The 288358-nt window shown below is 39.7% G+C and overlaps 3 protein-coding genes across 14 annotated transcripts; 2 read left to right on the forward strand and 1 right to left on the reverse strand.

Moving 5' to 3' along the window:
* The first annotated feature begins 5941 nt into the window (after positions 1 to 5941).
* On the forward strand, positions 5942 to 27630 carry E2F6 (E2F transcription factor 6). Of its 6 annotated transcripts, none has more exons than XM_041420477.1 (7): positions 5942 to 6174; positions 10145 to 10193; positions 11692 to 11908; positions 12212 to 12370; positions 13366 to 13480; positions 14751 to 14902; positions 17381 to 19110. In XM_041420477.1, exons 1-6 carry the CDS (start codon positions 6118 to 6120, stop codon positions 14868 to 14870), a joined length of 717 nt encoding a protein of 238 aa, XP_041276411.1. In that variant the 5' UTR covers positions 5942 to 6117; the 3' UTR covers positions 14871 to 14902; positions 17381 to 19110. The 6 variants fall into 6 exon arrangements, with proteins under 6 accessions (XP_041276411.1, XP_041276402.1, XP_041276384.1 ...); XM_041420468.1 differs by having other exon boundaries at positions 5943 to 6183; XM_041420450.1 differs by lacking the exons at positions 5942 to 6174; positions 17381 to 19110 and adding exons at positions 6985 to 7054; positions 26508 to 27630.
* Positions 27631 to 31604: 3974 nt separating this feature from the next.
* Positions 31605 to 135151, forward strand: ROCK2 (Rho associated coiled-coil containing protein kinase 2). 4 transcript variants are annotated; one of them, XM_041420628.1, is made up of 35 exons: positions 31605 to 32243; positions 72114 to 72195; positions 82182 to 82282; positions 88455 to 88592; positions 91216 to 91476; positions 96284 to 96428; positions 98778 to 98916; positions 100564 to 100655; positions 101405 to 101564; positions 102155 to 102218; positions 102376 to 102387; positions 103605 to 103670; positions 103972 to 104051; positions 104450 to 104498; positions 105234 to 105369; positions 105498 to 105589; positions 105831 to 106077; positions 106397 to 106503; positions 107274 to 107433; positions 108105 to 108265; positions 108662 to 108846; positions 110009 to 110078; positions 111402 to 111505; positions 111621 to 111807; positions 112144 to 112237; positions 112353 to 112447; positions 113093 to 113272; positions 113491 to 113659; positions 116629 to 116699; positions 117679 to 117767; positions 118501 to 118579; positions 118782 to 119043; positions 119663 to 119876; positions 123512 to 123621; positions 124844 to 135151. In XM_041420628.1, exons 1-34 carry the CDS (start codon positions 32094 to 32096, stop codon positions 123606 to 123608), a joined length of 4338 nt encoding a protein of 1445 aa, XP_041276562.1. In that variant the 5' UTR covers positions 31605 to 32093; the 3' UTR covers positions 123609 to 123621; positions 124844 to 135151. The 4 variants fall into 4 exon arrangements, with proteins under 4 accessions (XP_041276562.1, XP_041276538.1, XP_041276545.1 ...); XM_041420604.1 differs by lacking the exons at positions 102376 to 102387; positions 103605 to 103670 and adding an exon at positions 114042 to 114218; XM_041420611.1 differs by lacking the exons at positions 102376 to 102387; positions 103605 to 103670; positions 123512 to 123621 and adding an exon at positions 114042 to 114218.
* On the reverse strand, positions 133821 to 144255 carry SLC66A3 (solute carrier family 66 member 3). 4 transcript variants are annotated; one of them, XM_041420656.1, is made up of 7 exons: positions 143103 to 144255; positions 140943 to 141025; positions 140427 to 140532; positions 139733 to 139790; positions 138438 to 138558; positions 137283 to 137324; positions 133821 to 135446 (listed from the first exon to the last, which is right to left on the reverse strand). In XM_041420656.1, the coding sequence occupies exons 1-7, from the start codon at positions 143603 to 143605 to the stop codon at positions 135358 to 135360; spliced, it is 1002 nt and encodes a 333-aa protein (XP_041276590.1). In that variant the 5' UTR covers positions 143606 to 144255; the 3' UTR covers positions 133821 to 135357. The 4 variants fall into 4 exon arrangements, with proteins under 4 accessions (XP_041276590.1, XP_041276573.1, XP_041276599.1 ...); XM_041420639.1 differs by having other exon boundaries at positions 133821 to 134135; positions 143103 to 144254; XM_041420665.1 differs by having other exon boundaries at positions 140427 to 140496; positions 143103 to 144251.
* Positions 144256 to 288358: the final 144103 nt, after the last annotated feature.

Raw genomic sequence — 288358 nt, forward strand, 5'->3', positions numbered from 1 at the left:
GACTAGAGATTTGAAATAACTTCCACACAAAACAGATTCCATAGGTTAAGAATCTTCAAATTGGAAAACTGGTAACTGAGCTGATAAATTTCTACAGAGATATTTAGTTGAGAATAATATGGAAAAAGCACACTGAAAAGAAATTATTTCAGTTTCCCATAACACAGGTATTGCAGAGTACCAGATTACATGATTAGGGAACACATTTGAAACAGAATTACTTCACTTTTTCTAACAAGTTAAAATTATAGAACTCACTGCTGTAAAAACTGATCATTTTTGCTTTCCTGTAATTAGATGAATTGTCATTTACAATTAATTTCTTATTATTTATTAGTTTGCCTTCTAACCAACTCAAGGTAAAGAAAAGGAGGCTCAAGGAGACCTTATCACTCTCTACAACCACCTGTAAGGAGGTTGTAATGAGGAGAGTGTTGGTCTCTTTTTCCAAGTAATAAGAGGTAGGATGAGAGGAAACAGCCTCAAGCAGCACCAGAGAAGGTTTAGATTGGATATTAGGGGAAACTTCTTCACCAAAAGGGTTGTCAAGCTTTGGAACAGGCTGCTCAGGGAAGTGGTTAAGTCACAATTCCTGGAGGTATTTAGAAGATGTGCCAACATGGCACACAGGGACATGGTTTAGTGGACTTGACAGTGCTGAGTTAATGGTTGGACTTGATGATGTCAGAGGTCTTTTCCAACCTGAATGAATCTCTAAGGTTCCTCAGTATTGCAAAACTGCATTTTGCCACTTCTCAATGGTAAAACAGTAAGTAATGGTAAAACAATGGTATTACCATTCAGTGGTAATAGCTACCTTCCATTTTGCTTGAAGTGGAAATGTGAAAGGAAGGGAAGAATGAGAAGAGAGGCAGAAGAGTAAAGGCTTAGCTTTAATCCTCTGGGGCTGGAGGTGACCTCACCTTGTTGGAGGCCTGGGGCTGTTCACAAGGGGTGTTACTCCCTGATGGTAATTCATGGAAGTACTGGGGCTGAACTAGCAGAGCATGGAGGAATGCAGATACCTCGAAAATGGAAACAAGTACCTGAGTTTTTCCAGTGGTTTCTGTTTTACCAACAGCAGTCTACAACTTGCCTCCCAGTGGTAGGTAACCCACTTTCCCAGAATCTCTTTCTCCTACACCTTCCCTCAGCACAAACAGGTGCCCCAGCATTTCTCATCCATATCAGGTTCTCACTGCTTTTAGAGTGAGAAGGTGGAGGAAAGGATGGATGTGGCCAATGTGTTAGGCTTGAATTACTTTTATGCATCCTGACAATCCCACCATCAGTGAATGTGCTAAATCTTAAATCTCACTGCACACATAACAGCAAGTAACTCGAGTTTTATGTAGGTACTGTATAACACTTCTTCACATTATAAGGTAAAATTAAATAATAAAATAAAATTTTAAAATCCCACCAAAAAAAAAAAAAAAAAACCAAAACCCAAACCAAACCAAAACCAACCAACCAACCAAACAAAAAACCACAAAAAACCCCAAACAAAAAGCCAAAATTAAAACAAAAGCCCAAACAAAACAAAACAAACCGACACAAAAAACCCCAAAACAACAACAACAAAAAACCTAACTTCAAAAATACTTTTAAACTCATTATATAAAGACAAGCACTTTGAGGACATACTTCAACTTTTCCATTTAAAGTTGACAAAATTAAATATATCAGAGAATTTTGCACCTCCTGTGCCACAGAAAAGGTACAAACAAAAAATATAATAATGACCTTTTGCAACTTCTTCAGAAGGAATCTTCTTCTGTTGATAAATTCCTTAGCATGGATGAAAACATCCAGCAGGCTCTGTAAAGACCTTTGCCTAAAAACCCCCAGGCTCTATCAGACAATAGCAGATGGCTTACTGCCAAATTTCCAAACCTTCCTAAGGACACAATATCCACTGAACTTTTTCAGTAAGACACCAGTGTTCATATACAGCAAGTACTTGCTATTTACACAACCCTAATGTCACCTTAAGGGTCCTTCTTCCATCTATATAATTTCTTTTCTGAATTACAGGTAGAAGAAGCAGGAGCTTCAGTTTATATCATGAACTAAACCCTATGCCTCCAATGTGATACCACATGAGTCCATGACTTTTAAGTGTCATTCAGGACATAACAAAAATGAATGCAGTTTAGCTCTGTGCTGCCCTGATCTGATTAACTGACTCAAACTTCCTCATACTCAAGTGAAGAAATAGATCTGCCTTCTTAGACTAAAGGATGCCTATTTGCCACGTGTACAGGAAGAATTCTTTTCAGGCAGATTAAGCTAAGCACATGAAGAAAAATTCTACTATTGCCAGAAACAGATTTAAGTCATTACATTTTAGAGTATAAAGATGTATACCTTTTTGCCTAATGGTTATGCAGTGGTGAGGACCCTAGGGAGGCCTGGAAGCTTCTACAGACTGACATACTAATATAAAAATATTGATAACTCTATAGCCCCATGTAGTTCAAACAGGTATTTACAGGAATTGCTGTCTTTCATGAATTTTTACTTTTGCACTTTTGCAGAAATATATTTCCTCTGGCTCATCTTTTCAGCAACACATGTGCACCTAATGTAAGATCCACTTACAAGATTATTGTCTTGAAAGGAAAGATTGCATTTGATACAGAGCTCTGGAGTTTTACAGAAGGCAGCCTTGGCTTTACTTGCAGAATGCTGTAACTACTATGTACATAAAGAAAGAAAGAAAAAAAACATATAAGGATATAAGGTACTTTTTATTGGATGTTTTTCCAATTTCAGGATCACATATATAGGCTAATAAATATTAATAGTACATTAGTGCAGCAAAAAGTTAAAGAATGGGAAAATAATATGAGTAAAACAAATTTTGAATATTACAATGGCAATATAAAAACCACCAAAAAAATCCCATACCGCATGAAATACAAACCATCCATTATTTTAGTGCTGAATGAAAAGTAAAAACTTTTACAAAACAGTAAAATTTCAGCTGCTCAAAATAAAACCTACATGGCTAAGTAGCGCATGGTAAAATATTACATGACATGAGTAACTAAAGAAGCATTTTTAAGAAACTTATGTTTTGCCTTTCACATACAGTCATTTAAAAATATTAGTGAATCCACTATTCTGGCAGGTTTTAATGGGAAAAGATCAGATTTAGGAAAGGAATTATTGCCCCCTGGTGGCACATTAAGAATCAATGTAATGAAAAAGAAACAGATTACAGATAAATAATCAAATATTTTATTTTAAGAATAATGTTTTGTACAATTAATGTCTGGAGGTGTTAAATGAATACACAGTAATTTTACTATGCATTAAGATAACGGTAAATGGGTTATAGTTTACATTTTCATCTACAAGATGATTCTAATAAACAATGTGTGATTAATTATCAGCTTTGTAAAATGTAAATAATAACATACTAGAATAAACTCTTTATCAGCAGAACACCACAGCAAAAATTCCTGATAGTCAAGCGAATTACTTCAACATCTAATTTTCAGTTAAAAGAATAGTCAGTCTTTTTAATTTTCATATAAATAAAGAAAACACTTCCTGAATCTGAATCCCTGTGGGGCTCTTCTTCAGTCCATGAGATAATGTCAGCAGGCAAGGACAGAGAAGCACAGGAACAACAGGATTTGATCTTATGACTGGCTAGAACAACAGCATAGCTAAATGTTGATGCAATGTTTTCCACATGGGTTAATACAGGAATTCACGTATCCTAATCCTCAAATTATGAGTTGTTAACAGCCTCCTAATATCTGACCAGCCAACAGCCACCAATTCCTATTCAATGACTTTAATACTGCTTGGCACATTCCTCACATCACCTCAAACTAACATGGCCCTAAACATCTACTCCAAACCATTCTGCTGTTCCAGGTGGAAAAAACCTGCTTTATCACAGTGGCTTTATACAATCTGTAACTGCAATGCTAAAATACATCTTCCAGAATACAAAAAGGAGTGAGAAATATTCATTCCTCGTGAAACTACGCTCATCACCACAGAGAAGTTAGCAATTAGGTTATGTTGCACAAACAAAAATGAGCATTTTTACATTTTGATGTAATCATGTGTCCCTTCCATGACAGGAAAACCTGCACCTGCAACAGTCTAACCTTGCCTTACAATACTGCAACTAGCATTTGCATGATGTCACTAAATACACAACTCCAAATCTCCTGAAACACAGACATTTTGCCTTTGAGGAGCTGTAATATATTTTCCCCTCTTTTATTCTGGTTGAGTCATTAGAGCACAAGAACAACTCACCTTAGTTCTGAACTTCTCTACAGGGTAAATTATTACCATCCAGGTACTTGACTGAAAATTGGTTGCTATGAAGAAAACTCCATCCTCTATCGAGGCATCTGATACATCATTGGTGATACCATCCGCTACTCTAAAGAAATGTCTAACTGGAAGGGCTATGAAACACATAGTAAATGAAATTAATACAGTGTTTATTCAAGATAATAGAGTGTTAGTTGACTTGTTTGGTCTGACATATTAGAATATGAATCTTCACGGCTTTGAATTCCCCATACCATACTAGCAGTTTTACATGAAATCAAGACTAGAAATTTAACCTGAAGTGTGGGTGGGAGAAGCAAAATAGTTCATAATTCTTAAAGCAAAAGAACTCCATGACAGACTTACTTTCTGTAGAAGAGTTAATTGCCATAAAGAGCAATCAAACAACAAATGCTACCTAACAAGGAGCTGTGTTTTAAAGAAATGTTTTTGTCTGACAAACAGAAGTTATGTAAGTAATTGGAAATTATGAGACTACTGCTGAGGTTGGCACATGTCAAGGCGTCAGTGCTTGTAAAACGTTATCAGAAGTATGGAGGAAACGGCAGGAGCAATGGAACTGGGACTTGGGAAAGGATGTTGCTGCAAGGTAAATGTACAGGATTATTCTGGACATGCCACATTTGATGGCTCTTGTCTGGTTCTAGAGGAATATACCTGGCCCTTCACTCACAAACCTTTGTAATTAACTTACACCTGACATGGGCATTCTATCCACGCCTCCCCTGTGAGCAACACACACAGCTTTGGCTGCCTCGTACTAGCAAGTACTGACAAAAACAGGTCATTTGGCAGGGAGTCAACACTAATCACTCTCACACATACTTGCAAGGCAATGCTCAGCCAGAATGCTCTCTCCTAGCTCATGCTGTTACCTGGAGGAAAGAGAAATCTCCCTCCTCGCAGTAACCAGTGAGGACTCTGTCCTTGAGGGAAGTCACACGAGGGGTCACCGGGCTGATTCACCTGGAGGAGACTGACGGGAGGCCTCACTGCAGTTACAACTTCTTGTGAGGGGAACAGGAGGGGCCGACACTTCCCTTCAGTGACCAGGGACAGGGCCTGAGGGAATGGCCTGAAGCTGTGTCAGGGGAGGTTTAGGTTGGATGTGAGAATATGGTTCTTCACCCAGACAAGCAGTATTTGGGCACTGGAACAGGCTCCTCAGGGAGTGGTCAGAGCACCAGCCTGCCCGAGCCCAAAAAACACTTGGACAACATTCTGAGGCACATGGCGTGACTCTTGAGGTGTTCCTGTGCAGAGCCAGGAGCTGGACTCGACGATCCATGCGGGTCCCTTCGAACTCAGCATTTTCTGTGACTCCTCCCTTAACCCACGCCAGCCGCTGCAGCGCTCAGTGCGCTCCCGCTGGCGCAAAGGCGAGGACGGGGGCGATGGGACCGTTTCCCCCGCCGGTCCGACAGGCTGACGGGAGGGAAGGAAAGGAGCTGATTCGGCGCATTCCTGCGGGCGGTGGGAGAGGCGGGGGCCGTCCCGCGGGGCGGGAGAAGCCGGGAGAAGCCGGGCAGGGCGGGAAGGCGCCGCGGGGGCCGATGGGTAACAGAGGGAGAAGGCGGTGGCGCTGCGCGTGCCCCGGCGGCAGAGGGGAGGGCGCGTGCGCGGCTCCCGCCCGTTCCCGCCCCAGCGGCCGCCTCCGCCATGACGGGCAGCGATGAGGGCGGGAGCGGCCCCGCGGCGCCCCGCGCCCGGCCGCGGCTCGGAGCCTCGGCGTGAGGGCGTCTGTGCGCGCTCCCTCCTCTCGGCGCCTCGCCGCGGGGCCGGGCGGACATGGCCAGCCCCGACAAGCGGGAGCGCCTGGAGCCGCTGGAGTCGGACACGCCGCGTGTGAGTGAGGTACATGGCGGGAGGCGCTGCCTGTGGATGGGGAGAGGGCGGGACGGCGCCGCAGCTGCCGCGGGAGCTTGTGAGGAGGCGGCCGAAAGCCCGTCCTACATCTCTGGGCGGGAAAGATGCGGCGGGCCAGGCAGCGTGGTACCCGAAGGGAGCCTTGGGGTGCATCCCTCCCTCGTGGCGTTGGGGCGGGCTTCCCGGGAAAGGTGCTAGAATGCAGAAGGATGGTTTTTCTTGCCTGTGTTACGTATAGCCTCTTAATCTAGCTAAATGTGGTGTAACTAAGTATGAGAAAAGGGGACTACAATGTGTTTTCTCCTCTTAAATTCTGTGATTATCTTACCTGCAGCTGCCACCATTACCTTTAGCAGTGCTATGAAATAGTTGGCAAAAAAGTCTATTTTGTAAAACTTAAAAAAAAAAATACAGGTTTTTAGTTAATCCTGATGTTGCATGGTTTTAATTTTAATATAAAAATAATTTTAATATAAAATATTTAATATTTAAATATATTACCTTTTTTTCTTAAATTAATCTTGTCAGTTGGGCTAAAGGTTACTTGGTAGTACTTTCTTAAAACCAAGAAAGAGTTCATGTAAGTTTTTCGGTGGGTAATTGAAGTGATGATTGTAGATACATGAGTTTACAATGGGTGATACTTTCCTGAATCAGCTCCTTATAAACAGGGAGGTCAAATATAAGGTAATTATTAACAGCCTTGCCTGCGATGGCCATGGAATGGTGGGTGTGAATTACTTCTTGTGCAGGTAGCTCGGTTTGCAGGCAGCAGATGGGTGGGATCCCTAGACAAGAGGCCATGAGCTGCCCAAACCCTTGGGATAACAAAGGGCAGGAAGAAGGTGGCACTGACCAGGTGAGTGGAAACTGAGGGACTCAACAGAAGCCGTGAACTGCCAACCCTGCCAACAAAACGGCACAGAGATGGTGGCACTGCCAAGGTGGATGAAGAGAGACACATGGGGAGACACAGCAGGAGCAGAGGACTCAGGGTGAAGAGCAAGATTTACCTGAGTAGACTATGAGGATATAAAAACTCAGAGGTTTCTTCATTTTGCATCCCTCTTTGGAGGTACCAGCTTGGGCTGTTTCTCTGTTGCTGCACCATGAATAAATTGCTTTATGGAGAGATGTCTGGGACTCTGCAGTGGGAAACCTGGGGTTGAGCCAGTGAGGAAACATGGCCTGGCTGCGTCAGTGTGGTGTGTAGGGAGTCCAGTGGGCCTCCCAATAGCTCACTGAGGCAGTCCACCATGAAGGGGCTGCAGTCCCAGCAGTGGTAGTATGAGACTTATGTGGAATCTCATGAATGGTCAGACTGGGAAGTTTTCTTAACAGTGGGATATTCAAGACCCTGAGCCTACCAATAAGGAAGGTTAGTAGTAAAGTGCAGAACCTGGATTCCAGCTTACTCAGTCTTCAAGATTCCAGCTTATTCTGCCAAGGTTGAGATTTTTGGGAAGGCAGCTTTGGAAGTGGAGGAGCTGAAGAGATTGAGATCCGTAAGGAGAAACACGTTTCATCATGACACTCATGGCAAAAAGAACAGGACAGACTTCCATAAGAACAAGGATAAAAAGTGCCTGGACATGCAGATATGATGATTGGAAGGCCAAGTTGTAGTGTTGAAACAAGCAAGGAATGTTAAAGGTCACAATATTGAAGAAATTTCCCTGTCTGACCACTGAAGAGCCACTCGTGTCAGTCACTCTCGCACCACCTGAGCTGGGACCGAGTCCCCTTTGAGCTGCACCCCCACACTCACACAGACAAGGTGCCCTCACCAGATTGACCCTAGGTTTCCCACAGCAGAGTCTCAGACATTTGGATCCTTAAAATAACTTAATCTTGGTACAACAGCTGGAACGGGGACCCCAAACAAAGGAAACCTTGGGCTTGTATACCCTGTATTGGGTTTTTGTGGTCAGGTTTTGATAGCAGGTGGGAGGCTGCAGTGAGAAGCTTCTGTGAGAAGCTGCCAGAAGTTTCCCCCATGTCCCGCAGAGCTAATGCCAGGCAGCTCCAGGAGGGATCTGTCACTGGCCAAGGCAGAGTTCATCAGCGGTAGTAGTAGTGCCTCTGATAACATATTTAAGAAGGGGGAAAAAAGTTTCTATACAGTTGTAATTACAGCCAGAGGAGAGGGAAGTGAGAATATGTGAGAGGAACAACTCTGCAGACACCAAGGTGAGTGGAGAAGCAGGAGGAGGAGATGCTCTGGGTGTCAGAGCAGAGACTCCCTGCAGCCTGTGCTGCAGCCCATGAAGACCATAGGGATGCAGAGATCCACCTGCAGCCCATGGAGGAGAGCCAGGCTGGAGCAGGTGGATGCCTGAAAGAAGGCAGTGAACTTGTGGGAAGCCCATGCTGGAGCAGGTTCCTAGCAGGGACTGTGGAGCCCATGCTGGAGCAGGCTTTCTGGTAGAACTTGTGACCCTTGACCCATGCTGGAGCAGGCTGTGCCTGAAGGGCTGCACCCTGAGGAAAAGTGATGGACGTTGAAGCAGTTGGTGAACTGTTGCTGTGGGATGGACTCATACTGGAGAAGTTCTTGGGGTGCTTTGTTCTGTGGGAGGGAACTCCACACTGAAGTAGAGGAAGGACTCCACCCTGAGCAGCTGCAGGAGCAACATGTGATGGACTGACAACATAACCCCCATTCCTGTCTCCCTGCGCTGCTGGTGTGGAGGAGGTAGAGCTTGGGGAGGGGTGGGGAGAAGATGTTTTCTTAAGATTTGTTTTATTTCTCATTATTCTGCTCTGATTTTGTTGGTAATAAATTTAATTAATATTCCCAAGTTGAGTCTCTTTTACCCATGATGGTATTCGGGAAGTGATCTCTTCTGGTCCTTAGCTCAACTCATGAACTTCTTGTTACATCTCTTCCCTGACCACTTGTGGAGAGGAGTGATAGAGCAGCTTTGGTGGGTGCCTGGCAGGTCTGTTCTGTTGTTAGGTGGAGGATGTGAGGTTTATGGGCTGGAGGAAGGGGTCATCTAACACCTCATAAACCCAGGAAGATGAAAATAAAGTGTTAAAGCCTTGCCTTTACTCTGCAGTGGTACAGACTGGGGACCACCCTGTTGAGGTCCTCATGGACAATGGGCTAAATGTGCACCTGCCTTGTGTCCTGACATTGGGGTGTATGAGGCTGTCTTAGCAGGAGAACAGTAAATTGAGGGAAATGGTTCTTTTTCTATACTTGGCATATGTTAGATTGCCCTTGGAATACTGTTCCTGTTTTAGGCCCACTAGTACTGGAAGGCTGTTAATAAACTCCTGAGAGAACTTGTTAAGCCACAGCAACTCTTCAGTAAAATCATAGCATATCCTGAGTTGGAAAGGATCCATAAGGATCATCAAGTCCAACTCCTGTGCCAGCAGAGGACAATTCCAAGAGTCACACCATGTTCCTGGGAGCATTGTCCAAGAGCTTCTTGAACTCTGGCAGGCTTGGTGCTGTGACTGCTTCCTTGGGGAGCCTGTTCCAGTACCCAACCACCCTTTAAGTGAATAACCATTTTCCTAATATCTAACCCAAACTTCCCCTGACAAGTTTCATTCCATACTTGGAAGCAAGTTAAGAACTTCAAAAAGTTACCAGATATTTCACAGTTGTACTTGATGGGCAGCTGAAAGGAAATGGCCATGAATTGAAAGAGAAGAAGCAAGAGAGGTTTTAGCTTGCCTGAGCATCAGCAAGTTCAGTGGTGTTTACTATTTTTTAAAACAGTGAGTTGTACTGAGATTAAGGGCTGAAAGTTCTAGCAGGAATTAAAGAGCATGTATTCCTTTTATCTAGTGACACTTCATAGTAATAGCTGTTGAATTGTCAGAGCTGTGATGGCTGTCACATCTAAAGTAGATTTGAGGATTTCTTCTGAAGAAGTTCCCCCTGTAGATAGCATTTTATGACAGTTGTTTTTTTCCCTTTTTATTTCCTCAGGCACCAGTGATCGACCTGAATGTGCACAAGGACACACAGCTTGTGAAAAGTAAGTTGCTCTGTGTCATGCATGAAAATCTTGCAGTATGTCATGCCTTTTTATAATGTGAATACAATGCTGTAGACAAATGAAAAATTGTATTTAATATCAGCAGGGCAGGAAAAATGCTGAACACTGACTGAAATAACAGATGAGAAGCAATACATTCTTTATAATTATTTCTCTCCAGATGTATTGCAAGTGTACCTTCCCATTGCTATACAGAAAAGAATGCACAGGAAAAGTGAGTTAGAGTAAACTGGAACAACATACTGGCAAATGTTGCGTTTCAACTGCTGTTAATAAATGTGGAAATAAGCTTGAGTGAACTTCTGGGTGTTGGGAATTTTTTTTTTTTTGTCATTTCTTTTCTCACCAGCTGAATTGTTTCACACCTTTCACAGTAGCAGTCCAAAACTGAGTTGTTAAACTTGTCACTTCATATTCAGGAGTGCACAAACTTGCAGCCATGGAATGGGTGTGATACATTATGAGTAAAGGTGGTATCTTATTCATCTTGGGAAAAATACTGATGGTTGAAGCAAAAGTGTTGTCTAGGGTACTTTGTTTACACACTTACCTTTTCTTGAAGCATTAGACTGGAATATTGCTGGGGACAGGTTGATCAGATGAAATACCTGGTTTGCTTTAGAGGAGAAAAGACAAGTAACAGATGAATTTGACAATCTTTTATTGGCTGCCATCAAATGAGTGTGTGCATACCATGACATTTTGACTCAGAAGTAGGTGCTTTTTTGTGCTTTTTGCATACATAAATAACAATCTCAAGTTATTCATCAGGGATTTCTGCTGTTTCTGCAAATATGGTGGTAATGAATACACATAGCACGGGGATCTCTTAAACCAGGGTGTCAGGGTAGCTGTAGATCTTTGTGGTATTAGTAAATCAAACAATGGAATGACTAGTTCTTTTGTCCTGAGACCAGATAGTGCAAACAGTTTGTCTGCATACTAAATTCTTCAGTTCCAGAGCAGATTGGTCCTGTCCAGGCTGAAACAGACCTGAAGCCAAGCCGGCTTGTGAACCATGCCTAATGCTTATGTGCAAGGTCTGCTGGTTAAACTGGATCAAAAAGATGTGAAAAAATACTCTAATAGTGTCAATGTGCAGCAGAGATAGAGCTGTGTTTCTAGCAGTATCTCAGCACTGTCTATAGTGAACCAAAGGTTTCATTGGTATTTGGTCAGTGATCTGATCCCATGTCCTGTAGAGCATACAGTTACTCAGTTATTAATATCCATACTAGCCATGTGGAGTCATGAATGTTGAAAGCACAAAAATGTATGCTTGCTATTTAGATAAAACCATTGCAACCAAATGAAGGTATGTGTAGTTAATAGGCTTTATATGATGACGTTGCAATGTAAGCATTAAAAACTGCAGTGCTTCCAGACTTCTACTTTCATTGGTTCTTCATCACTATCACTTTTTTTACTTCATGCTTATGTAGTAGCTTACCCTAAATATTCTACCAAAACTTTACAGAAACTGTGGACATCAAAAGGCCTCGATTTGATGCATCCTTGGTGCTTTTGACACGAAAATTTATGGCTCTTCTCAGAAAAGCTCCAGACGGTGTCCTTGATTTAAATGAAGTAGCAACAACACTTGGAGTACGGAAACGAAGAGTGTATGACATCACCAATGTGTTGGATGGCATTGACTTGATTCAGAAAAGATCTAAGAATCATATCCAGTGGATGTGAGTTGGCTTTGAAGCTTCTAGTTTCTGAAAGAGTAAATCCCAAAGTGCTGAGTAATGTTTATAACTTTGAGAGTATCCTTAAGCATATTAAGTTACTTCTCATAGATAATATTTTAAGTTCTGTATCCTTCCTTATGCTATGTGAATCACCTAATATGTTAACAAGTATCAACATGGAAGCATATTTCAGCAGAATAAAGGATGCCAGACTTTCTTATTGTTTGCTGTTAGTATACTTGATGTTTAATAAGCAGGCTTTTATTTATACAAACATGCTAGACGGTTTTCATATTCTTCTAGAGGTAACAGTCTTGACCAACTTCTTGGAAAAGCACCAGCGCAGCAGAACCTTAAAGATGAACTTTCTGACTTATCAGCCATGGAAGAAGCTCTGGATGAATTAATCAAGAATTGTGCTCATCAGATATTTGAACTAACAGATGACAAAGAAAATGCAAAATATCCTTTCAACTCTTGCATTACTTTAACACATGGTTTTGGTTGCACATGCGTATCTAGTAAGAAGTGTATGCTGATACCACAGGTGTGCAGTACTGCTTGATAGTAAGTTTTATAATAGCAGATTTTTTGATTATTTTGTATTTGAGAATATTAGTCATGTGCCTTGCTTTGCAGTATCATGGACAGTCTAGCCTGTCCTCAGAGGAGTGCTGCTTGTGTGACCTTTCCACTGCAGAAGAAGTAAGTAGGGCTATAGTCTTAGTACCCTGACCATCACCCTGTTCTCTCCATTTGAGTTGTCTCAGGGGCAGGTTTTGACCTACCAGTGAGCTCAAGATGCTTAGTGATATGACAAAGAGGACTCAGAATGGAGTCCCAGTGGCCTGTCGCCAAGGAGATATAATGGTATGTTGGTTATGTCCTAATAGTCTTCTCTCTTGAAAGAGATTCCCTTGCAGTTCTGACTTTCAGATGGGTTTTGACAATAGAAAAGAGATTCATTTTAATGTATGGCATAAAGATTGAATTTTGGCTTTGGGTTACAATAACATATTATTTAGCTCCCTTGTTTGGCAAGATGTTAAGGTGTGTGCACAAATGAAATGTGCTCATATTCTTTACATCTTACTGGTTAAGAAAATAGTTTTACAGTGTCTCAGGAGATTATTTACATGCTTTTAGAAGACAGAGTGTAATTCCTGAAAAATGGCATTCCTTCTGCTTTGTAGACTTACGACAATATCTGTGGAGACTGTTCGGGTTTTTTTTATAATTCTGAATATATTTTTAAAAGCTTTTTTTCCTTCCTGGAAATACAGAAAAGTATTTTTCTACCATTAGCTGATACTTCATTTTACAAAGCTAATATTAACCTCTGCTGAATTGTTGATCAATTTTCTGAAGTTGGTATTCTACCTCAGCATATCTTGACATCACACTCTTGCTTCTGCCCATTAGCAAATTACTTTACATAATCCTTGACCAATGTATACACTAGCTTATGTGACATACCAAGATATCCGAAGCATTCAGGCATTTCAGGAACAGATTGTGATTGCAATCAAAGCTCCAGAGGAAACAAAATTGGAAATACCAGTTCCTAAAGATGTAAGTTTTATACATTTCTCCTAAAGGAACAAAAGTTTTTAGATCTGATTTTTTGCAGCAGCAGTCAGTAATTGACTTCCAGTTTCTCTGTCGTGCAGATAGTGGTAGTTAAATGTTCTTGTGTTCCACTGAACAGTGCTGCAGGGATAATAGTCATAGAAGCTTACTTGCTGTATTTTTCTTTTTGCCTAAATTACTAAGCCATAAATGTATCTGAGCTTTAGTTACCTGGTTTTGTTAGAGAGAATGGAAAAGCTGTAATAAAGTATGCAATGTACAGTATGGTTGGAAAAACAAAACCTTTTGTCCCTTGGTAGATCATATCTAGAAGGATTTTTCATGGAGTGTGCCCTGTCCTCACCCCACGGTGCAATACACAGGCTCCATTCTTGTCTGACAGAGGAGCCAGACCTTTGCCCCCTGCACCCAGCAGTGCTGCTACTGCATAGTGGGGCCTGTGTACTGGGAACCCACTGTTGGCAGTGCTCTGAGAGGGCAAATCCTGGAAGACAGCCTAAGATAGCAAACAGAAGTTTAATTCCATTTTCTTTTTTGCATGAGCATTTTTGATAATCTTCCCAGGTGCATAGTCAGTGAAGTTGCCTTGTTGTGGGGATATCTTAGGAAAAGGAAATGAATCAGTAGAACCAAAAGAGTTGGATCCTCTACATAGATCTCCAGTAGTTTCCCTGGTCAAAGGAGCTGTCTCTTATCCAGTGGAGATGAAAAAGATACAACTCCAGACACCTCCTGAAGCAATAAAAAGGCAGAATTTAAAAAGTTGTACATTAGAACTGAATATTTTCTCCATTGTGCATTGATTTATTTGCTCTGTGTCATGCAGCGTGATGTCTGTGGAAGGAAAGCAGTAGAAGTGATAAGGATTAGTTGCTTTACTATTTTGTTAAAGCTATGTGTCCAGTTTGTTGTCTGCTTCATGGCACTGTTTTGTCAAGTTTTTAAATTTTGTTACTATTCCTAAACATATAAGTAAGTCTTGGTCGTATATCTGAAGGTCAATAGAAAGACTAAACAAATACTTAAACGCACGTTCATCAAAAACGAAAGCTTGTTAGCTTAATTCTCCATAATAGTTGTCCTACAAATGTATGTAATAGTCATAATTTATGTGGAAGCAATAACACAATTTTAAATAGTTACATCATTTCTGTATTTGTTCTTAATCTATTGTCTTTAAAATACATGCAAAAATAGATAAAGAATGTATAAGATTTATTCTTTGAATTATGCACAAGTTGCTGTTTTATAGGATCACATAGAAGTACATGTGAAGAGCACAAAAGGACCTATTGATGTGTATCTGTGTGAGGTGGAAAAAGAGAATCCGGGTGCTAAAACTTGTGAAGATATGGATACTGTCCATAGCTAGGGAAACTGAGACATCGTTTTATCCTGATGAAGGTAACAGCCTCCTTTTACATTTTTATCCACGTGTTTGGTTTTTTTTGTTGTTTGTTTTTTAAGATTAACATATCATTCTGATAAAGTTGTAAGCTGTACTGTTGAACAAGTGTAATTTTTGGAGCATAGATTGCGGGCCAAGATGTGTGGGAGTATAGGAAACGCCTGGAACAGAAGTCTGTGCTGTTGTGTTACCTCACAGCAACAGGAGGTCAGAGAGTCAGGCACGTGCACACAGAGCAAGGCACTCTTGTTCCCTGGCCTTTTCCTTCCTTTGCTCTTTGCTGGTTTCCTGTCGGAGCTGCGCTCCAAGGATGGAGCTCTCAGCTCCGCCTGTCAGCTCTCAGCTGCTGCACTACAGAGTCCTGCTCAGCTCAGATTGTTGCCATGAGAGTTGTGATGCTGTTTTAAACAAGACTATGCTACTGCTCATTCCTGCTCTAAGGGAGGGCAGACAGAAGAGGGGACGTAGTATTTTAATCTTCTAAAACAAGACTGGATGGAATAGAGATTCCAAAGAACCCTAGTGCTGCAGGATGTTGCGACTTAAAAATAAATGTGGTAGGAGTTGCAGTAGCTCAGAACACAAAGAAAGAAATTATCTTTAGAAGTGCTGCTTTATAGGTGAAGGGAAGAGTTGGCTTTTTCATCCCAGGCATTTTTTGAATTCATTTCACTTGTGGAATAACTCAAAATTGGATTTTCTACAATGAGAGTAATCATATTCCTTTTTTACTTTCCTTTTAAAGTGAGATCTCCGATGGAAGAAAAAAAACCATCTGAGATGCCAGATTAATTACAGCACAAAAAATCTAATATAGAATGTATTTATCTGTGTTAATAGGGCTTTTCCAAACTGCTTGGATCTGCAGACTTTGTAACCTGAAATGTTCCAAAGTGTTCTAAATAACCACCGGTGGATTGTTGAGTGCTTTCACAGGATTGCTTATCTTCCCAAGTCAAAAGAGAACAGTTTCTGGAGTTTGGAGCTTTGTTTTCTTAATTGCATATGACCTACAGAGCTTTGGGAAAACAATTTTTTACCTTACAATTTTAATTGACAGAAAACATAGGTAATCAATTACGTCCAAAAATTAAGGTCGGAGAACACTTTCTGGAACGGTCCACAATCTGTGTGAGAATGTATAAAATGCAAAAATGCACTTTTCAGTTCTGAGGCAGCACTACTAAGCAGGATTGTCAAATACAAATGTAACAAGGAATTCCTGGTGTATTGGAAGCCTTTGCTGTAAAGAACAAGATGTAAATATCCTGAGAGTTACGCCTTACACTGTGTAGGCACTCGTTGCATCCAGCTCTGCATGAACTATGGTATCAACACTGAAGTGAAATAATTGGGCTTTGTGTAAATACTTGTATCATTTCTAGGTAGTTACTGATGTACATTTATTGAGATAGTTTGCATTTCTGCCTCTGTACAGCAAAGAAATAAAATAAGCTTACAAAAATATTAAATAGTCTAATGAAACATGTTGGGTTGCCTTTGCTGCAATTCACTGAGTAACTACAAACATTTAAAATATGTGAAAATTTAAAATTTGTTTTACATGGTGCTGTTAGATAACACTTAGATCTGGATCTTGTGATGCCACAGTACTGTAGCAATTTTCAGAAGAATGATCGATAACTACTTAATTGGTCCCTTCCAGTTTCTGGAGTTTACATACAGCAGAGCCTTAGCCAAGTATCGTGATGTCTTTGTGGCTCCGCTTGCAAAAATATGTAAAATACTTTAGGACTCTCTGTATTATCCATCTTTCGTATCCATAAAACAAAGCTGTTGAATTTGTGTACTGGATTTTCTGAGAGAGTGAACTTCCACTGCACAAATGCTGTGCATGGGCTCACTTCATCCCAGTATGGTTTCTCTAGGGGTGAGGTGGGTTGGTCAGTTTGGTTTTAGATGGGAAATCCTTGGATCATGCAGTATTGACAACTAAACATCTACTCACAAGTGAGCACATCAAAGCTTATTAACCCCTGCATGTTCTAGTCAGCAACTCTACAGCTATTTCAGACAGGTGTGGTGAAATGAAATACCCTATGTTCTACAATAAAAATAAGGTGGCACAGGTGACACTGAGCATAAATATACCTAAATACAGATTGAGAGTTAATTCAGTTTTCCACAAGGTTCCCTAATTCTGCAAAATGCATAGTATGATACTGTGCAAATTAGGGAAAAAACACCAAGTGCAAGCCTGTGTCAGAAAGTAATCTTGAATCTTTATGTATGTCCTATCAACTTCTGGCTCCAGAATACAGGACTTCAGTACACGATACTATTTTTCTGTCTATGAATTTCAAACTACAGGCTGAGCTGTAGTAATAATAAATAAAAGTAAAGTGACAGCACAGTTAATACATAGAACATGGAAGAAATGAGGAAGGTGCTCCTCCAGTGAAGCTGGGAGTGAGAATTAAAACTAAGAAAGCTTTTTTTTTTTTTTTCCACAGGAAAATTGTCCTTTTCCTTCAGTGACTGGTTTCTATTCAGATGGCAAACTCTATTTGAGGTTTTACATCACTCTTCTGTTTTGGTGGGTGGGGAGGTCTGGGCTGAGAAGAAGCATTGATTCCCCCCTACACTTGGTCAACAACTCAGGACAATGTTTGCCATAAAACGTGTAAAGAATTCCAACACTAACAACTAATTCTGAATGCTGTATGTTGGGGTGGGTTTTTGTTACACAATCACAAAATCCTAGAATGGTTAGGGTTGGAAGGGACCTTGAAGGTCACATAATTCCAACACCCCTGCTTTGGGCACAGACAGCTTCCCCTACATCACAGAATTCTTTAAGTTGGAAAGACCTCCAAGACCATCAACTCCAACCTTAGACCAAACACCACAATGTCAAGTAGTCCGTAGCACTGAGTGTCACATCCGTCATTCCTTGAACTCCGCCAGGGATTGTGACTCCACCACCTCCCTGGTCAGGCTGTTCCACTGCTTCACAGCTCTTTCAGTGAAGAAATTCTTCCTGACATCCAACCTGAATCTCCCTGATGCAGCTTGAGGCCATTTCTTCTCATCCTGGTTGCTCAAAGCCCCATCCAACCTGGCCTTGAACACTTCCAGAGATGATAAGGCATCCACAGCTTCTCTTGACAACCTGTTCCAGTGCCTCTCCATCCGCATAATAAAGAATTTCTTCCTAATATTTAATCTAAACCGACCCTCTAACTCTTATCTATAGAGTAAGGAAGTATGTTTTTACAGAATAACCATCTTAAAAATGTTAAGGAAGTGTGTCTTCAACAGCATAACAATCTATTTACATGAAACATTAGGATTTTTCCTTTTGAACAAATCTCTAGTGATTGTTTTTCCTCAGTCATTTGTACAGGTTTTCTAGCAGTATAATTAATGGTTTTAGCCACACAACTGTCACAGTGAAATGGAAGAAGCTGTAATATGACAATTATACTGTTACTCTTTTATTAAATACATCAGTTGTTTTAATAGTGCACCTTAAGTGGAACAAATGGACTTTTGAAGATTAAACCACTGCTTTTGCTACTTGGTTATGTGCAGTATTACCCATTGGTGGTGCTGGAAAACAATGTACTGTATAAGCTCAGTGCACTAACTAGCTGAAAAGATGCAACTTGGACTTGAAAAATTTCTGAATGATGCTGAATTTACACACAAGTTACAAGCTCACTTGTAAATGTGACAGGACCTTACTCTGAATTTGTATAGTAATGCCTGGGTTTTTTTCTGAGAGATTATTATTTTTGCTGAGCCTGTATCTGTCCATCTTCAGTACATTTTTATGTGTAAGAAGCGCTCTTGGCTATTTGAGGACTCTAATAAATTAAAAATTTCAAGTACTCTTTCTGCCTTCCCTTTAATAAGAATGGCTAAGCGTCTAAATGCATCAATCAGCAGTAGTGACAGCCAGGACCCATAATTACTGAATTCCTGGTTTTGCTGATTCTTACTGGAAAAAGCACTGCAGATTGCCAGTTCAGCCCTTACTTGGTGTGGGAAGTCACTTGTCAGAGTTTTCTGATGTGAACTATAGTTTTAAATAATGAGATTTTTAAAGAAGAGAGATTTCTTCAAATTATTGTCTGTTGGAAAGCATTTGAAAGTCAGTAATTTCCTTCATTTTGAATAATCTTGGTGGATGTGAAGAGTCTCATTTATAAGCATAATTAAACACTGATGTCAAAAGTCACTTCAGCTTGTCCTTGTCAGTGGTGAGGTTCACCTGCTGGCCAGGCCATGAGCTGCTCCCAGCAGGCTGGGGCTGGCTGCAAGCTCTGAACCCTTGTGTTTCATGATCCTGGCATGGGTTGGCCCCGGCACCCTGTGGGACCTCAGTAACTGCTGAAGGGTTTATCAGGAACATGAATCTGCTATTTTTGGTTCCACTTCTGATCTGCCTGGAGTAACTTGTGGGAAGTGCATTGAGGCTAAAATATAAACTACACTTGGTTGTGTAGGTTATATAAATCTAGACAAAACTTATCACTGTTTGTAGATGTTTACTGAGGGACTTGGATACTTGTTTGTCGAAAAGCATGATCTGCGTTTCCAAGGAAATTTAATGATGTTTGCAGAGAAAGGGCAGCCTGGTTCTGTCCATGTGTTTCCCTGGTTCCTTCCTTCCCTGCCACCCCTGCAGGCAGACCGTGGGTGATCTGAGGGCTTGGAGCTGCGCTCTCCAGACACCCACCATGTGGAGGTGGGCTGATGGGAGCTCCTCACCATGTGATCCGTGAATGAGGTGGTGTTTCCAGTTGACTCTAGACTAAGGGATGGGGTTATAGAAGACAATGCTAGAAGCTGTAACAGCAAATTTAAAGATCCAAGCTCAGCACATCGTAACTCTTTTATTGATTTCTCTTAGGCCACTCTGGGGGTGCATTCCCCCCACCTCAGCCACACTGTGATCTCAGAAATGCTCATTAGGCCCCAGCCTTGACAAACAGCAGCTGGTTGAGCTTCTCTTGATCTTACCAGAAACACTTCTCCCAGGAACTTCTGCTGTCTAACTTCTGCTGTTTTAATGAACAGCCTTGGAAACTTATTTTAGCTGCCTGAACAACAACTTAAGTGCAATAAAATTTTTGTTATCAAATGTTCGAAGAAAGTTACTGACCTGAATTGTGGTAAGGATGGAAAATTACTGTGACTAAAGCCAACTCTTGTGACCCTATAAACACCAGCCTAATGAGAGCCTTGGAGCTCTCCTGGACCACAGTGCACTGTGGCCAATACCAGACACTGTGCTGCTAGCTGGGCATTCAAGGATCGAATCAAGCTTCCCAGAACTTAGTTGTGATGTTTTCACAGTCCCTAAAACATCTACAAAAACAGGACAATATCCACACAGTGCCTCCATCCTATACACTAAAGCAGCTTGCACAGAATTTAGTCAAGAGCGAGAACTGTGATACACTTGATAATGCTGCTCCCCACAGATCGTCAAAGAACCTTTTCACCAAGAAACGTTCAGTTGCCAGTGACACTTGGCGTAAGAAACAATTTCTCACGAAAATAATCTCCCTGGTTTTAGAAACAACTTCAACCTTAACTGCCCAGCAATGTGTGCGACGTTGTCTTCAGGCTGACAAGAAGCTATTGGAGGTGATTTTTGTATTCAGCTGAAGAAAACAAGCACATTTGAAATTATGTAATATTATCCTATCCTGGGAGAATATTAATGAGGGAAATATACAGATAGAGGGTTTATTCTTCCTGTGATTAGAGGTTAAAATAAAGCAAAATAAAAGCAAAATACTGTGAATACATTAGCATTGCCTTTCTTTTGAGATAAAAAAGACTTAATTGCAGATTTATCTTAAAGAACTGTATAAAGGGATAGAAACAAATGTTGGTCTTTCAAATTGCCAAAATTGACACATTGACTGTCAGTCTCCGTGCAGAGATTAATAGTTTTGACTCAAAAAACATTGACAATCCTCATCCACTGAGCAGCAGAAGAGGCAAATGTGGATTAATGTGTATTTATTGATTAATTATGTGTTTCTCCTGATCTGAAATACATGGAGAAAGTATAAACTGCTTGAAGAGAAGGGATTGGAAGGTTGTCCAGATATTGTTGTCAGTATTCTACTATGTATGTGTCTCTGAGGATCAGTTGCCTGGAAATGAAAACAAGACAACAGCAATCGTTTACATAGATGTCGCCTAAAAACTTCTCAGGCATTTATGCTCTCTCTGCTGACTTTATGCCAATTGTCCATCTCTTAAATTGACACATGGAGCTATTTCTGGGCGGTAAGGAGGGAAGTCTGCAAAGCAGGGTTTATAATTTGGAGGGAAAATTATAGAGCTAAAGGGAAAAAAAATCTCCCTAATGCAGAGGGGAGACTTTTAGTTTTAGGAGATCTCCCTAATGCAACTTAAAAAGTTTTTTACCACCTTTGAAATCAAAACCTGGTCAGGATGGTGGTGTGTGTTCAGTCAATTGCTTCCAATCAGTTTAACAAAATCGAGGTGCAACTAGAAATACTCATTCAGCCATGGCTTTATTCACAGCAAATGATGGCTTTGAAATGGGCCCGAGTTCAGCTCTAAGTATAATTTACTTAATTGTTGCACTATGATATTTTTGTATAGGTAATTCTTATTTAAAATAATGGATTCACAATGGTAATATGGTAGTACAGGTGAACTACTGAGATACAGAACTACCATTATCAGAAGGATGAGATTTGTATTTTCTGTTTCCATGCAGAGAAAATCTCAGTGTGGGCTGTCCTTTAAGGACAGTTTTACGTACGTATAAACCCATATCTCCTTTCAACACCACATCCTGCTGCTGTCAGGCAGCTTGCTGCCTCTGGAACAAATCATTCCTCTGTGCCCATTTTCAAAAAGAGGGGACTGTCTTGATCTCCTTTACAAACTGATCAGTTCTGCTCTGCAGTGACTCCTCAGAGTGTGCCAGCTTCCCTGGGACCGTCCATAGGATGTTTGTCCAGCACCAGCAAGGGCAATCCCCAGACTTGCTGTGCTCCATGAAGGAGCCACAGTGAGTGCCCTGGGACAGCATCCTTTCCGAAGGCAGTACTGGAGGCCTCTTCACTATCTTTAAAGATGCTATCCCAGGGCTCTCATTTCTTGTGCATGTCCTTTAACATGCATGTCCTTTAACAAATTAAAAAGCAAAATAAATTCAATGTTCCAAACACATAAACAAAATTAGCATCTTATTGACAATTTCATTTGAGAAGCCGAAGTGCATAGATGTACAAATAAGTGTTCCTTATGTTTATTTTACATATACTTCAGGGGTTTTTTGGGGATTTTTTTCCCCTTTGGTATTCTATCAGTCTTGTATTAAAGAGACAAGATTTAATTAATCTTCAAGAATAACTTGCCTTTTTTTTTTTTCAATGATGACAAAGTTTTTCCTCACTCTGGGTTAAATAAACTGACATTTAAAAAAACTTAGAGACAGGATTACACTTTTCTCATACATCTAATTTTCCCAGTACTTCTAATTTTTACAGTGGTCAGTGAAATGGGTTCAGCCTTCAAGTATCAAGGCTTGTGTGAAACAAACACTCAAAACACCCTGAACTGGTGCAGAGTTTGCAGGGAAACTTTGGTGAAATGGAAAAAGGGAGACATTTTCTGCCAGTTCCCCAGCCCCGCAGAGGATCCAGCTGCACAGAGGAGCACATCTGCCCCTGCTGAGCCCGGGGATGCCAGAGCTGCTCCCGGCGTCCCGGACGCTGCGGGGCCACTAGAGGGATGTCTACAACCATCCTTCCACGGCTGCTGAAGCAAACCACCACTTCACGTTCCTGACCGGCTGCAAATCGCACACGGCTACCAACAGCCCTTAGAAATGCTGCAACAGATGCATCAGAGTATTTGGACACTGGCAGTTGGAATGATGAGATACAATGCTTGGACTGCTACAAGGTCCAAGAGAGCAGATCAGAAATCACAGAGTCATGGAGTCACAGAATGGTTTAGGTTACAAAGGACCTTGATGACAATCTAATTTCAACCCCTCTAGATCTGGTTGAATACTTTTAACACTATTAAAAGCTACATCTAGTTATATCCTTTTATTTGATTTGTTTCCAATATTTTAGCTTGTATCTAGTGGAATGGCATAATCCATTTAAACTATCAACAAGTTAGCACGAGGCTCACTGCAAAAAGTGTTTTATTTTTCTGTTAGTTTAAATTAGTTGACTAGAAAAGCATGAAAATGTAATAGAGAAGAGTTCCCTCTCCTACAGTGATAAACTGTTGGAACTGATAGGATGAAAGGGGCTGCAAAAAAAGGAAAATATGAGTAAACTGAAGAAATAAGTATTAGTTGTAAGTACTATAAAACAGCTTGTGCACTCCAGAACAGTGTAAAGAGCCCCAGTTTACTGCCCTGGCTGGGTTGATGGGTCAAACTGTTACATTTAATTACATATACTAATATAAAAAAAAAGTTTCAATTTATGTGGAAAAGAAGCATCATGGATTTTAGAAGAGGCAATAGTTAGAGTTGGGTAATTTATTTATTTATTTTAATAGTTAATTCCCTGGAAAATCTGGTTCAGTCATGTCTAAACTATTTGCTTCAAATTTGCTGAATAGTTTTGGCTGGAAAAAAAACAAAGGAGGGGATAAATTGTGTTGGAGGAAAGTCCCCAGTTACCCAACAGCTCAGTGATCAGAGCATTTACTTAGGTAGCAGAGACCCCTTAACAGAGGCTCCGTTGAGGTGGACTACGCTCAGTCTTTCCTGTGACCACTTTGATTTTGTCCCAGTTGTGAGGGATGGGGACACACCTTCCAAAGGAGCAGGCTGGTTCCCAGAGTAGGAAGCTGTGATTCTCATGCTCCCCCTCACTGACCCAACAAACTTGGTGCCTTTGTGCAGGTCAACAGCTTCATTGTGAGGAAGAATTTCCCCTTTGTCCTGCTTCATGGATACCAAGTCCTTGGACAGCTTTCTAAGAAGTAGAATTCTGCTACAAGTTCCCTCGGACAAAAGCAGAATTTCCTCTTCATAAGTATATCTATGCTATGACATTCTTTCAAGCATCCAAAACAAATATTCTACATCGGATTAAGACATAACATTTAATGGTTCACACAAATAAATAACCTTCAGGTTATTTTATTTCAGCAAAGAAAAGCAGCCAGTTATGTCCACACTGTGCTGATTTTTATGACATTCACTGCAGTTCCTGAACAAAAATGCAACTTCCACCAAGTCTTTAACTGATCATGAAACAGTGATAACCTTTATCCAGACTACCCTATGCTTCTTACAAACCCTTATGTCTGCAGCCACATAAGAACTGAAAATGACATTGAGAGCTCCTGATTCCAGTCCCTTAGGTGCCAGACACCATATCGTATGGCCCTTTCAAAGTGCACTGATACACTGCAGGTAGGTGTTTTCTGGCTGCCTTTACTTGGAGGAAGGTTGTACTAACCCCACATTGTGAATAGCTAGAAACAGTCTTATTTCCCATCTGCACTTATTTGTGGCCAGTTTACTCACATATGCTCTTCTGCCAGCATTGTTCTGTAATGTACAGCTCTTAAACTCCTTGGTTGCTGTCTTTGGTGTATCTTTAGACACCACCATATTCCCATTCACTTCTCTGCTGGATCTAGAAAACTGAATTATTCAAGCTACCTCACATAAAACAGGCTGCTTTGTTCCCTCATCTCTGCCAAATTCCCATTTTCAGTTCCTCTTCTCCAATCAGAGGAATGGAGCTATTTCTGTCCCAGTGTTCTCACTGGATCTTGCCCTACCTATCTCACTTGAGTATCTTTGTTAAATTTTACAATACCATTTATACTTAATTCCACATTTTCATTAGCTAATGTAAGCCTGAAGTAATTCTCCTCAGCTATTTCCAAGTGGTAAATTCCCACATTGCATCAGAATTTCTTACTAGTCCCCAAGGGCACTCCCTCTATAGACTGTACTCTTTAATAATGTCCTGTTTCTATCATTCCCATCATTGAGCTGATCCAGATCTTCTGAGCAATATCCCAATCTTCAACTCTCTACTGATGTTGTCTGATGCAAACAGCATCAGCAGCATAGTCCTAGATTTCATGCTGGTAAACAAAAAGGTTCCAATTTCAAAAAGTCAAACGAGGGACCAGGACTGGTCCTTGTAGTTCCTACCAATCCAAATCTTTTTTTTTAGTTTGGGAATAGTATATATCCTTCAGAATGTTTTATTCTCCTATAAAAATTGTACATGAAAACGTCTCCTAATAATTCCCACTAACTTAAGCTTTACCACATCAAAATCTTCCAAGTTTTCTTCCAATTTGGTTGCAATTACCTCCTGTAATACCTTAATTTTTCTTATCCATAAACATGGAAAATTAAAGTAGTACAAGATATGGGTTTTTTATCCATGTGTAGTGTTTAATTTTAATATTGTACCCCATCACCAAAGACTGGGGCAAAACTGAGATCATCTCTATGTCAGCCTCTTCACACAGTAATCCCATTTATTATTTGACAGCCAAGTCTAGAAGTAACAGTAGTTAAACATACTGTCCATGTTGGACAAAAGGACAGATAGAAAAGTCATATTTTTTCCAAGAAGTAACCTTCCTTCCTTCCTTCCTTCCTTCCTTCCTTCCTTCCTTCCTTCCTTCCTTCCTTCCTTCCTTCCTTCCCTCTGATGCTGTTTATATACAAAGTGATGTCATTTCTCAAAGATGGTAAACCCTTATCTGCAAAGCTGTGTTTTCACTTGTGCACTCACAACTGTTCTTCCTCGTATCTAACAGCCCCTGCAAGTTCCCTGAGAGCAGGCACAGCAGCTGTAGTTGTTTACGCCCCTGGTATCAGCCGGACTGGCTTGGATTCCCCACGATTAACAGTAGCTAAGTCTTGATGAAAAGCAGATCACAGGAATGACAGTGCTAATGCAGAGACACATAATGTGGGTATTCAGAGACGCACACAGAACCTCTACACTAAACATCTTTTTTTAGCTTGCTCTATCCAAGTCATCTTCTACTGGCATTTCCCCCTAATTGCAGGGAGCATTCAGTGCCTAGGGTTTTACTGGCATTTTCCAAGCCAGTTCCTGCATACTTATGGCAAACGGCCAGATCAAAAGAAGGATTGATTAGGTGCCTCCAGTGGTTCTTACACCAAAATCCAAGATGACAGTTCAAAAACTACTCAATAGCTGTATAACTGTGAAGGTCACTAAGTTTGCCACCTACTTCTCTGCCTCCATCCTGCTGAGTATTCTCATTGAAAGGCTACAAAGCCTTTTCTTCCTGGCATCCCATTTCTTATTAATGCAATTTTCTGCAAAACCACACACCAGCCTGCAAGACAGAGTCTAGGAACTTTATTTGGAGGTGTACTGTGCAACATGAATTTTCACAGGATGGTCAAAGGACAATGCGTACGTGGGTTCTTCTAAAGAATTCTGGATCAGATCAGGATGAACATGCTGGTTCAGATTATGTCTCATCTAGGAAAACATGGGACTTTGGCCACATTTCTCATAATTCCCATTCAGTATCTAATGTTTAAATGTTTGATCTTAAATACAAAATAAACTATCAGAAATGCTTTTGTTCTTACAGGTATATGTTCACTGGAAGAGATTGTTACAGGAATACAAATGACAGGTTTGAAACAATCTCTAGTCCCCTTGTCAAATTAAAAAGAGGCAGAGACAGCTTTGAGAAGCTCTGGCCAGGACTTCCAAACGAACAGCAGCATTGTACTCCTGCATATTTCCAATATTTCAAGCTTTACGATGTGTCACGTAAAGGAAGTGCTGGAGATTATGCTCACAGCAGAAAGAAGAGTGGCAGGAACTGTCCCCTGCTCCAAGGTACTGTGAGGTATAAACAGACTACTGACAGCATAACAGCAAGGATTTCATAAATCACAGCAGTCTCAAGCTGCTGTGATTTACACCTATGGGCCACAGAGCCCTAAGCTTCACCTAAATGCACAAAGCAGCAAAGGAAAACTCGAGGTCACTTTGTCCTTACTCTCCAAGCTACACTTACTGCAAGTTTCCTCCTGAGACTTAAAGCAGAGAATCTGGCACATCACCATCACGTAAGCATTTCAATTAACCTAGATTCACAGCTTCACGTCTGTCTTCCCAATGCATCCAAGAAACAATGAAACTACCTTATTAACAAAAGCAATGTTATTTAGCTGGAGAGAATTATGTAAGCAATTAAGAGCCAGGCAGAGACCAAGTCCTGCGTTATCAGACACACCCAGGCATTACACAGCCACTTTTGATTCACACCTCTTTTCTTGATTCTCTGGTATTTGTGCTTAAGATACTGACTTTAACACAACAACAGACAGTGCCAACTAATAATTCTGTATTTATCAGCTATATATACTGTTTGAAAAAATGGGAAGCAGCTACCTGGCACACCTTCAGAGACAAAGGTACATACATGCTTTTCCAAGCAGAACAGTAGATATAGGCCTTTACCTACAAAGCTTACCAGATGAAGACATTTTCTTTAGCATTTGCTTCATTACTTTGGTTTGCATTTAATTATACAGATGGCTGAGTGGTTTTGTAATTTTATAGCTGGCCTGTGCTAGTAATTGATGTGGTAGTGGCAGTCTTATGAGGCTGGTTTGGAAATGCATGGGGTTTGAAAAGCTGCTTGCATTTAAAGCCTCTCGTTACAATGCAAGAGATGAATTAAATGAAAGAATGGTAAACAATGTTGGGGTTTTTTTTTCTGTGGACTTTACATAATTGTACTATTTGTCCCAAGACAACACTGGAATCAGTATATCAACGATGAAGATTGTGGCTGACTTTGCAAGTCCTTCAAAAACATAACTCCCATATATACAAGTTGTGTACCTGTCTTCCTGTCTGTTTTCATTAACCTAAAATGAAGAAGTTTATTTTTAATCCAGAAAAAACAATTTATTAACCCTTAGGCTGACTGAACACTAGCATGTGAGAACGGAAAATTCAAACAAACAAACAAAACTCACAATAAGCTTATATTCCTTTTCACCCCTTGTTTGTATTTATGAATATAAAAGTAAAGAAACCCCTGTACTAATGACATAAATCTACATTATTTTCTGGCAGAAGAATGATGATCTTTAGCTATGCCTACCGAAGTCTCAAGACCTCATTATTTAAAAAATGATTTGTCCTATTTCCATCACAACAACACTGATCCACGTCAGCAGCATCCTGAGCGAGTGACGATAGTTATGCACCTTTGCCTGTAGCAGTCTGACATGGTTTACTTTTGGCAGCTTTCAAAGACTGCATTTACTTGGACGACTGACAGGTGTTTTGTCCTTGCTCTGTTGTCACAATTTGTTTCTCATTTGGGATAGAGTTGATTCATGTCACTGGATAGAGACAGTCCATGATATCTCTGGCAACTCACTTAGCTCTTCTATCTGTTCTCCCATATGCAAAACACAAAGATGGACTAGATCCACGAGATGCTAAACCTAAAATTTAGAGAACTTAGCTATTAGGAGAATCAACTCCCCTGTTGGTAGTGCTCTTATGTTCTTCAAATGTTTTCTGAGGGAGCCTGAAAAGAGGATTTGCAAAAGCCTTACTTAGCCAGCAGCAAGTGCAAAAAGCACAGTCCTTTCTCTTAAAACAGGTGCACACATGGGTAGTTTGTCTCCTTTTGCCTCTTTTGCAATAGTAGTGAAAGCATGCCTGAGGTCCAAAGCCAAATCCCTCTTCTCCCTGAATGGACTTGGGGACTATGGAAGACACTAAAGGAACAACCTGAAGCTGATGGCTTTTAACCAATAAGCCCCACATACCAACTTCTTATAAATCTGTACCTATAAATGTAGCCAGTTATGAAAATGGTCAACAGTGAATTCCCTACTGCCTTGGGACACCTAAAACATATTTGTACTGTAGATATCTAAAGAGTTCAGCAGCATTTCAGGGAGCAGACAGAGAGATGAAGGATCCAGCTGTGGAGTCCCAGGCTTAAAGCTACAGCAGACACACTGGAAGGCTTGGACTTTGCCTTACAAAACACACTAAATAGCATTTGACAATTCACTGCATGGAACTTCAAAACTAGCATACACAGAGTGAGTAGGAAGAGTTCTTCCTTAGATGGTCATTGTAGGAATAGGTGATAACCTGAGAGATTTACACCACTGAAGGCAGAAAAGGTAGAACTGTAAAAAGACCACAGAAGGTGGTGTTATTTTTCCTCTAGGGCATGTTAAAACAGTGTTTTTTGCAAACACTGAGAGAAGGAGCTGACTTTCTGAGTACTATTTTTGTTACTTAGTCATTTATAACCAGCAATAAATCTTCTGCTGATGATTTTGTTGAGGATTTGTGTTGTACAAAGGAATTCAGCTGACTACCGTTGTCAATGTGTCCCTGTAACAAAGCAAAACTTGTTTAGCTAGTGAACAGATATGTCCTGAAGGGTGGAAGAATAGATCTATTGGGCAAGAATTTCAAGAAGGTACTATTTCTACACACTTGCTTTTGAAGTCACAATCACACTTTTTTTCCTATGTAAAAAGGGTTGTTATGCTTATTTAAGATTTTATTTGTTACCTTTGTTTAGATAGGACCCTGAACAATGCCATTAAATCACATAAGCTAAAGATCAGTTTTTACAAAGCTTATAGATAAGAAAAACTGAAGAAAAAAGAAGCACCTTGCCAAGAGGAAACTAAGAGCTTAGATCATCAGATCACCTGGTGCCCAACTCTGAGTTCATTGAAATCACCCCCAAAATTGTTGTTCACAGTAACAGAACTTAGCACAAGCTCCTTATTGATCACTAGAGACACACTCATTATGTTTGGTCTGTTGTCCAATCCTATTTTAAATCCTTTTAAAAAGCCAAAACATTTTTGTTGTGCCACTTATAAAAATTATCCAATGAATAGGCTGTAAGTGAAGAAATCATGTTTATTTTAGGTAATTTGGAGTTTTGAACTGCTGTTTTGCAAGGCTGTGTAACTTCATGATCCAGTTAGTACCCACATATAATCCTAGTAGCAACCCAACTCATTCTCACACTTCTTTTATATCCTAGCAAAGTAAACTGTTCAAGGAGACTGTGATTTTTTTTGGTGGTGCTGCAGTTAAGCAGATCCTAATCTGGTTTGAAGATGAAGTAGTCCTAAGATATAAATAACCAGCACCTCTCCCAAACAGATTTCACCATTTCCTTCAGAAAATTCACAAACTCAATGTGGTTCACTGTAAAGCGAGAGTGATAACGCCCATATTGACTTTTCAAAATGTTCTTGTGTGTGCGTGTTTCTGTGAGGCTTGAGGATTTTGACTCAGTGGACTGTAAAAGCAGAATACAGTTATAGAGTTTGGGTGGATATTCAGAGCAGACCTTCCCTCAAGCTGGGAGTTGTTTAGCACCAGGGCTCTGACTCAGAATATCACTGAGTGTGATCTCGCTCAAAGCCATTCAAGTGACTCACATATTTACTTCTCTGACGCTCTCTCCTCTTCCTTTAAAGTTAAAATATTGAGCCACTTTTCTGACATCAGCTCACTGCCAGCCAGCTATCAGCTGAAAGTCAACACAGTAAAATGTTAACCTTTCCTCCCTGAGGTCCCTCCACCTTAGTGAATGACACTTCCACAGTCTCTGTTGTTCTGCCCTAGAACATCTGCCCAGCAGCCACATCTCAGGGCTGCTGAAACCACAGTTTGTCCACAACCTCACATGCCATTCCATGGAGCATCCCTACCATCCAATTCCCTACGTCCATCCCTGAGGCCACAGCTCAGGCATCAGTGACACCCTCCCTGCTGTAGCCTCTCTTGCCTGGGTCTGATAAACAGCATCCTGTCCTCTCAAAGTGCCCACCAAGCATGGCAAGGTGGCTGTACCCATCTCCAGCACAGTGTGGAGGTTCATCTTCCTCGGGGGGCATGAGGGTGGCCTGCACCTTCCCCAGCATAGCTCCTCTCTGCCTAGTTCTTCATCGTCTCTCTCATACATGTAGGATATACACACATGAGAGGGATGGAGTACCTCTCCTATGAGAGAATTTGGACTGTTCAGCCTGGAAAAGAGAAGGCTTTGGGGTGACCTTATTGTGGCCTTTCAACATCTGAAGAGAATTTATAGAAAAGACAGGGCAAGACTGTTGACAAGACCACGTAACAACAAAAAAAGGGGGAATGGTTTCAATTCAAGGAGTGTAGGCTTAGATTAGGTATGGGGGAAAATTCCCATGAGGGTGGTGAGGCACTGGAATACATTCCCCAGGGAAATTGTAGATGCACCATCCCTGATGTGGTAGGGCCAGGCTGGACGGAGCCCTGAGCAACCAGGCCGAGTGAAAGGCGCCACTGCCCATGGCAGGGGGCTTGGAATTCGACAATATATTTAAGGGCCTTTCCAACCAAAACCATTCCACGAATCTCTGATTCATGCCGTGAGCACTGGTGCTCTATCGGAAACACTGCTCTCCCACCTTCTCAAATATTTTTCGCTGTGTGCTTGACGCCATGCGGGCAGGCTGAGGTCTCATGCGCCAGAACGCACACAGCCGTCTCTGAGCGGCTGCCTTGCCCAGGCCCGGCACGGCCCCGCCGAGCCCACGGCTGCAGCCGGCTGCCGAGCGAGCGCCGAACAATGCGCCGCTCGTAGCGAGGCCTTGTGGGTAGGGGAGGCGGCCTGCGCGGGCCGGGGAGCGGGAGGCCGGGCCGGGCCGGGCCGGGGGTGGGCGGAACGCGGAGAGCGGTGAGGGAAAGGCGAGGCCGGCAGGGATCGGGGCTCCCGCCCCAGCAACCGGCGAGCGCTGCAGAGGGAGCCGCACTCTGAGCCCGACACCGCGGCAGCCGCTCCCCCTTCGCTCCCCGCCTCCCCCCGCCCTCGGAGCGATGTCCCGGCGGATCGGGCAGTGAGGCGGCGGCCGCCAAGGGACGCCCTGAGCGGGGAGAGGCGGGGGCACGGCGGGAAGCGCTCCGTCCCTCCCTTCCAGCTCTCTCCCCTCCCTCTCCCCGCGCCCGGGCGGAGCAGCGGCCGTTTTCCCTCGCCCTTCATGCCCGGGCGGCGGCCACCGGCGGCGCTGCCCTCCGCTCCCGCCTCGCCGCCCCCGCCCTTCCCGGGCTCGCCGCCGCGCTAGGCCCGCCGGGCGGCCCCGCGCAGTGCCCTCCGCGGGCCCGGCACTAGGCGGGCCGGAGGATGAGCCAGCAGCCGGCGGGGAAGATGTCGGCGGCTCCCCTGGCGGCCGAGGCGCTGGAGCCGGCGGCGGGGATGCTCGAGGGCCGCCAGAGGAAGCTGGAGTCCATGATCCGCGACCCGCGCTCCCCGGTCAACGTGGAGAGCCTGCTGGTGAGGGGCGGCCGCGCCTGGGGGGAGCGCTCGGCGGGGGAACAAAGGGAGCGCTGCCCTCGCTTCAGGCGGGCGGGAGGGAACGGGAAGGAAGGAAAGGGCTCCCGCGTCCTGAAAGTGCTTTCCTGGGGGAGGACGAGGGATCGTCTCCACGCCCCCGGCCGGGCCACCGGCAGCGGGGAGGTGGCGGGAGCGGCCCTCGCCCCCAGCACTGTTGAGCGAGGGGACGGGCACGGCGCTGTGAGAGGAAAGCGAGCGCTCCCCAATTAGCTACATCTTATTTGGGGGAAAGCGAGAAATGTCCCTGACGAGATCTGATCCAGGGAGAGGAAAGCGCCTTGTTTTCCCTCCCAGCATCGTTCACGCCGTTCGCTTTCGCGCCTGGGAATCACAGCGTGTCCGTCCCCAAAGTACCTGCCTTTGTGTGCGCTGCCGGGCACCCATCGCTCACCCCCTGTGAAACGGCCCCTGGTGAAGCTGAGGTTGCTGTGTGATGTGGAAATAATTCAGGAAAGGGGGACACGCCTAAGGGAGAAATGTAAATGGGGGCTCCACTGACCCTTTACGTTTATTTTTCATTGGGGCAAATTGGTTAGTCTGTGTCCTGTTTCAAATAGCATTTTTCCCTGTGAGTGTATGAAATACAATTTACTTTAGTGAGAAATCTGTGCCCTTGTGAAGAAGTGTGAAAGGGGTTAGATTTTCTCATTTAACCATCTGAACTCTAGAAAGGCAGCCAACAGATTATTATCATTATTGTTATCACTGTTGTTATCATTATTATCATTATTAGTATTTTAACTGAACTTTAGGGTCTTCAAATCTTATATTTCCAGTCTGCCCCAAGATTTCTAATGTGTCCCAGTTATGAGGAGCAGAAAAAGGGGGAATAAATCCCAGTCCTTCCAACAGTTGCTCAAGGCACTTACACTGTGGTTTTTTTTGTGCTTTCAAATGACTCAGTTCTGTTTGGCCAAAAATACAGGAACTGACTGAACAGAATGTATGCCTGTGCTGTGTGGAGAATATAGGAATTTCCTATAACATCTGAAAAATGTTCTTCCCGAGGCTGTGGTGCTGTGTTACTCTTCTCATACATGTTCAGAGGCATAATGACAGCCATAGTCAATGGAGGGGGGTGGGAGACATACATATCTGACTGGATTCAGATAAGTTTTTGCCTAGGCCAAAGCAGAGAGAGCTGCCTCTGGGCTTCACTCCCAACATTTTCACTTTGGTATTTTGCTTGGAAAACTTTGACCTGTGGCCAAAAAAGAGCAGTTAAAAATAGTACAGTCATTCTGAAAAATGCATCAGGTTAATACTTAACCCCAGTAGACTTTTTCACACTCTGCTTTTATACTTTTATATGCATGATTCTTTTATTCTCTCACCTCCCATGCCTTGAACATAGATTGAATACACTAAAATATGTTTCTGAAGAGAAATCTTAGCTAAAAAATTGAGACTGGGCTGCTTAGAACTCGAATTTTTTTTGTTTATATGCTAGCAGTGTAGCCTGCTTCATGTAATACATTGAGAAAACAAACCATGGGAGAATGTTAGCTGGATTGTAAATGCTTTTTTTTTACAGTAAAGGTCATCACTGTTCTCTACACCCTGTCAGTAAGTATTATTTAAAAAACTAGCAGCAAGTGAAATATAATGCTAATCAATCAAATTTCCTAGCTTGTGCAGTCTACATATCTGTGTATGAAATAATAGACTATTCATTATTCTTATGTAGGAAATTTGGAACAAATTTCCTGTAAAATCACTTTCTTTTGGTCTCTGGTATTGTTGCTTTATGCAATTTGACATTAATTTTGCATTGGTGTGCTGCTAAATAGTCTTAATATGAAAGCATATTCATATTGAAAAATATTCTTGTTTACTAAACAGCTGCCTTGCAGTGTAAATTATCAAAAGTGGAAATGTGTTTTCAGTTAAAAGTAGAAATACGGCAACATGAACTGAGAGTCAGGGAAAGCATCTTAAAAAGACTAGCTGGAATGCCACTATTCCATCCTCCAAAAATAACATAACCAAAACTAAAAATGTGGAATGGAATTCAAAATGGAATTCATTTCCTTACAGTGTAAAAAGTCATAAACAGCTGCTATTCTGTATTTTGTGTTCATGCTTTATTTTTGGGAAGCCGTAAAAAGCAAAAAAGTAGCTGTTGATCTATAACACATGGTGTAAATTTGAAAGATGTGAGAAGCTGAGGTAATAAGCTGTCTTTCTCTAGATAGCAATTCCACTGTCATCAAGAGATGTTTTATTCAGTGGCTCTAAATGAAGAGACTTTCTTGGCGTACCTTCCAGACCACAGGATGGCTGACCACATCCATCTGTTTCTTCAGCAGGAGAATCTATGAAGCCAAATACATTGATTGATTATGTTCCTCCCATCCCCCTTTAGGGCTCAAGAGAGACTGTTAGATATTCTAATGGGATTTTTGCTATCTTGTGTGCCTTAACAGTTATTAATGCCTGTGTTGAGTGTAATTATTTGCGTTTGATTAGAGCATGTCTTCAAAAAAGACCTATGCATTCTCAATTCATAGGCATTATGAGATGCAGAACTCTGCATTTAGTTTGTTCTCACAGGCAGTTATGAAGGCAAAATAAAATGTCCCAGGAAACAACCAACCAACCAAAATGTGTGGCATGGTTATTACCACCTTTTTTCTGCTAAATAAAAAAAAAAAAACCAAAAAAAAAAACATGGAGGACTTTCTTCTCATTAGCATAGATGAGATGCATAGCCAGCACTTGGTGGGTTCTTCTGGCTTTGGTCTGATAAAGAGATGGAAAGAGGAATGCTAGAACTGTGTACTTGGTGCCATGATAGGTGTCAGCAAAGACATCCACAAAGGGAAGTGGTTGTTGCAGCCTCATTGAGGCGTTGGCTGAGTGCTCATTCTCTCATTGTGTCTTGTTGAAAGCTTCTTGTTAGGTTGCCTGTGCTAAGATAAATAATTTTGATATTGTCGCAGCTTTCTATGGTACAGTCTTACTCTTTTTGGGCATGTAACAGTGGTTATGAAAACCTGTTTTCTGTATTGCATTTAGATCATGCAGATTACTTGGTAAAGCTACCATATTTTTATTACTTGTTTTTCTGCCATTTGTGTCACCCACTAATTTAATGAAGTGACATTTTTATGTGTACTACATGTACACATGGATGATAGCACTTAATGGCATTTGACCTTGGCTGATCCATAAGAAACCCTTCTATAAATACATTCCTACCGAATAGTTCTGAGTTGACAGCTAAATTTAAGGAGAGCTTAACAGTGCTCAAATACATTTGAGCATTTATGATTTTGCATATAAGCTCTATCTACTCAGTATGAACTGAGTTATTTTTGATAGTATTTTGTACACATTATCTGGGGGTGCGTTGGCAAGTGTTATCTTCTCTAGAACAAGAGCAGATAGGTCACTGTAGGCTGTGTAAAACTAATCCAGACCTCCGCTTCCTTGCCATGTGTAATTGTATCACTTCAGCACATGCTGAACTCAACTTTTGAGTGTGGTGGTGATGAACAGCTCTGGTAAATCTTACCATGCTCTTTCTGCAGTGCTTTGCCTGGGCTGGAGCTGCTGGAGTGCAGTTGTCCAGAGAAAGGCGCTGGTGTTTGCCCTTGGACTCACTCATTCAGTACAAGCCTCAGGATTTTAGTGTTAAGCTTGAAGTTTGGCATTACACTGGAGGTGTAAAATGATGAGTATATTCTTGGTGCTCTGCTATGGTTGTGTCAGCTTTTGAAAGAAGGAGCTCTTAGAACTGTTAATTAGTGCAGCAGTGAAATTGTGAGCACAGTGCTGGGCTGTGCTGGAATGCAGGCATGGTGGACTGAGAAATGAGCGATGATTACCAGGAGAGTGCTCAAGTGTCTCAGAATGCACATGCCTTAGAACCCAAACCCACAAACCAAAACGGAACTAATTTGCCATTTATTTCGTTTTTAAATAAAGCTGACACGTAAACTGTGTATTTACACTAGTTTGAACGTGAATATATGTTCATCTACATGGATCGCTGCCATCAAGACCCTGCAATTTTAGTCTTAATGAAAAGTGGATTGGAGATACAGCTGTGACTCCCATTCTTTCAATAGGTGCATCTGTCCATAAAGATCTCATCAACTGAGTAGATGCCAACCTTGCGCCAAGTGTTAATTGAGCAGATCACTAGGCTGAGCTCTGTTAATTCAGGGTCTCCAGGTCACCATGGCTGATACAAAGTATTCTTCTGCAGGATTTTAGCTTTGGGAACTTTCTGAGTATTTCATAATTAATATGAAAGTTGTTTCACTTTCCTGAATTTATTGCCACACAATTTTGAATCAGCAAGAACAATCTGTTGTGTTAATTTGAGCCAGTAAGTACAGGGGAGAGATGCAAATGTAGCAGTTAGCAGGATCTGGTCTAAAATTCATTGCCCGCTAAGTAATGTGAAGGCCAGATGATTCTCTGTTCTTGAAGAAATAACCTTTTCTTGTTTGTTATATTTCCTGTGCTGTTATTTCTCTCTTAGTTTCTAACTTTTTCTATAAATGTTCTATTTTTGATCTGTAATTTTAGAACATCTACTGCAGAGTTAAAAATTATGGTCCTTAAGGAAACTGAATTGTCTTTTGTTCATTGTTCCCCTCTGATGGATTTATATATAGCAGTATAGTTAGGTGGAAAAAGATAGTTCTACTTTTCTGACAGCTTTATGTGTTTTTATATTCTGACTTATTCTACATTAGGATTAAAGTGTTTCACTTCTGGTTTGAGAAAGCCAAAAGAACATTTTGCTGAGCTTCAGGTCTTTTTACTGCCACACAAGATGCATGCAGATTTTGTGTGTGTGTGTGTTCACAATAGACATGTTCGCTCCCAGTATTTAATCTCTGTTGATCAGATTGCAGAGTGTGTCATTAGTATCCTTTAATTGTTCAGTCTTTGTACCAACTTAAGACAAACATAAATACACCTACACTATCAAATTAGCAGAGTTTTCTTCTGCTTTATATGTGCAGGAATAAAAATTCAGGAACTCTTCACTTTTCCAAATATTAGTAGTCTCAGTTTCAGTTGAAATGCGTGCAAATGCTCATTAGAATCTAGTTTTTAAATTACATTTTCAGTTCTAACTAATGGCAGAGCAGTGCCATTACTAGTCTTTTGTCTAGTAATGCAATCCATAACAAAAGCTGTCTAATTTAAAACGAAAGGAAAGTGCTACCTCAGTAGCCAGTCTCCACAGCAATCAGTTGATGATTTCTTGCCAGTGTTTGATCTACAAAATATGAGTGGAATTATATCAGTGTCACAGAGGAGCTGTCTTTGGATTTTAAATATGAAAGTGATTAAAATTGGGTAGTAGAGTTTTACATAATGAAAAATACAAAAAAAAATTAACCCTGTGTATTTTTATAACCCATAAGAATGGGGGGGTTTTGGGGGGAAGAATGCTATATTGCGTCCAAGGTTTCTTCTAAACTGTTACACTGTAGAGCAGTGAATGTATCTGGTAACAAATTTATTTAAAATACATTTTTTTCTTGGTACATCCCATTGGTTAAGAACAAGAATACAGTGTTTATATTGGCAGACCTGGCTAGTAATAAACTAATTTTAATGAGCTGCTCGCAGTGTAAACACAAGGTTGAATGCAGCGCTCAGTTGCCCAGCCGTGCCTACCGTGCGTGGGGCTCCTGCAGCAGTGCAGCGTCCGAGGAGCCGCGCGTTGCCCAGAGCGCCTGTGCCCGGCCACACGCAGCTGCCTGAGCACGGCTGAGGCACCACCCGCGCCCTTCATTGGCGACATTGTGGTCATTACCTGCTAACAGAGCTTTAACACTGTGTGCTGAAATCGGTGATTGGGCCCCTAATGTTCCGATGGGTTGGAATATTTGGAACATTGTGATTTTGTGAATTCACTATGGCGGATAGTCTCAGTCTGTAACAGGTGCTTTATGTGGTATGGACTTAGCTTTTTCTCTGTGTTTGTCTGCTACTGTTCCAGCTATTGAGAGAGGGGCCCTTTTTTGTCTGTGAAGTATCATGCACTTGTTGGATAGACACAGATTTCTTCATTGTCATGTGAAACGTGCCTCCTGTTCAGTCTCTGCTTCATTTATTGTAGGGTGCAGAAGGTGATAGCCATGAGAAGAAAAACAGTCTGGGTGTGACATACAGTGGGGTTTTGATTATGCTTGTCTTCCATTAATTTTATTTCATGTAGAATGACTTACCTAAGTCAAATCTTTTGCAAAAAATAACCAAACACATGCTTTGTGTTTTGTGTGCCCAGATGGAGACTAATGAATATGATGTTAGTTTTCAGCATTGTTACTTTAATTCCACAGTCATTTCATCATTCATTTTTTTTTTAGGATAGTGTTGTTCAGATGGTACAGAGAATAAAAAATGGTGTGCAGGACGGTCTGAATCCTAATCTACTGCTGTCACTTTATGGTTTCAGACAAATCTTCTTCATTTCCAGCTATATGAAATGGAGATGATGAAGCTTTATTTTTAAGATGTACTGGAAAATAATTTAATATTTAGAATAGACTTATGTGATTAAACAAGATGATCACAAGTAAGCTATGCCCAAGTGTTTAATTCCAAACCTTGAGGATTCAGGTAATCAAGTAATTGCTCTGTTGCCTTTTGACTGTTCTAAATCATAGGTACTGATTTTATTAGTCTGTATTTAAAGTACAGAATTACAGGATCCTACATAAAGCAAGATAAAGTTTGGGTGACTCATCCAAACACAAGAATTTTCTTGTACTTTTCTTCAGGAGGAAATGAAGAGGAGGTCACATACAGGCATGAAAGTAGGCTTTAACAACTGTGAAAGAAGAAAAGTTAAACTTTAGCAAATACTCTTTTTTTTTTAATCTCAAAATACATAATATTGACTGTTACTGTCACCAAATAAATAAATAACTAGAAGAAAAAATGCCTGAGTTCCACACTTTCTTCCAAATGCTATTTAAAGTTTAACTAAAGTCTTGATTACTATTTAAAGGCTGTAATGCATCATTGTTCTTTGTCCATGTCACTGCTGTTACAGGTAGCTGTCCAAAGTCTATAGCTTAATTGTTGATTAAATATCAAACATAGTTCTGTCAACAGCATAGATTTACCCTGGTATGGAATATATAAAGAGAAGGATCTTCAGGTTCTTTGAGAATTCCTTTTTATTGAATGAGCTCTGAACTTGGAAATCTGCTAGTGTTTGTTGCTACTGTACAATTGATAAATTCGCAGTACTGTTTATGTGCATACTTCCAAAGAGATTATGCTCTAGAAACAGTAATAGCCCAGGTTTTGGTTTAGGCATATACAAACGTTTGGCTTGCCTATGGTATAAAAATGTTCTATTTCTTACAGAAAATAGTCTTAAACTGGTTTTCCTTGTGGTTTCTGAAACTATTTGTTCTAGTCTCTGTTTAGTGCTGATTATTTTAAGTACAAGATTAGGGAGACAAGCCTTGTCATTTGTTGCATGTTTAGTATGTAGATTTTTATTTGCAAATGACTTTTAGCACCATCTGCTATATAGGGAAGGTTGTATTATGATAGGCTTCTACAATGTGCGACTAAAGTCATTGGAAACAAGCTGCAGTAAACAGACAAAAGATCTTACGAGGTAACTTAATGTTGGTTGCACCCTTTCTTACACAGTTTTATAACTGTGCTTGACTTCTGAATTATGGAGTTTTTTTGTGGGATTTTAAACTTGTGATAAAATAACCATGAAGTCTCTCAGTTTAGGAATAGAATTATTCCTTCAAATAGTTTAGGAAAATGGAGAAGAGCAGGGAATAATACCATGTCGGAAGCTGTTGGTTTAGTGAGTGAGTAATGAAAATCTTGCCAGTGCCAGGGGTATGCACGCATGCATGATCTGTTTCCTTTAGGGAACATCTCGGGACCTCCTCCTCCAACAGTAAAAGTTAGTCCACGTAGGCATTAAGCTGTAGTTTTTATTTATTGGCCTGTTCAATTTAATGACCTCTTTAGGGTGTATAAACCTGGATTATAAAATACCTCCTCCCCCCTTTTATTTTATGTTCTTTTATATGAAAAGTGACTGAGAACAACTGCTTGAATTACTCATCTGGCAAGGAGGTACTGACAGTTTATTATTGTATTGCAGCTGCTGCTATTAATGTAAACATTATTCTGTGTTAATTTTTCTTCTCTGTGAGTACAAAATAATAATTCTGTTAAACTTAAAACTTGCATCCATGCTGGTATTACAAGCACCTGAACTATAGCTCTAATAAGGAAAGCTGAAAATAGCTGCACTAAAAAAAAATCCTATTACTAAATTGTTAAGTTTTATAAAGCTGTTTTTTTAATTGCTTTCAAATTAATTTTTTAGTATTAGTTTAATTATATGTGCTTATTTTTTATTGTATTTTAAGTTTTTCTCCTTATTCCCCTCTTGTCATCTTCCCAGAACTGAAGGATTTGTCTTGACTCTGCACATGTGGCATTATTGACAGTGAGGGTGGGCAGCAGCAGAGCTCTGTTGTCAGAATTCTGCTGGTTAAACCTGACTGTAACAGCAAACGAGGCAGCCTGAACATTGTTTTGTATGCACGTCGTGTTCTTTGTCAGAAATATTTTAAGCTTGTATTAAAAGATAAATACTAAATACACTAATGTAAGCTACATCTCCTGAAAAAAATATTATGTTGGCAATTCCTTTTAATCATAGGTATCTAGCTAGTTCTCTGGTTTAGAAATGATTTCTGCTCCGATAATGAAGAAAATCTCTAAATGTGGACACTGTGATGAAGAATAGTTTATAAGCCTGAAACAGTAGCACCATGAGGTGTGAATCATTTCATCTATTTTAATGGTTGGCTGCCTCTGAAGAAAGGCAATTTAAGTGTCAAAATAAACTATTTCAGTGCTCTCATTTTTTTTAGAAGGAATACCAGTATTTGATCCCACATGTGCCTTCCAGTGTTTCTCAAGTGCCAGAAGTCCCAAATGTTCCCTCTCTACCTGTGAAAACATCTTTGGCAAATTTTGACAGGTATAAAGTGGAAAATCTGACTTCAAAAATTTTGTAAGATATGAAGTTCTTCCTTATTTAAAAAGCTCCTGGCTTTATTTTATATGTCTCTGCTGCAGGACTTCATTGAATCAGAAAATCAGAGACAGCACTGAGCCCAGCTTACATTTTCTACATAGAATGCACTGTTCTGCTTATGCCATATTGCTGAAATAATGTTTGCTATAGGTTGGGTAAAAGTACATATGGTGATATGGTACTTGTGTTTTGAAATCACACTGTCAAATTTATGAGGGAAGATGTGCAGTATGTCTTACAGACAGATGGGAATTAATGAGATTGCCATATACTTGTGATACAAATTCTTTTTTATTAAGTCAAAACCAAGTGAACGTGCACTGAAGTTATTTCTATTTATCAGTGTTTTACCTCAAATGGATGCCGAATGTCACAGGGGAGAGGAATGGCTGTTTTGACTTTTTGGAGTATGCAGGAAGCATGACTGAAAAAAAGTCTTAGACACATTTTATTCCAAGGTAGAACTTTTTAATTGTATTTTGATTTCAAGCTTATTTTCTAGATTTATCAGAAGAGGCTGCCATGTAATTGGACTCCTATCTTGGCACACGGGAATTGTTCTTGGGTTTATACACAGACTAAATTTCTGAATTGTGGAATTTGTTTTGGTTTTACTGCCATCATGCCTTGATTTTTTTTTCTTGTGTGAACTCTTAGCACTGTTGGGTCAGTTGTCCTCTAAAATGGAAGTGGGGGGCAAACAAATGTGCTTGAAGCTGTAACATCATAGGGTCACTGATGCTGAAAGCACATATGAATTGTGAGAGATGGTAAGTTTGTATCTATAACAGTAGCTCACACTGTGTCAGGGTTCTCCCCTGTAGCTGGTGTGGTATTGCCCTGCCCCTGGTGGGAAGTTCCTGGCCCAAGGTTGTCCAGAAGCATCGCTGTGGTTACAGTGAGGGGACTGGAGGCCTCACACAGAGGTTGAGGTGCTGCTGTTGTTTCACAAAAGGATTCACCAGAATACCCTTTTAACTCAGAATATTCTGTATATCCTTCTATTAATCTGTGATTTAAGTCAAAAGCAGCAGAATGATCAGCAATTTAGGCTTAAAATGAACCTTGCTAGTTCTCAGAGTGAATGATAGTTTCCAAGGCCACATCTGTAGTAGCAAGTGAAACAAGAGCAGCACCAATTATCTCATGTTATTCCTGAGTTATTTCTGAAAATGCTGGTCTTTGAGTAAGTGAACATATTCAATAATCAATTTTTTTTTATATGTCTGAACTCCCTTTGATGAGGTGTATGTAGCTAGTCATATGCACATTTTCCATGTAGGGTAATAAGAAATGACAAGAAATTCAAATAATTTATGGACCCAATTATGTCTAGAATGGCCTGAAACACCAGAGTCATGCTCTTACCTACTCAATGTACAGTGAAGCTGTTAAACTGTTTTTTGTTGATAGAAGGACTTTGTATCCCCAGATTTAAATTCTGCTTTAGTAGAGAATTAGTAGTGATCTCTGCTTGCTGTTGAGTAGTGCCAACAGCCCAAATACTGTTGTGGCTCTCCTGTTTCTGGTTAGGTCAAGGTTGTGTGCTCTCCCCCTGTGTATATTCATATAGGATGTGTGCAGAAATACTCTTACAAGAGACCTATGTAAATTTATTTTCTTCTCCACGATCTTTAGCCAAGTGCATACACTTCTTCTGACCTTAATGGTCTTTATGCATGAATTTTTTCTTCAAATGTAAAAATTGTGATTCCTTGAGAAAGAAGCTGATGCAGATGGCTCTTGTGGGGATTAACCTGCTCAGATCTTAGACAGATATTTTTCTGACTTTCCATGTAAGAATCACTTGTTGCCAAAGCTAAAGGAGAATTTAGGAAACATCGAGTTATTGCCTGTGGGAAAACTGTTTTCCACTTATAAAACCATGAGGAATTTGAAATCTACTTTCTGTTGTGCTTTGCTTTCCCAAGTAATCCAGGATATTCACTTAGCCCTGAATTTCTTGCCATATTTTTATTTAACAGTTGTGGGGTTTTTTAATTCTTTATATTCCAAAGATGTATTTCCTTAAAAAAAGGAAAGTAATTATGGTGGAATAAGCACAAACTAAATAAACTGAAAATTATTATTCTGTTTTAAAATTTCTTTTTGCTACCGTAATCTCAGCTGATATTTTTAATATCAGTTTGTAAACAAATTCTGATAGAGTTTTAATTTAACTGAAATTATGAAATGAAATTAAAGTCTCAATGAAAGCAGTCCTGTGTATCTTCTGACAAGGTGAAAAGGCAGGATTTCATTGCCTGCATGTATGAAGATAACACCACTACCTTGCAGAGCTATTATAATTGGAAAGAATATTTTATATCTGGTTCAAGTTTTACAGTGTCCAGGAGCCTTTGCTTTACCTTGAAAATGCTGTGAAATTGTCCTACCATTCTGAAGATACAAGGTACTTCATTGTCAGATTGAGACCAAAGTTCCTGAGGATGTGGGTTCCTTTGTCAAGATCTCTGTCAGCCATAGACAAAGATGTTAGAATGTCTGTGGGGGATGAGGGAAGCCGAAAACTGCTGTAGGATGCTGTCTCTGTTTCTGAATTACTTCTAGAAGCAGAAAGAGACGAGATTTTGCAGACACAAACTTAGTAAATAGGGGAGTACCATGCTTGGGTCAGATAACTGTGGTCTGTAATGTGGATGTAAATGCAGCAGTAATTAAAACAAGCTTAAATATTTTCAGTTAGTCTGCAATGCTCTGAAGGAAGATACAACAGCGGGGGTGGCCATTTTATATTGGAAAAAGTGGGCACAGAGAGGACATATGTGTTCTCAGATACATGTGCAATAATTATTATTAATGGCAGCAACTTAACTTTTCTGCATTAGGACTAGCACATTTAGAAGAGGAACACACATGGTGTATTCTTCTGGTGGTCTTGATAACTGGAATAAGGTTTTCTGGGTTATTCTTTAGTCTAGATTTCGATTTTTTAAAATTTATATTTTTGTATTTGTTTAAGTGCTTCCATCATTAAGGGTAGTACCAATCAAATTTTCATGTATTTAACAAGAATACATCTGTTTTGGAAGAATTTGTAAATGAACCAAAAGATTGTACAATGTTAGATGAAGATACCAAGCAGCTTTTAAAATAAGAACAAGAAATCTGAAGAACAGAGAAGTTTTTCAGTATGAGAAACTAAGCCTCCGTGATCTCAGAAACTTTTTAATTCCTGTCTTTCTTCTTCAGTAGTTATATGAATCCGTTAAAAAACAAATGGCTGACACAAATAGTTTCCCTGTCACTTAAAGCAGTAGCTCCACCTCCTTCCCTAAGGCACCACCTTGGTGGTGGCACAATATTTGTGCTGGTGTGTTGTGAATTACTTTGAGTACCTAACCTGGATTAAAACTAGCCTGAATCATTTTCTCAGCTAATCCTGGCAGATTTGCAGAATGATCACCAACCATATTAAGTTTAACGAGGACAAATGCTGGATTCTGTATCTGGATGGGGCAACCCCAGTTGTTTGCATAGACTGGGGAATGAGAGCCTGGAGAGCAGTGCCATGGAAAGGGATTTGGGGTCCTGGTCAGCAGAAAGTTGGACACGAGGCAGCAGTGCCCTGGCAGCCAGGAGGGCCAACCCTGTCCTGGGGGCATCAGGGACAGCGTGGCCAGCCGGGCAAGGGAGGGGATTGAGAGGATTGTCCCGCTCTGCTTTGCACTGGGACAGCCTCACCTCCAGTGCTGCGGGCAGTTTTGGGTGCCAAAATGTAAGAAGGACATGAAACTATTGCAGAGTGTCCAAAGGAGGGCAACAAAGATGATGAAGGGCCCTGAGGGGAAGCCGTGTGAGGGGTGACTGAGGTCATTTGGTCTATTTAGCGTGGAGAGCAGGAGGCTGAGGGCAGACCTCACTGCAGTGACAACTTCCTTGTGAGGGGAAGAGGAAGGACAGACACTGATCTTTTCACTCTTAAGGCCAGTGAAAGGACTTGAGGAAACAGCATGAAGCTGTCAGGGAAGGTTTAGGTTGGATATCAGGAAGAAGTTTTTCTTCCAGAGGGTGGCTGGGCTCCCCAGGAAGGTGGTCACAGCACTGGCCTGACAGAGCTCAAGAAGCATTTGAGCAATTGTTTCAGGCACATGGTGGGTTTCTTGGGGCATCCTGTTCAGGGCCTGAAGTTGGACTCAATGATCCTTTTGGGTCCCTTACAACTCAACATATTCTAGAGCCTGTGAACTTTCACAATAACCAAACAACCCACAAACCTGAACCTTTCCAAAGCAAACTACAAAATCCACAGCATATCTCCTTTCTCCAAAGAGATGGGTTCCAAGTGAATGGTGTGTTTATTGATTAAAATATGCAGCCTACTTTTTTCTGATTGCAGGCCATCATCTGCATGTCCTATCACAGTGTTAGTAATGAAACTTTGAGGAGAGCGTGGATCCAAGAAAAAACATTTGTGCTCTGCTCTGCAAATACTGTAGCTTCTTTCAGATTACAGAGACCACTTCAGCTAGAATATGCTAATATAAACTTAGGAAAAAAGAGAATGAGAATAAAAGAATGAAATAAATTCTGCTATCACATTCAGGGGTAATATCACACTGTCTTTCTAGTCTGTGTACAGAGAAAATTGTAGAAACTGGAAAGGGTTTCTTTTCCAAAAAAAAAAAAAAAATTAAAAAGTCAGTTCCCATTAGTACTTGCCTGTGTTTGAATTTAGGTAATTTAAACAGATTTTTTGTGCTTTAGTTTATTGGTTTAATCTGTTCTTTTAGGAAAAAGCAGGAATCTGTGAGTAAACATGCTTGTTTTAAAGATAAATACTGGCTCATATTTTCTTCTGGAAATAGTGGAATCCATCAACATAAGAAATGCCAAATGACTAATTTCAGTTGTTAGCTGCCAGTGATTAGCTGAAAGTTGTTCTTGGTGCCCTGTTATTATTGCTCCATCTCCAGTATGTAGGTTCTGTTAGACAGGCACAAAGCAGACTGATACCACTGCAGCCTGCTTTGACACCTGACTGAATTTAATTACATCAATACTAATTTGACCTTACACTTACGCAGTTTTCTTACATCAGGGCAACATCAACTACATCAGTAGTGTTAGCATTGAAACAAGGGTGCTTAAAGAGCAAAGGTTTTACTTCTAGGTTTTTGATGGAGAGGTAGATATATTTATAATAGACAAAACTGTTCTGAAGGTTCCAAAGAAAATAAATGTTTAATTTTACGGTTGGTAAAAGAAAGAAGTCTTTTTAATGATGGGTGCCATTTACAAATTAAGGAAATAGCTGATTATTGATGTATCATTTTCAGTACTGATTACAAAATTCTTTCAGAATTACAGAACAGTTTGACTTGAAAGGGACTTTTAAAATCATGTAGTTCCAACCCCCATGCCATGGACAGGGACATTGTTCACTAAACCAGATTGATAAAAGCCCCATCCAAACTGACCTGGGACTTTTCCAGAGTCAGGGCATCCACAACCTCTCTGGACAACCAGTGTCTCAACATCCTCACTGTAAAGATTTTCTCCTTATGTCCGTTATAAATCTACCATCTTTGAATTTAAAAAGATTACCCCTTGTCACCTGTCATTGCAGGTGCTGCTAAAAGGTCTCTTAACTTTCCAGTTAGCACCCTTTAAATATTAATAGGTCGAAGTAAGCTCTCCCCGAAGCCTCTTCTCCAGGCTGAACAAAACCGAGTCTCTCAGTCTTTTCTCATGGGAGAAGTGCTCCAGCCCTCTGTGCATCTTGGTGCCCTTCCTGTGGACTCTCCAACAGGTCTGTGTCCTTCTTGTGCAGGGACCCCAGAGCTGGATGCAGCACTGCAGGTGGGGTCTCACCAGGGCAGAACAGAGGGGCAGAATCCCCTCCCTCACCTGCTGCCCACAATGTTTGGATGCAGTCCAGGACACGTTTGACTTTCTGAGCTGCAATGGCACATGGCTGGGTCATATCCAGCCTCTCATCCACCAGCACCCCAAAGTTTTTCTGTGCTCAATCCCTTCATTCCCCAGCCTGTCTGGATTGCCCAAGCATATGTCCTTGACTTGGCATTTGGCCTTGTTGAACTTCATAAGGTTCACATGAAGAAGCAGGCAATCGTTAACTGCAGTAACTGGAATTGGTATTCTTGATTTTTTGCCTGAAAATGTTAGAAAAATATGTCAAGTACAATTTATGGAGAGAATAGCCACTTGTGGTGTCACCGTAGTTAGTTTTACATTCAGTTTGTTTCTGATTTGTAGCCTGATACTAAGCAATTCAGAGCTCTGTTTTGGTAACAGAATGAGGAACCATGGCAGGATGAATTTCTGTAGATACTGGATCTCCTGGTCAGATAAGCTAAAGGCAGTTTTCTTTCAGAGAAGTTGGGGTCCCAGGGAATAGTTGCTTTCATACAATTTCCTTTTTTTTTGACAACGCTAATGTCAAGATCTTTAGTGTTTGACAACACTAAAGATCAAATACAGCTAATCAAAAATCTGTATTGTTATACTTGTTCAGATGTTGTCAAAACATGAATATATCATCCCTTCACAAAAAAAAAAAAAAAAAAGATAAAAATTTCTCTGTCATAGTGGGAAGGTTCTTTGGCTGTTTGAATTCTTTCCCCCTAGGTAAACAGAATAGATAGTCAGACATGGATTTTTAAAATTAATACTTAACAAATCATGAAAGTGAAGTGGATCCTAGAGATACAGATTCCTGGAAGTCTTTTGAAAGACACTTTGGGGCAGGGGGAGTGTTTTTCAGAAATATTATTAGAGTGCAGTTTTGCAAGCCCTTACATGCGTGTTTAACTTAAAACATTTTAGTAAATGCAATTACGTAGGTAGGACTACTTCTAGGCCAGAATTAGGCATAAGGTTGTTTCAGTCCACAGGGCTGTGGATTGGGTGGTTGTTGCCAGGACTGTGTAATTTTTCCTTGTCGTCTCTTTGATATGCAAGATACTTGTTGTACCCACTTCATTCTAATCTCTCTTCTCATCTTAGAGCAACATGGAGCCATTTCAGTTGAGGCTAACAGATGAAGTCTATTTCCTAATAAAAATATGCTTTGTTTAAGTGGATTCCTGACATCTAAGAGCTAATGTTTGAATGTGTGTTCTGTTAACATGTAGTTCTGTGAGCTTAGTCATTACTGCTTTGAAGCCAGAGAGTTTACTGTATGTGAAATTTAGTCACGCATTCAGTAATATATTCAACTCATTTCCGTGGAATTTTGCCCCTTCTTTCTCAGGTATTTCATTGTGTTTTTGGAGTGAGTTTTGTATGCTTTATGGAGGGATAATTGGAGGAAGAGGAAAGGGCAGATGTCCTGGCTCCAGTGATGATTTTATGTTATTTTTTTCAGACTCCAGATGGTTTTTTTTTCTGTTACTAGAATATCCAGGTGAAACTTGCAGCATAACTGGAATATTTGCAACTGTGCCACTGTGATGAAAATCACAGAAATAAAATTACTGGTTAATTTTTTTCCATGATGCTGTCAGCTTTTCTTTGCGATCATTGGTCAGAGTCTGCAATGTTTCTTGTTGTGTGTGTGTATACATTTATATATATATATATGTGTGTGTGTGTGTGTGTCTGTAGTAGGGAGACTGTTTTTTTACTGAAGTGAGTTTTGGCCAGGGATTTGTTTCATGTGCCTTACTTGAGTAGTTACATAAATATGTTACTCTTCATTTCTGCTATGGTTATCTAAGTGTTTATTTTCTGAGTTTTCAACCTTTTTGGCAAACATGAATATGTAATGCTGGAAATAATAGTAAGTATTTTTCAATATTTTTAGTGAGGAAATATATATACTACCTGTCTTTTCTTTCCCCTGAGTGTTTCAGTAAGTTCATTCAGGTGATACTGGTTGACAGATGTTTTCTCATGTTTATCTCATTTTGCCAAGTGTTTAGTGACATTTAGTTTGCTTTTATACACACTTTGCTCATTTTGGTACAAAATGAACTACCTTTACTAGGCTAGTCTTTGAAAAGCAGTTTCAACCTAAACTGTCAAAAAAAACCAGCTATCAACTTTTTCTCCCCTTTTTCTCCAAAGGAACACAGGTCATCTTAAAAAGAATAAATATATGTCAAAATTTTGGGATAAATTGTAGTATGTCCTAAGCATTAATTTTGTACGTGATTGTGGTAACTGCTAACCTCTTTACTGTTTGTAGGAGAAACTTTCTGCAACAGACTTCAAATGTTCTTGAAAGAACATACTTCAGTGTCATGAAATGCATTTTAAAAATGAGTTTGACATAAGTGAAGAAAAGTGCAGTCTGTCTCAGAGCTGGGGCACCGGCTGCCCCCAGAGCTGCAAGCTCTCTTTGTGTTTGGAGTTTGGGGAATTACATTCACTTTGCCCTGTGTTGTTATGCTGACTTCCTCAGCTGTGATATTTGGAGACAAAACCCTGCAGGAAAAATGTAGCAGCTGACTAGGAAAGAGGCAGCTTGTGCTGGAAAAGATGGTGAGCTTTTCTGTGGTCCTTTATTCATTCTGTGGAATTCCATTGTCTAATTTTGGACCAGTCTCTCGAAATCTTAGGCTTCCAAATAGAGATGATAAAACTCATCTCTATTTTGCAAATCTTCTTTGCTCAAGAGGAATGTATTATATACCACCATCTTCAGGTGAGAGATTTCACTGGTGTAGTGACACTGTAAGGGCTGGTTGATGAACACTGTGTTCCTCAGGGAATGCTGAGATCGATTTGCAGAGTCTAAATCTACTACGGGAGCCAAAGGCAAAAACTTTGAGACAGCTGGTCTGGCTCTGGAGTAGCACTGCAGTGTTTGGTACAGCAGGCCTAGGCTCCAGAAATCTTCATGTCCATAAAATTGTATGGCAGAACTCCAGCAAGATTTAAGATAAGCTGAATAAGTAAGGCTTATCTGCAGTATGGGATAGGAAGTTGAGGAGGAAAAACGTTCAGATTTTTGCAGGGTGGGTTTTTTTTTAAGGTTAGGGAGGAAAGAGATTTTCAAGTTGACAGTGCGGATACATGAAACTCAAGATAAACATTCTTTCAAACTACTTGATATAAATCCAAACAACACTTTTATGAGCAAGGTCATGACCATTGTCTTAAATAGAATGAAAAAGGAAAATTACATGAAGAGGTGATGTTACTGTTTCTCTGTAGAGGATAATAGTTTACAATTAATCTTTTCCCAAAATATGTCCATACTAATATAGCTCTGTGTGTTTACAGCTGAAGGGGACCCTTGTGCAATATGTCAATATGATTTTCTTAAAAATTATCTTCCACTTTTTCACTCTTTCTAAATTTATGGATCTATTTCCTAAGCAGAAGAAGGTACTATTTGCATGTGTGACGAGTTTTTTATATAGTTTTATAAATATTCACTGTTTTAACATTTTTACTTTCTTTTTATGTTTGGCAGGAAGTGAAAAATGAACTTACTGGATTACTCTAAAATATGTAGGGAGTGTTTTGTTCTGGAGAGGTCTGTCTGTCCATTTGGATGTGAACCATAACTTAGTGAAGCAAAACATTTTTTGTGGATAAACTAATTGCTATTGATAGTATGCTTAGTATATTTTTCTTACAGAATTATGGAAGTATTTTCTATTCTGATTAGACTGATTAGTATGCCAAGAAATAGTCAGTTCTAAAGATATACAGCTTATTTTTAAGTGAAGTTGTATTGGTAAAATAAAAGAAAGAAGTTCTTTACAGCTTTTTGTTGTTTTGTTACTGCTTTTCGTCCTGTCTCTGTGTTTCAGGTTTGAATGAAATGACATTTTCTCAGGAGTAATTCCCCATGCATGGGACTGATCTGCCTTGGTTGCTATATTCTTTCTGCTGCCTTTTCACTGATTATTTTGCTTCTTTGACCCTCAGTGAGCAGGTTGAAGGGGATAAATGGCTAAAAATGAAAACAGCAGAAGACCTGTCCAGTTTAGCTCCCTAAACTGGCTTGCTCAGGGTGAGAAAGACATAACTGCTGAGGCAAAGGAGGGGTGGGGATTTTTGTTTAGGGGATAAGGAGACTGGTTTAGACTGTCCTGGAACTTCATCCTCAGACCTTGGATAGATCACTTCTGTATGCAAACATATGCTGCTTGACTGGTTACTCTGCAGCTCTGAAAATTACTGTGGGTTGCTGTAATTTATTTACTCATTGTTAGGTGCCTGCAACACACAGCTTTGGAAGCAAATGTTAGTGTTAATCTGCTTCCGAAGTTTGTTTTGGGAAGAGTTGGGTGGAGTAAGTTCTTGAGACATCCATCCTGACTGCTGTGGATATCACCAATAGCACAGGCTCAAGCTTCCCATTTCTCTGTGGTTTTTGTTCAAATGCTTCTCAATTGGGTCAACAACGTAATGGCTGTCTTTTGCAGTCTGGGGCAAATGAAAAGAAACAAGTTTCAAAAGGTTATTTCACACTTGTCCTTGATACAGCATGTATATTTGAATGCCATATGTTAGTAATTTTTTAATATTAAAATTTTAAGTATTGGTCACTTAATGAAAAGTATGAGCTGTTCAGTATTTCCATCTCAAAACCCCTCCCATAGAGCTATTTTTGAGCCCTTTTCTTCAGTGAATTGAAATAGAGCAATTACCAACATGTTTTACAGTTTTAGCATTTCAACACTTGTTATTTGTGGAAGTCCTTCAGGCTTTGTGAGCAAATGTAGGAAAAGATGTAGCAAATAACTACTTCATCATGTATTCCAAGGGTCATTCACTACAACTAGGCTTTTTCTCATTTTACCTTTAAGACAATCCTGTTTAAATGATTTTAATTGACTCTGATATGTTTCGGCATGAGTTTCTGACTTATTATCTTTATTTTTTTTCAAAGTGTCATTTTAAAATACCATTCTGTATAGTTAGTGTTTGCAATACCTGTGAAATTTTGTTTTGTGTAAGCCAGATATTTTGAGATGTTGAGACGTGGAGGTAGGTGATGTAGGAGGCATAGAGTGCACAGAGTATATTTATAAATCTAGTAGGTGCATTATTGTTAATGTCATGGAAGGAATACATTAATGCTCTCATTTACATAACGTTTTTAATGAGGGGCTTAATTGTCTGAAAGTTGTTATCTGGTTAAATAAATGAAATGACATCACAGAGCTAAAACGAAAAGATTGGACAGATTTCTGTGTTAAGCTATAAACTGCATTCCAAGAAATTACATAAAATAAATACAGTGAATGTAAAGCTCCAACTTCACACGGCCACCCAGGCGCTCTGTTGATGAAACCCCGCAGTTTATGCAGCGGTGTGTGCCTTCTTAGGAGATGGTGCCAGGCTAGATCCTCTTCTGCTCCCCTGTGAAGTTTTTGAAGTCCTGTTAAATAATATTTCTATCAAACATTTGATAATTTACTGACAGCATTTTTCAGTTGCCTTGGCTACTTCTGCCAAATTCCACTATGCAGTCATCCTCACTAAAAACTCTTTGCAGCATATGGAAGTGAAATGTTTATAACAGTTACAACTGAAATTGTGCAGTAAATGTAATACTTCACAGAAAATGCTGAGATAGGATCATTTCATTCAACAGATATGCTGAACTTTATTCTAAATGGTTATAGATAGTAGTTACTTGGAATTTTTATGCTTTTGTGAAGTTGGTGGAGTGCAGTTGTTTAGCTGTGAAGTAGAACTGGAGTATTGTTTTTTGCCTTTGAGTAGACTGAAAACAAACAAACTTTCAGAGAGCAGTGTAAAGAAGGCACTAAGGTCAGAGAAAAACTCCTGGTGTCCTCCCAAGGCTTGTAGGTGCATCTAGAGGAAAAATGAACAGCTGAACTGTTGTAGTCTAAAGAGGATTCTGAAAAATATTATTTAAAGCTTTGCTGGAAAAAGTCCATAATATTGAAAAGTTTGTGCTGTTTTCAATCTGAAGGTTTGGAAAGATTTTTTTACTGTGTCATCTGATGAGAAGAACAGCAAGCATTGTTGCAGATCTCTTCACATGTAATGAAGAAAAATATATTAATTGAATGAAAAATGGCATGGCAAACTGGCCTGTGTAGATAAGATGAGTTTAAACAGCTGCAAATGTGCTGGCTGAGTAAGACATTGCAACTGTGAAGAAGAGCTACAACTGTGGTCAAACATCTCATATTGAGAGCAGTTAATGACAAATCATAAAAATTATGCAAGATCTGTTTTGATAAAATGAAATTTTGTCTGGGAATCCAGCTAATAAGGAGCTATAGCAAGGAAAGAAACCCAAAGAAGAAAAGATCAGGAGATAAGAGGAACACAGGTGCATGGCTTTGTTAGAAATCTACTTCTGACATTGTACTGCTAGCTCAGCTAAAGCACCACTTTTTAAAAAGCCTTAAAATTAAAATGAGACAGTTCTGCTGACTTCAGTAGAAACAAAATTGCTCTTGACTGAAGTGACGTATTGCAGCACAAAGAAGTAAGAAGCATTTAGCTTTCCTCCTTATTTCTGTCATAAAGCATTGGTGCAGCTTGGTTTGCAAGTAGAAGTTGTGAAAGCACTTACCTCATTTTCCTGCCTGCTGTACAGAATGGTTTACCTCTGCATTTACAAGGACAGTACTTCATGTTCCTCTGAGCTGCCCAAAAAATCCCAGCATAAATTTCCATTGATCTTGGGTCTTCTGTCATGCTTTAAAGTGTGCATTCTGTCCATTTCTGTCCAGGAAAGGACCCAGATCTTTTAGTGAAACACGACATGTCAGCAGGAAGGTTGTACAGCTGGAAGGCAGCTGTGTCATAGGGCTTTTGGAGGGGTTGGTGAAAGTCTCTGAATGTGTCCTCCTTTCTGACTTGGTGAGAAAATTTAAAAGGAGAGAGTTGGTTTACTAAGATTATGACTGGTTGGAAGAACATGCATAACTGCAGTGTGCCATAGTTATGCTGTCAGTCAGAAAGTGAGTTTCCATAGAGCATCATGATTACTTTGTCACAGCTACACTGAGTGTTGCTTTAGTGTTTTCTATTGGCAAAGTATGGTATCTCACTTGGAGTTTGAAGTTTGACATATGCATTGTTTGAATAAATTGCAAGTCTTAATGTTGTTAAAAATTCATGCTTTTCACAGAAGCATTCACATGGTAGCTCATGCAGATGGTTCTGTGTTATGTACCACCTTAAATTTGAGGCTGGCAGGAAATTAAATAACTTCCCATTTAATCATGTACTTACTAGAGGATAGTATTTGAGCAGCTGTTCCTAGGAGTGGGCAGGTGCACTATTCTGCTTTCGTTCTGCTACTTCCTGTGGTGAGAGGAAGATTTTTAAAATGAAGTAAAGTATGATGATGGCTTCTTAAACATTTCAGAGGATGAAAATGTCATACTGTAAACTTTACACATACAATCTTAATTGAGGTAACTGAGGGGGTTGAAATCATTATATAGCAAAGCATGGTTGCAATTTATATGTGGCTTCAGAACTTCGAAGACTTTTGGAAATACCAGCTCAGAATTATTTCTACATACTTACTAGATGTTTTCCTAGCACTTTTTTCAAATGCACAAAATCTAAAATTGTGCTAGTAAGAGGTTTCATATTTAAAATATTTCTGCTTGACAAAGGGAGTGAGTTAATATTTTCCTCAGCATTCTTGTTAATTGAATATCACAACTGTAAATGTAAAATTGATCTGCAAAACAGTACATCCTAGCAAATAACTCTGAATTCTGGTAAACTACATTTTGGTAGAGAAGGGTAATGTTTGTACAGTTAGAATGGAATTCCATGTCCGAGATAAGGATAAGGCTGTTGCTCTGAGGGCAGCATTGGCTTTTGTATGGAGCTGAAGAATAGTCTCCTGGTTTTGAAAATTTCTGTGGTGATGTCTTGGGGATGTGGGGTTTTTATTCCCCTTCATAATTTTGAGGCAAGGAGAAGTTGCCATGATGTAGCAGGGAAGAGCCAGCAAATACTCTTGGGGAAGCAGCTCTGAAGGCTTCTTGGCATAGGGAGGGAATTCTGGTTCTTACTCCTGAGTGTGTAAAGGGATGTAAAGTCCCTGCTCCCAACCATAGCTGTAAGTGTGGAGGACAGGACCAGAGTGGCTGTGTCCTGCCCTGGCCACCATTGCTGCTCTGCTCTCAGCAATGCACCCTGGGCTGCGGGGCACAGGGTGACTAGCAAAGGGATGGCAAAGGCAACATTTTTTATTAAACTGATCCTATTTCCCAAGGAAGCATGCTAGTTGCTTGGCTGAGTGTTATGTTTGCAGAATGGATGAGATATGAGCTGTGACATTGGTATAGAGTGAAAATTCATAAGCAGGAGGAGGAAGGAATTGCATCACTAATCTGGTGTCATGGTGCACCAGAAGTCTCCGCCTAGAAGTGTCTGCGTTTCAAGTTGCAATGGGACGTGCAAGTAACAGTTGTTGAGATCATCCACCTTTTGCTTTGCAGTACAGGATTATGGTTGAGCTGGACTCTGGGCATGGTCTTCACTGCTGGTATTGCTCAGAAACAGCCATAGCCATAAAATACAGCTCTATAGTCTGTGTGAGGCTCAGCCACTGCTTTGGGTATCTGCCCAGGGAAGACTTCATTGGCTTGTTATAGAATATCTTTCTCTGGGAATTCAGGGCATTTGTGATTTTGAAATCAGGGCTGTCCTCTTGGCAGAAGACTGTACTCTTAGAGTTGACTTTTTTTTTCTTTCACCTGTACCCTACTCAGCCTGTGCTGTCTGCCTGAAAGGCTTCCCATTTGTCTGTGCTGTCACATCGGAGGTGCTGGCATCCCCTACTCTTGCTTTGTAAGCCTACTGGCTTGCTTTTCATAGAATCATTAAGGCTGGAAAAGACCCTTAAGATCATCAAGTCCAACCAGTAACCTAACATTAAAAAACAATAAACTTCCATTTTCAGATTATTTCCCCCCACATTATTCACATGGATGAAATATGGGGAATTCTGGAAACAAATTACAAATCATTAATCATATTCTGTGTTGATGTACATATACTGGTGAATGACCTGAAAATCATCTATTTTGCTGGCTCAACAAACAACTTCAAGGCACATGGTTCTTTCACTTGTTGATACTGGGAAGAACTCAGATAAGAGGTTGTGAAATCTGATTCAATTTATGATGCTTTGTGGACTTTTTTTTCACATATGCATGTAGGAGCACCTGCAAAAAAAGAACCAGCATAGTCCTTTTACTAAAGAAATTTTTGTACAAAGATTGTAAAAGTCTAGAACTAGTTCCAGAATTTTGACACTAGTTCTAGAATTCTAGCACTAGTTTTAGTAGTATTTTAGAATTTTATAGGAAAGTTAATTTTTGAAATAAATGGCTTCAGTTTCTCCAACATTATCAATCAATGGTGTAGCTAATTAAATTTCCATTTAATTAATTTGATTTTTTAAAAAATAATTTAATACCTAATTTGCCATGTATTTTAATAGTAATGGGAATTAAAGTCAGTGCAGAAACATTGGTTTATAATTGGAATTAAGCCATTCAGACTGAAAAAGCCATAATTTTAACTGCTCCTTTCTTCCTTTTGCCCAAGTCTAAGTGATAATATTCAGAACTCCTTTCAAAATGTGTTTGGAATGATCTTTGGCATTTCCCTCTGTAATCCTTTTCTATAGTTTCATCTTCTTAACTATTGACCACCTTTCTTGTCTGCATAATGTCTGCTAAAACTCTGATCTGTTTTTTCTGGTCATTTTAATACTAACTTTAATACTAACTTGGATTTTCAGTATTATGATTTACTGTAGAAACATGTTTGTGGATTTTCATTCTTCCAAATCCTTTGTGTAAGCAAATGTGAGCTTGTTTTTATGCCAAACTTTCATCACTATTTGATGATTAATAATAGGTCTTAAATATCTTCTAATTCAATGACTGCAGTATTTCTTAGCCTAACACTTCTTTGCCTATCTTTTGTAGAAGAAGTTTTATGTTGCTGCTATTAGGCAAATACAATCATATGTACTTTTCAAACAGGTTTCCATGACAGGTTTGTTTTTCAGATGTATTGAAGTGGGATCAAAGAGAATAGTAGGGATGTAGCTGCACGGTAATGAATTTTCACAAATAGTTGTTGTTGTGGTAACTGTAATTCAGTGTTTCTGAAAAGTACATGTAAACATGGGTGATTTGAGCACATAATGAAGTTAGATATATGCTTTCGAAGAACTGAAATTATATTTTCAGATCAATGAGTCAGCATAAAGATTACTGCTTCTAGGAGTTCTATTTCGGTATGTAACTAAAGTATTTCCACTGAGAGTGATGGCATTCTGAGTGAAGAGATGGGTTAAATTTAGAATTGCATACTGTGTAGTGTAGGGTGATAGCAAAATTTAGAAATAAGTATTACAAGATAAGCTGCATGGTGGGTCATTGCACCTCTAAGTGATGAAAATTAAAATGGGATCTTCTTACCTTTCACCTGTGTACCTCCATCTTCTTGGTTTGTGTACAGGAAGTTAGGAACCAGGAACTCTCTTGAAGAGTAAAAGTGCATATCAACTTCAAAATGTGGTGGGTTTGGATGAGATATTTTTCTTGAGAGCTCAGAGACTTGTATGTCCATCTGAAAATCACATTACTCATGGATAAAAGGACAAGTGTGCATATGTAGAGCAAAATCTTTGATTTTACTTCATCCATAATGAACAGAAGAGTGAGTTTGCAATAGCTCAGGAATAACATCTTTACTGTGAAATAAAGTATATTTGCTCTAATTTCAGAATTTTGCTATAATGCTTCTCTTAGTAGTGATAAATCTTTTTTTGAATTGGATTTGAAAATAATAATTTTGTAGGTTGGTGAAACTGTGCAAATAACACTAAATTCAAAATTCAGATACTGAGAATTGAGATGTCTGAGAAAAAAAGACACTAGAGTTCTCTTAAAGATAAATCTTATATTTAAAGTAGGGATATAATTTAAAAAAATTTTCACTCTTAGCAGTAAGAGTCTAAGGAACTTCATGACGATTTTAAGTCTCTTCTAAAAGGACTACAGTTTCCTTTGCCAGTTTGTGTGATTCCTTTTCACAAATGCAAACAAAAAGATCTTGTATACATAGGCACACGGAATTGTTTGATTTGCACCTACAGCTGGAACATTGGGAAGAGGAATGTTCTGGGAACTCGTTATGCAAATTCCAGACCAAGTGTCCCACTTTATTTCAGAGTTACCATCTAGAGTATTACCAAAACAAATGGCCTTTTTTAACTAGAATGAGGTTTAACCAGCTGTAAAATTGATAATCAGTCATGGTATTTCAGAAACTGCAGTGTGAGTGGTTTTCGCATTGTCTGTGCAGTAGTGGAAGTCCAGTTCCTAGAACATTGAATGTACCTGTAAGTAGTTTTTAAGCTACCCAAGAGAAATTTTAAACTGAATTCTGTTGATTTTGTTTTCACTGAGCAAGAGGTGAACTTGCGTCCAAGAAAGAGTGCACAAAGTATTGCACAGCCACCCATTCCATGCTGGATTATCATGTTGAAAGGGAAGTGAGATAAGGTTGGGCATTTGACCTTTGTTCTATTTTATCCTCTAAGTTTTGATTTTTTTTTTCCTTCTAATATGTCTGTATGTGTATGCAGTTGTACTGCCACTCCCAAGATGTAAAAGTCAGCTTAAAATAGATGCAGTATGACTTTGAAACATTACTAAATGGTTAATAGTCTTTTTGTTGTATATTTCAAAGATGAGAAAAATTGTTTTATTGCACAGGGCCGATACTAAGTCCTCTCAAATGTCTTCTGCCAGCTCATAGCCTGCTTTGTAGCAGTAGCCCTTGATTTGGCTGTTGCCGGAGCTGGCATGTCAATCCAGCTTTCTCACATTTCACAGAATTATTTAGATTGGAAAAGACGTCCGAGATCGTCAGAGTCCAACCTTTGACCAAGCCCCACCTCATCAACAAATTATTCCTCCAGCCCCAAATTTCAAGGCTTCTCTTGCAGGCTGGGAGGATGACAGGCAAGATACAATGTACTGCTAGTTTCAGAATGGTTTATCTTAGTCTCTGTTGTTGAAGCTCTTCTGTTTTTCCATGTATACTTCTGAGTTTGGCATGATGTTCTCTTTTGTCAGAGCACGTAATATGTAGGCTGAAAGAAACTTGTCTTGCTTCCATGTAATTATTTGTGGGGATTAAAGCAGTTTGTGTGAGCATGAAAAGACAGTTTCGATCACTAGATTCAGTTAGGAGTTTTTCTAGCCTAGCAGTGCTGTTCCCAGCAGTAGTCAGTAGCTCAGAAGTGCCTGGGACAGTGTGCAGAAGAAGGACTCTGCCTGTTCAATTCCACTCTCCTAGCTTGGGGAGACCGGGCAACTCAGGGAATCTCCAAGGTGGATGTGGCTGTGTTCTGTCTCACAGCCCTTGCCAGCTTTATCTCCCTTGAATCAAATAGCCTTCAGCCCAATGTAGACTCCTTGGCAGCAGAAACATTCTGTGGCAGTAAGTTCTATGATGTGAATAAACCCTTCCCTTCTGTTTTAAGTGTCTTGCATGCTGGCTTCATTTGCCTTCAATCTTCCTGTTAATGGGGATCCAGCTAGCCAGGAAGTCTGAGTCACCACATACGTAGGAGACCAGGTTCCAGCTGAATGCCTGTGATACTGTCTGATGTTGTCTCTGCTTATTTCAATTTGTGCTTATCCATCAGGCGTCTCTTATCTTAGATTTGACTGCAATACAAAACAAAACAGTCATGATCTTCCACAGACAGGCCCCGGTCCATGATCGATGACACTGTGATAATACAATTCACAATGAAATATTGTTTCACAAAATATCCTGTCAGCTCTTCTAACAGCAATGTCTAGCCAAATAATTTGTGGTATTTCTGGAGATGCACATGGCACCCCATCAGTAATTGAGCTCTGGTTGAAGTTATTTCCAGAATTGAATACAAATACCCATCATAGGATAATTTAGGATGCAAGGGACCTGTGGAGGTCTTCTGGCCCAAATTGCTGATGTACTCATTATCAGCTTCAATTAAACGATTAAAAATTTTGCTTGGAAAATATCTAAACATGGAGATGCCATATCCTCTCTGGGCAACCTGTTCCAGCATTTGACAGTGATGAAGAAAATGTTTCTATATAGCCAATTTCGGTTTCCATATGGCAACCTGTGTCTGTTGCCTCCTGTCATACTCCTCTGCCACAGGACCCACTGCTGCACCGTGACCAGGTTTTTGTTCACCAGGACCCTTGGATCCTTTTCCTCAAAACTACTGTCTAGTCAGCAAGTGCCAGCCTCTCCTGGTGTGTGGTGGTATTCCATCCCACACATGGGAGTCTGTGTGTGTCACTGAACTGCAGTGCTGAACTGAACTGCTCCTCTCAGCCCATTTTTCCCAGCCTTTCTGGGTCCCTCTGAATAGCAACTTTGTCCTCCAGTGTATCAGCCACTGCCCCAGTTGTGTTATCCATCAGGTTGCTGAAGGTACACTGTGTCCTAGGTTTTGGGTCATTAGTAAAAACAAACAGTGTTGGTCCCAGTATCACTCCCATTATTAGTCCCTGGGGAAAGCCAGTGGTCACCAGGTGCCAAGTTGGACTTGGTTCTGCTGATCACAGTGATACTTTGAGCCGGATGGTCCAGCCAGGTTTCCACCCAACTGATTGTTTGTGTACCCAAGTGGCCCATACAATTCCTGCAGGAATCTGTGTTGAATACCTTGCTGAAGTCTAGATAAACAAAATAAACAACACTGCTCATACTTTCGGCACTGAAAAAGTCATCTCCTTAGAGAAGACAAGTTGATTATGTACAATTTACTTCTAATCAATTTATTCAGTTATCTTATTCTGCATTTAAATTATAATGGTGTCCAGGGGCTTGGACTTAATTGGAATTTTGGCCTGTTTTTCTGCAGGTCCTCCTTGTGGAACATGGGCAGAAAACTTGTTCTTTTCCACTTAACAGGAGACTCCCCCAGTTGTTGTGACCTCTGGGAGGTAGAGAGCGGCCTGGTAATGGTCATGACTGACTCCTTCACGCCCCTCAGAAGGATCCCATGAGGATGCCTGAGGTGGAGCTCTGTATGTCCCAGGGAGCAACAGCAAAAAAGGCATGAAGTGCCCATCTTCTGTACCCAGGTCTCCTCCTTTACCAAGACAGCGTGCCCCCATTTACTTTCTTTAGTTGCTGATTTTTTCATAGAAGCTTTTGTTCTTGTCTTTCATACCCTTTACCCAAGACCTGAGCCTGTGTGTGAGTGTGCATGTATGTGTGTATATTCTGGTTTTCTAGGGACAGACTTACTAAATGCTTTTCAGTTTAAGAGAAACAGGTTTAATCACAGTCGTTCTGTGTCATGCTCCAAGTCATGCTCTTTTATGCATGGCACAGGATTTTTTACACTATCCAAAGTGAGATAATGTATTTATTTTATTATGGTCATACATGACATTTGAATATCTCACAGACACTGATGTTTTTCCTGACTGAAGCAAAACTGAGGTGCTGTATAAAAGCACAAGTGTTTATTGCTTGTATTTGTCTCTTCAAGCTGCAATAGTTTGGAATTTTTTCTTGGGTGTCTTAGTATTATGTAATGTTTATTTTTAAACACAGTTCCTTCTGATATAACTTGCAATTAGCATTAAAAGCTTCTGCAAACTGATTCATGAGGCAGAGGATATAACAACACCCACTGAGTGGAATTTATGGCTAGATAAACAGATCAGAAATCAAGAGCTGTTATTTTCCCGAGTTTGTGATCAACTGTGATAGAAATTTTAAATTTTGTAATGAATTCACATGCTAGCAGCTTCTACAACAAGGTTCTGCAGTTGCCTTGATGTCTTTAAACTTTACACTAACTAGATTTTAGTGACTAAAGAAATAAAAGTTCTTCCATGACTGAATTAATTTCTTGTTAAAGTAGTTGAAAAAATCCTTCAGAAGAAATCTTTTGCTCTCTTCTGTGGTCCTTTGCATCACCTCCTCTTCAGTGAAAGAAGCCCAAAGATCTTGATAAAGGCTACCCACAGCTTTGGGGAGCAGTTGTTTGCAATGTGAAGGTATTAACTAATCTTGTGGGAGAAATAGCTAATTGATATAGATTTGTGCAGAGGACCAACTTCTTGCTCAGAAACTTGGAAATGACTAGTTACAGCAGCAGATTGCAATAGGCATTCATTTCACCAGGCTTACTGAAGTAGTCTTGCAAACTGCAGATAGCAAGTTCCTGTCAACACTTCTTTTCTACTGCTTTGCTTCATACTTTTTTTACAGTAAAGAAATTCCTTATTCAAGGACTGTCTTTATCTTTACAAGAACAGAAGTTCTTGGACTCACTGATACAAAAACTGATTTTAATGTTTCTAATCTGCCATATGCTCAGGTTAAAAGTAATTGTAGCATCATGGAATAACTCAGTTTTGAAGATGTCCAGAGGTCATCTAGGTTCAACCCCTGCTCAAAGTGGCTGCTTAATGTCTGTCCTGAGTGTGCATCCAGTCTCTTTTATACAGGACAGCCAGTTATGTGGCATGACAGGGTTTGTTTTTCTCCATGTTTTGGGGGGGAGTTTTCAAACACTTAGTTGGGCTTGTCAAGAGGGACAAACTCTGTTATAGTCCTAGAGGCTCAGGCTATTGACCTCTTAAATATTTTTTTTTTTGTTATTGAAGTTGATGAGAAAACTTCAGGTTTTGATAATACCTCATCATCATGGATTTTACAAATGATGGAACTATTGCTTTAGTCAGTCCCTAGAAGAATGTATAGAGTTCCATCAGAAAACATCCAGAAAAATTCCTGTTCTACTTTAAAATCTAGAATGTTCCATTAGAAGTCCTGACACAGGAATTGGAATTGAAGTGTTATTTATGTTTTTTTTATATATTTAAACATTTTAAATATTTATGTATTTTAACATATTGCATGTAGGTTTTTCCATACTGCATCCAAATTCTGTACTCCAGAGTTAGATGTGATTTTGATTACCTCAGTTTTATTCATCACTTTAACTGGAAATCTGGGCTCATGGAAATATGGTGGAGTACAGCACTTACATTTCAAGAAATATGTGGTGCAGCTGATAAGAATGACATCAAATTTGAAGTTAGGCAGGAGGTAACATGATGGGCAGGCCATTATTTATTTGTTTAGAAGTGTTTTAAAGAGTGATTTTAAACAGTTGCTGGTATTTTTAGTACAGGGAAATTTTATAATAATTTGTTCTGAATCAGTGACTACAAAAAAAACCCAAGTCCTTTTATAACATCTAATTAATCATGCTTATAACTTCTAATTAATCATGCTTTTAAGGGAGGAGAGCACCAGGCTTTTTCTTTATTTTTTTTTTCAAACCATGTTGTTTGCAGCTCCAGTTACTGTAATAGAAGTAGTTACAATTTTTGTTGTTTACCCTAATAAGTATCCTTTTTATTGAGTAGATTGTGTACTTGCATCTTATTTATCCATGACTGCTAAACAGATTAGTAAAAATAGATTATATGATAGAACCATCAGCATTACATGAAGGAATATATAGGAAATTCATTTATCTGAAAACAAGTTCACAGTGGAATTGAAGGGTGAATGATTCTGCTGGTATAACATGCAATGGATAGTTGCTCACAGTAGCTTCACAGACTGAACTGTCTGAGGTTACAAAAAGATAAATAGAATAATTTTCATTACGGACAAGTGGGATTCTTAGTTAATATGGAACAAGGATGACCTTGTGATCAAGACATGATTTTAAGAATAGGCTGTGTATCTGTCTCCATCCTCAAGCACAGATGAGCCTCCTGACCTTTTATCTGTGTTCCTGATGTTACCTCTTAGTCCAACAGCTGTAGCCTTTGGAAGCCCTTTGTGAGAAAAGACGAATGAATAAAAGGCTGTGTGTTGCATTTGGATTTTGAAACAGTAGGTAATTCCATTTTTTCAGATGTCAGAGAAACAATTCCGGGCATAGGTTTATTTTTTGTGCATTTGTAGATAGTATTTTTGCAGTGTAGCTAGTACTTGTACTGTTTTGCTAGATTGCTTGGGCAAACTCCGTCAAGAGCTGGTGCATGAATGACTGCAGGAAAGTGACAGTCAAAATTACCAACCTGCTCTTGCTCTCTTGTTAAGGAGCAAAGATTGCTAATATAGGACTTGGAGATTTCCAATGAATAGGAAATTATCTCTGATGTCATTTTAATAGGTTTGTTGTTCTGGGCTTTGGTGCACATTAATATTTTGAAAGCAGTGTGAATTCTAAAATCAAAAGTAGCTAAAGAACCTGGAAATATACAGTGACTTCAGATGAAAGCAGGTTATGCTGAACTACTGAATTTTCCATGGCTACAGTGATAATCAGCAACACATGCAAGACCAGTTTTATTTTATTAAAGCTTAAAGAGAAAACAGCAACCACCAGTTTGGAGGAAAAAATGTGCATTTTTGTAATGGTTAAGTTTTTGGGGTTTTTAAAGTTGGGTTTTTAAAGTGAATAATGTTAATCTTCAGAGCTTCTGCTTTCCTCCTGCTTTCAGTCCTTTTTCTTTGGTTTGATTTGGTTGATTTACTGCTTATGTGTGTTTCTTACAGTAATTTGTGAAGAGATTTTAGGTAGGCTTGGAAGGAATTTTAGAGATCACTACTAAAGGTTCCACAGCTGGACCTACTGTAATAGGTATTTCTCTAGCTTGTGAATCTCTTGTGTAGGTGATTTCTCAACTCCCTTGAGGAGCTGCATTATGTCAGTTTATCACTACTGCTATTTAGAACTTTTTTCCCTAATCTGTGACCTCACCTTTGTGCCTAAATTAGCTAATTTTTTATGCTGTTTTGGGGAATGTGAGGAATCGTCTATCATCAGCATCGCTCATAACAGCTTTTTATGTTCTGAGAGAACTTGTCTCCTTAGGCAAACATTTTTAAAGACTAAAGTCTCTGGTCCTGGCAGCCTATTTTAGCACAAATTGCTTATCATTTTCCTGCTCTTGTTAACTTCCCTTCAGTTCTTTTCCAGCTTGTCTTTTGCACTCCTCTGAATAGGGATTCACAGAACTGGACACAGTATTGTGGCTTAGGCTGTACCAATAGCAGCAAATTATTTCTGATCTTTATTTACAAAAGAATCTTAGTTCTCCATGAGGTCTTATCCTGTTTATGCATCTTAGACTGGTCTTCTAGTCTGCTATAACTCCATGTCATTTTCCATTATCTTCCTGCTTGGTCATTATTTCAATTTTTATATTCTGTGCATTTAACTGCATTCAAAAGCATATGTTAGTGGAGATTCCCCCCCACCCCCTCTTTCTGTACTTTAAGTTGCATCTGACTGTATTTTTTTTTCAGGGTTTTTTTTTTCCTTCTTTTTGAGGTAATTTCAAATGCAGTAAAAAGCCTGTGCTTAAAACTCCAAGCTTGGTATAATTTGCTGAATTTATTATTTTATTTTTAGTTCTTAATAGATCTGTTTCTAATTTTATTGCTTTATTGTGGCAATGAAAATATTCTGTAGAACTGAAACAGGAAAAACCCAAGGGAATTTCTTTTTGACACACTTTTCCAAGTCCTGATGATTACCAAACTCCTAATAATTATCTTTTGGACCTTTTCTCCATGATTTCCTATGCCATATTTTTTTTACTTTCCCAGAGTTAATGTTGTTGCATTTTTTTCCTGTGTTAAGATGATTTGCATTATTGATTACTCCCTATAATCTGCCAGAAATCTTTTATATGGCACTGTTTTATCTTTGAGAAGAAGACAAAATACCTTAAACCCTGGATCTCACATGTTAGTCTTCTGGGTGTTTAGAAGATGATGAATGTCTTGTTCCAAGTAGCTTGGAAAACCTATACCTTGTAATGGGAGTGCTTTGATTTAATTTACCCTTTTCAGTCCTGCTGACCTCTCCTGTTCTCCTGAGTTTTCAATGTAAATTTATTGGGACAGTCTCATTAAATACTGTGAATGAATTTCAGTGTATCTTGTCCTCAGCACATTTCTTCATGTATATAATTATTTTCTTTAGGATTTGTTTTCATTCTTATCCCAGAAAGCATGGAAAACTTAAATCTTCTGTGCAGTCATTGTTTTTTGTAACACTTAATGGATTTTTTTTTTATCATTCTTAATATAAAGTATCTTCCATTGTTTTCTCTTGTAAACTACAACTGATCACACCCTTTTGCCTTCATGATCATTATTGACATGCTTTTACTGTTCCATAGTGGTGTTCTTTACCATCTGTCTTGTTGCATCTTGAACAATTTTGACTATACTTTTGTAAGTATTTAGAAGGAAGCTGGTTTTGAGCTGTTATCATCCTATTGTTATCATTACACTTTCACACTGTGCCTTTCAAATAGCAGGAGAAAATGTATAAAACTCTTAAAATATGTGCATAAGATGCAGCACATCAGAGGATGTGTCTTGAGGAGTATTGGTTGTATGATGAACAAAAATTTGCCTGTATTCACTAGTAGACAACATTAAAACCATTTCAGTATTTGTTTACCTTCATGTACAGAAATCAGATTGTAAGTAAAGCCTGTTGTTAAGTATTTACATACTCGTTTGTGGACAGTAGCTGCTTTTAGGTTTCTAAACTGTACATACTGAATGCTGTTAAAAAAATCTGTTAATTAATGTAAAACTGTTAAAGAACTAGAATAGCAAGACCTCCCAGCAGTAAATGTCAGCTGCATTATCATGGCCCAGATTATTCCTTCACATACTGATTACTAACACTTAAATAAGAGAAAAGTGAATTGCAACATATCCTAGAGATCACTGAGCAGGGAAAAGGTTGTATTTGCCTTGCATATGACCTTTCGGTTGTTTTTCCTATTGTAGGCTGTTACTGAGCAGTTCACCTTGCATCCAAATGTAGCTTCTGTGTTATGGAAAGAAGTAATTGCTCAGGAAAGACCAGAATTATTTAAGGGTCCCATTGGCATATGGAAGAACATAGTGGAGGTTTAGTCCTGGGAAGAGTCATTAGATGCTTACTTTCTGTGTTCGTAGGTTTGGGTAGTTCTGCCTTTAAAAGAATTTAGGCCCAGTTAGAAGAATGCAATGTGATGTTACAAGACTTTTCTATTCTTACTTTTTGCTGCAGCATATTTTATTAAATTTTATTTGGTGATTTGGAAAAGGAAAGGAATATTTAAAACTTTTAATAAATAATGGTAGAATGAATTTCTGTAGGATCTCATGGGTGTAGGTTGGATGGGAACCTTGAAAGATCATCTATTCCAGCTCCTTGTCTGTAGGCAGGGACATCTTTCACTAGGCTTTTTATATTTTCCAGTTATCGCAGGATTATTAATTATTTTCTGAAGTAACTGATGCCTTTTCTGTTCAGTCATGCACTGTTTGGCCTTGTGTTTTATTTTTTTCACATCATGAAAGTGAGGAATAAAACAAAATAGCCAAAGCTGATTTTGACAGCCAGGGGAGTTTACATGCACATCTCAATGTTAGACAGGTTCAGACAGTTACTTTAACATCAGAAACTCTTACCAGCACGGAATGGTTTCATTTGCTGAAGGCTTCTGTGGGGTTGCCTGGATTGAGAAGCTACTAGTATTTTTCCCTATCACTTACCCTTCTGTCAGAGAAGAACAGAAACATTTAGTTCATGTATTTCATGAACTTTTCTTGCCTGTTTTTTTCTTGCTTCATTCAGGTCGGTAGAGAGTGCAAACTGCTTGCTGGGGAAGCCAAGCTCCCTGTTGTCCACAGAGGGTGACTGCTGTCAGAGTGGCCAAGAACTCTGTTCCTTATGTAGTAGTAGGAGGGTGCTGCAAAATTTATCAAGTTTGGTCTTTTCTCTTGGAAAACATTTCAGCATGTTTGCCATCAGCAAAAGGCTTTTGATGGGGCAGATCTATCTTTGCCAGTGATGCATTTGCTTGGAAGCTGCTATTTTTGGCCTGTTAGTTCAGTCTTTTGTAATAGCAGAAAGCGGAAGTGAGCAGTGAAATCCCTTTAATAGCATATTTCCTGGTTGAAGTGACTTATCTGTGAGGCCTAGACAGAGGAGACGTCATTTCCTGGATTACTTCTCTTCAGAAACTGTCTGTTTTACTGCATAATCTTTTGACCCAGCTTAGTTGTAGTGAATTTTTCTGTTAAGTGATATAAACTAGGTTTTTCAATGAAAATGTAAAGCTTTAAAGAAAACTTTTGACAAAATGCTAGTGTGCAAGACAAGTTTTTCATAAATTACAAGTTGATATGAACGTGAAATGTCTACATTAAAATTTTGTTTAAAAGCTTAAAATCTTGTCTTTGAAAGAGTATGATAATAAGATTTGTTCACAGGGCTAAAAAAAATATGACACTCTTTTTCTTGTGATGATTATACTTATCACCTCTTTTTGACACTAGCTGTATCTGGCTGTGTTCTAGAGTTAGGACACTTCCAAAGAGCTAAAATAGTCATGCTGTTCTCAAATTTCCTTTCATTCATAACTACTTGTGAAAATTCTTACATGGAGTCCATGAAAAAGAGGCAAAAAGAGCTAATTAAAAATTAGCTGCAAATATGATTCTCAGTTTGTGTAGCCTACAAAAAAGCCATGGAATCGGAATGACGTGTGGAGAAAAAAATGACATCTGAAATTATAACATAGAGTTCAGCTTAAATTGGAATATGTATGATTGGTTTGGGCCTTGTAATCCAACTTCACTAAAATTTTTTTGGGTGATAGCTATTCTTCCCCCTGATGTTTTGCATGAAATAGAAGTCAAGCACATATATAAACCCATATATATGGGTTTCTTGGTCAACCACTAAAATATCTTCACATGAAAAGCATTAAGACATCAGGTGACTTCACCTCTCTTACCCTCCAATATAAGAAGAACAAAAATATGCCTTCCTTATTTTTGTTAGCCCAGACTGCTTTTACATATCCAGTAAAGTGTCTACCCAGTTGTTTGTGATCATGAGAGTATTTTTTCAGTAGCAGTGAAAGAATAATGTTGGAGTTTGGTGTAGACTGCCATCTAGTTGGAATTGATACTTCATTAAGCTAAGTGAAATTCTAAAAGGTGGCCCAGCTGTTCCTGTCAGGGCATTCAGCTTGGTCCTTGTCTACATGTTGCAGGTGAGGATCCATATTTCTGCAGACACACTGTGCTGCAGAATGAGATACCCTTTTTTGAAGGTGGTGTTTGCCAAATCAAGAGTAGTATGGATTCTCTTATGCTATTTTGCAGGAAGTCATTTCAAATTAGTACTTTCTGTTGGATTTGTCCAGATTATTGGGCATTAACTGTGCATTTCACGTAGTGAGTAATACATAAGTATATAAAAACTTTGTTACTTTGGTTTGGTTTTATTGTATCTTCTGTGAAAGTGTCATACAAATTAGAAATAAGTCTTCTGTCCCTTTGAAAGATGAGTATGATGTCCTGGTGCATCACTCCTTTCTCCTTAATTTGTCTTGCAGGAGCTGTTATGGTCAAGGCTGAAATAACTCCTATATTTACTGTTATTAAAGCAACTACTGTGCCTTCTTGACTGACTTGCTGTTTGCTTATTTACACTGTCTTATACTTCTTTCTGGTAGGAAGTTCTGAAACTTGATGTGTAAAACCGTTATAGCAGTTAAGGTTACATGGAGTCAAGAGTAAAATTCCGCCTTTTTTCTGTGCAGCAGTGGAAATACCATAGGTGCTACAGAATGTTTGAGATTGGCAAGGGCCTCTTGATATTGTCTAGTCCAACACCCTGCTCACTGCAGGGACTACCACAGTAGGTTGTCCAGGACCATGCCATGTCAGATTTTGAATGTCTCCACTGGTGGAGACTTCCACAGCCTCTGTGGGCAATTTGTTCCAGTACTTGACCACTCTCAGAAGGAAAAAAGTGTGGTGTTCAAATAGAGTTTTGTATGTTTTACCTTATGTCCATTGTCTCTTGTCCTGTCAATGAGCAGTGCCTTTTCTTCTGTCCTTCCCATCAGCTGCTTGCAGACACTGATGAGCTCCCCTGACCTCAGTCTTCTCAGGTTGCAGTCACAGCTCTTTGAGCCTTCCCTCTTTGGGGAAATGTGTTAGTGCCTTAATCTTACTGGCCCTTTGCTGGACTTACTTCAGTAGATCCCTACCTTTGATGGTTTGGGAGACCAGGAGTGAACACTGCACTCCAGATGGGACCTCATCAGTGCAGAGTAGAAAGGAACCTATTGTTCACCAGGATCCTCTAGTGCTTCTTTGCAAAGCTGCTCTCCTGCTTGTCAGGCCATAGCCTATACCTGGTACCTGGGGTTTTTCTTCTCCAGCAGCAGGACTTGGCTTTTCCCCTTACTGACCTTTGTGAAAACCTTCTCTGTCCAAGAGAAGTGCCAGTGCAGGGGTGCACTGCTGGTGACCAGCTCTGACTCGACTTTGTGCCTCTGATCAGTCTTCTGGGCCCAGTCTTTCAACCAGCTTTTAATCATTTGTCTAACCCATACTCCATCAATGTGTCTGTGACACTTTCCAAGACACTTTCATTCGTCAGGAGGCAAAAATAAATTAATAAAATCCCTTCATTTTGGAAATTGTCTTAACCATTAATGTGTTTTGTGATGTAAACTGATATTGCCATGGATGAGGTGGTCTTATTTTTGTATGAGCTTATTTAGGACAAAGTGGCATTCAAAATGTATTTAATAACCTTAGGCATTGCCTTTGAATCTTTCCAGATATGTTATTAAGATGAATATTGTAATAATTTTAGTAATATTTGCAGTAAACCTTCCCAGATATATTAATAAAAATATAAAATCAGCAGGTTGTATAGCCTCAGTTATGAAGAAGTCCAAAAAGCTGTCTAGTTCTGTTGGCTGCCTATTAATAAACATGATGCGGTCTCTGATTTAAATCTCTGTGATGCCCTGTCAAGGCTCAAAAACCTGAAAAAGCAGTCTCAGGATTTTGTTCTTAGGGCAATGAGTAAAGCTGCCAGTTCTGGCTGAACACTGGAGCTGCTGACAATGAATGGTGTATACTCCTCTTAGTATCCGCAACTAATTTTTAGTTTTATTTGTCCCTGTGTAACTGGAGAGGTCTCTGTGTTTGAAGAGTAATTTTCTCAAGTTTTTCCAGGTTGCAGAAAGATGGAATTGAGTAAAGTCTTGTAACAGGCATTTAAAATACTATTTTTAGTTTAGCTTTGGTGATCTCATCCCTTGCCATTTTAGAAGTCTCAATTGTTTTCTGCTGAGGCATTGATAATGGGTAGCAGAACGGCATGTAGAGTTCTGGCTCATCTTCTGTTGAGTCACTTAGAAAAGGTATTTTAGTGTTGTGAGCCTGAATTACATGGTGAATTGTCTTCTTAGGTTTAGGCCATGTCTTGCTTCCAAGAAAAATGTGTGGTTGGTTTTTGAATGTCCAGAATGAGAATGTAGAGAGACTTTGATGAAAGCAATAATATGGATATACAAACATAAAGTCTTTGCAGGAAAAGTGTAACAGAAGTAAGAAAAATGGATTGTCTGAACTCAGTATCTTAAATCAGTGTTTAATGAGTAAGATTACTTACTGATTAAGATTAAAACTACTACTCCAGTTTAAGTCCCAGTGCCACTAATCAGTGGTAATATAGCTGTACTGTTTATAGAACTTGGAGCCAGTCAGTGTGTGTTGGCTCCTCTGCTGGTTTATAAACATACTTGAGAGCTTGTTTGATTTGCCTACTAGGAATGTAATGCGTGCTTGAATAATGTATAATCAGTCTCAGTGCAGTAATTTTAAGTAAGTTGTTAATTAGATTTTAGAATTCAATTAACTTGGTTTTATTTTTTTTTCAGGATGGCTTGAATTCTTTGGTCCTTGATCTGGATTATCCAGCGCTGAGGAAGAACAAGAACATTGATAATTTTTTAAATAGATGTAAGTTGCAAGTGACTCTTAAACAATGACATTGTTGTGATCTCAATCATGAGAAGTGGAGTGGTCAGAAATGCATTACTCATGGTTATTCTACTGACTTTTATAAATCTGAGCTTCAGAAGGTTTTGGAGGACCATTTATTACACAGAGAAATTTCATTAAGGGAGTTGTTATATTGTGAAAATATGTTGGAAAATACCAGATTTTTATTTTCCTAAATAACATAAAATGGAAAACCCTTTTATGTTATTTTCTTATCTTACGTATGTGTAGCTACATAACTTGCTACGTATATCCTAGTTATTATTCTTCAGGAATTCATTACACTGAATGTCAGCATTGTTTGTATAGTCATATTTAATCTAACAGAGAAGCCCTCTGTGGGTTTTTAAAACTAAATTGTTGTACCATAAAATCTGTGTGTTCATTTTTGAACCTTTGCATAAGTGTTTGTGATTCTCCCCAAATTAATTGTAGACAGGATCTTGGAGTTTATTAAGCATATGATTCTACATCAGAATATCTGTATTTTGTGGGTTTTGAAGTGTTTTCTATTATTGTATATAAGCAGAACATTTTTTTCTTGTAAAAATAGCAGATTATTCTGTAATTTGCAGTGAGTAAGCCTTCTTGGAATAACTATGCTTTGTAATGAGTTTATTTTGAGATATATATATTTTTTTAAAAATACCTTTTCTATTGCATATGTTGGGGTTAGGTTTCTGCAGATGCAGTCTTATTAGCAATTCCTTTTAAATTCTTTACTGCTAAGAAGTGTGTGTGTCTGCTCTGTGTTGCCCTGGGACTCCTTGGAATATCCACTCACAGTCCTCACTTGAATAAGTGGCAGGTGAAGTAATTTGTGTTCTTTTTTTGGAATTCAGTGCTTCTCCATCAGGTTTAGCAGAGCCCCGTAGATGGACATACAACTTTTACAGTTGCCAGTAAAGTGTCATTTGGAGAAATCACTTAAAATACAGTAAATAAGAAGGAGCAGATTAGGACATAGAGGCATACCTTAGGATTATTTTCAGTTTGAGTTCAAAGGAATTCAAGCAGATAATTGTGAAAGAAAGGGTCTGTAACAGCATTTTAAGTACCTTTGTTATTTGCAACTGAGCATTGTATGTGTAAAGTGAGGGGAAACCCCTATGAAAATGACATAAATAACATTTATCAGCAAATTCTATAAGCTGGTCATATTTGCTTTTACATTACCATTTTTGCAGTAGAACAAAATTAGAAGCCTTTCTCTGATCAGAAGACCAGTGTCTTTTGACTATTAGAAATAGTAACTGTGGGAAAACAGTTTAGCCTCAGGAACAGGTTGGGGTTTTGGTAGTTATTTGATTGGTTTTTGTTTGTTTGTTTGTTTGTTTTCTGCAGCCCCTGAACATTCTGGCTGTCTGTCTCCCTTTCTTTGAAGGCTGTTGCTCCTTCTCTTCCTCTAGGTTCTCTGTCATTGTTGTAGTAAATATTTTTAAGTATTTTATGTGATGTGAGGGCTACCAGCAATGTCAAACATGAAAATACATTTTTGTTCACAATTTTGTTACTGCCTTTTTATTGTTAAATCAGCTGACAGTATACTGTTGAAATAGCCAGGTACTAGTTAAAAGAATTTTGAGATGTGTTACAAAAAAATTCACAGTAGCTAATAGTGAGTTTTTAAGGGTGCACTTCATCCTTACCTGTTGAACTCTAAAATAGCATGCAACACCTGACTATTTTGGTCAACATATCGTGTGACAGTGCATCTTTCTTAAGAATCACGCATGTAACTTCTCTCCTGTTTCTGTACTGACTGGGAGAGAATAAAAATAGTGCTGCATATCTTCTGAGATTTACACTTAGGGAAAAAATAAATTGTGAAATGAGAATTTTGTAAACATTTGAGGCTGATAATATTTTGATATTGCAAAAGAAAGAATCAATCCTGCCGTAGTGATTAATTTCAAAGTCTTTTCCGACACAGGTGGTTGTACGCTTTGTTATATACCACACAGGGGAACTGAGCAGAGTTAATGCAGAGAGTCAGGTTTCATTTTTTCTTTTTATTAAAACTAGTCAGGCAAAATAAAAGCAAAGACCAGTTTCTGATTTTCATTTCACTTCACTGATACTTGTGCTAGCACAAAATGAGCCACTCAGATACATGAAAAAACAGGACAACAAATGGGTTCTTATTGACATCGCCATTTTATGCAGTTTAAAATTGCTAAACCCATAGCTCAGGCCTTCTTGGAAACTGTTCTGAGGGTAGTAAGTATCACTGGAAAGAGTGTGGCACGTGCTTGCTGAAGTCTTTTGCCACCTAGGGCTTGGAAGAAAAGTTGGGAACTGTATTGAGAATTTATGGAACTGTAAGTTGTTGCCTTCTTAGGGTAAGGAACAGTGAGTTCTTGTCTCTTGTGATTTTTCTCAGCATCTGAAGAACTGCCACAAATGCCTAGCTGAGAACTGCTGTCAAAAGGTTCTGACAAACTCTGTGAGCACTCTGTGCCCGGGGCCTGGAGCCTGCATCCCTCCCCAAGGCTTCCTGAGGCCAGCACGGAGAGGTGGCAGGGCCTCCTGGGAGTTACACTGTGCTGCACAGTGAGGCAGCTAAGGCAGAGTCACTGTGATTCTTCTCATCCACATTACACAATTCTGCAGAAATTGTGGCAAACACTAAATAATCATCGCACTTTCAGTCAGTTTAATCACTTAGTTCTTCCACAATAACACTTTGAGAGATGAATTTTCTTTTCCCCACCACAATCCCAGGGGTTTGCATACACCCTGCTTCCAACCTACATCAAGTTATTACTATTCAGGTTAATGTTTTATTATTATTATTTTTTTTTAATTTAAAAGTGAAATATCTAGCTCTGCAGCTGAGACATTAATTTATGTTCTGCTCTATTCCTTATTGCAAGCTGAAACTCAAATGTTTCAACTATTTCACAAAGGCAGTTTATTAATTGTCCATACCATAGGAGTTAGGTGTATTCTGTTTCTGTGACCACTTTGCTGAAGCAACCTCTTCACTTCTTTAATATGAAAGAAACTCTTTAATTGCCTGCTTTGCCTTACTATTCTGATTTCTTACCACTTTCTTTAAGGTACTGAACCAAAGTGTAGCCTGTGTTTGTTATAAGAGGCACATCAAATATATGACATAATACAACCATTCGTTTTCAGTCTTTTTGTTCCTTTTCTGTTGCTTTAATCAGCTGTTTGGGTTCTGATTTAAATGCTCTGTTTTTTAGCATATTCATGGAACAGAAAAGTGTAATGCAATATTTAATTCCCAAAACAATGAGAGGAATCTCATTGCTCCTCTGAGAGCAAAAACTAATTTGCTTATTTTAGAAAAGGAAGCTGAGTTTTTCAGCATGGGATTGGTATAACAAATCTTTCTTGGTCTTTTCCTCTTCTGTCATCCAGGCAAAGACAATAGGTTGAGTAAATTCTTCCAAGTCAATTTTTGCTGCTGTCTAAGATTTGCCAAGTGTTAAATCATGTCTTAGTGGTTTGTGCCTTTTTTGGTGGTCTCCCATTCAGATGCAACTTAGTCTGAAATAGTTAAATAACAGGTTTGAGCAATAGTTGGAAACATTTTAATCATTTATCATCTTATCATCATGAATAGAAGGGCAAGGAAAAATGGATTTTGAGCAAGTCCAAATAGCAGCATAGAGAGGGGTACCATCAACAGGCCTTGTACAACCCAGAAGTCTTGACTCCCTAAATGGATTGGTGATTTTCTATGCATTATTAAGCATCACTCAACAGTTGGAAACTTGTGTTGTTAAAATGATTTGCTGATGTTATGTAGGTTGGCAGACTTGCAGAGTGTAGTAACAGTGGATGTATTTACAGTAGAAGGGACTTCTAGTAGAGATGTGACACCTGTGCACCAGTTTTTCTAGACTCCCTGAATAAATTCCCTGGAAAGTTCCTTTGGCCATTTTCCTCTCCAAGAAGACACTGCTTACTTGGAAGATTAATTTATGGCAAAATCAACAGTTCTGGTTCCTTCCCTTGCATTTTGTTATGTCATTTGAAGTTGCTGAATCCTGCCCAGCCTTGTGGTTACTGACAGGAACTGCTGTTACCCGGTGTGGTGTGAGTGCCTCCCAGGGCTGCAGCTCTGTGTGCTCTGGGCTTCCTGTCAGCAGCACTCATGAAATGTCAGATGCCATTTGCTGTCTTGGAAATTTAGTGCACTGTAGAACTTCCACTGAGTTAAGGAGCTAATTGCTCCTCTGGTTTTCTCTTGGCTTCTCTAAGGCAGCTCCCTGCCAGGTCTTCACAGTCGCCTTAGCAGGCTGGGCTCCAGTTCTGTTCTTAATGATATTGTTCTGGTAGGAGTAGGGATGGGAGAGGTATCAAATAACCAACTTTCCCAAGCAGAGCATGGAAGCCACAGTGTGTAAGACAGAATGTCTTACATGTATAAACAAGTTATATGTCAGTGTCATTAACCACATTCCCTTTTGGGTACTTGGTAGATACAAAGGAATTCAGCCCTGATGTATTGTAATGTATTTTCATTACATTAGGGATGTGTTCTCTGTAAGCCAGAGAGGGCTGCTGCTTTCTGTTTCCCTGTGTTCTGCTCTTTTCCATCTATGCAAGAGAACATAGTTCTTATGTTCCCCTTTTCTTTCTCTGAGCGAGGAAGCATTACCCTTTCTGGAGCTGTGCCTTCTTGTTCCTGATTCTGCAAGGCCTCCAGCACCTTCTTCTTCTTCTTCTTTTTCTTCTTCTTCACACACCTTTGACGAGACACTATGGATGCACCCCTCATTACTTCAGTCTTTCTGTTGTGCTTTCTGTTTGGTTTTGTTCAGCTGTGATATTGCAGCACTTCCTGGCTGTACTTCAGTTTAACTTCTGGATGGACTTCTGCCTAGGGCGGCAACTTTTGCCTTAACATACTTCAAAGCAGCACTCATTGACTGACTGTGTCTGATCTGTGGGGTAAAATTGTACTCCCTTGAAATTTTATTCATCATATGTACACTTCCCAGAACTGCTTGATATGCATTTTTTTTTTTTTTGAGAAAATAACCTGCATATGAACTTTTTTTTACCTTAAAAGGCAGAAAAGTTTGGGGTTTTCCTTCCTCTCCATCCCTCTTTACTGTCCTAGACAGGTATTTTTTCAATTTTCACAAATGTTTGCAACCTTCAGCCGCATTCTTGCTGCCAGCTGTCAGTGACTGATCCAAACACTCTGCCCTTTCAGAAAGTGAAACTTAATTTGTTTAAAAGTTATAGTGCCATTTTCAAATAGTAAATCAAAAGTTGTCTTTAAAGACTCTTTGTATCTAACATTCCTGGTCCTTCCTGTGTTAACTGAGTCATAGGTGATGGTATTCTCATGTTTTAGGACTTTTACTTAAATGTCACAATATTTCTATAAGATTCCATTGCATCCTGGGGCTGGGGTGTCCATCTAATGTCTTCCTTTAACATAACATTTTCCTTCTGCTGGGCTTTGTGCTGTTGCAAATTCATGAGACATGCAAACAGATACCAAAACTTTCAAACTCATCTGTGTGAAATCTGAAAGTTCAGACCACTATAAGAAGGCTGCTGTTGGAAAGGTCTCCTGCACCCTGACTTAGATCACATTATGTGATATGTGAACTAAATCTTATGATCCAGTATGTTGCAATTATGATGTGGCTTCAGGGTTAATCAAAGCTTGTCTTTTTGCACCCCAGTTTTTTTCATTCCATGCATTGATTATCTGTTCCATATCCATAAGATTTTATGCCAAAATAGACAACCCATCTGTGTTACAGATACCTTCACAACATTTGCATCCCTATGTGATACTATTATTAACTGAGATTATTAAATTTTAAAGGAGTGGTAACCTCACTACTCTCTAAAGAGGGGAAAAGTGGAGAAGGGAGGTGCTGAGCTCTGCTTCTGGGGATGCAGTGACAGGACATATGGGAATGGTCCAAAGCTGCACCAGGGGAGGTTCAGACAAGACATCATGGAACATTTCTTTTCTTTGAGGGTGGTCAGACACTGGAGCAGGCTTCCTTGAGAGACAATCCATGTCCCAAGTTTGTCAGTGTTTAAGAGGCATTGAACAACTTTTAACTGTTGGTCAATCCTGAAATGGTCAGTGGTGGTCGCTGTGGGTCTCTTTGAACTGAAAGGGCTATAATTTATTCTATTCTATTCTATTCTAAGCAAGTAGGATTTTCCATCTCAGCATTTCACAGGGATGATAAAACTAGGTTGTTTTGATGGTTGTTTCATATATTTTTGGGTTTTTCATTGCTTGTTTCCTTTATTTAATGCTTGAAGAGTTTCACTGGAGATGTAGGAACTTTGTTTATGGTTTCTACCTTATACAGAAGTATTCCTGTGAGTTTCTTCTCAGATATTGAGCTGCATAAAACTGCACACTGCTTTTTCATGTGTTTAGATCCCTGCTCATTTCACATATTTGAAAACATTGAAACATGTCAGAAACATTTCAAATAAATTCATGTCATTCCTGTGTCTAATGAGATGTAACATTATAGTCAAACATGTAACTGCACATTCTCTGTCACTTTCAGTCTGCTGATACTCTCTCTCTACTGCTGCTTCCTGTGAATTTGTATTTATCTTCCTTGTCTAGTGCCAGGGCTTGTGATCTGGAGTTCCAAACACAGCATTCCCTTTGCAATCTGCACAATTAATTAAGACTATTAACAAAAATAATATACTTGGTGTGGGTGAAGCACTGTTGCTTTCCTGTGCTCTTGGTCTAGGCTTTCATTATTCTGTATGGAAAAAACATTCTCTCAACTCCTCTTTCTGTTGGCATACTGGATTACTTTGGTCTTATAAGTACACTGAATGTAGCAGATTTGTTTACTTTTGGAGATTTTAATTGCCTCTGTCCTTACAACTTTACTAGCAGATCATTCCCTCATTGTAACATTAATCTCTCCCCTTCCATGTCACATCCAGTCTTTTCCTCAGAAGAAACTTCCAGTTGTGTTTTTGTGTTCCACAGGTTAGGAAGGATCTCTGGAGGTCAGCTGGTCCAACTCTCTGCTCAAAGTCAAGCCACTTTTGATGTTATATCGGATCGTTTAGGTTCTTGTGCAGCTGAATTTTGAGAATTTCCAAAGATGGAGTTTTTTAGCTCCACTTGACAGTCTGCACCTTTCCTCCATTCTTACTATTCTTTTCCTACAAAATAGGATTTCTGGTATTTCGTCGTGTCTGGTGACTCTTGTCCTTTCACTTTGTACCCCTTAGAAATAAAACCTCATTTCAGCTTCTGTTGAGACCAACCATTTATCCATCCCTAACCTGAGCAATTCCAGTTCTCTCAGCTTCTCTTGAGCATCATGTGAGCATCTTGGTGGTCTTCCATGAAGCTAGGGAATATTTAGTATTTTTTGTGCACTGAGGACCCCAAAGTTAGTCATAATATTCCAAATATGGTTTCACAAATGGCAGATCAGGGAGGAAATCTATATCACTCAATCTACTGGCTGTGCATTTACCAGCATGTACTCACACAGTCACTGCAAAAGCTGGCTCCTCATTCCCCTCTGCTTGGCTTGTTGTCCACCAGGGCTATCAGGTCCTCTTTCTCATGGTGCCTTCTAGCTGGTGAATGCATCCTATTCCATTGTGTGGTGCTGTTCAATCCCAGCTGCAGGACTCTGCACTTGCTGTTGTTGAACTGTGAGCTTCCTGTCAACTCATTACTCATCCTGTCTGGGTCACTCATAGAAGCCACCTTGTCCTCCAGTGTGTCAGCTTTGAACTTAAAACCACTGGCTGGGACTGCAGCAACTTGTCCACTCGCCTGCTAATTCCTCTGTGCAGTCCATGTCAGCATGTTTCACTATAAAGATACTTTCACATGTTGTGTTGGAGTCTCTTATATCCCTTCATAATCCTGGCTAGTTTCAGTTCCAGCTGAGCTTGGTTTTCCCAATCCCATCTTTTCTGGTTTGGGAGGTTCCTGCTGGGTAACCCAACTCAGCTTTCATGTTCCTTTTACCTTTACCTTTACCTTTTGTGGTGAGTTGAGGCAGAGGTTGCCCATTTAGGCAACTGGCTCCTGCCATTCCTGCTCAATTTCTAACTGGAACAGCTTGATAGCTAACTGGAACAGACTGTTCTTGTGCTTTGAACATATCTTTGAAGATCAGCCCACTCCTCTGCCCTTCACAGCAGCTTTTCACAGGATCCTGCCAGTGAGTTTTCCGAACCAGCCATAGTCTGTTCTCCTGAAGTCCAAGGTCTGCTATTTTCCATCTTCAGATCTGTTCGAGTCTTAAATTTCATCATCTTACAGTTGCTTCTGCCAAGTCTGCCACAGACTGTCTTCCTGAGCCAGTTCATTCTTGTTTTTGAGTCATAAATCAGGAGTGCCTCCTTGTCCACTTCTGTTGCACTCCTACTCAGACATAAGGGTCCCTGCTACTGAAATCCCTGTGTTGTGTTGTACGACACACACAGATAGTGATATGATCCATAACTGAAAAACAAGTATCACTTCTTATGCCTAAATCTTGTACTTTAACATCTTTTGATTTCAGAGGACTCTATGCAGACGGAGAGTTCGTTCTGGTGTGAGTTAGGTGGTTGTTTTGAGGGTTGTTAGGACTCAGTAAAATGCCTTACTGGCTTATTGCTTGTTTGGAAGAAAAGAAGTGTTCCTGATGGTCAGGCAGGATTGCTTGTGACCTGCCAAGTTGCTCTTCATGCATATGTAGGAATGGTTAAGCTATTTACTAGATGTTCTTATCATTAACTCCTTTAGACCATGTCATCTTTAATGTCATACTGCATTAACTGTATTTCTCATCCTTTTCTCCCCTGTATTCAGATCTGAGATCCTCCTTAATGCCTTTCTAGGGATAAAATTCCATAGTATTTGACCCTTAACAGGGATCTTGCAGTATAAACCTCTACCCCTCTCTGAATATAAGCATCCAGAGCTTTTCATACAATGTCATGCTTTTCCCTGGTAGAGTTCTTGCTCCAGCCACCTGTTTGCTTTGTTTTGTTCTTCCTTTAAGTGTGTGTAGGACCTTGTCATGCCTCAGATTACCTCCAGTATTATGGATTCCATTCACTGATTCAATTATCTTTTGTCCTCATAATAAGAATAGATTTTAAAAAATGCGTTTAGCTGGGAATGCATTCATAGCATGCTTCATTTACAAGAATAAAGATTCTCTAGGACCTTGTGTGTTTTTAGAACTTGTCAGAGATCAGAATTTCACTGTTTTCCCTTTTACAGATTCTTGCACCTGCTGATAAGACACGTACTGATAGGCAGTGCTTTTCTGCAGAATGCTAAACAGAGCATTGTAGACATCATTTTAAGAAGTGTAAAACTACACATGCAGTGAACACCAAAAAAGTAGTGTGAGATGGCCAGCAGTTCCATACACATATGTAAACTTGAATCAGTGTTTCGTATGGAATGGGTGGGTGAGTGGATGTGCCAGATCTTTGTGTGATCTGCAGTTGTCCATGAAGGTTACCATGGCACATTTCTTGCCATGTGAGTGCTGTTGAACCCTCCAGGTGTGCAGGAGCAGGTTGCACCTGCAGTGCTTTTTGCATACCACATACTCCACCTTGGCATTATCAGTGGAGTGTCAGTGGATCCTGGGAGTGCAGCAGGTAGCAAGAAATGACTGAAAATTCCAGATAGGCATCTCTGGCTCTCTTCCAGAATCTTCCCATAAGCTTGTGAATGATTATTAGAGGTGTGAAATGAGAGTCAGCAAAATATGAAAGATATTTCATTTGTTAAAGCTAAAGGTAGACAGCTAAAAGTTTCCAAAGAATAATGAAAGGGGATATTAATAGTGACTACAGATTTCAAGAATTACCAAGAAGGCTCTAAACATTTGAATAAAAATAGCTTATTTTTACTGTAAATGAATAGCTAAAATTGTATTCTGTTAATGCATGCATTATCGCAACTTCTGTTTGATTTGTTTTAGATGAGAAGATTGTGGAAAAAATCCGAGCTTTACAAATGAAAGCTGAAGACTATGATGTTGTTAAGGTGATTGGAAGAGGGGCTTTTGGAGAAGTGCAGCTGGTAAGAATGTAATGATTTAATGTTTAGACAGATTAACAGCTTTAGCCAAAACCTTCCTCAATCTTCATGTTTTATATTTAAAAATTCTTCTTGAAAAGAACAAGTGTAATTTTCATTGTATTGAGATTGTTTCTGTGCATAGTAAACAGTAAATCTGAGTTTAAAATATGATGGATAGGAAGGGAAGAACTCAGGAATGTTTTCTATCCTTTGATCAAAACCAAAAAGGCAGCTCATGGGAATTCTAAATCTTTTTGGCCACAAGTATCACTGTATAATAATATATGAAACCTTCTACAAAAGAGCAGGTGAACACCGCGACGAAAGATTTTTGTTTTGTTCTTGTAATTGTGATGCTTGCAATGTATTTTAAGCGACATGACTCACAGGATTTTTAAAAGATTCCTTCCATAACATTGTCCACTTGACATTGTATGCAATATAATATCTAAAGTATGAATGAGATTACTTTTAAAATTTCTATTGCAGAGAAATTCTGTTATAAAAAAAGATAATCACACTACAAAAAGTAACTTGATGTATCACATGTAATCTTTTAATTTAATTTTGATTTTTCCAGGACTTCCAAGTCCTACTGTCTGATAAGTGGCACAAAAATGTGAACCTATGTATGAGATGGATTGATATGTCAGTTTTGAAATATGTATTGGATGTAAGTGCCAGGTAGAATCTAGAATGCAAACATTAGGGACAAGTTATCATGAGCTAACAGATAACTGTGCACCAGCTGATCCATGGTATTTTCTGGGTGAGTATTTTTAGAGGAAGAGAGGTATGAAGCAACTCACTGGAAAGGGGAGCAACTGCAATTGAAGCTTGTTATCTTGTTACCACAAGGTAACAAAAATTACTCTTTTGGTTGTACTTGTTGACCTGGAGCTGGCATTTTACTGCTCTGTGGTAATTTTGCATAGGAAGCTGGGAAAATCATATTGTCTTGTAATGTATAACCATTTTGGAAAATGCAAAGATGTGTTGGAGTTTTGTTGAGGAATATGGTAAGATCTAAGCTGTGAAGGGCTTATAGGAGACACAGCGTATAATGGCAATAAATTTATGATCCATTTATAAAATTCTTTGTATTTTCCATACTAAAGTTGTTGAAATTTGTTGGAACTTGAAAAAAAAAAACCCTCTGACTAACAATTTACATGACTCTTGGATAATTTGCAAATTTAGATGTGATTAGTACGGCAGATAGCAACATCTAATCAGCAATTTAATTTTTTCATTTTTATTCATCTATGTCATTTTTTAAGACAACTTCATCCAAGTCTAGTAGCACAAGAATGTAGCACTCTCTTATCTTTCTTTCTGTAAGGGTCATTTACACTTTGTTTTTGTCCAGAAGAGTGAATGAAATATGGAATGGAGTATTTCCAAAAATCCTCATTCTCTAGCATGGCTTTAAAGAATTATTATGTATATTTGTATCCTTGCATGATTTTATATCTTTATAGGCAAGAAATTAAGAACAAAAACAAAACCTGCAGCAGAACCTTACTTTTTTGTGAAGGAGCTGCTGCAGGGTGTTTGTAAGAAAGCAGTCTAGTCCATGTCTTTTCAGTGACAGTCACATCAAATGGTTTATTTTAAAGTCTTTTATTAGACATCTGTGTCTTTACATTAGTCCATATGGAGCAGTGAATAGAGTTGCTCCTTATGCACTGACATGTGAAGTCAGTGAAAAATCAAGTGGTAAGGAGTGTTCGTTGTCCATTTGTTGAGGGGGTAGGAGATGAAAAAGAGCAAGTCCCAATAACAAAAATCATGTGCCATTTTTAGATGTCACACTCATATTTCCTGGAAGCATCCAAGAGAAGTATATTTTTGATGTGCTTCAAAAATGAAAATTAATTGTTTTCATATGTGTATTTCTTAAAAACAGAAGGGTTTTTCTAAATTATTTTTAATTTCTTTTTAACAATTAATTTCAAATAGAAGGTCTTGATTTGTCCTGGAAACTCTTTTTCTTAATTCACTATGTCATACACAATTTAAATTTTTAAGAAGAGATAATTTTTTGTAGTGTACATACTGCAGTTGGGCACTTTGAGGGATCTGAAGACATACTTTATTTTTCATTTGCTCGACCATTAAATGTAATGACAAAATGCCTAGTACAATGGTGGGGTTTGGGTTGTGTTGTTGTCATGGGGGTTTTTAAAAAACCTTTAATAAGCCCTTCAAAAAAAGCAAGAATCCTTGGTATTGGAACAAAACTTCTGAGTGTTCATATAGAGCTCTTCTGTACTTCATGTCAATTTAAAAGAACACTTTTTCTGGAGAGTAAAAATACAAGTAGAAATCACAATGTTATGCAGTCTTACAGCTGAAAAGCAGTGGGCTAATAAATACAACTGCAGATCTGAACTAATATTAGCTGCTGATGTGGACATACATACCTCAGTTTTTTGCCTCACAAGGTATGGTACAAGTTTAAACTATTGAGCTAAGCTCTGTCTATTTCTACTCCATTCAAAATGTTGACACCACTGTTGCAGATAATGGATTTGCAGTAATGAAAATATTTTACAACGCTTTCTGTGATCAAAATAGAAATTTGCTTCAGTAGGGATTAAATACAGAAAGAACCATAAATAAAACATGATTGAATGCATGAGTTAAATTAATGAATGTTGTGTTATCAGTATGTGTTATTGTGCACAGGAATCGTAGCACAAATATTTATTATATGTTTCTAATGATTATATTAGTAAGCTCATTTTTTGGCTTGCAATGCTTGCAGCTTAAGATAGTTAGCTATGACCTCTTTCATGTAATTTTATTTTCCATAAGTTTTCCGCTCTAGTATAATATTTTCTTGCTGAAGAACTGAAGTGAAGCAATCAGCTTTCCAGATTCTGTCAAGAAAGTGAAATACATTCTCTTTTGTTGTGTCTTACAGCTAGATTTTTTTAAAAAGGCTTGATTTTTCCTCTTCCTCTCCCCTCCAAAAAATTTTGAAAATAGTCCAATAAAGAGAGATCAGATGACTCTGGTCTGAGCATCTGACTGTGGTGGAGAAACAATTTCCTTACAAATCCAGAAGTATTAAACTCTACACTTGTGCTCTGGTCTTGGTTTTGCTGGGTCTGTACTGACGGGGAAAACTGAGAAAATGATTGCCAGATGACTTCTTCTCTTACGCAGTGCCGTAAATAAAAGTGACTGGTGTCTAGGGCAGACAGAAAAATTGAATTATGGTACTTAACATGTTACTTCTGGTTTATGCAGAAACAGTTATTTATGAAAGCACATTCTGAGTTCCTCTTGTTTGTTTTCACTTGTGGAAAATCATCTTGATTTGAAATTGAAACTTATCCTTAGTTCCTTCTCCCAGGTCTAACCGTGAAGGACTGTAATGCTGCAGTGACACAGCAGACTGACCTGCTCATGCACTGGAAGAGAAAACTAAAGCAAAGTTAACACTTCCCTGTGTTTGGGTGCTACAGAATGGTCTGAGTGACAGTCTTTACTGTCTGATTTCTCAGAGTTGCAAAGCACTGGTTGTCATAGTTGTGTAAACAGATGCTGGTTTATTTTTCTTCATTAAGTGCTTTGATTATTAGGTTTAATTCCCCATCCACTGCAGATGTACAGTTCTGTAGTAAAGCAGATAAAGCAGTCATGTTTTATTACCTGAAAATTTGTCAGGACATAAAATTTGATACCCTATCTGTAGTAATTTCTTACAGCTTTATTAGTTATTTTAGGATACCTGTAATTACTTCAAGCCTTAGAGTTCATTTCAAAACTCCACTCTAGGATCGTAATTTTTTTCAAAATCATAAAAGAGACAGTATCATTACAATAATATGTACTAAATCGGATAACTTCAAATCAATGTGTTATTTTCTTTGCCTACAGATTGTCTTCCCATGTGAATGCTGGGGAAATTATGGAGGCATTTTGTTTATTGAAAGTATTAGATTGTTGAAGCAGAGTAGAGTGAAATTCTTTTTTCTTAATGCATTTTCATGAGTTAAACAAGGCCATGTTACTCAGTGCTAATGGCATGAAGGGATTTTCCTACCTATTTTGAGAGTTACTCTGGTGAGCTGCAGTTTAAATTTGGCAGTTCATTTTAACAGTTGGAAGAAATTGAAACATCATGACAGTTTAATACATGAATAATCTGCTGTATGAGCTAATATCTGTATGTACAAATATAGCTCTGAATAAAGAGCAGAGTGACTAGCAGCTCAAAAGGCTGTCTCCAGGGGCCATGGTGCTGATAGGAGGAGGAATGTCAGCGGTAGGTCTGCTCACCTGCAAGGAGTGCCAAGATATATTGAGTCTCTGACTGTGCCAATATACTTATTATTGCTTTGTTTTTGTACAGAGAAAGAACCCGTCTTGAAATTTTCTCAAGAAATCATTTAGCCAATAACCTGTTGGCCCTATTTAGACAGGTGTACAGACTGATTTTGAGCCCCCCCCCCACCCCTCTTTACTTTGTTTCTACTGTATATGAGCTTCCTTCAAGCTGTGATGACTTTCAAGAATTTTTTTCCTCAAGGCATGGGACACAGTTGTTTTTCTAAATGCAGGCAGCTATTCCAACTGCACCTAGGCAAGTGTACACACTGACTTCAGGAATTGTAAACTACTAAATACATTGCAGAGCTTCCATGTGAAATTTCACAGAATATGCATCTTCAATTGAACAATATCTTTTTGAGGTTTCTGGTCTTTGTGTTTCTTCTGGTTTTGGGCAGGATTACAAAAGCTCTACTTAGGGGAGTATAGTTTGTGGTGTACCACCAAGTCTTTGTAAATTTTCCCATGTGGGATTAGTAAGTAGGAAGAAGATAGATTTCAAAATCCTGTTTTAGGACACCTTCACTAGCTGACTAATTAATGCCCTAAAATATACTTACAGAGTTGTTAATCCACATGGATACCATGTTTCTGTTCTGGTGTTAGGTTGGAGGTTTTTTTATCTAATTGTAGAGAAGGTTGTTTGTTACTGTTTAGCTATGCAAGATACTAATAATAAATAAAACCTTTGCACCTATATCTTGAAGGCAGAAAGCCCCAATTTCAGGAGCAGCAACTCCTTAAATAATCCTCTTTCTGTTCATGTTCTTGCTTTTTCCAAGATTACCCCTACACCTCATGCTTCTTCGGTTCCTTCAGCAGTATTAAATTTTGCAGCTCCTCAGGAGAAGGAGACTGATGCTGCCAGATCTGTAGACCAAACAGGTGCCCCTCTGAAGCTTTCTCTGCAGGTGTCATGGACCTGCATCTACAGCTGTTCAGAAAAGCCTATTAAACGTTCTTTCATGTAACATAATTAAACTCAGATATTGTGCAAAACTAAGAAGTCAGGAGATCTGCTTTATTTACTAGATGTGAGAGGTTTTAAATGCACCAGAAAATCATAACTTCAGTTTCTGGTGCATTTCCCAATTTTCATGAATTGATTTCAAAAAGTAGTCCTGAATTTTTTATTTTAACAGGAAAAAAATAGGCAGAAACTTAAGGTCCTGATGACTCAAACTTCTTACAGCTGAATACTTCTCGCCTTGATTTCTTTAAGAAACACTCAAGAATGTTAAAAACCTGTTACTTTAATAGTTTTTCATAAAATATCACATCACATGATTAATTAGCTGAGTAATGACTGCAATGAGCAATTTAAGGATTTGGTTTCATGTCTGAATTCAGATGAAGTTTTCAAAAATATTTTCATATTTTGTAATAAAAGCTTTAATTCCAGTTTTCCAACAGGATTTATTGTATTAATTTTGCACCATTTAAAGTTAATTTAAAAACTGCTTAGGAAAATAAATAGGAGCAATCATGTTTTGGTGTAAAATAAAAATTGGCAGAGATTGAAGCAGACTGCTTGCCCAGTTTCTAACATGGATGAATTCAATGTCAAGACAGTGTTCAGAATAAGAAAATAAAAGCAGAGTTAGACTTTATTTCCTGCTGTGGTGGGGTTTTTTGAGCAGCTGTTAAACTTTTCTTTTGAGGTTTGGAATTTCTCAAATCCTTCCTGTGTAAAAAATTGGGTGTATGAAGACCTGGAGGCATCACATCCCAGAAAGCAGTTTGCACATAGCAGAAACATGCTATGCTGGTACTCAGATTTTAACAAGACATTTTAAAAAGGTTTATTCTCCTCTTTCTCAACCAACAGGTTCGCCATAAAATGACACAGAAGGTTTATGCAATGAAGCTCCTTAGTAAATTTGAAATGATCAAGAGATCAGATTCAGCCTTTTTCTGGGAAGAGCGAGATATCATGGCCTTTGCCAACAGCCCGTGGGTGGTTCAGGTAAGGAAGATAAAAGTAAAATAATGGCAACAATAGCAGTAGTAATGATGCTGAGGCCATAAATACTTCCCAGTCCTGAGCTGGTTTTAAATTTACATTGAAACTCAAATCAAGGTTTAGGTTCAGATTTTTACTTTTAAAAAATATATTTTTACAGCAATTTCACTAAGTTTTGTATGCTTGGCTGTGTTAAAAAGTAGATTAATTTGCATTTTAGTTACTACAAATTAATCATAAAACAGAATTAAATAGATTATTGAAATGCCTGCATAATTATTTGGAAAAATAAGGAAGTTATCTTTCCATCGGTAAAAAATTCTGTATAGGAATGTAGAAACAAATGTGATGATGATGTAGAAACAAATGACCTCATGATACAGTCAATTGATCACAGGCAATTGATATTAAGAGTGCTTTAAATAGCCACTGTCTTTTCAGCTGCAGTTTGATATATGGATGAGTGTGCAGTCCTGGTCTCCTGCAAGGACAGGGGCTGTAGCAGTGGTTTCCTTGAAACCATCTTCTCACAGTGGTCAGTTCTGAACTCACATCAGCACTCGGCATGTCCAGTAACAGAGAGCTGACTTCTTCCCCTGGTCTTGGACGCTGTCACTTGCAGCTGCCTGGTGACATGTGTCATCAAGATGCTGTAATGTGAATTATGCCTTCGGGAACAATCAGTACTGATTATTGCCATTTGTTGTAACTGGTAAATTGCGCCAGTTAACAAAAGGAGTAGTGAAAATGTGTGCTTGGAGAAATTGTTAGTCCTTATAATTAATTTAAATGTTCTCATATATATTTCTATGCTTCTTTATATTTGATAAGACTGACTTGAAGCTTTCCATATCTTTTTCATAACACTTTACCTCTGGTGTACAAATATGTTTTGCTCATTGAGCACATTTTGTGCTCTTGCCTATATTCAACAGAAATACTTAAACAAATAGATGATTTTTTTACTTAGTTCTTTGTTCTAGTAATTGTCAGGAACTATTTTTCACATGCAGTTGAAAGTAACGAGAAATGCATGGCATCGATTTTCAAAGGAAAGAGTCACAAGCAGGATATAAATGTGTGTCTGCATTTGTAAATAGCAAGTGAACTAAAGTGTAGTTGCAATTGTGCCTTCTATGATTGTGTATTAGTGTGATATATTTAGGTGATGTGGTCCAGTGGGGTAGACATTGAGCTGGTTTGAAGAAAATATAGGTCCTGTTCTGATCTAGAAACTGGGACAGATCACGCTGGTTCTCTCTGTTTAGTTTTTAATTTGAAAAAGAAATGAAACAAGAGCCCTAGATAATTTTAAATTTTTTTTATTAAATCCCTTGAGAGCAATAACTAAAGTGCTGTATAAAGACATAGTGCTGTTATTTATTTTTATATTACTATCTCTACATGTGATAAAATAGAGATTATTTTGAATCTTCATTTGGATTTTAATGGCCCAATCAATTATTGTACTATATATTGGAAACATTATCCATTTGTGCAAGCAAATACAGTGCAGCATATATGTATTAAAATATTTATTTCTAATCTAGGTCTTCTGTCACTACTTATGCTAGTAATTTTGATCTGAAAGTCAAATCTCCATAACATACCTGCCTTTCATGGTTCCTCATCCTCCAGTTTCCCTGATTCTGACTTCATCCTTTCCATGTATCCTGTTTTTTAATTGCCTTTTAATTTTTTGTGTAATTTAAAGATATGAATGATTTTAGTTTTTAAGGTAATTTCCCTGAGAAATAAGGTGAGACTTTCAGAGACTTTTTCACAGTCACTGAACATTTGATAGTAATGCTTTTTGCTGGACTGGGCTATTTTCAGGCCTGGTGATAACCAAGTGGAATCTCTAAAACTTCAGCACTCTGGGTCTGAAATACATTTTAAAGAGACTGAATTTACTTTCACTATCATGCTAGTAGGAAACATACTATCATGCTACTTTTACTATCATGCTAGTAGGAAACATACTGACTGCCACTTATACCAGACTAGCATTTTATTGTTAAGGACCGTTTCTTTGTATTGTGTTAGTTTTCTTCAGGAACATTTTGTTTTTATTTCTTATTTCAATATGTGTTGACAAAATCAGCAGTGACTTTGCAAACATGTACAGAGATAAGGAATTTGTAATATAGAAAATTTGGAAACAGTCTAAGATGCTGCTCACTGTTGATCTATTTTCAAATCAGAACAGGATGCTCCCTGTTGCAGATTTGTTACTTTGCATTTTGACTCAGTGACACTTCTTAATGCCAGGAAACATGGAGATAGATGGATAGATGGATGGATGGATGGATGGATGGATAGATAGATAGATAGATAGATAGATAGATAGATAGATAGATAGACAGATAGATGCCTATAGTATTAAAATAATCAGGAAATACTTTTATACTGTCTTAAAAATTATAATGAGGGGTTTCTGAAGTTCAGTAAATTTCAAGGTACTCTCATAGTTAATAGAAAAATGTATATTTTATGCATATTAAAAGTAATCTTGAAAAAGTATTCTCAGGTTCAATGAAACTTCAAGATAAAGGGCTTTATTCCTTTCCCTAGCTGTCTGAAAAATAATTGCATTTTTTTCCTTTCCTTTTTTTTAATGTTGCAGCTATTTTGTGCCTTTCAAGATGACAAATATTTGTACATGGTAATGGAATATATGCCAGGCGGAGATCTTGTAAACCTTATGAGCAATTACGATGTGCCTGAGAAATGGGCCAAGTTCTACACAGCTGAAGTGGTTCTTGCTCTTGATGCAATTCACTCCATGGGCTTGATACACAGAGATGTGAAGCCTGACAATATGCTTTTAGATAAGTATGGGCATCTGAAGCTGGCAGATTTTGGCACTTGCATGAAAATGGATGAAGTAAGTATGCAACTGAATAATTTACCGTCTATTAAACTGTAATTCTATCTTACATCTATATCTAAGGTTATTTTCTTATGAAGTATAACACCCAAAGGAATATTCATATAATGAACTACTTGATTAGAAAGCTGATTCTTGTTTCCTATTTTAAATATAAGAGTACTTTAAATAGTATAACCTTTTCTGTTATAAACTGTTCCCTCACATGGAAGAAGGATGTAAACTTACTCTTTGCTATTTTTGGAAGCATGTGCCTTTATGAATTTCTAAGGTACAATTTTTTTACCAAATGTTTGAAAAGCTCGCAAGATAACTCTTAGTTTCAACATTAATAATCTTGGAGCAGTTCATAAGATGACATTTTTTTGTAAATGAAATTATTTTATAGGCAAGATACATTCTGTGTGTGTTTTTCCTTCATCTAATTGTTCTCATAGCATCCTCTAGTGGTCATTCAAATGAGGTCACAGTACGGCAGCAGTGGTATGTGATATATTGATTAAAATCTGTTAGTTATTTGTCAGGATGCCAAGATATCAATTAAAATTATTTAATTGTCCAGATTTAGCCATGTATAGCCAAATACAGTTTTCTAATGAGTTTGTATAAGAATATTTTTAACAGGATACTTTATATTATTAAAAAAAAACCTTGAAAATGACCTTTTGTAGTTTACACTCTTAGAATCTTGCCTGACAGACAGTGTTGTGCTGTAATTTACAGAATATACTCTTCCTATGAAAAACTAACTATTCTTCTTTTGAAAAACTGTAAGATTTTAACATATACAAAAAGCTGTATATGAATGTGTGCTATGATTTACCTGGTCTTTGAAAGTTTTCTGTAGTAGTGTTGGCAAGGGTGATCCTTTTAAGCTTACTTGCTTTTATGTTTTGGGTTTTTTTCTGTATTGTTTAGGCAGTGCTTGATATCATTTCTGCGATCTACTTAATTTGCATTTGCATCATTAAGTTAATGTCTCTTCAGTAGTATCCAGAAGTACTGTGTCTGTTCTGGGTGGGTTTTTTTCATGTGACAATATATTAATTTCATCATTGTCCAACTGCAGCTGTTTATTGAAGTTCAGTCTCTTCAGTTTTGTTGATGTTGTATTTGTTAGTCTAAAGGCAGAGACAATATGTACCTCCATTTTGTTAATTTACTTTCATGTATTTTAGAGGACAGCATTTACTTAATTAAAAAAATCAAAAGTAGTACTTGGTCTCTTAATTGTAATTAGATTGTCTTAAAAGAATCTGTTGTTTGTTGGAAGCGACAACAAAAAAGCATCAAAAAGCTCACAATATAAATCTACCAAAAAACGGCGATCCTCTGTGGTATTTTAGGGGCCTCAGAAATGGTGGACCTATACCTTTTATGATGGTATTGTAAATGTGACAAATGCATCCGTGTTTCTCATAAAGTTACAGTGAGCTCCACTTTAGACCAGGCATCATCAATGGACCAGTGATCTCCTAGAGAAGTTAACTTTTTAAAGGATTCAATTTTAAGTTCCTTGTGTTTCTCACAGTCAGTGGAATGGCAAAAATTTTTTGTACAGGAAGCTTTAGAAGTTTGAGAAGCTTTCTACAGGAAGCTTTTAGAAGTTGAGAGGTTCTGGATTGTCTCCAAATCTCATGCTACTTCTTACAAAACATGAACACATCCCAGCTGTGTAAATATAATATTGATGTTGGCAGACTGATTTGTAAAAAAATATATGCTTACCCAATACTTATTTATTTTTTGGATTTGGATCTCTTTTAGCAGTAGTGAGCATTAGCATCTTCCTTATGCTGTTGAAAACCCAGAAAAATTTTGCTGCCATTTGTTGAGGGATTTTTCTGACCTTTGCTGTGGAATTGTGTTCAGTGTTTGCTTAAGTCAGCCAGGCCAGAACAGACACTTGCAGCAGAATTTCTCCTTATCATTTTGTAAAGAGTTGCTAAGTGTTTAGGTGATCTTTCCCAGCATAAAAGGAACTGTTCTGGTTTTGTAACTCATTTGTGATAATTGGGGGTTGGTAGCATTGTTTTTCATTGTTTGTCTAGGTTTTTTAAAATTAGTTGTCTAATTTAAAATCTGCATCAAAGTGAGTATTTCTGTTGTTGAATAAAGAATGGCATTAGACTCAAACATTGAGTAGGATTTGTGGTTCCCGTTTTTGGTATTTAGGTATATTAGGTGGACCAGGGCAGGGTTCACCAGTCTGTCTAATCCTCAGGTGTTGTGTAAGAGCTGAAACGGCAGCTGGCTTTGGTTGGTATCGCAGGGCCAGGAGCTCCCAGTGTTGCCATGCTCAGCACTCTCCTGTGCTCCTGAGCTTTCAGCAGAGCACCGATTCAGAGAGTATCTGTTGAAAAAGATGTGACCAAAAGAAGGGATGTTTGCCACTTGGGATTATTGCCTCAGCCCAGGCAGTTTAGCTGAACGAAGCAGCGTTTTCCTCTTTTTGGAGCTCAGCTTCTTTCTCACTGAAGCTTGTCCAGTGAAAAGGACTCTGCTGGATCCTTCCTGCCTCGGTGCATTGTCTGCTCTTAACACCTGATGTGTGCGGTCCTTGTGTTTCCACACAAACACCCTTCCCATCTTGTTTACTGGAAGGAACTCCCTGAGGGAGTGAAAGCCTGATTGTCAGCCTTGGTTCAAGACAGCAAGTCCTTCAGGTTTGATGGAGATCCTCCTGAAGATGAAACCTGAATTGCTTTGTCTTCAGCAATAAAATAATGTGGAATGATGCTGGGAAGCATGACAGCCTCACCTCCAAGTTGTCAGGATCTGCAAGAGCATTGCTGTGTCTCCTGGACAGCCTGTTTTTTAAGATTGTGCACTGCACTGTACATCTCTCACGTATCTGCAGGAGATGAGTTCCAAGGTCCACCATGATCTTTTGAGGTGATGAGAAAAGTTTCAGGTAAAACACTGGCCTGAGACTCCTGACAGGAAGCTTTGCATGACAACTGTTACAGTAAGAATGCTCCTCAGGCAGAGAGGCTGTGCTTGAAACACAGGAGTAACACATTGCCCAGAGAAAACAGCGCCATTTAAGTCTCTTCAGAATGAAGGGACTGCCAAAGTGCCCTGTACTGGACAGAGAGCATGTCCCTGTTTACTCAACTTTGATGCCAGAGACCACAGGCTGACTGTGGTATTAAAGGTATCCAGTACTTAAAAATACATACAGAACAACACCAAAAGTTCTTTGAAAGAACTGTGTAAATGAGCAGAACAGAAATCTGGGAATTTCATAATCAGGTGATAATGGGCCAACCTCCTGAAGGACTTGGTAGAATCCCCATTTTGTAATGCAGTCCCACAGGGTGTTAGATAATCTTTTATCAGCTCCTTTTCCTTTGACTGGTTGAGTTAGATGATCTTTCAGGCCCCTTCCAAGCCAGGCTGTTCTGTGATCTGTAAATGTATTTCTAGGTTAGTTCCTGAGACAGAAGGTAGAGAGTTTTATGGGGAATAAATAGAAGCAGCTTCATGTGCTTCAGAGAGTAATGGCCCATTGAGCCTGGTGTTAACATGCAAAGGCTTCTCTTACTGTAGAAGTATTTCTTTGTTCTACTGTTCAATTCTTCGGCCTGCTCTTCGTCTCTTCATTCTGGAACTGAGAATTTAAAATTCCTTTAGGTTTCAGTTTTAGCATGGAGTCATAGAAGATAGGCACTTGCCAGGAGGACATTTGAAGTATTCCATAGGTCTTTACAGTATGCAGTCATCCCTTTAGTTTTTGCCTGCTGGTTCATGACTTTCTGGATTCTGTTTTAGTACAGAAATAAACGCTTCTCACAGTTCATATTGTATATGAGAAAGAATTTGTCATGTGGTGTCTAAATTTTGTGTATCAGTACAATTCCAAAATCAAATGGTTCTCTTATTTTATTTAACTATGTATTTTGAACTCAGTCGTTGCTACTAGTATTTTGTATTAATATTCAAAATTAATATATATTGCCATTCATGCTGATGGCAAAAGGCACAAAAAAAGCTTTGTAAAATGGTTTAGATAAAACTTTGGATTAGGAAACATAATAAAAGAAGAGTGTATTTTTGGTACTTCTCTAACTTCATCCAGGATTTCATTTCATTCATCCATCTGGTCTCAGGAGAGAATTCAGTGAATTTCATTAAAGGAAACAAGACTTATAACTCTGAATCAGAATGATGGCAGAGCTGATTGATGCTTCTGCATCACTCATTCCCTACATTTTTAGTTTCTCAGTGTGAAGCAGAGTATGAGGAATCATTTCATTGATACAATTGTGGTAATATGTTGATAAAAAAAATAAAGCTTTGCTATTCTTTAAAAATAGCTTCTCCTTTTATTCTTCTTTCTATATATAAACATAAGCAAAGCGTGTATAAAAAATTACCTATAATTTGATTTATAGGCTGAATTAGACAAAATTGTTATGTATCTGCTTTGTAGGCCTAGAATTCATAACTTGTCAAAATTATTCTAAAATATGTCCCTGAATTCAATGAGGAAAGGAGCAGTCTGGTACGCTGTTTACCTTCATATTAAAACCAATGGTAAAAATAATAAAATTGCTGAATTTTGAGAAGATGAAGTCAAGAAAAATACTATGGAGTAGGCAGGGGTAAGGACATTACCAAGAAATGTCATTTCAATACACATTGCTTCTTGAATTATAATTAGTCTTTAAAACACACTCCTGAAACCAAGTATTTTCGGCTATATTTTTGATGGTTTTCTGTCTTACTAACAGAGGAATTGGTTAGAGAAGTGCTCAGAAGGCCCTTGAGCTGAGCCTTTTGTGTTGTTGCTGTTGCCCAGACAGGAATGGTGCGCTGCGACACAGCTGTGGGGACTCCCGACTACATCTCGCCAGAAGTCCTGAAATCGCAGGGGGGCGATGGCTATTACGGACGGGAATGTGACTGGTGGTCTGTAGGGGTTTTCCTTTTTGAGATGTTAGTTGGTAAGTAATGATTTCTTCCGCTAATGAGATATCATTGAGTCTTCGCTGTGCCTTTAGCTGCACTTTGCTGCATGGAGGCTGCTCGTACCTCTCTGACAGCTTCTGACTTGCTGTGGCTCGCTGCTGTTCTCTTTGCTCTCTGTCACTCTGGTGGTGTGACAGCTGTTTGCGTGCTTGCTCAGTGATTAGTTCCCTGACTTGGTTCAGCTTAAAACTAATTCTTAGAATAGTTTTAACTGGGGTCAGCTACCTCACCACATTTGTGCCACCTCAGGCAGGATTGAGTTTACAGGGACACAGGAGAAGAGAGGAATGGCGAGGGCAGGCCTGCTCTTTTCTTTTGTCCTTTACCACAGCACATCAGTGTCTTCTGTTAGGTCAAAGTGTGGAAGTATGGCTCGATTCTTTCTTTTGTGCTTGAGTCAGGATTTTCTAGTAAAATTCACTGGACTGCTATGGCAACAAACATAGAATATAATCTATTAAGGACATGAGTCATCTGCATCTTAAAATATAGTGAGGATCAGTATGATAGTCTGGTAGCAAAATACTGATTATGGAAGGATGTAATTGACCGTACAATTTTAAAAATCAGCATTTTCTGGGAATATTGCAGATTTGATGTTTCTGGTATGCTGAGACAGGAAATACACTTAAACATATGATGCTGTTACTATTTCCAACTCGTTCAGAATTACAGCATTTTGACTTTAAGAATGTGTGGTTTAATAGTCTCTCATGAACAATTTTAGCAGTAAATAAAATTATTCTGTTCTTGAAATATTGGGCATAGCTGTCCAGAATGTTTTCTCAGCATTTCAGAGCCTCTCTTTTTGTCCTCCCTGTATCTAGGAGGAAAATATTACTTCATTTCTCCATATCCCACATATTGGTAGAAAGTATCTGTTTTTATCTGTACTTAGTATCAGATTCGGGCTATGGTCTTCTAAAACTTTGCACTTCAAAGAAACCACAGAAACAGTTTTCTTATTCTGGTTTTGATAAAGCTGCAGAACTAATGAAAATGGTAATTTTATTATGAAAATGAAAATTTTATTGTGTGCTTAACTAAACCGTAAAATGTTGGTCACAGGATGAATCCTAACTTTAGTTCAGTGTCTTAAGATAGTTTTGAGGTGTGGCCAAAATCAAAGCTGTTTCCAAGACAGAAGAGGAAGGTTGGGAAAGAGGGAGGCAGCAGCAAATATCAGTGATTCCCAGCTGCAATGCTCTGGCATGGCAACCTAATAAATTTACTAAAAGTCTAGAAGTTAAATTCAAGCTGGTGTGTACTACTTTCTTAGTTTTCTATAAAATGACAGAAAGAGACAAAAGTTGGGATTGTTCTTTCAAAAGCAGAATGGTTGTTGTCCATTGGTTTGTTTACATTTTTTCATGTTTGTGGCTTTGGAGGTGCTCAGTTCCTAGCTGAAGGCTGCGGCCTGCGATGCCGGGTGATTCCTGCCTGCACGCAGCACACCAGAACCCAGGAGAGAGCCCAGCTCACGTTCACTTTGTTCACCTTCTCTATTAAACCTGTGGATTAGCTGGGAGAAAGGATTCCTGTGAAAGTTGCAGCTTCTTGATTACAGACTCAAACCATTTGTATGTTAACAATGTTGCCAGTTAATTTGATTGTCAGTTGCCTCTATCACAGCCTATTCTTTTCACTTGCCCCAGTTTTACCTTTCTTAAGTCTAGTTCCTTTGCAAATATCTTTAACTACAGCCTAGGCTGGAAACCTCGGGGTAAGAAAAGTCAATTATTTTAAAAGCCACCTTCCGTGTTAATATGAGCACTCAAGCTGATGTAATTTGTCAGTCAACAAGATTTATTAATATGGGTTTAACAGTGTGGTAACACACTGGGAAGGCTCCTACTTAGAGCTGACATGCCTTAGGGAGGATAGACCTGTGGGCCTCTGAAATGATCTTCAGAGAGCTTTGGTGGATTCCTTCCAAAAAATGTGCATGAGCAAGTCTTTAATGAGTTTTGGTCCATTTTACCCTTGGAATGTTTAAAGATTGATTCATATGGGTGTCGGCCATTGTGTAAATTAGAAAATATATTGAGAGCTTTAAGGCAGAACAAAAGATGTAATTCACCAGGCAAAATTTTGGTAGTGATAGACCGGATGGAAAATTGTGTAGTTTGTAACACAGACATTTTAGGGAAGGAATATTTTTAGTAGTATGCATTATTTGTACAATGTATGTCCAAATTTTTTCTTAATAAAAGACTCTTCTAGGTAAACTGCTTGTAGACTTTTCATTATCTCTTCTGTCTTGCTTGACTCACATAACTTAAACATGATGTAAAATCACAGCCAATTCACTATTTTATTTTCAGGCGATACTCCTTTTTATGCAGACTCGCTAGTAGGAACATACAGTAAAATTATGGATCATAAGAACTCATTGCATTTCCCTGATGATGTGGAAATCTCTAAGCATGCAAAGAACCTTATCTGTGCCTTTTTAACTGATAGGTAAGTGTACATACTGTTCTGGCACTGTTTTTTATTTTGGATGGTACATTGTAAAAATTAATTCCTTCTCCTACTTCTCCTGATCTCTGTTCAAATCTCTTCTGCCAAACCTCCTGTTCTCTAGTTTTTCTTTTGAGGTGTTTTTTCCAGGTATTGTATTTTATTTCTATGAGCAGTTCTGACAGCTCTTGTTAACAACACAGTTTGTGCTGGACAAATCCTTCCAATTGCACTAACAAACTTGTAAGGCTGAAAGTAATTCGTAACTCCAAGGCAAGGACAAAATTGTTTTGCTCAATGTCTGTGTGGGTGTGACTTAAAAAAAGTGGAAGGAAATACTTTTCTGAAAGTAAGCATGTATTTACTGAATTTTTTTTTCATTTGCTTTGTTGCATTAATTGGTAAATATAGCTAACAAACCCGCAAGGTTGTTGTTTTGGCTACCAAAAAATATCCTAGAAGTTTCCCTTGATGGAACTAAGCCACTTACTGAAATTAAGCTGTGTAAGCTTGTTCTTGACCTAAACACTTACATTTTGCTTACTTTCAGAAAGCAGAGATAATCTTCAATTTTACTGATTTAAAAGAACAACAGTGTAGGTCCACAGTTAGCTCTGGATCGATGATGCCTTCTTGTGCTTTCCTGTGATCACCTGAACTTGGCTGGAGCAGGGCATCCAGCTGCCATAGAAGGAGGAATTAGGAAAACAAAGTGCCTTATAATGGGTTTTGCATTCAAAGAGAGATTGTTTGCTCTACTGAGCAAGCCTGCGGTTGGTCAGGAAGGATGTGCTTTATTTAACAGCATTTTTCACCCGTAGTAGCTGAAGGGTAGAGAGAAAATATGATTAGAATTTAATAGTGTAAATGTAGTAAGGTGGACTTCTACTACGTGTGTCCCTCTTCCTGTTTATGTTTAACACAGGGCTCGAGCAATTTATTTGAAACAGATGCTGCGTGATCACTGCTGAAGCACTTAAAGAGGGACTAAACATTGACCCTGATTTATGGCTTCTTTTCCATGCATTGTTTTTATGTCCTGTGCTTGTACGTAGTTTCAAGACAGACTCCTCTGTTCAAACTAAAAGTTTCTTGTTGCATTTAAGATTTACTTCGTGGCAAATATCAGCAAGAGACGTGTCAGGGTTAGTTGTGGGGCAGAGGATGGAATTCTTAGAATATTTATTTTAGCCCAGCTTTGAATAACTGTTCTGTGCAGCAAGTCAGACCTTCCTGCACTTGCGTCTTACGGTCTGTCATGTGGTTTGGCAGACACGAAAGTTCTGCAGTTTTATTTCCCCCAAGGGTGTTGAGTTTTTGTTTGTGTTTTTAGTTTTTTCTTAGTTTTTGCCTCAGTGCTCACTTTCTTGCTTTACTCCCCACGTGGCAGACTCCAGATTCTGGACATTTTAGCAGTCACAGGCAGAGTGCATGCTAAGAATCAGTAAATTTTATATAAGAAACTACAGATTAGTGGTTGGTGTTTTTTCAGTTTTGTTTCTGTTTGATCATTAGTGTGGTTAACATAGACAATCTGTACTGAAAGTTTCATTGCTGCTTATGGACAAGTCAGAATTTTAAAAAAATTTAAAAAAAAACCAAAACAAAAGCAGCTATTTTTGTGACTCTGGATTAATTGTTGTTTAGGGATGTGCGACTTGGGAGAAATGGGGTTGAAGAAATAAAGCACCACCCTTTCTTCAGAAGTGATCAGTGGAACTGGGACAACATTCGAGAGAGTAAGTAAATCAGGTTAAAATTCTGTTTTATTCAGCATTTATAATAGTAGAAATGAAAAAAACTTCTGGTTGTATAAACAGTAATTTCTGACTATCAAGAATCTTGCTCAAACACTCATTTTTATCACTTGTATTATAAAATCTTAGATGAGGGAGGGTTAATAAATATGCATTTTTCCTACTGGGATTACCTCACCTTTATCGTGTTTTTGATGTAGAAGTTTCAATTTTAAACAATGGAATTGAAGGGTTCAAAATTTTAACTAAAAGGAATGCATGTTAGGTTCTGTTTCTCTGGTTTTTTTTGTTCTTTTGAGATTTTTTTTTGGTTTTCTTTCATTTTTCTTTTAATCTTCTGGTAGTTAAGACAGTAGTTTGACAGTGGTCCTGTGAGTTTTACTGTATGTTTTCTCATGTAAGGTATTGAGAACATGATCACTTTAGGTAAAAAAGCAAAGTATGTCAGTTCTTATAAGCTTGTCATAACTTCTAAAGTTATATATTTACTAAGAAGTTTAAAAATTATTATTGTAGTTGAAATTATATTCTCAAATGTGATTACCTGAGCAAATATGTCTTGCAATACTAGATGGTCTGTGCATTAGGCAATGAATACAAAAATAGATTGCTCTAGAAAAAGTTGTTTAAGGACAACATACAAGACAGTCTTTTAACACTAGAGAGATACCTGTATATAGCAAGTGACTGAGTCTTGGAGTGAAATGCATCTTTTTTCCCCCTTTTTATAGCTGCTGCTCCTGTTGTTCCTGAGCTTAGCAGTGATATAGATAGCAGTAATTTTGATGACATTGAGGACGACAAGGGAGACGTGGAGACCTTTCCGATCCCCAAAGCCTTCGTGGGAAACCAGCTGCCTTTCATAGGATTTACCTATTATAGAGACAATTTGTATGTGATACATTAATATGCATTTTTAAAAACATACCTGCACATTTTTTTCTTATATTCTTTCTTTTTTCACTCTAAATACATAATTTCTTCCTTGCATTATATTAATTTATGTCCAGTTGTGAAGATACAAAATGCAAAGTTTGAGTAAAATAATTTGTCACTCTTTCAATTATTTCAATAACTCTGATTAAACAGTGTATTTTTATATGCACAAAATTATACAATCTCTTAAAAAATCAGTTCAGGTTAAAATTCTGATAGATTTGTAATTTTTTTTTCTAAAATTGCTTTTTATTAGTTATTTTAGAAGAAAGCTTACACAGCATAATAACTTTCTAGAATTCATCTTGAATAATCAAGAAATAATTGTATGAATTAAAAAATTCAAGCTGCTGTAGTTTTGGAAACATTCTGTTAAGGAACAATTCAAATCAGAAAGATGCACTAACACCAAAATGAAACGAGCTTCATTCTGAGAGCAGCATGGGACAAATTGAGATTTGAGAGAATAGATTAAAATGGCAAGGTTGCCAGAGTTGTTGAAAACTTGAGTAAGAGCTGGAGGGATTTGTTTTTGTTTTTGACAGGTTGCTAAGTGACTCCTCTCAGTCTTGCAGAGAAAATGAATCTGTGCAATCTAGTAAAAATGAGGTTAGTGCCTTTTTTCCTTAGTATTAATGGGATGATTAACTAATTTTATTAAGTTTGTTAAGAAAAGACAAAGTCTAAAATAAGTGTTGAAATAGTTTTGTGGAGAGCTCTTTGTCTTTTAATGATCCTCAATAAAAATGATATTTTCTGTTTACAGGACTGTAAAGACGTAAGTATAGTATCTGAATTATGAAAGGAATAAAAAAATCCTTCATAATTTTATGTGAATGTGAAGTAACTTTAATATTTATTCACCAAATTGTTAGCAGTAAACCAGTTGTATTTTGAAGCAGTTGTAATCAAGTGTTAAGGTACAGTAGTATAAAGAGAAATTAATACAGATTTTTCTCGAATTCTTTTTGCATCCAGAATTTGTTTGGAAAGCCAATGTGTGAGGCTCTGTTTCCTACAGACAGCATTACTCTTGTGAAGGTCCCACACTTGCATTAATGATTCATGACTGATTTATTCAGAGTTTGAAAAAGTAAATTGTCACCTGCAGGGATAAAGGAATGTTTAAATCATACTCCAGTTGGAGCATATGGAGCTTGTTTATCCAGCTTGTGAAGATTGACAAATGAATTTAAATTTGCATGACAGGAAAAGCAATGGTATTTTCATATACTTACTTATGTTACTAAAATATTTGTATTTTTCAAATATAGATAGTATGTTGTTAACATTTCTTAAAACTTATCATTCCTTTTCAAAGTTTAAAAAATACATAAAGGAAATGCATTATGTATTGACCAGATAAATTTAAATGCACAACATTATTAGACTCCACTTCCTTCCTGTCATTGATGAAGAGATGAATAGTTTTAGACTTCACCTTTTAAATAGAAATGGTACTGCTGTTTAAAATACATATGGTCGCCTTCATGATGTTTGCTTTATGTTGTGTTAGTAAATGCAGATGGTAAAATTTTGCATTTCACTTCTGACAACTTATTTTATTTGTATTTTCTCAAGCAACAAATCTCCAGTTTTGATGTCCTTGTCAATGTTCCTGTTGTGGAAATCTGCTAATTGTAACAGTTATGAAGTGTTTTGGAAAACCACATTTTTATATTTCATGTTTGGGGGGTAGAGGAGGAGGAGGAAGGGAGGAAAATAAATGCGTTTGAAAGCCTGAAGTCATGAGATTAATCCAAAATTTATTATTTATAATTTATTTCATTAATATTTGCATACTGGACTCACAATTATTTCTTTAAAATATTTCAGTAAGCAAACCAAATCATATCCAAAGTGTTCATTAGCTTCCAAGATGTGAGACTAAGAAATTCTTCTTTATGTGAGGTCATTCAACATGTTTAGCCATATTATCTAATATTGTCCAATTTGGTCATGTACACCCCTTTTTTATTTTTTCATTTCATTTAGAAAATGCTATCCAAAAACATCTGCTCCAGTGGAAAGTCTCTGGCTACAGAGCACAACAAAGGGCCGGTAACAATGTTTTTTGCCCATATAAATTTAATGACTCACAATCTGTGGCACTTAATTCTGTGATGGTTCAATTCAATTCAGTATGCAGCAAATTTTGTTGCTATAAATCCATATATTTAAAATTATCACAATTAATACCTTGTAAAGATGTAACCTTCTAGTAATGGTTTTAAAATAATATACTGGAAAATTGAATTAATTTTCCTCGCTTTCCCTTATTTTTTATTTAATTGAATTGCATTTGTTTTCTGTGAAAGTATATTTTTATATGTGGGCTATGCTTTTTTGACATTTTACACAGTTTCAGAAAAAACTAAGCAAGCTAGAAGAACAGCTCAGTAATGAATTACAAGCCAAAGATGAACTAGAACAGAAGTACAGGTGAGAATGTTTCAACATGTTTGGTATGTTTATAAAGATGTTTCATTAGACCTTTTGTTTTTGAATGCTTAAAAGCATTTTAATCCACTTTGGGGATTCCCAGCTCTGCTAGCAGACCTTGCTGTAAGTTGCTGGCTTAATTCTTACTACTCCTGTGAGTACTGGGGTGGTTTTCTGGGGGTTTGTTGAGGTTTTTTTTTGCTTTAACTCCCTATAAGAATCTCACTGTTTAGTGATTTCACCAGTCCTTTGAGGTTTCATGTTTTTGCTTAAAATAGGATATCTTGCATAAAAATAATGAGACAAAAGCACCTTACATAAAAATAGTGTAACACATCCAAACATTCTAATTTCTGTTTTATCAGCAGGGTTTAAAATTATTTTTCAAATTTGTTCAGGTCTACAAGTGTTCGTTTAGAGAAGATAGCAAAAGAGCTCGATGAAGAGGTAAGGCCATAGATTTCTTACTGGAATTAGAACTTTAACATTTGTGCGTAGATTTTCCCCTTCAATAACAGCAAATTGCTTTTGAGTAGCTGTATATTTTATAGCAAATAACTCCAGTTGTTTTTTTGGTGTTCACAAGCATGAAATTGTTGTCACTGCTAAAATACTTTTATTATGATTTCTGTACTGTAACTGCTCATTTCTTTCTAGAACTGGATTTTTACCATATTTTTAAGTTGACAGACAGCATGATACAAGTATCCCAAACATATTTTAAAAACTGAAGGTGTGAGAGTAGTGTTTCCAGAGAAGGAAGACCATGCTTTGGATTGCTTGGTGTTAGTAAAAGGACCCTATTTCTTGCCCAGCTTTGCACCTTACTGCTTCTGCAAATTTGGATGTGGCTGTGTACAACTTAATGTATGGCTCATGCAGGTGCATGTCAAGACCTTACCTTTACATGTATGTTTCTCTGCTTCCAGAGTGACTGCTTAGGCAGGTCTACCAGGTTTGTCAAATCCAGATGATCAAACAGTATTTAAATTGCAAAGCTCCTGGCCATAGACATCCTGGGCTGGATTTGACCACGTGCTCTGATACGTAGTATTTGCAGCAGGCAGATGGACTGGCTTCCTCCATTACAGACTAAACTGAGTGCAAGAGTTGTGTTTCTATCGTAAAAGAATACCACTCCTGTGTGTGTAATTAGTGGTGTATTTTTTTAAATATATCCAGATAACTTCAAGGAAGAATGTAGAGTCTGCAGTCAGGCAGTTAGAGAGAGAGAAAGCTCTTCTTCAGCATAAGAATACAGAATACCAGAGGAAAGCAGAACATGAAGCAGATAAGAAACGCAATTTGGAAAATGAGGGTATGTTGAACCATGCTTGAAGGTTTCATTTTGATGTGGGTTTTTAATACTTAAAATAAATTAATTATAGTTCCAATTCAAGTGTTTTCTTGACAGTGATTAACAATGTTGAATTGTTTTTATTGCAGTTAACAGTTTGAAAGACCAACTCGAAGATTTAAAAAAGAGGAATCAGAACTCTCAAATATCAAATGAAAAAATTAATCAACTACAAAGACAGGTATGTCAGCTTTATATACATAGGTATATTTTAAAATAATCATTGCTTGAAGTACAGATTTTGGTAACAGTGGAGGAATTTGAAATGTGCAGTTGGGTTCTTTCTTGTTAGGTTTTGGTGTTCAAAAGTAATCTTAAAATATAGTCCTTACTTCTTTAATCCATAAAACGTAGTATTATGTAGTAGAAATAGTGGGATTTATATTTTAATTGTTTCTGAATTATGTTTTTATCAATCTTAGTTGGATGAAGCCAATTCTTTGCTGCGGTCAGAGTCTGATACTGCAGCCAGGTTAAGGAAGAACCAGACAGAAAGCACAAAGCAAATCCAGCAGCTGGAAATTAATAATAGAGAATTACAAGATAAGAACTGCCTGCTAGAGAATGCAAAACTCAAACTGGAGAAGGAGTATCTCAATCTTCAGTCAGCTCTAGAATCAGAAAGGAGAGATCGAAGTCATGGATCAGAGATTATCAGCGATTTACAAGGTATTTCTGCAAATCTTCTGAAGTTAAGATTACTTCTTGTTTCTGGTGTGGGTGGTGTTATTTGAATTTCAGACTGTGACTAGGTAAGAGTGCTGTTTTATAAAACATTACATAATTGTGAATAGCATTTAAGAAAAAATGTGTGGTGATACCTATAAAACATTATTGGAAACTTTTAGAATCACCCCAAAAGGAGACATTCTTAATAGTCAGAATTAGAAGTTGTTATATTTTTAAAAATGTTATCTCTGAATAGATAAAATACAGTCTTGTTTTCACACACTGACCGCAGCCTCATTAATATTTTGGTAATTTTAAGGTCGAATATCTAGCCTTGAAGAAGAAGTGAAAAATGGGAAGAGTGCATTAGCCAAACTGGAAATGGAGAAAAGACAATTGCAAGAAAAGCTCACAGATTTAGAAAAGGTAACAACACTGCTAAATGAACATTATTGGTGTTAAATTCTTACAGAATTTTTGAATTTGTACTTTTATTATTTGAGACATTGCAACTAAACCTATGCAAAAATATAAGCCTTGTTTTGTTGGTGGGTTTTTTTGGGGGTTTTTTGGGGTGTTTTTTTTTGTTTTTTGGGTTTTTTTTTTTTTTTTTTTGGGGGGGTTTTTTGGTGTGTGGGTTTTTTTTTGTTTTGTTTTTGGTTTTTTTTGTTTTGTTTTTTTCTTTTCCAATTTGAGAAGTGGAGGAAAAAAGACATCATACAATCATGATGCATTTTACTGCTGAAGTACTTAAGTACTTAATTATGTACTCGGGTGTGTACCTTAATGTACAGTAGCTAAATTTCATTTAATATGTGGAGTTTTTTTAAACTCTCATTATTGCAAAAAAGAAAAGAACCTCAGCCAATAGGATTTTTTAACAAATCTTTTACTGAAATAAAAGGCTTGAAAAATGTCTTAATAAACTTAATCTTTGAGCTGCTCTTACTACAGAATCTTGGTTGTTAAGGCAGTAATTCTGTAATTGTTTGCAACTGGGGATGTCATTGTCCATTTTTAGAGCACTTTGGCATTCACAAAAAAAAACATTTATGGAAATGAGTTCTCAGTTCCTTAGCATGAGCTCTCTCTTCTATCCAAGCATCCTTCCAAGCAGCATGTTACTGTTGTTCAAAACTCTGCCACTAACCTGGTGTATTTAATGTTTTATTTCAATGTTATTTTTTCTTTAACAGGAAAAGAGCAACATGGAAATAGATATGACATATAAATTTAAAGTTATGCAGCAGAACCTTGAACAAGAAGAAGCTGAACATAAAGCCACAAAAGCACGATTAGCAGACAAAAATAAGATCTATGAGTCTATAGAGGAAGCAAAATCTGAAGCCATGAAAGGTGTGTATTTGATGTCACAGTTGGACTTAGGTGTGAATTGTACAAAGTAGATAATAAAATCTCTCATTGTGCATATTCTGGTGCATCTCATGACACCTGAAACATCTTGAAGGCAGGGATAATTGCCAAAAAATCCAGAAGATAGCTCTTACTTTTGAATTAAATGGCTTATGTTTATTGCAGCTAATTTAAAAACTTCCTACAAATCCTGTCCTTCCAATTGCAGAGCATTCACAAAAAATTTGAGCATGCAGATCTTCAAAAGAAGCAAGAATGATTCAGTAATAATGGCTGAGTCACTTGGCATATCAGGTTCCCAAACAGCTTCAGCTCTTTGATTATATACTGTTGTAGTCAGAGCACAGTAGATTTAAATGTTTTATTTTTAAAATTCCACCCGTTTTGTTTGTCTCAGAGGTGTTGCAGATAAACTGGAAGTTATCTAGAAGCTCAAAAGTAGGAAATAGCTTGTCAGAAATGCTTGAAAAAGCATCCTCTGGGTGTGTATCTGCTGTGAAAATTTTAATTAATCACTTCTAAGTAGTCTTTCTCTTCAGCTTTAAAAGGAAAAACATGGCTTATTGTTAGTACAGGGTGGATATCCTCTTCCCTTTGGCTTCCAAAATCTGCTGTTTACACTTCACTGATGTCTTACATTTTTTACTTCACAGAAATGGAAAAGAAACTTTTGGAAGAGAGAGCTTTAAAGCAGAAAGTAGAGAATCGGCTGTTGGAAGCTGAGAAGCAGCGCTCCATGTTGGACTGTGATCTCAAACAGTCGCAGCAGAAAATAAATGAGCTCCTTCGGCAAAAGGATATTCTGAGTGAAGATGTAAGGAGCACTGACAGAAGGAGTCTGGAGTCAAACCTTGTTTTCAATGCCTTAGTATTTTTTCTGTTATAGCTGGATTTAGGAATATTTGTGAATGAAACTGGCAAGGAAGTTTTCCTTCTCTGTCCTTGAAACTTTAAAAAGTCTACTTTGTGGAATGTGGTGACATTTTCTGATATATTTCAGTATTATTTATGTTAAAAGGTTTGTCCTCTATAGTGGTAAATGTTGTGAGATTGACATGGAAAAACTAGGTAATTTAATGTGTGCTAATGCCTTTTTTCAGGAAGCAGCTTTGATTTTCCAACAGATGTAAAGGAAGTCAATTAGAGACTGTTTAAATGTTGTATTCCTGTATAGATCTGTAAAATTCACAGGTTTCTGTTTCTTTTTCAGGTAAAAAACTTGACATTAAAAATAGAGCAAGAAACACAAAAGCGCTGTCTCACTCAAAATGACCTCAAGATGCAAACACAGCAGGTCAACACCTTGAGAATGTCGGAGAAGCAGCTAAAACAGGAGAACAACCACCTTCAGGAAATCAAATTAAGTCTGGAAAAACAAAACAATGAACTCCGCAAGTATGCAAGTTGCTCTATATGTTTTAGTCATGGTATTGATTTAAAATAGTTTTGGAACAAAAGCTGGGAGCAAAATTAATTTTAAAAAATTGCTGCAAAGAATATGGTATTCTACAGTGCAAAACTTAATTGTTCTTTAAAATAATTTACAGTGACTTTAAATGTGACTTGCTTAGTGATTCAGCAATGTATAGGTTTGTATTAAAAGATGTTAGTTATCCTGAAAATCTTAGAAAACACAGCCTAAATACGAGTCTGAAAACTTCAGAGAAACACTTATTTAACTGAAGGTCTAGGTACTTTTTTTTAATTATGTAGGACTTCAGTGGAGAGGAAAGTTATTGGAATTATTAGTCTAGGAGAGGTTATCAGAGTTGGAAATGAATACTGCTGCAGAGCTACAAAGCATAACCATTGGAAATATCTAGTACTACAGATCTTTAAGCACATCTGTTGGACCTTCAGATAGGAGTGTCAGTAGTTCTTCAAGGTCTTACAAGTAGTATTTGCACCTGATAGGAAGTGAGGAAGGAAACAATTTTTTTCACAAAGAACTTTCTTGTGAATGAAAAGACCAGATTACCACATGTATCAGATAAATCTCAATCCTAGCTCCTTTATGACTTTGGATGTTTTGTCTCCCTGTGCTTTGCCTTTCTGTCAGCAAGATGCAGTTAGTCATGTAGAAGGTGGCCATAATGTGGAACAAAGGCAGAAGTCTTTTCTGCTACATTTCTGTTGTTATGGAACTGACTGTTTGTTAAATAACAGATGAATTCAAGAAAATACGCGTGTCAAGGAATACCAACATTCACAGACTGCTCTAGTAAACAAGAGACCCAAAACAACCAGTCAGATCAGTGACATTTTACATGGAAATAAGATTGTGTTGGTGGCTGTTTACTTTATCAGTGTCTCTTACCAGTTAAACTTTGTGACACTGTTATAGTTAGTGACTTAGCAGTATTAAACTGACTTGTTACTAGTGCAGTATTCTTAGCTGTACAAGAAGAGAGCTGGCACCCAGAGGAAGCTTCAGGTTTAATAGCTGATGATATTTAGGTCAAAAAATTGCTGGAGATCTCAAGAGTGTGAATGCTGTCTTTTCTGTTTACTGCTTTGGAATATCTTCATATCTCTAAAGTATGTTCTTCCTTTCTAGGGAACGTCAAGATGCAGATGGACAAATGAAAGAGCTTCAAGACCAGCTTGAAGCTGAGCAGTATTTCTCAGTATGTTTTATGCTGCTTTATTTTATATTAATCTGTTTACTGAGTATGTTAGCTTTTCTTCTTCCCCCACAGCCATCAGACATTTCACATGTCTAACCCAAAGCTACTTGTTTTTCTTGTGCCTGTCTCTGGTGTTGTGTGCTGCCTTGATCTTGATCACTGAGCAGCACAAAAGAGCTCATGTTGAGAAATGTCTGAGCTTTGTAGGGGAGTTCAGAGGGAGGAGTTAAGCAGCTCATTTTTCCACAGTGTGAATAATCTCATGCATGTTTCAAGCCTTTTCCATGCTGTATGATAGAGAAGAGTTGTATTCTCACGTGATGTGACAATACATATGCATCTCCAGCTCAGAAGGAAATTTTGCATTATGACCAAACGTGGTAGTGATCTGTTGGGAGTTTTTCGTTTATTGTGGCAAGGTGCACCAGAATAAATAGGTGACATACTTAAAAATCATCATCACTGGCATGTGGAGGTCAATTTTTATTAACTGTGCACAGCCAGTCACACTGCATGAGATGCCAAAAGGCTTGTTTCAATATTAACGGAAAATTAAGATTTCCTAGTGGATTTAGGTCAGTGAAGAGAAGGCTTACCTAAAGGTTTATAGATGAAAATGTTACACACATTAAAGGAAAGAAAGGGAGAATTGAGGTCAGTTGACTGCTGTAGATGGGCCAGAGAGACAATCTGTCTTGAAATCCCTGCAGTAAGTACACTTAAAGTCATCTGTCACTTGACCTGTAGTCAGTCATTTGAATGGACAGAGCAATATCATGTTTCTTTCATTTTCTTCAGGATTCTAAATTTATATTGATTCCATGAAATTTTGAATTTCAAATTATTTTCTAATTGGTTTTTCCCTTATTCCTGTATTTCTTTTTGTTCTTCAACTGTCATATTGGTTTTATGGATTTGTATAATTATAATCTAAACTCCACATGCCTAATTACATGAGACAAAGATTTAAAATAGTAGAAAAAAAAAATTATTTTCTCTGCTTCTGATACTTCTGATTTTGTACAAAATAGTGATTTTCACATTTAGAGTATCTTTAGCAGTATATATACATACAAAGAAAATGTAAATCATACATCTACCCATTCACAAATACACAAATTAAAAAAGGAAAAACAACAAAGTAAAATAACCAAAGCACATTTGTGAATGATGATGACATTTAGATAAGTTTCAAGAAGGCATTGCACAATTATATTCTAATTAGTGTGATTAAGGAACTGCATACTATGTCAACTTGTATAATTTTGTGGACCTTCAAAAGTATAGAAATCACATAATTTTCTTTCCAATTTTAAATTCTAGACTCTCTATAAGACACAAGTTCGAGAACTTAAAGAAGAATGTGAGGAAAAGACCAAAATTTGTAAAGAAATGCAGCAAAAGATACAAGAGTTACAGGATGAGAGGTAGGTTTTGCTAGTTGGACTACTAATACATAAAGATCAGGATGGCTTTTTGTTGTTTTCTTTCCTCCCTAACCTACCCATTTTAAAGTTAAAAGTATATATCAATAATTTGCAGAGATTCCTTGGCTGCTCAGCTAGAGATTACTTTGACAAAAGCAGATTCGGAACAACTTGCCCGTTCCATTGCTGAAGAACAGTACTCTGATTTGGAAAAAGAGAAGATTATGAAAGAGCTGGAGATTAAAGAGATGATGGCAAGGCATAAACAGGAACTTACTGAGAAAGATGCCACCATAGCCTCAGTGAGTTACATGATCTGTAATTTTGGTAGAGGTTGTACATGAGCTTTATTTGCAGTCTGAGTTATCCACTGCTCTTTAGCAGATTTAGAGATATTCAAGTATACCTAATGTTTTAAAACTATTTATTTCTTATGATTGAAATTCAAGAATCTCTTACTGTGTTTTTTCCATGCATTTCTCTGACCATTCTTTCTTCTGTGCCCCTACCCCTCTTTCAGCAAGTCCTCTCATCCTTATCCTGGTCTCACTCTGCAGCATTTCCTTATGTCTTGTGATGCTGCTTTGTTTGCCAAATGAGTTTTGTTACATGGTCACATGTCCTTTTTTTTTTTTTAGTTGGAGGAAGCAAATAGGACACTAACTAGTGATGTGGCCAACCTTGCTAATGAGAAAGAAGAACTAAACAATAAACTGAAGGAAGCACAAGAACGTACGTAATCTCAGAACCAAATGTGATTTAAATTGAAACTAGGTTTGTTCTTTAATAACACTATATGCATTTGTCATGAGTTTTCATAGATTTTCTTTTAATTACCTTGCTACAGAAATTACAAAGCTAAAAGAAGAAGAAGCAAATGTAGGAAATATTAAAGCACAATTTGAGAAACAGTTGTTGAATGAAAGAACATTAAAAACCCAGGTAAGCAAATACATTCAAATGCATGTAGACACAGTGTTTGAATCAAATAATTTTTAATAGAATACTTTCCATTATAAACTATTGATATATAGCAGTATTGCTTTATTTGTTTTTGCTCCAAAAGAAAATATATTGGGTTTTTTTTCCTTGTTCTAAGTAGACTTTCAGTGTAGTGAAACTGGATCCTTATGATTTATAATAATCCAGATGTATTCCATCAGCAAAAGCCTTCATTTCCATCAAATGATTTGACATGTTACTGGTTTCAGTCTTGATTAACATACCTCTACAAGTTCCATAAAGACGTACATTTCTGATTTTAATCTAGATTGTTTTTTAGAACAAGTGGCATTTTAATACAAAGACATATTTTGGGTCTGTCTAGTGAAAATGGAAGGGATTATTTAAATGAATGAATGTACTCACACAGCTAATGCTTGCTTCAAGTAAAAATGACATAATTACCTTCTTTTATATTTTGTGTAATACACTGAATTAAAACAAGCTTGTAGTACTGGATTGCAGAGGTCTTAGTTTATAGTTAGAAGTGCCTGGTTATAGACAGAGAGAAGACTTTATTTCTTCATAACATAACTCCATGTATTTATTAGTGTGGTTTCTGTCACTTTTCTTTCCCATGGGAAGGCTGTGAATAAATTGGCTGAAATCATGAATCGGAAGGGTCCAGTCAAACGTGGAGCTGACACTGATGTACGGCGGAAAGAAAAGGAAAATAGGAAGCTGCATATGGAACTGAAGTCTGAACGAGAAAAGTTAACCCAGATGATGATCAAATATCAGAAGGAAATAAATGAAATGCAGGCAGTAAGATCCTTTTGTAAATATAAACATTGCAGTATTTTCTGTAAAATCTTACTGTTGATACAGACTTTTAGGTAGCATATCCAGTCTCTATTTCTGAATTTCCCCAACTAGAAGAAATACACAGAATGTATATTGAGATTGGCTAAAAATTCTGCATCATTTTCTCTTGAGTAACCAAATATTGTGATAATAGGGAATCTTGCAATTTATCCCTGCAGCAAATAGCAGAAGAGAGTCAGATACGGATTGAACTGCAGATGACTCTGGACAGCAAAGACAGTGACATTGAACAGCTTCGTTCCCAGCTGCAGTCACTGCACATTGGGCTGGACAACAGTAGCATAGGCAGTGGACCTGGAGAGGCTGAGGCGGATGATGGATTCCCTGGTATGTTAATTTTATTAATAATTCTGCATTAACCGGGTTTATACCATTGATTTCCATAGAAACTGGAATATTAAATTGATGCCCTGATGATTCTGTGATTCTCATCTTCATCTGTTTCTACCATCTTACCTATCCTTTGATAGTGATCACTTGCTCACCTGCTAACTAAATCTGTCTGTTGTAATACTTCACCTTACATTCATTTATAGATTTTTTTTTTTAATTCTGTTATGGTCCATTAGAACTAAATATTTCTTTCACTTTATTTTGGTGGTTATTTTGTAATTACTGTGTGTATGTGATAAAATGTAAAACTAATACTCTCTTAGAGATTCTATTTTGACTTCTTTTCTACTTTTCCTCCTTTATGCTTTATGTTTAGTCCATATCACTCAGTCCCACACTATGGAATCCATGTCCTTTACCTATCAGCACTCTTCTACCTCTGTCAGTATTGCCACTAAGCCTTCCAGTTCTCGCATGCTTCTTGATTCCGATTCTGACTCAGAGGAAGAGCCTTTGTCTTGTTCCCACAGCCCTACAGAAGTTGATAGCACAGGTGACATCCCTGAGAACCATTTGGTTTTGTTCTTGTGTTGTTTTCTCTGTTTCAGAACTAACACTATTAATACATAATGAAAGAGACATAAACCAAATCTGGCAGATAACACACTGCAGCAGCAGTAAACATTGCTATCAAAGACATGAAAAAGTTTGCATGAACAAATAACTGGCCTGTTTTCTCTAAATGTTTGCAAATGCTTGATGACAGTTATAAACCTACCATTTTTATTGAGGCATTGAATAAATGAGCCTTGTGGCTTGTTTTCAACATAGCCTCTACACAGTGTCTGCAGCTCTCTGTATGACCTTAAGGTACTGGACACCAAAAAGTAAAATCTTTGTGTTTAAGTGAAGCGTGGAAATATCTAACTTCTCACATCTTAACATATATTATTTTCTTGTTGAAATTAATTTTCCTGAGTATTACATTGTTTTGCCTTAAAAGTATATTATGAATGATACGGCCCTGTTTTATTAATTCTATATTCATTTTATATGACTACGCATACACCCTTTTAACAAAGCTTCTGTTTGGTGTTAATGTTAGAGGTGGGTTTTTTATGGCATTCAAATTTCTCTGTTTCACATGAGGTTCCTTTAAAGTGTGAATACCTTTCCACTGAAGATAGAACCTCTTTTGGCGTTTTTGACATTACTTCATCAAACTAAAGAATAATGCATTTCCTCTATTTTCCTCATTCTCTGGTTTTTGCTTTGAAGCTTCTAATGAAAGAAAACCTACAAACATACGCATTTTTTCCTTGTTAGCTGCTGTTGTGGTATGTGCATGGATTTGCTTTGTTCTAAAGTAAAAATCATAGCTAAGATGGGATTTTTTGCTGACATAATTACAAAATATTTGAGGTAGGATAGTGTCTTCTGTTGTTTCTCCCCTCCTAGTGTTTATAAGCATGTATTTTGAGAAGTTTGGAATATTCTGCCCTTTTTTTGATCTTTTAGTATTGAATGGTCACAAGAAGTGAAAAAGTATAATGAGAAGCTCTCTATTTTGTCTAATTTAATCTGTATTACAGGTTACAGAGAAAAATAGGAAAATCATATTTTAGGAAATAGGGGAAACATGCATTTTTTTTTGCTCTACTTGTGCTTCCTGGATATGGGGTAGACTATTTTTTTTGCATGAACCTTATGCTTGCTACACTTTCTGTCAGGTACAGTTGAAAGGAAGAATATAAGGTGGCAGGTATGAGGCAAAACAAATGTTACAGAACTGTTTCATGTACTTCATATGTGTATTAAAAGAGGTCACCAACAGCATTGGTTGTGGGGCAGTAAACATTGAAGACAGTGTGTATCTGTGTATCTTGCTTTAAGTTTCCTTAACACAAAAAGAATTCTATTAATATCTAGTCATTATTTGTTACACTGTGTTAAACATGGGCAGGAACCTGCAAATGCCCTCTGATGAGAAGAAAAATAGTTTTTGTAATTTTGGAGTGTGTTTCTGCTTGTGGTTTTGTCTTTGTTAATGCTTAACTCTTCCCTATTTTTGACTTGGAGGTTCCTCAGCAGTAGTAGAGGTTATCTGCTAGGGTAGGAAAATCATTAGAAAAATATTATTGCAATTAAGTAGTTCCCTTAATAAAACATAGCGGGAAGAAACACTTGCACAGCTACAAAAATAGGGTGGAAGGGTATGTGATCCTGTGTATTACCAAGCACTGGGAAAGCGTGATCCTGTTGAGCTTTTGGTGACTACTGAAATGTGTGTGTCAAACAACAGCTGAGCTCTCAATACTCTTGATAAATCAAATCTGACAAATGTGGCAGTGTAATATAAAATACTGCAAGTGTGTGAAAGGGCAGTTGAATTCAGGCAAGGCCTAAAGGTTAGCCAAAAATTACTTATTTTGGATTAGAAAACCTAGGAGGCACAGGCAGAATTAGAGAAAAGAAAAATTTACAGACCAAAAAGTATGAATTAGAATGCTAAACTGACATTTTCCCTAGCATATAGGGTATATAGGTTATTTGTGGTGGTAATTTGCCTTTTTTTTTGGTCTTGGATTGGACGTTGTGTGGTCTGTATTAATATCTTTAGGTGCTGTTGTAAAAGGTAACTGTCAATAGTCATAAGGCTTTTAAGACATGAAAAAATTACTAAAGGGAATGTGTGTGCTATAATTGCAAGTTTGTTCTTTCCCTTCCTCCTACTACTTCTTTGTGATTGCATTGCTGGCTATTGGCTGTATTCAGGGGTACATTATTTAATGTATTCCTGAACATTTACCATGGTAAACTTTGCAAGATCCCATACTGTTAAATAGTTCATCTTCTCATGTTTGCTCTCTTGCTTTATTATTGATGGTCAATAACTTTTAAAATGCATGGTAGTCTCAAAAAAAATTTTTTATCTGTTCTTTAAATACATATATCTTTTTCAGAATCAAGATTGGAAGGCTGGCTATCAATGCCTGTTAGAAATAACACAAAAAAATTTGGATGGGTTAAAAAGGTAAGAAAACCAGATTTATGATTTTGTTTCATGTGTAGATTCAACTTTGAATTTACTATAGGCTTTCAACACTTCAGTTTTTCTTTTATATATGTTCTCTTATTACTTAAATGTATAAAATATGTTAACTGGTATAGCTACACCTGAAAGGAGCAGCTTAAGACAATTGCAATATTTTAAGACACTTCTTTGTGTAGCCAGAGGTGAGAACAGTCATTCATGATCTTCAAATGTTTGTACATGCCATAAGCATTCCCAGCAGTATTAACAGCTGGAAATTAGGCAGAGTCTGGAAACAGGTGCTCTTGACAATTTCTTTATTTAGTAGATAAGACTAAAACCTACTGCTCCTGCCTTGTGCAGCCTTCATTTGTTTACTGCTTCTCAGTAACCTCTTTGATGAGTCTTTGTCAAAAATGTAACATAAACAATTTTCATACAAATTTCCTTACTGCTGCCATACAGTTAATTCTAGGCAAAATTCTGGAAGTAGGACATCTTTTAGGTAATTAGCTTTTTAGTGAACATTGCTAGCTATTCTGGTAAGTATAATAGTGATCTTTTAAAATATGATCCCTATTAGCTGCACACATGAAGAGCATGACAGTTACTCTCTCTACCAGTAGTTACTCTCTCTACCAGTCCAAGTAAAAATTAAATCAATGAAATAGGAAAAGCTTACATTCTACTCTCTTCCTGACTTTGATTTTTGTTTCTTCATAGATATTTAAATATGTTTAAAAATGAGTTAATCTGATAATATAACTTGAGTTATCAGGTAATCAGAATTTTGTTTATTATGCAATGAATTCCTTGGCATGGACTTAGTGTACAGTACTACCATTGTCCACTTAGGTACCATTTAATCATACTGTACAAAAATACTGCTACAACACATGTGATAGATAATTGCTGTGACATATTTGACATCTGTGATGAGCTGAATTAAAACATGTTTTAACCTTTTGTCTCCTAACAGTATGTAATTGTAAGCAGCAAGAAGATCCTGTTCTATGACAGTGAACAAGATAAAGAACAATCTAATCCCCATATGGTATTGGATATAGAGTAAGTATTGCCATGTGTGGTTCCTTCTTCTGATTTATAGGTGAACTCTGTTGGAAAGATCTGTGACCAAAGGGCCTTTTGAGGTCTAGTCAGGGACCACAGCATCACATGGGACGTAACTTTTTAAATCTGAACTGTAGAGCTGGACTCACTGTGGTGCAGAGTGGGGTTTGCTGTAGGCACTGGTGCAGGAGGAGCAGTGTGGTGCTCAGACTGATCCAGAGAGCTGGACTGAGCCCTGGTGTAACTGAAATGCCCCCACTAGCTCAGCTAGACTTTCCTCACACACACTTGGGAGCAAAATGTAATGAAAACTGTAGCACAGAGGATATAATTTTCATGGTTCATATATTTTCTCTTACAACGTGGCCTTACAGGTGGGTTATATAGTTAATTTATTTTCTTAATAAATGCAGAATGTGGCTATTCAGAGCATGGGGAGAGAATTATATTAGAAAGGTGCCAGCGGCCATTAAAATCACATGATGATGGTTTCTCAGTGCTTCCACAAATATAGCTGGATGCTTGTGACTTCTTTTTATTTAGGGCTTTTGGGAGTTCATGTGCAGGGTTGAAAGACAGGGCTTTACCAAGTGATTAGAAATCTGTACAAATTTGACAAATATTCAATGGTTCTAAGGCTTAATGTGATCTGTTGTATCCTAACTTAATCTGTCACATTTTTCATTGTGGTAACATTAATTTTTGTCCTTATTGAAACAATTTCCTATAGCAAACTCTTCCATGTCCGACCAGTCACTCAGACTGATGTGTACAGAGCAGATTCCAAGGAAATTCCTAGGATATTCCAGGTATTCATTAATATATTAATGTTTCTAGTGTAACAGACATGGCATTTTAGACATTATCAGAAATATTGTCTAATGAAATATTTACTAAAAAAATCTTTGAAAAATCGTTCTTAATGTACTTCTTCAATCTTTGTATTTAGATAATGGCTCTGAATTTGTTTTGCTAACTAGGAGTATTGAGATTATTTTGTTTTCATTCTAGATCCTATATGCTAATGAAGGAGAGAGCAAAAAGGAACAGGAATTTCCTGTGGAGCCCATGGGAGAGAAGTCAAATTACATTTGTCACAAAGGACATGAGTTTATACCTACTCTTTACCACTTCCCAACCAATTGTGAAGCTTGCATGAAGCCCCTGTGGCACATGTTTAAACCTCCTCCTGCTCTGGAATGTCGCCGCTGCCATATCAAATGTCACAAAGATCACATGGATAAAAAGGAAGAGATTATAGCGCCTTGCAAAGGTAAATAGCAAATATTTGAATTTGCAGACACTGCTGGAGTCACAAGGCATTCTAATAGATCAGAGGATTCTAGTAATGGTCTACCACCAACTGAACATAAAGGTTGGTGTGTGTTTTGTTAGTACGTGGGCCCCTTTCCGAGGGTGTCTCCCTGAGGGTCATTCCGCTTTGAGTTCGTGGCACGTGGCTGTGGTGTGCAGTTACCTGTTGTGTTGTCATCCTTGTGCAGCAGAGTGTGGTGCTTGTAAGGTGCTCACACTGCGTGTTGTGCTCCGCTGTGGGAAACAACAGCGCTATGGAAGGGGTTACATTTGGTGAAGGTTGCTCCTTGTGACTCAACATTATATAATTTCCTAGTCTCAGTCACACCTCTTTGTGTTACCCGTGTTTTCTTCCACTTGAATGTGTATCTTCCACAGTACTAAGTTGTTACTTCAAAATATAAGGAGGAGGCCATGTCAGCAGCCATGAAATCTACTGGTTCATTTTACTTTTGACCTCTCTGCTGAATTCTCTGCTTCAAGTATGAGAGTATGCTAATCTGACAGCTAATTTTTGATGTGGGGCCATGTTTAGAATAATAACAATATTCATTTTTATTTTTAAAATCTTATTACAGTATACTATGATATTTCTACGGCTAAGAATCTACTACTGTTAGCTAATTCTACGGAAGAACAGCAAAAATGGGTGAGCCGACTGGTGAAAAAAATACCCAAGAAGCCTCCAGCACCAGACCCCTTTGCTCGATCTTCTCCCAGAACTTCCATGAAGGTACAGCCAAACCAGTCCATCAGACGACCAAGTCGACAGCTTCCTCCAAACAAACCAAGGTGACAACAAGAGCTGCTATTTAATTTATTGCTCTAAATGTTTTACTAGAATTGGTTTCAGTTCGTTATTCTCGGTAGAAGGGCTCATGCTAATGTCCCATGATTCCTAAAAGAATAATCTTATCAGATTCTTCTGATTGGGTAAAAATTTTCCATACAAAAATCATTAGTTTACTGCTGGATCAATTCTCAGGAGCAGAATCTGATGTGCTCTGCTGTGGAAGTTGATAGCATTCTGCAGGTAGCATTTATATGATTGCGAAGGGCAGTTTCTGGTTTTTTTCCAGTTTGCTTTTTTCATCACTTGTAGTACTAGCTTATATTTGTTCTGTCATGTCCCAGTGCAGGCAGCCTGTGAAAGGGCTGGTCTCATTTACTTTGTTCTTTGCAGTATTCCAGTTTAGCAAAGGCTTAACATTTTTCCCCAGAGAGGTAATTGGGCAATGCCTAGACTGGTCTGCTCTCCTTTTTTCTGTGAGCAGGCTGGCACCAGCATCTCAGGTGGCTGGGTGAGACCTGGGCTGGGTGAGTGGCCAGTTACAATAGAGAATGCAGGGAAGCACACTCTTGCTGTGATGCTTCTATTACCACAAAACATCCTTATGCTATGAAGCATAAGGATCTTAAACAGATACTGGTATTTTAATGGGTGGAAGTGCATAGTGGAAGGACTTAGAGTAATTTAATTTCACTTCCCTTCCAAGCTTCATACAGTCTAATTTTTGGTGATTTAATTTACATATTTTAAAGAGAATCAGACCTCATAATTGGATTTTAAAGTAATAGATTTATTAGAATCATGAAGGAAAAAGCTTTTAAATCACTTTTTAGGGACCAATTATTGAAGAGCTTCTTTGTGCAAAAATAATCAAAATATCAGTGATAGGACTGAAAGCATGAATCAGGAAAACACTCATGACAATTTGAGGGGCAAGTAGATCACTTCTGCATACTCTTTACAGTCTAAGTTAGTGGTGTTACTCTGTTTCTTGCTGTTAACATATAAAGGTATATGATAAATTCTGATTTTTTTTCAATAGCTACTATTATGTGTTCTGCAAATAATAATTTTCCTTCCATTACTCTTTTTTTCACTCTTGAACTTTTGTACAAAATGCTTTTTATAGTACAGTATTTTATAGCACATTCAATACTGGTGGGAAAAGGAGGAGGATGAGTATATTTGTGTGTAAAGCATGTAATTCTTCAGTTTAAGTTTCCAAGTTAGCCTCACAAATGTACCTAACAGATGAAAAGTGTAGTTCTGTGAGATCATGTCACCTATTACCAGAATAATGCAGGTCTGTCAAAACAGTGGAAATTAGTATGGATCTTCTGATTTTTTTTCAATAGCTACTATGTGTTCTGCAAATAATAATTTTCCTTCCATTACTCTTTTTTTCACTCTTGAACTTTTGTACAAAATGCTTTTTATAGTACAGTATTTTATAGCACATTCAATACTGGTGGGAAAAGGAGGAGGATGAGTATATTTGTGTGTAAAGCATGTAATTCTTCAGTTTAAGTTTCCAAGTTAGCCTCACAAATGTACCTAACAGATGAAAAGTGTAGTTCTGTGAGATCATGTCACCTATTACCAGAATAATGCAGGTCTGTCAAAACAGTGGAAATTAGTATGGATTTAAACACCTTTAATTAGAAACCACATACTCATAAATAACTGTAATTGCTATGGCAAATTTATATCTCAGTGTTGCTTCTATGAGGTGTTTGTGCAAGGGCTTACCATATGAAATAATTAATTTTCCTTTATGAACTTTATGAATAATGAAGATGCAGTTGCCAGTTCAATCTAGGGACTGAGCAGTGGGCTTTGGCAGCCAGGTAGGCTCTGAGGCTGCACCAAGAGGAACACAGCTGGATGGCTGAGGGGAGAGATTATACCCCTCTGTTCACTCCATAGTCTGCAGCACAACACTGCCTCCACCTCTGAGCCCCCAAATTCCAGCCAGACATCAACACACTGGGGAAGGACCAAGCAGAGGCCACCAGGATGGTCAGAGCAGATGCCTGAGGGAGCTGGGCTTGTTCAGCCTGGAGGATGGATATGTCCAGGGGTCCCATAGCAGCCTGCTCCTGGGGAGGTTATCCAGGAGACAGAGCCAGGCTCGGCAGCGCTGCATGGTGAGAAACAAGGGGCTCCCCTGAATCAGGAGACACTCCAGCTGGATAGAAGGAAAAGCCAATGCAGAGAGGGAGGCCAATGAGGCTGGACAGGCTCCCCCCCGGAGGTTCTCAACACCTGACAGGACAAGGCCTTGAGCATCCTGGGCTGGCTTTGTATCTGACCCTGCTTTGAGCAGGAGGTTGGGCTAGAAACCTCCTGAGGTCCCTTCCAAGCTGCCTGGTCCTAAAAATGCTGTCCTTGATAGGAATTTTACACAATGATGGTTTCTTCAAGGTTTTCATGGCTGTTTTTCTTTGTGAGGATTTAGGAAAGGGCAAACCAGTTTTTCATACAGACCATATAATTTCTGCTTAGCCATTTGGTTGGCTCAATGGCCAAATGGATCATTCCAAATTGAAAAAAAGCCCAACTTTAATGTATTTTAATTCCTAATAAATTGTTTAAGTGTAATAGGCATAGTTCATGTAACAAATGAATATTGAGCCTTTTCAGGGCTGTATCACATTTAAAGGTTGAAATAGTTTAAAACCTGAAAATCCAAATTCCCCTGAAACCCACTTTGTTTAAAACATGTGATTAACTTTATTAAACAATGTAACGTGTTTATATTGATGTTCTCTTAGGATAAGGTTTCCATGCCTGCATCCTATGCTTGACATACAACCCTACCTAAGATCCTTCCAGCTCACTGGAGAGATGACTAGGCTGTGTTTCATTTGATGTAGCTATAGCAGTTGAAAAGTTAGTACTTAAGATATTAGAACAGAAAGAGATGAGTGCTTCTAGACAATGATTCACCCCATCCCAAAATAAATGCCTCAGATAAGTAAAATGACTCATTTGCTGACAGGGTTTGCCTTGCTTGCCTTCTTTGTTCTGTAGTGACCATACAAGGAGCACAGACAGGGAGGCCTAGACAACAAGTTGATATATCCTCTTTTTTGGCATTGCTTAACTTTAAATAATGAGGTACAAAATAGCTTCATAGTGTAATCACCCTGTATTTGGGATACAGTAAAATCCTGCTATATTCGTTTGTACGTTCAGATGAAGTGCTATCTTATTCAATGTTCTTTTCAGCACTCAGAATCACTTGATTTTATTGTTAGGTTTGCATTATTGTCTGGAAGGGGATGGCAGGAGAGCATAAAACCACCTTAGTCAGCAAAAACAGCAACAAAACAGAAAGCAGATAATTTTATAAAAGGTACATGTTGGTCTTTCCTACTGAAATTCTAGGGGAAAAAATAAATATGGTAAGAGTTCTATATTGAATGGAATTATTTTTGAGATGAATTTGCAATGAATGCAATATTGTTAACTTACATGAACACTAACTGAATCTTCATACTCATGATAGGCAAAGGAACAAACCCACCTACCTCAAACAGTCTTTCAGTTAAAAAGGTTTAGTGATAGCAAAAGGAATTCTCAAGTCTTTTATAGAAGTGTGACACTCATTAAACATCAAACCCTCCTGTTGCAGATTACTTGATCTGGCATTTAAGGACTGGGATTGGTCCTTTGATGATGTTGATGATATTGATGGTGATGATGATGATGACGATGTTTTTGATTTCTGAAGAAGTATAAGGGGTAAATCTAAATAGAGAGGAATGGATTTGTTTGCCTTTGAATACAGCATGCTATGTTGGATTTTGTTTCTCAAAGCAGAGAAAATACAAGATCTCATTTTAAAATTTTAAATAGAAAAATGAGATTCTGTTCATCGTATTGAACTTTTAGAGGAGTCATTTTCATTAAAACAAAGTTGTTGCCTTTACCAGTGTTTTTATTTTTCTAATTTTAGATTTTTTTTTTTTTTTTCAAAATTCATGTCTGCCTGCCTGAAAAAAACCCCAAAACTGCTGTTTTCAGGGTCGTTGCTCATCTGTAATGCTAATACTGCGAACCTCAGCATTGAATATTTGAAGGATAAAAGGGAGATTGTAGCAGTTGGATGTTTAGCTGAAATAGACTTGGTATTTACAAACACTTTTCATTTCTCATCTTTGAATATAAACTGGTCTATGGCTAGCAGACATGAAATCACTGGAGTTCTGCATTTTGCTTTTCTACCTCTGTTCTGAAGTGAATTTGACTTGGCTTTCCTTTGCAGTGCTGTGCTTTCTGGGTACCTAACCACGCATTTGAAAACTGTGTAAACAAATGGGTTTGCAGCTGCCGTGGTGTGGTTTCCTTGACTGCTTTAGAAAAATCCTGCCGTTGCAGTGATTGATTTGTCCCATGGCTTAATTCTGGATGTATTGCAAATAGCTTTACCTTTTTCTAGACCTCAGGATCTGATCATTTCACACATTGATGCAATCTTATATTTACACAGAAAAAACCCTAAATGTTAAATGCCTAAGAATTGTTTTAAACAGTATGTGAGATGTGTCTCAGCTGTATAACAGTGCCTCTGGGGCTGCTACTCTGCTGTGTGCTCAGGGAACTGAGGAACCAGTTCCTGCAGAACTTAACTGGCTTAGTGTTCACAGTAATGAGCATTATGTTAATTAAATATACTGCATCTTTGTGTATTAAAAGCTTACTGATCACTAATCCTTTAGAAGTAACCATTACACTGTGCATATTGTGCCCTGCCCATGTATATTGCAAGGGGGTTTAATCGATTTGGGATTACAGTGTGTAAGGATGTGCTATACTGAAGTAATGTTGCTGTTGGATGCAGAGGAAAAGCGCTTCTCACAAGTACATTGATGAACCCATCTTAAAGGAAGGCTTTAAAGAAGTATATTTTTGTCAGATTTACTTTTGTTGCATTTACTGACCAAACTTCCTGCTTCTTTTTCAGCTAACTGCTTTCCATGAATGCAGACACAGTCAAGGTGATAATTTTCTTCCCATTACAGCAAGACTGAAACATATCCCAAAATATATTAAAAATATATATTTTCCTGAGAGATTGTGCTATATATATCAGAGGTTTACATTTTTGCTGCAATATAAATTACTAATCTCTGAGGGTTTTCCTGTATTCTCCCAAGTGACTGATCGGTTGAGGAATGGTTGGTAAATAGTTAAAGGATATGTTAGGTAACCTTTTAAACTCTGTTCCACAAAAGCTTTCTTGGCAAGACACATACACTACATTTCATAAAAGGATCAAGAGGAATGAGTATTGAAATGGAAGAAACTGACTTTTCAGCTTTCGTAAAGATGCCACCAGCACGTCTGCACGTAGAACTGGAGGAAGATCCACCATAGTGATATAGACTGCATCTGTGAGAAGTGACCATTAAACTGTGTAAATATATTGTACTGTAATACTGCAAGAGGGGTTTAAAAATCTTTCCACTTTATTTTTTTATGCTTATTAATCAGATACCGTTACTTATTGCAGTTGCAACTATGCACTTGTATAAAGCCATAATGTTGAAGTTTATATCATTCATACACATCTATCAGAAGCTGCATGTCAGTGTTCAGCAGCTAGTATAGATTTGAAGTATATACTAGTTTCAGCTACATCATCATGGGCAGTCCCTTTGTACCTGTCTAATTGCCTTAATTTAAATTTTTTTCAAGTTTTTTTGCCCATTCCTTCTATTTAAGGAAAAAGAAAGTTTACCAGCTCTTAGGATGCAGTTTTGCTTTGTGGCAGAAAAAATAGTGCACTATTTTTACACCTATTAAGTATATCAGTGTCAACCTATTTTGAATGTATATCGACTGGTTTTAAGGGTGGAGAAGTGCTGGTTACAGAAACAACATCTGAGAGCATGGGACTTACCAGACCATTTGCTTGTACATGTAACTGCTCATCCAGCCCTTTTTACAAACCTCAATACTAGTTATTGACTTATATTAACCCTCATTAAGTGCTATGAAACTTCATTTTGCCTTGTTTTTGCATACTCTCCTAGATGTGTTTTGTTTTTTGTTTTTTGGGGTTTTTTTTTTTTTTTTTGTTTTGTTTTTTTTTTTTATTATTATTTCTGGAAAATAAAAGAATCTGTGACTATTTTTACATTTCACAACACAATATCTGAGGACTGTCACAAACTTTAAGAAAAGTGAAACATACTGTAGATGTATTTTAAAGTTTTAATCTGGTTCTCTAGCACATAGCTGTAGGCATAGATAAATAATTCAGTAGTGTGTTTTGAGAACTCATAGCTGGGAAGAAAGGGCCTCAGAGGCACTTATTCTGACTTTTTTTTTTAACTTGGAGTTGTACAAAAAATATAATATATATGGGCTCATTCATGATGTGTTCATAATTATCCCAGAAAATGCATGTTTTATACAACTACAGTATGTGATGTTAAACATATTGACAGTAAAAAATGTAGTCTCCTATTTGGTCTCTTTATATATATATAAATATATATATATATTTAGAATATATATATATATATAAAATATTGTGTGGGAGTGCAGTAATTTAAAATATGATCTAACACTTCAATGAAGGAGGACATTTCACTTTAAAATTTTGTTTGTTTGTTTTTGTTTTTTAAAGAGTGTTGAAATGCTTGGAAGGATAGGACCATGTTTTATTTAACACTATCATGAAAGGTGGACTTGGAAACACTGAAATACTGAAAATTAATAAATATATTTACATTTTGTAACCTCTACTACAGTTCAGCTTAACAAAGCAAGAATGTATTCAGTCTTCTATTTATGTCCTCACAAAGTAAAATGTTGCTTGTGAGTTCTTAAATTCAAAACTAAAACTTTCATATCATTTCTGTTAGGTATTATTACCCAGAGCACAGCTACAGTGGTTTTTCCCTGCTTGTTTTGATTTACAGAAGTACGGTATATTTTTAGATAATGCAGATTTGCATAGAGTACAACATTAAAAATGTATACAGTAAAACTGTTTCCATTCACTGAATTCATAAATATTTTATATATATATATAAAAAAATGTTACATTGTGGGAAGTTCTATCCTTTTCTGAATTGGAGAATATTATATATATATATATTTTTAAATAAACTATTTGAGTAAGGTAAAATAGTTCTTGAACTTGAGAAGCTGGTAATTAATTGAAATATTTAATTATAAAGATAAACTACTGCAGCAGATATGGGAAAGGCAAGGGCTGCGTATATGGAGAGAGAGCAGACTCCGAGGGAGCTGTTTGGCAGCTCCTCCACTGCTGGGCTGGATCCTTTGCACTTTCTCTGCCTGGCTTGCCCTCGTTTGCTGTGGATGCACGGGGCCGTGCTAAGCCTGACACTTCAGGAAAGGCACGGTGTGATAGCGTTTGCTGTGCGCAGTGCACGAATGCCGTGCTTGTACCAATGGTGCTTAGCTGGACCTGCAGCAGGCTGTACTGGGATGGGGCCGGGGAGCAGAACGGGCCTCGGGGGAGCAGGGGGGTCCTGTGCTCTGACCTCTGCCCAGGCAGAGCTGGCTTAGCACAGCTTCCCCAAGGCCACTGGGCTGAGGTGCACCAACCTCGCTCTGTACCCAGGACACAAAAGGCAGAGCTGCTCTTCTGTTCTTCTCCCTTATCCTGCTGTGAAATGCAGACACCTCTTTAATGCTAGTTCCTGGACTTTGTGTTGTTTCCTTATTGTCTAGTGGTGACCTTTTAATATTTTTGAGAGAAGGGCATATTCATGAACTAAGGAGTATTTGTCTTGAAAGTCACTGATGTTTTAACATTTTGTTTTTGTTACAGGCTTGTCCTAAGCAAACAGGACATTTTTATGGCCTGAATGACTTACCTATAGACAATTCTCTCATTGCAAGTCCTTTTGTCTCACAAGAGTAAACAAGTGGTATAGCCAAGCTGCAGATTAATCTTCTGGAAAAACAAGGGGTCAGACTTGGAGCCAGAAGCTCAAGGCACTTGTACAGAAATTGCTCCTTAGTTCCCAGTCCAGGAGCTCACCAGCACAGAAGGACAGGCAGAGCCCACTGGAATTACCTTGTCAGGTGTCAAGAAGACTTTTCTGCAATGTGATTTCCACTTCTGTCCTAGCTGCGTGCTGCAATTCCCTACCTCTTGTAGTCCCTGCCAAAGTGCAGCCGCTCCCAGCAACCCAGCACCAAATCTGCTTTTAACTAGAGGAAAACTATGGTGGTTCTTGTGCTTCTGAGCACGGCTGATGCTGTAACCAAAAACATGACATGGAATCACAGTAGGATGTAGGACTTGGAAACATGCAAGAGGCTCAAGGATCTTAGCAGTGGCAGGGGCCAAATTTAACACATCGATGAAATTTCACTTACTTTCTCTTACTGCCTCTTGAAAACACTGAACTTCCTGCATTCTGAGAGGCATTCAGTCACTCTCTGAAGGCACCAAGGCCAGGAAAGCTGCCACTGAAATTATGTGCTTTTTCTCTTTAGTTTCTAATGTCAAGTGAGATCATTAGAAATTTGAGCCTTTCTGTTTGTAATCTTACAATGTATTAGTTTCCCATCTAGCTTTGAGAGAATCATCCTAAGAAGAGAATTACATCTTTTGGTCCCAAGTGCCTTTACCCATCCTGTGCTTGTGAGGTTGTATTTGGGATGCTGCTGTGAAAAGGGGAAACTTACATGAAAGCAAACTTCTTACCTGCATTGCTCATACAAACCCTTAATCACCTCCTTATTCTGTTTTGTAGGCAGAAGAACAAACAGTACAAGGTCCAGTTCAGTGAACTGGAGTATTTCAGTCTCCTCCACATTCCTGGATAGTTTGCCTTGACATTCATGTTAAAATAATGATTAATTTATTTTGTCATGTAATCATAGAGTATATCAAGTTGGAAGGGACCTATAAGGATCATCTAGTCCAACTTTCTGCTCCTCACAGAACTACCTAAAACTAAACCATGTGACTAAAAGCATGATCTAGACACTCCTTGACCACCTCTGACAGGCTTGGTGCCTTTTTCAGTGCATTACAGTTTTTTACAAATGATCATCTCTGCACATAGTACACTTTAAATTGAAAACATTATTTCTTATTTTTTAAGATAATCTTCTGAATCATTTAGGTTTCTATCAGAATTCCAAGGATCATAGGGTTTCCCTGCTGCTTTGAAGTATCCCTCATGAGGGTAGGAAGGATTTTTTTTTTCTAATCTCTATAAAAGATGTTGATGGAGTGGTTCTGAAAATACAATTTGTGTTCAGTGTTGAAGTTGCCTAAAAATTGGACAGGTGTATATATTCAGACATTCTCATCTGAGAAATTAGACAAGTCTACTGCAATGTGTGTGGCAGAGAAGAACACTCAAAACATCCAGCTTAGTTCTCCCAAGAAACTATTGCAGTGGATGGAAAAGCTATTGCTGTAGAAACATAGCTCTTAAGAAGTGGGGATGTAGAGAAAATAATGTGTTGGCACAGGGATGCTAATTACCAGGTCTTATTAATGAAAATTGGAGTTTGGTATCTGCCACTTTGTAGACAGGAAGCAGTGTTTTATAAAGGTAAGAAAGCCACATCTTGATATTGCAAGGGGGAAGCCTTGGATTTGACTGCAGCTGCTTTTGCTCCAATAATTTTGTAGAAGCTGTAAGATTAAAGTGATCTTTCAAAATGAAAGTCATGGTGAAAGATCATGAAATTTCAGTTATAAGTGTATGTAGTCCTGATACCTTAAAGAACTCTGGAAAGACACATCACCCTGAAAAGAAAGGGCAGGGAGTCCAATAATGCCATGTCCCTGCAGCCCTTACTTGTTGGAGGAGCTGCACAGAAATGCTTCCACAGCCAAGACAACTGCATGGGATGCTTCAGTCCTACCACTTCATTTTAAGGTCGAGGCCTTCAGTGTTTGTTCAGAGATGTGTGCCTGCTTCTATGCATAGTCTTATATTGTCCCTGTGGGCCTCATGTCATGTAGTTCTTGTCATTTTTCATTACTGTTTGGGGTGGTTTTTGCCCAGGATGCTCTTGCACCACTTGATAAGCATGGCTATCCAGCGATAAGTACACCAGGCTTCTGAGATCACAGCCAGTCCTCTTGTCCTTTGGATCACCAACTGCTTAGACTTTGGACACTGAATTGCCTTCAATATGTGCTACTTTTTATTAACAAGTTAAATGGTAGATACTTTTTTTGGAGTTATCTGAGATATTAAATCCCTTAATCTTTTTAGGACTGAAGGAGCTGGGTACCCCACCTGAGCTCTGAGCCCTGTTTCATATTGGCTCGCCTTGCACTGTCTCTCACCTCAGCTGCTCCATTTTCTGCTGGGCTCTTGGAGCAGGTCTTACAGCTGGGTGCAGGTCTGGCTGCAGCTTCAGGACTTGAATCTGCTTGCTGGATCCCATGGTCTCTTGTGTGTGTGTGACGTTTTCCAGCATAATACAATCCCTGTGTCCTGGGGGCCACTGAGACTCAGTAGGATCTGTGTAGCCTTTAGTCCAATCCAGAGCCATGGCGGGAGGCTCCCCTGTCAGATTTGTTCTAAACTACAGCAGTGGGAGTTGTATTACTGAAAGGTGGGCATTTGTGCCAACTAAAAAAAAAAACCAACAAGGCTGAGAGAGTAAAGTACCCACAAGCTCAGAGAGTCCATGAGGACTGTAAGTTGTGCTGACAGTGCAATTCACGGGGGGGAAAAAAAATAAATCTCAAGTCAGACTCTTGAAAGACTACTCTACAGGATCTGTATATAGTCAGCTGTTCAAAGGTAAAAAAATTTCTCTCCAGTAATTATTTAAAATATGTTTTATAGAAGCTCAATTAGTGCTACATTAGGATTTACCTGATAGAGGCAACACTGAGGCATAGGATGTGTGTTATTCCATTTATGATTTTCATATAGTATGAGTCTTGGTACTGCTGGCCAAAGCCTTCCCATTCCAAAGCAGAAATCTTGTACATTCCAGAGCAGTGACTTGCAATTATAGTAAGGTGGTAAATAGAATTGATTTTCAGCATGGAGCCATGTTACTACAGAGTTTGAATCAGAATTATCATTAGCCAATTTAACTTGTCACATTTTAGGCTGGTGCAGGTTCTGTCCTTTACATCATTTTCCAGAACACTTGACAACTTGACAGATAAAACAAGGTGTCTGCCCTGTGAGTCAGTGATACCACATAATGCACAGAGGTACCTGTTTAGGCTTCTGACAATTTAAGAAAGTTGTAAGATGAAATAATGAAACAAAATAGGGTATGAACAAAATTGTGACAATTATTTAAAACTGTTCTTCAGGTATCCAAAATTAAATTTCATCAAAACTATGATGTAAAAATATCTTATTTTACCCCTGACCCAAAGATTGAATTTTTTTCCAAGACAGAGATGGTTGCCCCAAACTGCTGCCCATGTAGAATGGAATAGCTGACACCTTTAACTTGAAAATGTCTGTATGTCTCTCTTGCCATTAGGCCCGAAACACCTGAGGTCCATCAGGACTCAGGTCTGTGAGGCTGGCAGGGTCTTGTAATCGGATCCATAACAAGTGATGATCTGTCAGATTCTTACAGTGACGTTCTCTGTGGCTCCCAGGCACCTGTCTGACATCAACAGTTGTCATCACCGAGAACTCTGAAGTGTCCTGGAGAACCCTGGCTCAAAATCCAGCAAATGAAATTTAGTGCAAACCAAGAACTTTAGAACATCCTATTTTAAGATTTTTTTTCAGCTTCCTCACCTTCAAAAGTGAGACATCCTTAGGCCCTTATTGTGAAGGTGACATTTCATGTTCTGCTTCGTACATAAATATGAATTTCAAGTATGGAAGAATTTGGAAGAGAGTGGAAAAAACAGTCTGAAGAGATATTTGGAGGGAAGTCATTATTATTTATCATCAGGGAAAATACATGGCTGGGAAACTACCTCATTTCAGTTATCTCCACATCTGTGGAGTTTTTAATTTATAATAGTTCTTTGTGTGGACTCCACTGTTATTTCCTTTTTTTATTTTCCCCTTATTACATATGTCACTAAATGGATGATTGTTTGGTGGAGGAAGAGTAATTTTACCTCATTTAAAGAAGTAAGTGAAGGTGTTCTACAAGATTGGCGCCATTCAGCTAATTCTGAATTACTTTCTCCAGAGTCAACCTGCACTAAAATCCAGCTCTCAATCTGCAGCAGTTGGGGGCTGTCACTGCCTCCCCACCCCACTCCGTTCTCTCGTGGTTCAGTAGATCAGGTGAGCAGAGCCAGGATCGGGAGCAGCCACGTGCACAGTGTAGACAGGCTCAGGGGTCAGGCAGGGACAGGGACTCCTGAGCAGTCCCAGCAGTCGCATCCCCTGCTGGATTGGAGCAGCACAAGGAAAGACGGCTGTGTCCGCTTTGCACAGAATGCCCAGTGCTAAGGGAGGCCATAGGGTGGGGAGAGGATGGTTCTGCATTTGTGTTCAGTGCTCTGTTCACTGAGGGCAGGGCAGAAAAAATAAACTATACTCATCTTCCACTGTCCACATCCATGTCCAGACCTGCAGCCTGCTGTCCCTGGACTCATCCTCATCCTTTCCATAGCGAATCTCATGGTAAATGTTTTCTCTCTCATACAGCTGAGTGAGCTTCTCGCTTACCTGCTGCCAAATCGAGTCACAGTTCATCACAGCCGCTGCTGGAGGTACTTGGGGTTATTTAGTGGACTGTACTGGTACTCAGAGCTTGTCTTCTCACTGACAAGAAGACTCAAAGTTTTTGAAAGCCCCAGCAAGACACACTTTGTCAGCCAGGGCAGGACAGGGTGTGTTACCTTGTGAGCATGTTGTGAACTGGTACAATTAGACACCGAGTGTGTAATTCCACACCTATACAGCATCTGTGAATGGAGTTGGATTAGTTACAGCTCTGTGGACAAGAGCTGCTTACTTGCTTACACCTTCTGCCATAAATCCAAGATGCTTTCCCTGCTTGCTTTTGCCCTGCTGCTGCATTACACAGCAAATGACCTCCCTGTTTCCACCCCGATACTGGTGAATGAGAGTTTAACAAGATTTATCCTGCCTATGTATTTGTCTAAAGCTGTTGCCTTTAATCCAGCCACTGAGAAGATTATTCTTTACCTACTGGAAAACACAGTGTCTGCGCTTTCATGGGGCTTGCCTGGAATTTGAATGTGCCTCTGTTTATGAAAGTGAAAGAAGTTACTCTCTGAGAGAGGAAAAAGTGTGTAAAACTATTTACTGCTAGTTCCTGATTTGTTCCATATCTCTTGCAGCTTGAATGAGAACTCATGGTCCAGCTTTCCAAGTCCACAAAATTACTTTACCTTAAGTTCATTAATTACACACCTTTATTTGTTTTCCTCAATCTTTTTTTCCCACAGGTTTCTAAGGTGATTTATTAAAATGCATTAAGTAACCTATTAAAAACTGTTCTTAAATGCATTTTCAGTATTTTATGATAAAAAACCATCTTGAGGTGCTGATTCTCAAACCAAAAATGGAGCAGCTTCATCTTGCTACAGCATCATTCAGGAGTGTGAAAGATATCAATAACAGAGAGGGTTTGGATTCAATACAAATCTTTCTCTATCAAGAAAAGGCTTTAATTAACAAGCAAGTGTGTTTTTTTCATTTTAAGATGCTGGAGCTCTGTAGCATTTGGCAGGTCAATATTCAGCCTGATGCTTCAAGTGTTAAGGTGAAAGCTGCCCATTTATGACCTGTAATGAATATTTCATTTTCTCTCCATATATGGAAACAATAAAAACTCAAATGCAATGAAAATTAACTGTAAGAATGACACTATCAACCTTGAAGAATAACATTTATTCGTATCACCTGGAAAATGTATCACATGCCACCTACCACTGTTTAGACCACTTCAGATACTTTACACAGCTTTAATAAAATCAGAATGTTTACAATGAATCTTTCAACCAACACAGAAAGATTTAGACTTTTTATTGGAGCAGTAAAAAAAATCTCATCTTTGACTTGCTCTCAGTAACGTGGGATACATGAAATCAATTCCCACAGACACATCTTTTCCCAGCCCTTCCCCCTAAAATTTAGAGTATGAAGCAGCTGTTTTCTGATGGTGAATGCTCCAATTGCTGCGTGCTCACTGGCAGGAACATCTGCTTTCCAGATCCCTTTGCTCCAGAGCAGTCACACAGTTTAGAATGTTGCGACGAAAACCTGCCTCAAATGAAGTCAATGCAGTCTTCCCATAGTTTTCAAGGGTGTTGGGATCAAGGGTGCCTAGGTTTTTACATGCCAATCACAGAATACTGTAAGAACTCTTGGAATGTTGTATATTTTAATTTTGGGGAATGTAATGATAAATGAAGGCAAGCTATATGATTACTAATGTAACTTTTGGTTGTGAAGGCAGTACTTCTAAAACCAAAATCCTCTGTTAATAGTTGTCAAGAATATCTTTTCCCCCTTTTTACTCTTAGTACTACAAATTGACTAGAATTTCTGAAGTAAAAGTTTAAGTGAAGTCTATGTTCTTCAACACACTTAGCACTGACAGGCCAAAAATTCGTGAACCACAGAGCACTATCACCAAAACCTGACAACCACAGGAGATCAGTCTGCTGAGATGCATCAAGGTGCACATGTCACTGTCAGTATGAATGGTGTTTGGAAATTCTGGGTATCATTCCAGGAACTTCTGCTTGAACAGCATTTTTAACTGTTGGCCACAGTTTCATTAATTCCCATACATTGTAGTCCCTGCTGTTCTCAAAACAGTATGTTCAGTGAATGAGAGCTCAGGTTACGAAAAATAATTCGTAGTTGAGTTTTTGCTCTCTTATCCAATAAAAAACTGGGTATACTGAGGAAAGTGACTATGGGTATCCTGTATCAGCTGTATAAATTGTACTATTTTAGTGTTGCATGTAAGTGCTACAATCCCAACTGGATTTGTGATTTAGTAATTAGAACCTTATTCTGGATTGGGCCTTGACTGAGATTTTCTTCATCCTAAAATACAGACAGTTAATGTTGAACTAATTCAGTTGCTTGCAAGAAGAAGACAAACTTCTGTTGTGATTTTTTAGTCTTGCAGCAGGACAAGTCAGTATGTTGGTGCAAAATTGATCATGTATAATTGACAAAAATTGCTTATATGTAACCAGAAAGTACTGAAGTGATACCAGAATATATATACATCTAACTATGAAATACCTTGTAGTTAAAAAAATCCAGAGAAAATGTGATATCAGTGAAACTTGTCTGAAATGACCAATAAAAATATGCTGCTTAAATTAAGTATCTTATCAGAATTATTTCTAAGATAAAGTAAGCATGAATGTACTATACTGTAAGTCTGTAAGTACTGTAAATACTATTAAGTACGCTAAAGGGTAAATATTAGAGAAAGAGAGCTTCCTCAATCTTTGAAGAATTCTTAAATTCTATAGGCTTAATTATATTTTTTTATGGTAATGATATGTGTGCTGATGAGTGTTGTCTAATCAGTCTTTTTAGTCTTCCTGTAGTGCAGGATTGTGGCTGTGACCCAAATATTGAGAATGAGCATGACTATGAAACGGATGAGAACTAAAAGAGAAAAAAAATATTGTAAGCATGAATCAAAAAAACCTACTGCTGTTACAACACTGGTTTGTACACTTTTGCTTGTGTACACACAGGCTGGTTCACATTTGGAAACTGTTTTCAGACAATTAGTTCAATTACCATGTTCAGGAACCCACACATTCTGAGCATGAATCCAAGAGAAAACAGCATTTAGCACTTGATCACTTTCAGAGATAGCTCAAAATTATAAACTCCAGTACCTTTCATTCTTTAGTAACCTGGAGAATAGTACAAGCATGAGAAGCCTCATATAAATTTATATGTACACCAAAAGCTAAATTCAGAGTCACAGCTCACATGTCTTTTGTAGTTGCATGTGTTATTTATAATAAAGGAACTACTCTCTACTGCTATCTCTTAAGTTTAGACTTTAATGACAGAAAATCTGACAACTGACAAAAAAGCAGTTTTTCAGTACCTGAGTTAACTCAGCTTCAAAACCATAACAGCATGGTACCTCTACCTGTGATGAGGTATTTAAAGTAGGTATGTCTGATAGGTATGTCTGATGTCCATTTGGTAGGTGGAATATTCACAGAAACGTACACAAAACTTTGTTTCAGAACTATGTGATATCTGACTGTGTCAATGTGTTCAGTGTTGCAACTGAATTGGAAACATTTTCCATTAGAGCAGCACAGCATCAGTGTTTGCTGCTGGCCCTCCCATGTGCCACAGTGGATGGTGCTGTGTTTCAAACAGCAGCTTTACCCAGCGCCAGCTTTGCTTTCCTGCTGTTTCCTCCCTCCCCAGTGAACCCCTCCCTTCCCCTCAGTGTAAATGTGTAGCTGTGGGTGATGTGGACTCAGTACCTGAGCCTGACAAATCCCTGCATGAGCATTTTGCCTAATCTTTGGTGACCAGTTAACTGCAAGCCCCACAGACCCCTTACCTTGGCAAAGAAAAAGCAGCAAGATGGGGGTGGAAGTGTGGGCCAGAAATGGGACTTCCTTTTCCAGTGAAAGACCCACTTGAAATGCTTGCACAGCTACAGCTTTACTGAGCTGCAGAGGCTGCTTAAAAATTACAAAATCCATTCAAGTGATGTTTCTGATTAAATAGTTTTGAACGAGAACATGGAACCAACAGACAAAGTACAAAGGGATTGTTACTTGTTCTTGCATCCATCAAGCCTTGATTTTGAACAATTGACTGAAAAATCTGTGACATTCCCTAGCTCTTGTGGTTCTCTCAGGAGGACAGTAAGAAGCTGTTATATAAATCTGCTTTATAATTTGCTGGAAATTATATATTTTAAGTCAGTTTTTGAAAATTTCTTACCAGCCTACCATTTCATTTTCAGCCTGTCATAAATTTTCTGAATGTTGGACCTAAAACTGTTCACATACTAAGCTGAACTTTAGTTTTCTAGAAGAATTTTTTAATTCAAAAAGCTGTCAATAAGTGAAATACTTATTACTTGAAAATCTCATTCAATTACTACAGGCTTTTTAAAGTTGTATTTTACTACATTTAGTTATTTGTTAAAATAGTAAATATTTTAATACTTTATTCTGCTATTTTCAGAATTAATTTTGGGTGCTTTTGCCATTTGAGAAAAAAAAAGTCTTTTGGACCAGTTGCACTACATGACAAGTGTAAGCAGTTTTCTGGCTTTTTTTTTTTTCTTGATGTCTTTGCCTGATTTCTAATCCTGTGTAACTCCTGCCCTACCATGCTAACCTATCACGTTCATGGTTTGTTCTTGTGAGACTTTCTACATGTTTTACAAAACAACTAAAAACCGCTGTGGCAGCTGTTCCCTTGGAAAGGCAGAGAATTCCATACTTCACTCACCTGCGCGATCATTTGTAGTCATTAAAGTTGTAATGATTCTTGCTGTAAATTGAATGAATTCTGATTAGTGGAACACATAGGACACATACTTTAGAAAAATTGTGAAATATCTGGTTTTCAACAGAAGATAATCTTGCATGAAAATATATACTGTACATATTCCTACTTTTAGTGTGTCCACTCTTCACTATTTTGGCTTCAGAGATCAAGCTCTCAAAGCTGACTGACAATATATTAAGGGGATTTTTAAATGAGAAAATCACAGATATAATTAGAATTTTTACATCCATCATGCTAGATTGGATGTGGTCAGTTTATTGCTTTTCTTTCTGTTCAGCCCCTCCTTCAGGAGCTGACAGTGAGCTACTCCCACAGTTAAGTCAGCATGAATTAACCATTGGGAATGTTCACGTGTGCGCCTTCACATTTTGCAAATACAAGGGATTCAGCTTCCCTTCACACAAGGAACCTAAATGTTAATTATTTCACACTTGCAGCAGAGTAAAAGCATTTACAAAGTTTACTGTCACTGTTCACCACAACTTCTAATTACTGATTTTTTTTTCATGTGGAAATAGATCCAGCATCACTGGATGATGAGTTTTATAGTGAGAATATTTTAAATGAGTTTTGTGAAGATGCAAAAGGCACTTCTGACAAACAGCTGTTCATGCAGACCACTAGGGAATCGCCACAGGAACTCCACAAATGACTGTTCATGAATTCTGTCAAGAAGTGTAATTACAAGTACCCATAGAGCTAAAGGTATTTATCATTAAGTGTGTATTTATTTGTAGACAGCTTTTCAAAATTAGCATTGTTTGACTGTATACCTGAAATTTTAGCACCTTTTCATGCTGGACTACTAGTAACTTTATTAAATCATAGAACATGGAAAAATTTTCCTCATAAAGACAGCCTTTCATTTATTTCAATTCCAGTTCCCTTGGTCATATTCACTCTTCAAGTCATTGGTTTTTATCATTGGTGTCAAGGATAGAACTTGTTTTCAAGAGACTGTGTGTTATCTGAGACCCAGGCGTCAGCACTGAGGGAAACTAAGGCAAGACCTTTACCTGCTATGCTTGAGTAAAGACCTATGAGAAAAGGAATTAGGAGAACTCAGTAGTTCACACCAAGTTGTCCATAGCTTACTTGCAGAGGCGTACACAGACATGCCCCAGGTCAGGGCGCTCGCTTGTCCGGAATCTTTTGTCTCCCAGAGATGCTGCAGTTGAACCAGCTTACTGGCTGCACTGATGAGCGTGCACAGATTCTGAAAAGCAGGTGAAAAAGAGAGAGAACCTCTGCCTCTGCCATGGTATTAGCTGAATAGGTGTAGCTTTTCATTTAGAACAAAAACAATTGGCACTTTCCCAGTACTTGGCAACCCAAATGCTTTGGCTTCTTAGTAAGGAGCAGTGAAGCAAAAACTGGAAGTTGCCAGAAACAAGGACTCATTTCTGAGGTACTGCCCAGCAAGAAGCTCAGAGAGCACAGTTGCTACTGTTGTTGACAAATGTTTGACAGAAGCAAATGCAGTAAGAAGCAAAGAAACAAAAAAAGCTTCTCAACCTGCTCCATAAAACTGTTTATAAAAATCAGCTAAAATGAGACCGACCTAGTCTAAACAGCAAGGTTGATTCAGACCATCTGTTACCATTACGTCTGGCAAACCAAACCAAACCATAAAGGAATGAGAAAACTGACAAGAATGTGTGGAAAATTAGTCCAATTTGAGGGAAAAAATAGTAACAGGAATGCACTATTCACTCAGTCCCCCTTTTAAAGGGATTTTGCAAAGCCAGCAGGTAGAGAGGACTCCACACAGGCCTTTGTGACATGCCTGGATTTCTGCTGCAAGTAAGGATCAGTGTAGGGCTTGGAAGCTTTTCTCCCCATCTGTATCATCTTTTGCATTAGCAGATCCTGTTCATCTCAATTACTTTTTAACTTTCTCTCTCCTGCTAAGAAAAGACCATCTTTAATCTTTGTAGGCATTATCAGATTGTATTTTTCTTGCAAAATTGTATGACAAGGGGAAAAAAGAATTATGTCACAACCCCAGTTTCAAACGCTTTGAGGTTCTATTCTCTTCCTCTTGTGTTAAAGGTTTATTGGTTGGATTATCACATTAGGACTAAAGTGGCAATAGAATTTCAACATTTTAAGTATTTGCTAGTTTTAATTAAGGCACCACCAAGTAACAACTTATCTCAGAACATGCCTTTTCTCCCCCCACAGAGTCTCTATTTTCGGTACTGTTTTCCAGCTACTCGCAAAAGAAAGAACCTATATCTGAAAACTGGTTGGTTATTCTGAAAGCTAACCAAAATGATGAATTCTTCCAAGGACATATATATAGGAGAAAGTCCAGTAATAAATACTTCCAGAAAAAAAAAAGTCATTTCATGTGAAGATCTAATTTCAGATAATCATGTAGCACTTACCATGGCTAGGTCTATTATACACTTCTGCAGTGTTAGCATGTACCAGCCCACCCAAAATCTTATATTACATTAAGTTTCATAGCACTTAAATTGTAGGATACAAAGTTTTCAAAACTGCCCGAGGAATAAGATTTTTTTAAACATTTGGAAATAATCTTATTGAAACTTTTAAACAGACTATACAATCGAGATAAAACATATTAAGAACTGGTTGAAACACTAAGTGTTCCTATTTTTCACATAGTTTTTGGTCAAATAGTGTCTGGAGTTTCTCAAAACCTGCTCCAAAACACAAGATTTGAGATTTTAACCCAAGTCCTATTTAGGAAAAAACCCCAAACAGTGCTGTCTTTATTGCAGTAAGTACAACCTCATGGGCAGTAATTAAAAAAAAAAAAAATTAAAAAAACTCTGTCATTACTACTCTGCATCCCTGTAGAAAAGATGTAAATTAAGAATTTAGTTTACTGTTTATCAGTTGGGACCCTTCTAAAGCAGAGCAAACATATAAAGCTTACTTCCTGCAGAGGTTTTACTGTGATCCCAGAAATCAGCATGTGAATGTGGAATACATGTTGAGGGGTGCCTGAGAATGATTTACAATAACAGCACACAAGAAATTATGACATAGCTGCTATGCAATGAACTACTAAACAAGCCACATAAACCAAACCTCCCAGATTTCAAAGGATACACCACTGCGTAGAAAAAAGCTCGTCTCACTTTTCCACTGAAATGCATAATACAGCCCAGGAGAATGGCATCTGCAATAAACAAAAGATGGCTCCTCACAGAAAGGACTGAAGGAGCCCAAACACAATCCTAGCCAGTTCCACTGGGCACAAGATCTGTAGAAACTCCTTTTTTACAGCTTTTGCCTCTCAAATGTGATTGATGACCAAAATACTGCAAGCTCCAAAACTAAGCTTTTCTTAGACTCTGGAGTGTTTAGTATGTTTCTCTCCCATGTGGAGAAACCAGACAAAAGTATGAGTTTACATCTGTGATTCTGTGTAATAATTAGGTTTTTCTCCTCCACCTGACCATCTATTTCAATGGCATTTAAAATAATTCCATTTTAGACGAGATGGTAATTCCCTCTTCTCCCCAACTCCAGCATCACTGCAGTGAAGCACTGTACCTACATGCAGAGACTTGGAGTGCTGAATGAGTCCCATTTCATTTCCAAAACACGGTTTACAAAAATTACCTTGTGCAATGACGACAGGAAACTCCAGGTATGTCTCCAGGGGGTAACCATAATAGATCTGGTACCTCAGAAACACAAGGAGGCTGAACAGAGAGATACAAAACATGACTGCACAGAGGGACACAAATGCCTTCACAACTTTTATACTGTTTTGGTGCTGCCAAAAGGCTCCAGATAGGTGTAGCCCTTGCTATCAGACCGATCAAACAAAACACAGGCACTCAGAGCAAGCCTGATCATTCTCTAATCTATTTCTGTTACCCTCACTACCCACACTTCTCATCGAGGTCTTTATGTCACAGTCTGTAAGGCATAATTTTATTTATTATAATTGCTGAGAAAGAAATAAAGGCTTCCAGACCTAGGACATAACTTCTCTCTGCAAGAGCCTTGGCATCTCCAGGATAACTCTGATTTCTTTACTTATGTCTGTAGTTCAATTTGTACATTAAGCAAGTTTTACAGGGGAAGACAGCTTGTCTTCCAAGCTGTCTAGACTATACTGTTATGAGATTACTCAGTGTAGCTCTACTGGTCAGACTAAGAGTCTAAGTGCACCAAACAATGGCAATTTTCCTTCCTGCCATTCCACAATACAGTACCTAAAAGGAACTGAACTTTTATGTTTTCTGTACTTCCACCTCTCCTGCAAGTCCATGGGGTTAGATAGAAAATTCAAAGATGTATAGAAAACAGAAAGGACTCAGAGCAGTTTTACATAAGAAAAAATATTATGGTTTCTGGTGTAGAAAAATGGCAGAAGGAACAGCCTGCCTTGTAAGAAACTGGCTTTTACAGTATTCAGAATTTAAATATCTGAACTTCCTAGAAGTGCTGTTTGATATAGAGTCAAATCAGACTCCTAGCCACCAGCACCATGCTTCTGTGTCACCTCTCACACCTGGTCACTCTATGTTGATTGCACAAAACCAGCTCAGCTTGTAGTGGTAGTCACACAGCTACCTGCAACTGGATTCAAAGTCTTTAAAGGCAGGAGGATAAACAGTCTACTAAATACAATAAATGTTTCAAAGAAGACCAGAACCTGTAGTATTGTGGGTACCGTGGTTCTCACGCAGTTGCTGAAGAAACATTTCCAGCTTCTCCACGCTCATCTCAAGCATTACTTACAAACCCTTTTTAATGCACACCAACGCACACAAATGATTGAAGTGCTTTTACTGCTTTCCGGCTGAGGCTGTGGGGTCAGTAATCTCTGCTGGAACTCCCATTTGCTTCATTTACTCCGAGGTGTGTTAAGGGTAAACAGCAGCAACACGAGTGCAGTGCTGTAGAGGCGGGCGGGGAGCGGCCACGGCTGAGGGATTCTGCACAGCTCCACAGAGAGGTGTCTGTAAACCTGAGCTGTGTCACTGCCTGGAGACACGGCACAGGCACCTTCAGAAACACCACGCCGTTTTTGTGAGGGGGTTTTTCTGGATGAAACCCCCTGTTCCCGGCTTGGCGGGGGGAGTGGCAGCCGCCCGGCTGGATGATCTGCCCACCGGCACCCCCGGTTCGGACAACGCAGGGCTCCTCAAGGTGCTTTCTCTCACTTGTACCCACACCTGAACGTGCACACACCGAGTTTATTTATTTGTCGTTTCATACAATCCTCTTTAAGCAAGACTTAATAAGCCTAGCCCTTGTAAGCTCATTACAGGCTCACAAGTCTTTGGAGTTTGACACGGTTTGTAATTTTCTTAAGGAATTATTTAAGTCTTACTGGTTAGAGTGAGGGGAGCCTGTCTGACGAGTACAGCTACCTGCACCACAGGGTACAGGGCCACTGAACAACCTAAAAACAGGCTTACACCCTCTGCAGCTGCTCTATGCAGCGATATGCACGGTCCGGGATGCTTTGGGGCAAGTTAAAAAAGACGAGTTTCCCTTTAAATGGCAAAGCGGAATCACTAAAACAGGAAGTTCCTTCCCGAAAGGCTCTGTGGGCTCAGCTGGTGGGGCTGGTCCTGAGCTCCGAACGGAGCGATGTGGCGGGAGCGGGGCGTGCTCGCCGCCCCAGGCCGCTCCTCAGCGCACCCTCACGCCTGACCTGAGCCGCGGAGGAAGGAATGAATCCCCGGCTGCCGCAGCAGCGCCAGGGCCCCGCACTCCCCACCGAGGGACCCGCGGCTCCAGCCGCTGCTCCCGCCGCCTTACCCGGCCAGCTCCAGGAGGAGGCTGCTCACGCTGAGTCCCCACGCCGAGCCGGCCCTCAGCACCGCCACCAGCTGCGGCAGCTTGATCACGGCACACACGGCCCAGGTTGTCAAGTGCACCAGGTCCAGCAGCCCCGGCGCCATCCCGCTGCGGCGGCCCGGGACGGGGAATCCGCGGGGTGTGGTGGGACGGTGCGCCGGCGCTGCCCTCACGGAGCGCCCGGGGCACGAGGAGGGGAGAGCCAGGCCCGGCGGAGCATCCGCGGCCCCGTCGGGAGGGGCAGCGCCACGGTCACCCCCGGCCCGTGGTGCTGAGCACCGCGGTGACCGAGGGGACACCCGCGCCGGCCCCGCGCTGCTGGGTGAGGCCTCCCTACGTCTGATGCCCTCGGTGACCGAGCCGAGAACCGCTCCGCTCCAGGTTCGGACTGTTGGTCCTGGAATGAGTCTGTTACCATAAACAGCATCCCCGGAACAGGGATGATGTGATGCTGTGCCGGCCATGGGCCGTGTTCACCCCCGAGCAGTGCAGGTCAGCTCCGGCTTTGGAGCTGGAGGCTGGAGCAGTTTTCTCCCCCAAAGTGGAGTTCCCACTGCTCCAGCGCCCGTGGCTTTCAGGTCACTCTCTCTGGACTGCTGTGGAACTAATTCCTGCAGCAGGGATTGCACGGGTCTGACAGCAGCACTTTATTTTTACAAGAAAAATGTGCAGAAAAATTAAAAGTTGCTAAATGCTGGACTTGTCAGATGATACTGAAACTGGCTGGATTAAACTTTAACACAATTTGAAGTATTAGAAATCAGGCATTCTTTACTTGTGCAGGACACAGTGGATTCATTCTGTGTCTGGAGTGAGACTTTACAGCAGGGTTTTTATTCATTATAACTATACACATTCATTAAAACATGCTTCTTATTTAATATATAAATAACATTTTTCTAGAACTAGTGTGCATGCATTCACCTCTTACTGGAAGTTTATGGTTTTGGAGGTTTATTAAGAGGGGTCTTTGATGATTGTATTCACTGAATGCTTCGATATTAAAGGTGACTTTCCCTTGCTGTTGTTTCTTGTTTTATAAAATTTGCTAAAAACCCACTGTAGGCCTCTTTATCTGTTTCTCCACAGGTTCCAGCTGTGTTTATCATCCTGTGTGCATATCTTTTTTTTTTTTTTTTTTTTTTTTTTTTTTTTTTTTTTCTTTTTTTTGCCAGTTAGTCTTTCAGGAACTTAAGGGGAGCTGGAAATTGTTATTTGTTATTCTTTAACTTATTTATCACTGGTTATTGGAGATGGAGTAGCTTCTCCAGAATATAAACCTACCCAGCATACACAGTTGCATACAAAACCAGTAAAGTTTTTGTACTTCTCAGTTTGTCAGAACTAAATAAAGGTTATCCTAGGAACACACATTTGTCCTGATTATGCATGGACAGAATCTTGGCTTTTTTTGTGCCTGCATATGGCCAGGACTGCTCAAACTATCAAATCCACACCATTAATTCAGAGTTTCACCTAGAATGTAATTTCAACACGAGTGGTTATTCACAGGCATAACATTTCTTCTTTTTCATTTTAATTTTAATGAAAGTTGTACTATCATCAGTAGTTCTTACAATGGCTTCAGACAGCTATATTTCATTAATTCTACATACCCTTGGTGGTATTTTAAAACAGTATTTCTAATTCTGAACTAAATCATGTTGCCCTTTAGTAATTCAGTCATAAAAGGAAGCAGGTATGTAGAAGTACATAAAATCTCAAAACTCAGAAATAAATAGCCCCCAATACAAAATTCTTATGTAGAAACTGTGTTTCTGTTAATACAATTCAAAGTAATCAAGCTTTTCGAAGACAATAAGCTAAAAGAAGAAAAGAAAATTTGGATTTATCTTAAATAATAAGTGTTCCAAGATTTTCTTGATAAACTGAGTTGTTGACATTTTGGGAGCATTATGTACTTGAAAAAAGTTGAGAAGTTGTCATACATGATTAAGTTATTTAAAGTTAGGTCTGAGGTGTAGATGTGTCTGTCATTTCAGATAATCTGAAAATAACAGAGAAATGTCTAAGGTAGAAGTTGCACATTTGCACTACTGTGTGGATGCTGCTCCAAAGAATCTATAAAATTGTCAGTAACTGTACTGCCTTGTATCTTTCTAGAGTAATCAAGAAGCTGAACTAACTTCAAACTATTAAGCAGGTCCACGAGCCCATTTTATTCAACTGTTCTTATTTAATAAGATATGAAGTATTTAGCTTTAGTCAGCATTTTACCTTTTTAAAAACACATCCTGCTGTGCATTGCAAGCAGTCAGATAACCAGGATGATTGACCATCTCCCCTGCCCTGTCTGTGTAACAGCCCTGCTCTGCATCTGTTCACTGCCCATGTGAGCAGCAGCTTAGGGAAGGAACAGATGCTGGGCAGCCCCATCCCGGGTCATGAAGAAAAATTTAATCTGGGAGCAGTATGAGTTCTTCCTAGTCTGTCTAAATTGCTTCTACATCCAGTTTCAGTTTTGGTGAGTTGCAGCAGAATTCAGGACCCCTTCAAATTACAGTTCAGGAAATGAATTCATAGCATGCAAGTCTCCAGTGCAGATTGCCAGTTCTGCAGCAGATGGGCAGTGGTTTAACACTGCTGCACCTCAAATGAGAATGCACATGTAGATTCCTATTGAAAATAGCACAGAGAAGGAAAATAATCTTCCTGTAGTTACTAAGGACAAAAAGCCAAAACATTTTTTTCCCCATAATGATATTGGCTTATCACCGTTGAGTTTTTGAGGAGAATAATGCCTTAAATTTTGTGGGTTTGCAAGGAATGCAGAGAGTGTGCTCTTTCTGGTTATTTCCACAGCTGACCATGCTAACAGGGAATAGTTAATTTGATAGATAATTGATTATTTAAGCTCTAGGTTACAGTAAAGGAGATTCCACCATTGAGGGACCTGTGTGGATGGAGACAGTCACTGAGAGACACATAAAGGAAGGTTGGGGATGGACAAAATTGCCAAGGACGACAGGTTACAAGAGGCTCATTTGTTTGCTCAGGGAAGGGAACATGAACACAGTGTGTCAGCCCATAGAGCTTGAGAAAGAAACCAGAGGAATTAGACATACCAGCACAGTTGCAGGGCTGTGACCTCTTAGGGATCACAGGGACAGTATGGCACATCACATTATGAGAGGGAGGATTCAAGCTTTTCTGGAAAAGCAGGCAGGGAAATGAGTGGAAGTTGTGTTCTACACAAACAGTTTATATTTGCTTGGAGCTTTCCCCTGCTTATTGTAATAAGCAGCTGAGAGCTGATGGGTCAAAATTGGTGAGGACACTGGCACGGGGAGCACTGTGCAGGCACCTTCTATAAATTGTCTGATAAGGAAGAGGAAGCAGATGAAGCTTTAAATAACGACAAGGAGCTCACAGATGTAGCCTGCTTTGGAATACAAAATTGCTCTGCTTTCACCCAGTGGGGTGAAAGCAGTCCAACCAATTTTTTGGGTCATCAAGAACATTCTTTTTTGACCCAGATGCTGGATTTGTTACTCAAAAACAGAAGGAAGGAAGAAAAAACAGGAAATGTTCAGGTAAAGGACAGCCTTGGCATAAGTGACTCCAGGACCTTAGAACTAAGACTCCAAGAGAAATAAGGAAGACAAACAGTAGAATAAAGATTTTGGGCTTTAGAATAACATAATTTGTCTTGTTTAGGAAATTGGTTTGTTAGGACGTCTCAGGAACATGTGATGGGGCAATGGAGATCAGGAGGGTGCATTGAAACTGAAAGAGAACATGCTCACAGAACAAAAACTGGCTCATCCAGTGAGCTGGAACTAGCAGACAGAGGAACAGCTTGGCTGATCCAGCAGTGCTTCTCTGAACTCAAACACCAAAAAGGGAGGGCTGGAAAGATGGAAAGAGGTATGAGCTACCCAGGCGTGAGGGAAAGGAGTTGAACACTGGAACAGTGGCCCAGAGAGGCTCTGACATCTCCATCTGTAGAGATTTTCACAACTGAGCAGGACAAGGTCCTGAGCAACCTGGTTTAACATCAGCCTTGGCCTTGCTTTGAGCAGGGGCTTGGCCTAGAGGCCTCCAGAGGTCCCTTCTGGCCATGACTGTGATTTCTTGTACTTTAGTCCTTATGCAAACTGTGTATTTCAGGATCCAGTCTGCCACCAGACACATTAAGATTAAGACAAGGTAAAAATTACCAAGACTTTAAAACAAAATTGAAAAAGGATGGCTGTGATTTCAGGTACTCTTTGCATTTGGTTGTCTTTGCTGAACACTTGTAGAGCCCAAGGACTGTGAGCTTTACTGTTGAGTAGGAGACTAATGCACAGTTGTCATACAAGCTCTACTTGAGGGAAGGTTATCTCTGTGCTGAGGCTCTTTGGTAGCACAATGACACTGCTTCAACTCTGATTAGAAGATCCTTCTCTTACTAAAGTCCAATGGATCCCTGTGTGCTTTGTGTTTGCAGTTATGTTGTACAAATGTGCATGACACGAGTATAAAAGAAACAGTGGAGGTTGCATGTAGTTTGTTGGTTCTGTCTGCAGTGTGTTGTATATATTTGTGGGAACTGAAAACATGACCTTATTTATATAAGGTTTACTTGAGGTTAGGCTGAACAGAAGCATAACAAATTGAATGAATGTACTATAAGCAAAAAAAACCCCAAACCCTCTTGACTCAGTGTTTGGTCTGTGGAATGTTTTTCTGAGTTAACAGAAGGCCTTAAGGCCATTCTGGGTAATGACATTTATCTAAAATAATATTGCTATCTAAAAAGTAGTGCTGAAAGAGCCTAGAATGCCAAACACAGATTTTAAAACCTAACCTAAAAGCCTAACAAAGCTAGGATCTGGGAGGAGCAGAAGAGAAGGAAGGAAGATACCCTAACTAGTGTCCCTATTAGAAAATCTGTGTTGAGCTTGTAGCCCAGAGAGGAGGTTGAGCTGCAGCTTTTGGATCTGGAACTGATATTGTTCTAGAGCCATACTTACATCTGATTTACCCAAAGAGGAGGCTCCAGCAAGAGTTGAGAGTGTGTGAAAGGGCAGCAGCCCTTGCTAAGGTCCTGGTGAATGATGCCTCCTGCACTCTTGCTGAATGTCTTAAGATTCTCCCAGAGGGTGCAAACGGATCTGCCAGCACTGAGGAGCAGCTACAGTTATAATCATGCTTATTTCAGCAAAGATCATCATCTCACCGGGTCTCAAACACGGCCAGATGTGGGTTTCACTCCGGCTTTGTAGGGTTTTTTATGTATCTCTATGGTAACACAGTGCTAGCAATGTGTCAGCATTCCATTAAGTTTTGTGGTAGAGAGTTGATGTAAACACTGTTTTCAGTCTATCTGGCTTTAAAGAGACATAACAGTGTAACTGCTAAATAAGCTTTGTGATAGCTGCAGGTGGATCTAGGCTACATCTTTGGGTTTTTTCCTGCTCTCAACAACACCTGAAGTTGACATAAGAGTTACTGCATGAATAAATTCACTAATTCACAGATCATATAAAATATATCCAGTGATGATATTTGGTTATTAGTAACTGGACAAAGTGAACCCACAGCTTTAAGTCATATAGTGATCAGGTCATAGAGTGAACCCAAATGTCATCATTTTTATATTTATTGTGCCAGTTTATTTGGACATTACTTCTTAATGCAATCTATCAATCGTTGTATGCCAGCTGAGACTTTCCTCTGGGTTAAGAAACAGTTAATGGAAATTTGTAGTGGTTTTGCTCCATCAGCCTGGCATAAAGGCCTTGTGCTGACATGAGGCTGTAACCCCAGACACTTGGAAATTCCATTTTTAAGTGCTGGCAGTTTTGCAGATACATAGGTTCACACAGCTTTTCAGAGAGGCTTTGGAAAGGTCACAAGCTGAAGTCAGTCAGTCTTTGCCCTGTGACAGAAGAGGGCTGTGGGCAGGCCTGTGCCAGCACCTCTTCAGCTCTCAGCTGAATTCCTGAGTTACGTGGAGACTCTGTCTCCAGGGAATTCACTGACACAAACATGAAGTTTTCTGAAGAAGGAAAACATATCTGACATGGATTCAGACTAGCAAGTAGAGTTTTTAAGAGAGGCATTCAAATTTAGGAAAGCTTTAGTGATTTGTATCTGTGCAGGATTTAGGAAATGCAACTTGAGGCCCTGACAGATTATTTTTGGTTTCTAAAACCAGCAAAACAAAAAATACCCCACTTTAGAGAACTGTCATCTGATTTAATTTCTAAAAAGGAATTTATTTCTTTTAGAAGCTGAGCAATGTGAATATGTATGCACATAATGCATACAAACATATGATGCCCTGTCAGCATCATCATATGTCTCACAGCACAATGAGACCTTCATTGTAGGAAAATCTGATTTTTTGGTGTGGGTTTTTTTTTTTTTTTTTAGAGTAATCTCAAGGTCAAGAAACAGTTTTAAATAGAGTTTCTAAAAAACAACTGGATTTACAGTCATAAAAAAACCCCTTATTAAATGAAACTTTATAGTTAAGGTGCCATGTGGGAACTATATACAAAGACTGTTCTAAAAGCACAAGAAACACAGATTTATATGAACTTACGTATGTTATTTTTTTAAAATATATATTTCACACTTTTAAATTTAAATGGAACTCAAAATGAGAACACACAAAATCCAGATGTACTGGAAACATGTGTTCACATTATAAATATTATAACTACACTCAAAAATATAGAAGAGAAAGCAGTATATAACTAAGGGAAGAACTAAATGAATATAGCTACCCACTTGTGCCAACTGAAAGAAATAAAGAAAATTAATGGATAATCCCTCGTTTGAGATCTAGCAACAAAAGGGAAAAAAGCTTATAAAACTGAAGCCCAAGTGATACACCATAAGAATGCTTTACAAGTAACTTACCACACATTTTAATATCTACACAATCTCTTTGATAAATGGAATTTCCACTAATTATTTACAGATTTCACTACTACCATAATCTCAGCCAATCTTTCTAAGACACTCTGCTTATATAAATAAGGATTAGTTGGCAAAGTTAATTACTGTAAAAGAAAAATGACTACTAAACTTGGGATGAAATTGGAGTCTAGAGATTGTCTGTTTTCTGCCTTCTACTTGCAGGTGCTAAGGCAGTTTTGATTAGGACCCTAGATATTTCCAAAAGGTCTTTTCTGGAGGTTGCTATACATGGTGGAGAGACCCAAACTAACTTTGGAATTGTAATGCTGGAGAGCTAATTGCAGTGACATAAAATAATTTATGTGTAATTATTGGGGAAAGTGTAATAATTTAACAAAATCAGATGTCCAGTTCTACACAATGTTCCCATATCACACAGATCATCTGATCTATTCCACAAAGGAAACTTTGATTCTCAAGACATTCCCTTGTAATCATTAAAATGTCAAAATGCTAAGGAGTTGCAATTGATTTCAGCAGGAAATAGGAATGAATTGGAGTTCTGTGGTGAACAGAGCTGGTCCTATCCACTTGTTGCCCACTAGTATTTTAGAGTAATTTCAATTAGCTTGAACTCTGACTCAGAAAGTCAGAGCTAATCAAGATATTAGCTTAATTGCACATAAAAAGAGTCAGCACAGTTGTGTGGTGTGATCTCACAACAAGGCACAGAACTACATTTTCCATGGTTGGACTCTTCGACAATTAAGCCAAAAATTATTGCATACTTTGGCTCCTTTTCAGATATTCCTACAGAGTTTCCAGTGGAGATCTGTTGGCCTGAGGTGACCATGCAAGGGAGTACACAGCACAGGGGAGTGCGGGGCTTTTCCTGTGCTGTACACGTCACCACTGCAGTCCCCACTTCAGGAAATGCCTGGCACCTCCATGGCTGCTTCATCTGATTAATGACACAGGACTACACGTTTTTACTAAAGACTTCATCAATTTAAAAAAAGAAAAAATTGGTTGTTGCCATTCACAGATATGATATAGTACGTTCTTTGAGAAGCGTCCGTACGTGGCTGTCAGGAGAGCACTAAACAAGCCTCTCAGATGAGTGTGATTAAAAGAGACACATCTTGACTTCATGAAAAGTATCCTATATGAGTAGTTAGAAGAACTAGAAATATATTTCAATCAAAATAAGTGATTAGTCTGTATTTTAGAGGTGGAATCTGTTTAAACCTGGTATAATTAAAATAGGAATTTTAAAAAAATTCTTTGTGAATGTTTTTGAAAAGTCATTTTTGCAAAACATGTTCTGATCCCAACAACTCCGGTTAGTCATACAATTGGTGAAAAGCTCTTCAGACAGTCATTCAATTTATACAATAAAAGACAAACCCTATTAAATACTTTGCTCTTGATAGATGTGTGTGTGTTTAACCTTCAAAGGTGGAGATTCCTCAGGGAATCCATTCCATCCTTACTACTAGCTTCTCAAAAAGTTTATGTGATTCTTCCATGCTAAAACTTAAACTTGTTATTTTTGCTGTTGCCTGACACTCCCTCAAAGTGCAAATTACTTGTTTTCTCATTCCAGAGATGCACACATATCTAAGGACTACTATCCTCTTCCAAGTCTGCTTTTTCCCCTTCAGGTTAAATTTTTATCAGTCTTTTTAACTTTTCCTTATATGACATGTCTTCCCATACTCCAGTTGCCATCACCGCTCCTCTGATTAGTAGCCCACATCTTTAGGGTAAGACGTGGAAAGTCTTGTCAAAAACCAGAAGTGCTTCAGTTGAGACAATGCTGGCTCTAAGTGAAGTGCGAGGATTAAATCGTGCACTGCTTAGGCCATCCTCTTACCCTCCAGTTTGCAGGAACTCTCTGGGAGAAGGATTCTCTGGATTCACACACAGTAAACAGAGTCAAGAATCTGGAATTATTCAATGTAATTAAAAAGGCACTAAGCACTGCCTTAGTGTCCTTTCTGGTGGATTACTTGATGTAGAGTGAGTGCCATCTGGAGGTTAGGAAACACGGAGCTCTGTATGCTTTCATGCTGAAAAACAAAATCCCCTAGGTTTACAAATGAAATGTTCTTACATGAGTAGGAGCTTGAGCCTGACAGATACTGGGCATCCACCGTTCAGTGTAGAGTTTGTGACCCAGAGTAAGGCATGCAGGGGCAATATCTCATGCTGTTATGCAATCACCAGAAAATGTCTAACCTCTGAGTGGCCTGTGCAGTTTTCAAAAAAAGCTCTGGACAGCACAGGGACAAAAAAAGTCTTGATCTGCTCTTTCCTCTCCTGCTTTCAGGAGACAGATGAGTTCCTGGTGCAGTTTTCTGCTCATGGGAGAGAGCAGAAAGCATTTCAGCTGAACAAGAAGTTTTAAAAGGATGGTTCACATTTGGTGTGTCTGAACTCAGTTATCCATTGTTATTCATGTCTGCACAGAGTGCAATCAGCTTTCCTCACGTGTGCTTGTTGCACAATGTGGTCTTCCTTTTTTAGGTAACTTAGTTGTCATCTTGAAAGCCCTGATCCTTCAGTTCTCACTGTGTTGAGGAAGCCAAGAGGAGAACCACTTGGGAGTCGTGATTTTGGGGGGCGAGACCGGGGTCTTCTTGCTACACTGCCTTTTTTCTTGCCTGGGACCACTTGGATCAGTGATCACACTGGTCACAGTGGTCACCTTGTTTGCTGAGCTGCCTTCTGCCACTGAAGTCTAATCATAAAAACAAACAGCTTTAATTGCAAAGCGTGAGTGCAACCATCTCCATCTCAGTCTGGTGACAGACTGCAGCCTGTTGTGTCCAGGCAATGCTAATGGATTTGTGTTGAGCTCCACTTAGGCCTGAGCATGATCCTGCAGAAGTTCCATACCCCTTAAAGGACAGATATTGTGTGTACCCTCTCCATGCTCCACTCCTTGCAGATTTTTCCCTAAAGAACAACAGGCCATAAAGTTTCAACCTATGTAATGAAGATGCACTAGCTGAACAGGTTTTTGGTATTGTTGTGTTGATTTAGTTTGAGGATAGTTTCCCTGGGCAACCACAGATTTTAGGGACTGAACCTGTTAAATTCAAGGTTGACAATCCCGAGGGTGTAAGACAGGTTGCTGAGCCAACACGCCTTCAGAGCCAAATGTGAAAGCCTGTTTCCTTGTCAATGAGTTTCCATCAGCTAAACCAGGAAAAAAAAAAAAAAACAAAAACATAAGGGAAAGGAACTGAAGAGCAGCAAATCCACAAAGACAAAAATGAAAATGAGTGTGAAAAATATTTGGTCTCCCTCCCTCAGCAGGGAGTGGTGAAAAGCACAAAGCATGTCTCACGTGCCTAAGTATTATTCTTTAGAGCAAGTTTAAACATGCAGATGGCAGAAGCTGATGAATCCTTGTCTAACTACATGAAATGCAACAAGCTGCTGTGTTTTTTTGTCATGCTGTCTTCCAGTACTGCAAGTGCGTTTTTTATGTTGTGACCCATCTGAGCAGACATCTATTGTTTGTTTTCAGGAGATAAAATTCAGGAAGAAATGGTCTTTTGTCTGTAACCTCGTTCCTTCAGATGTTAGTGGCATCCTTACTGTAGATTTGCATGGGAGGAAGGATGGGATCTGTAGTGCTGTCGGTATATGGCACTGGAAATATGAAGAGGATCATCTCTTATGGCATTGTTGGACCAGATCTGTTTTTACCCTTGAAAGAACTTGCTTGGTTGCTGTTATATTGTTACTGAAGCACTAAGAAAGCTGAAGCTCACCCTCAAGTCTCCTCTTTCGTGCAGCACTGCTGAAGAATTCATATTTACCAGAACCCTGCCAAACTCAGTATTCATTTGGCTGCCAGTAGCTTGGTTGGTTGAGTTGGGAACTTTGCTTGAGAACACAGACATACAGTTTGGCAGTGGCTTCTGCTCCTTTCTCTTACCCTGGATAAAACAAAGACCAATAATAAGTTTTCAAAATTGAAAGAATTGCTTCTTACAAAATTACAACTTACTGAAATTATTTGTAATATCAGCACTTATAATACCAGCACTTCTGCTTTTGAAATTAGAATTTAAATGTGCTTAAATATATCATACTGAATGCACATGAAAGTGTTTTAGAAATAAAGCAAAACAATTGGGTTTTTTTTTTCCCCTGTTGTCTTAAGATAGGAGAACAGAAGGAAATGAATAATTTTAAAATGTGTTGCATAAAATGTTATCTGGGATGTAAGTTACCCTGCTCTAGAATGGTTGTGATGTGGGAGGTTTTATTTTTAGTAAGTGGCTTGGGTTTCAGCAATATGATTATCTTACTGAAATTTGCTCCTGGGAAGTTGATTCTTCCAGCACCTGTCTTTTTGCCAAGTTGTTAACATTAAAACAGGTTGAACATACATAGGTAGCAGAGGAAAACATTTCAGCTCTGTTATTTTTCCTAAAGATTATAGTAGTAAAGAATTTGCAAATAATGCCTAGGTATGCTTCAATTTGAAATATTAGCCTAGCTTAAATTAATGAAAACTAAAAAGAGCATGGGTACAGTTAAATGTCTGTTCAAAACTCAACATTTGGTCATGCTCCTTTAGGAAACTCCAGTTCTGGTACCGTGGAATAGAAGTAAAAAATACAGTGTCATTTTTTTTGTCTTTAAATAAATTGGTTAATGTTGATCATAATTGAATGCCTGTTCAACTGCTCAGTTTGACACATGCAGTCCATCCCTTATACCTGCAGATTCCTGGTACTAAAACCTGTCTTTTTGGTAATGGGGCCCAGTTTTTTCTTTATTCCCATACTATATGAGGAGTGGGTGTTATTTTTGCTAAGGGAAGGTGAGAATATCATGTCCACAATGCGTTGTGTAAATGCAAATAAATTATTAATGTCCTGAGTTGCTCTAGAAAACATTTGTCTAATGCCTTGGGCAAGACACAGCATCTTATTTTTGAAATGACCAATACTTTGCTGGCTGAAGTCCCTGGTAGGAGTTCCCAGAGCCGTACTGCTGCAGGCAAATATGCATAGGAGTATTCTGTGCAGATGGGCAGCTGTGCTAGGAGCACATGGAGTCAGAAGACCTGAGTTTTGCACTTCAGCTCTGTTCTATACCTGGTGTGGGACTGCAGGGCAAGTCCTTTGATTTTCTGTCCTTTGCTTTCCTCGGCCTGAAATGGAGAAAACATCAGTTCACCCACTATTGTAAGAGGAGTGTGAGTCGAGAGAGGAAGGAGTTCTGTACAGCTGTATCTGCAGCAGGGCTCAAGGGACACCTGGGCTGACTCTGAGCTGCTTACCTGTGCTGCATCTGCATCTAAGCAAACTCATGCTGAAGCTGTACATCCTTCCAAGCTGAGTTTGTCTGTACAGCACAGCCATGTACCATGTGGAGCTAGGAGCAATGGATTTCTGCATTGCACTCCCCTGTCCAGTGCAGATATGCCCCAGGTGCAAATAAAATCTAATTTATGACTGTTCTGTCTATCACTGTGTCTTGTTATATCAGCACAGCACCGAGGTCCTAGATTTTTTTATCTTGATATGCAGCCATCATTTGAGCATTATCAGGTTTCGGTGCTATTGGATGGTGCTAATTAGTAAGAAATATCATGGTCTCAGGCACTGCCCTACATCTACTTCAAGTCAGACCATTTAATGATACCAGCCTTTCTTCTTCATTGTTTTTGGCACAGGAATGTGGAACTGAAGGACAGTCCCCTGCAGGCTGTAGGGTATGTACTTTGATGAATCCATCTTTATCCATCTTGTTCTTCACAAGCCTCTCCTACCCTTTTGCAAAATTTTCTGTCTTCGTAGCTAAAACTAGAAAGCAGAACGTGCATCAGCTGTATGGTGTGTTGTATTATGCATGACAGTGAGTTTGCACCAATATTCATGACTGTCAACCCCAGGGACAGGCACAGAATCCTTCCTGCTGCCTTTGCTAGGGAATGAGTATGGAACAAGCTGAGCCTGTTGAGCAAGAGTCTGAGTGTCCCAGCACAACTGGGAGAGAGTAACATTGCCCTGGCTTTGCATGCGTCACAGTCCTGGCATCAGCCTGTCCCTCAAGTAAACAGAGCCAGGCAAGACTGCAAACACATCTCTGGGGAGATCAGGGCTGGGATCTGTATCTCCTCTGGAAGGCTGAAGGGGGTGAAGGTTTTTTGGTGGTTTCGTTTCTCATTTTAGAAAATCCTGAGAGTGATACTCTTTTTCTTCCCTTTCCTTTAACTTGGGCAATGTGCATCTGGAAATGGAGCTGATTTTAATTTTACCAAGAATATTCTTCTAATAGACATACTGATGATGTATACTGAAGTATAAACACTTACTCAAGATATGTGACAGAGACAGGATCTTAATTTCGGGTTCCTTTGGGTCACTGGTGCATGCACAGCCAAAGCTTAGGTTGTACGTGTGCAGCAGTCTGCTGAAATACCATAACAATGGGGCAAGTTCAGTAGATTTACAGACTGGGAATACAAAATTGTATTTTGGCAGAACACTCTGTTCAGCTTCCATTTCAGCCATTTCCAAGAGTATGAGAAGAGGTGATAATATCAGTGTGTCTGCAATAAATTATAAAGCTTGGCACTTTTATGTCTTCTTTGTGGAAATCTCTAAAAGCTAAAAGATACTTAGCATGAAGTTCTTTGCATCGATTTTCAGCTTAAGCCCAGCATGCTGGGAGATATTAGGACAGATTTTGTCCAGTGAAGGAGAGTGGAGATAATGTAACCCTAGAAAGGAAGGTATTAGGATCTGATCCAAAGTCCCTGAAGCAGCAAATTTTGTTTGATAGTGTTGGCTTTGGATCAAGCCCTAATGCTGTCAGGGACTATCAGGACCATTGTCAAGGCAAGCCAAAGAGGCTGGAACAAGTGATTCTCCTTCCTCTCTGTTCAGCCTCCCCAGACTCTCCAGATCTTATCCTGTTGGACCTGGTCTACCTGCTTGTCTGCCCAGGCCCAAGTAGCCATTTGTGCAGTGGTTGCCCGTTCTGCTCAGTTGGGTGCTGCCAGGACACAGAAGGAGCTGGGGCTGGTTGCCCCAGAGGTGTGGTTCCTGTTTGCTGAGACCTAACCAAGGTATTTCTTCTGATTCCAGAACCCCTTTCCAGCTTGTCCATTTTGAGACTCACCATATACCCAGCCTTTTTAGCCATATTGTGACTTCTCAGAAGGTGAAACCTATTGTTGTTTGCACTTTCAAAGTTATTTTTCTCCTAACATTTTCTTTCAGCTGCTGCTTTGGAGTGCTTTCAGAAAAGGACATGCACAGCAGGACTGACAGGTAGTGCTCAGCACCAGTTTACTTCCCTCTTACTTAATGCCCCTTTCCTACTGCTTTATGTTGCAGCATTGCTTGAGTGCTGTTGGGGTCTTCATGATAACAGCAATTTCATAAGTGACTGTAATTGGAAGCAATGGGATCTCCAGATGTAAGCAGCAAACTCTTAGCTTACAAGGTGATTACAGGGACTGCAGCTGAGATCAGCCTGTATTCAAAATCCTCAGAACAATAAAGTTTGGTTTAATAGCAAAGGGTGCTGGAAATTGCTGCTGAGTAGTCAGGAGGACTTTTGTTGTGGTTATGTAGCAGAAGCAAAAGCTCCTGAAAGCTGCTGGCTTCCCTGTGTGTTTACTGTCTCTATTGGAAACGTCTGACTTGTGAATATATACCAGAAAAGGAGCAGAGACCCAGTGTGACAGCTGCTGGGGCCTTGAACTCTGTTTGTGGCAGAGATGTTTGGTTAAAATTAAGAGTTTCAAGGAATCTGTTCTGAAAGATTCTTATTTTCGCATTTAAAACAGTCTTTTCTAGGCACTTGGAGAGTTCTGCAGAAGGTATTAAGCAACTATGAGAAGTTTTTAAAGTAACTTTAAAGGGTCATTAGTATAAAAAGTGAGAATTTTCAAAACAGTGTCCAAAATGTCCATGTTTGTCTTTGCAGTCAGCCTGTTAGCCTTCTGTGGGATGAACTCACTTCCTCAAGTATTTGTGACCTTGCAGGAAAACAGAGTATTTAAAGCATAAATTTCCTCTGAAATTCTTGACTGACTTGTTTTTGAGTAGTGTGGATTAGTTCCAGACAAATTCTATCCTCTTGTTTCGTCTTTCTGGTAAATGCTAATGAACTTTGAATCTACTTCTTCAGGGGGATTTTGGCAAACTTATTTGCTTGCAGTATTGGGAAACACATACTGAATTTGGCAGATAATTTCTTTAACAATAGTTACAATTATACAACCATCCAAGCACTTCATGTAAACAAGTTGAGCAAGAAATACTTCTACAATTCTACAATAATTTTTGAAAATTATTCTGAATTTGAAGATCGTGAAACCTTAAGAAAAGGTAAATTCCACCTCAAACCCTTATGTTTGCTTTGGTTTTGAATTAAATTTTAGTAGGCTTTTTTGTTTATTTGCTATTTTTTCTGAAATAATTGAAATATGAATAGTGTTTTTCATCTCTTTCAGCCAAAAAGAAAAAGAAATCATGTAGCCACATAGCATTATCATGAAGTGGAGAAATGTAATGTTTTTTCAGCCTGGACTAATAGCTGTCCCTGTTCCTCTTGTGGAATCTGCTTATCCTGTTGCATTTGGTCCATGGTCCTCTCCAAGTTGCAGTGTGTGCAGCTGGTTGGAGAACAGTGTTTTAGCAGCATCTGATTGCTTTAAAAAGAATCTGAGGCACATTTGGAAGAACCAATGCATTAATCAGTGCATGGGATTTTAGCTCCTGATCTGTTCAGAAAAGGATGCTGATGGAAAGTCTGTTCCTCTTAATTCTTGTGTACAAAATTCCTGTATCAGATTGAATTTTAATTCTGATCATTCTTTCAAGTCAGTTTCTGCAAATTAAACATTAATAAGCTAAAACTGGTTGTTGTACTGAGGACAGCCTCCAAATAACTACTTGCAGCCACCAAATAAACTGGACAGAAAAATTACAAGCATGTGTTTTAAGTCTATGTCATTAAGTGATCTCAGCAGACCTGGCACAGATATAATGGGAATAATTTTTCTCATTTGCCAGTTTAGCATTTTATTTGCTCATTTGAATTGGTACAACTGATTTACTATGTACATATTTTCATCCTGTAGGTTGATGTTTATTGTGGCTTCATGTCACATGCATCGATGTAAACCAATTAAAACATCTTGATTTTTTCTGGCTGGGGACATGAAACTTGAAAAATAATTATGAGCATCACTGTCAAAGATGGCCTTTGCTTAGAAATTTGTTTTGTGGTTAATGAATTTGACAAGCAAATGTCAGGGCCTATCATTTTGAAGAAGAACTTGGCTGAGGTTAGTCTTTTGGTTTTACAAGACGTGATAATATACACTACAAATTAATCTGGCAGATATACGGCAGTTATTTCCTTTGAGTCAAAGGAAAAGATGCCTAGAAAGGCTTTTTATAGAGGAAAAATTTCAGACAAAACCTTTTTATTTGGCCACAAGAGGGTATTGCAGTATCAGTTATGCAAGACTTTAACTAATATTTGTATTTATGTTCTCTTATTTTTAAAATACATATTTCTCAAAACTGTTCATTTAAATTAGGTAGTAGTTAAGAAAATCAGGCTTTGTATGCTGGTATTTGATGTCCTTGTCCAAGGGCAATTTCTGAGTTGGTTTTTCCTAAAATTTATAGTAAAAGCTTCTTAACACCTTAGAGGTTCCCTTCACTGGATAGCAGAGACTTAAACAGTTACTCTGAAACAATTAAAAACTTCATAGAAATGGCTTGCAAGGATACATCAGTCACATTAGAGAAATAGTAACAGGAGATTAATGTGTTGCTGCTTTGTCTGGAAGTGTCCATTGGTCCAGGATGGGAGCTGGCACAGTCAGTGAGACTCTGATCTGATTTTTCCATGTGGTTTTACTTGAAGGAATAAGTTCTGAAATCTTTTTTAGCTCATTTGTGTTTCCCAATTTTCTCATTTACACCCAATTCTTCTACAGTGTACATCCAATGTTGATTTTCACTTTTTTAATAACTCAATACTGTGTTGCAATACTTCCCTACAAAAGTTGTGTATTCTGAACTTTAAGGTCTGTGTTGCCAAATGTTTGTGCCATGGGAGAGTGACCTAGAAGAATTTTTGGATTGACCCACTCCTAGATATACTGCTGAAATTAGGAGAAGGTGTGTGGGATGCCTGCATATCTCTCAACAAGCTCACCTTGTAAAAGAAGTGGAAGAGCAGCCATATTGCATTATCTGTGAGGATCAAGTTTCTGAGGGTTCTGATAGTGACTGATGGACAACAAAGCAATTTTCACACAAGAAAGTTTGTGAGGTATTGTGGAGATTTAAGTAGTGCACACAGATTTAAAAATCCAGGTGCGGTGCATATGTTGTATGTAAATAATAGGCAGGAGCAAAAGCTGGAGGAGAGGGCAGCCCTCTGGAGACCAGCTTCTTGGAGCAGGTCACAATTCAGAAGATCTCTGTCACTTCATAACAAGTGAAGAGATCCCCATGGAAATCTTTGAGCACAAGCAGTGTTTCCTGCCTGCCTCAAATAGTGGCATTTGGCTGGTCATCATCATCTCCCTGGAATGAATGAAGATCAGTCAGGCCAGTCAGGGTTGCAGGCTGGAAGCTGGGCTGTGGCGATGGCTGGCACAGCAGACTCTGAGGTGGTCGGCCAGAGGACACTGAGCACCCAGCAAAGAAGTGACATTTGGCAGGGCATTAACACACTGCTTTTTCATCAGCCCTGGGCATTAAGCACTGAGGGAAAGCTGGAGATGGCAGGTCCTGCTGGTGAGCCATATCTTGGTCTGGCAGGAGCAGAATGCCTTGTGTCTCTGTGTGCAGGCAAAATGAAAACAAATCCAGCCAGATACCACCTTGGAATCAAACTCCTTTTAAGCAATTTATGTAGCTGATTTATTAAAGGCATCATGCATTAGGTTTTGCTGTGGGTTTCTTAAAAATATACTTATTTCATGTCTTTATTGAGCTCTGCTGATAGACCCTGGGAAGTGGAGTGTCTGTTGCGTCGGCAGTGTACAAATACCACGGGGAATGTCTGCTTCCAGTGACACAGAGTCTGACACTTCAAAATACAACCAGAGCTGTAGTACAGACTGCAAGAAATCTGTTGTGATTTTTTTTATCCCCTTTAAAGGTTGTAAAATATGTTAACTACTGATGTGTAGGTTTCCCTGTTTGAAGCAAAAATTATTTATTTGGGTTGGTGTGTGAGCAGGGATTTGCAGGTATCTGGTTTTAGAAGAACTTTAAATATATGAAGTGTTCCCCACTGGCTGAAGAATCTTTTCAGTTGCTATTACACATAATTTAAGTCTTAGAGGCCAAATCCTGTCAAGAAGTGCAATATTGTAGGGACAACCAAAGTTATCTTTGTTAGTCAGAGCTGAGTTAAAGTCACATCCTTACCACAGCAGGGAGCTCTGGTAACTGCGCATTGGAGCTTGGCGTTACTCTGTTCATCCTCACTGCTGGCTCGCACAGTTTGTGAAAAGGTCTAGGAGAATTGCAGGCTATAAAGTGGTTCAGTGCTCTGCAGAGGCCGTGCTTTGTGCTGCCTAAGCACCTGTGGAAGTGGTTTGGCCTCTGAGTCTGGCGTGGCTCTGATTCCTGCAGCCTGGGGTCTGCAGCTGCTCACAGAGTCGGCTTACAGGGCAGGGAAACTGCTTCACAAATACTACAGAGGCTCAGTTTTCCCTCCCTACTACCTGAAGCACTGTGGTACTTACAGAATTATTTTGTCCTGAGAATGACAACATTCCAGCTGTGTATTATTACATATTTCACTGCTCAAGATGCTTTTCCACTTTTGGGGTTTTTTGCATTGTTCTCTGGTTTTTCACCTGTCTCCTATGGCAGCTAAGGGTATAACTTGTTGATCTGCATTTTGTTACACTGAATGTTTCATTTGCCATCTGCTCACCATATTCATAAAAGACATTAACTTTCCATTTTTATGTGAGAAACCAAACACTCTCTGCTGCAAGTTATGCAAAGTTTTCCAAGCACAATACATAAAATTTATTTTAAATTGTGTCTCACTATTAAATGGAAGGTGTCACCTGGCTTTTAAAGTGTTCTTCGCCTTTGTTAATTTTGTTGGCTGAGAATTGAACTACTTCCTCTTGATTTTTTTTTCAAGGTAACTGTCAGAGTCTTGTCTGAATATGTCAATCACAAGCTTTGTCTATTTTTCAGCAAAGCTTTTAGCATCTTCATTGCAGCTATTAGTGTTAGTTTCCTTTTTAACTGTAGAAGCTAGTGTCAAATCACACTTCAGGCTAATGTTTGTCCATCTCTGACTGTTGGGGATTCAAAATAAGTTCTCCTTGAAGGCAGGATGTTCCTGTAATGGGGGGTTTTGTATAACCTTTTCTTTGATACACTAGAATCTGGTAGCAGATTTCCAGAGATGATGAGAATTCAGGCCTGAAGGGACCTCAGGAGGTCTCTCGCCCAACCTGCTCCTCAGAGCATGAGCTATGAAATCAGACCAGCAGGTCATGGCTTTGTGCTGTTCATCTTCAAAGCCTGCAAGGATGGAGACTGCAGAACCATTTTGGGTAATGTGTCGCACCTCAGGGTTGCTTTGGCTTATATACTCAGAACCTCTCCTGTTTCAACTTGTGTCCATTTTATTTCATTCCTCCACTGAGCCATACTCTAAGCAGCCTGTGTCTTTCCAATAATCTGATTGCAGTTACTGGGACTCTGCTCTTTGGTCTCCCCACAGCCTCCTCTGCTCCAGGCAGGGCAGAGTTTGATTGCCAGTTGTGTTGTCTGTGTTGCACAGAGGTGTCAGACCTTTACCTGACTCACTCTGTTCTCTCATGATTTGACCATTTACACTGCCCATGCCCAGCAGGGCAGGTGCTCCATGAGATCTAGAAAGGAAAATATCAGAGTGTACTTGGAGTGCACAGTCCATTGTGGCATTCTTTTCTTAGATCACCTGCACTGTTCTGTAGCCCACTTCAGCCTCATTCCTTCTATGGTTGTACCAAGCTTGACTGTTTTGCTGTAGAGTTGGAAAATTTTGCTCCCTGAAGAAATGGACATCCAGAACAATATGAAATCTTCCTGGATGTTTTTGGAGCTTTTTATTTTTTAGCTCAGTTGTGCAACCATTCACATGTGAATACTCAAACAGGCAAAACTGAAAGGAAAACAGCTGCATCCCCAGACCTTTAGACCAGGGCAGCCAAACAGACTTGGAAAAAATTTCAGACTGGATTTTCACTGTACCAGGTGCTTCAATAATGATCTTGTTATGGTGTGATGAAGAGAATGGGAGTCTGCCTCTTAGAATGGGCTGTATTCCGGTTTTCAAGACAGGTCCCAGTTTCTAGGAAACCTTTTGCTTAGGTCACTACTTAAATTTAGAATCCTCTCAAAATAGTATACAGAAATACAACTAAGATTGCAGTTGCAGAATTAGGATTAAATCCTGCCTTCTTGCATTTGGTCACTTAATGAGAAAAAGGGCAAGATCTTATCCTACTTTTTCTGTGAACTACCCACATAATCTACATATGTACAGTATGAGTATCATATATCTCTCTTTAAAAATCCAGCTCTGATCACAGTGCTGATAGGAGTGCACCCAGCAGCATTTTCCATGTAGACATCAGGAAAAGCTTCCGCCAGACTGAGATTATGGAAAATTGTTGCCCTGTTTCACATGAAGCATTTAATCTTGAAATATAGTGAGATCAGTAAATCTTTAATGAGAAACAGGGTTTCCAAAATGCTTCCAGGTTCTGGAGACCCAGGACCGAAAACATGGCAAAGCCTGACAGCATGAAGAGCCCCATGTCAATTGAGGTCTCCTAGAGCTTCCAGTGTTCCTGGCACTTAATAGCAGGCATCTCAAAGTTCTGAGATATTGTGCTATCTGGGTCCTTGGTTTCTGGGCAGACTACTCAAGGCTTTCATATATTTTAAAAAGAATGGAAAAAATAGCAACCAAAGTAGGGATATTCAGATGGGCTTTTTAATTCTTTGTCTACTTCAGCATTCCAAGTCCTTAGTAGGATGAAACCATGACAAAAAACATTTTGCAAATCTTTGTTCTTGTCTGCTGACCATGCTAAAGATACTTTAAATGTATTCCAAGTTGTTTAAGACTGACTAACCTGTGCAAAATTAGTTAGGTCAGTGAGATAATCACACAGAGAAGCATCTACTGCCATTTAGAAAGTCCTAGGATAGCTGAGAAGTCCATGATGGGCCAGCAGACCATGGCTAAGCTGCAAGAGACCTGCATCTTTCTACAAAAGCAGGAGGGACAGGCAATCTGGCTGTCATGGATGACCATGAGCGTGTCAATACTTCACATCTTGACACCCAGCTAAGAGTGTTATTCAACCAGATCTCCCAGTCAGCTGCACTTACTGCACTGTGATTGTGCCATGGAGCGGTCCTGGAAGACGTGGCCTGAGGGGACTCTCAGGGTGCAGCTGGGGAAGGTGAGGTGCACCCGCCCTGGAGCTGCTCACGGCTGTCAGCTCTGAGCACCAGGGAAGGGCAGGCAGCCCTGACCTGCAGGGTGGGTTAGACATCTCCGTGGTTCCTTAACCACAGCCGGTTTCACTCCAAAGATCTACGCTTCCTGCTGCTGCACGCGTGTTCCCTACACCTCCATCACCTGTGGGGTGGCAGAGATATCCTTAAAGGAGTCCTACAGCAGCTGTTGAACATGAGATTTACTGTGAGGGAAAGGTATAACTACACTTGTGCTAGGAAAAGAGTGCCAGGGCCCACTCTCTGGATGGGTATCCTAAACATTTCCCACATTAGTGAAGACGTTTGTACTAAGTGATTACACTATATTGCATGGTCTGTTCTGTTACTTAATTCCTGTTTAAAAAGGGACAGGCAGGAGCAAAGGAAGAGGTTGGATGAGGGACTTTGTAGAAAAAACAGCTTAACTTTCCAGTCTTCTTCTCTGTTTGATAAGTTTAATATTCCTAATTCCAGCCATTTTTTCCCTCATAAAATTTTGTTATGTACTTGAACCTGACAGTTGGAGGATTGAGTATGTGTTTGGACTGCCTTTTTTTGCAAGTCTTTTGATGAAAACAACTTCTGCCATAAGCATAAAATAAAAAACCCAAACCATTTTAGAGTTTACAGAAACTAAAAGTTTTGTTGATGAATGGGAATATCCATATTGGAAATAGCCTGCACTGGCTCTGTAGTTGAAATGGTACCATACTCTTCTAAAAGGCCAGATAGAGACAGATATTTTGAATAAAGCATCTCTGTGCTGTATCCATTTGCTCTTTGCCCTTTGCCTGTTTCCATTCCTCCATGGTGTCATTAACTTGCTATAATGTGAATATTCTCTCAGGCTGCATACCTTAGCTTGCACAAACCTACCATTTTGCAGGAGAACTAGAAAACAGCAACAGTCAAAGCAGATTTTTCAAACTGCTCCTTTTTAAAAAAACTTTATCCCTAAATACAGATTAAAAATTACAACTTAAACAAAATTAAAATTGATTAGATTTTTAAAAACAGATTAAAATACAACTTTTAACAAAAAAAAAAGTTTATCTTACTTTTCTATATGTCATTGTTTGTGGTGAGTGTGGAGACTCATCAGCACCTTGGCCTGTGGTGGCTGCTTTACTTTGTACATTCTGTTTTATGGACTCTGCTGTTGGGACTGTTGTTATCTGGGACAAGTAAATAGACTTTGAGAAAGAGATCACAACATAGCAACCTTCATCTTCTGTTTACAGTTCAAGTAAACGTCTGTGCTGTGAAAATTTATGTCCTGAAGAATTTTCTAAACTAGAACATTAATTGGTTTAATAACAAAATGATTAATGCAGATAATTTGAAGATAAATCTACATTCAATATTTAAATGGTGAATAATTTTATTTTTTAAAAGCTGCCATTGACCCTGAGATTATCTCAGCTAGTCAGAGCATGGTGTTAATACCACCAGGTTTGTGAGGTCAATCCCCATATGGGCCATTTACTTAAGAGCTGAACTCTATGATCCTTGTGGGTCTCTTCCAATTCAGAAGATTCTGTGAATCTATAAATTATACACCACAGGCACTCAGTAGGAAGAGAGTATTTTCCACTTATTTATAATACCAGAAAGTACATTACTGTTTTGAGGGAGAGGTTCCTGTAAGCATCCAGCAGAATATGACTTCTCCCATTAAAATCAGTATTTAATGGCAGCAACTCCATGTGTGTTTTGAAAACCCAAACCTGTCAGTTGTAATTTCCTCACCTTTTGGTTAAAGAAGATTTTACTCAAGCAAAACATCTGTTGGCTGAACTGGATGTTTTTCTTCCCTCTGAACATCCTGGCTGGAGGGAGATCTTTGACCTTTAAAGAGTATGCCAGGAAAGTACATTTTTTCCTTCCTGCTACTGATGCTAAGACACTGTTGCTGGCAGTACTTTGAGTTTGTTCTTTTCTTAATATGCAAATTGGCAAGATTTTATTCCTAAGTGTAAGCATTCCTTATTCCTTAGAGATTTGAGCCGTATGTGTTTGTCCTTCAGCTGGCTTGTTTTTATAACTGGTGCAGATCATGGTCAGGGAAGAGTCGGTGTGGGATGGAGTCACCATTTGGGAGGATCTTCTGTCTGGTGAGACCCTCGTGGGTTTTGGCACAGAGAGTGGCTGGAGAAGCCAGTTAGGAAGCAGAGTAGGGTTAGGTTAGGTTAGGTTTTAATATCAGGGTATTTCCCCCCTGATAGAAACTATCATAAAAATCAATAACTAGAGGACATCAGCGGAATATTAGTCTTGAAATCCAGGGCTAGGTGATCCCCAGAGAGCCCCCTGCACGGTGCTTGCTCAGAGCTCACCTGCAACACACACACCTGCAGGCTTGTGCCTCTTCTCTCCCAGCTCCCTTCCATCATGTGCAGCTTAGCTGGGTGAGGGGAAAGCCAAGCTTTTTATGTAGAGCTGGCTGCTATAGAAACCACGAGCTCTGTGACAGCGAGCTCGGCTGTGTGGGCACAGCCAGCAGCAGCTCCCGACCAGGGGATGCTCTAACTGCACGCTCAGTTTTCAGTGCTCTCGACCAAAACTCAGCTGCCTTTAAACTGTTCTGTGCCTGTTGCTCTGCAACATGCAGGTCTCTAACATGGGAAATAAGATGCCAAATGTCTGATGTTGTTCACGCTGTAGAAGAAATCCACAGCTCCCGGCTCTAAAGGTTTATTTGCCATTTCAAATCTGTTGCAATGTGGGGATGACATCAAGCCTTGTGATTGGAATTATGGCTGTCACTTTCCCCAGAATGTCACTTTCAGCCATCTCTGTGTCTGCCCAGATGTAAAGAGCCAGCATTAAAAGAGTTGATATGTGAAAAGTATTGTGTCTACTATGCTTTTCATGATAGTGTTAAGATAAAAAAGTCTATAAAATGATTAAAATGATTGATAGATATTTCTGAAGTCAGAGGAGGACGGAGCTGTTGGCTGTGAGGGAAGAAAAGTAATCTGGCATTGATCCTTGGTCAACAGGACAATGCTACTTATTTGGGTAAGTCTGGCTTTAGGAAAAACAAAAAAAAAAAAAAAAAACAGAACAAGAAGAAAACAAATGTAGAACATCCCAAAGATATCTGACATGCACTCTGCTAAAAGTAAAAAGGAAATTATATTCATGAAATGTTTTAAAGGAGTAGTTGTGATTGCTTCTGTCTGGGTTACAAGATCTCTAGAGGAATAAAGAGGGGCCTGCTTTTTTAAAAGCCAAGTTCTGGATGGTATGGCTGAGGCAGTATCTCAAAAACATTTACCTGAGACACAAATCTGAAAAAAAAAGTACCCTGATGAGTACAAAAAAACCATCATGGAAGATACAGTACAGATTAAAAAAATTAGAAGCTGAACTTGCTTTGTGTTCCAAAACATTCTTCTCAGGGGAACTTGTGTCCTACATGCAAAGTATTGAGTGGGGTGGAGGTGAGGGAGAGACTGTGGATGGAGACTAGGGAGCTGCTGTGGATGGGAAGGATGAGAGCTTTGAATGCTGACCTCTACTTCTGCAAGTTATAAGCTAATTTTGCAAGCTTTTGTCCTGCTTTATCCAGCTCCTCTCCTTTCAAACACTAGCACAGGCTATGCTATATGCACAGCAGCCTCCCCTTTGAGGAGTAAATGTCACAGCAAAATGTTGGTGCTTCTCCAGGTCCCACTGAATATCTTCTGCAAATCCAGGGTGTCCTTGAATTTTGAGACAAGTAGAACTCAAAGAACTCTGTTCTCAGACAGCAGGGGTTGTCATGGGTTTGACAAACTGCATACACCAGCTATTGGAAAGTGCAGGCTGATAGAAACGGGATGGCTCACCCCCTCTGCTTTGAAATCAGTAGCCAGTCAGGTTCTGTCAGAAGTAAAGATGCTCTGGAAGTACTGGAGTTGATCCCATAGTGGGGCAAGGATTCTGACAAACTGCAAAACCAAGTCTTTCCAGAAATACTGCCTGATTTACACGCCCACTTCTTAGTTTTGAATAATCTAGGATTGTTGCCGCCAGACAAACTAAATTGGTGCTGTCATAAGCTCTCAAAGGCAGGCAATAGCAAAATCAATTCAAGGGGTTTTGTTTTCTTCTTTGATTTTTTTAGGGCTTTGCTAGCTGTGAAAATGATGAAACACCTAAAACAGTGTGAGAGAAAAGACTGTTTGGGATTATACTAAGTAATCTTTCTGGTGGGAAGCACACAATTATGTACTGTCAGCACATGGAGCGTGATGGGACTATAATTTTGGCTATGTTATTTCCCTGGGTTGCCAAAGAAACCATAATAAGAAAAGTCAAAGTGCTCCTGTTCTTATTGATCTTCTTAACAAATTCTCACAAGCAGAATTGACTGTCATAATTATTTTCTCATCTCTAAGCTGATATCTTATGTCACACATACCACTGTCAAAATCAGCTGCTTTGCTAGTGCTGAAATCTAGCATAAAACTGTAAAAAAGGCTAAACTGAAGGAAATGGAATGAGCACATGAATGCTTCCCTTTGCTATTTCTTTAAAAGCTTTATTGATGTTGTCAGAAATGAGAAAAGGCTGCCAAGTCCAAGAAAATAAATCCTTGTCAATTTTAAGGTGGGTGAGATGACAAGGAAGGTCTCCTTTATGGCTGGCAGCATCTGTGATGTGTTCAGTGAAGAGCAGGAGCTCTTTGGGAACATTTCTTTCCAACCATAGGCCAAGGCAGGTTTGCTTGGCAGCCTTGGGAAATAATAGTGGTGCACCTTGGAGGGACTTTGGGAGGCAGAAGACAGGGGGGGGCAGTGGCAGGGACCTGCTGGAGGACAAACAGCTCTGGGGCAGTAGTAGCAATAGGGAAGAAGGAAGCCAGAACTTTGGGAGGCAGAAGACAGGGAGGGCAGTGGCAGGGACCTGCTGGAGACAAACAGCTCTGGGGCAGTAGTAGCAATAGGGAAGAAGGAAGCCAGAAGGCCTTTTCATCTCCAGTCCCTGTGGAAGCAGTAGTTAAGCAGGTGGTTGAAGTCTTCCTCCTCACCCTTGTCCTCATTCTCCTCCTCATTTTTCTCCTCATCCTCATCATCCTCCTCTTCCTCCCTGGCACAGTCCCACAGGGAGTGGGGTCTTTGGGGCTCTGTGGAGAAGTGAGGTAATGAGGCCACACCAGGAGACTGAGGGAAAGCTGACAAACTGGCACATCCTGGAGTTAAAATTTTAATATTATTTTTTTCCCTTTTCCTTCTCTGTCCTTTGAAAAGGGATGCTCTGGTCCAGAAGTATCTCTATGATACATGCAATCATAATTTTTTATCCAAAAAACTGAGTTTACAGATAAAGCGAGAGTGATGGCTAAAATGAACTTATAAACTGGAGTGTCTGCAAACACATCCCATGCTATTTCTGCAGCCTCTTGCAGCAGCTGCCTGTAGCTCCTGTAGTTGAAAAGTTCTGCTGAATATTAGATGCAAAGAAAAGAGACTTATTACTGTAAAAATAAAAGCCCTTGCAGGACAGAAAGATTCCTTAGAGGAAGCTGATCTAAAAAAATTGGGCTTTAGCTGTGGGACTAGAGAGATTTTTGGTCATTTGGAGTATGAAAAGCAAGGGTGTTCCTTTAGTCAGATTTTTGTGTTCACTTGCAAAATCTCTGTCCCCTGTTGCTCTCAGATGATGAGCAGTGGCATATGGATGCTGTGGGAGGCTGGGACTGGGAAGGCAGTTCTCTCAGGTCAGGAGAGTGCATGGCATTGACAAGTGCAATGCACCTATGGCTGGTCTGCAAGGCTGGCTGAGAAGATAAAAAAATGGTTCAGATTTATTCAGGGTGCAATGCAAGCTTGGAAGAGGCTCTTGGAAGCTCTTGGTGAAAGCCGAGAGGTGGACTTGCAAGCAGAAATATTAAAGTTGAGTTTGTGTCCACGTGGTTGTGTACCTTTTCCTAAAACTAATGGAAAGTACAGGTTTTCTCTCATTTTTGAAAGAATTTTCTCAAGTAAGTTTAATAGTATGGGAAGAAGATATGACATCTTCCTGCCTAATTGGCAGCCTGCAGCTAACTTATGAGCCTTTTAAAATAACATTTCAATTATTCTCCTTCATACTGAGTGTGAGTGCAAGATATAACTTCAGTAAAATTATTACAGCCCTATTTTTAATCTCCCTGTGCAGAGTAACAGTTGGGGTCTTGAGTAGCTCTGGTGTTTGGAAATTATGTCTGACAGCCCCAGGAATGTGTGTAAGCTGCCCTCTCAAAGTCAGTGAATAGTCATCCCAGGAACTACTGTGTCTGAGAGATGTTTAGAATGGAGATTTGATGAAAATGAAAAAAAAAAAATTGTATGTAGGTGCTTGGAAGAACACGTAACATTTTTCTTACTGTATAGTTAATAGAAGAAACAAGATTGACCCCATTGGCCAACTTTCCCTCTGTAAATCCTTTCCATCAAAGTTTCAAAAACATCTTGAGAAATTTTTCAACACTGAAGGAAAGTCTCTGAAGACTAAAGATAATCAAGTGGGTTTTGCATTACCACAGTGGCTTCTAATCATGAGAGCCACTTAAGGAGTGGAAGTGGTTTTCAAATTATTTCTGCCTGCCCTCCTCCCATGCTGGCTTAAGTCTCTTCCCAGGCATCCATATCCACCACTGAGTGGGCAAGGCAGGATGGAATTACACATTTACTGCAAACAGACCTCTGTGTCATGTAACACATCAAACAAATCGTCAGCCACAAGACTGTGATCAGTGGCTGCTGAAATTGGAGCTGAAATTATGGCAGGATCTATCATTAGAGGCAGTTATTATGGAATATAACTATCTTCTGCATACACTATTTCCCCATTTTAGTCCATCTGCTATGTAAAGTGTCTCTCTGTTGAACCATGGCATCTGCCCAATCAACAGTCCCATCCATTACAGCTCTGCTGTGCAGTTTGCCTGTAAATTGCAAAAGGATTGTAATTGTGTGACTTGTGACAGCTTGTGACAGCAAGTAATGTGGCCAGCCTTTTATCATTGCATTTCTGTGGGCTTTTATGTTGGAGTTTGATTGGTAGCTTAGCTGTGAATTTGCATAAACCTGATCATTTTCATGAAAATTTGATTCAAACAACCACATAGCATTTTGTACTATTTTTCCTTTCTTTCCTTGTTTCCTAGTAGATAGTGGTTCTATTTGGTGTTTAGGTAAGTGGTGAAATTAAAGCTCACTGCAATTTCAATACAGTAAATATCTCTACATTAATGATATAAGAAAATTTTACTTAGTATGTATAATGGAACACATATATGTTCTATGCTATGAGTACATCATAACATGTGCATTGTGCATGAATGCTCCCATATTACACACACAGTGTTGAAACAAGCCAAATTTTGACCAAAATCCAATGAAATCCCAGGGCCAAGGCAGCCTTTATTCTCATTTCCCTTGGGGTGTATGAGAAGCCCTAAGTTTTGTGCCTGTGCCTGTTTCTGTTGCAGACCTGGGCTCCCATGGAGAAGCTGCTTATTGAATACAGGGGTTACCTTGCCTGCAGACCAGAGCAGCTAGTTCAAGTGCAGGAAGAAGAAAACCACACAGAAAATCAGCCCAGGTATGTTCCTGGGCTGCAAAGTTCTATCAAAGGGGTGGCATCTGGTCCCCCAGACAGAAATTTGCTCTGAGAGATGCTGTTCCTGGAAGAGAGGATAACTCTTTGGCTGTTCCTGTTCTCCAAAGTGATGTGTTATGATGAACACACAAACTTGTAGCTCAGGACTCTGTGCCTCCAGAAGACACCTTGTATCTCCATGCCTCCAGAAGACACCTTTATCCCCTTGTTTAAATTTTTTAAGAGTCTATTATTCAGGGCATACATAATTTAATGTAAATAATAGCAATAATATGAGTAATGGTAAGCAGCTTTCTTTCTTGGTATTGAGCCAAGTAAGTAAGTGAGACTTTTTTTTTTTTAATTTTTTTTTTTTTTTAATTGGGAATTATTCAAGCCAGACCTCCTGTACTTAGAAAAAAATCCCCTCACATATATATAGTGGACTTTAAGCACTTGCCTTACTAAAAGGGCATGAGGCCCTGCTCTCATGAAATCAGTAGTGAAATCCTCATGGTCAGAAAAAAACCCCAAATCCCTAACTACGTACTGTAAAAGAAAAGCATGCTTCAGTATAGGTGCTGCTTAATGGTACAGTCAAGCTTTGAAGCTGCAGCTCTGTTTTCAGAAGGCAATTGGACAGCAACCCTGGCTCCTCATCCAGGTGGTTCCCTGCCAAAAGCCCTGGGAGCTGGGCTGGGTGGGAGGGCTGCTGCCACGTGTTCTCCCAGCAGCAGGTCTGTTGAGTTGCTGCTGTCAGTAGGAAAGGTGTTATTAGCTCCTTTAGGGCAGTGTTTTGACAAGATGCTGGATGTACAATCTCACAGGAGTATTAAGAGGTTTGCTGCCAGACTCCCAGATCTCTTGCTGTTCATGGGCAGAGAGGCATTTTTTGATTCTGTATTCTATGGCTTGGGTACATACATTCTAGCTGCTGGTATAAAGCAGTTCCTGAACATGCACTGCCAAATTTGAAGTTACATTGAAATTTTAACAAAAGATATTGTTAGAAATATTGCAAGGGGGGGGGGGGGGGAGTAAAGCATTTTTTGATTCTGAATTCTATAGCTTGGGTACATACATTCTAGCTGCTGGTATAAAGCAGTTCCTGAACATGCACTGCCAAATTTGAAGTTACATTGAAATTTTAACAAAAGATATTGTTAGAAATATTGCAAGGGGGGGGGGGGGGGAAGTAATTATCAAATTATATGGAGGGGGGAAAAAGTATGTTCCCTATATTAATTTACAGGAGTTGCTGACCTGTTTTGGAAAAGTATCAGTCTGAGGCTGAGGTCAGACAGGGAGATGTTCAGGCACGATGATTAAGGTTTATAATCACAGAACTTATAGTCACAGAAATTTATAATCTCAGAAAACCTGTTTTTCACAATGGGAAATTCAAGGCATCCTCACCCCAGGCAGCATCTCCAGTCTCCCTAACATAAATTACCATTCTCTGCATAAAGAATTTGTGAAAATTGCTGTCACCATTGCTGTCAGCTGCCGGGAAAAGCATCCTTTTGCGGCTCTCCGGGCAGCCCGGGCGGGTTGCTGCCCAGCAGGGCTCGCTCCGTGCCCGGGCAGCAGCCGGCAGAGGGGAGCCGCCAGCCGCGCATCCATCCCGCCGAGAGCGGGATGCCGCGGCTGCATGAATGGAAGGATGACTGAATGAACGAAGGAATGAATGAGTGTCTTCCTTTGCGCTTCCAGCTGCTCTGGTTTTTTGTTTTCTTCTGTGTTGTAGAGGTGATGGAAGTGGGCTTTGTAGTGAGTTAGGAGATTTAACAGTGATGTGTTGATGACATAAATATACATCAATTCCCAAAATAGAGAACAGTAATTTTTTTTCCCCTGAAGATTTTGTACTAGATGACATGAAGTCTGTCTCTGAGCCTCTAAATGAGTCTGTAATACATCAGCAGGTTAATGAACCAACATTATAGACAAGATCTTGAGACAGAGCTGCATATCTGATAATCACATCCCTGGTAATTTTGTTTTCCTGGAATATTCCAACTGTCTCTTTTCTTCACAAAGTATAAAGGGACAGAAGTAAATGGACTGGAAAACATCATTTAACAGTGTTTCTCTCCCTTGCTTATGCAATGACTCTTGCTTTCTCTTCAGTTGTTTGAGGGAGGTTCTTGGGGTTTTTTTTGCTGGCAGATTCAGCCTGCACAGAGCCACAAATAACTCACCAGATCTGAAGGGTGACCCTGCTCTGCTCACAAATGCTGCTCCTTTTCCCAGCAGGAGCAGAAGACAGGAAGCCAGCAGCAGGAAAAGCTCCAGCAGTGTGGGTGGGATAGATGGATTGAAGAGCACTGATTAAGGATGAAGAGGGTGCAGGGTCAGTGGTTACTGTGCAGTATCAAAGGAAGAAGGGAGGATGCACCTTTTGCAATGCATTAAAAGCACTTATTAAGGTGAGAGAGATAATGTGGGAGGAAGGGTGACACTTAGAAGTATTGGTGAGAACAGAGGCTCTGGCAAAAGTGGAGAATATGAATTAACAAGGTTAAAAGCAGAAGGCTGGAAGGAGGCAGATCAAAAATCACGAGAGAAGGGGATGGACAATATCTGTGAAACAGGAGAAAGGTGAGCACCAACCCATGTGGGTTCCTGGTGATGTCCCAATACCTGCAACCAGTGAGTGTTCTCAGCTCTCACTGTTCCTCATTTGGCTTCTATAAGATGATGGTTGCTTGGCTTTGTGGGTTCACAGAATTATTCAGGTTATTCATGGAGGGGCCTCACGAGATCATCTAATCTTTGGCCTCGTCTTCCCTTCCTCTCTGCCTCATCTGATTAAAGCTTTTCTGTCTCTTACATGTAGTGCTACCACAATGGTTTTGAGTAGATCTGCTATCTACTTTGTTTTATTTACAAATAATAAAACCCCTGTTACCCAGAGAGCTCAGGCATGTGGATGCACAAGATCTCAGCACCTATGCAAGGGAAGAGGAGAGGCAAACACAAGCAAAGAGGGTGTACATTTCTTCTGACTGTAGTGTGGTTGCATCCATGCTTGTGATTCCTAAATTCCCTGTGTAGCTGCAAACTTCTGAGTTGCCTGCTCGAGGCCCCGTTCCTGGTTATTCTATACAACCTTCACCACAGACATAATGCCAGCTAGAGCTGAAGTGCTGTACACGTATCTTGTGCCATGGAAGAGCTGTGCATCACAGCCTCTGCTCAGATGCAGATAAATGTGATTCCTGAATGTAGCACTTGCTTTCTGAGAGCAAGCAGCCAGCTTCCCAAAATTGCCCACCATCTTCAGGAAAGGTGTGTTCCCTTTGTGTTTTGTATCACTATTCTCTTATTTTCATGCTAACCTTTCCTTTCTGAGATTTGATAGGATATTCCTGTAAAACACCACAATTATTGCTTTAAAAACATGATACCCTGCCATAGTCAGCTGGGCAGATGGGTTTGGAAGAAGCCAGCTGTGCCTAGAAGGTGGAAAAACTACTTTCCAGGAGGAAGGAAGGAAGAGTTTCAGAAGGAATAGGGTGTGCTTCATCCTAAAATACCAGGCTCATGCAGATGGAGAGCAAGGTGGAGCAGCTCAGCTCCCAGCTCAGCTGGGCTGGAGCAGCAGCAGTGACTGCCCAGCCATTCCTCTGTCCCTGCCCAGTCCCATGGGAGGTTGGCAGGAGTCCAGGAGACACCATTTGAGAGAGCTTTGCTGAAGGACCAGGGCAGTCTTTCTCAGGGCTGCTCTTTGTGCCTGTTGGAGAGGCTTTATTGCTGCAAAAAAGCTTTTCTAACTCTTCTTCTATTCTGGGGAATTATGCTCTGGAAAAGTAAAGTGTGTGTATATTGTAGGGAGAAGAAGGACACTGATCTTCTGCTTTCTGACATTTATTAATTTATTAAATTCCCTTTTACTCCTCAAAGTGAGCTTTGTTTAAGGGTGCCCAGGAATGAGACAGGTAAACACATGCACATACATATATGGAAATAGTACAAGAGGTCATACTCATCATTCTTTCTGAAAATTTTAATTTCCTTCTTCATCCACTGTGGATGACTTTTAAAGAGAAAACCTAATTTGCTCTAGGTAGGATAAAAGGCCTTTCTCTGTGAGATGACTAAATCTTTCAAGTGCCTTTGGTGGGCCACAGTTAATGAAGCACAAAAGAATAATCATAGGCTGTTATGAGCCAAAGTGCTATGATTTTCTCAATCTCACTCCACTTGATCTGAAAAAAAAATCTTGCTGGAAGAAAAAGCTTACACTTGAATGTTAGTTACCATGACTGCTTTAACCTGGATACAACATGCACACAATTTTTTGTGTTGGAAATATATATTCCCTTCCATCTCCTTTTCCTCTGTTTTCTGCAAAATAAAAAGGGGATAAAGTCAGCATCAATTCAAATTTTGAGGATTATTAACATTTGGAAGGATGGGTTCATCTACCCTGATCATTTTTGGCTCAGATGCAGGGACCATTGAAAATATTGGGGCAGGAAAAAAAAGACCCCCAGCAAAAATCCCAAAACCAACCCAATGAAACAAAACCAACAAAACCCAACCAACCAACCAAAACCAACAAAAGCCAACCAAACCAACAAAACCCCAAACAAACTCTTAAGGAATTTCTGCCTGATATTTCATCTCTAACTGTGAACAAGCCCCTGGATGTGTTTTTTAGAAATACAACACACTGTGGGTACTCTTTACTACTCGAGAGATTTTTCCAGGAAACTTCATTATCTCAGGCAGGCAAATGGCTGAGCAGTGGCTGAGTGATTTACTGTAAAACAAAAACCTTTCAAAAGTAGAAAAATTATGTTTGCATGAGCCTTTACTGAGAGGCATGAACCTTCACTGAGAGGCTTGAGCATTCACAGTCCTTGCATGAGAGCCAGGCTCCAGCTGAGGGGCAGAGGATGTCATTGCACCGCTATAATCTCAATTCTAATTTATCATTCAGGTCACAATAACATGAGTGACTGAGAATTTTTGTTCAGTGCAGATTCACAGCCACACAAACAAAATATTTAAAAAAAAATCTCCTGTCAGCATTCCCTAAGGTTCTAACTCCGTCTTTTAAATTCATAGATACACTTTTTACAGGCAGCAGAAATGGAGTGTGGCCTTTGCTGAGAAGAAATACTGGTACCTCTTGTCTTGCCCTTGACCCTCCTGTGTGATATATTCATCAGTTTACAGAGGTATACTGAGATGTCTCTCTGCTTCTCCCTCCTAGCTTATATAGTTCTGCATCAGTACCACTGTAAAACTGTCTCTCCTGAGCCTGACCTTCCTCATCCAGAGACTTTCTTTGCCATGCTCACACGTCTTCGTGTGTGGTCTTTTTTGTATTGCAGCTTTAATAAACTCTCACAGGAATATACCTGTCACTTTGAACACATCTCTGCTGCCAGCCATGTAACAATAATCTCCAATGGTGCTCTGGCATTTGGAATGACTACTTCAGGAATATTTGAATTTCTCTCAATCCCATCACTCTGGGCCAGCTATATGGAAATAAATTACATTTTCCAAAATATCATTATCAAGTTAAAAGACATCTGTATATTGATTCTGTGTCTTGACTTGGGGCTGGGAGTTCAAATATTTACAGATTTCCACTTTGTAAGACTCTTTCCATTATGGAAATAAGATGCGCCAATTTAAAGTAAGTGCAAATTAATGAAAGGAAGAGCTCAGAATGTTTCTCCAAATAAAGGAAGCACTAAAATTTTATTAGGCATGTAGGTGCAGTTAAGGTTAACAAACCAACACAATTTTGATCCAGCTTGGTGTATCCTTATTGTCCAACCACAGAGCACCGAGCAGTCTGGTGTACAATGGCACTAGTCCCATTTTACCTGAGTTACAATTCCTCTTGCATATCTTTCAAGCAATCATCTCTCCAACAGATACTGAGGATTATGCAAATGTAGTTTTGCTTGAGTGGAAATCCAGAGGTCCCAGCACATTTTTGCATTTTGGAGCTGACAGATGATCCAGAGATAATAATACGATAGAGAGACAGAGATAATTATACAAATAAATACAAATAGAGAGAATAATACAAACTCTCTCCCTGCATAATTAATTTAATAATGTTCAGTTGGGGTTTTTTTGTCATGTCAGGTTTAATTTTTCACTTTGGACATAGTGTGTCTTGTGAGTCCACCAAGCTTTTATCTGAGCTCCACTCCTCTTCAGCCCTTGCTTTATACCCCACATAATTTTTTTACTGTGATAGTCTCTCTAAATGGACTTGCAGGTAATTAACTGAACAATAGGTAAATTAAGCTATTTTTTAGCTAAGTCCCTACATATCAAACCAGAATATATCTTTACTAATATGTTCTACAGCTTTGGAAGAGTGTAGATGAACTAATTTTCTAATGACTGGATATTCCCAACCTCATGCCAGTGGTCACTGTCTTACACAGGAATCTCCTGAAACTGTTTGCGCTTTCCATTTTGAATACTACTATGTGGGAAACTCTTAGAATCTGCAGAAATAGAGGGAAGTTTTACTAGAAATACTTGTCTGCTAACCAAACAGTTCCCAAATTGAGGCACTGAAACAGGTTACCCAGGGAAGCTGTAGTGTCCCATCCATGGGAGTCTTCAAAGTCAGGTTGGGTGGGGCTCTGAGCAGCCTGGTCTAGTGGAAGGTGTCCCTGCCTGTGGCAGGTGGGCTGAGAACTGGATGATCTTTAAGATCCTTTCCTACCCAAACCATTCTATGAAATGCTCCCAGGAACAACAGCAGCAGCTGGGTGGAAGTCCCAGATGTTGTTTCCCTGATTTGTTCTGATTCAACCTCATACAGTTTGAGACTTGTTAGATCTCATCTCAGTTGTTTGAGTTTCCAAGGAGAGCTATATCAAAATTCAAATCCCCACTTTGATACCAACTGTGGATTTAGCAGGGAAAACAAAAACAATGGGAACAAGTCCTGTCACCCCACAGCTGGATGAGCAAACATCTTGCTTCCCAAATTTTAGCCAGCTAGAATAACAAGAGTTTTATTTCCTGCAGCCTCTTCTCCAGGGAAGTCCTTACTTGCAGTAATCCAGACAGCAAGCTGAGAAGAGGATCAGGCTGACTGTGTTTATCCTGTTATTTTTCTTCTGTTATCCTTTATATTGCATTGCCCAGGAAAGGGAATTGGGATATTATCAGTTCACAGCCTACCAGAAACATGCTGAAACAAGTTTGGCCATTCAGAAACATGAACAAAATATTCCTGACTCCTGTTATTTTTTGTATTTTGCGACCCACAGAAGGCCAAATCTAAATGTGAAATATTAAATTAATGTGGAAACATTAAAAAAAAAAGGTTCAGTGGTCCTTGCCATGCAAATAATGGCAAGAAATGATCCTGTAAGCATCTGGGTCATTCAGGGGTTTTTGTAACACCTTTCTTTAGCACTACAGATGCATACATTTATATCAACATCCTTAGTGTCAGTCCAATCTAATCTGGCAAATAATCTAATATTTTTTGTTTCCTAAATTTCAAAACCCTCTTCTGACCTTCCAGATTCATTCCAATATGACAAATTAACACATCTCGGTACTTTTTTCTTTTGCTGAGTTAAGAAATGCTGAGGTCTGTTTTTGTGACAAATGTAAATCATTCCTCCTTCCACTGTGATAATTAATAATGTCCTCCACCAGTACAGGCTCATAGCAGTCCTGTCACTTTCTATGACTGGTACAATTATGATCAGTATTAGAGAGAACATTCCTGCTTTTCTGCTGGGACTGCTGAGGATGAATGGATGTTATTAAAAGCAGTAATTGATGTGTACAGTACTATTCATTGGCATCTGTTAAATGCTTAGTCTTATATATTGGATAGTTGGTGATGTTTTAAATTTTACCTTGAATCTTTTCTGAAGAGGCACATTAGCCAGAAACTGCAGAAAGTCATACTTTAGTTAAGCTCTTTGGTAGCTATTTTGGGATTTCACTGGTGTAGTCCCACTGGGTCCTGTGGAATCAGGCTTGCTTTGCAATGTCCCTCATAATTCACTGAAATATGACTTATCATGTTTCAAAACATCTGTAGGCTGTTAAAATCTGCTTCTTGTTATTTCAAGCCTACAATCTCAGACCCTGGAGACCTTCCTACATGCCCAGTATGGCCTGTAACTGCCCTCCTGGCGTGGCCTGTCTGGAAGGAACAGCTCCAGGGGCTGCCTCCTGCTTGAGCAGCCTTGAAGTTATGATTTTGGAGGTACTATGCCCTTCTTCAGAGCATCTCTGAGGCCTTCACTTCTATACTGAATGCTCTGTAGTTTGCAGCCATGGCAGAAGAAAACAGTTGTGTCTCTGAATGAAGTTATAGGTATTAGGGCAGGGATTCCTTGTGCTACTAAACCATGTAAATTTACACTTTTCTGTGGAAGCATCTATAAATGTACTAAGGCTTCTAAGCTCCAAGCTCCACATAAGCTCCCAGTAGAAGCTGGTAGCTGGAGACTGTAGCAAACTTTTAATTTCTTAGCTGCCCACAAGGGCTGGGGGAGCATCTCCCATTTCTCTTTGGATATTTCCTGAGAAGCATCTGACTGCAGGGCTGGAGCAGCCTGTGCCCAGCTTCTTCCCTGAATCCCAGGGCAAGGTGTGGGTCTGGGGTGGGACAAGGGTCCTTCTCCAAGTGCAGCTAATGCCAGTGAGGAAGGAGCTGAGGTAGCAGAGAGCACAGAAGGAAAATGCTCAGCCAAGAGTTAGAGAAGACCAGTACAGACACTGCTGATGGGTGTGCAGGACCAGAAAAGGATTCATGGGAATTCATAATTTCAGTGGAAAAGAGTATCAGCACAGATTTCTTTTCTGAAGCTGTGATTAGAGGGAAACTCCTCAGCATTGGCTGATGGTCCCTTGGGTCTGGAATGATTCCCAGGGTTTGAAAGAGCAAAGAGGAGATTACAGAGAGACAGCTCCAGTGGAAACCTTGACAAATTGTTCAGCATGTGGTCTCTGAGCCCCTGGAAAGACTGAGGACATGGAACCAGCACTAGCTGAGGAAACAACTGCAAAAGGACACACACCAACCCACCCCCAGCTTGTTGCAGTAAAAACCATCATAGAAATAGAGCCACATTCCTGAGAGCTACACATCACTGAGTCTGCACCCTCAGACACAACAAAACTCTTCCTATACCTTATCCCATGGCTCTGAGCTAACTGAATAGGTGCAGCACTACAGCATTAAATCTGCCTGTACCTAGGTGGAGGTTTACAATTACTATTTAAACCTGTCGTCTTCTGGGTTTTTTTGGTTGGTTGTTTGTTTTTTTTGTTTTGTTTTGTTTTTTTTTTTTTTTTTTTTTTTTTTTTTTTTTTTTTTTTTTTTTTTTTTTTTTTTTTGTTAGAGGAAATGATTTCTTAGGGAAGAGGTTGAACAGAGCTCACATTTTTTGAGAAACTGTCTTGACAGCCATCCCAAATATATTTTTGGTTAGGTTTATTTCAAGTAGCAGATATGATCTACAGTCTCATTCAAGTCAGAAAAAATGACCCAGGAGAAGAACTGATAAAACACATCTGAAGGCATGCACAGAAGTTGCAGGGATGTGATGATCCTGAGAAGGCTCTTGAGATGTACCTGTTTCTGTAGGTGGTGGTAATGAGGTATATTGCTGTCCCACCCATATCACTGATTCCATGTGGGTTATTTCCAGTCTTTCTACTGGAAAAATAACTTGATGTGGCACAACTGAGTGCTTTCAGTCCATAAAGAGAATATAGCATGATCCCCAAGGATAGCATGCATGAGACCCAGACCCTCTATTAACCTCTGTTTCCAGCTCACCACGTCTGTGGCTGAATCCCTCATCCTGTTGTGCTTCTGTGTATTCGTTTGGGGCTTTTTATTTTTCTGGGTTAGTCATAAGCTTGTTAGGATCCACAGCCTTAGATTTGCAAATCTTGTGTCTCTACAGCAACCAATGTACCCCAGACTCATCCACCATCCTCAGGGTAATGGTGATGGCACAGTGATGCCAAGGGGATCTGGAGAGAGAGGGGCCACTGCTGCTTTCTGAAGCTGAAATTGGCATGTTGGAGTCTCCTGCATCTCCATTATTTTAAATGGAATGCTTTGCTGACTGCTGTGCTCAAAAATATATCAAGTAAATGGGAAAGGGAACTATTTTAAAGAATTCCTAACTTGTCACTTCATCTTGAACTGGATCACCTTGAGGGTACCAAACACATGATTTATGTAGGATAAGGTCATACTGAAAGTGAGATTTCCTAGTCTGGGAGTAGAAGAGATGTTGGGTGACTTAGGTGCTTACTCACTGAATTCACATATCCACTTTAGCCCCTCAGTCAGTCACAAGGGGAAATACAGTAATTTTAAAATGCTAAAACAATGCAAAGAGCTAACTTTAAAAAATACAGCTAGATGATTCACAAATGGAAAGAAAAAAATACACAACATAAATTATGCATTGCAGTAATTTGTTCAGCTACAGTAATAATGGTTTTGTGGGTAGGGATAGCTACTCTTATAACCTGTACAAAAGCAAAGAAGTTGTACCCTAACAAAAACATCCCCAGGAAATTAATGTTTATTTAGATTTGACATTACAAACCATTTTACAGAAACCTGGAAAATGTTAAAAAATCTATTCAATAACATATTTCTTTTAGGAACTAATATTTCAATTTTATTTCCCTCAGAAGGTATGTGGGATCTTTTTAAAAGCAGCCACAACATTCCATTCCCCTTTCCCAGCCCCAGACAGGGAATCCTGGAGGCAGTCCATTAATAATGTAAAAATGCCGTGTGTGAAAGTCATAAGTTTTTCTGAATCTCTGAGATCAATCAGATGCTAGAGCTTTAGACAAAAGTGTGAATTTCCAGATTCTGTATTGCCATGTTGTTGCTGCCTCTGAATTTTTTACTAATTTTACTTACAATTGTGACTCTAGGTCTCTGACACCACCAAGTTTTGCTTCCAGTCGTGCCCAGTTATCACTGCCAGTGTTGTGCTGGGTGGGAGGGGTTTTAACATGAGCAAGCCTAAGTCAGGCTCCACAGATGAAAAGAAATGGAATTGTTTTACACAAGAAGTCTCTGAAAATGTACCATCCTTGTGAATGTGGCTTGGCAGAGCCCCACTGTGTACAAACAGTGGGTTCTTCACGAGCTGCCTGGAACCATCAATCCTCCCAGCCCCACAGTGTCTTAGAGGAGAATTGCCCTTGCTCTTGCAGGATGGCCCACCTGGGCTGCACAGGAGAGGTTTCAGCTTCAAAAAGCAAGATTAAAGCTTGTGCAATTCTCTCACAGGGCTGTGCACACATAGCTCTCCTGCATCCCATACTGGCTCACTAACCACAGCCCCTTGCTACTATAGCAGACTTTTTTTTTTCCCCTGTAGCAATACATTTTGACTTGTTCCAGAAAAATCAGGATAAAAACATTTGTTAAAGAGAACACATAGGTGAAAATTTCAGAAACTGCTTCTGATCAATATTTTTTTCTGGATCTTGTTTTGAAAGAAAAATTGAAAAAAGTCAAAGGAAATATTTGAAAATAATGAGAAAATATTTATTTCCTCCACCATTCTTTCTGTAGGAAAACCCAGTAATTTCCCTCAGGTGTTGCCCACAGTATGTTCTGTGCTGGAGCAGGGTGACAGGAGAGCTGCCCACATCCACTGGAGAGCTCCTGGTGGTGTGGTGCCAGTTGCTCCCATCAGCACAGCTGTGGCCTTGCAGGACACGGAGTGGGACCTGCTCTGGCACAGTGCTGCTGCTGCCCAAATGGTGAAGCTGCTTCTTCCCCAACAGCTCACCACCCTCAGCAACACCTGTCTCACAATTCAGGGGTCACAAATTCAGCCTGCTCATCCCTTGTACCCACAGCATTCCCAGTGTTCATAAGAAAACATTTCTGTTCCATTGTAATGGAATAGAGAGCTTTTATCACTGAGTCCAAACAGTGAATAAGCACATTAAGGGAATAGACTGGCCATAACTGAGGCCCTAAAGTTTTGCAGCAAGAATTAAATACCCCAACTACTATTACGCTGAGATCCCATTTGCTTTAGCTGCTTATTAGCTTGTATCTGAGACACTCCTCGGTGCCAGGACCAGCTCGCTGTGCCACCCTGGCACAGACTAGCCCTGTGTCTGGAGAGGAGGAGAGCCAGTCTTGGAGCAGGGGAGTGCAGTAGCACAGCATGGCCTGGCCATGTCAGTCATGTCATGCTCTCTTCTGCTTCAAAACAGGCACTGCACTGAAACAGAAGCTGCACTGAAATCACCTGCTGAAAGTAACACCAGAAGATCCCTCTGTGCCAACCCATGAACGCTTCATAAGAATTGCTTGGGATGATGGACAGAACTGCAGCTGTGACTCTCCTACCAAGGTGACCTTCCTACCATTGTTCAATTTACTAAGGTGAATGTGGCTGGTTTTGGCAGAAGAAAAGCCGAGAAGAATCACTGGCAAAGGACACAGCCGATGGCTAAAAATGCTTGAGAGAGTGGCAGTGAAGGAGAGGTGGAGACTGCAGAAAACTCTAGGTGGAAGGAGCACAGTAACAGGGTTTGCAAAGGGCTTTAGAGGAGTAGAGGCTGCTGTTGATAAATGTAACAGATATTGAGGAAAACAGGAGATTTTTCTTTTAAAAGTTCTTGGGATCCAGAGGCAAACCTTTTTTGAGTGGGGATCACCCAGCAATCTCTCCCTTTTACTTCCATCACTGCCTCTTCCAGTCACACCAGTGATTCAGATCAACTGCAAATAGTGCCTGATGGATTAACTCTGAGCATCGGTGTGGCAGTGAAAGATTTCTGTGAACCTTCAGATGAGCAGCTGCTGGGAGAAACTAAGCTGCCTTTCAGCCATAAACGTTATTTCCCTCCCAGTAAACTAAACAAGATGAGGAGCTGGGCAGTGCTGGCACATGTTTGTCCATTCTGTGGATTGCTGGCCCATCCTGCCTGTCGGGCAGGACTGCTGCCAGAGGGTGGCTGAGCAGGATCGCTTCCCCTACACAGTGTGGGTGCGGGGAGTAGCAGTCAGCTGTACAGGTGCAAGCCAAGTCATGCCAGTCACCCTCTGCACCAGACAGTGTTCTGAGGGGGAATGAGTTATTCACTAATGTGAACAGAGGATATTTAGGAAAAAGCTTCAATTCACATTTGCATGTGTCAGGACAGCAGCAGAAGGCTAACTCTTCTTTATAGAGTGGTTCTCTGCTGCCTACAAAAGCCATGCTACAGAAAGCTAGTTTAACCAAAGCATCAAAAAGAAACTTGATTCCTTCCATCATTTTGTATGGCCTTCACCTGGGTAAAAACACTTATTGAAACCTTTTTTTCCCCCTACCTTAGTTGCTTGTAATGAATAAAAATCCCCATAGAAATGCCATCCACTAAAGATGGCATCTCAGTCAAATATTGCCCTTGAGGAAAAAAAACCACAACAACTACAACAACTCACAAACAGAAAAAATTTACAGTATTACATAACACAGATTATTATGTCCTACTTTGCACAACTTTTTTTTCCCAAGAGGTGATCCTGTATTCTGTGTATGGTTGCCTCTTTAAAAGAGGCTATTCATCCATCTTCTCATGACCTGAAAAAACATAGTAAAGTGTTTTTCTTTTTCCCAGCAGCTCAGTGTTCACAATTTTCACAATGCTTAAGATATTATTTTCATTACTTCCAGTATTTTTATTAGAAAAGCTTCTTCTTCACACATAAAGTTGCAAGAACTTCATTCGTTAAGTTCATGCGTTTCTGGTGCTATGTCATGAGTGGAACACGTAAGATTTTGTATTATATGATTTTACAATAGAAATGCAGTGGAATTCACTGTACTTAGAAGAACATTAATATCTAATGAAAACTGATACAATAATCAAATTTAATATCCATTTGATGAGGAGGAATTTAATGACCAGCAAGTGATTATAAGCAGGAGTTGCGAACATGCAAATAAACATAGATATGACTGGGATACAATACTTGTGGCCTCTGTTCACCTGGACATGACATTTGAAATTTGTATCCAAGTCCTGATCTCTTGCACTTAAACTTGTAAAATAAGCATTAGATAGAGCAAGAGAACTTGAAAGAAGGGATATTTTCCAATTGGGAATTGAAGATATGCTTTTGTATCTGTGCAGTAGTTACTGTTTTCCAGACAATATTAATGGGTTCATCAAGATAATTTCAACAGACTCACTGAGAATGAAATGGGGATACTGTCCAAAATAGAGATACTGACAACATGAGGATACTATCCAAAATGGGGATACTGACGTGCTGCTCACTGGCACTTAGTGGCTTGTATAAAATTTCACAGAGGAAGCACAAACATATCCATGTCAATAGGTAATTCACAGATTATCGGCAATACACCAAGCCCCTTTTTAGGTCAGAATGCAAACTGCCCCAGCTGACTTCAGTTAGCACCTAGGGCAAGCACTGAAACCTGTTGCTTCACAGGGAGAAGTATTGATCCACTTCAGCTGGTGACCTGTCATTTGATTTGTGCTGATTCCTGACTGAGAACTCAGGCCCTCTGCCTTCACTTGGGCCAAAGAACATCATGCAGTGCACATTTCTCCACGATTCCCTTTGGAAAAGGCCCAAGGAGCAGAGCAGGATGCTCTGAAAGTGTCATGGGCTTATGCAGAGATTGCTGAGTGTAGAACTGTGTTTCCCTGCCACTGTCCCTCTCAGCACAGAGCCCACCCCAGCAGCAGACCAGCCCTTCCTCACATGCCTGCTGGAATGCTGGGCAGGCTGAGCTGGCTGGTGGGATGGAGAATGCTGTGTTCATCTGCAGCCAGTCTACCAGGCTCCATTTCTGTTGCCATGGATACAAGGATGAAGCAATAACTTCATTCAGGATTAGCTATTTTTATTGTAATTACAAAACAGGAAATTATTTGACTATTTTTCCCTTCATTGCACCCATAGTTTATTTATGTTATGATGCTTCAAGTGCCTGTACTGAGCCCCCAAGCATTGCTTGCTGTTGCTGGGGGCTGCTGCCTGCTGTGGATATGGGCGCCGACAGTGCTGGGCAGGAGCTCACAGTCAGGAATTAATGTTGATACATTTTTTGCTGTGGAATGAAGTGCAGTTGTGTAGCTGGTGGGTGCAGCAGTTTGTGTCCATCTGTTTTTGCAGCACAGAATCACTGGCAGGTCTGTGTGAAGACAGGTTCAGGAAAGCAGAGTGGAGGGAAGAACCTCCTAGGCAGCCAGCATTAGGAAGTGTGACTTTGCCAGCACTGATGGACAGGGCAGGGAACAGACTGAATGATAACCAAATGCTGATGAGATGCTCCAGGAGGGAAGCAAAGGAGCGTGCAGGCATCCAAAGGCCAGAGCTGTATTATCCAGACCAGATGGGGAAAAGCATGTCAAGGACATGAAGCTCAGACTCTCCAAGCTTCTTGATCTGTCCAGAGGAATCCAGTCATAGGGTGATCCATGTCATCCTGCATCAAATGTAGAGGAAAGGGTGTTACCACATAGACCACAGCAGGTACCATCTCACAGCCTGTGTCTCCAGCAGTCCAGGCAGCTCCGTCCTGAACTCCATTTCTACACTGAAATTCATAAGGAGAAAAGCATTTTAAGAATGATTTCATAAAGAAAAAATGGGAAACCCCTCTCACTGGACATTAAGAAGTTTTGTCATTGCACCTACTGCTGCTACAGTTCAGAAGTGGTGAGTTTTTCACTTTCTGCAACACCAATTCTTTTGACCATCTTTTGGCCATTAGCTAGATGTAACAGAGAGGGGAGGCTGAGCCTCGACTCGAGAGCCATGGATTAAGCTCCTGAGTTTGCCCTGGCCTCTGAGGCCCTCATTCAGTTTCTGCTCTTTGCACCAATCTACCTCCCTGCACCAGCCACACTTGGCTGCACAATGGGGACCTGTCTGGACCCCCCCAAAATTCTTGTTCCTTTCACCACTGTGGTGCATTTGGTCATGGTTCAGGGAGAAGACTGCACGCTCAGGAAGTCAGGTGGATGCTTTCCTTGATCAATAACAATAATTATTTTTTTAAACTGCCCCCCGGAGAGTATAATAAAAGGACATTTGAACTGAAGAAAACTTTGGAGAATTGGGTGCTTTATTTGATGGTTTTTACTAATGAAATTTCTGGTCTCAATGTAATTGTTGTAATTTTTCAAATAGTCGTTTTTTTGAATGAGAGTCCTGCTCTAGCAGTGTCGCTAACACATAGGAAAAAATTTGAAAATTTTGTAATTACTCACTAGTATTATAGAGAAATTACACTAAAAATACAAAAGGTGTTGCATTAAAAATATGTTTTATATTGGTATGTGGAAGAACCAATGAAAGAAATAGGAAGGTAACTTAAGAAATAATAGAGGAAAACTGCTAAATTATTCCCCTTACTCACTGAGATGTGTGAACCACATCAGGTTATGGGAAACTCAGAATACACTCCATTGCCTCTGATGGTTTTTGTTGCCATTAACTAGATCTGTCCTAAATCTTAAATTTCATTATTTAATATTAGAAACTGACTCTGTATTTAGCCGTGTGAATAAGTGTGACCTGTTTTTCTGGTTTGATGAATAGTTCTTCTTAGTTAACTAGGAAGAACAGAGAGGGAGGTCCAGCTACATTTTAGTGGTAAAATGTATGCACCTTTTGTTTGGCATTTAGCTTTCATTTGATCAGAACTCTTTCACAGGATGTGCTGTCTCTTTCTCTACTAAGGCACATGCCAGCATTCACTTTACTTCCATTCACTCTCACTCAAAGCTGGTGTTCAGTTCTCTCTGCAGCCTCTCAATCTGACAGTCATTAATCTCTTCACAGGAGTACACTTCTGTCCCACTTAGTGTGCCACATATTTTTGCCTGGATCCCTTGAGACCCTAGTGGGACACATCCTTGCTTTCCATCTGCTTGCTGAAATCTGCAGGACCACAGTCTATTTGAAGCCCTCCACAAGATCAAACACTGGCCAGAGTCTTACCTTTAGGAAAAAACAGGCTTTTCATGGCATTAGCAGTAGGCTTAAGAAGCCAAAACAAGAGGTTATGAGAAGCCAAGCTTGACAGTGCCCTTAAACCAATTAAAGCTATGTCTGAAAAATTGTTCTCATTTTGGCCTAAGTGATTGAGCGGTGTTTTTCTCTTGTGCTAGGACAATCAGGAAGTATATTGTGATTAGGATGTGACAGAAAGATCTTAGGTTTATAATCAGACAAGGCCTCAATCGATTAAGATTTAATTATCTCTAAGACCAGAACTCTTCATTTTCAAAAGACCAGTCCTGTGATTTAAGTTTGTTATCACTTTGTAGCAGTGGATGTTAGCTGAGTGATATGAAGATTTTAATTAGAGCCAGAAGCTTTTACATGAAGATATTAAAGAAGAAAAAATGGGCTTTTGAATATGTTTTATCATTCTTAAGGGTTTGCTTAAAGCACTCTCTCTTTCTTTTCTCAGATTACTGTTGTAGATTTTTCAAAATTGCATCTTCATTTCTCATTTTGGGAGCCAATTAATTTTTTTTTCAAGGATACTCTTTTGATTTATATTTGCCAATGTACAAAGCCACAGACCTACTGCTGACAACATTTTCCCAACTTGCAAGTACATTTTAATAACTGAATTCTACATACCCAATAGCAAGGAAATTTGTGCAAATTCAATTTTACTTGACAAGTACAATACGATTTAACTATGTGGAAATTAATGGTCACAGATTTGGTGTGTTTAGACAGAAAGCTAATCTGCAGGAAACCTTTGTGGAGTTCATTGGTGATAAAAAAATATATTGTGAACCACAATAGCATCTGTTTGGGGTTCCACATGTGAATTTAGCTCTTTAGCATTTTGGACATCAATCAAAGGACATTCCCATGGTCAAGGCTCTGTGATAGTGCAATGGCTGTGGAAGAGCCATTGCAGGGAAAACCACTGGCTGTGTTGGGGTGCAGTTCCCCTGGTCTAGAGAAGTTGTGAGATCTGTATGATCCAAACAAATTGGATAGGCCTGGTATTATTCCTTCTGGCAGCATGGATTTTGGTCATATTTGCTCATACAAATGGGAAAATGGTTACCATGGGCAATGGCAACCACCACTGTTTGCCAGCAGTTGTTGCTAAAAAAAAAGTAAAATCTTGTGCAGAAGACTGCAGATGGGAATGTAAGGTGTGGGAGAAATGTATGGAAAATCAGAAAAGGACAATGACAGATCTGGAAAACATGAGATAAAGAAGAGTTTGGAAGGACAAGAGGGTGTCAGGACAGTGAGCAGCTGGCAAATACTGCATGATGAAAGACCAGGGAAGACAATGATGGGGAACTGAAGGGATCCTTAGCAGGAACAGAGAAGACCAGAAAGTCTCATGGATGCAATCAGAAGCAGATGAGATTTCCTTTTCATGGAGGAAAATGTGTACATGTGACTCACTGAAGGCAGGTAAATGTGGCTCAGATCTGCAATATAGTGAGTTAATCTTCCCCACACCGAAGTTCTGCCAGCATCCAACCACCTCTGTCTGTGTCTCTAAGGCTTTTGAAAGGCATTTCTGGAGCTGTCTGCATTTACCTGCACTGCATCAGGCCAGTGACACGCAGTGCCCGAGATCTCTGCGTGGGTCCAGGCCTCCCTGCAGTCACATCCTGGGGGCTGTTGGGTGGATCCCCATGCTGGGTGCCACAGCCTGATCAGGGATTTGTTCTGCAGCAGGTGGGATTCACAACAATCTGGTTTTGGTGCAGTCTGGATGTTTTGGCTCAGTTTGGATGTGCAGGTCAGTGCCAGGCCTCACACCTCTCCCATGGCTGGCCAGGTCATATACAGCATAGACAAAGAGCCTTCCTTTCCCTTTGCAGACCAGGTAGAGACATGACATCACCAATTTCTTCTTCTGAATTTCAACCGTATTTTGCATTCTTCTGTTATAGAGCTTTCTTCAGGGAGTTTTCATACAAACCTCACCATGAAATTAAAAGTAAAGGTAACTCACATCTTTCTACTGGGGTAATTAAAATAGATTCAGGATTTACCTGAAATCACTGCATTTAAAGGCACCTTCTGGTAGTGCCTATATCTTTTGTTTTGGATAGCTAGGGCATGTGGGGTGCTCCCAGGCTGGACTTTGGGGATAACCTACATGTGCTGAGGTAACCTGCTGAGAGATGAGAAAGACAAACCTCAAACTGGCTGCCTAATGCAGATTAGATATCCAACTATATGGCTACAGTTTGGTGAGGTAAAGCTCAGTTTATAATAGGCATACACATTTATTTATTAATTAATTTCAGTTTGTGATAGTAAGTGTATTAGGAAAAGGTATGGTTTTGTTCCCTATCCTGGCATCAGAAACAGATAGTCTAACATTTTAATGGAAATTGCTGTTGCATTCAAATTTGTGGAAGATTAGCTTGGATCTTTTCCAGAATTATGGCAATTTCTTGATATAATACTTGGTATGAGTCCACGCTTTAAAGATTTGCTCTATATATGTGCTATCTATCTGTATATGCTATATGTGTGTATATATACATGCAGACATTATACATATGTATGTTGTCTCTTTGTTTGAATGTATGCTTGAATTTTGAAGTCTTACAACTCCTGAAGCATTTTGCTTCCTTTTTCTATGCAAAACTCCATGTATGAGGCTGAAATCCTTTCTTGTCTTGGTGAGATGAAGAGCTCTCATTTCATACATCTTTATGCAGAACCAGAAATCATCCCCGCCTCAGAGCAGGGAGAAAGAAGAACAAGAAACCTGCACAGCTTCAAAGATGTGACCACACTGACTGGTAGGAGAGCTTTATTTGAGGCAGAGGAGAGGGAAAAGCCCCTCAGGATCAGGAAACTAACAGCTAAATTGAACAATCTGAATGCAGATTTAGAAAGCAATTCCACTGGAAAGCTACTTTTATGCTTTTGAGCTGCTGTGCCCTACCAAGGGCAAAAATACAAGCCTTAAAGTGAGCTTTAAAATCAATGATCAGTTTTGTCTTCTATCCTCAGCTTCTTAGGCAAGACTTAAAGCATTATAGGCTAATGCTACCTTTTTCTGGATTGATTTCAGACTCTTATGACTGCTATTGGATTTGGGATTTTCACTTTTTACAAGTCAACAAATATGTGGGACATCTACTGTTCACATTTTTCTTGGCATTTATATTGTACCTATGGAAAAAGGGGGTGTCCAAGGACACAGCATCTCTCATCCTCCTCTGGCTAGTTCATTCATAAGAAGGGAAGCCAGACTAGGTATTTTATTTCTTTATAGAGTTCTCTTACACAGACAATTAAACTAAATGCCTTGGCATGCTAATGAGTCCTTTTCCCCTTCTATCTTTTTAAGATACCTCTATCTTTTTAAGATACCCCTATTCTTCCTTTTTCCATATGTCCAGATGATAATTAGTTGCTTCTGTCTTCTCTGCTGAGGTTCATTAGCCATTGCTGGGCCAAAAGCTGAGATTCAATACCATGGTTCTCTAAAGTCAGAGCAGGCTGAGTCATTAAGAAATGCCTGTGTACACAACGTGGTGGCACTTAACTTTCTGATCCTGTCACAGCCAGAGTCCTTTACAGCACTTATTAGTGACTCATGCAGTATCTTTGAGGTGTAGAGTGTTTGTGACCATTCTGGTTACTGTTCTAAATATTATCAGTTGGGAGTGCTTGCTTTCTTCATGTTTAGCATCTTGGATGAAATATTAAAACATATTAATTTCTTGAATGAAATATGAAACATCATATTTTTTTTCTGGAAAAGAGCCTGGAGGACTAGAATCTCTTCTCAGTTTCTAAAAGAAGGTAATCCAAAAAGCCTCTGGTAGTCTCCTTTCATTGCATCAGGAGCAGACACCCTGCAAGGAGTTCAGTCTTTCCAGTCAAGCACAAAGCCAGAACGGCCTGATGCATACCTCTAGAAGCTCTTGCAGCACCCAAGCAGTCACTGGCTGGTGCTGTCTGTTTCTGGAGTGCAATTAGTGCTTGTTCCTCAGCAATGAATTTGCAGATCCACCAAGTTTCATATATCACACCTGAGACTAAGTTATCTGTCCCTCCTTACTGACCCCCTCTGCCATTTCTCTGTCTCACTATACTCTCAGTGATGTCTTACAACCTCTCACTCTGTAGTCCCATTTGCCTCGAGCACCCAGTCAGCATCTGTGTGATCTCCTCATCACCTGCATCCAGCAGGTTACGTCTCCAAAATGCAATGATGAAGCAATGCCTGGAAGGAGCCTGTCTGGAAAAGCATCCTGAATTTACACTGGTAGCCTCATTTCTATAAATCAGGTTCTTCAGTACTTCATTATAGAAGTTTTCTTTGCCTTTCTTAAGTAATATGTTGGTGTCTAAAACAGCTTTCTTTTTTTTTTTTTTACACTAGAGTCTACATTCCTTACACCTGTGTTTCCATACCATCTGAAGCACCAAACTCTCGTTTACCATTTCTTTGCCTATAAGCAAGCAGGTGAGTAAAAATATGTACTGAAACCACAAAGAAATTGAAACTGTCTAGATGATAAAAACTGTGGGTTAGATAAGGGAGCTGAAGAGACCAGGGAAGAGAAAAACTGGAGATAGTGTTCTTCTATATCCACTTATCAAGTCCTTGAATCCTCAGTTCCCTATCTTTTGAGGAAAAGATGTAAGGTAGGTGGTCTCATACAACCCACTGATAGCAAGAATTAGCAGGGACAAGAAGCCACCACCCTGTGTCTATTTAAGGCTGTAGGGTGAAACAAAACAGAAAAAACAGGATGAAAAAACCTGTAAATATTAAAAAAATCCCTCCATCCCAGTAACTCTCAAGCCTCTTAGGTAACAGGAATAAGAGAAGGGACCTGAAAGAGAATAGAATCAGCTTCTGAAAAAACCCTCATGAGGATGAAGATGATCAGTGGCTCCTCAGATACCACTCAGAATATTAGCTACTTCTTCCAAGAGCACCACAGCCATCCCACTCCAGCCCAAGCCCACTCATATTTTCTGCATTTTGTAGGTCTCCTTTTTCCTTGGGCGTTTCAAGGCTTTGTGTAATTACATGCCAAGAAGGCAGAAACCCTCTGCACAGAAGCTTGAGGAAAATAGAAACTTTGGGTCAAGGAGATGGTCTGAAGGGAAAATTTGGAGGAGTGACAGGAAGCAAAGTTTTGGGGGAAAAAAAATCCTTAGAAGTGGTCAGTGAGCTATGAGACAGACAAGAGAGCATCCTCTGAACCCAGGAGGCTCATGCTTGCTTATGCAGCTGTTTTTGCTCATCCCTGCACTGAGCATGAGACACAAACTCAGGTTCTCCTGCACTCACAGCTCCTTCAAGCTTCAGGGGATTGAGAGAAAAGAAATTGATTCAGCCTGTGCTATAAAATGAGTCAGTGCTGGTTTCAGCTGGGACAGAGTTCATTTTCTTCCTGGTACAGTGCTGTGGCTAATGTTGATACATATTCATGTGTTAGTTGTTGAGTGCTAACACTAAGTCAAGGACTTCTCTGTGTCATGCTCTGCCAGTGAGGAGGTGCACAGGAAGCCATAGAAGTATGGCTAGGACCCTACTGACCAAAGTGGCCAAAGGGATGTTCCATGCTACAGAGCATCGTTTTCAGTGGACAAACAGGGGAAGGTGGCTGGGGTTGGGGGAATCGCCAACCAGGGATGGGATGGGCACAACTCAGTGGGTAGTGAGCAATTGCAGCATGTACCACTTGCCTCTTGGGCCATTTATTCCTTTCTATTTTCTTTTCATTACAACTATTATTATTATTATTACTAGTAACAGTATATTTTATTTTCATTCAATTATTGAACTAGTCTTATGTCAACCCACAAGGTTTACTTTTTTTTTATTCTCCTCCCCACCAGGGTGAGGGGACTGAGTGGCTGTGTGGTGCTCAGTTCCAGCCTGGGGTTAAACCACAGCAGAGCTTCACAGCAAAGCAGCTGCTTTCAAGGTGCTTTTCTGATGTCACTCAACTCCTCTCATGAAGTCATTGCTTAATGCTGGTTGCTATAACAACCTGTTAGTCTTTTTCACTATTACTCATGCAGCACAAATGCCTACAGGTATGTCACTGTTGTGAAATTAAACTTTAAAGTGTTCATTTAAAAATATTTCTCCTATCTCACTGGCACAAAACACGCAGCTTTACAGATTATTTTTTTTTTTAACAAAAGCCAGCTGCAACTCATCCTGTGCTGTCTGAAGGAAAAAAGGAATCAACCTGAGAAAAGAACATCCTTTCAGTGAACCAGCATTTCAGCTGAATACTTCCTTCTTTTATGTTCAGTATTTCCAAAATCTTTTTCAAAAGCTCATATTAACCTCTTAGATTCTGTTTTTAAAACTTGCATTCTGTGTAGAGGAAGCACCTGTAGCTTTCTGTACATGTATTTTTATTAAGAGTGGGAATGAACGGAGAAAATGCTCTAAGAAAGTGTTTATCTTTTTTCTGAGCATTATTAAGCTCATGTGAAATACTATCTCTTTGATTATAGTAAAGACCACAAGGGAAGATGTCAAGAGGTTATACTGTGGATGGGAAATCCCTTTTGGTGGTGTTTGAATTGGTGGTGCTGGTTTTGGACTAATAATTAGCTCCATGGAAGAAATAAAAGACAGTAAGCCAGACAGACTTAACCATCTTGGAAATATCTTCAAACATTCTGGGGTGTGAACAAGCTCAGTGAAATCTTTACAGTGCTGCATTGTCTCTCTCTGCAGTGGAGTGACAGCTGAGGGGCCCCATGGCCATGACCAACATCAGCATTTGGCACTCTCCTCCTGCTCTTCTCCCAGTCACACTCTCCAGCAGCAAACACTCAGCAGGCTGGTAGCAAAAATGTAAAATAAATGCTGCCAGCAAGCAGGAGTCAGTCCCTCAAAGGTGCCTCTCCCTCTCCATTGACTGTAGGAGAAACCTACAGTGACCTCTAGTGAAAAGTCTGACTTTGGGGCCAGACAAAAGTGTGCAGAGCTAGATGGAATGTCCTGGCCTTGGTGGCTTCTACCTGTGGCATGGAAGCAGCTATAACTGTGCTGCTTTTTGTGGCACTATTATTCCATTGGTGCAGCGAAATCTTGCATCCTTGGGGTTGCAGGTCACTACTCTGGTGACACTCAGACCTGGCAGGGCATGACTGACCCACAGGCAGCCCTTTGTCCCAGCACACAGCAGAGGGGTCAGCCTGGAGCTTTTTATGGGCTGATATTCAGAAGAATATCACCCTGCTTCCAGCATCCTTCACTCTTACATCTCCAGCAATAGATTTATGTTTTGCCAAATACAAGTGGGCTAAACTCTCCAGAGGGGATTCTAGGAAGCATCATAAACATGGAAGTCAAATGGAAGTTAAAGCCTAATTCTTTTGTCTCAAAAAAAGATTTTTTTCCCCATTTCTCCAGAATTCATGGAAGCACTATGTAGCAGTACCCAAGTTTCTACTGTCCGAGTTCCATGCTCGCAAACAAATTCAAAATAAGGATAAGACACACTTAAAGACAAGTCCTATTTCAGAAGGGTAAAACTAACATTGTGTAATTCTTCCAGCTTTCAGTCAGATAGATTTACTTTAAAGTTTAAAGACTGTGCTCCAGTCAGGGGTGTATAAACTATGAATCTTTTCTTCTACTGTTATAGACAAATATTTTAGAAAAAAATGCCATGGAATCAGTCCAAAGGAACATACTAAATATACGAAAATATCAAACAAGTGTACAAAAATTTCCTGTGCTTTGGTAAAAATACAGAGCTCAGCTTGCATCCCCATGCAGTCATATTCATATAACACCAGTTTAGCTACAGGATTCATGAGTCAGTGTTTCTACTCTCAGGTTTCTGAAATGTGGGCTGCCAGAACTGAGCTTGGCCAGTACAGCATCACAACATCCAGAGTAAATGGCTGATGACATTTTTTTTCACTCCTAGTTTAAGAACAGGGAGAGGAACTGCAGTAGAGCTGCTGTTTCCTGATTGCCTCACCTGAGATTAGGGCTTTTAAAATTCTTGTCTCCTGTGTCACTATAGCTTGAAGACACTGTTCTTGTTCCCTCTGTTTTTCTTCAGTAACATGATCTGACCTCAGAATGATGTGGTTAACAATGTTAATGCTGTACCTTGCCTGGGAACTGGTGAGGATGAGGTTTGAATGGCAAGGAAAGAGAAGCAAAACACTCGAGGATCCACACATTGATGATCTGAGCCCACAACAAATGTTTGTCTGAGCTGGGCAGTTTTAGCCAAATTCTTCACAGGGTTTTACACCCCACTGCAAAATGATCTCTGGCTTTGATTAACTGACAGAATTGCCAGGAATTTGCAGCACTTCTTTGCTTGGAGGCAGCAGGAGGATGTGAAAGGCTGCAGTGGCCCCATTGCATCTGTGAAGTACTTTTCATCAATTCTGGACTTGAGACCTCACAGAGATATTAGGAGATTTCATGAACAGGGTTTTTATTGAGTTAGAGGAGAGGTGGAAGGAGAATGGTGCTCGGCCAATGACACAGCCTTGGCCATGTTTAGTCTGTGGGTTGGGCAGGAGGAGGGGCACAGACAAATTGGAAGCCTTGCTTCACTGCCAGATGGCTTTTTAATAGGGAGGGAAAGAACTGGTAAATGGGGGTGCTGGGCAACTTCAAGCATGATGACAGTCTCTTTTGTGGAGCTGAGACAAGGCTATTCCATTTTCAGTACACTTCCACTGGAAAAATGAGGCAGATCCCTGTGGCACAATACTGGAGTGTTAAAAAGGGTGATGATCAATCTCTTTGATGGTCTAAAGAGTAGTCCCTATTTGCAGGCATGAGAAACCTGTGAGCAGAGCCCTTATTTTGCAGGTGAATATTAAAAGCTGTATTTAAAAAAAAGAATATTTGGGGAAGTGCCCTTGGGTGATAGCTCTGCATTCTCCCTACACAGTACAATGGAAAATAGTAGCTTTCTATGGCCTTTTTTTTTTTTTTTTAAAGTAAGTGTTCTAATATTTATTCTCCTGCTTAAGAATGTAATATAACAGAAAATCTGCAAACTGGGATTCTATACATTTTTTCAAGTGGTAACATTTCTTTCCCAGGTGCTGCAATTGTTCATCCTTCTGCAGTCTATATGGGTTCTTTCACTTCTCTAAGGAAAAGTAATTCTTGTTTTCAACCTGCACAGCAAGGTTCATCTTCCACAATATGGGATTACCCTGTCAGTTGAATTGTTGCATGTTAGATATATTAACCACCAATATTAACCTCTCTGTGCTGGTGGGCTAGCAATGTTACCAGCCTCTAAGATAATCCTTGCTCATTGATGAAAAATGCAATCTTCCTCTGAATTTTGAAGGGAATTACAGAAGTAAGAGAATGTGTCTGCCAATCACATAACATGCTGCTTGTGTGGTCTGTCAAATTAACAAATTCCCCTAAGAAGAATCAACTGTCTTTATTAGACAAATGAAATTTTATTGTGTTAGCAGAAAGGTTTACATTCCCAATTACTAAACAAAATCACTAAATAAAAAGAACTACATATAGTTTGGGGTGGGATTTTATTCTTGATGTTGTTTCTTGTGTTGGGTTTCTTGGGTTTGTTTTTTGTTTTGTTTTGTGTTTGTTTTTTAGTGTTTCCCATGGTTGGGAACAACAAAAAGCCTTCTCTCCTTTGGGCTTGATGTCCCTGGTGAGTTTTTAAGTTACCTGGCTGTGCTTTTGTTTAGCTGGAATTGCCTGCTTTGCTAAGCTCTCTTCTGGACTTCCTCCAGTGGAAATCAGTGTTATGAAGCGAGACAGGAGAATTGCTTTCAACTTGTCATGTTGTACATTTGTCTGTGCCTGAAAGCTTCAGATTTCTCCTTTTTCTTTTGTTCTTTGCACTGGAGTGTTCTCATCTTCTTTTTTAAAGCTTTTTAATGATCCCAGTCAGGAGCCCATTGGGTGCCATGAATGAAGCATTCTGGGTTTTTCTGGAGGTGGAGATATCACAACAGATGCAAGACTTCTTTCAAACTATCTAAATTATGCACTGAAAGCAGTGTTCACTGTATAAAATATTCATTATACATGGATCTTGCCAAACTCATATTTTCTAGATTATTACATCCTGTTCTCAGAGATAGCATGTGACATAGCAACAATTTAAAATTTGACACTTAGACCACTTGCTAAGCTACTGTCTCCCTCTCCATTTCTTCCCTTTATATCCAAAGGAAGAGACAAGAAACCTTGAAATAGGTAGCCTAAGATAACCACTTTCTAGGGAAGATTCAAGTAGAGACTGACTTAGAGGGTTCAGACAAGGCTGAATCACAGAAAGGTAAAAGCAGTTCATGATCCACAGTTCAAAAAGCCGTTTAGCCCTTTCATTCTAAGAATACATGAGGTTCATCTCTCAAGCAATACAAGTGCATTTGCCTAACTCGTAGCATCTTTGTCTCTTTCTTAAAAGCATAAAGGTACTAAAGAGTTCCCCAGATGTCAAAAATACTGGGTTATTTGGGCAGTGAGGCATCTTTAGGTGTTATGGAGAGTGACAAAAATATTACTTAGCTTCTTTTAATATTCCTTTCTTTCTCTTTTCTTTCTGCTCTTCCTTTGTGTTCTGTACAACTGTCATCTGGATTGCTTCAAGAATGTGAAAATTAGTAAATAAATGACCCAGTTAACAGTGACAAAATGTTTCACACAAGGCTTGGATTTTCAGGAGATGCAATGGTTGCCTCCAAAAGTAAAGATTCAGTAAGGATCTGCCTTGCACAGTGCTTTCTTTTGGATTTAGGAGATATTCACTTTCACCATAGGATCACTCAGGTCAGAAAGGACCCTGGGAACTCTCTAGTCCAGGCCCCTGCTTGAAGCAAGACCAGATACAAAATCAGACCAGATTTCTTTATTCATTTAGTACTTCCTGAGGGTTTATTTTTTCACAGTAGAGGGTGGTGGTGGTGGTGTTCTAAAATATTGTAGTCTAACTGTTTTTAATAGAATAATTTGGGGTTTCTTATAGACTCGCTTTACAACATGTATGTAATCTTTCACAAATGCCCTGGACATTGGCTGTCAGGTGTGGCAGCTTGAAAGTTTAAACAGAACATCTCAGTCAATGCTAAGTGATAATATGATTATCATTGTAATGGCCAAAGGATGCAGGGTAGCAATGCCTGTAGGTACAGGTACTGTCTACTTTTAGTGTCTTATTAGGCCAAGTGAAACAGCAAAATAAAGGGATCAAACTCGCTGGTTGAGTCCCTTTGTCATCTTCACTTGAAGAGCTCAGAAGAAAAGAACTTTTAAACTAGCCTTAATATTTGGTGAATGGAAGAAAGTAGACTGAAGGAGGAAGGGAAGTATCATTCCCAAAGGAAAATTGCTTTGTAATCCTACACAGAAGATTCTGGAAACTAGATTTCTTGCAGGATTTCTCAGTCATTTTGACCTTTTAAATTCCTTTAAGTAGCCTGATTGATTCTTACATAGAAAGATGGATACTAGAGCCCAGTAAATTCAACAAGACATTGGGAAACTGAGAACCTGAGGGGACTGGAAACAGCAAAGTGACCAGAGGAGAAATAAAGTTGGTTCCCTATTTTGTGTTTCCTATTTTATATTTACAGATCTTAATAAATGGAAGCTGTGTCAAGTATGCACAATCAGATCAATCACATGTACATATAAGAAGCTTTGAGTTGCAGTAACCCTACCTACCTTTTTGCAGATTATGCAGAGATCTACTGCCTTAAAGTTGAAAGCAAAGGTAAAACTGTGAGAACAACTAGCAGTTTTAGCACTGAAGGTGGCTATTTAAGCTACCAGAAAAGAACAAGAAATTCATCACACTCTTCAATCTTTGAGATAGAAGAAAATCCCTTGTCCTTATATGTTATATAGCAACCACAACTTTGAATGTAAGAGGAAATTACTCTTGTAATGGAATGTAAGAGGACAAAGGTCTTTTTCCATTTAGGACCTTTCTAGCACAGGAACTATCACAGAAGGCCATGACAATAATAATTCTCCTATCAAAGACTCCTTCAACTGCAACATCCACCCAAACAACACTCAAGCAGGCCTATTGTGAAAATGCCTGCATTATCCATTACCACTGACTGTACTGACAGGGTGGTCTCACCTCAGGAACAGCAAGGGCCAGCTGCTCCAGAGAGACAGCCAAGCCAGGAGCTGAGCATGAGTCAGTGCAAACCTTGCCCCCACCCACAGTCCCAGTCCCACAGGAGCAAATAATGGGGGTCTGATAGCCCTGCCTTGGCAGGAAATGGACCAGGACCAGGATCCATCCAAGTGTTCCAGCCAGAAGCGGAAGGAGACTAGGCCAGAAACAGGCTGGGAAGAAGCTGTGACAGGGCTCTGAAGTCCCTCCATGTGGGTACACCCACACTATGACTTAGGCAGGGGCTGACAGCTGAAATGGGGCTAATCACATGTAAGTGTACAGTTGAGCCAGGAGGGACAAGTAGTTCTTTATAGCACAACAATTAAATGTTCATTTTGTTATGGTAGCACCAAACAGCTTTCATGAATAACCCTCTGATACTGAGCTTTCATCATAAGGTCACTTGCTTAGTCCCACCTAGGCAGCAACAAACGGCAAGCTGTGTCTGACTCAGCCATTTCTCTCACACCCTCTCATTATATGCATTTGAATAAAACTGCTCTGTACCCTGCTGAGTAACCTTCCCAAACTACAATGCTGGTTGGGGAGGGCTCAAGGAAAGACAGAGCAATTCAGTCTTGGCACGAACAGACGCCAACTTTTAACTAGATTGAATTTTTGCAGTAAGGCTAATAATTTTGGTGCTGAAATGCAAATAATCACTGTTGTAATTGCTTTCTGGCATCCACAGGCATGTTGACTGCCTCTCAAGCTGAATAAAAGGACAAGGACTCCTGGTTTTAAAAGCTCACAGTATTACTGCATTCTGCAAAGTTCACTGAAAACCAGTGGGAATAATTTTCATAGGTGCGTGAGTCTCCTTATGAAAGGTCACAAATTTTATGTTCACTCAGATGTTGGGAGAATTTATTCAAGGTTAAGATTAAGTAACCAGGCAAAGAACTTGGTCTCTGTGAATGAGCTGGAATTTAATGCAGCCCTCCTGTGTCCCATAAAATCGTGAAAAAGGTCTTACTGGTTCTGAGCAAATATCCACCTAGCCCGAATTGTCTGTAAGTGAGGAATTGTAATAACAGGAGAAATCCATGTGACATTTCTTCCCCCTGCCTCAGCCTACATCCACCAATGGATGTCTGTTGTTTCAGACCAGTGGACTTCCTCTGCCTGCCCCAATTTGTCTGTTCAGTAACAGGGAACTGTCTTACGGAATTTTTAACCTGATATATAATTTCATTTTCCTTGCTCTTTTGGCTTCCACCAAACACTGAGCTTATGAGGAAACAGGTGCTGTTTCCCAAGGCCTCAGTCCTGAGGGCTTCTGGTTTGCTCAGAAGCAGAACTTTATGTGTGAATAGTTTGCCATCTTCTGCATCTTCTTACATTCATCTCTATCACAATTCATCTGGTATCTTACGGCCTTGGCAATCATTTTCCTAAGGCCCTTCCCAGTGCCAGTTATTTCTGTTTGTACCACTCTGAGCAGCTCTGGATCACCAGCAAACCTTTGCCATGCTCTGACCTCCCTGACCTCATGAATATGTGATGGAGTTGGTCTGGAGGGCTTTGGGGCTGGGAAATTCTTAGGTTCTTTTGCACTCATTCACATTCTCTCTGCATGCAGGACTATCTTTTCCTTCAAGCACACTCCTTGCATAAAACACATTCAGAATCTAAACCCAGAAATTTCTTTTAAATATTTATTGGCTTTTCTTTTCCCCAGATGGATGGGCATCTTGCTTTCTCTATCTTTATTTATATATATGGCATCCACTTTGCCCAGAAGGCAAATGGTATTACCTTCACAAACAGGGAGGATTTTGTGTCTTCAGCATATGTACATTTCTACACTTTTTCAAATAAATGTGTAAGGCAATACTGAAATTAATATTTAATGTGAATACATTTGACTCCAGTTGCAGAAGGCAGCAGTCTTTCAGCAATTGTTATTCTCTCAGATGTGGCTAATGTCAGAAATATAAAAGAAGAACTGAAAACTACCAATTAAGCATTTTGCCTGTCCCATGATATTTTGTTTGTTTTCACTTCACAGATAAAAGAGTGACTACAGGGACTAAACAGGCTTTCCCTTTATGAAGCTGCAACATAATGGACAAAAAAAGTACAAAATTGCCTCCCTTGTATTAACTACATTTATAATTTTTACAAAAGTGAGCAGATCAAGGGTCAGATTAATTTATAATTTACCAGTGCAGGATTAGAATCAAAACAAATGTCCATTGTGCTGTATATTCCCCTTTGTGACCAATGCTGAGCTGCATGAAGAACAAAATTTGTCTCCAGGCAGACAAAACCAATACAAATTAGCTTTCTTAAAAGTTCAATAGATCCTAGAGCTTGGCAAGAATTACTGATCTGTAATGTATTTTTTCAAAAAAAGACTGATGTTAGTTCAACAAAGATAAAACAGCTTGGGATTAATTAGCTGCAGTCACGCAAATAAGTATTAAATAATGAGTCATTATAAATTATGTCTTATACAGTTAATATTCATACAACTTTCATGCAAAGGTGATACAAGTTCTTATAATATTAAATTAATTTTTACTCATTACCTCACAAAGTTGAAAATATTCCTTTTTTAGACCTTCTGCTTTAAGATTTGAATTACACTAGCAGCTGCCATGTCCAGCTTGCAAATGCTCTCCAAATGTCTCCAACTTCTGGAGTCAGAAACTTCTACCATGTTTTGGCTAATCCTAATTTAGTTGTTTTAAAGCACATATAAGATAAAACATTGGAAGGTGTCACACTTCATGAGACAGCAAGGAAAAGCTGCTCCCAGTGAAGAGGGTAGTGGTCCAGCCCAAAGACTGGACACACATAAGCTGAAGACCAAGATTTCAATGTGATCAGTTCCTTGAATGGGGACAGAGTTACAAAGCTTTCACAAGAATGATCTCCCACAGTGTATGGCAATGCTTTTATTTAGGAATGACATTGAACATCATCTCTACTGAAATATGAGACCCTGTTTCAGAAATATCACAGTGAATCTTTGAAGAAAGAAACTTGATGTGAGTGTTATATTTAAACTGTATAATGGGTAAATTTTATTCTCTCAAGATATAAATTTTAAGGGTAAATTTTATTCTTTCAAGGTTTCACTGCTAGAGCCTTATTTTTAGTTAACTGCAAAAATACATATTTTATCCCAAAGATATACTTTGCATTTAGTTAGGTGATGATGGAATATAATTCACATCTATGTAATTCCATACATTTTATTGGGCCTTAAATTTTTATCCCCTCAAGCATTCTCAGATGCTCATGTCTACTCATAAGATAATCTGCCTTCAACCATTGCTGGTTCTTGGCAGCAATGCTTTTTCCTGCCTCTGTCAAGGTCAGGATTGAAGGTACTTGAGATGGTATTTAGCATTCAGGTTGATATTTATAATTTCTTATCTATATTACAAGTCCTGAGTTCTACACCATTCTACTAACAAGCTACAAAATGGCTCGCTATCTTTCATTACAAGGTCTTTTAAGACTAAACTATCCAAATAAGAAGTGGCACCTAAATTATTTTCACTTTTAACCCCATAACTAATCACTTGAAATCTGCAATGCAGACTTTTCTGTCCAATTACAAAATACCACCCAAACCCATGAAGAAGAAGGAAGAAGAAGGTGAAGGTGAAGAAGGTAAAGAACCAGCCACTGACCTAAAACCTCCATCTTGTCCCATATACATCACTATATTCTAAAACCTTAAACTCTAAGTTTTCCACCCTGTGATATTACACACTTCTAATCAACTACACACCCGTAATCCCAGTGCTATCAATCAATTTTGGAAGCCTTCTCCATGGCCTCAGGTCAAATATAGTATTTTGTTGTGGGTCTGTTCCCTTCAGCACAGAAAGTTAAAATTCTCAGCATCCAGGATTCCAGAAAACCATTACACCTTAGTTCCCCCTATTAAACAGGCTGAGGGCTCCTGCCTTTGGGGAGAGCACCTCCCAGGTAACAGGGGAGTGGGTTTGGGGACACCCAGTGTGTCCTTCCACATCTGCTGGGTCACCCGATGCTAGACCATTTGGGATTCCATATCAGCATTGCCAATAGCAAGGAATTGGTGTGAGTTTCTTTCACATGAATTGTGTTAAATATGGAGATGACATGATCAGTAAATATTTTGGATCAGAGTCAGGTGAATTGGTCCTGTAGTTGTGGCTTAAAAAGTCATTCTGAGACCAAGCAGGCACTGAAAAAAAAGACAAGTAAACTCTCAGTCATGGCACTAAGCTTTCCCTGCAGAAATGCAAAACCCAGGTGTTGTTTGGGGTGGCAGATCTCTCACACAAATTGTACTTTCTTCCCAAAAGGTTATTCCCTGGTGGGCCAAGGTGGGGGAGGTTTGACAGGAGATGGGTGGCTCAGCAGTGCTGCTCAGATGGAACCTGTGCCCCCACTCTCATTTCCCCCAGCTCTGAGGCAGCAGATGGAGGATGGGCTTCCTGCTGGGCTGAGGGACTGGCCTCTCACTGCTTGAGCAGTCTCTGGGGCTTAGCAGGGAGATTGGAAATATCAGTCACATTTGCACACTGAGTGCAGAGTACCTCGAGACTGTTCTGCCTATCGTGCAAAACTGCAGTTTGCTCTGATTCCATTGCCTTTATGGCTGCAGTTAATAATTTCCTGGTGTCACCCATATGGTGCCACTGTCTAATATAATCCAGAAAATAATTAAGTGCATCAGAAGTCACTCAGTTCCCTCTTGTGTTAACTTATCCTTCCATAATGTGGATGTTAAAAACTCTGTTTTTATGTATTTTCTTAGTAAATATTAGAACAAAACCCTGATTGTGCCATAACATAGTTTGTGCCAGCACCATAGTTCTGCAAGGAGGAACATTGGAAATGGACTGAAATCAATAAAATGATCTAAAGGTAATTACCAACGTATACAGCTGATCATTTCTTTGGAAGTTGTTTTACCCACAAATGATGTCAGTATCTTCTGTCTAATACAAGTGAAAAGTAAACTTTCTTTTAGCTGTGTCATTTTACAAATTTGTACATGGTCACATCAATGCTATGATCAGTTTCTCCCATTCTATCCTTTAAAATATTTCTAGGTATGCATGCATGGGAAAGGGAATAAATCAAGATATCTCTGCACAAGAATATATATGTTTTAAAACATCACCTGTCTCCTAGGATAGGAGATGTTTTAAAAGATTCAAAAGCCCAAGAGGGTTTGTGGACTTTGGGGACAAACATTCCTGAGTAAACCTACTCTATTTGAAATATTTTTGTTTTTTTAAAAAGGTACTGGCTAAATTGATACTTTAGGGCCTGGATGTTAAAATCCAGTACACTACAAGTGGGTTATTGCTGCTTATCATCACTTGCTTTATTAATGTTTACAAAGTCCTCTAGAACCCCCAGAGGCCTGCTGGGGAATAAACAAGCAGACATGGTTCTGTATTGCAAAAAGCTGCAGAAACTAAGATGTGTTTGCTACAGAGCTGCATGTGAACCTGAGGCAAAAGTACCTGAGGCATCCAACACCTCTCAGAGTGGATCTGCAGCCTGGCAGACCATAATTTCAATTTACTGTGACCTATTTTCTCCTGTTTAAAAATGTCTATTTAAATTATCTCAGTCTTATATCTGGGATTGCGAGGTTCAGGGAGAAAAGTCTCATGTACTTGCCTCAACTATATTTGAAAGAAAACCTCTCCAGCTCTAAAGGAGAAAGACTGTAAGGAGTCTGCCTTTGACACTACTGGATTAATGGATTTCAGATGAATGTCTAGGGGAAACTGAAAAAAAAAAAAATGGTGGAATAAGATCCAGCAAATAGGTGTGATAAACAAATTCCTGGAGGTGAAAGTTTCTCTTCCCTGTTTCAGGCTGTCTTGGAGCAGTAAGGGCAGGCTGCTCCTCAGGGCAGGGGAGCTGGGGGTCCAGAATAATGCAGGGCTGACCAGAGTTTTGCCAAGGGTCAGCAGAAGTGCCCATGGAAGCCTCATCTCCCGTATACTAAAGCTTGTGGTAAGCCCAGGAACAATGATTAGGTAACAGGGAGGCAGATTACATTCTCCTCACAAGTTCCTATGGCTTCTTATTGCTTTAATCACATAATTCAAATGCACAACTCAACTGTGTAAAATATATACCTCTTAAGTCTATTGACCAAATTTTTGATTTGTGTGAAATATTATTACTCTCTATGTTCATTGAAACCACCACAGGTTATGGAAATCTGGTTTATTTACTGGTTTCAGGCTCTATTGCAACTGCAAACAGCTGTACAGTATAAAGGCTGATCTTTAAAAAAAGGAAGAGATATAATCCCTGTAAAAAACCTCAGCACGTCTAGAAAACAAGTTTAAGTAAAGCTTTATTCATCTGTTTCTATCAAAAAAGTAGATTGCAAAATAAAATGAGATGTCAGCAAAGTCCACAAAAGGTTTTACCCCAAGTGATTTGATGGAATTTTGTATTGGCTGAATGCTGCCCTCTGGGGCTCTCATTCTAAAATATGATATAGACACTCTCTGAAGTAAGACAGTTTTAGAAATGTGGATGGAGAGAAAATGTGGAACTCTCTAGATTACAGAACAGTATCTCCCCCAATCAGCCCAGTGCCACTGATACTGACATTTACTATATTGCTTTTATCTGAAAGAAACAGCATCTTGCAGCAGTGGAAATAGGTCCAGGGTAATGCAGAGGATAACACTTCCAAGGTGCACAGTTAGTGCTTTAATATGCACTTTGTAAGCCATTATTTTGGGCAGATATCTTTCAGACTGAGAGTCCAGGTGTCTCTCTTGATTATGCCAATCCTCTGTTCTATCTGAGACTCTTGCTAGGCAGCTCTACAGACTATTTACAGAGTGCATACATTACTTGGGACCTCATCAACAGTAAAGAATCCAGCTATGTGAGCTGAAAAATGTCTGGGTTTTTTCCATTTTATATGCAATGAGACTGAGACAGTGCTGGACTGTAAAGGGAAGTGAAGCCTGACCATTGCTAAAGGAATTAAATCCCGGTTTGAGGGAGAGCTGTGGTTGCTCTGCCTCAGGACCTCATCCCAATGCAGCAGCAAGGTACAGGACTGGCAGGCTCAGAGCACCAGGCTGGGGTGTGCAGATCCAGAGTACAAAACCATGCCTTTTCCCCCAGTACTTCCAGTTTCACCATAGCTCCCAGATGTGGGAAGTGAAAATAGTCACCAAGAGACAAGCCTGAAAACGAGACCCTGGCTTGTACATACACCTTTTATCCTCACACATACACTTGCAGAAGGCAGTGAAATAAATTTTGTTAAGTTCCAAATGGAAACTGGAAATAGCTTACTCGAGTCAGAGAAGGGAGCAGCCCTCCCAAGAACCTGTGGAGAAGGCTGTCTGTGGGAGAGGCCCAGCAGGGATGGATGCCCTGGCAGGTGACATGGATGCCCTGGCAGGTGACATGGATGCCTTGGCAGGTGACATGGATGGAGCTGTGCCCAGGGCTCGCTGCTGGGCCAGCACTGTTGGACACTCTTGTGAGCAGCACAGGGGGATGGGGAGCACACGGAGCAAGTCTGCCAGCAGCACTGGGCTGGGAGGAGCAGTCACACGCTGGACAGAAGGCATGCCATTAGAGGCACCTGGAAAGGCCTCAGAGGTGGCCCTGTGCAAATCTTATGAAGTTCAGAAAAGCCCAGGTGCAAGAAGCTGCACCCGGGCTGGGGCACAAGTACAAGCTGTGGGGACGTGTCACCTATACCTGGAAGGTTCATATTTTTAGTTCCACCTATTTTTCATGCCAAATCCCCACATCCTCTCTAATTTTATGTCCCTAATGGGGCAAGCAACTTGGCCTATTGTTACTATGATATTTTTATGAAAATCCTTTCAGTAGGATTTTCTCCTGAGAAGCTGAGGAACCTCAGGAAAGAAATGTAAACAATAATTATCTGCTGCTGAGGAATGCAACAGGTGCAGCTGTGATTGGTCCATGTGGTTGTTTTCATTCAATGACCAATCACAGCCACCTGTCTGTGAGGCTGTGAGCGATCACAAGATTCTGTTATTCATTCCATTTTTTTCTATTCCTTTCCGGCTTTCTGAAAGATCCTTTCTCTCTATTCTTTTTCATACAGTTTTAGTATGGCATTTTAATATAATATAATATCATAATATAATAAATAAGCCTTCTGAAACATGAAGTCTCATCTCTTCCCTTGTCCTGGCACCCTCGAACACAACCATAGCCTATGCCTTACCTGTGACACCACATCCCACCTTTTTGAGGGGTTTCTCTGAATGGTACAGGTCTATTTTTCTGCTGCACAGGGATACACGACTGTCACAGTTGTGTTAGCAATATGTAGAATTTCATCAACTATTTTTTCCTTCTACTTCTTTCTGTCCACTTTTCCTTTTTCATTTCCTTTGGGAGTGAGCATGGTTCCTATTGTGTACTTTCCAGCTGTAGAAATGAAATAATTAGTTGGTGAAGAGGTGATGAAACCCTTAGACATTATTATTATTATTATCTTTTGTGGAACTCAGAAGATAAAACGGTATAAGCCTTATTATCTGGTATTGTATTCACAGACTATACAAGTGTAACTCTAGTGAACTATGCTTATTTCATGGAAAGGTTTCAGTGGAAATATTAATGGATTGAACAGTGTATTCAGAAAAGAAGGATGGAAATGTCATAGCATTAAAGATTAATTTTAATTTTTTTTTTTCTGAGAGGAACTCATCTCTCTGAGCATGGTTCTGGAAACATTTTAATTAAGTCTATCAGGTTTTAATCCCTGCCCTTTATTTCACCTCTTTCAGACAACATGAGGAGAATTGTAATTACTGACAACTTCTAAGTCTAAAAGATCAAAAATGCCATATTTCTTATGGCAAAGAAAGCAAAGGAAAATCATTTGGAGGAATATCTATATATTCCTCTGACATGAATTCTAAGAATTCTGTTATTTTCTTTTAGTTAAATTTCCTTCTGGGGATGAATGGCGTGACTCCTGGGGAATGTATTGTATGTAAAACCATTTGACTGTACATTGTGCCTGTATTAACCTTATTTTAACCAATCAGCAGGAACCTTAAATATTCCAGTGAAAGATTTGATGAAAAAACATTTTTCAATTTTCTTTTTTTCCCCCTATCTCTTGTCCCTTCTCTTCTTTCAAAGACAAATATTTATTATTAAATTTTAAAATGAAATTTGCAAGCTTAGAAAAATGATTCTCGAAAAAAATTCTGCTTCTTGTTTCCCCCTTCCCCAAATGTCACTGTTTATCTACAAAGGTGGGTGACTTTACTTGATCAGTTAATTGTCCAGAGAATCATGCCATGACCCTTTCAGTCACATGCAGTCATCAAAGATCCCTTGCAGAGGTAATTTGGGTCTCTTCATTCTTCCTGTTGGAATATACATATATGATCTATCTTCTAGGCATGTGAACTCATCCTAGCCCTGGCTATTCCCCAGGTGAACCTCCAGACAAGTGGCTGTAAATTATAATGTCTGTTTTCAGATGTGTGGTGGGTTACCACTGCAAAACTGTGGTGATTTGTGTAGGAACTCTTAAATACTTGACTTTCCAGCAGAACCTTCTTTCCAATTACAGGTACTATGCTTCTGTCTGGTATTTACTGATCTTAGGAATGTTAAAATAATTGTGCCACATCTATAGATTTTGTATTACATCTGCCAAGGGGTGTGCAGGCCCACCTACAGTTTCATTGCAATGTTACTAATTTTTCACTTGCAGTGTTTTCTTCCTGTGATGCAATTACCTATGAAAAGACATTATGGCATTTTGAATGCATATGTTACAAACTGGTATTATATCTGTGCCATCAGTGTCACCAATGCAATAGAAGCTGTGTTTGGAATTCAGTGGTGACTCAGAGCATGCCAGTGATTTTCAATTTCCCAGCAAATTACTTGCTCAGTTACAAAATATTATCTGAAATTTGTCTTCTGTGTTGGAGACCCTTCTGTGCTTCCTGGATGAAATGAAAGTACTTAATGGTGCTTTTCAATTGTAAGACAATAAATACCTGTTATCAGCAGTGTAGGTACAGTGAAGTGCCACTGTGTTACCCACAGCCCGTGGCTGGGGTTGGCTTTACAGACAGTGCCTGGGGCAGCCTCTGTCCCTTGTGCTCACACTTGGTCTGTGAGTAGCAGGGGCAGAGGGACTCCTGGGATATGCTGTACTGAACTCAAAAATTGCACTCACCAGTGAAGGAGTAAGAAGCAAGGTCAGAGGAAGAACTAGCACCAAGACTGAGAGGAACATAGACCAAAAAACTGTGACTTTTACATTCTCCTAAGAATGATTGGGGATGATAATCTAATTTTGTGTGATAGCAAATACCTACTCTCATTTTCTCTCTGAGACTTGATTATAGTCATGAATGAGAAGATTTATTTTAAGGGTTTTTGATTGATTGGGCTGGGGGTGGGAGGAGGTGCAACCTGTTTTAGAGAGTGAGATGTAAAACTGATACAGTTATTAATAAGCATTGTGTTGCATAAGCTTGAAGCTGTGGCTGCTGGCCCGAAGGCCACTCTGTGTAAGGGCCCATGCAAATGTACAATCCTGACAGCCCCTGCTTTGAAGAACTGACCTCAGAAATGAGGTGTTCATTTATTTTTTTCTCTCTACCTTGAGCTGAAGTTGCCCAGTTGGACAGCCTTCCCTGTGGCTGTATGCTTCCAGCCTTACCGTAGCCCGATGACAGGAGCCACGTGTTGGAGCTGTAAGGTCACTTGGTGTTCCACAGACTGATAGGACATGCCCACGCCAGTGTGGGAGCCCTGCCAGAGCCGGGATTGTGCTTGTGTGGCTGCTGGCCCCAAATTAGTTTCAGAGCAGCCCATTGTGTTGTCTTGGCCTTGGGTGTAGAGGTTGATTTGTGCAAGACAGGGTTTGTGCAAGACCTGTGCACAGGTCCTCCCAGCCCCTGGCAGACCCTGCACAGCACCTTTGGCAGAAGACAGGGAGGAGTTCTCCCTCAGGAGGGGATGTGCAGAGCCGAGGAATTCTGCTCCCTCCCTGGTCATCACAGTTCCTGCAGCCTGGCTGTGTCTAGGATGCATCAACAGCTGAGAATGTTTTTTTTAAGGCTGGGCTCCTGTAGAACTGCTGGGAAAAAGAGACTCTAAGATGAGTTGGTTAACCTTTGCACACACTCTTTGGTAGCCTTATATCTGTATAAATAAATCCTAGGGACACAAGTACATTGTGACATACAAACTCACCTTCATAGCTCACTAAGTCTATTCTTCCACTGCAATGCAGCCCTGTGAAATCAGAATTTATTTCTCATTCTCAAAGCAATGCTCTTCTTTGTTGAAGCACCTTTTTAATGAAACACCTGCTCACTCTTCTCTCCTTGTGTTTCTTTTTAATTGACTGTCTATTGATAGTCAGTAACAAATTAATGCCATTTAAGTTCAAACAAACAATCAAACCCACCCCTTACACCAATATGTAAGAGGTGAATTGCTTGCCACCTATAAAGAGCAGTTTCTATTTTTCCAGTGTGATGAAACACTCCAATTTTTGATCCAGGTATTTTAATTTTTTTAGCATAATATATCTTGAGTAGGTTAAACAGAAGAGTATCTGAAAGTAAAAATCCAATGTCAGTCACAGGCAGAAGGGCATGATTTGTCTCAAATTAATTCCCTTGATCTTTGACAGGTATATTCCTACAGGTAACTTTTTCTCACTAGCATTTATGGTGCTGAAACATGAGGTGATACTATCTTAGCACACAATCCACATGCAGGTATCTCCCTTTATCTCAGCCAAAGTACACTTACAAGTTAAAGATGAGCAAATGTGGAAGACAGTGCATGAGAAGTGGCGAGCTGCTATCCCTGGAAGTACTTGGAAGGGTTCACACTGGACTTTGGGCAGGACTGAGGTGCTCTGTGGCTCACCCTGAGCCTGGCTGAGACCCTGGTTGTGCCAGGCTGGCAGGGAGGCAGAGCAGTGTGTGCCTGGCTGTGGGTGCCAGGGGCAAAGGGCTGCAGCCACCACCCCTTCCCCACAGGCTGACATCTGACCTCAGAGAGGAGGAGGGCTTGAAGAGGAAGTTTTCTTTATGCCCTTCTGCAGGTAATAGTGGTATTTCATTTTCTCATCTCGATCTCACTTTTTGAAATCACTTTTATATTTTTCCGATCTCTCTTTCAATACCATTTCCTTATTTGGTAGCATTAATTTCTTCTTTTTGATTTTGTGTCCTCTCATCCATCTCCAGATTTATTCTACTTCCCTCTGTCTTTCCATTTTCCTCATCTAGTTTAGTTTTTGTTCTCTCTCCCAAGCTTTTTTCCCCTCTGCATCTTGGTCTGTGCCTCCTTATTGAAGGCTGTGGATGGTGCTTCTTGCATGCAGGATATTGCTATGGCAGCTTTGGGAAGCCTCCTCCTCCATGCAGTCCCTTTGCTGTCTTCCCAGTTTCTCCAGTTACTGGCAGGTCAGAGAGAGGAAGCACTGTATAATCTGTCACACAAGTGACCTCTTTAAACTAAGCTCAGGCTATAAAAGGCAAGGAAAAAAGAAATAAGTTGAGCTGCAAAATGGAAGTTTTGTAACTTCCCTGAATTAAATGCTTGTCTCTGCAATATCCAAAAGCAGATTTGTAGGGGAAAAAATAGGAATGAAGAAGTACATTTTATATTTCCTCTGAGAATTTCTGGCCTCCATACTTCATTGTTAGAAACCTTTTGAGTCTGAATTTCCTTTATGTGTTTCTCCTCAATACACAGAATATGCTGGTGCCTGTAAGGCTGAGGAGGAAATGTTATGACCTCTGCACAGCTTAGTTCAGGCTTTGTGTCTCCCCATATCTTTCTACAGCCCACTGAGAGTGTCAAGGGCAAAACTCTCAGCCATTTCCCAGGTGGGGAGAGAAACATGTTTGAATCACTTCCATGATGCTTCTATTTCCATAAAGTTAATGCAAATTTTTCGGAGATAAACATGGCAGGTGAATTTTTGCTTCTTCTAATCTGATATTGCTTAGGTTGCCTCTGCAAAAATGGGATAACCTTTTCTTTTAACTGCCTAGTTGTGGATGCTTAGCCAGTTCCCACCTTTCAATATCACAGCATGGCAGTGTGCCAGAATGCAGAAATTAGGCACTCAGTCCCTAACGCCTCTCATTTCCTCTCCAGCATCAACTTAGATTCAGCCTTTGCTGGCACTTTACCAATGGTAGAAGAAAAATGTTAGAATCTAGGTTTAAAGTGGTTCTTTCTAAACTCCTGCATCATGTGAGGTTTTTTCCACAAACTTTTTATTTGCTAAGAAATACCTCATAACTATGAGTGAATCTAAATATTTGTTTTGTTTGGAAAAACATTTAGATTATTACTGTTGGAGCCTTATGCTTCTGACCTTAATTATATCCATGTATTTTCCCCTGTACTCATTAGACACAGAATGATTAGTCACCCAAAATGTACCAGGTGTGGGTTAATTTTTTTCTTTGTTTCAGTTATCCTTTCTTCATCTCTTTGAACACACAACTAGAATGTTATATGGTATTCAGGATATGGTACAGTTTTATGGCAGGAATAAGTTTGTGTTGTTTGACTTTTAGTATTTATTTCACTTTGAAGACCTTTTTGCTGACTTTTTTTTTAGTTGTTTTTAATTAGACAGGTCTCTCCAGAAACTGCTTTTAAGTCCTTTGTTTTGGCACCTAAATTGTTACAGTAATTATTGTCCTGCTAGATGCTTCCAGATGTTGTTTGCTCAAACAGTGCATTTACAAGTACTTTTACAGTCTTCAAATGCTTCTGCTTTCTGCTGATCTAACCTTCCCAGGGTGCTAAAATGCTGATTAGGCCAGAATCCATAACCTCTCAATCTAAATGGGAGAGACACATCAAAGCCCATGAAGACCTAGGCACTGATGACACCAGTTTTACAAACTCCTTGCAGGGTGTGTAAGTGCTGTCAGCCCTACAAATCCTTCTGATCTGGGGTTGGCAGATGTGCTGGCAGATGCCATTTAAAGTCTCAGTCCTCACATGGTTCAACTGCAGCTTTTGAAGACAGAAATGGGGAGGAAGAACTGTCTTTCTGCACACTGGATTCGAGAGCTCTTTGGCTTTCATGCATCAGCAGCTGTTGCAGCTGTCAAAGCCACAGTTCCAAGAGTGATCTCCACTACTGTAGGGGATGATTAGGGATCATTCAGCTGATCAGAATACTCCAAGAGGAAGAGAGATCTTCAGACATATTCTTTTTATACTCCAGCATTCATTAAAATTTTGGTCACATTATGTATGACATTGCAGGTGCTTGCAGACTCATACACCAGAATGCTTTCCTTTTCATGCTCTTCTCTCTCTCTGTGAGTGCCAGTAATGTGAATACAATCATTTTCATGGACACTGAAAAACAGGCAATTATGGAATAAAAATACTTCTGCTTCTGCTGGCAGTGGGTGAAATGACAGGAACATTAATTATGCTTGAATGCACAATAATACAATATTCAGGAAGTGAGAAAATCATCTGGGCATGAAAAAAAGGGGTTTTTTCTTCTTTTTGATACTGTGAAATTGTGGGCATGGACCAAATCCACTTCTCAGTCATGATGCTGATGCAAATGAACAGAAAGGATGTTTACTTGCAGTGAAGCATTAGTTTGCATCAGTGTAACAGGAAGCTGGGTTTGCCACTGACCGCATTGGGAAGGTGATTTTGACCAGCTGTCTAATTGCATGTAAAGCAATTGGACAAACTCTCTTTGAAATTTTAATTCAGGGCCAGAGCTGAACTGTGGTCTCAGCCTACTGCTGAGAGAGGCTGCACCAGGCTAGAGAGAGATGCAGGCCCTGAATATCTTTGAATTGCAGGGCTTGAAGTCTATAACCAAATGCCATGGTTTGAGTCTCCCTCAGTGAGAGGGGAAGACATTCTGCAATCCAGCTAGGAAAATAGCATGAAACTCAAATACAACCAAGCAGCCAATAACTATATCAAAGTGAGTTAGAGACGCTGACCAGAGAGTTCCATCTAAAAAGCATACTTCAAACAGGTATTCATTTTTGTCTGATCTACAGAGCTGTAGTAATTTTCTAAACCACCGTAGTTCATTAAAAAAATTGGATACTTGACAGTTTTTGAAGTGTGAATTGAAATGTACAGGGCAACTTTTATATACCAAGTGGTCTGCAAAGATTGCAGCTGTGTATGCCACCATGTTTTTACTGGGTGGCTTTCAAAAGTGCAGATAGTTGACCTCTGAATTGAAAAAGAAAAAAACAAAAGTGAAATGTGGTGGGACGGTCAGAGGTGGGCTCTTTTCTTGGGTGACATAAGCCAGTCACTTCAGTCTGGTGCAGGTACTGGAGTTCTTGTGGGTCTTATGCACATTAGATCAATTAATAAGAAATTATATGTTATTATAACTTTATAAGTATAAACGTTTTTGTGAAGTGTAATGGCCTATGGAAGACTAGCCTATATAAAATGTTCCTTACAGTATCTTTAATTAGAGCTTTACAGCCATTCCTGACCTTGTCAGCTGAATGTCTCATTGAATCACTTTGGAATTACTAAAATGCCCATTGTTTCAGCAGTTGGCTGATGCTAGGGAAATGTAAATTTTCAGTATATTCAATGCTGGTTTTTAATAGGCATATTTTTAATCAGAACTGCACCTAATTTCCAAGCTCAAAAAATGTGATCCTGAAGGCAGCTGAAGAAATGTGAGTTGGCTTATAAGGAAAAGATTAGATGAAAAGAAAAACTGTGAAAAATCTTGTCTCATTCATTTAAGGCATGTCTTTTCTACTCCATTTGTCCTGGTCCTATCTGTTTTGCTTTTATTTGGATTATAATTGGACTGAAAATGAAACAAATTGGAACTGTTTGTGCAGGTTGCTGGAAGTGCCTAGCTGACTGATCCATCCACTTATTTATAAATGAAAAAGATATTTTTCACTTTAAAAAGTTAACAGTCTTCAAAAGTTAAATGTTTTCTCTATATAATGACACAGTCTCTGTTTTCAAATAGTTTTCTGTAAAAGCCCTTTCAAATGCTCTGTATTCTCTTAGACCAAGATAATGCAAGCCTTTAATAACAAAGCTGCTGATTCTGGCTAAACAAAACCATGCTTTAAAAAGGTTTCTAAAACCCATTTTGTCACATGACATTTGAAGAAGAGACAAAGATAAAATAGATTATTTAAATGACAAAGGAGAAACTAAGATTATAAAGCAAGCAAAAAGAAACATCACTTGTCTAACTTGTTTTGGTGTCTTTGCTGAAAATCTTTAATCTGTCATTAAGAAAATTCTATTTAAATCTTACTCCCCCTGAGATTTATATTTGAGTAAAAAAATGCAAAAATACTTTGGAATGGTATAGTTCTGAGATTGTGCTTGGTATCAGGTGAGATTAAATGACCCCATTCTTTATGTTTTCCAATTGCCTTTTCATTTTACATGTTTTATTATGTGGAATAACCTCCTAAAACCTTGAATGAAGCAGTGTTTCAATCACAGACCAGCTTGCCTATTGAAAGGTCAGTCTATCTAAATGCCAGCCAGCTCTTCCTTTCATACCTATATTAAATTCAGTGATTTATCTGGTGTGTTTCCCAGCAGATCTTTTGTTAGACAACCAAGTTTACAACAAAGGCAGTGAGCTGAAGAGATGCTTAATAAATGGTAGATGGGGATAGAGGATGATTTGGAAAAACAGTGCAATTTTCTTAACTCTAACAGGTTGAAATTGTGTATTTTAGATACTTCATTTTTCCAGTTTTTCTATGCCTCAGGTCACTAAGCCCCAAGAGCATCACATCAAACAAGGACATGCTGCTTCTTCAGCTGGGTAATGAAGCACAGAGAAAGAGACCCCCAAAACCACTGAAATCAGGGCAAGTCTTAAGGAGTTGTTTCCTTGGGACAAGTTTGTCTTTAGGAGACATCTCCATCTGGGACTGTCACCCACAGTTCCCTTTGTGCTCACTTTTGAGGCATGGGTCCTTCTGTCTGTGTAAATACCTGCCTTAGGGTGAGAGCAGCTGGATCTCAGATGTGTACTGTTCCTCTACAAACATCCAAGTCCCACTCACACCCTGTCTGAGCCCTTCCCTTCCCAACAAACAAGCAAAAAACCCCCAAAGAAGGGTAGGAATTTGTGCTTTTGGGATCAATGCAGTATCATGGATTTGAAACACAACTGCAATTCCAAGTGTCCAGCACACAGAGATCTGGCATTTGCCGACTGCTCAGCAATGCTGAAGATACAATGAAAACTAGATTTCAAAAATCCATCACCCACACCTGGCACATGACTAAGGATCACTCTTCTTAGAAATAGTAAAGTCTCATACAGTATTTAACTGCATAAATTAAGATCCTATCTATTTAGGTACATGAATTGTGCTCAGTTCTTGGCATCTAACACACCATCCTTCCAAAAGTAAGTGCCAAAAATCACATAATATCTAACAGGGAAAAGCAGTGCCTTTTAGGACCTCCAGAGGGAAATCCAGTCCTCCAAAATTAAGACATCTAAATTGCATATCTGGTTCCTAACCTGCATAAATACCTGCCATACCCCTTTGTTGTGCCAATCTAACCAGCAGATAGTAAACAGTAATGACTGCCTCAACTAAGTTGTCTTTACAGATGCCTCAGGTTTTAGCTTTTATATTTTTCAGATTCTGTTCTGCTTTACTGTGTACTTCTGAGCTTCATATTAGGGGATGGTAAGCTCTCTTCACACAGTAGGTAGACAAAACAATTCCTTCTCTAGCTGGGGACCACGGAAAAATGATCCCAATCTCAGGCTCAAGAGCATAAACAACGTGGACTGAAGAGAGAAAAACAAGAAGGATGGGACTTCATGGGCTAAAGCTGTAATTGGACAATTAACTCCAATATGCTAATGGACCAGAATTTGTAAAAGTGTGAGACCCCGTGCCCGGTCGTCCATTTGTGTGATCATTTTGGGTTCATCTTGGGTGTAGCCCTGGCTGGGCTCTTGTGCTGCCCAGGGTGTAACCACTGAGGCCTCCTTATAAATACCTACTTCATTCTTTAGCTCTGTCTAGCCTCTGTTCTAGGTCAGCCTTCACAACATTTACAGACAGAACAACTGTACTACAGACTCTGTGGGGTGTCCTGTCTAGTGTCCAATTGCTGCTGGAGAAGAACATGGATTTCCAATAAATCCAATATCTTATTTGCACTATCACATGGACATCTCCTGTCCTCTCTTCAATGGCACACATACCTGTGTGTGGGCAGTGGAAGCACTCCCCCAGAGTGGTTCATCTTGACTAAACTGGGATTTCTGCACAGTGGGGATCTACATCAGCACTAGTTATGGTCAGCTGTCTTTACAGCCTTTGAGAGAAGCTGGCAATAAAGGAGTGCAATTCATCCACCCATTTCAAAGATCTACACAAGGGTGCAATAAATAGTACTCTACAAATGTCCTTTCTGTCCATTGAGTGTATAGGGAGTCTAAAGTTAACAGCTGAAATGTATATAATTAAGTAAATGAATCCTATGCTAATCTACTTATTCAGAAGCAACCAATGGGATAATGTTAATTTTTATCATTAATATCCTGGGTCAATCTGTCTTGACATTTTTCTCTGTAAGGAAATTGTGTATTGAAAAATCAACAAAGTATGTGTTGCTTAAATATGTGGTTTAAATAATTCCATGCATTTCGGGAGTCATTTTGTCCCACTTAGCAATAAGGAAACAGTTACAAATATGTTTCCATACTCCCACTTATTCCTTTTATGTACAATTGAAGTTTATTATTATATTTTTTCTCTCTTTTATCTTCAGCATATATTTTCTTTATAAGTATTATAAATCCTAGGGTGGTAGGAAAGAATGAATTTAAATAGTTGGTCTGGAAGTTTTACCCAATTTCTCTGTGTTTGCCATTCTAAAGACCCTTTATTTCTTTGGTTTTAATCATTTGTACTAAAAGACTTTAAATCTCTTTTGATTTTAATTTGTGAGAGATATTCTGTTGCATATTTATCCTTCCCACAAAACAGACTATTGTAGGCCTGTTTTGTTCTCACTCCCAAACAAGTTAACCCAAGAGCTTTTAAGATAAAATATAAAGGATGACTGAAATTACATTTAAACTGCAAAAGAAATATCAGGGTGCAGGTAAATTTGACATCAAAGCCACAGATTTGGCCAAAGGAGAGTTCCCATTTGACTCCTTTGACACAGCACATAAGAGTTCTTGTGCAGTACTTCACTGTAGAATTTATAGCCTATATCAAAGAGCTGAGCTTGCTCTGGGTCTGTATGTTTCTTGTGAATTTTTCCTCTACCACTATCCTCATGGAACGATTCTTCCACAGTTTTACTGCTTGGAGGGGTAGTCCCTGTCCACTTTCAGTTTATTAAAAGAGGACTGAACCCAGATGTGCAATGTTCTGGTACCACAGAGTGAAATTAGTATCCTGCCAATTATGGTTTTGCCCGTATTACCTGTGCTAATCTCAGCCAGCAGCTGTTGCTGCCCCAAGACCTTTTCACGTCTGACATTTAATATCAGTGCTTCTCCAAACTAAACCAAAACCATCATGATTTGAAAGAACTTTAATTTATGAATGCATTTTTTACATTTGAAATGAAATACAATTTCTTTGACAGTGGAAGTTCCATGCTACGTTCAGCGCTGTTCCACAGCTCAATACCAATTATAATCCATGCTAAAACCGAGCCAGAGAATTTGCTTTGACCGAGCCTGTGTTGTATGTAAACACAGGTCTTTATATGCCCAGAGTTAGCAAACTAGCAGTTTTCATGCATGCTAAAGAAAGATTTGCTTAAAGAGATAATGTTACAGAATAATGAGTTGTTCCCACAAACCATCTGTTCTTCTCTTACACTAAAAATAAAAATCTGAATCCAATTCCTTTGTTTTGATTAAAGGTTTCTTTGCAAATTATTGTTTCTGAACTTCAAAAACAGAAACTGTTTTAATGAAACCCTGGATTGGAAGAAAAATTTAATTCTTTCCTGGATACTGTTAATAAATGAGTGTAAGTTATCTGTGGGTTGTTAACAGTTTTAGAACCCAAACCTCCATATTTTTGCTGTAAAACAGTGGAGCTATTATATTCATCCTGACAGAGAGTTCCAGAGAAAAGGAGTAAGAAAATCCCAGGGCACAAGATCTGCCATTTGTGAGAAGCACTGCTTATAAAAAGATGCTTTTCTCATTTAGGCAAGGAACATGTTTTTAGAAGGCATGTTATTTTTGTGCCATACTTCACTAGCTATTTCAAAAATCCTACCCAATTTTATCATCTGGGAAATGCTCAATGCAAGGACTGAAGTTCATAAAATGCAGGAGATAATCCTCCCTTGTTCTTCCAGCTGGTCACTCTCTCTGCTCCTTCCTCAGTAAAACACCTCTGCTGCCAAAAGACCCTTCTGTGTGTCATCAAAATGTGCCTGGTGAGCAGGGGGTGTAAGGAAAAGAGTATTCCCAGAGTGACCCCTTTCCTGACCCCAGCCATGCCAAAACAAGTCTGTCTATCACAATACAGACGCAGCACCGGTCTCTCTGATGCCTGGGGTTTGATTTTCAAGACAAAGCCTGAGCCAGAGAACAAATCTGGGAACCCCATTTCCTTAATACCCACCTTCCATAACTCCACAATTAATAACTCTATACCCAAGAATATTAGCATATATAATAAAGAGAATATGCCTTGATTTTCTGGTGAGTTGGTCCCTAGAAACAATGTGCCTCAAGGGACTAAGGAGGGCTAACAAGAAGAACCACTAAGCCAACAGAGTCCTTCCTAAGTCAGGTAAATCTCTGCACCCTTTAGAAACTTATCTTTCCTCCCTGCTCACTCTTCACATCTTCCATAAATTGAGACGTGGGTGGGAAGGACAGTTTGCCTCCTCTGCAGCATCTTTTTTCTTGCTTGTGGTATTATTTCTTTATCATGTGCATGGTAGAAACTAGACATACCTCAAGAGAATTGTGCAAGAGAAATATCACAAGCTCCTGGGTAACTTGCATCTTAGCCTGTCTGAAAAAGACCTACACAGTAAAAGATTGCACAACCTGCTCATTAGGTACCAGGACCTGTGAAGGAGAGGCACACTTTAAATTTATAAATGGTTACAACTGTTTCTGTTATAAAAATCAGCTGGAACAGCTGAAGCCCTTTGAGCCCATTATGTGAAAATTTTGTTCAACTGTTAGTTTGTAGATGAGTACATTAAATTACTATAAATGCTTGGGTTGATCTGAGTTAGGGCAGAGGGTTTCAGAATAATCACAGTAAGATCCTGAATGAATAAAGAAGAGATGATAGTTACTATTTCCCTACAGTCACGAGCTGGATGCATTCAGTGCAGTAGACTGTATTTTCCATCTCTGTAATGATGAGAATATTTGCCTGGATGCCCTTGCCAGGAATTCCCTGGGATTCCCAGTGGCCCAAACCATAAGGGAAGACAATGCTGTTGAGAGCAAGGAAGGTTTACAGTTATCAAATGCATGAGGTTTTTCTTACATCTGTAGATTCTGTGACTGCTTATCACACTCTGCGCGCCTTCCTTAGGGTCACAAAAGCAGCAAGGTTTTCTGTGGGAAATGCCTGTCTGCCCAGCACCATCAGCATTCTCAGAGGATTACAGGATTTTTCAAGTACAGACAAGCCATCAGTGGCGAATGCATGACAGAATCTCCTTCCATGTCCTGTTTCCTTTCAAGTTTTCTCCTCTGGCTTGTGTGTTTTTCAGGAAATGTGAACTCCAGCATGTCTTTGAAGTGCTAACAAGTATGTTGCTACTCCTTCCCTAATGTCTGCTGTGGAAGAACTTCATAACACTGTCTTTCAGTTTCTCTTTGAGAAAGCCTTCTTCTCTGGCTCATGGATCTATCTTGAAATGTCTATTTATCTGGAATTATTTATAATCACATGAAATTTAATACTAGTAGAGCTTCTTACCCTTTTTATCATCACACAGCACTGAGGAAAGCCCCTAAAGATCACCTCAGCAAGCCCCATCTTGGAAGCCATGACCTCATGGTTCTTTCCTGGGTTGGTCTTCAAAATCAAAAGAAAAAAAGCAAAGGTTATTCAAGAAGAAGCATCCTGTTCTTAGGAGTTTTTTTTTTAATTCTATGCCACAGATATCTCTCTCGCAGCACAGATAAAATCCTATCATGGATCTGTTCTGAAATCTTCCAGCTCAAGAAGTTCCATTCTTGGGAAAGAGGAAATCTGACAGACTTCATCAACAGCTTCCTCTCTACCATGGACAGCAGATTAAACACCTGCGCCGTACTTGCCTCAGCAAGACTTTCTTTCCCCATAAAACCAACAGGAATAGTTAGTCCAGCTGTGCAATGTAGAGCTCCTGTCCATGCTCTTAGTTACCATGGACACCTCTACTCTAGAGAACATCTGAGCACATTTGGGCCACTGATAGCATGGGGCTCAGAATCATCTATTTGGTAAGCAAAGTCTGTCTGGTGTCCTAATCAGCTCAGGGTCCTCCTCAACCCAAGGCTTTCACAGCAACGCTGCAGGTTGATTCTTCATGCACTGAATAGAAGAAGGATTTGTGTTGGGTGAGAAATTGCACAGTGCAAATTCCCTGAGAGGCACAAATTTTAAAAACTGACCACACAAATTAAACAGAGACTGGAAAACATCCACCTTTCTTGTAAAGTTAACAACCTTCTTTCAAGCTTCCAAAAATATACTGCTGGTTATGTACTTTGCCATCAATTGCCTGATTCTGGACATTTTTGTTTCCATGCTAGATCATAAAGCTGCACATCCTTAGCTCTTTCTACATCATTCACATCCTTTTCTCTTGCTACCTCACCCAGTGTACTTAAAGAAAACAACATACCAGGTTTTCCCCTTAAAAAAGCTGTCTTCTGAGCCCTGGTGAATGTAAACCAGGATAATCCCCACTGAAGCCAGCAGTGATATAGCAGTGATATATCAGTGAAACCAGTGCTGTGAAGATAAGGTCAGGGGAGAGACAAACAATAGGGCCTGAACCAAAACAGACTCTGAGCATTGCTGAGAGCTGAATACCAACATTTCATAAATGTCTTTTTGTTAAATGCTTGATTGCACGGCTGGGGGAAGTAGGGTTGGAACAAAACCTCTGGCAATGCCTGTGCTAATAAAACATTGAAGACTGTGCTAATGAGGCAGGCAATGAGTCTGTTCCCCAGTCATGACAGGAAGTGGCACAAAACACCTTCAGGTAACTCTCTTCTCTCCCAAGTGTGACCTCATCCATACTGCACAGAGTCACACATACATTTTATATATTTATATATCTATATCTATATCTATATCTATATATATATATATATGCAGAAGTGTTAACTGGGATTGTACTCTGGACACCAGAATAAACTGTTCTAGCAGGGGAGATGTCAAATAAACAATGTGACAATCTTTCAAGTATTGAGGTTCTTAGTCCATTACTCCAGAACTATTTAGTTTACAAGCTCAGCTGCAAATTCAGAAAGCATCTCAGTGAGTCCCCTACTCCAGGAAAGGATCAGCTCTACAGCCTAAGATATTCTGCCAAAAAAATTCTGTTTAACCTCTTCCTTTCAAAAAAGATTGTGTTGGAAATGCTACAACTGCTCTCAGCAACCAAATCCAATGCTCTGTCCACACATCCATAGATTTCTTTTCTTGTGGTCCCACTGGAGTCTCCCACTCGCTCATCCTATGCTCGTTATTACTCATCCTGTCCACTGAAAATGCAGATCCAAATATAGACAATTTAGAGCACATATATGTCATGATTCTGGCCCATCACTTACTTATATTTAAGTGTGGAAATGTCATGAAGTAATTCAAATACATCATGAACGCACATTCTCTTACTTGCCAAAGGGAAGGAGCAAGTACTCTGTCATTTAATAAAATCTAGCTCAAAATAGCATCATTTAAACAAATCATCCTAAGATAAATAAACTGTGAATTAAGGCTGTCCACTGTTCCACCTAGAAAAAAAGATCCAGCACTAGAGTGCAGGAATGGTCTTTACTTCAGTGAAACTCAAATAAAACTGAGAATGTTTGTTTTTGTGACTTTGTTAATTTATAAAGTGCCTGTTGCTATAGCAGCTAAATGCTTGTAGCAAACTTGCACAAACATAAATTCTTATAAAAAATATGTTGTAGTAGTTAATGACTGTGTCTCAACTAAATTCACATGGCATGATCTGACATGTAAGAACACTGGCCACTGGGGTTGCAAAGGCCATAAATAGGGGCATTTCCATTTTGTTCTTGCAATTAGTCTGAATTGATGTATATATATATCTAATCCCGTGGAAGTTTCCACTGTCATTTGCACTTTAATAGAATAAATATCTTTAAGAATGTTTTGGAAATTTGTTATCTGGATGTATAAAGCACTCAGCTCTTGGGATGAAGAACTACGTACACTATCAGTACAGAATGACTATAGTCTTGGCCTAATTTGGAAGTGGTGTGTTAAGGGATATAAAACATATACCAATGATCTAGAAGGTCTTAAGGCCAGAATGAGCTAAGGCAAGCAAAATGTCACAGAAATATGTCCCCTTTCAAAAGCCCAATGACGTCAGTCCTCTGAAACTGTACCCAAACAGCAGAGTGGGCAGAAGCTGTTGGAGGCAGGGTGTCTTTCACTCTTCACTCCTGTGTGCATCGAGAGCCCTCCTGAACTCCTTTCCAGAACCATCTCTTTCTGCCAGACCCAGACTTGCCCTACTGCAGTGATAGAAGCACAACCTTTCATAGAAATAACCTCCCAGATTAGTTGCTGATCAGCACAGACAATTCTGGAAAGAAAAGGAAGCAAGAAATAACAATTAATATGTCATTAAGGCATTCAGAGAGCTGTTTATTGGACTGATTTCTTTGTTTGAGCATATTTTTTTCCATCAAAATGTCATATGGGATATATTTGTTGAATATTAAAAGCCTTGCAGATTTCCTATGGCAGTTTTTTCACGAAGCTTCTGGCAAAACCAAAATGGAGAAAATGTCCCATCTGTTCAGATACTGGATGCACAGCTGGAATTGAGCAGAGGGCTGAAAGGCAATGCAGGCAAGGAGAGGAGGGCAGCAAGGCAGCAGAGCTGAAGAGGGGCCACGAGTATCTGACAGCATTGCAAAACAGGTGGTAAAAAGATTTCTGTCTTTTTCTGTCTGTGATGAAAACATAACATCCAGAGCAGCCTGGTTTGGCCATGTTGCTTACACAGCTGTAGGGTACCAATTTGTGACAGTCAGTCACTTTTCACCTTCCACCAACACTCCAAGCCTGGACTCTCAGCTGTGCTTCACAGCCCAGAAGAGCATCTTGTGAAGGTTCCTGCTGCTGGGGTTAAAAGCCCATCTGTGCGTGACAAGGGGTTCACAGCTGGGCACGGACCTGGTCTGAAATGAGGACATCACTATTTGCTCAGCAGAGGGATTGCAAGGCAGCTCGTGGTCTCCTGCTGAGCCTGATGGCACAGCTGTGCCCAAGAGGGATTCAGCTGCTCAGCAGTGTAGCTGCAACCTTCTTAGGGGACTCACTGAGGAAACATCCCTGGAAAGGTGAGGTTTTCCCCATGGCCCCTAGTACCACTTCTCTGGCTGATACTTTCTATGCCACTAATTTGTTCAAGGCATGTCAAACGGGAGAGTAAGCAGGTGTTGATTCTTACACTATTTTGCATTATTTTGCATTATGTGGCCCAAGCAAACTGTACAGCAGGGACGTGAATCCTCAGCTTATCCTGGAGCTGCTTTAAAGATCCAGTAGAACATATATCAATGAATTTTTTGATCCTAGCTTAACATATATATCCTTATAGACTACAGTGTGTTGATCCTGGCTCGTAGCTGAGCCCCCACTCAGCTGCTCACTCACTCCCCACTGGTAGGAAGGGAGAGAGAATTTGAAGAACATAAACTGTGTTGAAATGCTAGGCAAGTGTTAATAGTTTAATAGCTGAAACCAAGCTGCTTGCAAAAGCAAAGTGTAAAGCACTTTTAAATGCAAGTACTGCTCAGCAATAACTAAAACATCCTCATGTTATCAACACAGTTTTAGTCAAAACTCCCAAACATGGCACTGTATGAGCTGCTGTGAACAATGTTCACTGCATCCTAGCCAGACCCAGCACATATCCTCATATATGTTTCTAGCTTAGGTCACTTTGCTTAGTCTCTCTTACTGATTCTTAGGGATATTTTTTAACAGTAAGGATGCTAGCAATGTTAGTTATGTCCTGTTAATTCAGGAGTTAGTATAGAATAGCTAATGCTTTTCCATCAGAAGTGCAGAGCTTTTTTGTTGCATAGAACTAATCAGGTAGGGGCTGTCATTATTTGAAATAACCCAGCTGAAGACTTGTCCACTTCTAGCATTTTCCTTTAGTAGCCAAAATTACAACCTATAGAAACATGTGGACAGGAGGGGTTTTAGTTACGAAGAGCAACATCTGCAATAGCATCATGTATCAGCTGGGAGATCTGGAGTAAGGTGCACATCATAACTTCTAGAGACTCCACATAATTTGATGAGATGCACATTGTTTATTTCATATGTAAGTGCAAATGAATTAGGTTTGAATCATTCTGGCGGTAGTTTGGCAGAGGGAAGTTTGCTGATTTGTTGAACAACAATGATTTATTCACTCTCAAGCATTCATAAATACACATAAGTAATATATTCCAAGAAGCAGTTTAAGATCACTTAATGCAGAATCCAGTCTTAGAAGCAGACAGTGATGGGTAAGGCTGATGGATTTTTAATCCTTGTAAATAGAAAAATGAGAACTCCATTTTTTTTTTTTTTACCATCCCTATAGTTACTCCAAATTCCTTCAGTAAGGTTTTAGTATATGAACAGCTGTTTTTAACTCCCACAGGAAGATTATAGAGCAGATCCTCCTGGGAGCTATTCCCAAGCAGTGCAATGAAAGGCAAGAAGGTTTTGCGGAGGAGCAAGTATGGAAGTCCCAAAGCCAAGCCCAAGCTGATCTACTTCTGTCATGGGATGGATGCTTCAGCAGGTGAGGAACAGCAGCATATGTTGTTTAGCAAGGCCTTTGACACACACCCACAGTATCCTGTCATCATAACTGGGGCCATAGGGGCTGGGTTAATGGATGATAAGGTTGGTGGAAAACTGTCTGGAATTCCTGGTGTTGTGATCAGTAGGATAAAATCTACCTGAAGAATTCCTCAGGGACTGATGGTGGGAGACCATCCAATGCCCTTATTAATGATCTGGACTATGGGATGGAGTTCTCACTGCCAAAGCTGGGATCAGTAGTCCTCTTCCATGCAATGGTCTTGTAAACATATCATGTCTTTGAGGGGAACCTAGGAAAATACCCATGTTCTTAAATAAACTGAAACCTGATGATTTGACCAAATTTTCATTGGGCAACTGTGACAATCATAATACTTTTATGTCACTTTTTTAGAACTGCTGGCTATGGTATATGTCTTATATCATCTGATGTAATTGTGGCTATAGAAGATCTTTTTAATCATTTACCATTTTTCCTTAAATAATTTAGACAGAGGTATCTGGACTCAAAGTAGGGTAAACTAAATCAGGTCAGATTATCTGCTGCTACAGTTGTATGAGACAACCTTGATTTCCTTTTTGTTTTCATTGCTGATGTAGCACTGGCACACTGACCCTAAGATCTTGAAATTAAATATATACAAGAAATAAACTAGTAAAGCTTTTTCAATGTCCTGTCCTTCCAGGTGTCTGACAGGCTGCAACCCTTTGAAGCTGTAATTCCCAGCTAGACTCAGCATAAGAGGATGTTTGCCCTTACTAACTCCAATTTTACTGCCAAGAATTTCATGTGACTCTTGCTGTGAGAGTGCAGAGCTCTTTGGTGCACCTCTACAAGGCACTGGGAGGGACAATGCTCATGGCTGATGAGAAATCCTAGAGGTAGTCAGTAGTGAAGAGAAATGGAGAGCTCATGTTGCTGTCAGAGTAGCACACTGAGCTGAGCAAATGCTGGGCAGTGCTGGTAACCTCCAGAGTGCAGTGGGGCCAGCTCAGTCCCTTGGTTCAGCCTGTTTGCACAAACACTGCTCCTACTTCTGGACCTTTGGGATCTTCCTAACCCTGATGTAGACATGGCCACACCAGCCTAACAATATATCAAGTACTTTTACTTTCTCTCTAAAAGGAATAAAGTTCACTACACAGATCCCTAGGATAGCTAGGCTCACATACAACCATTGCATGGTTTGAGAAGATGTTAAGGTGCTCTGAAATGCATTTGTTTGAGCACATCACACTGGTGTCAGGAGTATCTGTTGGCTGCTCCCTGGCCAGCTGTGGAGCTGGCAGGTGCTAGTTAGTGAACTAAAGGTTCTGCAGGTGTTGGATCCACACACCCAGGGCAGATTTCTATATTCTGACTCAAACTGTGTCATTGCTGTCAGCCTGAGACATCACTGCAGAGCCATCACAGATACCATGGAGGGTGTCCAGCTGATCTGGGACAAATGGCAGCTCCCAGACCGTGTCAGAGTGTGACAACAACACAGTATAACAGAAAGAGGCATGTACCTTGCTTTACCTGGATGTATTTGAATTAAAAACCCCTCCTAAGACTCCCAACAGTGTACTCAGCACCCTACACACTCAGCCAAGACTAGGAAAGACAGCACTGCATTTATTTTCTCATGCAGCATTGCATTTATTTTCTCATGCAGGAACTTCTATCCCACTACATTTCAGCACTAGCACTGACAATACTGCTGAAACAAGAGAACAACTACAAAAAATTAGTTTTTATAGGGCTTTGTCAGTCAATTTCTGGTCCACCCCATTTAGGTGGGTCACCTCAGATTTGTTTTGTCACATTCAAGCTGAGCGCACTGTAACTGGCCATTGCATAATGCCAGGTCTCACTTGCAGCCGATGATTATTGCATTTCCCACTGGTTTGAGTATCTGTGCTTATGATCAACTCTTCCTGTCACTTCTGGGGGGATGACAGACTCCAGCCTACCCCTGGGGGTAAGATAATCCATTGCTTCATGACGTGGATAATAAATCTTAGCTGGATGGCAGCAGAACCAGAATGAGGCGTGAAGTGTGCAGCACTTTGGCACTTCTAAGTAGTGCAGAATACATTTCCTCAGCTGTGCAGCCGCCAGGACACCACCAAACCTTTCCTCTCTCATCTGAATTCGCTTCTTACAGAAGGCTGAGGCAAGCTCATGTTTCCAGCCCTTAGTGCTAAAGCACTTTATGGCTTGAGGCTAAGGATATGCAGAAAGCTTCTCACAGGCTCCTGCAGGCATGCAGATGGCTTTGCCTGTCTTTCTCTTCTGGTACAGGCATTTTTATGATAAGGAGGAAGCATGTCTGAGCAGAATGCACAAAAGAAATCACTCTGAAACCCTTGAAGAAATTCCTTAAGGGCCAGAGGTACATCATAGACATTGTTGCTTTCAACTGTAACAGAAGTTCAATTTTTCTGCTGTCTTTTCTGCCTCAGAGACAACAATTTGCAATGTTGATTAGTGCACTCTGGGAAAATCTTTAGGTAACACGGTGGTGAATATGACAGAAACTTTGTTATATAACTAAATATATCCCTCTTGTAATCAAATATTTCATGTGCATTAAAAATATAGTATGTAATGGGTTGGGGTTTTTTTTATTTTTTTTTTTTTTTTAATATTCAGGTAATTTCATAAACAGAAGTTCATAAAACCTACATTTTTTTCTCTTACAGAAACTTCCTTACTTGTTTATTCATTTATATATAACTACACATGGGTATGTTATATGTATGTTTATTTTGATATCCCAAATGGCTCACAAAACAGATAATTTGCAAGTACATAAATATTTTCCTGAATGTTTCTATGCCTTTCTTACCAAGAATCTTAAGATTCCTTCTCAATTATCCTAGAGCAGAAAGCCGCATCTTCCTCTCACTGCTTTGCTCCCTTTCATAAAATCAAAGAAGTCAAATGCTGTCACGTGAAAGTAGACCGACTGTCTTTTGGACCTCTGGGAAAAAATGAAAAAAATCTGAGCAGTATAGACATGCAGACATGCAACTCTTACAGATTTGACTAATTAACCAGCTCACAGCAAAACTTATTTTTCAATTATCTTGCTACCAGACATGCAGGGGAGTGGAAGGCACTGTAAGTTACTGAGAGAAGAGTTATTTTCACCCTGTATTTATATTCTCTTCTGTGTTTGCTTTATGTTATTATGTATCTGTGAGTCCTACACAAGTGCTTTTGCAGAGCCTCAGAAGAGGGTGGGACAGTGTTTTAACAATTTTGTATCCTGAGCACCAGCCCTGAGCTATAACAAATTGTAAAATGCTGACAAGTGGTTTGGAGTACTGAGCTGGAAGGGCTCCAGCCAGCAGTGCAGAGAAAGGCCTCCGATCTTCACCAGGGGAGATTCATGGAGAGGGTGGCTTTTCTCCGCTGTTCTCTCACTCTTTTCTTCTACTCCTGTCTGCTCACAGATCTTGAGACTAAGGCACTTCAACCATCTAAATTCATTAGTTGAAAAGCACCATTTCTCCAGGAGGAGTAAAATACCATATTTCTTCTTGTGAAGTCTAATTTTCTTTATAAGTGAGTGAAAAATTTCTCAGAGAAGATCCCTCAGAGAGGACAGTCAACAAAGTGGTTGTTTTACCCCAACAGACTGTCTTGGGTTACTCCGGGTTCTCTTCTGAGTGGTGCAAAGCCCATACAGATGAAAATGAAACTACAGGATCTTAATTTTAACGCTCGTCTTTTTATTTATGAGCAATATGGTTCCTCGTAACCCTCCTGGTATTGCTGGGGATGGGGAGCTGTGCTGGGGAGTCTGCAGGGACACCTTTCCCCTGGAGACAGAGTGGAAGGACACCCTTCCCCTGGAAGGAGAGGCAGGTGCTCCTCACTGCCTCCTGCTTAGAGCTGCTGTCTGTGGAGGAGCCAGGAACAGCTCAGGCAGGTGATGGCATTGCTGTGCTCCACTGCCATTAAGACTGGAGAGAGTTTGGAACCGGCTGAGTGAATGCCTCTGACAAATGCTCTAAGTAACAGTGTATTAAAAAAATAAAATAAGAAAATATTTTGGAGTTAATTCCTGTCTGGATGTCGTAACCATGAATATTCCTCTCTTACTTTACTCTTTCATAAAGTGTAGAAGCCAACGATGGCCCCAGCCGGGGTGGATGTACAGCTGAGATAGGATTCCGTCCAGCCCCTCTGAAACTGCCAAGGAGGTGAAGCAAGACTCATGTTAAAGCAATAAGAGGCTGATGTAATCTCTCTCTTGGGACTTAGAGAATACCAAATCCTGGTCCTTGCCCCCTCAAATTGCTTCTCTGTATGATTACTGCATAATGCCTTCTAGCAGGCTGGGCTGTGAGTGTGTAACACCAGGCTGTGTCTGAGCAGCTGGCTGTGTGATACCAGCACCTGTGATGGGAGAGGCTCGGGGCTGCTCTCCCTCTTCCAGCCTGTCCACTGTGCAAAAAGATCAGCGTATGTGACATTCCCTGTCTAAGAAATCTGAGTCTCAACTGCTCCTCATCCCTGCTCCTTGCTGAAAAAAGAGGTGCTATTCCCAGCTGCTCCAGTGATGGAGTTCGAGTAAAGCACGTGTGGCGTGTGGAGGCTCATCTGCAGCACATGAAACACCCCACAGCCTAAGAGTGCCTGTGACATTGGCCAGCAGGGAGTGTGGGGCTGAAACCCTTCATTTCTGAGAGCCAGAGGGTGCTGAGCTGGTGGGATCTGCTCTGGCAGCCTGCAAGGCCCCACCACCCCACATTGTGTAGGAAGCTCCTTTGGGTGCAAAGGGCTTGGGAATGGATCAGGAGATGTCAACAGCAATATGGCATCTCTTTGGCTGTTGCAAGAAGAAAAGTCTAGTAGTATTTGAAGTACTTTGCTGTTTGGGAGTCAGTGTCCTTCAGTACTAACACAAGGAATCATAAACTCTGGTTAGGTTGGAACAGATCTTTCAGATCCAACCATTAATCCAATATTGACAAGTCCACCATTAAACCATGTTCCCGAGTGCTGCATTTGCACACCTTTTAAATAGCTCCAGGGATAGTGACCCTACCACTGCCCTGGGGAGCCTGTTTTAATGCTTGACAGCCCTTTCACTGGAGAATATTTTCCATATATCCAATCTGAACCTCCTCTAGCTCAGTTTGAGGCCATTTCCTCTTGTCCTGTTGCTTATGCCAAGGATGCAGCCCTATCTTTATGTGCCTGTAAATGTGGTGCCTTTCCCCCATGGTACAGGCATTGCTGGTTCTCCAGCTGTATCCTACTTTGCACCACCTACCAGACCCTTGCTCTGGCCCACTGTGTTTCTTGGAGACAATATCATCCTCAAGGGTTTTCAGAAGCTGTAGATTCAAACAGCTGATAGATTTAAAATGCTGAAGACATCCACTTTTTTTCTTCCTTCTAGCTGAGTTAGCAGAACAAAATCCACTGCTGCTATGAGTTGTTGGCTTATGCAATGTGAAGTACATTCATCTGCAAAATGTCAAAGTGTTCCTTGAGGAAATCTCAAGAAAACAGCTATATTCAATCATTATGTATTAGTTCTTCAAAATAAGAAAAAGTAGTTTATTTGATTTGATTAACCTTAAATAAATTGTGAAAGCAAACAAATTGTGCAAAGATTGCTCTTTGCTGATTTACCAGTGAGAGCATTTCTAAGTGTACAATTAATGTAACTATGCAAATTCAAATTAATGTAACTGTACAATGTAAATCCAAAAATAACTAGAAGTCTAGCCCCAGACTGGGAGCTGGTTTATAGGCCCTTCTGAGATTTAGTGGCTGTTGCTATTGCAGCATTTAAACCATTTATGAGATAAATGGCTGAGATAAAATCTAGGTATCATTGCTTTTTAGAGCTGTGGGGATACTTTTATGCCTAGAGAACAGCTTCTTGCAGATAGTTTGTGAAGAGAGTTTGAAAAATCAGGGCATCAGTCCCTCTGCCTCTAATCCCATTTACCCCAAAACAAGGAATAAAAGTTTGGTGCTCTGAAAAAAAAAACTTTATTCTTAATTTATGCCATCTCTGTTGTGCAAGCTGACTTCTGAAAGAGCTGGTTTTGAGAATACTGTGAAGTACACAATTCATCAAATTTCTCCTCCCACCATACCCCCCATAATAAAGGGAAAATTCTGCAATGGAAACTTTTTGTGGTATTTCTTCTGGAAGAAATGGTATAACAAGATAACAGGAGATTTTGCCTCTTGCAGTCACTGCCTAAGGTCAGAGCAATCTTTGAAGCCTGGCTTGGAGGCCAGCATTATCACAGCATTGGAACAGGCAACTGCTGTGCTGCTGTCTGCTTTCAAATATGTGAGATTCAAACAGGGGAAAAATACTTTATCATTTTTATCAATGAAATTTCTGCAGGAGAAAACCAAAGTCCAAAGTCTATGAATTTCATAGGATTTTGCATGACGGAATTTGCCTAGGAGATATATCTGAGACGTGAAGGACTATAACTGAGACTAAGGGCTAAGTGCTGATTTGTACTTTTTATTTAAACTCTGCTCTGCTACCTGTCCTGGGTCTTAGTTGCTGATTCTACTCACTTGTAAGACTGTTGGTCAATGCCATTGATTGTGGTCATTCAGCCACACCAGGTAATTTCCTCCCAAAACTTTCTCATTCATGGTCTTCAGAATAAAAAGAATATTATCCATGAGCCAAATGGAGAGAATTAGAAGACTTGGATTATGAGTCCATGAAAGTTGTCATTTAGATTTACTCCTGGTGCTAAGGGGGAGGAATGACTAACTGGTCACCTTCCCCATGGGATGTTTTATATCAAAAACACATTAATATCTGTCATGGTGATTGCTACTTCTGGCTGTCCAGCTAGGCATCACAGAAAAGACAAAATGCTTTCCAAGGAACCATTTAAGAGAGACAGCTCTGTTTGAGGAAAACAAAATGACAGTAGCAGTCGTGTCTGAGAATCACCCTGATGCAGGGCTAGCTGGTGAGTCACATGTAGGCTGAAAGAGGAGGTGTAGAGCAGCCACAAAGAAGATGCTCTAAAAGCCCAGAGGTGCTTCTCTCCTAAGCATACAGCAGCAGAACATGGTTATATTAAGGACTGATAGCACTTTTTGCATGGTGGACAGGCTGTTCCTAGCAATAATGTGCTCTTAATGGGGAAATATCTTCCATCAACCTGAAAGATGGATAGGTGGTTTTGAAGAAGAAAGAAAGAAGATGATTAATGCTGATACAATAAAACCACAAAAGGTTATTGAGTGGAGCAAAGTTATGATCTTTGATCTGTTTCACTGAAAACCACTCTGTAGGCTGCTTCCTCAACCAATTCCTCAATGCAGATGACCATAACCGAGAGCACAGAAAGGTTGCTTTCAACAGTACCTGTCTTACTTCAAGGAGACTGACACCTTTAAGTGGCTTGGACTCTTCTGAAAATAGTGTCTGTTCCAATGCAGGCATGCTAACACACAGTACTGGGGATGAGCTGCTCCCTGCAGTGTTTAAAATGGGGCTCAGCCCAGCAGCTGAATCTGTCACTCGAGAGGGCATCCTCTTCCTTACAGCATTCTGCAGTGTGCCCAAAAGGTCAGCAGCTTGGGACAGGTTTGTAGTGGTGACGATAGAGGTGTTTGGGGCTTTTTAATTATTTTTTTTCCTATATTCTTTCCCTAATACTCTGCTAGAAGCCCCATCTAGCTTGGAAAACATGAGCAGAGTTTCTGCAGTAGCTGCCACTGTACCAGGATTATCTCTCCTATGCTGCACTGTACTGAAGAGCTGTTAGTTAAAAAGGAAATCACTCATGTGCTTTGGCTCTGAAATTGCATTTGATAAAGATCAAGACACTTTGGTGATTAACTAAATAGGCTGGTTATTCAAAGGTAGCATTCCTGATGTAAAGCATTCCAGCACTTTCGTTTTAAGCACTGGTACATTTTAAATGCCACTCATGAAGGGAGGGAGTGTTAGTGTTGGACACATATTCTTGTCAAGAGAATCATGAGGGACAAGGCTCCTTGTGGAGGTTTTGTGCAGTGGGATGGATGGGGTTCAAAACTCTTACAGGCTCTTTTATTTACTTTGCTGACCTTTGAAAAAGATTTCCTTTAGTGAATAAGAACAATAAGAGCTAATACAGTTTCTGGATACAAGAAATTATCTGCTTTTGGTAGTTTTGAGCACTGAAAATTATTTGTGGAAAATTCACACTGGGAATAAAATTAGTGAGTATGCTGTGACTGTTTCTGAAACTGTTCCAAATGACCAGCATTCCTGTGTAGCTTCTTTCAGCCCAGGTGTTAAAGCATTTTGCAGACATTAATTACTTACACCTACCATGTGGCAGAACAAGAGAAGAGATGATGATTCAATGAAAAGTAAGAATAGGATGAAACAAGTCTGCATGACTGTTAGAAGGCACCCCATCTAGGCTGGGTCTGTCCCTAATGCTTTGTAGCCTTCTGTAAAATGATGCCAAATTCCAATTATTTTCAACTGGATTCCTGAAATAATACCCACTTCAATGGCACTATATACATGAGTGAGACAAGTACAGGAAGTAGAGGGGTCAAAAGGCATGTAATTAAGAACAATTTTCTCTTGAAGAATGTGTCAACTCTGGGCCCACTTATAGACAGTTAGCAAATGTTTAAGTAATTCAACTATATGAGAACTACAGGTCTGAGTAGCCCTAATCACTCTTCATTACCCCTGACCCAATTATGTAATTATCTTTAAAGAGTCATTTATCTACTAAAGTGTGTTCTCACTTTTAAAAACCCCCATGCATTCGTGAGTGAAGGGAACGAAGGGAATATCCTCTTTATGAAGTAACTATGGCCAAAGTCTCTGTACTGGACCTCTGGGAGCCAAAAATTATGTCAGATAAGACCATCAAACACTGGGGGAGCTGCTTTATCCTCCTGTCCAAAGGCAGAATAATGCCATGTGCCTGGGGCATCGTCCTTGTCCAGTTTCCCCCTGACCTCTAGTAACACAGACTGTACAAACCCCTTGTGCCTCCTGCTTCTATCCTTCATTAATTTCTCACTCTAGAAAGCTTTTAGCTATTGCAAAACCCACTTGCTGTAGCTAGAGCCCATTAAATGAAGTTTTCTACACTGAGCACAGTGAGGAACGTGTTCCCATCTGTGAGTGCTGATATCTGTCCCTGGGGCCACAGAGCAGTAGTGGCTTTCCTTTGATGGCAAAGCTGGCTGAGAGCAGTTCTGCTCTTCTTCCTGTGGGGTATTCCCTTCTTCCTTGCTCCTGCCAGCCCTGCCTGCCTGAGGCTCTGCAGGGAGTTCAGCACACTGCCTGAGAGCTTCTTCTCCTCTTCTCTTACAGGGCCTTTTCTAAAGACAACCTCAGACCTGGAGCCCAGTCGAGCCCTTGAGGTATTGGTACCAAACTGCTGTGGAGAGCCATGGAGCTTCCCACTTGAGGAGAGCACGGCAGTACTGATTCTCTGCCGTACTCCAGCTCTGTCAGTTGAGCTGGGAACTCTTTGCAGCCGCGTACTCCTTGAATCACAGAGCCCCAAACTCAAGTACATGACTTGTCAGGTCCCATAACTCCTCAGTGAAGTTTTGATTTTTCCATGTGTTGAAAGATAGCACACCTTTTCATATTTCCTAGCATGGCCCTAGATGTACCCTTTCTTCCAAAGAAGTGGTATAGAGTGATTTGCATTCACTTTGTCCTACTGTGTGTAAATATGTGTGTCTTGACTACATCCCTGTGTGCTCTAGAGTGTACAAAATGTGGTTGTTCTCATAACCTCTGTGGAATGGCTTTATTTCTTCCTGAAATGAAACCTGTACTCAATATTGCACTATGGGGAAAAAATTGCCCTGAGGAAAGTCTGTTTGCTTTTTAACTAAGTCTCTTAAACACTGAGACCTGTGTAAATACTGGAAACTCTGAATCAATGTGGCATTTTTTCTGAGGTAGGGTTTTTGGTTGTTTTATTTAATTTTGATGGTTGGGTTTGGGGATCTTTTAGTGTTTGTTTGTTCATTTGTTTTTAACATGGGGACAGAATTTGACTTGGCTTGTTAAAATGCTTAATTGTAAGGTACCTAATCCATCATCATCATTCTCTGAAGTATGCTCCTGTTGAGCTCACTTCTGGAGCTTGAGGAGATTTGTGGAGAGATGCTCAAAGCCTCTGGCACAGATGTCCCCCTGGCCTGCCCCCCAGAGTGAGGACAATGATGAGATGCCACTGGCAGGATATATTCCTGCCCAGGGTGAACAGCAATGGACAAAAATAATAACAGCATTTTTTTATCCAATGTCAAGGTGCATATTTGGATGCTGGGGTCAGCTTGTTATTCTAATTTTAGTATCAGAGATTTTAGTATCAGAAGAATTGCTTCACCCTGATGAATTCACATTGCTGAAAAAGCCAACTATTTAAATAGATCTACTATTCTTTCTACTCTTGTGTAAAGTTCTCTCCTCAGTTCTTGGAAGATTAGAAATGAAACAAAGGACCTAATTTCACAGCACTTATTCCTCTATTAATTTCTTCAGCTATTCCTGATCTTTCACAACTGGCCTACAGTGGTCTTCCTCCTCTAAGTCTATTAACAATTTCTGATATATGTTGTTGTGAAACCTGAACTGTGCTAGGCACATTTTGCATTTGGTCAAACTGAAAACAAACAAGACTTCAACAGAGAAGGTGACATCATTCATTAGGGGAAAACAGTCTGAATGAGTCTGAGATCTTAAATAATTACATTTGTGAGCCTACTCAGTGAGACACTTCATATTTTGGCAGCTAATAACCTTAAAATACAGGCTCATAAAGGATTGTTGCCTATAAAACTGGCAAGCCAAGCTTTAAGGATGCATGTGGAGCAATGCAGAGAAAATGTGTCTTTTCCTCTTTGAGGAGTAACAAGCTCATGTAATATGTGGCATAAACTTAATGTTTTGGGGTAGGACAGAATACTTATATTGAACATCATAACATTTAACTGCATTCATTCAGGGAAGGTCTTAAAAGTGTCACTTAGTAGACTATGACCATTTCAATTTAAAAAATATGGAGAAAGTAATAAATCATATCTCTTATCCATTCACAGGCATAAACCAATGAAGGTAATGTTGAGACCTGTGGGAAGGATCAGTACTTATAATAAGAAGCACTAATCATTAATAACAGGGCAAAGTAATGCTTTCTTGACTTGAATCAGTCAAATAAGATAGATTTATGGGGTGCTTGTTAGTGTTTTTGCTGAGGCTGGCAGAAGATGAGTACAACCACATTGATCCTGCAGGAATTCACTCCTGTGTCCATTCTGTTTGCCCATTCCACAAAGGAAATGATAATAAAGTATCCCAGATTTCCCAGTTCTCTGTGTGAGTGCCCTTGGTTGTTCAATTAGATGAGGTCAGTGGTTGAAGTAGTCGCTTTGATAGCAGATCATGGAAAGGGTGGGCTTACACCTACAACCTTCTTGTCTTAACCCACCCCCTATGAAAGACCTTTTTCCAAGAACTCATAGTTAGTTTGAGTCATTATTTCAATTTCTTTTTCTTAGCTACATCAATTAGGTGAACTAAACTCAAACTTTGTATGAATAAGAGCTGAGATATCCATCTAAGCATCTCTTGTCACTGGAATCTTTGGTAGCTCAGAGGAAGGGCAATTATTAGGATCAAGTCTGAGTTTTGAATTAGCCATAGGGTCCCAAACTACTCCCTGTGCACCCCAGCCAACCAACCACCCCAACTCTGTGCATTAGCTTTGGCTGGGTAGAATAGACCACCTTGAACCCCACTGAAGCAGGACAGCAAAAACCATGCCTGATGTGAGAACTGAAGCAGTTTAGTACTGGAGGCCAGGTTGCTCCAGCATGTTATTCATCCCTCTACTGCTCTTACAGCAGTGCCATGTGTGGTAAAACCCTTTCTACTTCTCACACTGAGCAATCAAGTGGGTTTTTATGAGGCTGAGTTTCCCAAGACTCTCAAGTCCTGTGGATGTTACATAAAATGGGCTAAGAAATAAGCCTACCTCTCCCTCTGGAGAAGAGTTGGAGTGCTGTTGACTTGTGAGTGGGATCAGGAGTGGTAGGTGCTTAGTATCTGACAGAATTCAGCCCATCAGTGAAATCTGATTGAAAGAAGGAGGAAAAAGTGTTTGAGATTTGATCAAACATGCAGTGCAGGGCCTTTACATCCTGCTTGGTCTTCTCTGTTTCTCTTGCATTTCTCTGAACAATGTGCCACAGCGGAGTAGGGTTGACTTTTGGAGACTATCCAGAAAATTTCTAGGTATTTACAAAACTGAAGTTTAATTCTTAAGTGCAGTTCTCGGTATTCTTTTCCACACCTACTGAATTTCTATGAAACAGTCACACTGAAAGGTTTTAGACCAGAAAGTAATACTTGTACAGAATATAATATGGAAAACAATTCCTAGACTTTCTGTAATGCTGTTGCATGTGGAGTACCAGGAAAGGTTACCTTTTTGGGTAAGAATGAAACATCTCTTCTCTTGAGTTGAGCAGTACGGTTTACTGTAATAACTATATAATTACTTACATAATTACTTACATTTAAGCTGTAGAAAGAAGAACTTTGTAAAAATATCTGTGGAAAAACCTTTCTGATAGGAAATTTTACTTTCTTAGCAGCTGATTTGGACTTGACTTCAGACAAGGTCAGTAGCTTGAATGCAGCCAAATTTCAAACCCTTGTATGTCTCCTGTGTCAAATCAGAACACTTTTTTTTCCCCCCCCTCCTTGAAGAATCCCAAAGAGACTGTTGCATTGTTCTGGTTATGAGTAAAGCCATGCTTCTGTGAACTTGAAATTACCAATGTACAGATATAACTTCTAAAAATCTCCAGTGTGGAAACATATTTGTTTTGTTAATCTTGGATGTTTGGTGGGAATGATTTGAATGCCTGTTTGCAACTAAGTGTCTTAAGGGGGAACAAGATAATGGTTTAGTGCAGCGTTGTGGTAAAATGATTGCATTTAGTGAAATTACAATGCTGGCCTTCAGCCCTTTCTGTAAGCCCTGGTGCAAGGAGACTTCCAGATACTACTTCTTGCCAAGTAGTAATGAAATTAGTTCATAATGTGGTGCTCTAAAACACTTGGCTCCACAAAGCCATTCGTCTGATCATGCTAATGTAATAAAACCCATGAAAACTTGTCTACATTTAAAAGTTAATTTGGAAATCAGTTATTATTGAGATAATTCATACAATCATAGAATGGTTTGGGTTGGAAAGGGCCTTAAATATCATCTGCTTTAACCCCCCCAGCCATGGGCAGAGACACCTTTCACTAGACCAAGTTGCTCAAAGGCCCATCCAGCATGGACTTGAGCACTTCCAGGGGTGGGGCAGCCACAGCTCTGCTGTTGAACATGTCAGTCTTTTTGCCATCTCCAAAATTTGAATAAGATCAACACATCACTTCCTTCTGGTCTACTGAAACCTTTCAGGATGCTCAGAGGAGCTAGAGGGGCATTGTTGACAGAGCTGTAAACGAGCTTGGAAAAGGGGAAAGCGACGAAACCAGGTTGACCAGTGAAGAGCAATGGGTTTGTGTGCCGAATCTTGAGCAAATGAACACCAATGGGATCCCTTGGTCTGCTTCACAAGGTGCTGGCTACAATGTACCACACTTTAAATGTGGCCTGAACTGGAGGACCATGACTGCAAGAATGATTAAATCCCAGTAGACCCTGAAATTTTACAGGATCTACTGCTCCAGGTGGATCCCTACAAATCTCTAGGGCCTGATTTGATTCATGCAAGAATCCTCAAAGAGCTAACTGATGTTATCACAAATCCTCTCTTGATGATTTTTGAGAAGTCTTGATAATCTGGAGAGGTCCCAGCTGATTGGGAGCTGGAACACATTGTCCTTTTCAAGAAGGGCAAGAAGGGTAGAAAGGATGACCCCAGAAAACACAGACCTGTCAGTTTCACTTCAGTGCATGGGAAAGCTATGGAGATTATTCCTAGAGGAAAACACAGACCTGTCAGTTTCACTTCAGTGCATGGGAAAGCTATGGAGATTATTCCTAGAGGTATTGAAAAACACCTAAAATGTAATGCAAACATTGATCACCAGCATGGCTGTTGTGGTGCAGGATTCATTTGGGCTTCATGAGAGGACAGTCCTGTTTGTTAAATTTGATTTCCTTTAATGACAAGGTAACCCACGTAGCTGATCAAGGGAAGCCAGTTAATATAATCTTTTTGTAATCCAGTAAAGCTTTTAATACTGGATCCTCTAGTACTTTATTCCAGTAAAGATTTCACAGGATCCTCCTGGATAAAATGTCCAGCACACAGCTGGATAAATACACCACGACACAGGTGAGCCACTGGCTCGTGGGTCAGGCACAAAGGGTTTCAGTGTGTGGGGTGACATCAGACTGGGGACCAGTCACTAACGGGGTTCCACAAGGCTCCATCCTCAGCCCTGTGCTCTTCAACATCTTCATAAATGACCTGGCTGAAGGACTGGAAGGGATACTGAGCAAGTTTCACAGATGATACAAAATCGGCAGAAGCTGTTGACTCCCTCAAAGTCCTGTAGAAAGACCTTGACAAATTAGAGGACTGGGCAAACATCAACCATATGAAGTTCAACAGGGGAAAGTGCTGGATTCTGCACCTGGGATGGGGCAGTCCTGGATGGACAGACAGACTGGGGAATGATATGCTGGAAAGCAGACCCATCGAAAGCAGTCTGGGCATCCTGGTCAATGGCAAGTTGAACATGAGCCAGTAGAGCCCTGGCAGCCTGGAGAGCCAGCCCTGTCCTGGGAGCATCAGGGACAGCATGGCCAGCTGGGCAAGGGAGGGGATTGTCGTGCTCTGCTGGAGTTTTGTCAGAGGAGGTTTAGGTTGGAGATTAGAAAAAGATTATTCAACCAGAGGGTGGTTGGGCACTGGAACAGGCTCCCCCGGGAAGTGGTCGCAGCACCAGCCTGGCAGTTCCAGAAGCTTCTGAACAATTCTCTCAGGCACACGGTGTGACTCTTGGAAATGGTGCAGTGCAGGGCCAGGAGTTGGACTCAATGATCCTTGTGGGGCCCTTTGAACTCAGCACATTCTGTGATTCTGTGATGAAGTGTCTAATCTCCCACTACCACTAATAAAGATCTAATAAGAGTAATCAATGAATGATTCAGCTGAACAGACACTACGTACCTGCTTTATGGTGGTTTATGAATTGCTCTTCAGGCTCCAGTGACTCTAATGGGAGTATAGGATTCAAGTAACCCAAAAGTATCTAAATTTAAGTCATTGTTTCACACTGGTTCTCATACTTGATGTTCCTTAGCCGACAAAGGGCATCAGACAATTTAAAAGAGCATTTTGTTTGACCCATTTTAGAAATCTTCCTTAGGGGATGCATTAATTTCCATTTATCTAACATGAAATTAGGTCTATAGCTTTAAGATAACTATAAAGTTTAGGAATCCTAAAACTCTCCAGTTGATTCAATCCCCATATGACCAGAACCTAAACCAAGATAACAGTTTGAATGTGTGTTATCTACTGCTTTAAAAAAGACCTGGAAAAAACCACCATATGTATGTATAACTTCAGGTTCAATTAAGGGCAGAAAAGGTTTTTGCTTTTCTCCAATATCCATATTTAAAATGAATTCTGGTTTTTATAAAATACGTAATCAGTGCTGTGCTCATTTCTGTAAGATGTTGTCCATGCGAGCAGTTTAGCAGAACACAAATTGTTGGGTTTCTATTTGTCCTGTACATACAGAGTAGAAATGTAAGTCTCACCTGGGTGTCAGAAGATGAAGAACTAACAGGTTCTGTGGCTCTACTCCAAAAAGGCACTGTAAGATGCCAGGATACTGGCCTCTTCTGGAACTCTAAAAATAATCTTCATTTTTCTGAAATAATGAGGAATTGAGCAAAAGGTGTGTGATCAGTAGGAATTTTGCAAGGCAGTCAATATAATTGAAAGTATTTTTCATTTGATGTAAAACATATCGATATCAAATGATGCAATGGAAATCAAGCAACCTAGAGAAGTAAAAAACTCTTCACAGTCCATCACTGGTGTTCACTCACAAGACTTCCATCACTATTGAAATGATGATAAAGATCCTTTTATGCTCCAATTAATGACATTCACCTGACATTACTATCCAGTAGATGCACAATTAATTTTACTGCTAGGCCTTATAGTTTAATGGTTTCTTCTAGAATTCACATCAGAAAAAAATCAATCAGTGCTGGGAATTATTGAGCTTGACAGGAACTTAGATTTAACAGAGCAGAAGGTGGATTCACCGGTAGCTGTTTCTCACTGAGGGTGCAAAACTTTGTGTGAACTGGGTGAAGTAGATAACTGAGCTAGAGATACTCATTTATTTACAGAAATTTCCCTAGCCTGGCAGAGCTCTCAAAACTTATCAGCTGCAGAACTGATCAGCTGCTAATTTCTACTGAAAACTGCCTAAAGAAAGAACCAAGCTCCCTGAGAAGGAAAACAAGTATTGGTTACCTTCCAAAAACATTGTGTTTTACATTATGGTCCTCTCTAGATCATGTCTATGGTCAACTTTGTGACTAGTGATACAAAGAGGGTGCCTAAATCTTGAAGGTCTCACCAAGAGCTGCAGTGGTATCTCTTGCTCTGTCCTAATCTTCATTTTCTATAATACCCTCCTGAATATAAAATCTGAAATTTAAAATTCTTTGTTATCTCACACCTGACTATTCTATCTTTTAGGACCTCTTAAAAATAATTATTTCGGCTATATGTCAGGAATGGCAGATTTTGTTCTTAAAGAAATGCTTCAACAACCTCACTGTTAATTTTTTTTTCTCCAAATAAAAGGAAAGTGTTGACAAGAAAGTGCACTTTGGTGCTTGGGTTTTTGTTCAGATTTTTTTCTGTATTAATTCAATTTAAACAGACTTGCACATTTTTATGTTATGCATGCATACACACACACAAATCTATATGGATATGAAAGCAAGTCCCTGCTAAACATTTTAAAATGTTTTTTTAGCTTAGATTTCATTTATATAGCAATGCCAATTTAAAGAAGAGCCTCAAAGACAAAATGAGACTTCCAGCAGAATAAATAGTTTCCTTGGAACAGCAGGCAAACCACTCAGTAAGAGGGTGTAAAAGGGTTGTAAACTGCAGGCCTGCAAAGTAAAACAAAATCCTCTCCTGCTGGCTAAACTGGTGAGCCACCACTCTTCAGTTCTGCTTGTAATTTGGATGACTCACCAGGACTTTGCACTACCACTTATTTGTCTACAATTACTTCATAACTCTTCAATTATGTAGGACTTCTTGGATTCCAAAATCTGCTTTAGGAGGGCTGTGATAGCAGGATCTTTTTATAGAGCTGGGTTTGCAGTGAGCAATCTGTGCTGTCAGATGGGGATGTTCTCAGTGGTTGTGCTCCTCAGGTGGGCAGTGTCACCAGCACTGAGCTGTGCTGTGGCTGAGCTGTGCTTGCAGAAGGGAGAATTGCACTAAGACAAGGCTCCTACGATCTGAGGTTGGCAGAGTCTGGGGAGCTCTGTGAGCATGTGCATGTGTGTGCACAGAAATTTGGTTGAACACAGAATTGATGAATGTGAAAATAGTCAGCCTTTGCATAAGCTTGGGAGAGATAACACTGTCTGATGCCTACATTAATTCCACTGGCTCATTGTGATTTTAAATTTGAGGCTAAGACTAGAAAATAATAAAGAACTCAGCTCTGTGCTTTGGCATCGCTGCCTGGACGCTCCTGTCAGTGATTATTCAGATAATTGTTCAAGTGCAGCAAAATATTTTAAAATAACTCTGCTCTAATTGTTAATAATGATATTTTGTCTCAGCAAACGTGCCAAAGATCTGTGCCAAGATTTAGATGTTAATTTACAGTCAATGAACAAGCACTGATTAAGGAAATCCGCTTATTAAAAGACTGCATGGATTTATATAATGTGGAAAGACTAATGTTTTATTTCTCTGATTATAATAACATCTACCTTAAATTCTGTTTTTATAGGCTGTATTTAACAAATCACTTTTGCTCATGAATAAAATTAGCTTCTCACAAAAGGCCAGCTGCTTTAGAATGGGATGTGATGCCTGGTCTCTTTCATACCTCACCTTGACAGTCATACACAAAGCAGGAGAGATGATGCTTGTGTTTCATTATACCTGACAGGAGATGTGAGTCTGCCTGGAGTCACAGTGCTTCACACACAGGGTGGCTGGAAGTAATTCTTGTTAATAAAACTGCTGAGAGCTCTGCAGCTAAATCTTGCCATGAGCATTATTTCAGCAGCTTCACTTTGGAAATAAAAGGACACCTTTTTTTGCAGAATGACCTTTTCTCTTCTTTCAAGTTCTATATCTAGTAATTATTCAGTCTTTTAATTTCTGTGGTGTGTTACTATGTGCACACAAACTATTTGTGCTTTGAAGCCCAAGCTCAAGCCAGTAATGCATATGTAAAACTTGGAACGATCCAGTGTGGAGAAAACAACCTGCAGCTGCTATTCACACCAATAATGAAATTGAATTCAAAAACACCAGCCTGCTGAGCTTAGGGAGAACAGAAACTTAAACTCCAACCAGCTGTAACTTCACCCAGCTGCAGCTCTTGCCAGGTTATCACCCAGGGACCCAGGAAGGAGTGGGGCAGCCCTCCCCATCTGCCACCTCCAAAGATCCATGTGGCTGTGCAGTGAACAGGGGTGGGAGGTGGCCCTGTCCCCCTGTCCCCATATCACTCTTCATCACCTTTTTTTGTGTTACCCAGCCAGCAAACCTCTGCCAGCTCTGGGCACTGAGCAGAGCTGGGCACAGGGGCTCGGGGAGAGGGGAGCTCACCAGCTGCTTTAGGGAATCAGGGATGAGGGCAGTTCCGGCAGCACCTGGGAGCAGGAACAGATGGGACAAGAGCCCCATGTGCTGGTGCTGCTGCAGGAAAGAACAAAATGTGGAGATAAACCTGAAGTTTTGGAAATGCATTCCCATGGGCTGTGTTTCCAGCTGAATGGGAACTTCCCGTGAGCAAGAAGACACAACTTTTGACAACTTCCCATGGCTCTGGTGGCATGATAGGTTCAGGGAGGTAGCACCTTGGTGAACCCTGCTCAAGGAGCAGCACCTTCCTCGTGAGCCCTGGGTTTCTGCAGTATTCCTGTCTATTCTTCCTATCCAGTCTAGCCTGTGCTACATGCTCTAGGATCACCCTGCTGACAAGGAGGCTCAACCAGATGACCTTTGTGGTTGCTGTGGTCCCTTCCAACCAGTCCAATTCCATGGGATTCTGTGAATCCTGCAGGAAAGCTGTGCACCCAAAGCATGGAACAGCTTCTTGGCTGGGACTTTGGGACCCCCTGGCAGAGCACAGTGGAGAAATGTTGTATCCCTGACAACTTCTGGGGCTGGCCTTTGCCTTTGATGGGTTTTTTTCTATCCCTCTGAGACCATCCTGAGCCACAAACATGGCACTGCCCCTGGCTGGTGCTGCTGGTGTTGCCTCGGCCCCAGGTGTGGGGCTGCTGCAGGCAGTGCATGCTCTGCTGGGTGATGTTCTCTTGTCACAAGGCTGGGGCAAGAGCCTGTGGATTATAGTGAGCAACACATCACTACAGCCTGTTTGGAATCAATCGAAAACCCATTAAAGGCAATGGAAAGACTCCACATTTCCACTCTGCTTTAAAAACTATTATCCTTTATTTCTGTCAGGAGTCTTGTTTCACAGTAGATGGCATGCACTGTTACAAATCACTCAGAAGAAGCAGCAAGCACTTACTTAATACAGGGTATCTAAAGGTGCATATTCAAATGTTTCTTATCTGGCCAAAGCACATGAAACTATTTCTGGACAAATTTTTCTGCAGAATACTGCCTCTGTGTTTCTCCCATCAGTTTACAGCCTCTCCTTCTGAAGTCAAAATCTCAGACTTGGGGTTTATTGGCACTCTAAAAAATGTCTGTTATGCTACCGATACATATCTTCTAATAAAATAATGACCAGCATGCTGGAAAATAACTTCAAGGTGAAGGTATTTCATGTAGGTCCCAAGTTAGTCAAAGCAGTTTTGACTCTCAGGTGTATGAGTTGTTGCTGGTACATACCTCTCAGCTAACAAAGATCACAGCTGTGTGGATTTTTAGTTGAATAAAGCAGCCTCTTGCAACATGTCTAAATCCCAAATACAAGGATAAGTCCAACCCTGTGCATACTAACCATCTCCTTTCCCGTTATCCATTAAAATGCTCTGTACTATAAAGGTGCAAATACTACCTTGCCATAAAGATGTTTGTCGTTTTGGGTCTCTTCAGGTCACATTTTATAGGTTATAGGAAAGTCCAGCTACCTTCAGTACCAACTATTTTTGAGCAGAAATCTAAGACTAATCAACCCATCAGATGATACTTTTAGCTAGAAGAGAATATACAAAGCAGCAGCACTAAGGGATGAAGCTGTCCCTGCTGCACTGAGCTGTGGGATCTCCAGCAGGCCTGTATCTTGTATAAACCCCCAAAATTGTCTACTTCCATATGAGTGTTAATATTCCTTTTTGTCAACTGCTCAGTTGAAAATCAACAAGACAGATGCCCTTCCTCAAGCAGGTCATGCCACCAGTGCTCATTCAGAATTATCTCTCCCTCAGAAAAGAAACTTCTCTTGGTTAAGTAATAATCCTGCTGGCTTTGTTATTAGAGCAGGAAGGACAGCTCTTCTCTGCACCATGGACACTTTCCTCCTGGTCAGGACAAAAATTAATCCTGAGGGATGAGCATTAATCTCACAGCTGAGGATACCGTGCCAATAGCAGAGGAAAAAATGTACCTTCCATTTCAGCCAGTGAGACCAAGCTCCAAGCTGGAATGCCTTTAAGCCCCAAATCAATGCTGTTCTCCAGGGTACCATTGCTGGGTACCCACGTGCCCTCCAGGGCTGCAGTTTTTCCTCATCTCTGACAAGGCAAAAAAATATTGGCACAAAATTGGGCACAAAATTGGAGAAGAAAGAACACAAAAGCTACGAGGAAAGGAAGGACCACCAGGGGTTGACCAAAACCTTGTGAGAGCAGTGCCCTTCCTGTTGCTCTTTGTGGGCATGAAAGAGGGGTAGAGACCCAGCTTGCCCCTTACATCCGTGCTGGTCCCCTGCAGGTGGGAAGGTGTTGTTCTCCGTGTATGTCAGACTGCAGGATCAGACCTGAAATGAGCAAGCAGTGCTGGCCACTGAGGCTGTTGGGAGTGAATGGAAGTTCCTGAACATCTTTCTCTGCAAGCTGTAAGTGGTGTGGTTCTGCCTGTTGAGCACAGAGGAGACACAAAGACACAACAAATCCATATAATCCAGAAAGATGGATGGTTTTGAATAGCTTACTTTTGTATCTTAGGCTAATAATTTCATTTTTGGCTTCCCACAACACAAATGCAAAGAAGAGAGAAGACCCTTGTAAAACTTACTGCCATAAATGCAGTTTTTACTTTTCTCATGAAAACAATAGGCTTTGGAATTCAGTTTTGTTCACAGCCCCTCTGGCTTTCCTACATGCACTGAGAACCCCTCTTCCTTGCCACTCAGACATGAAAACAGAACGTCTGCATAAGATCAAATAGGTTAGCTGAATAAATCAAATTAGGAAATGAAGAATCATCACTTTTCAAAGCTGGCTTGTGACAGAAGAAATGCATTTTTCTTCATTATTTGATTTTCATAATCAAATACACAAAATTATATTATTGAAAAAAAGAATCAATGACCAAAGTCAACCTAAGTTTCTGCTGCTATTTTGCTGAAAGGACTTGCATAGGCAGGATACATGTGGCTTTGAGCATTTACCCAACTGCATCAGCTGTAGGGGCAGCTGCAGAGACCTGCAGAGATGACAGGTGGGTCTCCAGGGCATGGAGAGCTGACACAGGTACTTGTGATACCTTCTGAAAGAGCAGTGTGCTTTCATAGAGCTCTCCATTTGACCTGAAGGCTGTTTGCATGACTCCTATTCCTCTGAGAGACAGAGCTGATGCCTTTCGCAACCCCTGGACACAAAACATAAATAAGTGGTTGGCTCTGGGATTTGTGCTGCCTGCCATGCAGAGGTGGGAGGAGAGGCAGCAGCTCCTGGCCACCCCAACGCAGGAAACACAGGGGCTGGATTTTGCCTTTCTCTGTAAACTGCATCTGGACACCTGTCTTGACTCAAATAATTACAGTTTTAAATTGACACAGTAAAATTGTCAGAATGCAATATGTTAGAAGATACATTTTTGTTCATACCTTGGGCAGAGGTTTGGTTTCAACCTTCTTAGATATCTGACTGGTTATACAACTTGATTTATATGATAAGTCAGAGACAGTTCCTGTAGCAAGAAGCTTCCAATTTAAATTGACAGAACAGAAAATAATTAGAAACAAAGGAACATAGAGATTCTCTTGTAAAGATCTGCAGCTTTTTACTTACCTGAAACCTGATGTCAAAAATCTCTGTTCATTGCTATGGATTCAGTTCCTGGGTGCAGAAAGCAGATTTGAGGAGCCTAGGGGAAAGAGAACTGAGCATTTTCTTGCAGAGGTATTAAATGTAGAGATGTTTTGCAGGTGTAAGGAAAATGTATCTGCTGTCAGGGTTTCAGTACTTATAAAATTTCCTCTTCTAAAATGCTTGGAGTTGGAAACTAATAGTATTTGGAGTTGTGAGCTGTATCATCATAGTGCCATGAAATAAAACTGCTTTTATCCTGTGAAATGCAGAAAACATGGAGAAAAAATATGCTTACTTGAAACAATTTATTTGAATTTCATAAAATAATTCACAAGGTGTTTATTCTTAAGGATGGTATAGAGCTTTTTCAAATCTAAAAACAAGAAAGTGGAACAAGTGGCTTCAAAAAGAGCTGGTCATTTGCCCTTTTCTCACCAGAAAACCTGAACAGAATGGGAAGCATTCCCCCAAAAATCAAGGCCAAAAAGTGAAGATTAGCAGGGTAAATTTGCAAAGCTTTGGGCAGGAGAGAAAGGAAATTTACAGTGCCCAAGAGGTGAATTAGAAAGAACAAGCTATATGTTCAGCCTTCACCTCCTGACAAATAAATTTTCAGTCCAGAAAAATTCCACAGTGCAAGTGATGTCAGCTCAGTTGCTCTGTACAGCTCATCTGTATGGAAGTCAGGGCTGTTCCTGGTGCTCACAGCCAGGTGCTAAAGCTGGCTAATGAGGAAATCTATTGATCTGTAGCATTTTCTTTCAAAAGTTTAAAAACAAAGGAGAATTGTGAGAATGAAGTGATCACTCTCCTCTAACACAAAGCTTTCTCATCTGCTCTCCCCTGTTTGCCATTGTTCTGGTGCTCCTGGTACACTGCATGCTGGAGATTGCAAACAAGAAGTGGGAGAAGTTTTTATTCAACCCAGGTGCAAATATTGCCTTTCACCTTTCTTAGCATGTGACCAGTTATACAATGTTAATTAGCTGATAGGTCTTTAATTTCTGATTTTCTTCTGAAACTAAAACTTGATTTCTGTATTTCAATAGAAAGTTGAAAAATCTTGCCTATGGGAACTACTTACAGAAGAATCCTTCTGTACCCAGCAGCAATTCTCACTGCATGGTTATATTAATCATTCAGTTAGATCTCTTGCTAATCCTGGGAAGACTACAGAGAGGAAGCCTGGCTCTGCCTGCCTTTGCAACAGCATGGGAAGTGTGTAGTTCTTACTGCTCCTGTGCTGTTCTAGATCTCTTCTGAAGGAATCTTTTCTGGCCTTTTCTGAAGGAATGAGTGGTACCAATGAGAAGAGCAGCTGCTATCCAGCTGTTGAAATATATGCTCTTTATTTTGGAGATTTCAACTGAAAAAATATTCATAACAATAAGAGAAGCATGAGAAATATTTACTTCACTAACTACAGGGTCAATAATGCTGATTTTTTATTAGAGTTACAGAACAGGTATTGAGATGTAAAACTCATTACTTCCATATGACCATTTTGTATTTTTACATTTACAAAACACTCATGTGGCTGGAAGCCATGAAAACATGAGTGTTTAAGTGATAAGTTTGATTCATGCTTTTTGTTTATGGCATGAAGATAAAGCATATTGATCTGCACAGGAAAGCAAGAATTGACTACTTGGTCTAGTTCTTCTCTTTCACTGTGAACTGAAGTGGGACAAGCAGCTCAGAATTTCCTACTTCTTTCTTTTGCTGCAGTGCTTGTATAAAAGTGACAGGACACAACAGACTGATTGAAACCCACCAGATCACATCTCCTGTTTGGTAAGATTTTTTTTTTTAATAGTTATACTCAGATGTCTCAAAACTGTCATCCACAATCTAGAATAAGGACGACTTTCCCCCTCCCCAAAGCAGCATCAGCACTTTGGAAACACTGCCCAGGTGTTGTTTCCAGAGCATCAATTCTGTTTTCAGTGTGCTTTTTTTGGAAATAAGTCCTGGTGACTTCAGGATAGGGCTTGGCAAAAATAATTTAATCCAAATTCCCTCTTCCCTGATGCTGACAACCCCTCAGTTAGGACCTTAGGACCCTGTCTCCCAGAAACAGTCTTTGGACCCTCAAGATTTTGTGTGCTGTGGACTAGAAGTGCTTGCCCTTGAGTGCCCTTGGCAAGCAGTGGCTCCTAAAGAGCAGAAATGCAGTGTGTTGGTATGGTACAGCCCATCCTGTTTGATGCATCATTCGGTATTATTAAACATTCTTCATTGTACCAATTGTGCTAACAGTAATTTTATCACCTGTCCTCACAGTTTCCCTTTGATTTGTTGCTAAATGATGGAAGTTGGGGCATTTCATAGGCCTTGGCTTTCTTTCATTATCAAATTAATGATCTGTTCAAGTTTAACTGTGCAACTTCTTATTTTGTGAGTCTATTAGCAAAAGGACTCTCAGACAGAAACCCTGAGTGCCCCACTTTGTAACCATCACTACTCTGGCATGTTCTCTTTCTCCAGGGAACAGTAATGTCCATTCTTACTGTGTGGCTGGAAAATGAAGTCATCCAGCAATACAGGAGCTCACCTAAAGGGATAATAATTTTTTTTCAATGTTAGGTACTAATTAAAATCTTTCCTTAGACCACATTAAAGACAAAAATTTTCTTGATATTTCTTGATTTATTGCTAAAAGTTAATCTTAAGCCCCTGTTTTCTCTTTCATTCTGAGTAATTAAATTTCAGGTGGTGAAAGTTTTTCCTTTCTCAAGTACTCTGTGCCAACATTCACTGGTGAGTTGGTGTCAGTATCAGGAAGGTGCCAAGCCATACAGAAAAGCTGTATTCTGTGAGCACTCCCAAGAAGTCCAGCTTTGGTCTCAGTGGTGACAAGTGACACATTGCTTATCAAATATAACATCTTGCCATCTCCCATCCCTCAGTCCTTTTTTGTTCTGCAGTTTCAGAGCTAGTGCAAACAGGCTTGTCTGTACCTAGTCAAACTTTTTGTTTACTGTTGGGGCTTTATTAGTTTGCATATTAGAAAGTTTCCATAAGGTTAGTCCAGAGTGTGGAACCCACTTAGAGGTGAGAACTTGTTGCTGAGAATACTTTTGAAGTCTTTCCAGCAATAACATCTGCTTTTCCATACTTGCATCAGGAAGTTGAAGACATGGGTTCAGTTTCTACTTCTCCCTAACTTGAAGGAGATCCCCTTCCAGCTGAAGCACCCTTCCCTTCCCCCCTTGCAGCTGAGCACCCTGACAACCAGGCAGTGCTGTCAGCACCCACCTTCCTTGCTCCTAAAGCAAGGTGCCTGTGTACAGATCACAGTAAGGGAGCCTAAGGAGAGGGAGGTGACACCACACCATGGAGCTTCACAGCACTAGGTAGGTGGTGTGGAGGGCAGGAAGAGCAGGAATCTGCTCCTCTGGCCCAACTTCCAGGAATGAAAACTCCCATTACTGTGGTTTCTTTGGGCTGCAGCTTAGGCTGTCACCATGCAGTGTCTGGGGTTAAGCAACTCTTGTATTATTCCCAGATCACAGCACACTTCTGTCAGGAACTGGATTTGACTCCTGAACTTGTACACTGTTGGAATTGCATGAATCAATGCCTAGGCTGGGTGGCCACTTCATTTTCCAGGTTACACTGGAAAGGGCACCCAATTTCTCCCTAAAATATTATGCCATGGCCATCAGAAAACCACTCTGCACTATGTGAAAACACTATGAGTTTTCTGAATGTTGCCAGGTAGTAAATGTGAACTTTTTCTACAAATGTAGAAATAATTTTGCACAGAGAAGCTCAAACAGGGCATTAAATGTCAGCAAAGCAGAGAGCCCTGGAAGTCACTGAACCTGTTTTTGTCCTGTGCAGGTCTCTGGCTACTTCTAACTTTAATATCTTTGCAATAAAATGTTAGGCTGCTATTATGTGGTTTTTTAAAACTTTGGTTTCGGAAAGACTTATTTGCAGCTATTTCTACTCCATATTGTTGACATTTTGAAATTAAGGAATGTATTAATTTGTGTAATTTTTATTAGTTCAGCAGCTTGCCTATGAAAGACATTACTGAGACTATGAAACTGAGCTACACAAAAGGCATCTGGGAATTGAGGTAGTAAACTAAAAGAGGTCCTACCAAAACAAACTGAAAAGTACAGAAGTGTTTGTCAAAGCCAAAAGTCAGGAATTAATAATACATGCTGGCAAAATTATTGTGCATGTTTATGCAATTGATTCATTGAGAAATACTAGGGAAGAGTTGAAAAGGCAATCACAAATAATATATTTTGAAATTTTTTGTCAAATCATAGAATCATTTAGGTTGGAAAAGACCTCTAACATCATTGAGTCCAACCATTAACCCAGCACTGCCAAGTTTAGCACTAAACCATGTTCCCAAGTGCCACATCTATGCATCTTTTTGATGGCAACTCTACCATTTCCCTGGGCAGCCTGTCCCAGTGTCTGACAACCCTTACTGTGACAAGATTTTTCCTACTATCCAAAATCTCTCCCAGCTCAACTTGAGGCCATTTCCTCTTGTCCTATCACTAAGAGAGAAGAGAAGAGAAGAGAAGAGAAGAGAAGAGAAGAGAAGAGAAGAGAAGAGAAGAGAGAAGAGAAGAGAAGAGAAGAGAAGAGAAGAGAAGAGAAGAGAAGAGAAGAGAAGAGAAGAGAAGAATTCCCACCTGGTTACAACTTCCTTTCAGGTAATTATAGCAAATGGTAAGGTCTCCCTGAGCATCCTTTTCCCTAAGCTAAAGAAACCCAGGTCCCTCAGTTGTTCCTCATCAGACTTGTGCTCCAGACCCTTCCCCAGCTCTGTTTCTCTTCTCTGGTCTCACTCCAGCCCTTCAATGTCTTTGAGGGATCCAGAACTGGACACAGCACTCGAGGTGTGGCCTCACCAGTGCTGAATACAGGAGGATGGTCACTGTTCTGGTCCTGCTGGCCACACTACTGCTGATAGAGGCCAGGATACCATTGTTCTTCTTGGCTATCTGGCACATGCTGGCTTATATCCAACCAGCTGCCAACAGCACCTCCAGGTGGGCAGGTTCCAGGCACTTTTGAATTGTGTTGACTCCCTCAAAGGCTGAGAGGCCCTGCAGAGAGACCTTGATGAATTAGAAGACTGGGCAATCACCAACCATCGAAGTTTAACAGAAACATGAGCCAGACTGCATCTGGGATGGGGCAGCCCTGTGTGTATGGACAGACTGGGGAATGAGAGCCTGGAGAGCAGGGCCATGGAAAGGGAGATGGGGTCCTGGTCAGCAGAAAGTTGGCCCCGAGCCAGCAGTGCCCTGGCAGCCAGGAGGGCCAACCCTGTCCTGGGGGCATCAGGGACAGCATGGCCAGCTGGGCAAGGGAGGGGATTGTCCTGCTCTGCTCTGCACTGGGGCAGCCTCACCTCCAGTGCTGGGGGCAGCTCTGGGTGCCACAATATAAGAAGGACATGAAACTACTGCAGAGTGTCCAAAGGAGGGCAACAAAGATGATGAGGGGAAGCCGTGTGAGGAGTGACTGAGGCCACTTGGAGAAGACTGATGGCAGACCTCACTGCAGTTACAACTTTTTCATGAGGGGAAGTGGATGGGCAGGAACTGATCTCTGCTCTGTGGTGACCAGGGACAGGACCCTAGGGAGTGGCCTGAAGTTGTGCCAGAGGGGTTTCAGGCTGAATATTAGGAAAGGTTCTTCACTGAGAGTGCAATGGGCTCCTCAGGAAGTTGTCACAGCAGTTTCCTGGATATCGATGATATTTTCATTTGTTTAGTGAACACATAGTTTACTTGCAATATTAATTGCAAAATTACAGCATAAATATATTAATTGAATTCTCAAACAGCTAATGTATCATCTGGGAAATGATGAGAAATAGACAACGCCCTCATGGGAAACAAAAAGAACTCTACCATGTACTGGGTACAGGAAATAATAAAAGAGTAAAAAGGGTATTTGCAGGTTAGTAGGACTAACAGCAAATTGTAGATGCTGTTGCAGGGGATGGCTGCTTTACATCCAGCTGGGATGGACCTTAAGATATGTTTTAAAGACTTTTTGTGGGCTGAAAGAACAAGAAGGTAATGCTTTGTGCTAGTCCTACTGAAAATGTTGCCACAATGAGGGGTCATGTTGAAAAGAAAAGATCCGTGCCACCATGGGCTTTGTAGCAAGCTCAGCACCAGTGCATTGCTGATGATGCCTTGGCCACCAGAAAACCCCTCTGCACTATGTGGACATAGTGAGTTAGGGCTTGCCCCTGTGCAGGCATTTGTCCTTGTATTGGTCCTTACATCAGTCCGTTTTACATTTTGGTGTCCTGGACCTAAGGGACCAGTTTGCAACACATACTGTACAAAGAATTACTGCAGTCCTCGTGAGAACAGAGCAATAAGTCATGAGGATGGAGGGCAGAGCTACAGTTGGAAAATCACTTAGCAATGTTGTACTTGGAAAATGCAAGTAAACATGTGGAGTAAATATCTGCATTAAATACAAGAACAAAACCTAGAAACTGTAAATATTTAAACATAATTTTCAAGCAAAATCTGAGAATGTGCTGATAGTGTCTATGACGAAATCAATCTTGAATTTGCAATGTGGCAATGCTGCAAATGGAAAGCTCCCCCAGGACGCATTGCCCTGTCAGGTCAGGAGCAAAAACGGCAGAGACCAGAGGCTGGGGGTGCACCTGCTGTGTCCTGTGCTGTGTGACAGCATGAGAGACCCACTTCCCACTGCATTCTGGATCCTAGCCCAGGACAGGGCACTGATGTGGCTGAGATCAGCTGTAATCCATGGGGCTGTACTCTTTCAGGAGTTTTGCTGCTATATCTGCTGTAAGAAGTGCACCCAGAGCAAATCTCGTGGCACTGTTTTCCGCTAGCGTGATGGTATGTTACAGTTCTAGTCTACAGAAACTGCAGCCCAGAGTACTTGTGTCCGTGTAGTGCTAGGACGTGGGTGCTAATTAAAATGAATTTAAATTATAGAAGAGTAACAGAAAGAAAAGGAAATTATTACTGACTGAAAACTGGTTATGTAGTGTGGGGAAGATTAATCAGATTTATGGGACAGTGGAGACAACATGATGGCAAACATTTGGGAAATGCCAGCAGTGGAAAGTCCTTGTTTGTGTAGGATGACATTAGGATAGGGAAAGTTTTGAGGAACATTCCCCAGCAGAGTTGGTGAGAATCTCATTATCTGAGTTTGAAAAACTAGAGAGAACAAAGTGTTTAAAAATATTTCTGAGGGGCAAATTTTGTCCATATGGAAAGGTGTACCTGGAGACATGACATTTTTCTTCCATTTCTAGATATAATAAGTATAACCTTCACAGCTGTAGACAAATGTGTGGCATGTCAGGTTCTTGTCTTTTGGAATAAAGGGACGTAGGATGTAATGAAAGGATATCAAGGATACCTTTGACAAGGATATGTTTATGGCTTGATTAAGTAGCTGATACACAAAACCCAATGAAGACTGATTAGAAAGGAAGCTGTAATCATGCAACAGATAAAAAAAAATGCTTTTCAATCCACATGTGATAATTTACTGCAAATTTAACCATAAGTGTGATTAGGAGTGGTGGCCTACATGGTGTTTTTTTCAGATTGCTAAAGCAATTGATTACAACTGAAATAGAAAGAAAACTTCAAATGAAGTGTAAGACATTGCTTGGGTAATACACGTAAGGGAATTTATTGAGCTCTACAGAGGTATGTGATTCCAATTGCACAGACATCCAGTCTGAATTAATTTAAAATTAGAGAAAACAATAGAAAATTAGTATTTGCAGCAATATGCTACATGTTAAAAAATTGCTAATTTTAAAGATCCATGAAAAAAGATGAGGTGCTTAGAAAAGGTTGCATCTGTAACTTTTTATGAGTGCCTGCAGGATCAGGGCAACCTGCTGGATCAGGAAGTCTTGCCTGTTTAATCTTCCCCTTTTTGTAGCTATCCTTGTCCACTGGCTGGGATTTGGAAAGCTTTGCATCAGTTCCAGGGTATGCCTATGATTTTGTGTCAATCATTTCTATGATTTCTAGGAGAGTTACTTAACCACTCAGGATCATGGTTTCCATGTGTACCCTGAGCAGTACAACACATCCCAGCCAGGCTCTGTTCCAGCCCTCATTCAGTGTCCTTGTGTGAGTACCTGCAGGCTCGTGCCTCTCACTTTCAGTGACCAGAGGAGATGCCTGGGACCTTTTGAGACACTCTAACACCCATGTGAGCTTCATGGGTATGGTCCAGAACACGCAGGGGGCCTGTGGGGTGTCCTAGGGTGTCTCAGATGGCTCAACACTTACATTTCAGGACCTGAATCACAGTCTGGATCTGTTCTGTCTGTAACACAAATAAACACACTCAGACACCTACTTGCTGACACCTCACATTAGGTGTCTTGAACCGTAGCCCACCCATCCACTGTGCTGCTTCTCCTGTGCCTGTCACCATGGAAATGACCTCCTTGCTGGGACACTCTGAGCTATCCCAAAGTGTTGGGACAGTCTGGAGCACTCAGCCACCTCTGGCAGAAGTGCTAAGTAACCCTCCATGGGTGAGCCCACGCACATAACCTGATAGAGAAAATTCCCTTCTTCAGAGAGACAGAAGCAGTTGCACAGAGAGGAAGCAAATATTTGAAATGTTGAGGTTTGGGCTGTATCCAGACCTGGATAGAGTTTGGACCATTTCCTAGCATGGCCAGCCTGGTTTACAGAGAGCTTGTTACTTGCCTCAGAGAAGCAAATATTATATTCCTGATAAAAGAGGGCACCTTAACTTTATTTCAGCTACTACTAGTAGTAGCATATGTGGTGTTTATCTAAGATAAGATAGTAGTGGGAAGAGGTGAGTACAGAGGACAATATATGTCTTAGCCATCATGTTACTATGGAATTCTAAGTGGCAAAAATTAATAGTTCTTCTACCGTGCTTTCTCTGACAAGAGAGGTGCAAAATCAGCTTATATGAAGAAGTATATAGAATGAAAAAGAAAATATGTTCAGGGCAAGTCCCAGGAGATACCTAATTACTCCTGGAATTAGAAACTGATATTGCAGGCTGCATGGCAAACTTCTGAGACAGAATGTGATGAGATGTCCCAAAAATTTCGTTCTTAATTATACTGGAAAAACATTATTAAATCATCAGCAGGTTAACCTGTCTGGTGGATATTAGGAGCTGTTATTTCATTTTTCATGACAAACACATGTAGCCAGTAAATCTCTATTCCTAAAGACTCCCATATTAAAAACTCAGCCCTGCTCCCTTCCAAGGCATGAGGGAAGTCTCTGGTACTCTGTTCCATTTGCATGGCACTCTGGAAAGAGTACAGAGACAAACATCACATTCAAAAGCTCTGAAAAGATAGGCTTTTTAGTCTTTACTGTAATTATCCCTCATTAATTTGAATAAGGGTTATGAAAACACTGGACAAAGGAAACAGACTGTGTGGGATGAATTCACAAGATAATATTTACCAAGGTATATACTTTAACTCCTTGGTTTCCTATGCTCTTAAATGCATATAAAACTTGGAAAATAATGGAATATGCAATATAGAAAAAAAAAATTATCATTATTCTGTAGAAACATATGAGTAATAGTAAAAATGAGCTGTTCCCTGCACAAATGATTTACATAATTTGTTTTCTTATCCACTGAGTTTCACTTAGCAAAAATGTTTAAAAAACTGAGCATCTTTCTGTGCTTTGCATTTACATGGAAAAATACCCCAGAGGGGGAAAAAAAGACAAATTGTCAAAATCTTATCAAGTAAAAGTGAAAGCAGACTGAAGACGGGGTTTTGGATCACAGTTATAGCAATGCTTTCCAGCCATTGTACTCACTTTGGAATTGCTTGCAACCTATTGATTTTAAATACAAAACTTTCTAAAATAGCTTGAGTTGCAGGTGATGCAATAGCTCTCCCTCTGATGAAAGCCAAACTAACTGCTCAAAGCCAGTTCATGGTAAAGGAGAATCAGCTTTTCCATCTAAGTTACTTTACACTGGAGAGCTTTTTGAGATATGTCATGTCTGGCTTTTTAGTGAAGGTTCCTGAAGCAATCTGTCCTTTTTTAGCCCATAACATTTCTCTTTTAGGACAGGTTTCATATTTGTGTTTGTACATGAATCTATCACATGGGTGAATCCTCCCCTCCCTCCTATATGTCTCTTGGTTAATATTTCTGTCCTACATGATGATTAACTGAATTTGGGCAGCTTTTTCTTTTTTCAACCACCGGAAAACACAGTGGTGTTAATTCTAGACCTAATATATTGAGAACAATTGTAATAAAAGATTATATTGTATTCAATTTGTCACAAAAATTGAAATAATTTCACATAACATATTAAAACCATAAGATAATGAGACTGTAAAAGTTGTGGAAACCCCATTAATCTTGTTAAACTTAGGAGAACTCAATGGCAGTAAAATCACAGCTTGTTCTACTTGCACGGAAGGAAGGTACTCTGAAAATTGTGGGTCAGCAATAAAATTCCTTGGGTAGTGCAGTTAAAATGTGTAATCCATCATGAAACAGTATATAGAGCCACAGTCAAATGTTTGGAAAATGTTAATTTTTTTTTTTTAATTACTTTTATACTACGCTATCAGAGAAAGCCTCTTTTGCCCTCTTCTCCGTGGAGCAGGTCCCAGACTCAAGCCAGATATGCAGAAGATATCCTGTACTCTCAGGGATATATGGAACACAATAATGACAGTGAGAACATTTTTTTCTCCCCATCTCTACATTTTCATTTCTTACAGTAACTTTCAGTGTATTTGCCCTCTGCTGGGGACCCATTTCATTAATGATGCAGTGCAATGACAACGAGCCTCAGCTGAGCAGATCATGGGACCTGTCATTAACCTTGTCTTGTTGGTAACATTTTCTCATGTCAGCCTTCTGACTGTAACTTACTCTTTAACCTGAAAACATTTCTGAGAGAGCAAGCACAGCACACAGGTCTGCCAAACCCAACGCTCACTGAGGCACATTGCTGCTCTCCATGGCCAGCACTGTCACATGCCTGGGCTGAGCAGCAGCAAGGGCATTGTCCATTGGAAGGACAAATGACACTGTTTGGTGCTCTACTTTAATAAAGGCAGATATTTGAAAGGTTTGTGTCATTTTGTCTGAGTGTTTGTGAGATTTCTTCTTTTTTTTTCCTGAGATTCTCCACTGAAACTTCTGCATTTGAAACTGCAGCACACAGGTGGTTTTCAGCATGAACCCTTGTTCCATAAGCAGGAGTTGAGGATTGCAGGAGCTGATTTACAGTTACAGGGTATGAAAATTATTCAAAGGTAAGTAGAAAGAGACATGGAAAAAAGCAGTAGTGTGGCTGCCTGATCTGATAGGGCAGGCTAGTGGTATAGCAATGTAGATGTGCACATACAAGGGAACTTGGTTCCTGTGTGAGACCAGACATGCAAAAATCATGTAGTCTGTAAGAAGATCTGGAAACATGATTGAAGAGTTTGGCTGGAGAAAGAGACCAAAAAGCTTTGTTTTGTCAATGGCAAAAGTTAACATGGATTTGTTGTGGCAGTTTAGCAGCTGCAAAGTGTCAATGACTGTTTAGAAAATTATTTTGACAAAATCTTCATTTGCATTCTCAAGATGATTCAAAACCAGGAAATACTGTCCCTGTCTTGAAGTCTGCAGGATCTTTTTCCACCTTTGTCAAGTCCTGCTCTTACTTAACATCAGGGGACATTTTGGAAAGTGACAGCAAGAAGAATAATAGGGAAAGGAAAAGTCAGATAAAATGAGTTTCTATTTTTCACTGATCACTAACATTGAAACTTTTGACAGTTCCTTTAATCTGTCTTTTCTGCTTCATGCATAGGTGGAACTGGAAAACTAGAGCTTTTTTCAGGAGTACTTTCCATGTGAAATTATAACGTTTTCCATGAGAAAAGGATGAAAATATGAAAAAGGGATTTTTCTTTTGCCACACTCAAAAACTTTCACTCTCTTCAGCTTTTGTAGAGCTAAGAAATAGTAAGAGAGTGTGAAGAAGAGGAGCAAAATACATTTCATTTTACACACTCGACAGTGATTTTTGAACACAACACTTTCTCTTAAAATGTAGCACTTTTTTTCCTACTGTTGCACAGCTGGTGAGGCTATGGGTGAAATCTGTGTGCACATAATTCTCAATTCTGCAACAGAAAACTTTGGCAAAAATCTTCTTGACACTTTTAATTTTTTTTCTTTCCATTTTTATAAGCTATGTCTCTGCCTGTTTCTCCTTTACAACAGGTTTTTGATTCAGTTATACTTGCAGATGAAGAGTATGTTGGAAAAATGTTAGCTGTCTCTTATTGTGAGTGTGATAATGTTCCCTGAGGGCTCATTGCTTATAAAAAATGTCTTCATCCTGCAGCAAAAGAATTAATCTCAGAAGCCCAATAGCCACAGGATCAGGAAGTCAACTCATTGAACAAAAAGTGCTGAAGAGCAAAAACTGACATTAGGAGTAAGATATATTTTATAGGATATACCTGGACCCCCACTGCACCATAGACACAATTTGGGTGCCAGAGTTCAGGAGAGCAACCCAGCTTCGAGTCCTAAGACTGATTAGATCCCAAGAGACTATTTAAAAACAAACAAAAACCCAAACAAAATACCTCCTTTTAATCACCTTAAGTTCTTCAGTGCATGGTCCCCAGCCAGACTTTTCCTGTGGCTGCCTTGCCAGGATATCCAGTGTGCTGGCCTGTGCACACTGGTGTCTCTTCTGCTCTGAAGCTGGCAGGAGGAACCAACGAGCTGATTTTGATTGTACCACCTTGCTGGGTGGATGAGAAGCAGGGCAAACCCTCTGATTTGGGGTGCCAGTGCCTGGCCATCCTGCCTCCAGCTGGAGCGGGGCTGTCCATGAAACAAAGAGCACACCCCCATGTACTGGGACTGGGCATGGCACTGTGGCTGTGACAACAAGCACTGACCTGTGCCTGCACCTGGGCACACCAGGGCTGCCCACGGCCTTCCTGAATCCTGCAGCTCTCTCCAAATCAGGGCTATAATCTCTGTGTCTAATCTAAGTTTCCTTATTGAATCTAACACATCAAATGTGTGAAGATATCACCCACAAATGCTGGTTTAAACATCCTACGCCATATGTTGACAGAGCCTTTTGGCTGTGACCAAGTGGCTTGGCTAAATAAATGTTAGAAAATATGTTAGGAGAATGACTCCTTTTGCCTATCCAAATAAAACTGAGCTAGCAAGTGAATGTCTTTCATCTACACTGGGTTTTACGTAATTGTTTCAATATTCCATTTTAATATGCCTGTGTATCTGTGGTTTAATCTGGTTTGTTCTCAAGTGAAATATTGTGAATCAAATCATGATGACAGAATCTTGACTATTTAATTAATGTGTTAGCATGTAACTGTAATGCTTGATTCCTGCAAAGGACTAAATTAACAACTTCATTTAACTATGCTGTTCTCAGTGGAAAAGAGCACACTTAAGTGCTCCGTGGTGCTATTTACACCTGCTTAATTACTTTCATTTATTAATTGTCTAAATTACCTTGCCATAGAGGAGGCTTGGGAACACAATCCATGAATAGAATTAGAACTTCAGACTTCAAATGCCAGTTTGGTACACTGTCTTTGTCAGAGGTGATTTGGAAGCTATTCATATGAGGAATAATCCATGGCTATTCATACATCTCTCTGTCTTGAACACACAGACACTTCAGTTTAAATCAAAAATGTTATTTTATGTCATGTCAGTAGAGAAAGAGGGAATGTTTTTGTTGTTGTTGAGGTCTTTTGTTTGTTTTTTTGTGAGCAAGTGGCATTGGAAATGTGGATCTGCTGTCAAGTTTGGACTTTGCGTGTGTCCCACGCTAAAACCATTCCTGCCATTCATATCCAAGCCCAGTGCTGAAACTTGGAACCTGTTCTACTTGTCAGTGCTCATATTTCAATAAGGACTTAAGCTGAATATTTTGGATCTGGATTTCAAGTTCCTGAGTGACTCCTGTCCATACAGTGGGCCAAACCAAACTGTAGCCTACACTGTTGAATACCATGCTGGGATTCAAATTTCATGGCTAAACTTCTGTGAGCTGGTAGCTCTGCTGGTCAGCCCTGATCCCTTTTCTGTGCTGAGTACCAGGGGTAGGTGCTATTCATTGCCTATGGAAACCAGGGCTCACAGACTCAGAGCCTTTGAAAGCCAGTAAGTTTCTTTATGTTTTAGAGAGAGCCGCAGTTTTAAAATGAGGTGTTTTGAAGAATTCACTCTGAAGTTCTTGGCATGTTTTGTAAGAAGCTGAATTCCCCAGTGACATTGGGAGGAAGAACTGGGAATTATTTCAGTGGGAAAAATGAAAAGCGTACATCAGTAATACATGGATGTTTTCATGTGAGATATTAATTTTGAAATTGGGCTAGAAGGATATAAGGGATAGACCAAATATGACACAAAAATAAAATGTTGGTGTGTATACAAAGAAAGTAAGTTTAGTATTAAGTCTCTAAACAATTTATTATCAATTTTTCTAGTAAGTACCCCAAATAATTAGATTCCTTCTTGTTTACTTCAGTAATTCTCAACTGTTTCCTAATACCCTATTTGTAAAAGCGTGAAGAACATTGAACAGACATGTTTCAATAATCTTGATAACAACCAGAGAGTTCTCTAAAGTCAGAAGTAGAAGAATAGGTATCCTTTTATGACTTCTCCCTAGAAACTATATATTAAAAAGTACAGCTCCTCTTCATGATACATTAAGAGCAATTATATTCTGTAAATGTATTCCAAGACAAAATTGAAGTTCATATATATTTTAAAGATTTTATTGAGTCCTTGGTGAGAATACTATTTTATTGATTGAAATCCTCACAGACATGGAAATAAATTTATTAGTCTCATTAAAAGAGCAAATTACTTTCTAACTGTTTTCTATTTATCAAAACAGAATGTATATTAACATAATAAAACCATGTAAGAAATTAAATGTAGAAATCACCCAAATAATCTTGTACTCTCATAGATATTTCTTTACATGAGGAGATGTTTGATGTAGGCTGCATAGCTTTCCCTTTTTTCCCACTCTGGTGAACAATCAAAACTATAAAATCTTCTGTGCAAATGGAAAAAATTAGTAGAACAACCAACTCTGAGATGAATAAGTGTCATTTTTTCAGATGCAAAGAACACGAAGAGCATAACTTTATTTTCTAAAAATAGATAACCAGCAGAAGTTTATGAAGTGGTGTAGATTACTAAACCTGGTGTGTTAGCCCTCAATCCCCACTGCTGGAGGCAGCTCCTCCTGCTCTGCTCTCCACCTTCCAGGACTGTTAGGAGTGCAAGTTGCTGAGTGCACACTGAACACATGACAACAGCATTACTGATATTTAGAGCTCATGTAAGATGATGAAGCATTCAGAGCCTTTTCCATCCCTTGATTTATCCTCCCACCAACCTTTGAGGGAGTCAGAAAAGTATCTTTATTTTCTATCTTTATTTTCCAGCCAAGAAATTGAAGGAGCAGGGTGCTGACGTGCAAGTGCAGGCAACCCCTGGGGAGAGAGGAGGTGCCACCCAAGGAGACAGTTCTGTCTGCAAGAGTGGTGTCCAGCAGTGCCCAGCAGCACCTCAGGCATCTTGTTTGTCCTTGTTTTGCCCTGGAGTCATAGAATCATAGAATGTTTTGGGTTGGAAAGACTCTGAAAATCAGCCAGTTCCAACCTCCCTGCCATGGGCATGGACACCTTTCACTAGACCAGGTTTCTGAGAGCCTCATCCACCCTGGCCTTGAACATTTCCAGGGATGAGACATACATCCACAGCTTCTCTGGGCAGTCTGTTCCAATGCCTCATCACCCTCACAGTACAGAATTTCTTCCTAATATCTAATCTAAACCTAGTCTCAGTTTGAAGTCACTACCCCCTGTTCTATCGCCACATGCCCTTGTAAAAAATTCCTCTACAGCTTTCTTGTAGACTCCATTCAGGTACTGGAAGACAAAAATTCTTCAGACTTTCTCCTTTTGCAATTTTTAAAAGTGAACCCTGACTATCTCTGTCCCATGCTCCATCTCTTAGATAACTAAGCAGATTTTAAAGACCTGAGCAAGTTTTACGGTGAAGATATTTAGAAGATGAATTAGGTAAAGTGAAGTGGGAAAGAAAGGGAAGGGAAAATGGAACGGGAAGGAAAGGCAGGGAAAGGGAATGGGGAGATAACTATCTCAAGTGCTTGTACAAAAGGTCTGAATGAATAAAAAAGACTCCACATATATACACATGACTCTTCTATTTAGTTTTGGGGAACTGTGAGGGTCCACATCCTGTCCCTGTGCCCACTGAGCCTGGCCTAGCCGCTGGTTTTGTACTAATCACTCCATGTACTGTACCATGACACTGCATGTTGTAAATGATACTGCGCCCACTCCTGCACAGACCCTGAGCTCTCACAAGGTACAACAGGTGAAGAAAGTACAGTGTCCCTAATTTTGCTTTTTGAAGGCAGTCAGGAAGTTAGAGGACATCTTCCACTTTTGTTAAAATAAATTACCACGCATTTTGCTTCCTTGTGTGTACCTAAACACCCAAATTCTATTCCTCTTCTTTTATTAAGAAAAGATTTTTCCCCATGCAAGAAGGTATGAAGCAATAATTAGCTTTCAAGGTTCGTTAAGTGCTGAGCTTCTGTCAAAAATAATCACATGTCATTTCTTAAAAACAGTTTAATAATAAAACTACTTTAGTCCAGCTATTAACTACATTTTAAACAGCTTTTTAAAAGTTATAAATAACTTCAAGCCATCCAAGTGACTGCAAAAATGGGAGCAGAAATCAGAATAAGGCCATTGTCTTTCACATATCACTATGGAAGAGTCAAGCTACTGTTAAACAGCTGTTAAAATTCACATCCTAAATTCAAGCATGACAGGTTTCTTTAGTTTCACTGGGTTCTAGTAACTTTAAAATGGGTTATTTTTTCTCACTAAGTTAGATTTAAAACAACCATCTAATTTCAATTTTTGTCAATCATATTTCGTTACAATACAAAAAAAAAAAGGGGGGGGGTGGGGGGGGAAGACCAAGCTGATAAATACTAATTGACAGTACCAATACTAATTGGCTGTGCCAATTTTAAAACTTTTGTTACCAATTCCTGTTCAACAGCAAGATGATTTTAGCTCCATTCAGGTGACCTTTACCTGTCCTCACAAAGAATTAAAAACTGATATAGCTATTACTACCTTTACAGCATTGCTTTTGTACCAATGACTCCTCCTACACAGCAAATACCCAGGTTGTGTACACCGTGACACAGAAACAGCAAGAGTGAGCACGGGCTCCAGCTCTGCAATCCTTCGGCAAACCTAGAGTAATTGTTTTTCAGTATCAGTCTTTAACTTACCTTTTTTTTCTGGACCCTTAACATTAATGAGACATTTTAGTAACCTTTAGGTACTATTTAATTAGTCAGTACTATAATTAGCTGCAACTGGAGTAAACTGAAGACAGGATAAGCCTTGCAACTGAGACAGCCTGAGACACAGTCATAGAATCTTAGAATAGTTTGGGTTACAAGGGACATTTAAAGGTCACCTGGTCCCACCCTCTTTGCACTGAGCAGGAACATTTTCAACTAGATGTGGTGGCTCAGAGCCTGGTCAGCTTGACCTTGAATAGTTCTAGGGATGTGAATTATCGAGGTTTTTGATGGGCTCTTGGGGTCCACTCCGGCTAGCTATGGACCCTTGCCCACACAATAATTCACAGACGAAAGTAGAAGATTGAGAAGGGCTCTTCTCCATGTGGGAAACATTCTCCTTTATTCCAAGAGACACACCAGGTGAACAAACCCATGGGAGAAAGAGGGGGTTCTCTGCTGGCAGGGGACTTTTATACCCCAGGGAATGGGGACAGAGGGAGAGGTCCACAGGTGTAGTTATGATATTTTATGAAAAATGCTTTGTTAGGATTTTTCCCTCCTAAGGAGCTGAGAGCCTCAGGAGAGAAATGTAAATAATAACTATCTGCTGTGGAATGCAACAGGTGTAGCTTCCATCGGTCCATGTGGATTGTTTTCACTTGATGACCAATCACAGCCACCTGTGTCGAGGCTGTGAGACATCACAAGATTTTGCTATTCATTCTATTCTTGTTCTTTCTAGCTGTCTAATCTGTCTTTTCTCTCTATTCTTTTGGTATAGTTTTAATGTAGCATTTTAATATAATATATATCATAATATAATAAACCAACCTTCTGAAAACATGGAGTCAAGCCTCGCATCTCCGCAAGTGGAGAGTTCCCAACAAAAAGGCAATGGGATACCAGAGAGGAGTGGTGAGGGGAGGGGTAACCCAGGGGAGAGACCACCAGGGGGTTCTGGGGTGGATGAGGGAAAGACCATGTGATGGGGGAAAATGATAACAAACCACGTGATATAACATAAGCTATTCAGTGCAATATAAAACTATTCTGTGCAAATTCCCAATCACCCAGTGCAAAAGAACAACTAAATAAACTAGTGCAACGTGACAGGGATGGGGCACCCACAATTTCTCTTGGCAACGTCTGCCAGTGTTCTACCATCCTTATTGTAAAAAAAAATTCTTCTTATAGCTTGTCTAAATCTACTCTCTTTTAATTTAAATCCATTGCATCTTATGCTATTGCAACAGACTCTGCTAAAACGTTTGACCCTGTATTTCTTATAAGCCTCTTTCAGGTAGGTACTGGAAAGCTACAATTAGATCTCCCTAGAGTCTTTTCCAGGCTGAACAAACCCAGTTCTCTCAGCCTTTCCCCATGGCATAGGTGCTCCATCCCTCTGATCATCTTCGTGGCCCCTTTCGGACTTGCTCCAACAGTTCCATGTCCTTCCTGTGCTGGAAACCCCAGGGCTGGATACAGCACTGCAGGTGGGGTCTCACTAGGGCAGAGGGGCAGAATCCCCTCCCTCCCCTGCTGCCCACACTGCTTTGGATGCAGCCCAGGACACGTTTGATTTCTGAGCTGCCAGGGCACATGGCTGGATCAAGTCCAGCCTCTCACCCACAGCATCCCCAAGTCCTTCTCTTCAGGGTTTTTCTCAGTGAGTTCTCCCAGTATTCAAGGAATATTATCTTATGATTGACTTCATCCTTTTTCTAAGTCATTTTATTGATAGATTTTTATATGCCACTTGATTTGCTTTTGCTGTGCTGTTAAATTTCCTATTTACAAAACTAATGGATTCCCTTGGTTACTGTTCAATAAAACAAACAAGATGATGTTTTTCCTCCTATACATGCTATCATAAAATTATCTTTCTCTCAGGGAAGCTTCCAGTGCTTCCTTCTGCATTGTAATTATTGTAACTATAGAGTGGTGACATTTGCATGAAGGAGCAATTCAATCAGGAATATGTAACTACTCACCCCAATGACTGAAAAGGTGAAATGAAACAAAACTTAATTGTTCTTTTGATTTGAAGTCATGACACTGTTAAAATGACCAGCAGTTGTTATGGTGGAATTGAGAATAGGAGTGTAAAAGTGCAAGGCTCCTGTGCAAAAAGCATTGGAAGTACTCTCCCATGCCCTAGATCCAAGGTAAATCGCTGGGATGCAGCACAGATGGATTGGCATGCAGTCTGCTGGAGGGACCTCCACCTTACACAGTCTGCAATCCTGAAGGGAAGCAACACAGACTTTCTAAATGCAGCACACAGTAAATCTCAGTGTCCCCAGATGCTCCCAGGCCACCCATGTTCTGGGCTGGACTTTCAACTCTTGGTCTCAGATGTGGTAAGGACCAATTTCCCAGTCAGCTCACAGCTTACCCTGATCAGGCACCAGTACAAAGGCATGCAAACCTTGCACTAACAACTCTGTTAAGGCACTTTTACAGAAATGCACTTCTATTAAAAGTGTCATTGACCCAATCACAACTGCAGAGCTTTCCATAAACATTGGAGGAAGCCATCAACAATTCACTTTATTTATTCCATTCTTTCTCCTTGAATTATTTTTTCCAGGATTGATTGGCTGTTTACAACTTGCTGAACATAAGTATTTTTCACTAAACTTTAAAACCCACCATGCTGTGAATTTTTTCTGGTTTTCTGTAAGGTCTTCCGACTACCAAGTTAAAAGAGAAGATCCTGCCTTGAGACCTCACCTGGACATCACCAGATGGCTCTGGGACATCACCTGATGGTTTTACAAAAATGAGTTTTCCCTAGAGAAAAAGGATGGGAATAATTCAGTTGTGCAGCCAACCGACATCCTGGCATATTATTAAATAATTTATTGCCATGAGTAAAGGCAAGTAGCAGGAAGAGAAATTGTAACACAGCTGTAGGAAGAGAGACTATTTTGGCAGAGGAGGGGGCATATTTTTGATTCATGCCCTGGACATGGATTATAGAAAAAATGTTCAAAATCAGACTCATTTGAGAAGCATCGGTTTGCAAATTCTACAGTTCCAGCTCAGATCTGACCATTGGTGGTGCTCAGCTCTGCCCCAGCTGTGTTCTGCTCCCTTTTAAGCTGTGTGACACCTCCTCACTCTTTGCAAAGGCTGTGGGCAAGAGGCTGAGCACCAGCCATGGTTGGTGGTTGGACTGGGAAGACTTTGGCACCCTGGAAGAGACTTGAGACCTGAATTTGCATCACACAACAGGGCTTTGTCTCCTTCAAACTTCCAGGCTCTTCAGCCTTTCACTTGGGATTACAGCTGCAATCAAGATCAATCCTCAGGCAGGAACAGGCAGAGGAAAATTCCCTTTAAGTTTATAGGAAAGTAGTCTTTTGCATTCTGTGTTTAGCATCATAGAGGCTGCAGATGTGAACAGTTTTACAAAAGACACTTTCCAGCACTGTGATTTTGACTTCAGAGTTCACTTGGCACTTGATGTCTGCATGTGATTTGCAGCTCCAGATGCACTTAAAAAAGAATGAGATTTATAATAATTGGCACAGAGGCATTTTTGTCTCTACTGAGATGTTCTTGCTTGGCAGCTGAGCTGGTCACCTGGAGCACACCTACGTGAGGAGACATTAACAAACTGCTGCTACATCACCTTTATGAAGACTGTGGGCAGCAATGTGGCCATTCCCAGCCAAGTAAGTTCTTCCTTTTTCCATATTCATATGATACTTCCTAAATTCAGAAAATATTTTGTTCATAGTCCATTATGAATATCCTAGATGGTAAAATCATGAAATATTTGTGTGTGTCTTGAAGGTGCGGATGTACGGCACAGATTTTACCTGGTCCAACCCTACTGAAGTCTTGGAAAAGAAATTAATTTTTGTAATTGTGGTTTCATCTTGTCACCATGGCATTCTTTTTTGCTTTGTTATCAGCCAGCTAAGGAAAGAAAAATATTGTGCACATAGTCCCTGCCAAATGACTCCTCAGCTCACTGCCAGATCCTGTCCCCCTGTTCTCCACACCATGTGACTGGCAATTTGGTCCAGGGCTCTCCTTTTGAGAGAGTTTCTACATTCCCTAATACCACATGAAACAGAGCCAGGGATGATTTGGGTTGACAGTGACTGAGCCCAGACATTATCTTCCCATATTTTCCTGGCAGGTCTCAGAAATTCACGCACCCCAAATCTCTATCAGGCTGTGCCTTATTCATTGCACCAAATACTCTCAGTGTCGCAGCATGCACCACTCCACCTTCCCACCTTATAGCAACACCTTCACCTTTTTTTCAAGTTATTGAAATTATAAAATCCCAGAAAAATCACAGTAATCTTTTAAGTGTCTCTGCCCAGAGAAGACCCAGGATGGACGCTCTGCTCTGTGGAAAGGGCCATTTGCTGGACAAGGGGCTGGTATGTAATGTAAATAGTTGTTGACTGATGATGCTTCTTCCTTAGCTTTTTTAAGCATTGTATAATTACCCAGGACATACTGATAAATGGAGACCCAGTTTACTCTGCAAGGACTTAAAGTGGGATTTTTTAAAAGAACAAACATATTGTGTACCTTGGTGACAACAAGAAGTCAGAGGCTCAGTGGCATAGAATTTCAAATGACCTGCAAGAACACTAACATTAAATGGGCAGTTCTGTAAAGCACAGCTTTAAAGCTCATTCTCAATTTATTTGATTCATAAGCATAATAAGGGGGAAAGAAACCCAAGAGGGGAAAATAGAAGAAGCTTGGACTAGGAGTACAGTATAATGCAAACCAAAAATACTTAATTTTTACTTCTAATGAAGGGATGTACTTTAAAACCATATTATACACAGTATTGCTCTTTATATTAAAAAAAATAGAAGCTGGAAAGAAGTGGTTGCTGAATCATGCTGGCTTTGTTCGCTGCTCAGAAATCCTGTTAGTTGCCGAATGCTACCAGGAGCTTTCCAGGCACCTCAGAAGTGTGAAGGAGGAATTATTGTTGTAATTGCACAGCACAGGCAGAACACAGCTCCAGAGAGACTTTGGGCCTCTTGAGACTTGATCATCATCATCTGCAATTTCAGAACCTGGATGAGAGGTTGAATGAGGTGATTAATCCTGAGCCTGGAAAAAGTTGGGCTGTATCACGTGTGCTTGCTCAGTTCTTATCCTTCTCTATTTATTTTCTGTATGCATAGTTCTCTGTGCTAAACATTAATCAAGGGATGTTTTCATGTCAGATTGCATTTTATATAGAAAATATGTTTCTAAACTCCACTGTCACACAGAATAAAGAGTGAAGCTGTGGGTCTGCACTTCTAAATCCCAGGTGAACCCAGGGAGAATATAATTTGCTTTTAAATCTTACAAATAAGTCAGTCTCATGAAGTTTTGAAGAGAGATATAAGTATTTAGGTAATTCAGGTAATATAGGCTTGAGGCAATCAGTTCTTGATATCTTAGGCCTGTTTCAGGCAATTTAGATTTTTAACTTATTTTTCAAGATATATTGCTCTGGAAATCGCATTGAGTGTGTGGTCTGTGTGTCACCATTCCATTTATGAAGTGAGACTTGGCAGACCTCAAGATCTACTCTGCAAAGATCACCCCATGCTGTGGTGATGCTTTCAGCTTTAATTTGGTAAAAAAATAAGGCACATAAATAATAAAAACCAATTTCTATTTTCACATGAAATGCTTGTACTCTTGGACCCATTGCACACAGTTGGCTAATATTCTGAAAAGTGTGGCAAATCAGTAGCTCCTAACATTGGAGATGTTATCAAGAATGACCCCAAGAATGTTATCAGACAATGACCCCAAGCAGTTCACACTGGTGTATACAGTTATGACCCTGGATCTTCTCAGTGCTACTAATTTCTGGAAGTAATCATTAATTTCCTATGGAATTTTGTGCTCAAAAATGCCATAAATCAAACTTGGCTTTTCTACTCTGTACAAGGCACATTGTGCTGTTCAGTGGTTGTATATTCTGAAGAGATGTTTAATGGGCACAAGTCATGCTCTTGATGCAAATATCTGATTCCACGGCCATTTTCATCACTTTTTGTGAAACATAAACCTGGATCAATTAAATTTCATATATCCTGAATTTTTTTCCTGTTCCTACCTGTAACTTCCCCAAGTTTGGCCTTTCCATCTGACAGCTGTGTCAGTGCTAAGGTCTGCATACAAGAGGTATTGAGTCACCTGCACAGATCCCTTTTTCCCAGGAGTTTAGCTGATACATCCATCTACTGTTCAAAGTATGGCAAATTTTTTCCCCTCATAAAGCTAGAATCCAAGTATATGTCTGTAATTCATTGTGTCAAATCCCCTACCCATGTCCTGACACTCCTGACCCAAAGGTGAAAGAGACAGAGATCACTAGGTTAGTACCAAACTGGTTTTTTCCAATCTCCTCAAAAAAATTTCCACAACCTTTTGTCTCTGCATAACAAACAGTAAGATTTATGGCTCTTTCTTAAAGTAATTTAAGAGCATTTTATTGATTTTAATGTGTACTCACCAGTGATCACTTCACCTGTTAGCAGAGCATACCCATTTCTAGGAAAATACAGGAGCTCACATTATGTACAGAAAAGCAATTTGAAATAGGAAATAGACTGTACCCAATTGAAATTATAAAGATATTTAGTCAGGAAGAATGTAATTACCTAAGATGAAATTTGGCCAGGAGATGAAAGCTAATCTTATTCTATCCAGTGTCTACTTAACCTCATATATTTATAGAGATATATATAGAGATATGAAACTTTTATGAAAAATAGCTTATTATTCCCATCTCTCCCAGCACACACACACACACACACACACACACACACACAGAGTTTACTCTTTGATATCAGGATTTGCTCTTATTTACTTGGCAGAGTTGCTTTGTAATGCAGGATCAGGAAAGTTGCAAACATAAAATATATGGCAGATACACCATCAAAGACTGCAGAGGCTGAAGAAGGAGCAAAATGCAGGAGATAATGCAGTGGAGCTGCCAGTCACTGAATCCTCTGCTAGAAAAAAGGTGTGAGCTCTTTACCCTCTCCTCATTTCCACAAGCATCTTTCTGCACCTCCTGAACCCTTGAATTTTCACAGACACTCTCCCAAAGCAGTGGAGTTTACCAGCTTACAACCACCCTCCTATGTACAAGTTGCCACTTGGCAGGAAAAGGTGCTCTTCTCACCACAGGCATGGACATCCTTCTGTCAAGGCAGCTAAGGCTCACACCAAACCTTCTATTTCCTTTGCAATTCAAGCACTGCTTCCCATTCCGCTTTCCCAAATGATTTAGGACTTTTCTGGATTTAGCTCCTCTCTACAGCAATGAGGCCCTCAGTTTCCCTACAGCATGGGATAACAATATGTACCTTGTTGTTAAAATGTACTTCTAGCAACTATCCTTACATTTTTAAAATTTGCTACAGTACTAGTCCTACTGAGTTTTTAGGAAAGAATATTCTTCTGTAATTATGAAATAATTTGTACAGGAAAACCTTCACATATGAGCAATTGTATTTATTCTATATTTCTGACTTCACAACAGCCAGAATTAGGATGAAGAAAACTACTAGACGTCATATAAAATGATTTCCAGTCACAGCTAATATCACCTGTCTTCTATCGTTGCATGGAAAAGTGGAAGTAGAAACATACAAAGAGAATCCAAAATTTGAATAACAAATTGATTTTTCCTCAGACCCTAACGGTAACAACAAAGAATAGTGAGAGAAATGCAAGTGTTATACAGCGTTACCTACAGCAACTGAGTGACTAAGATGCTTATTGTTATGTTAAGTAATCAAAAGTAGCTGCAGTCTTAAAAGAGTGGCAGATCAACCCTATTTAGGCATACTTTTTAAAATGGGTGTTCATCAGCTGTTTTCTTGTAGGAGGAATCAATTAGTAGAACTAAATTGTAGCACTGAGTAGTACATCAGCAAAAATAGATTAAGCGATCACAGCATCAGCAACTGTCATCTTCTCTCTGGAGAAACAAAGGCAGGTTTTAGCATCTTCATGGGCTACAAGGGACAGCATGGAAAGATGTGATAAGTGTATTTTTCTGTCTTTTAGACTTTTGGTAGTAACACAGGGGAACTGAAATCTGATAGTAAATTGTATAAGCACCACTGGTTTTCTCACTGATTACTGAGTTAAAATTTTCTGCAGTGCAATCAAACAATTGTCAAAGAAGCTTTGATTACACAGTGAACTATATACTTAGCATGTCAGTAATAAAACTCTGGTTAATCAAGCTCATGCTTCTTCCCCTCTTGACCTCACACCAGCAGCTCTCTAAAGCCCTCACAGGTTTGAGTGGAGCACTGCCATGAGACCTTCCTTGTCTTCTTGTACTACTGCAGCTGCATGGTGCAGGAACTTTCACCAGGGGGAAAGAGAACGGCGCCCCAGGAGCCATCTCGCACACCCAAACACCAACATGCCCCAGGCAGAGGAGCACACAGCTGTGCCAGAGACTGCTCTTCCCTCTGAGAGCTTTGTGGACCACCCCTGACGTGGCAGCCACTGGACACAGAGAAAGGACTATAGATGTGTAAGGTAATAACATGCCCTCATATCTGTTATTTACTTGAACCTAGTGATCTGTTCTGTGTTACATTCAGCCAGAGGGGAGCAGTAGAGCAGTGACAGGACAGACCGTGTTCTCCAGGCATCTCACTGAGCACAGCAAAGGTAGGCAGGGGAAAGGTTTTTCTTATGTGTCACTCAATGATGTTGAAGATCTTAGCACAGGTGAATGTGAAATGAAGATTTTACTTTGGTAATTAATAAAGTATCAGCTCATTATTTTCAATGCCACATGTTAAGTTATTAGTTAGTTATTGGTTTGATACACAGAGGTGCTGTCGAAGTGCAAACCTGTTGCTAGGTAGACTTAGAGAGGCTTAAGTCCTGTTAGTAAATAAGAATTATAACATGAACCTGGCTTTTTTTGTGAGAGGTTTTTGGCACTAAGAGTTCAGGTGGCCTATAAGTTCCTTAGACAGCTTTTGCAGCACGCAGTTTGGAAATCATCTGTTGTACAACTACATGTGTTTTCACAGGGGAGTGGTAGGTTTTTTACTAGCTCTTGCTGGATACCTAGGCATGGTGGTAATGAGACAGACTGGAGTGCAGCAGTGCCTCTGATAGAATCATACTCTCCTCACAGGTCTCTGGATTCAGAGAAGACCTCCATGGAGAATTATAAGGTGAGCTGCTGGGATGGACACAGCAGAAAGTTACCAGAGGCTAAGCGTGATGCAAGTGTACCCCAACTTACCCATTCAGCAATGCATATCTGTATGAGCTCTTCCTCATGGTAATGTAAACTGCATTATCATAGTTTTATAGAAGGACAAATAATCTCACATTTATTGTGGGACAAGGGCAGCTACTGCTAAAAAATTACTTGCCTGATTGTGTAGGTCCATCTTATTTCCACTGGCCAATCTGTTTTATTTAAAGTTCATGATAAAAGGTGCATTCAAAAATCCACCTTTATAAATATTTATCTTGTTATCTGAAAATTCTGCCACATTAGTACAGGCAGCAAAAGATAATGGAATATTTGTAATGTGTTTGTTTAGCTAGCAAAAACAAAATTGATAAAGCAAACTTGTGCCAGGAAGTTGGCTTTGCTTTGATAAATTATCCACAGAAGTCTTGTTCTCTAAAGGTTGGCTGATCAGTCAAGGTTCTCTGTGTTTTGTACAGCATCTGGCATGCACAGATATCTGCACAGTCACATAAGAGCTACCTCAATAACCACAGCATGCTTGCTCTTTGGTGTTACTACTTCTCACTTTTACTTCTTTGCCCAAATCCTCCATAACAATTTAGAGCAACAATTGCTCTAACAGCATTCTTCTTTATTACCAGCTTTGCATTTTGTAATTTGTAATTAATTTGTAATTAATTTGCTATTGGTCCACATCAACACAGACGAGGGCCATCTCTGCTCCCCAAGCTCTGCTCAAAGAACGAGGCTGCAGTTCAGAGCCTCCTCGCTTCCCTGGCAGGGGAGCTCCAGGCACAGGGACCTCCACGGGCTCTGCAGAGGCCTGGGATGTGTAACCACTTGAGAGATGAAGTCAGAGCTGGCAGGGGAATGTAAAGGGGTGTATTTGTAGCACCTTATAAGTACCTAAGTTAAGTGGTATGTCTTCCATGGCATCTAAGTCCAAGAGAATGTAAGAAATTGAGAAGATTTGTTCTGAGGGTTGAGCTTCTGGCTCCCTGCAGATGCCATGGGGAGAAAGTGTTGTGATCCCTAAATCCGACTGTTGCCAGCCCTGTGGCAGACTGAGCTGTCCACACTCCCCTGAGCTCAGGCACTGAAGTGGTCACAGCCTCAGAGAGCTGCCTGCAGATGGAAAGGTGTCTGTGTTCAGGCCAAGAGCTCTTTTTTCTGTTTGCTTAAATCCTGTTTGTGAACTAAGAGCCTGAACTTTCTGGTGTGGATTTGATGTATTTATAACTCATGAGACAAAATTTGAAAAAGCATGGGAGCTTACATGAAGGAAATCCCCAAACTCTTGGAAGGTGATAGATAAATAGCAACCCAAATTAGCTTTTATTCTTTAAACAGAAGACCGCTGCTAGGAGGAAAAGCTGATACCTTGGGGACTGCAAATCACAAGCAGATGCAGTGCTTCACTAACTGTCAACTGGTTCAACCTCTTCTGCTCATCTCTTAAGTGCCAGTAGTGCCTTTGTAACTCAGACACCATAGGAAATACATTTCTGCATAGCAAACAACTGGGAAAATATATCCAAATTAACTATAAGTTTCCATCTGAGCTTTTGTTTTTTGACTACTGCTTTATCACACACAGCACAATGGATTTATAAAAAGGATGTGGTGAGACATTATATTCATCTAGGGCCTGCACCACTCAGGTCTGAGTAGTTTATCCTACTGAATAGGGTCTGTGCTGTGATTTGTATTGGCAAGACTGGACCAGAACTATGAGTCATAGTATGTAAAGCATAGTCTGCTTTAGAGTTACTGTAAGGTTACATTTCTTATGAGACTCTCCAAAGGGAAGAAATTAGAATGATAGTCTTATTAGCATTCATAACTGTACTTACAAAATTTGGAAATATAAATTTAAGTACAGTACATGCAAGGTAAAAACAGGCTGAAAAACAACTATAGATAGTGTAAATCCTGTTGTGGATTCCCAACTCCTTTGGATTATCTCCCCAGCCATTTATAGACATCTGTCATGGTTTGACACTGGCCAAACACCAGGAACCCACGAGAGTCACTCACTCACCCTCCCCTGCCAAAGCTGGGCAGAGGAGAGGAAAAATTAACAAAGGGCTCATGAGCTGAGATAAGGACCAGAAGAAAACACTACAAGGGCAAAACAGGCTCAACATAAAGGTACAAAGTGAGTTTATTGCTAACAGAATCAGAGGAGGATAATGAGAAGTAAAATATGCCCTTAAAACACTGCTTCTTCCCCCAGTCCCTCCCTCCTTCCCACCACAATGCAGGGAGACAGGGCATGGGGGTTTGCTCAGTTCACCACCGAGATTTTCTTCTGCTTCTCTGGGAGAGGAGTCCTTCCCCTGTGAGGCCGTAGGGTCCCTCCCACAGGAGACAGTTCTCTGTGAACTTCTCCAGCATGGCTCCAGTATCATGAGCAGCAGGCCTACCACACCTGCTGCAAGGTGAACTCCCCTCCATGGGCACACAGTCCTCCCAAAACTGCTGCAACATGGGTCACTCCTCCATGGAGTGCAGTCCTCCAAGGACAGGCTGCTCCAGCCTGGGAGCAGGACCCCTCTCTCCACCGGGTCTCCTACTGGATCACAGCCTCCTCCAGGCATCCTGCTCTGGCATGGAAAACGGGCTGAGGGTGGATCTCTGCATTCCCCTGGATCCCCATGGGCTGAGGGTGGATCTCTGCATCCCCCTGGATCCCCACGGCCTGCAGGGGCACAGCTGCTTCACCATGCTCTCACCAGGGCCTGCAGAGGAATCTCGGCTCTGGCTCCTGGAGCAGCTCCTCCCGCTCCTTCTCCCCTGACCTTGGTGCCTCTGTTGTTTCCCTCACATGTTCTCACCTCCTCCTCTTCTCTCACTAAAAGAAAAAACTGTGTCCACTTTGTTTTAATTTTCTTCTTAAAGATGTAATCACAGAGGCATTACCAACATCTGTAATTGGCCCAGCCTTGGCCAGCAGCATGTCCATCTTCAAGGCCATCAGGGATTGGCTCTGCTGGATGTGGTGGAAGTTTCCAGCAGCTTCTCACGGAAACCATTGTGGTCCCTCCTCTACCAAAAACCAGGCCATGCAAAACCATTATCCTTGCACTTTCTGCTTCTATAAGCAGCCTCTTTGCAGTAAGAAAATGGTACAAATCTCAGAGAATAAGGCAATAACCTTGTGACTTCAGTTATTTGAAAAATATTACAACAAATTAGTTCTGTGTGCAGGCTATCAGTGTTGTGCTCTGGACATTATGCTTATCTTGTAGTAAATGCTCTGCAGGATTGAGAAGGATTTTTCAAGAGTAGAAACAAGTTTTTTGGTTAGGTGAGAGATTTTCAGTGGGCTAAAGTTTCACTAAACCAGGTAGATTATCTGCTGTTTCTCCTGAACTGAGGTGGAAAGCACACATCATGGATGGCATGATAATTTTCTGTCTCACTGGGCAATGCTTTGTGCATTTACTGTACAGAACCCCTCTACAGGATGCTGCAGAGTCAGCCAGTGCCCCATTCTCATGCAAGTCCCGACAATCACAGCTATTTGTGTGTGTCAAGTGAACTTGTTAAGCTTAGAAATAACATTACATTTTTTACTTAGTGAGTACTAAAATTATCAAAAGAAAAAAAAAAATTCCCTTTCATGAAGACAATTTCTAACTAGTAAATATTTTTTGGATTTGCTTTACTGCATCTTCTGCTGCAGGAAAAGACCTAGAGAGCAAATCGCCTGGAAATTCTTACATGGAAACACACTCATTATTGTCTTTAAGCAAGAGTAGTGGCAAACAGACCATGACTTCTCATTTCTAAAATCTAGATATTTCTTGATTACAAGTAGGAAATTAAGACTTGAGGTTTGGACTTGAGAAATTACTATTTTCAACCAGTGCATCCCTCAGTTACCCCTAAGGAGATGCTGAAATGTGCTTATGTGGGAACTATCTGTGCTTTGTTAGCTTGTGAATTTTGTACAAGCAGGTACTGGAATTAATATTGCCCATGTAAGCTAAAGAAGTTACACACATCCTGCAATTTGCACTATTGGGTCCCTTAACTGCATCTTTTCCATACTTGTCATCTAGAGAGAAACAGTGGTACAAGGAACATGAGATTTTTCTGAGTATCTCAGGTCAAGTTTAGGGAAGAGAAAGATATCAAAATAAATAACTGTATGTTATAACCAAATTTTCTTTTCTTTTCTTTTCTTTTCTTTTCTTTTCTTTTCTTTTCTTTTCTTTTCTTTTCTTTTCTTTTCTTTTTTTCAAAACCAAATATTACAAATCTGCAACAAGGAAAATTTAAGTTTATTAGCATTCAGGGGAAAAAAAAAGGATTAAGAATGTCCACTGCATTTTTTTTCACTACAGAGAACTAGCACCTATTTAGCTAATTCATCCTTCCTGGGTGTCTGTACTCCCTGAGAGCTGTGGCAGAGACATAATGAGATTCTGTTCCATCCAGTGCACCTCTCAACTTGTTCCTTGTTATATTCACCAGATTTCCTAAAGTTTTTTTGACATTGGTTCACTACTCTCATGGTGCTCTCATTTATAGCAATAGAGTATTTACTTTTGTCTCTTTTTACCCAAGGCTGTATTTACAAAACATCATTAAATTTCCAGGTAAAAACTGGCTCTTGGGTACAATTTCAAATAAAAAGCATGAAAGACAGATGAAATTCTAACATAAAAGCAAATTATTGAGAAAGAACTACTGGCACTGAGGATTATTTTAAACCATACATTTTGTGTGATTAATTAGTCAGGATTAGTTTCTACTGCAAATTTATGCAGTGGCTTGATCATTGAACTTCACTGATAATTACTTACTTGCATCCTCATAAAAAAGAGGAGATAAATGGTAGTTGATGAAAGGCTCTAATTTATTGTCCCTGCAGAAATAAAAACAAACTTTGCTTTTATACAGAATGGTCACACAGAGAATTTCTATTTTCTTGCTTTGAAAGTGGGATTGTTATTAACTGAAAGGAATTTTTTAACATAAAATAAGAGATAAACTGTTCTCTCACACTGAGATCAAACTATTCATTATCGCTTTGATATATTTTTTTAATAAAATGAAAAGGAATTTTTCTCTTTCAGATTACTTTAAAGTAGATTTTACAGAATATATAGAAGAAAAAATCCAGATCATTTCCTTCCTTCCTTCCTTCCTTCCTTCCTTCCTTCCTTCCTTCCTTCCTTCCTTCCTTCCTTCCTTCCTTCCTTCCTTCCTATTCCATATGAATATTTTATTGACTTCCCCATATTTAGGACTTCTAAAATAGTTGAAGGAAAGGAGAGGAATTCAATTTTACTGCACATTTCTCAGATGCCCCCCATTTGCAGACCCTGCTGGATTTTGATTATGAATATCTAAGAAATCGTAAACTCAATGCAAAATTTAGGGAAAAGGAAAACATTTCTGCATGTTTCTTTGGAAACTCATATGCCGTTTGCAATACAGGAGAGCCCAGGAGCTGTGCCTGGCTGTGCTTGTGACACAAGGCATTTACGTGGTAAAAAAAAAAAAAAAAAATGAGCCTCTAGTCTTTTCTCCAGAGAATTACATTTCATGTTCAACAGCACTAGTGGAACAGAACAAACAAAGCAGGGTTGAAAGAGGCAACTCCTCCGTGTATGTTTTGCATAGCATATTGTATATAAATGTAACAAAGAGATTAGAAGTGGGAACAGATTTGCTTCCAGTTTACTTGTTAGTTTTTGCTATAGCCTTCTGTAGGGCAAGCTAATCTTTAGGGTTTGGTCATGAACCATTTATTTAGTCAAGTTTTCTTGTGTTTTTCCTTTCTCGTTTGTGCATTTCTGGTTTTGAACTCTTTGAGCATAAAATCACAGTGACTCTTTTTACTCCTGTTTCAGATGAAAGAAAGAGTCCATTTTGAAATCTTTTCAATGGCTGAATTGAGCACAACACATTTTCAGCAAACAGCCCTTCTCCTCAAATCTCCTGGTTTAAATTTTCAATCACACAGTACTGCTGTTGTATGCCAAACCACTAATTATGCTGGTCCAAATAATCACCTCCAAATGGAGAGGGTGACAAAAAAAGTGCCCTTTTGCCAAGGATTTTACAAATCTTGAATCTGCTTGGAAGGGAGACAGAGAGAATATGGAGCCAAGGAGGAAAATGCCTTCAAGTAATTTTTGGTAATAGGTTTTGTCATTTTCAGTTATTTTTTAAATGATAATCCTTTGGCTATAGTGGAGAAATGGAACATCATGCTTGTCAATTAATGTAGAGTGCTTTACAAAAGATGCTATGACATTTCCTTCCCTGTCTACATCAATACAACAGTCTCATTAATAGCTCACTGGGGGTTTTTTTCCCCTCATGTTTTTACCATGAGGACAAGTATGGAGTCACCACTCTTTCTGTGGTGTGTGTTTACCTTCTCCCCATGCAGTATCTGTCTAGCCTCCCACGACTTAGTTCAAGACACGACTTTGGATTTCTGTTTGCTGCAGAGAGTCATAAATATGGATTTATGTAACCTAGTGTTTATTTAATGAATCCGGTGCTCATTACACTGGAAGTGAATTGTTAACTGCCTTTTCTGAAAATATGTTTAAAATAAGGGCCTTAGTTAACAACTGGCTTCAAGTGTCTCATATTTGGGGTAGCTGAGAATGAATTGCTAAGAGATGGGTACTACCCAATGGGCTCTGCACATCCTACCAGCAAATATGAATATTCAATATCACTATGAATTTTTAGGTGACAAGGAGCAGAAAATTCACTCTTTATATGACTTTCCCTGCTGCACAGGTGCTTTCACAGAAGAGTCAACCAGAAGAACTTAGATTTCTCTTCCTGTGAAGGGCTGTGTAAGACAAATTACTCAAACAGCAGGAGATACCTGTGTGTCTACCAGTCCTCATGGAGATTGGCAATACTGTGTATTGCAGAGAAGACTGAGTACTCTGCTTAGGAATTTTGGAAAAGAAATCACTGAGATGATTCGATATAGATAAATATGATAGGAATTACCACTATTTAAAAATAACAAAAATAGTAAAATGTGTATACGCCTAGGGAAAATGTTTGGATGCTGTTAGATTTAGTTTTGAATTGTTTATATGTCCTACCAAATGAACCTCATCTTCCATTTAGCGCAAAAGAACTTAAGCAATAATTCTGCAAAATAGTTAACTGGCAGAGATAGGTGGATTTAAGTCCATGTTTTCTGGTCTGCAGTAGAATGGAAAACACTTAACTTTATTAGCAGAAGAATAATGTGATTTGAGATAAACCTAAGACAAGATGCCAAGAAAACTGTGCAAGACATATTTCAGTGATGAAATGACAGTGCTAGGATCAGTACACACAAAATCTCTTTCCTTAATATTTTCTTTAACGACAAGATTTGCATTTGAAAGTGAAATGCTGTAATTTTGTGGGACTGACTAGATTGCTTTATTTGCCTCTTATTGTAGAAATCCCTGCTCTCTGATCCCATTCCTGAGGAATTCTAGGTCTATTACAGCTCTGCAATATCCATTGCTAGCTGTGCTTTCAAATGCTCTGTCCCTGAGAAGGACTTGGCAGTGAAACTTGGCAGTGAAAGGAGGCATTCCCAGATTCTTCTGCTGATAAAATTTGGTCTGACAAAGACTTTCCTCTCTATCTGACCTGTTTGGGACTGGACCTGTGAATTGAAAAAGTGCATGAAAATATGTGAGCTCAAAGTACCCTGAGTTTCTCCTCACCACTGCATTAGGGGGATTTTGTGAGCTCCAGATGCACCAGGGGGACTAAAAAGGCTGCTACAGGGTGCAGCCCTTGCCAGTTTGTGTGAAGTGGTAGTGAAGACCCAGGACATTCTGCCTAGTCCTGCCTGCAGGGTGGCAGTCTCTGAGCAACTGCAAACTCCTACAGCTGCTCTTGAATTCTCTCATTTAATCCTCTCACCCTTGTTCCCACCTGAGGTAAGCAGGAAAACAGCACCAGAAAAACCCCGAGAATAATAGAATATTTTTTATTTGGTTGAGGATTTTTGGGGTTGTGTTTGTTTGTTTGGGTTAGTATTTTGTTGTTGTTGTTGTTGGGGGGGGGGGGGGTTGGATGACTGGGTTTTTTTTTCTGTATCCTCTCTGTCTGTGCATAGAAGTTTAACCAATAGCCTCAAGCACTGCTCAGGAGAGAAGCAAGAACAGGTCTCTGTGATTCCACCGGGTAGTTTCTGTCTATGTTTACTCGAGTTTGGGAAAAATCACTCGCAAAGACTTTGATTGGTGCCCACAAATTATGTAAGAGAAATGCAGATAAAGACATACACATTTTGGGCAAGGAAGTGGTGAAAGTTTTTAAACAAAATCCACTCCCCTGTGAAATAACCTGGCATTGCTTGATAGCTGATCTGTGTGTGAGCTTTGAAGCTGATGCTTCCAATCTCCCATGGTTCAAATTGAACTCTGGTTCATCTGACCCATAGAGACACTTGATGTTTGCCTGATTGAGAACGGAGCCATATCAAAGCACTGGCATTTACATAATTAGCTATATGTAGCAAGCAGAGGTCTGAATTCACAATTCACTAACACAGAACTTGTAAAAAGCTGCTGGCCCTAAAGACAGGCTGGTGACTTCAAGCGGTCTTTGTCAGGCAGAAGCTCCCCATGGGGCTTATTTCCTGATCCACTGAGGTCTCCATGGATGGTTCATTGCCATTTCACCCCGATAGGAGATAACACCCTGCTGTTTCTTGGGACATCCCTGAAAACCACAGCCCTATGTTCTCTTACCTGACTCAACCACAGCTCCAGAAGAACTGCCATAATCAGTTGCATTGCTCAAAGATTGGAATTGTTCCAGCCTGTTGTTTGGGTTTTTTTCCCAACTAAAAGCCTATTTAAATTAATGTTGTTTGGCACAAACAGTAGCTGAACTAATTTCTTGCTCTCTCACAGCCTTGTTTGTGGTGCAGCATAGCGCTCCGTGTTGTCTGCTGTGTCTGCTTCCTCAACAGACTGCTCAGTGGAAAGGAAAATGCTACAATCAAAGTCATCACAGTGTAAATAGCAGTTTTCTTGAGTCTTCGTCTACAAGGAGACACCAAACTTTTCAAGTATTTGTGCCTTGCTTTTTCACATGCAGCCTTTAACTGTAAGGGTTATAAAGGAGAAAATGAATTTTTCTTTCCACAGCATGAGGTTTAAGTAGGATACAACTACAGAATACCGAAATTACCTCAGGAAAAATATCTGATATTTTTATAGAAAATATTAAATAATAATTAATAATTAAAGGCTAATGAACTTTCTTATTAGAAGGGACTACTCAGCCTGACTTTTCTGGAGGAGGACTAGTAGAGTCAGTTCAAAATAACTCTTGCGAAAAAACAAAATCTCTTGAAGTCAATACCACCCCTCTTTTTCTTCAATACTTAGCAGGTCCCCTGCACCACCTCTTAAGTGCAAGTTTTTAAACTTGGATTTTAATGTACCTCATATTTCTCGGTCAGATATCCATTTCAGAGGGACATTACAATCATGTGTGTGTGTTTGTGTGTATATATGTACACCCCAAAATGACGGCAGGTTCATTCCATATGTTAGGCACAAATAAGATGGTGAAATGCTTCTCTGCATCTCAGTAAAAATAAAATCCCAGAAAAGACTTGTGCTGATTCTGTGGATGTTATAATTGTGAATTGTTTACTGAGTGTGAGGTTACATTTGAGGGTGTCTCAACTGCTTTGAGTTGAATCTTTAGGTTACCTGTAAAGACATGCATTTGTAACTAAAATCTTCACTATATCCAGCCCCAAGTGGGTTTCTTGGTTAATGCATGTGATAGGAGTAATCTTTTATCCCTATGTGTCCGTAGACTATACAAGCATGATTTTCTGTTTTCTGTCTCAAAACATCCCTACCAAAGATTCAGCAAGCCTGGCTTGTTTCCAAAAAGCGTCCTTTGTGAGAATTAAAAGAGAATGTTTGGAACACTATATAATAAAAGCAAACAAAATACAGCAGAAATAATTTTTTATCTCAGCAAGAGCTGAAAATGAAAATAAATAAAGACTAAGTGCTGCTTACTGAAATTTCTCTGCAGTGTGCACAGAGCAGAAAATAAAATAATTTTGTTGGTCCTGTTATCATTCTTGAAAGCATGACACAAAGCAATGCTGATATGATACAGGTCCATCTGCCAGCCGGGGAAGAAGAAAAGAAAAAGCAATTAAGAACATTATAAATTTGGTTTGTTGCTCTGGGCTGGAAAGATCCAGTTAAGCATGCTGTGATTCTGAACAGAGAAGTACAGGAGACAAGCCAAGAGAGAATTCCTCTTGATATTATCACTTGACCTGTTTCCATTGCCTTGCACAACTCTCCCAGCCAAGGATATATCTGTAGCCAAATCACCTCTGGCTCTCAAAGCTAAAATCTGACAGTCTGTGTATAAATCCACACTCCTGAGGATGTGTGGGCTAAATACCATCCTGGACAACTTACTCTCCTAATCTGACCCTGTGAAAGAGCACCATTCTGCACACCTCACTGAAGACACACAGCCCTGATTTGTAGAGCATGAAACTAGGTGACCATTTTGACTTGTCCTGTTCCTTCTACCATCACCTTCATCAGGCAAATTTGCTTGATGTGTGAAACCAAGGGGTAAAAGTAACTCCTGCTCTGTGTAGGCAGTGAGAAATCCGTTCTTCTTCCAGGAAGAAGGCTCAGAATTAATTGTCTTGCAAATGATCTTGTATGTTTCGTCTATTTGCAAAATGCCAATTAACCAGCACTGACTTTCTGGGGGGAGAAAACACAGGCAAAGAACTGCTTCCATTGCACCTTTTGCACTTTGGTTTTGGTAGTCTCAGTGTCCTTGGTGATTCTGCACAGGACTCCAGTGGTA

The sequence above is a fragment of the Onychostruthus taczanowskii genome, unplaced genomic scaffold (genome assembly GCF_017590055.1).
Source record: "Onychostruthus taczanowskii isolate IOZ18803 unplaced genomic scaffold, ASM1759005v1 scaffold11, whole genome shotgun sequence".
Lineage (NCBI taxonomy): Eukaryota > Metazoa > Chordata > Aves > Passeriformes > Passeridae > Onychostruthus > Onychostruthus taczanowskii.

What these genes read in the sequence shown, in the direction of transcription:
- E2F6 (XM_041420468.1), top strand. Translation starts at nt 6,118, where the DNA reads ATGGCCAGCCCCGACAAGCGGGAGCGCCTGGAGCCGCTGGAGTCGGAC. An exon ending in GGACACACAGCTTGTGAAAA is followed by an intron (nt 10,194 to 11,691) that starts GTAAGTTGCTCT and finishes AAAACTTTACAG; the next exon opens with AAACTGTGGACATCAAAAGG. An exon ending in AAATACCAGTTCCTAAAGAT is followed by an intron (nt 13,481 to 14,750) that starts GTAAGTTTTATA and finishes GCTGTTTTATAG; the next exon opens with GATCACATAGAAGTACATGT.
- ROCK2 (XM_041420604.1), top strand. Translation starts at nt 32,094, where the DNA reads ATGAGCCAGCAGCCGGCGGGGAAGATGTCGGCGGCTCCCCTGGCGGCC. An exon ending in CTTGCATGAAAATGGATGAA is followed by an intron (nt 91,477 to 96,283) that starts GTAAGTATGCAA and finishes GCTGTTGCCCAG; the next exon opens with ACAGGAATGGTGCGCTGCGA. An exon ending in AAAATCTGAAGCCATGAAAG is followed by an intron (nt 107,434 to 108,104) that starts GTGTGTATTTGA and finishes TTTACTTCACAG; the next exon opens with AAATGGAAAAGAAACTTTTG.
- SLC66A3 (XM_041420639.1), bottom strand. Translation starts at nt 143,605, where the DNA reads ATGGCCGGCACAGCATCACATCATCCCTGTTCCGGGGATGCTGTTTAT. An exon ending in CTCCTCCTGGAGCTGGCCGG is followed by an intron (nt 141,026 to 143,102) that starts GTAAGGCGGCGG and finishes CTCTCTGTTCAG; the next exon opens with CCTCCTTGTGTTTCTGAGGT. An exon ending in GACTACAAATGATCGCGCAG is followed by an intron (nt 134,136 to 137,282) that starts GTGAGTGAAGTA and finishes GTAAAAACCTAG; the next exon opens with GCACCCTTGATCCCAACACC.